Source organism: Hyperolius riggenbachi, chromosome 8 (genome assembly GCF_040937935.1).
Source record: "Hyperolius riggenbachi isolate aHypRig1 chromosome 8, aHypRig1.pri, whole genome shotgun sequence".
NCBI lineage: Eukaryota > Metazoa > Chordata > Amphibia > Anura > Hyperoliidae > Hyperolius > Hyperolius riggenbachi.
In genome coordinates this window covers 279,130,074-279,379,539 of record NC_090653.1, presented here as the reverse complement: position 1 = coordinate 279,379,539, position 249,466 = coordinate 279,130,074, and the positions used below count along the sequence as shown (strand labels likewise).

Below are 249,466 nucleotides of genomic sequence, written 5' to 3'. Positions count from 1 at the left end.
CGCTTTAAGTCTTAGAATACTCTGCTAACGCAAAATGTTCCTGGCAACGGGAGCATGATTGAGGAGGCACACGGCCAGGGCCACGCTTGCGGCCAGAGTTCTGGCTTGAAATCCTTCTAAGGAGACAGCGGCACCTTGGACAGAAAAGGAACTACAGTGAGGCCAGTTTCACACTGGTGTCTTACGTTACCCTTTTTTGCTGCAGGGTAATGCTATGCCAATGAAAGTCTATGGGGCATTTCATACCTGGCACGGCGCAATGCGTTCTGCTGGAATTCCCAATCGACTACAAAGGCAACATCGCATTGTCAGGCAACTTGAGTGGCAACATGCAGCTACTGGAAGCCATGTACAGTTGGATGAAAAAGTTTGGGCAACCTTGTTAATTGTCATGATTTTCCTGTATAAATCATTGATTGTCACTATAGAAAATGTCAGTCAAATATATCACATAGGAGACACACACACAGGAATATTTGAGAAGTGAAATTAAGTTTATTGGATTTACAGAAAGTGTGCAATAATTGTTTAACTAAAATTAGGCAGGTTTCATTTTATTGATTCCGAAATCTTTAGAACTAATTATTGGAACTCAAATTGGCTTGGTAAGCTCAGTGACCCCTGACCTACATACACAGGTGAATCTAGTTATGAGAAAGAGTATTTAAGGGGGTCAATTGTAAGTTTCCCTCCTCTTTAATTTTCTCTGAAGAGTAGCAACATGGGGGTCTCGAAACAACTCTAAAATGACCTGAAGACAAAGATTGTTCACCATCAGGGTTTAGGGGAAGGATACAGAAAGCTGCCTCAGAGATTTCAGCTATAAATTGAATAATTATTCAATTGAGCTAAACAACATTTTAATCACAACCAAGAAAAGGGGCCCAATCAAAAAAAAAAAAAAAAAAAAAGCCATAAATCATCATATAAAATGCTGGAAATCGTCTCAATGTATCAAATATAGTTTATTAAAAACTAAGTCAAACATCACAAAAATAATTAAAAACAAATAATTAAAACCCCTGTCTAAATCCGAAGATAATCGGAAATCCCAGTAGCAGCGACATGGAAAAAGTGCCTGGTGCTTATAATGATATAATCCGGACCTATGATGATACAATCAATAAGTAAAGTGCTGGGTTCTACAAATACAAAAATATATAAAAAATACCAAAAGATCCACTATGATTGAGTGGAAAACAGAAAACATGTACAAAATATAACATGAGTAAATAAATACAATGACATAAATATGTGCAATAGCGTGAAAAAAGAATAGCACAGAACCATTAATGCAGTGTGGGTCCTGATACATTAGTGCCCTGATAATGCCAAGTGCCTCCATAGAAGCAGACGCTCGCTGCGAACGCGCAAGGCGGAACCCCCCAGTCTCCCCGTATGCAGCCACTCTTCTGGTAAGCACTTTGCACTTGGCATTATCAGGCCATTTGGCGCACTTTACACAAGGAGATGCTGTATGCGAGAATGATGCAGAGGAAGCATTTTCTCCGCCCACAGCACAAATAGAACCGTTTGAGGTATGCTAAAGCACATTTGGACAAGCCAGCTTCATTTTGGAATAAGGTACTATGGACTGATAAAACTAAAATTGAGTTATTTGGGCATAACAAGTGGCATTATGCATGGAGGAAAAAGAACACAGCATTCCAAGAAATGCACCTGCTACCTACAGTAAAATGTGGTGGTGGATCCATCATGCTGTGGGGCTGTGTGGCCAGTGCAGGGACTGGGAATCTTGTCAAAGTTGATGGACGTATGGATTCCACTCAGTATCAGCAGATTCTGGAGACCAATGTCCAGGAATCAGTGACAACAAAGCTGAAGCTGCGCCGGGGCTGGATGTTTCAACAAGACAACGACCCTAAACACTGCTCAAAATGCACTAAGGGATTCATGCAGAGGAACAAGTACAACATTCTGGAAAGGCCATCTCAATCCCCAGACCTGAATATAATTGTAAATCTGTGGTATGAATTAAAGAGAGCTGTCCATGCTCAGAAGCCATCAAACTTGAATGAACTAGAGATGTTTTGTAAAGAGGAAATGGTCCAAAATACCTTCAACTATAATCCAGACTCTCATTGGAACCTACAGGAAGCATTTAGAGGCTGTAATTTCTGCAAAAGGAGGATCTACTAAATATTGATTTCATTTATTTTTTGTGGTGCCCAAATGTATGCACTTGCCTAGTTTTATTTAAACAATTATTGCGCACTTTCTGTAAATCCAATAAACTTAATTTCATTTCTCAAAGATCACTGTGTGTGTGTCTCCTATATGATATATTTAACTGACATTTTTTATTATAACAACCAACGATTTATACAGGAAAATCATCACGATTAACAAAGTTGCCCAAACCTTCGCATCCAACTGTAAGTCTATGGCGACACGAGTTTTTTTTTAATTCCGGCGGTCGCGTTGCGAGGCAAATGCGCAGAAGGGTATTTTTTCAATACATTTCTGTGCAATTCAGATTTCGGCCACAAGAAGTGAGCACTAGAGAGACTCACTTCCTGCTTGGCTTGCAGCCAGAAGGAGGATTATCGTGCATTGCCACGGGAATCCCCCAAAGCTTTTTTTACCATTGCGGTGCGATACGGTTATCGCACCACAACGCTTCCATAACAACGGCTTCCAGTGTGAAACCGGCGTCAGGGACCTGATATATACTGCAGGGGGCTGGAAGTAGCCCCGGGAATGTAAAACTGAACTTTTACCTTTCCGCCTAATTGCATCAAATGATATTTGTAATTAGAAATTAAATGGCAGTATTTTAGTATTTTTTAAAACATTTAAAAAATTTTAGTTTTTCTTTTGGGTGAGAGGTGAAGGCGGTGAGAGTGGTTTATTCTTCCTAGGGCACATAAATGGCCAGAAACAACCCTTAAAATGAAACATATACAAATAACCTGCAGTAAAACGAACATATTCATCATCAATAAGATAAGAACTGATTTATTATTATCACATCTAGGTTTTCTCATATTCGTATTCCACGTGTTACAGTTAGTTATTGTTACTAGTGTAGTTAGTGTTACTAGGAGGAAACCACAACCCAAATGCCCTCCTCACATATCGCAGTTACAAAATGCAGCACAAAGCATCACCCCACAGTGAGATTCTGCTACACAAACTCTTAAGCCCTATCTAGACGGAGCGATCCGGCGGCTCGATTAGCCGCCAGATCGACTCTTCCGCATCCCTGCCGTGTCCCCGCTCGTCCGCGAGTGCGTCGGATTCGATACCCGCCTGGCCCCGCCGGCGCCGCTTATCTTCCGCTCGATTCCCTGCCATTGTCCGCTTGTGGGGAACGAGCAGGGAATCGGTGGCGGCGAGATCGGACCTGTCAGATCTTATCAATCGAGCCGCATTAGCGGCTCAATTGATAAGGCACATCGAAGCGTGTAGACCTACCATTAGGAAAAGCCCAGCCACACCCTAATCTTGCCTATTGCACTGCATCAAATGTACATAATGAAGAAAAGTTTTTATTGGGGATGTGATGTAACAGGGAACTGAGACCCCGCCCTCAGAGGGAGGATATATATTAGCTGATAAACAGTGAGCGTAGTTCAGGTGACTACACATTTCAAATCAATATGCATATACTATTAATGCTGCTTGGATACCCCTTTTCAAAATCCGGATCTGATTCAGGTCCGGATACCCCAATATCCGATCCGGGTCGGATATCCGAGTTCTACATTTTCCAATCCGAATCCAAAGCGGAAATCCAACCTCCGTATCCGGCGGATTCGGATATCCGGATAGAAAACCGGAAGTGGCCTTTAAATTGCTTTAAAAATGTTTTTTTTAGGGTAAATGAGGCATGTAGCATCTTTATTTTGTAAAGGGGAACACTAATTGATGATGTGGGGACTCAAAATCCCCCCCCCCCAAAAAAAAAGTGGTTCTCAATTAACATTAGGCCTAGTTCCAGACAGCGGCCGTGCAGCCCACATTGGGCTTGATTCACAAAAGAGTGCTAGTTTTTGTTTGAATTTTCGCGTTTTTGCGCGATCGCGAATGTTTGTGCGCAAATGTAAATTTCCGTGCAAAATCGTTATAGTTTTCGCGCGCAAACGCGAAATTTTGCGTGGAAATGATAACGATTTTGCGCGAAAATTCGCGTTTGCACGCTAAAATGTTTGCACGCGAAAATTTGCGATCGCACACAAACGCGAAAATTCGCGCAAAAACGCCCTTGCTAACAGTTAGCACCCTTTTGTGAATCAAGCCCATTGTGCCCGAAGTCCAACCGCACAACTGGGACAAGACAGTTTTCAGTCAAGACACCTCCAAAAAATTACGCAGCAATTGTGTTTTGGGTTAAATGAAGGTGGTATCAGTGGCCTGCGGCACCCTGGCCTGGTAGTGGGAGCTGCACAGGCAGCAGGAGCAGGGCAATGCAGCAGCAGCAGGTGTAATGTGTGCCAGGAGCATGCCGGACGTGGCACGTGGCAATTGGCACTTAGCACGTGTCATGTGGCACTTCGTACGTGTCACGTGGCACTTGGCACCTGTCATGTCATGTGGCACTTGGCATGTGTCACGTGGCACTTGCCACGTGCCAAGTGCCGACTGCCGAGTGACAGTCAGACAACAGAGGAGAAGACACTAGTGCATACTAACTGTCACACTGCCACTGCTCACAGCACAGCAGTTCTGTAGAAAGCTAACACAGTAGTACTACTACTCTAACAACTACTAGCACTGACTGCAGTACTACAGCACTAACTACACAATAACACAGTAATCCTATCCCCTAATCCCTAACCTAAGTTATACCTAAGGCTAATAGCTGGCCAGCAGGCAGCAGCTGGCCTGGTATGTGCACAGCACACACACAGACACATAGCAGCTGCCTGCAGCACACACTCTGACTGTCACACAAATGACATCAAGCTAATTAATGATTTAACAATAGTGTAGTGATAGTGAAGGGGTTAATAACTGAACAGCTTTCAGTTTATCACTGCTAGGCCAGCAGCACTGGAGCACACACTCTGACTGTCACACTATGACATCAATCAAGCTAATTAACAATTTAACAATAGTGTAGTGGTAGTAGTGAAGGGGTTAATCACTGAACAGCTTTAGGTTTATAACTGTGTACAGCCCTTGCTAGACCACCAGCAGTGGAGCATGTCTCTCAGTGTGCATTCAGCAAGCTAAGACAATATGTCTCATCATGGCAGCCCTCCTTATTATACAGGGGGGCTGGCCAGTATTCTTTTCTGTGATTGGGTGCCAGGGTTTAGGCTGAGAGCCCTCTGATTGGCTCAATGAGGTCAGGTGGGGCTGGCCAGGGTTCCCCTCTGTGATTGGTTGCTATGGCTTCTGCTGGGAGCCCTCTGATTGGCTCCAGGACGTAATCTCCTTAGTTACAGTATTTCACAGATATCCACGTTATGCGCCCAAATATCCGCAGATAGCTAGCCGGAATTTTTTTAAAATTTTTTAAAAAACTTGTCACAAGTTAGCGGAAAATGACACTTTGTGAAAAAAACCAATAAAAATCAATTTCCGCCAACTTGTGACAAAAAATAAAATCTTCTATGAACTCACCATACTCCTAACGGAATACCTTGGGGTGTCTTCTTTCTAAAATGGGGTCATTTGTGGGGTTCCTATACTGTCCGGGCATTTTAGGGGCCCTAAACCGTGAGGAGTAGTCTTGAAACAAAATTTCTCAAAATGACCTGTGAAATCCTAAAGGTACTCATTGGACTTTGGGCCCCTTAGCGCAGTTAGGGTGCAAAAAAGTGCCACACATGTGGTATCGCCGCACTCGGGAGAAGTAGTTTAATGTGTTTCGGGGTGTATTTTTACACATACCCATGCTGGGTGGGAGAAATATCTCTGTAAATGACAATATTTTGATTTTTTTACACACAATTGTCCATTTACAGAGATATTTCTCCCACCCAGCATGGGTATGTGTAAAAATACACCCCAAAACACATTAAACTACTTCTCCTGAGTACGGCGATACCACATGTGTGGCACTTTTTTGCACCCTAACTGCGCTAAGGGGCCCAAAGTCCAATGAGTACCTTTAGGATTTCACAGGTTATTTTGAGAAATTTCGTTTCAAGACTACTCCTCACGGTTTAGGGCCCCTAAAATGCCAGGACAGTATAGGAACCCCACAAATGACCCCATTTTAGAAAGAAGACACCCCAAGGTATTCCGTTAGGAGTACGGTGAGTTCATAGAAGATTTTATTTTTTGTCACAAGTTAGCGGAAAATGACACTTTGTGAAAAAAACCAATAAAAATCAATTTCCGCCAACTTGTGACAAAAAATAAAATCTTCTATGAACTCACCGTACTCCTAACGGAATACCTTGGGGTGTCTTCTTTCTAAAATGGGGTCATTTGTGGGGTTCCTATACTGTCCGGGCATTTTAGGGGCCCTAAACCGTGAGGAGTAGTCTTGAAAACAAATGTCTCAAAATGACCCTTGAAATCCTAAAGGTATTCATTGGACTTTGGGCCCCTTAGCGCAGTTAGGGTGCAAAAAAGTGCCACACATGTGGTATCGCCGCACTCGGGAGAAGTAGTTTAATGTGTTTTGGGGTGTATTTTTACACATACCCATGCTGGGTGGGAGAAATATCTCTGTAAATGACAATCTTTTGATTTTTTTACACACAATTGTCCATTTACAGAGATATTTCTCCCACCCAGCATGGGCATGTGTAAAAATACACCCCAAAACACATTAAACTACTTCTCCTGAGTACGGCGATACCACATGTGTGGCACTTTTTTGCACCCTAACTGCGCTAAGGGGCCCAAAGTCCAATGAGTACCTTTAGGATTTCACAGGTCATTTTGAGAAATTTCGTTTCAAGACTACTCCTCACGGTTTAGGGCCCCTAAAATGCCAGGACAGTATAGGAACCCCACAAATGACCCCATTTTAGAAAGAAGACACCCCAAGGTATTCCGTTAGGAGTACGGTGAGTTCATAGAAGATTTTATTTTTGTCACAAGTTAGCGGAAAATGACACTTTGTGAAAAAAAACAATAAAAATCAATTTCCGCCAACTTGTGACAAAAAATAAAATCTTCTATGAACTCACCATGCTCCTAACGGAATACCTTGGGGTGTCTTCTTTCTAAAATGGGGTCATTTGTGGGGTTCCTATACTGTCCGGGCATTTTAGGGGCCCTAAACCATGAGGAGTAGTCTTGAAACCAAATGTCGCAAAATGACCTGTGAAATCCTAAAGGTACTCATTGGACTTTGGGCCCCTTAGCGCAGTTAGGGTGCAAAAAAGTGCCACACATGTGGCATCGCCGTACTCAGGAGAAGTAGTTTAATATGTTTTGGGGTGTATTTTTACACATACTCATGCTGGGTGGGAGAAATATCTCTGTAAATGGATAATTGTGTGTAAAAAAATCAAAAGATTGTCATTTACAGAGATATTTCTCCCACCCAGCATGGGTATGTGTAAAAATACACCCCAAAACACATTAAACTACTTCTCCCGAGTGCGGCAATACCACATGTGTGGCACTTTTTTGCACCCTAACTGCGCTAAGGGGCCCAAAGTCCAATGAGCACCTTCAGGCTTTACAGAGATACTTACAATTTAGCACCCCCCCCCCCCCACTTGCCAGAACAGTTAACAAACCCCACAAATGACCCAATTTTGGAAAGAATACACGCTAAGGTATTCCATGAGGGCCATGGTGAGTTCATAGAAAATTTTATTTTTTGTCACAAGTTAGCGGAAAATGACATTTTGTGAAAAAAAAAAAAAAAAAACACAATTTCTGCTAACTTGTGACAAAAAATAAAACATTCTATGAACTCACCATGCACCTCACGGAATACTTTGGGGTGTCCTCTTTCCAAAATGGCATCATTCGTGGGGTCTGTCCTGGCATTTTAGGGTCTCTGCAATCATTACATGTATGGCCGGTTTTAGGAGTTTCTGCTATACTCCTTATATTGGGCATAAGGGTAATGCACTCTGGGCTGAAAGGAAAAATGAACGTCAAACAATCAATCAATCAATGTGGATGAAAAAATATCTGCCAAAAAATTTAGAAAAAAATAAAGAGGGGATGGCGTCTGCCAGGACATAGGAGCTGCCGCCCCAAAAATCCAAACCCACCAGCTCGTATGCCCTGGCAAACCTGATTTATCCATTCACACCGATCGATGTGGATGAACAAATCATTGCCAGAGTTCTTTTTTGATACAAAGTGCTTGCCAAAGCATATGAATCCCCAACACCACTCCTCGGCCCATATGCCTCGGCAAACGTATCTTTTTCACTGCGGAGGAGAAATCTCGTCCTGCAGCGCTGCATGCACCGACTTGTGTGCAGTGGTGCTCAGCAGAGCTCGAATATTCGAGTAGCTCGAATATTCGAGCTCTTTTTCAGCTATTCGAGCTCGGTATTCGAGCTCCGAATAGCTGGAGCTATTCGAATGGGCTATCCGAGTACACTCGAATAGCCCATTCACTATTCGAGCTATTCGAGCAACCCGGCGCTATTCGAGCTCGGTACCGAGCTCGAATAGCGTCATAGCCCAGATTGATGTCCTTAGAGCCAATCAGAGGGCTCCCAGGCCCTCTGACGGCAGCCAATCACAGAGGGGGACCCTGGCCAGCCCCTACCCTATAAATAGCGGCCGCCATGTTCCGTTTCTCCATGCTTGCCTGAGACTTGTACAGAGAGAGAGTTGCTCCTTTGTGCTTTGGCTTAGCAAGTGCTCTATTGTGATCATTTACCTAGCGTTTTTGCTCACCTACACCTGCCATATACACCTATATTGTTGTTAGTTAGATAGACATTGTATTTTAGTTAGTAGCTTGTGTGTTACATTAGAGACAGGCAGCTGCTGCAAGCTTACAGGTTTAGGCCTCAGGGGGGCCTTGCCTCTGTGGGCAGCTGTCCTCTGTTTATTTCTCTCATCTATACCAGTATTTCTGCTGTCCTTTACTAATAGTATTGTAGTTATACTGTACTAGGAGTAGGACACTCACTGACTGTCACTGTTTATAGGCTACTAGCTAGCTCCTGCGTGTGTGCACTCACTCACTGTCTGTGTGTACACACACTCTATTTCCTTCTGATTACTGATAGATTATTGTTAGTTAGTTGTACTTACTTACTACTTACTCTTACTGTACCCGTAGGGACACTCACTGTCACTGTTCATATAGGCTACTAGCTCCTGCGTGTGCGCACTGCACTCACTGTCTGAGTGTACACACACAACACACACTCTATTTCCTTCTGATCGCTGATTGATTATCGTAATTAGTTAGTTCTACTTACTGTTACTACTTACTCTTACTGTACTAGGAGTCTAGGACACTCAGTCACTGTCCATAGGCTACTAGCTCCTGCGTGCGTGCACTCACTGTCTGAGTGTACACACACCCACACTCCATTTCCTTCTGATCGCTGATTGATTATCGTAATTAGTTAGTTGTACTTACTGTTACTACTTACTCTTACTGTACTAGGAGTCTAGGACACTCAGTCACTGTCCATAGGCTACTAGCTCCTGCGTGCGGTCACTCACTGTCTGAGTGTACACACACCACCCACACTCTATTTCCTTCTGATCGCTGATTGATTATTGTAATTAGTTAGTTCTACTTACTGTTACTACTTACTCTTACTGTACTAGGAGTCTAGGACACTCAGTCACTGTGTTCATAGGCTACTAGCTCCTGCGTGCGTGCACTCACTGTCTGAGTGTACACACACCCACACTCCATTTCCTTCTGATCGCTGATTGATTATTGTAATTAGTTAGTTCTACTTACTGTTACTACTTACTCTTACTGTACTAGGAGTCTAGGACACTCAGTCACTGTGTTCATAGGCTACTAGCTCCTGCGTGCGTGCACTCACTGTCTGAGTGTACACACACCCACACTCCATTTCCTTCTGATCGCTGATTGATTATTGTAATTAGTTAGTTCTACTTACTGTTACTACTTACTCTTACTGTACTAGGAGTCTAGGACACTCAGTCACTGTGTTCATAGGCTACTAGCTCCTGCGTGCGTTCACTCACTGTCTGAGTGTACACACACCCACACTCCATTTCCTTCTGATCGCTGATTGATTATTGTAATTAGTTAGTTCTACTTACTGTTACTACTTACTCTTACTGTACTAGGAGTCTAGGACACTCAGTCACTGTGTTCATAGGCTACTAGCTCCTGCGTGCGTGCACTCACTGTCTGAGTGTACACACACCCACACTCCATTTCCTTCTGATCGCTGATTGATTATTGTAATTAGTTAGTTCTACTTACTGTTACTACTTACTCTTACTGTACTAGGAGTCTAGGACACTCAGTCACTGTGTTCATAGGCTACTAGCTCCTGCGTGCGTGCACTCACTGTCTGAGTGTACACACACCCACACTCCATTTCCTTCTGATCGCTGATTGATTATTGTAATTAGTTAGTTCTACTTACTGTTACTACTTACTCTTACTGTACTAGGAGTCTAGGACACTCAGTCACTGTCCATAGGCTACTAGCTCCTGCGTGCGTGCACTCACTGTCTGAGTGTACACACACCCACACTCCATTTCCTTCTGATCGCTGATTGATTATCGTAATTAGTTAGTTGTACTTACTGTTACTACTTACTCTTACTGTACTAGGAGTCTAGGACACTCAGTCACTGTCCATAGGCTACTAGCTCCTGCGTGCAGTCACTCACTGTCTGAGTGTACACACACCACCCACACTCTATTTCCTTCTGATCGCTGATTGATTATTGTAATTAGTTAGTTCTACTTACTGTTACTACTTACTCTTACTGTACTAGGAGTCTAGGACACTCAGTCACTGTGTTCATAGGCTACTAGCTCCTGCGTGCGTGCACTCACTGTCTGAGTGTACACACACCCACACTCCATTTCCTTCTGATCGCTGATTGATTATTGTAATTAGTTAGTTCTACTTACTGTTACTACTTACTCTTACTGTACTAGGAGTCTAGGACACTCAGTCACTGTGTTCATAGGCTACTAGCTCCTGCGTGCGTGCACTCACTGTCTGAGTGTACACACACCCACACTCCATTTCCTTCTGATCGCTGATTGATTATTGTAATTAGTTAGTTCTACTTACTGTTACTACTTACTCTTACTGTACTAGGAGTCTAGGACACTCAGTCACTGTGTTCATAGGCTACTAGCTCCTGCGTGCGTGCACTCACTGTCTGAGTGTACACACACCCACACTCCATTTCCTTCTGATCGCTGATTGATTATTGTAATTAGTTAGTTCTACTTACTGTTACTACTTACTCTTACTGTACTAGGAGTCTAGGACACTCAGTCACTGTGTTCATAGGCTACTAGCTCCTGCGTGCGTGCACTCACTGTCTGAGTGTACACACACCCACACTCCATTTCCTTCTGATCGCTGATTGATTATTGTAATTAGTTAGTTCTACTTACTGTTACTACTTACTCTTACTGTACTAGGAGTCTAGGACACTCAGTCACTGTGTTCATAGGCTACTAGCTCCTGCGTGCGTGCACTCACTGTCTGAGTGTACACACACCCACACTCCATTTCCTTCTGATCGCTGATTGATTATTGTAATTAGTTAGTTCTACTTACTGTTACTACTTACTCTTACTGTACTAGGAGTCTAGGACACTCAGTCACTGTGTTCATAGGCTACTAGCTCCTGCGTGCGTGCACTCACTGTCTGAGTGTACACACACCCACACTCCATTTCCTTCTGATCGCTGATTGATTATTGTAATTAGTTAGTTCTACTTACTGTTACTACTTACTCTTACTGTACTAGGAGTCTAGGACACTCAGTCACTGTGTTTATAGGCTACTAGCTCCTGCGTGCGTGCACTCACTGTCTGAGTGTACACACACAACACACACTCTATTTCCTTCTGATCGCTGATTGATTATCGTAATTAGTTAGTTCTACTTACTGTTACTACTTACTCTTACTGTACTAGGAGTCTAGGACACTCAGTCACTGTCCATAGGCTACTAGCTCCTGCGTGCGTGCACTCACTGTCTGAGTGTACACACACTAAATTTACTTGTGATTACTACTGATTATTGTAACTGCTAGTTGTACTTCCTGACTGTTACTACTTACTTACTGTACTAGGGGACACTCACTCAGTCACCTCACCAACCAACCCACTCCATTAAAGTACCCCACTTTTCACCCGCCCTTTTACAAAACTTTTGTCTATACGCCCAAAACATTTAAGATGTCTGGAAGTGGCAGCCAGCGCGGTTTGGGCAAGGGGAAGGGCAGCAAGGGAATCAGGAGGAGAGGGAGCAGCATTGTGGCAAGCCGCGGCCGCGGGCGCGCCACCATGCACAGTTCCGCAGCAGCAGCAGCAGCGTCAGTGGCTAACATTCCTCCCATAGCCACTGGCCGTGGACGCCTTGGGCGCCGCCCAGCAGGAGCATCTGCAACTCACGCTGCAGAGACACAGCAGCAGCAGCGTGTAGCACCTGCTCCCATTTTCCTCCAGCCGGGTCGGAAACGTCCCATTGAGGAAAAGGATGCAGACACTGTGGTGCAACTCATGACGGAGGATGAGCAGCCCGCCATCAGCTCTGCATCCGAGGCCTCCACCCTCACCACCACCACCACCACCACCCCTGTTCGCAGCAGCCGCCCAGCAGGGCCTGGGGAGGAGGCCAGTTCACCGTCAGTTGGCGACCTGTCATTCAGCAGTCTTTTGACCCCAGGCATCATGAGTCAATTGTCTGCTGTTGTTGGCGATTTTGAGGAGGAGATGCTGATGGGCACTTTGGGGGATGAGGGATTGGACAGCAAGACTGTGGCGACAGTCAAGCAGCCCATCCATGCATCAGGAGAGGAGTTTGGGGGGTCCTCATCCCAGCAGGACATGTTTCAGGAGGGGGAGGATGATGATGACCCGGTGACAGACAGAGACTGGGTGCCACCACCTCCAGGGGATGTCGTCCTCAGCAGCTCTGAGGAGGAGGAGGAGGATGCTCTTGTGGGCCTTGCAAGGAGGCGCATCATTGCAAGCATTGGCAGCAGCAGTAGGCAGGTCCCACAGCCTGCTGGTGTCTCAGGCTCAGCAGCAGCAGCAGCAGCATCTGCCAGTACCACCACCAGCCGCACCTAAGCCCCCCAAGCCCCCCCCCCCCAACCACCACAGGGAGACAGGCAGCAGCGCTTCCATGCCGTAGGGGGATGTTTAAGTCACCAATCTGGCGATATTTCACCATGCCCACTGTGTACAGCAAGTACGCCACTTGCAACCACTGTCAGCGGAAGTTGAGCAGAGGTGCAGACCCCTTAAAGTTCTGCACCAGCTCGCTCATCAACCACCTTGCGGCTAAACATTTCCACCAGCATGAGGAGTTCCAGAGGCTGAAGGCATCTGGTGCTGGCAGTGGCACCACACCCATCACTGCACAGCCTTCAGCAGCAGCAGCAGCAACAGCAGCCACCCGCCCTCCTGCTCCTCCAGCAGCACCAGCAGGAGTGCGGAAACGCACTGCTCCTCCCCCCTCTGCAACTCCTGCCGCCGACACTGAGGCCTGTTCTGGCAGCCAGTCCTCAGTGGCCTCCTCTGCTGTGCCTGCTGATTCCCGTGTCAGCAAAAGGCCACGCCAGAGCCTTTTGAGCGAGTCCTTCCAGGGGGTGGTTAGGGCTCTGCCTCCCAGCAGCCGTCGCGTGCGGCAGCTGAACGGCTTGCTGGCACGGGCCATGTGCTCCCAACTCCTGCCGTACACGCTCGTGCAGGAGGGGAGCGACATTCGTGCGCTGCTTGCTTGCGCAGCCCCAGACTGGCAGCTCCCCAGCAGACACTTCTTTGCCCGCAAGGCCATTCCTGCACTGCACCGCTTTGTGATGGCCAATGTGGAGCGAGGGCTGGAGCACGCGGTTGGTGAAAGGGTCCACGTCACCATGGACTCCTGGAGCAGCCGCTTCGGGACAGGCCGCTACCTGTCCTTTACTGTCCACTGGGTCAGCTTGGTGGAAGGGGGTGTGGATAGGAGAGCAGCAGCGGGCACAGCAGCAGCAGCAACACAGTGGGTGGTGCCACCCCGCAGGGTCAGGGGAACTGCAGCAGGTTCCTCCGATCCTCTGCCATCCTCCGGCACACCTGGCCAAACCCCCCGCCTCAGCAGCAGCGTGAAGGCCCGCCACTGCCAAGCGCTGCTGCACTTGGTCAGCCTTGGGAAGACCAAGCTGACGGCAACCCATGTGTTGGCCAAACTCCAGGAGCAGGAGAGGATTTGGCTGACCCCCAGAGGCCTCAGAGTCGGAGAGGTGGTGGCCGACAATGGGGCCAATCTGGTTGCCGCAATAGACAGGGGAAACCTGACCCACATCCCCTGTCTTGCCCACGTGCTGAACCTGGTGGTGCAGAAGTTCCTGCGCACCTACCAGGGGAAGGGCGAACTGCTGGAAACGGCAAGGAATGTTGTGCGTCACTTCCGGCGCTCGGCTGCAGCCTGTGCGAGCCTGGAAGACGTGCAAAAGGAGCTGGATCTGCCACGCCATCGGCTGATCCTTGACGTTCCGACTCGCTGGAACTCCACCCTGGCGATGTTGGAGCGTCTGGTTGAACAGAGGCACGCTGTCAAACAGTACCTTGCCCTGGCCACTGTTTCCGCAGCTCAGAGAAGGGACAAGACCAGCAACATCCCGTCCATCGTCCCCGATGATGACTGGAGGCACATGCAGCAGGTGTGCTTTGTGCTGGCTCCCTTCCTGCAGGCCACAAACATGGTGAGCAGGGACCATGCTATGGTCTGCGAGTGGGTGCCCCTGGTTTCTCTGCTGAACAGGGCCCTCGATGCTTTACTGGAACAGGGAGCGGCAGCCTTGGACCAGCAGGAGCGGCAACCAGCTGCGCAGTCCACCTCTGAGGGGGAGGAGGAGGAGGACTTGGTGGAGGTCCCTGACCTGGCTGCTGATGAGGGGGATCAGCACAGCGCAGCTGAGTTGGTGCGGGGGTGGAGAGAGGATGAGGCGGCAGAGGAGGAGGATGAGGACAGCACTGACGTCGATGTGCCAGCAGACGTGGCCCGCCTCTTCCCAATGGCAGTGCACATGCTGACGTGCCTGCGCAGGGACCCCAGGGTGATCCAGATGAAGCAGAGGGAGGACATCTGGATCAGCATGATGTTGGACCCACGCCTCAAGGGGAAGTTGAGCCAGTTCCTGCCGCTTGCAGGAGGAGACCCAGCGCAACAAATAAGGAGCTTGCAGCAGGCCCTTGTTGAGCGCTTGGAGGAAGCCTTTCCCCAGCCTTCCACCCCCACTGTCCAGCAGCCAGCACAGAGGCAGCAGCAGGTGCCTGCATCCAGCAGCAGCAAGCGCCCCACAGACCTGCTGTCTCTCAGCCACGAGCTCTACAGGACTGTAGAGGCTCCGGCAGCAGTGACTAGAGAGGAGATGCATGCAGCAGCATCCTCCTCCGGTCACAGCCAGCGCCTGACCCGCATGGTGGCTGACTACATGGGGTCGTACAGCGGGCTTGACAGCGATGCCCCTGTTGATCCCATGGAGTATTGGGTCAAGCGCATGGAGATCTGGAGCGAGCTGGCGCAGTACGCCCTGGAAGTGCTGTCCTGCCCCCCTTCCAGCGTGCTGTCCGAGCGCTGCTTTAGTGCAGCTGGTGGCGTGGTCACCGAGAAACGCTCACATCTGTCTCACAAGTCTGTGGACAGACTGACGTTTCTCAAGATGAACCAGGCGTGGGTGGAAGGCGAGTTCCTGGCCCCTGTTGTCGGCGAGAGGGGGACATGAACTGGCTGCCGGAACCATCGTTAATGTGCCTTACCACCCTTTACCACCTCCTGGCTCCTGCTCACTAAGCCAGCCTGGTTCACTTTGACTATTACGTCGCCTGCAGCCACACATTTTACACCTACAGTGGGCTGCTGTGTACTGCCCTTCTGCTGTCTGTCTGTGTTTCCCACTGCCAGGGTACACAGAATTACCTTCTTCTGCTGCCACTCTGCCACCAGCTATTACGTCAAACAATAGCTATATTGGTTGCAAAACCAAAAACCAAAAAACCATGAAAAAAAAAAAAGGTTTAATTTTTCTGAGGTGCCCGGGTTGAAAACTGTGTTGTCCCAGTTGTGTATTGGACACAATGTGGGCTGCACGACCGCTGTCTGGGACCTCCTGTTGTGTTTATTTACAGCCCTGGTATCACCGCTAGGTACCAGGGCTATTATGTCACGCTGCCTACCTGCTGCCACACTCACACTACTCCTCCATACCTCCTCCTGCTGCTGCTGCTGCTGTCTGTCTGTGTTTCCCACTGCCAGGGTACACTACACAGATGATTTACCTTCTGCTGCCACTCTGCCACCAGCTATTACGTCAAACAATAGCTGCTCACATTACTCCTCCATTCCTCCTGCTGCTGTTGCTGTCTGTCTGTGTTTCCCACTGCCAGGGTACACAGAATTACCTTCTGCTGCCACTCTGCCACCAGCTATTACGTCAAACAATAGCTATATTGGTTGCAAAACCAAAACCAAACAAACCATTAAAAAAAAAAAAAGGTTTAATTTTTCTGAGGTGCCCGGGTTGAAAACTGTGTTGTCCCAGTTGTGTATTGGACACAATGTGGGCTGCACGGCCGCTGTCTGGGACCTCCTGTTGTGTTTATTTACAGCCCTGGTATCACCGCTAGGTACCAGGGCTATTATGTCACGCTGCCTACCTGCTGCCACACTCACACTACTCCTCCATACCTCCTCCTGCTGCTGCTGTCTGTCTGTGTTTCCCACTGCCAGGGTACACAGATGATTTACCTTCTGCTGCCACTCTGCCACCAGCTATTACGTCAAACAATAGCTGCTCACATTACTCCTCCATTCCTCCTGCTGCTGTTGCTGTCTGTCTGTGTTTCCCACTGCCAGGGTACACAGAATTACCTTCTGCTGCCACTCTGCCACCAGCTATTACGTCAAACAATAGCTATATTGGTTGCAAAACCAAAACTAAACAAACCATTAAAAAAAAAAAAAAGGTTTAATTTTTCTGAGGTGCCCGGGTTGAAAACTGTGTTGTCCCAGTTGTGTATTGGACACAATGTGGGCTGCACGACCGCTGTCTGGGACCTCCTGTTGTGTTTATTTACAGCCCTGGTATCACCGCTAGGTACCAGGGCTATTATGTCACGCTGCCTACCTGCTGCCACACTCACACTACTCCTCCATACCTCCTCCTGCTGCTGCTGCTGCTGTCTGTCTGTGTTTCCCACTGCCAGGGTACACAGATGTTTTACCTTCTGCTGCCACTCTGCCACCAGCTATTACGTCAAACAATAGCTGCTCACATTACTCCTCCATTCCTCCTGCTGCTGTTGCTGTCTGTCTGTGTTTCCCACTGCCAGGGTACACAGAATTACCTTCTGCTGCCACTCTGCCACCAGCTATTACGTCAAACAATAGCTATATTGGTTGCAAAACCAAAACCAAACAAACCATTAAAAAAAAAAAAAAGGTTTATTTTTCTGAGGTGCCCGGGTTGAAAACTGTGTTGTCCCAGTTGTGTATTGGACACAATGTGGGCTGCACGACCGCTGTCTGGGACCTCCTGTTGTGTTTATTTACAGCCCTGGTATCACCGCTAGGTACCAGGGCTATTATGTCACGCTGCCTACCTGCTGCCACACTCACACTACTCCTCCATACCTCCTCCTGCTGCTGCTGCTGCTGTCTGTCTGTGTTTCCCACTGCCAGGGTACACAGATGATTTACCTTCTGCTGCCACTCTGCCACCAGCTATTACGTCAAACAATAGCTGCTCGCCTACTCCTCCATTCCTCCTCCTGCTGCTGCTGTCTGTCTGTGTTTCCCACTGCCAGGGTACACAGAATTACCTTCTTCTGCTGCCACTCTGCCACCAGCTATTACGTCAAACAATAGCTATATTGGTTGCAAAACCAAAACCAAACAAACCATTAAAAAAAAAAAAAAGGTTTAATTTTTCTGAGGTGCCCGGGTTGAAAACTGTGTTGTCCCAGTTGTGTATTGGACACAATGTGGGCTGCACGACCGCTGTCTGGGACCTCCTGTTGTGTTTATTTACAGCCCTGGTATCACCGCTAGGTACCAGGGCTATTATGTCACGGCGAGCTGCCTGCCTCATTGACTGCCTGCTGCCACACACTCATCCTCCTCCTCCTGCTGCTGAATTTACCTCCTGCTGTCTTTGTGTTTCCACTGCCAGGGAGCACATACAATGGCGCTTCCAACATGCGTGCGCCCACCAGCTATTTGTTACGCTCAAAAATAGCTGCATTTCTTTAAAAAAAAAATTGAAAAGAGAAATACGTGAAGAAGAAGAAGACGATATTGAAAAAGAAGGAGAAGGAGAAGATGAAGATGAAGAAGAAGATGAAGAAGAAGATGAAGAAGATGATGAAGAAGAAGATGAAAAAGAAGAAGAAGATGAAGAAGATGAAGAAGATGAAGAAGAAGAAGATGAAGAAGAAGAAGAAGATGAAGAAGAAGAAGAAGAAGATGAAGAAGATGATGAAGAAGATGAAGAAGAAGAAGAAGAAGAAGAAGATGAAGAAGAAGAAGAAGAAGATGAAGAAGATGAAGAAGAAGAAGAAGATGAAGATGAAGAAGAAGAAGATGAAGAAGAAGAAGATGAAGAAGATGAAGATGAAGAAGAAGAAGAAGATGAAGATGAAGAAGAAGAAGAAGATGAAGAAGATGAAGAAGAAGAAGATGATGAAGAAGACAATATAGAAGAAGAAGAAGAAGAAGATATAGAAGAAGAAGATCTAGAAGAAGAAGAAGAAAGATAAAGAAGAAGAAGAACAAGTATATACAGTAACACTACTGAACAAAATTAAGGACACAACTTCTCTTTCCACATTTTTTTTTAAAGGAACATCCCCACATAATCACTTGCTGTTGTTACTTGGAAAAAAAGATGTTTCTTGCATCATTCACCCTCAAAACAAGTGTTGGAAGCTATTTAAGGCCAATTCGAATAGTCAGCTCGAATAGTGAGCTCGAATACCGACTCGAATAGTGAGCTCGAAGTCCGAGGTCGAATCGAATAGTAAAAATTATTCGACTCGAATATTCGACTGACCTCGAATAATTTACTATTCGAATTCGACCAAACTCGAATTTTAAAAAGGGGTATTTGAGCATCACTACTTGTGTGTAATCTGACAGACGCGCAATGTTCTGTCAGGATGCACCATCAGTGCTGCAGCTGGTTAGTCGTTCGCTCGGTCCACCTGGAAGGTTATTGGATGGAAAAAGAGAAAAAAAATACAAAAAAAAACCGAAAAACAAGCAAGCAGCAAAGCAATTGCTTCATTAACATTAATAAACTTTGAACTTTTTTAATAAAAACCTTAACATTGCAAACCAAACATTAACTACTTTGCTTACCTGTTTTTTGTTTTGTTTTGTTTTGTTTTTTTTTAACTTACCTCCCGAGGACAAACCTCTCCTCCCCCATGGAACCATGTGCGAAGTGCAAATCGCGCAGAGTTGTGGCGAAGTACATTACGCAATTTGTCCCAAGTGAAAGGAGAGGTTTCTGGCAGCCCTGTGTATTAGGGTCTCTGGAAACCCGATGTTTGGTTTCACACTGCATATTGACATATCCGGTGGGTCGAGCCCGCCGCACCGTATCGTCCAAAACAGACCTTCAGGCAATACCACAAGAGTAGCATTCGGCCTAGTAATGAACTGCGTCGCCATAGACTAACATGACTTCCGGGCCGATCGATATTGCCACAGAAGCCAGGCAGTAACGTAGGCATGCACTAGCATTGAGTCAAGCACTTCCGGCGTAGGGGGGGGACCGCAAAGTGTGACTTTTGCTAGGCATTTTGCCCTAACGCATAGCAGCAGTGTGAAATAGCACTGAGAGACCCTTGTGTGCCTACCGCTGTGTGTGGAGTTCCCTACACTCTAATAGTGTACCTGCTCGTGGTACCTCTCAAAACACTCCCCTAGGCATAGGCCAGGCTGGTCAGGACAGGTGGGACAATAAACAGTGGTGTCACGCCTTATTCCAGCCCTGCTGCAGACACGACAACATTTTCTTCGGATTCGGTGACCTGGGGTACTCGGAATTGGATAGGCGTAATGCCTTCCATGCAGCCGGCTGGTTGCATCTTGGGGTTGGGCCACGGCACCTCCTGGATACAGGAGTTCCATCACGATCTGTTTATGAAATTGAATAAACGATCCAGTTCTCCCAGCCTTACTGTAGAGAACAAAGCTGTTGTAAATTGCCAATTGAATGAGGTAAAAAGACACTTTTTTATACCAGCGTCTTGTTTTTCGGGCAACTAAATAGGGCGCTAACCTCTGGTCATTGAAGTCCACCCCTCCCATGTTAGTATTATACTCATGGACGACAAGGGGTTTTTCAATGACCTCAGTTCGCCGTTGAATTTCAACTGTCGTGTCTGCGTGAATGGTGGACAGGAAGTAAACCTCCCTCTTGTCCTTCCATTTCACCGCGAGCAGGTCATCAGCACACAAGGCGGCCCTCTGCCCCCGTTCAAGTCTGGTGGTAATGAGCCATTGAGGGAAGCCCCGGTGACTAGGCCGCACGGTGCCACAGCATCGGATTTTTTCTATTTTTAAGTGCTGAGAGAGGGCCACACTTGTGTAATAATTGTCCACAAAAAGATGGTACCCTTTCTGGAACAAGGATGACACCAAGTCCCACACAACCTTTCCACTGCTCCCCAGGTAGTCAGGGCATCCGACCGGCTCCAATATTGAGTCTTTTCCCTCATAGACCCTAAAATAAGATGTATAGCCTGTGGCCCTTTCACAGAGCTTATACAGTTTCACCCCATACCGGGCGCGCTTGCTTGGGATGTACTGTTTGATGCGAAGGCGCCCGGTAAAGCGTATGAGGGACTCGTCTACGCAGATGTCCTGGTCAGGGGTATAAGCATCTGCAAATCTGGATGACAGGTGGTCTATGAGGGGTCGAATTTTGTGGAGCCGGTCAAAAGCAGAGTGGTCACTTCGATGACAGGTTTCGTTGTTATTGAAGTGCAGGAAGCGCAGGATGTTCTCAAATCGTGTCCTGGACATGGCAGCAGAGTACAGGGGAACATGATATGCTGGGTCCGTAGACCAATAAGACCGCAACACATTCTGCTTTACTAGTCCCGTGTGAAGGAGAAGGCCCAAAAAAATGTTAATTTCGGAAACTTGGACTGGTTTCCACCGAAAAGGCTGGGCAAGGAACTTTTCCGGATTGGCGGTTATATATTGTGTGGCCTTACGGTTGGTCTCTGCCACAATTAAGTCTAAGAGATCCTGGGTGAAGAACAGATAGAAAAAGTCTAGGGCCGATCCTAGATTATCTGTCTCCACCTGGACTCCAGACTGGGCGGTGAAAGGGGGAAGTACGGGTGCGGCAGAATCAGGGGATTGCCAATTTGGGTTTGCCAGCACCTCTGGTAAACTAGGGGTAGTACGGGCCTGTCTTCTTGGTGGCTGCGACTGGGATCTTACTGCATGTGCCACCAAACCAGTTTCAACTTCCATGCTGGTGCTCGCCACTTCACCAGGGTCTACGGAAGTACTGGTGCTAGGTCCAGGAGATGTTGTGCTGCTGGTGCCTGCCCCACCATGAAATCTCAGACCAGCACGAACACCACTCTGCTGCCCTTGAGGCCGATCCTGCGCCACCTGCGCTCCAACATGGGGTGTGGTACGCCTGGCTTTAGCCGGGACCTCAACCTCGTCATCACTATCGGTCAGTGAGCCACTGCTCAATTCAGGTTCAAACTCTGACCCGGAAGATTCGTCAAATGAGGCGTCCCAATCGTCCTCATCCGACTGGGCCATGTACCTGAGAACCTCATCATCGGAATACCCCTTTCTTGCCATGGTGGGCTGCTAAATTTAGTGGGTATTCCTCTGAGACTTGTATAAGAGGAAACAGGATGGCGTGGCACTTCTCCAAAGCCGGTGCTGTGACGCCACGGTGGAGGCGGGTCTTCCCGCATGTAAGCAGTGGCGAGGCGGCGCCGGCTTGCAGTGGAACACGGCGTGACCAAGCGTCCAGGAGGACGCGAAACGGCCGTCGCTAGGCCCACATCAGTCCCTCACTCCCACCTCCTACACTGACAGGCCCACACAAGGAGCCGCAAGGTACTATATATGTGCAATATTATGCAGATCTTGTATGCAGTTATGAATACGCCATGCACAGAATACAATGTTGATGTATAACACTGGCAATAAATCTACATGCTTAAGACGGAAGATGCACGCTATCTGTTTCTATATGCATAAAATTCCTCTGAGACTACCTAGAAAAAAAGAGCACCTACCTAGCAAAAGGGAGTATTTGAGAGGTAGAAAGCTGTGGTCACTGAGTTTTGATAAAAAAATCAAAACTGATGTTTACAGTGCCACAGCTATTGTACAGTGTTTTTTGCAGTGATCAGAAAAAAAAATTCTGTCACTGCGGTGGGGCGGGCTGAACGCAAGTGCAGGCGAATGATCAGGCCTGATCGGGCAAACACTGCGTTTTTTTGTGGATCCTAGTGACCCTAATAGATCTGACTGCGATCAGTAATGATCACTTACAGATACTATATAGTACTAATGTTGATTAGCGACAGTGATGACGCTAATTAGTGACTGTGGTGCAGTGGGCTGAGCACTAACTGACACTTACAAAGGGGCCTAGCTAACTGGCCTAACTGCTAACACTAGTGATACTAAAAAAGTGACAGTTTTCACTGTTTTAAGATCACTTGGATAGTGACAGGGGGGTGGTGGCGAGTGGGGAATCGGAGGCAATCAGAAACAATCACAGGACAATCAAAGGCAATCACAGGGCAATCGCAGGCCAATCACAGGGCACTCAATTTCCGGGACAATCAAAGTCAATCACAGGGCAATCAAACCAATCACGACACAATCAAAGCCGATCACAGGCCAATCAAAGCAAATCACAGGGCAATCACAGGGCAATCACAGGGCAATCAAACCAATCACGACACAATCAAAGCCGATCACAGGCCAATCAAAGCAAATCACAGGCCAATCACAGGGCAATCACAGGGCAATCAAACCAATCACGGCACAATCAAAGCCGATCACGGGACAATCAAAGCCGATCACGGGACAATCAAAGCCGATCACGGGACAATCAAAGCCGATCACGGGACAATCAAAGCCGATCACAGGCCAATCAAAGGGCAATCACAGGGCAATCATGGGACAATCAAAGCCAATCAAGGGACAATCAAATTCAATTACAGCACAATAAAATTGAATGTCAGCACAATGAAATTGAATGTCAGCACAATCAAATACAATTGCAGCACAATCAAATACAATGCACTGGGAAGGTGATTGGGGGGGGGGGGGGGGCTGAGGGCGATCTAAGGGTGTGGGGGGTTGATTAGGTGCCCGCACGGGGCAGACTGGGTCCTGATCTGGTGGGTGGCAGACACAGGGGGTGATGATAGGAGATCAATGAGGGATTACAGGGGAGAATAGATGTAAACAATGCACTGGGGAGGTTATCAGGAGGGGGGGGGGTCTGAGGGCAATCTGAGGGTCTGGGTGGGTGATCAGGTGCCCCCAAGGGACAGTTTAGGGTCTGCGCTGATGGGTGGTGGTGACAAGGGGTGATAGACAGGTGATAGATGGGTGATAGACAGGTGATCAGTGGGTAAAGCAGCTATATAGCTGTATACAGCATACAGGGGGGTGGTCTGGGAGGGGGGTCTGAGGGGGATCTGAGGGTAGGGGGGGTGATCAGGGGACCCTAGGGGGCAGTTAGGGACCTAACCTAGGGGATAGCGTCCCTAGATAGTGACAGGGAGTGATTGATGGGTTTTTAGGTGGGTGGTGGTGTGCAGATGCTGGTGTGCTGGGGTGGTCAGGGGGGGGTTCTGAGGGCTGGGGTGAGCGATCGGGTGGTCTGTGTGGGGCAAAGAGTGTTTTGCTGCACTTATCTGAAGGCTGCCTGTCCTCTCTGATGGTCGCACGACGAGTGACCATCAGCGGAGGAGGCAGCCAGTATAATACACTTTGTTACAATAACAAAGTGTATTATACTCCTCTGATTGGCCGGATCGCCGCATTTGAAACCCGCCGGCGCTGCTAATTGGCCGGCGGGTTTCCGAGCAGGGTGGGCGGAGCCTATTGCCGGCGGCGATCGCGTCATTGATGACGCGATCGCCGCACAGTCACCGCTCATGCTGCCCCCTGCCGCCTCAAGTGGTTAACAGACCAATAGGAACTGGGAGGATTCCCATTGATCTGTTAATCAGTGCTGCTCAGGTACCCCTTTTTAAAATCCGGATTGGATCCGGATCCGGATACCCAGATATCCGATCCGGGTCAGATATCCGAGTTCAACATTTTCCAATCCGGATCCGAATCGGATATCCGGCCCTAGTATCCGGGGTATCCAGCCGGATTCGGATATCTGGATAGAAAAACCAGAAGTGCCCTTTAAATTGCTTTAAAAACGTTTTTTTTAGGGTAAATGAGGCATGTAGCATCATTATTTTGTAAAGGGAAACACTAATTGATGATGTGGGGACTTTAAATCCCCCCCCCCCCAAAAAAAAAAAAATTGCTGTCAATTAACATCAGGCCTAGGTTCCAGACAGCGGTCGTGCAGCCCCCATTGGGCTTGATTCACAAAGCGGTGCTAACTGTTTAGCACGGGTGTGCTAAACAGTTAGCACGTGAAGTGCCGATCGCGGACATTTGCGCGCTCAAAATGCCGCGATTCGCTCGATCACACCCGTGCTAAACAGTTAGCACCGCTTTGTGAATCAAGCCCCTTGGGTCTGATTAACAAAGCGGTGCTAACCTACTTAGCACGCCTAAAGTAGTTTAGGCGTGATAACTTTTGCACTAGTAGGTGCAAAAGTCCGGTGCATGCATAAAGTTGCATAGGGTTTAATGGGTGCATAAAACTTTACACGCGCAAAACTTTATGCGCACTAAACTTTACGGGAATTTCGCACGAGTTTGTTTTTATCACACCTAAACTGAGTTTAGGCGTGATAAAGGGCTTTTCACCAGCGTGCTAACAGTTTGCACTGCTTTGTGAATCAAGCCCCTTGTGTTCAAAGTCCAACCGCACAACTGGGACATGCAATTTTCAGCCCAGACACCTCCAAAAAATTATGCAGCAATTGTGTTTTGGGTTAAATATACAGTGGGTTGCAAAAGTATTCGGCCCCCTTGAAGTTTTCCACATTTTGTCACATTACTGCCACAAACATGCATCAATTTTATTGGAATTCCACATGAAAGACCAATACAAAGTGGTGTACATGTGAGAAGTGGATCGAAATTCATACATAATTCCAAACATTTTTTACAAATTAATAACTGCAAAGTGGGGTGTGCGTAATTATTCGGCCCCCTGAATCAATACTTTGTAGAACCACCTTTTGCTGCAATTACAGCTGCCAGTCTTTTAGGGTATGTCTCTACCAGCTTTGCACATCTAGAGACTGAAATCCTTGCCCATTCTTCTTTGCAAAACAGCTCCAGCTCTGTCAGATTAGATGGACAGCGTTTGTGAACAGCAGTTTTCAGATCTTGCCACAGATTCTCGATTGGATTTAGATCTGGACAATTTACGCCCTCGCCCTGGGTGCAATTTAGCCTAGAAACTGCTAGTATTTGGCTCCACGCACATCATGTTTTGGCCACGCCCACATGCCGTTTTCAGGAATCCCCCCTTGAAAATCCTGGATTTGCCCCGGAACCTATATATGAATTGGACAAGAGTATCAACTTTCTGGAGAAATGAATTATCTGAATCATCTGTGTGTCATCCTTTCTTTTGGCCACTAGATGGCATTGTTGTTATGTTTGTTTATAGGTACATATTTATATTTGCTGGATCAAAATAGTATACCACATTATATATTGATAAATGTTGTATTGCAAAATATTTTGTATTTTTTCACATGCATACGGGTATTTTAACATATTTAATATTATATATCCGGAGCTTCTTTTTTCTCATAGCGCAGGCGTAGATAGTTACAGTTCTAGGACCTGGCTGATCACTACCATGTGACCCAGGTCCTTGCTTGACACGGACGGCGTGCGCGATAGGCTCGCACGGCTTCCGGATGTCGCGTGTGACGGAGCTCCGTCCTTAGTGTTTAATTTAGCCAATCTGTCATCAGTAGCCTCCCTTGAAGCAGCAGATCGGCTGCGGCCACGTCAGGCGAGTTCCCCTCTCCCGGCTTCCAGTCCACTTAAGCTCCGGTAAGGCACCAACTAATATTCAGCGCACTTTATTGAAGCAGTTTACTTGCAGCACCTTATTGTTAATTGTATAGTGGTTTGTTTTGCACGGTCCCTGCGTGGGGGGTTCGTGTGTAAGTACATTCCCAGTGTTTTTTCCTGGGGTTGGATATGCACGCAGCTCCTGCACACAGTGTACTTTTACAGGCACATGTTTGAGTGTATTATTTATTAGTTATTGTAAATATGTTATACATGGATTCATAGGCACGAGTCACTTTATTAGCTGTGTGTACCTTGGATATTTATTGTGTTGTTTTTTTCATGTGCACAGGCTGTAATTGTATTTTAGGTGGTTAGCTGTTTATAATTGATCACTTTTCTATACATTTATTCATTTTTTGTCTGCACTAGGTCTCTTTTTTCACTGTATTTGGGCAGCCTACTGTGTATGCTTTCTTACATATGATTGCTTGTATTATATTAGGGTGACCATATTTTGATTTCTAAAAAAGAGGACGATCACAACAGCATGTGGGCGTGGTCATGGGTGGGGCCAAATATACAAGACCTTAGCAGTGTGCTGTCCAACTTCGTGGGCATGGAGGGCCGTTTTTTTTTCCCCAGACCACATGGTGGTGGAGGAGCCGACCACAAAATGCAATCAGATTCGCGGAAGATTTCCCCACAAAATGCAATAAAATCACACAGGCACGTGACAAATGACAATCATGGTCAGAACTCCAGAGAAGACTAAAAACCATGCTAGTTAAGCCCAATGATTTAGTATTCTAGCTGAACTGGATGGCTGTAAGTCTTCTGTTCAACCTAAAACTGTAACTGCTGAGAAAAGACAAGTTAAAGAGGAGCTGTTAGGTATAAGGTCTCAGAGAAAATAAACACATATATCAGTAGCTAAATATTAGCTGTACTTACATTACATATGCATTCCACTGTCCACGTTTGGATTTCACAGAATTTTTATATAGTATTTGCAGAGAATGATGCTCCTGACAGCTCATGGCAGGTTCCATGTTTGTCTGTCTCCTATGAAGCCAAATGTGTCGTCATGTCCTGCCTGCTTCCTGATGATTCCACTCACACAAAAGAATGGAAAACACTACTGTGCAGTGAATATTGATTAGCCATGTGGCTAATGCTGCTGCAGTGTACTCTGCCCGGAGATTTTTCAGTGCTGGCTGTTGTAACATGAGCCTGTACTTTCTCACTAGCAGCCGAGGGGAGGACCCAAGCAGCCCCAGAATGCTTTGCAGTATGGTATGCGGCCTGTCGTCCTTTTGAGAGCTTGGGTCTAACAGCCTTGCAGTTCAGCACACATCAAAAGTAAGAGGGATTTTTAACTTCAGTATTGCCTTTTTGGCTTCCTTCTAAACTGTTTAACACAGGAGAATAGAGGTTTAAATTAGCTTTTGCAGCCTGCCAGTTACTCTTTAAACATGCTGTACTGAACATTTTGCCATTCATTTGCCCATACCGAAAGCTGGATATCTCAGTGATTTAATTGAACACTTTGGGGTTAATTTAAGATAACAAAGGTGTTTGTGATGAAGTGCCCTGCCAGTCTCTCACACAAGTCAGAAAGCAGCCCTCCTGGAGTCTAGGGACTGTCAAAAACATTTCAACTTTTTAACGCCTTATCCACACATGCAGTCATTATAACAATGGGGAGAGACCAGACAGATATTTGCCCACGGACCCTGCAGACAAGCTCTGCATCATGCTGTGGATATTTACAAGCTTGCCTGCCCTCTATTTGCACTTTTATCAGCTAGCCTAGTGTTTCACATTACCTTACAACAAACCCTAATACACCAGACCTGCCCTAAATCACTGAATGAAAGGCTGCCCAGGGGAGATTGCCCCCCTTCCCCCCTGGCCAGTCTGCACCCGACTCACACACTGAACAAAGCGGCTCTTCTGCAGCTCGGCTGGCTCTGTGTTCAGCTCTCTTCACCCGGACATTTCAAAAACCCGGGAGGACGGCCCGGACAGGTCGTAAAAAGTGGACCTGTCCGGGCAAAAGAGGACGCCTGGTCAGCCTATATTATAATATATACGTTATATGAGCTGGAATACCAATAACCTTTGGCTTAAATCAGGAGATTTTAATTTGTTTTTATATATATTTTTATTGGATTGACAAATAAAGCTAAAAGAAAACTTGTTTACACCACATGTGTGTGGATCCGTATTTATTGGATATTAATCTGTGACCTAGATTGGCACTTTTCTTGGAGTTATTAGCTATCTGGATTTGGGCCCAATTATCTGGAATCCGAATCCGGTTCGATAGCTGAAAAAAGGTTGGATATCCGGGTTATTATCCGGATGAGCAGCCCTGCTGTTAATAGACCAATGCGGAGTCTTGGAGCCAAGATGCTTTGGCTCTAGCTATGCTTAGTATAGCTAGAGCTGTGGCTAGCGGCGTGTGTGGCGGCAGGTGCATGGAGATCTTCAATCAAGCTAACTGAGGAATGGCATGGAACATTTCCAAGATTATTGGTGTGTGAACTTTTTTAAAAGGTAAGTATTCATGGTTAATTGAGTTGAATAATTTTTTTTTTTTTTTTTATGTGGCTGTGTTTTTATTTAATTTAACCCTTTGTGTAAATGGGTAAGGGTTACTATGTACCCCTATACTAATTTCTCCTGGGGAGGGGGCTGGTATCTGGGGGACCCCTTCTTAAAGAGAACTCCCAGATGCCACCATTTACTCTACCAGTGCGTCATCACCCCACCTCCTCCTGGGGCACCGGAGGTGGGGAAGAGCCCCCTGTCCATGGATTGGAGAAGGGCTCCGAGGGGGAAAGGAAGGCTTGGCAGCCCCTCTCCTCCAGAGACCCTGTTACCATGGACCATGTGGGCTGGTATAGCTCAGAGTACAAAGCCCCACGCGGCCGGGACTTCGCATTCTGGCTATCCCAGCCTGCATGAGGGACAAGGGGTTAAAGAGGCTCAGGAGGGGGGACCCCACATCATTTTTTTAATTTCCCACACTCTGGACATACACAAAAAAATACATTTACAGTGGGTTGAAAAAGTATTCGCCCCCCTTGAATTTTTCCACATTTTGTCATATTACTGCCACAAACATGATTCAATTTTATTGGAATTCCACATGAAAGACCAACACAATGTGGTGTACACATGAGAAGTGGAATGAAAATCATTTTTTACAAATAAATAACTGCAAAGTGGGGTGTGCATAATTATTCGGCCCCCTTTGATCTGAGTGCAGTCAGTTGCCTATAGACATTGTCTGATGAGTGCTAATGACTAAATAGAGTGAACCTGTGTGTAATCTAATGTCAGTCCAAATACAGCTGCTCTGTGAGGGCCTCAGAGGTTGTCTAAGAGAATATTGGGAGCAACAACACCGTAAAGTCCAAAGAACACACAGGTCAGGGATCAAGTTATTGAGAAATTTAAAGCAGGCTTAGGCTACAAAAAGATTTCCAAAGCCTTGAACATCCCACGGAGCACTGTTCAAGCAATCATTCAGAAATGGAAGGAGTATGGCACAACTGTACACCTACCAAGACAAGGCCATCCACCTAAACTCACAGGTCGAAGAAGGAGAGCGCTGATCAGAAATGCAGTCAAGAGGCCCATGGTTACTCTGGACGAGCTGCAGGGATCTACAGCTCAGGTGGGAGACTCTGTCCATAGGACAACTATTAGTCATGCACTGTACAAAGTTGGCCTTTATGGAAGAGTGGCAAGAAGAAAGGCATTGTTAACAGAAAGCATAAGAAGTCCCGTTTGCAGTTTGCCACAAGCCATTTGGGGGACACAGCAACCATGTGGAAGAAGGTGCTCTGGTCAGATGAGACCAAAATCGAACTTTTTGGCCAAAATGCAAAACGCTATGTGTGGCAGAAAACTAACACTGCACATTACTCTGAACACACCATCCTAACTGTCAAACATGGTGGTGGCAGCATCATGCTCGGGGGGTGCATCTCTTCAGCAGGGACACGGAATCTGGTCAGAGTTGATGGGAAGATGGGTGGAGCCAAATACAGGGCAAACTTGGAAGAAAACCTCTTGGAGACTGCAAAAGACTTGAGACTGGGGCAGAGGTTCACCTTCCAGGAGGACAATGACCCTAAACATAAGCCAGGGAATCAATGGAATGGTTTAAAACAAAACATATCTATGTGTTAGAATGGCCCAGTCAAAGTCCAGATCTAAATCCAATCAAGAATCTGTGGCAAAATCTGAAAACTGCTGTTCACAAACGCTGTCCATCTAATCTGACTGAACTGGAGCTGTTTTGCACAGAAGAATGGGCAAGGATTTCAGTCTCTAGATGTGCAAAGCTGATAGAGACATACCCTAAAAGACTGGCAGCTGTAATTGCAGCAAAAGGTGGTTCTACAAAGCATTGACTCAGGGGGCCAAATAATTACGCACACTCCACTTTGCAGTTATTTATTTGTAAAAAATGTTTGGAATGATGTATGATTTTCGATCCACTTCTCACATGTACACCACTTTGTATTGGTCTCTTACGTGGACTTACAATAAAATTGATGCATGTTTGTGGCAGTAATGTGACAAAAGGTGGAAAACTTCAAGGGGGCCGAATACTTTTGCAACCCACTGTATATACATATTAATACATTATTCCTCTAACTTTAACATTGATTTTCTCAAAAAGTACAAGGTCTTTTTGAAAAAAAAAATGTTTCCTCTTGTTCCCACTCTTCTCCTTAACATACTGTGCAAGTTTGGTTTCTAGCACATATGGGAGCTTTGCTATTATTAACCTCTGCTATACCTGCTATTAAAGTCAGCAGGCATTACATTTTAAAAATAACCATTAAAAAAACGTTTGCACAAAATATGTATTTTTGCATATGTATTTTTGGTTACTATTGTGCAGTTGATTCTCCTCTGCTATGCCACTGTCCAGGTTTTGGTGCACTTTTTCACATTTTGTAAAGAAATTGTGGCTGCAGAGTGTAAATGTGCTGAAAGTTTCTCCTGTCCATTAAAATCTATAGAGCCCGCCGTGCACTGCCGGAAAAATTGATGTTTGCTCCATCACTACTATTTGGCTCCTCTGGTCTGCTGCTATAACTCCCGGTAATCCGGTCAGTCACGGCCAGTTGGCCCTGCATGCACCCCTTATCGTGCTCCCTCGGCCTGGAATGTTCTGCGTCTGTGCTGTAGTACTGCGCACACCGCTCCCGGGTATGGAGCGTGGCCGAGACGTGCATGTGCAGAAGCCCATGGCTGGCCACGACTGACCGGATGACCGAGAGTCATAGTGGCAGAATGTAGGGGTCAAACAGGACAGCGAGAGAGGCCACAGTCCTTATGGCCTCCAAGTACAAATATACTATATTTCACCATCTCAGGTAGCTGTCAGCTATACTATCTAAAAAAACAAACAAACAAACAAAAAAAACCCCACATATATAAATAGATAAATACTTGCTCTACATACATAACACATGTATTGCACTATTTTGATTTCAGTGAATTTTGTATAGTAAATAAAGAGAATTCTGTTTCAGGCATGTGCCATCTTAAAGAACAACTGTAGTGAGAAGAATATGGAGGCTGCCATATTTATTTCCTTTTAAGCAATACCAGTTGCCTGGCTGTCCTGCTGATCTCGTTGGCTGCAGTAGTGTTTGAATCACACCAGTAAAAAGCATTCAACTAATCTTGTCAGATCTGACAAAAATGTCAGAAACCCCTGATCTGCTGCATGCTTGTTCAGGGTCTATGGCTAAAAGTATTAGAGTCAGAGGATCTGCAGGACAGCCAGGTAAATGGTATTGCTTAAAATGAAATAAATTGGGAAGCCTCCTTATACCTCTTACTACAGTTGTCCTTTAATTCCTTCCGACTGAAGCCAATACTGATGTCATTTCCTCCCTTACTCTGGGAGGAGGGTAGCCAATGGAAACACAGACACACAGACAGTCTTCAGACACTCCCACCCAGCTCCACAATAGAAAGAGCATTGTCATTGTGTGACTCAGCAGCTTGAGAAGAATGAGAAATATTGGCCAATCAGAGAGGAACAGAGGTGTGGGAGGGGAAATCAGGCTGCATTAATTAAGGTTTTTTTGTTTTGTTATTAAGCATGCTTTATTAAACCAAAAAATTAAACACAGAACAGACAGTATAAAGAATATAAAGAACAGCAATCAAATAAACTTGACCCAAAACAATAGGCCTAAATAAAACATATATGAACGGTGGGAAGAGCATGAAAGGAGAATCGAAACAAGGGCATACAGAACAGATCAACCTGGAAAATGGGGGACTAAAACCAACCTACTGAGATTCCAGGGATCACTGTACACACAAGTCTATGCAAAGACCATACTGTATCTAATGGTGGCCACTAATGATCCAATCTTTTTCATCCAATCTTACCAAATCTATGTAGTATAAGGGTAAACTAAGTGAATATACTGAATGGATACCTCAGGCAGTTACCTTATATTACATATAAATGGTAAGATTGGATGAAAAAGATTGGATCATTAGTGGTCACCCTTAGACTCTTCCTTCCTGTGTAGAAAAAAAAAATGAGAAAAAGAACAGAACAATGTAATAAAAACCAAACAAAACAAAACAGTATAGTATATGGGTCCTGTAAGGCCTGAGCGACATTTATTGTCAGGGGCTGTTTGGGACTTTGTGGCCATACAAAATATAGGTATGTATCTGTGTTCATATATATATATATATATATATATATATATATATATATATATATATATATATATATACTCTGTCTTTCTGTGTGCCTGTGGTACTGCTTTTCCCTCCTCTCTTTCAGGGGCTGGCTCTGGTGTTGCTACTGAGTTTGACGTATCTGGGCAGAAGCATCGGTGATTCTGATCCTGCTTGGCAGCTGTCAGAAAGGGTGAGGTTATCAGCAGCCAATGAACGTTGATCTCCCCTCACTGCTCAGTTGGTGCAGTGATTTCTCTTCAGTTTCTGTCAGGACAAGCTGCGATCCCTGTCCCACCCACCCTTCTTTTGGTATCTTTGGACTATCGTAGGCTATTGCCTTTATTGGCGGTAAAAGTTGCCCACGGTGGTGGGCAGGCTAAGTATTTTCTGAAGTTGTTCGATTCTGATTGGATAATTGATCATTTTGGTTTGTTGATTATTTATATATTTACAATTTCCAATAAAGTTAATGTTGAAGTGTTAAAGAGAAACTCCAGTGAAAATAATGTAATAAAAAAGTGCTTCATTTTTACAACAATTATGTATAAATGATTTAGTCAGTGTTTGCTCATTGTAAAATCTTTCCTCTCCCCGATTTACATTCTGACATTTATTACATGGTGACATTTTTACTGTGGGCAGGTTATGTAGCTGCTGCTAGCTGTTTTGGCTGTTAGAGACAGCTGTAAATAGCTAATTCCTGTCTGTGAACCTTGTTACATTGTAACAAACTGCCAAAAGTACCGCGGTCCCAGAGCTTCTTGTGGGAGGGGTTTCAGCACAAAATCAGTCATACAGCGCCCCCTGATGGTCTGTTTGTGAAAAGCAATATATTTCTCATGTAAAAGGGGGTATCAGCTACTGATTGGGATAAAGTTCAATTCTTGGTTGGAGTTTCTCTTTAAAGTTAATATTGCAGTGATTCAATAAATAAATATCAAACAACTTTACTTAAAAAAACGCAATAAACAGCGCCTACGGCCAATTTTATCCCAATTCTTGTGTTTGGTGTTTTGTAATTAACATTGCATTTATTTTGTATGTGTGCCTCTTAAGTCCTATGATGTCCTAGACAAAAGAAAGCAGGGTTCAGGGAGTTTAAAATGCCCAGGAAAGGAGGATAACAGGCAATACACTCATAATCGTCTGTATGATTTCCAATTAACCCAAACAAGATCAAATTTAGTGAGGTTCTCAATGCTAAAATAATAAACTCGATCCATGAGCATAATCATATCTAAACGCTGAGTAAACAGAGAGATGTTGAGAGGGTGTTTTCCATTGGAAGGCTATGCACCATTGTGCAGCAAGAAGCATATACCTATACAAAGCACGAAAAATGCCAGGTACCTCACAGCTGGGAGTATATAAGAGAGCCTGAGAGGCCGTAAGAGTGATAGGGAAACCAAATACATCACAAGCCATGTTCTTCCATGTCTCCCAGAATCTAACAGCTTCGGGGCATTCCCAAAAAATATGCAGGAGAGAGCCCTCAGATCCACAACCATGACAACAATCAGAGGATACAGAGGGGTAAAATGTATGCAGTTTAATTGGAGTGTAATACCATCGGAAAAGAAGCTTAACCGCAGTATCCTTAACACTATTGGATTTAACCGCTTTAGAGATAGAGGCTCAAGATGAAGACCAGTGTGACTGTGAAAGCTGAACACCCAACTCCTGCTCCCTGGCTCTCATAGATAACATTGTATTGTCAGCGTTACATCTTAATAATAGGGCATAAAGTAATGAGATAAGACCCTTGCTTCTAGAGAACCCAAAATAAATAGACTTAAAAGTCCTGAGTTCCTTGTTAGGGGCAGAAGGGAATTGGGAGCGAAGGAAATGCCTAATGTGACAGTATCAAAATGCCTCTCCAAGAGGGACGTCACGACCAAATCTAAACATAGGAAAAGTGATAAATTTGTTGGCTAACCAAAATCTATTAGCAGAGGTTAAGCCTTGTTCCCTCCCCCAGGTGCATTAACTACGTTTGAGGGAATAGTAAAGAACTTGCAAAAAAAAAAAAAAAAAAAGACAACCCAGCATGCCCTGCAACTTCTTTTGTGTGGCAATGTACCAAATAAGAGCCAGGTAAACTGGAGTATGATCTTTTATCAACAACAAAAGTAAGTGATTTTTAACTTTTGGATTGCCTGGCTATCATCTCTATTACTTGTTTACCAGATAAAAATAAAGAATTGATATTATGCCTGACAGTTACGCTTTAAGCAGTAGTGCCTATAGTTTGATTCTGAAGTATTAATTTATTACATAGTACATTGTATGTCTTCCGAGTACTTGCAACACGTTATTTGAGCCTAATCTTCATCTCAGACTGTTTGAAGGAATAGTAGTTTTTCTTGACATGGTACCAACACATGCCTCTGGAATCAACTTTGCCTGGCACGTATAAGCCATTCAGGTTTACACCGTGGCACTCAGTGTACCACCAGCCTCCTTTATAAGTTGTGGCACAATTTGCAGAGTTATGCGCGTCATTGTCCTGGTCCAGAGTGGTGAACATATTCCCATTGTGGCCGGAGAAAGAATCCTCTGGAACAGAAGAACATGTTATAAATTCACACGGTCGGATCCCGATGAACCAGGACAGATGGACAGACACAAGAATCCAGACTAGGGTTGGTTGGAAATGCCTATTTTGGATTCCATGGAAATTCCATTTTTGTTTTTCTGATATCCAATTTTCTGTTTTTCCGATTTATAATTTTCCATTTTTTTTTTTTATTTCCAATTTTCAAGGCTTATTTTATTAGTTTTTTTTTTTTTTTTTTTTGCATCAGAGAATGCAAAAAATGCAAAAACAAAAAACAGAAATCGGAAAAATGGAAGATCAGTCTTGTGATTGATTTGAAATTAAAATTTTACATTATATTATCTGATTGGTCCAATGCTACCGAGTTCTGTGCACTAGGCTAAAATGACAGAGTTGCGGTAAATCGGATTTCTGTGGAATTCCGATTTCCATTTTCTGATTTTCATTTTCCGATTTCTGAATTCTGATCAGAAATGACGATTTCCTATCCGAAATGTGAAAATTTAAACTCTGCAATTACCTTCCCTATTCCAGACTCTCCCAAACCATAAATTAAAAATATATATATATATATACCGTATATACTCGCAAGCAAGCCGAATTTTTGACCCCCCAAAAGTGGGCCAAAAGTTGGGGGGTCGGCTTGCTTGCGAGTCATGGGTGGATAGGTGCTGTCCCTCCCCGCTCCCCCCGCGGCCGCCGCCGCTGCTATTACCTTAGGCGGCGCCGCTTCCTCTATCCCCGTCCTCCTCCGGTAAGTAACTCATTCACAGCAGCGCGCCCCCTGTGATGACGCAGGAAACCATAGAGAGCGGTTCCCATAGTAACGGCATCGCCGCTACAGGAAGCCGCTCTCTATGGTTTCCTCGTCATCACAGCTGTGAATGAGTTACCGGAGGAGGACGGGGATAGAGGAAGCGGCGCCGCCTAAGGTAATAGCAGCGGCAGCCGCGGGGGAGCGGGGAGGGACAGCACCTACCCACCCACCTACCCACCCATACTGGGGCACTATGCTAGCTATATGGGGCACTATGCTAGCTATATTGGGCACTATACAAGCTATACTGGGGCACTATACAAGCTATAATGGGGCACTATACAAGCTATAATGGGGCACTATACTAGCTATAATGGGGCACTATACTAGCTATAATGGGGCACTATACTAGCTATAATGGGGCACTATACTAGCTATAATGGGGCACTATACTAGCTATAATGGGGCACTATACTAGCTATACTGAGCACTATACTAGCTAAACTGGGGCACTTCACTAGCTATACTGAGCACTATACTAGCTATACTGAGCACTATACTGGCTATACTGAGCACTATACTGGCTATACTGAGCACTATACTAGCTATACTGAGCACTATACTAGCTATAATGAGCACTATACTAGCTATACTGAGCACTATACTAGCTATACTGGGCACTATACTAGCTATACTGGGGCATTTTACTAGCTATACTGAGCACTACCTACCTATACTGGGCACTATACTAGCTATACTGGGACATACTGGGGGGATCACGCGGCCAGCGTTTCCTACCCCCGGCTTACATGAGGGTCAATCATTTTTTCCTGTTTTTTGGGGTAAAAGTGGGGGGGTCGGCTTACATGCGGGTCGGCTTGCTTGCGAGTATATACGGTATATATATATTTACACTAACGATACAATCTTTTTCATCCAATTTTACCAAATCTATGTAGTATAAGGGTAAATTGAGTGACTATATTGAGTGGATAATTTAGGCAGTTACCTTATATTACATAGAAATGCAAGGGCGTCGCTAGCCCCAAAGATCAGTGGCACGTGCCCCGGATCTATTCTGGGGTGCCCCGGTTGTTCCCCAGGAAGAGTCAACTGTGGTACCTCAATAGTGGGCATGATGGGAGCTGTGGTGCATCAATCGGAGGTATGCTAGGCATTGTGATGCCTTTATGGGGACATACATGGAGCCTTGATTCTTCTATGGGGCATGCTGGGAGTTGTGGTGCCTCCATGGGAGGCCCGTGGGAGTATGGGAGGGGGTCCACTAGAAGGTCAGGGAATGCTATGGGGCGACTGCCAGATAACCTGGCGGCAGCAGTAAGCCAGACCAGCCAGCACAGAAGCCAGGTAACTCTGCCTAGTTACGTTTAAGTAACACTGCCTATTTATATGATATGCTGCATTTTTTAAACATTTTTTGCATTAATGGAGAGGGGGCCAAAATTTTTCTGGGCAGGCCTACTTAGGTCGCTGTTAAGTTCATGTCAGTTTGGCTCCACCCATGACCACACTCATATTTTGGTGCATGAACACACCCATTTTCCGTCTGGAGTGCCCAAAAGTGCCCTGGATCTCTTAGGATCCTAACAACGCCCCTGTAGAAATGGTAAGATTGGATGAAAAAGATTGTATCATTAGCATTCTTTAATATATGCAGTGGGGATGCAGAGGTTGCAATTACACTGGGGCCCAGGGCCAGTTTTACCATAAGGCACTGTAGGCACGTGCCTGCCAGCGCCTGCTGATGGAAAGGCGGCTCTCACTCCCCACTCTGAGTGCCCTCCTTAGTCCTGAGCTGAGTGTAATTGAAAGGTTACTCACCCAGCTCTCGCATTCCACTGATATAGTAAGGGTGCCTCTGGCTACTTAATGCTAAGGGTCACCTGTAGCTACCTATGACGGGCAAGGGAAGTAAGGGAGATGTAAACAGCTGGGACAGCCAACAGACTTGTGGTGCGGTTCAGTGGAGGTTTGTAGGTTTATGGAGGGCAAAGCCTAAGGTGCCGGAAATCTGTGCCTATAGGCTCCTGTGAGGTAAATCCGGGCCTGCTGGGGTCTCTGGACTAGAGGCGTCCACTAGGGGTCCTCATTCATGCATCTTATTAGCTTTTCACTGGTGCTATGCTGGTTATGAACACATCTATGTGTGCAATGTATAGTGGACTTTTCCTTACTCTAAATACACCTCTTTGACACTGCAGCTGTCCTTGGTTGTTTTTTGGGCATTATATGCATACAGGGATTGGGGCCCAGGCCTGGATTTACATCACAGGAGCTTATAGGCACAGATGTCCTGGCGCCTTAGACGCCACCCTTCATGAACCCACAAACCCCCCACCAAACAGAACTGCAAGTGTGCTGGCTGTCCCAGCTGTCATTTCTCCCTTACTTCCTTTGCCCGTCATAGGTAGCTACAGGTGTCCCTTATTAGGTAGCCAGAAGTACCCTGAAAAATTAAAGGGAAACTGTAGGGGGGTCGGGGGAAAATGAGCTGAACTTACCCGGGGCTTCTAATGGTCCCCCGCAGACATCCTGTGCCCGCGCAGCCGCTCACCGATGCTCCGGCCCCGCCTCCGGTTCACTTCTGGAATTTCTGACTTTAAAGTCAGAAATTCCAGAAGTGAACCGGAGGCGGGGCCGGAGCATTGGGGAGTGGCTGCGCCAACACAGGATGTCTGCGGGGGACCATTAGAAGCCCCAGGTAAGTTCAGCTCATTTTCCCCCGACCCCCCTACAGTTTCCCTTTAAGTAGCTAGAGGTGCCCCTAATTCTTAGGTAGCTAGGCGAAACTCAGTATTAGGTAGCTAGAGGTGCCCCCAACTGAAGGGAGTAACCTCTCATTTGGGGATCAGTGAATAATGGCGCACAGCGCCTATGCATAAGAATGGCGCCGCATTAAAAAGATACGCTTATCGCTATTTATCGTTAGTACTGCATAATAATGGCGCACAGGGAAAAAAGAAGAAAAACGGCACACACTAACGTTATTTATCAATAGTGGCACACACTAACGTTATTTATCAATAGTGGCACACACTAACGTTATTTATCAATAGTGCCCTACATAAGCCAAACTGCAGACATTATTTAACTGCAAAACGGGGAATGGATTTAATGTAACACTGTCAAGGTTAGGGTTAGGCACCACTGGGGGGTCTTAAGGTTAGGCACCACCAGGGGGGTCTTAGGGTTAGGCACCACTAGGGGGGTCTTAGGGTTAGGCACCACCAGAGGGGTCTTAGGGTTAGGCACCACCAGGGGGGTCTTAGGGTTAGGCACCACCAGGGGGGTCTTAGGGTTAGGCACCACCAGGGGGATCTTAGGGTTAGGCACCACCAGGGGGATCTTAGGGTTAGGCACCACCAGGGGGGTCTTAGGGTTAGGCACCACTGGGGGGGGGGGTCTTAGGGTTAGGCAACACCAGGGGGGTCTTAGGGTTAGGCACCACCAGGGGGTGGTTAGGGTTAGGCACCACCAGGGGGTGGTTAGGGTTAGGCACCACCAGGGGGGTTTAGGGGTTAGGGATAGGTACAGAGAGGGTTCTGTGTGTTAACGGTAAATAACAATAAGGCTTTAACGTTAAATAACAATAAGGCTTTAACGTTAAATAGAGATAAGCGGCAAACGGATTAGCGGCAACACCGTGCGCCATTATTCACAGGCGCCATTTTCAGATGGATGCCTCATTTGCACTCTCATCAGAACTCTGCATAGGGAAGAAGGGAGAGAGGCGCTATGGGAGGAGGATAAACCACCTTTCCATCATCCGGTGCCTATAGGCATGTACCTACAGTGCCTTATGGTAAATCTGGCCCTTTTAGGGCCCTATGTAAATCTCGCTCTGGGGTCACCTGCCAGGGGTGTAACAATCACCACCACAATGGATGCAGCTAGAGGGGGCCATTAGGGAATGATGGGGGAGGGACAGCTTGGGGCGCGTGACCAGGGCTGTTTTTAGTGCAGGAGGTGGAGCAGCAGGCACACACATCGGTGGAGAAAGGGTCCTGACTCCCCCAGGTCTCCCCCTCCCTTACCTCGGGCCCCTCCTCAGAGCTCCCCCCTCCAAAACTAACAGCAGCAGCCAGGCAGGTAATGCGGACTCACGTCTTCCATATTCCATGCGGCATAGCTCTGCTCTTCTCTGTTGCAGTGTCTCACTCTACTTCGCCCCACACAATACCCCCTGACGTGCTGGGCAGCCTGGCTGGTGGAGAGAGGACTAGTAGCAGCGAATAGGGATGGTCAGAAATGCCAATTTCTGCTTTTGCTGAAATTCTGCTTACCCCCAATGCTGATAACCGCTACCGATTTCCCCCTACTGCCTATTTCCACGTTTGCGTTCTGACGTGAAAATTTACGCATTCTCTGATTGGCTTATTCATTTCAAGTCTTCTGATTGGCTAAAAATTACCGAATATCAGTAATTGGCTGCATAGCGGTACACAGAATTTCCGAGTAAATTTCTGCGCTTCCCCGAAAATCCGTATTCCGTTTGCGACTTTCTGCGATCCGCATTGCGATGCGGAAATGTGATTTCTGATCAGAAATGCGGAAATTTCAATGCCGCAGAATCCAAATGAACATCCCTATCAGCCAGCCCAGTTATAGAGAGTCACTCACCTCTCCGGCACCTCTAGATGCCGAAGCTTCCTCTTCCCCTTCGTCATCAGCCGCCACTGTGTATCTGTCTCTGCAGCCAGCCTTTCCTATCATGTGATTCACCTGTAACGTGCCAGTAAGCCACATGATAGAAGACGACGGCTGCAGATACAGATAGCGGCAACTGATGATGGAGGGGAAGAGGAAGCTTTCCTGGAGGCGAGTGGAGAGGTGAGTGACTGCTGGTGCTGGTGGGGTAAGGGAGGGTAGCATCTGGCCACGTATTCTACAAGGGAGAAAGAGGAAGCATCTCTGGCCTCCTATACTTCAAGGGCAACACTTTACAGAGTACATAGTCATATAACAGCAGGCTAACTTCAGAGCTCAAAGTCTAATCTCTGCTATATGTATAGTAAGAAGGTCATTATTTTCTATCAGGAAAGGGGGGTTAACTCAAAGTTTTGCTGTCGATGGTCACTACCTGTGAATTACACCTGTCATTACCATGCCCACTCTCCAGCGCATGGACACACCCATTAGGTGAGCAGCTACCGCACCAGTGGATCCAGCACCTGCATAGCACCCTCAATAAAAAAATCCTGGAGCCGCCCTGGAGAAGCAAGTCTTTACAGTCTACCTACACCTTAAATTACATCTAAACAGGGCAGTTTCTAGGCTAAATTGCACCCAGGGCAAGGATGTAAAAATTGTGCCCCTGTCCCACCCAAGTCAGGTATACACCCAGTATAGGTAGCCAGCTATAGGTCCTTCCAGTATAGGCAGCCAGGCATAGGTGCCTCAAGTATAGGTAGCCAGTATAGTTGCCCCCGGTATAGGTTAGCCAGGTAAGTGCCTCCAGTATAGGTAGCCAGTATAGTTGCCCCCGGTATAGGTTAGCCAGGTAAGTGCCTCCAGTATACGTAGCCAGTATAGTTGCCCCCGGTATAGGTTAGCCAGGTAAGTGCCTCCAGTATAGGTAGCCAGTATAGTTGCCCCCGGTATAGGTTAGCCAGGTAAGTGCCTCCAGTATAGGTAGCCAGTATAGTTGCCCCCGGTATAGGTTAGCCAGGTAAGTGCCTCCAGTATAGGTAGCCAGTATAGTTGCCCCCGGTATAGGTTAGCCAGGTAAGTGCCTCCAGTATAGGTAGCCAGTATAGTTGCCCCCGGTATAGGTTAGCCAGGTAAGTGCCTCCAGTATAGGTAGCCAGTATAGTTGCCCCCGGTATAGGTTAGCCAGGTAAGTGCCTCCAGTATAGGTAGCCAGTATAGTTGCCCCCGGTATAGGTTAGCCAGGTAAGTGCCTCCAGTATAGGTAGCCAGTATAGTTGCCCCCGGTATAGGTTAGCCAGGTAAGTGCCTCCAGTATAGGTAGCCAGTATAGTTGCCCCCAGTATAGGTTAGCCAGGTAAGTGCCTCCAGTATAGGTAGCCAGTATAGTTGCCCCCGGTATAGGTTAGCCAGGTAAGTGCCTCCAGTATAGGTAGCAAGTATAGTTGCCCCCGGTATAGGTTAGCCAGGTAAGTGCCTCCAGTATAGGTAGCCAGTATAGTTGCCCCCAGTATGAGTTAGATAAGGGCTGCCCTCCGTGCTCCTCGATCCGCTGAAGAGTAAGCGCAGGGAAGTCTGGTATTGAGCAACTCACCTCCTTCCACTCCAATAGCCGATCACTTGCCGCTGGTCTCCTGTGCATAGCTGCTGATACTAACTCTACTTCCATATTAGCAGAAAATATAGCATGTATCAGTGGCTATGCAGAGGAGACAAGCAGCAAGTTATTGGTGGCCCCTGGGAGAGGAAGGGAGGGAGGATTCCATCACAGCCTTCCCCCTCCCTCACAGCGCTTAGGGCGGTCGCACGGCTGGCACGCCCCTAGAAATGGGGCTGGATCTAAACTTGGGTCCACTTTAAAGAGAATGGACAATATTTACACAACAGTGAGGAGTACATTAGATACAGTAGCAATGAGTAATACATATTGTATGGCATGTTTACCTGCATTGCCACCTACAAAGCTTCCCAGCAGCAACTTGTACTTCTCAGATTCTCCCAGAACTTTGAAGGAGTTGTATTTGGCAGAATATCGCACAAAGTCAGAGTCTTGGAGATCGACCCTCAACTCCCAGGTCCCTGAAATGACATCACATGATTTCATGATACCACCAGTAACACAACACATCAACAACAATAAAATGAACTAGCACTGCACTACCTCTCTGGATGGTTTATTCTCCATTCTGCAATAAAGATAGCCCGAGCAGTTCGCCGGCAGACAGTTCCCAGCGAACTTGGGCTGTTTGCAGCTCGCATTTAATGCAATTTTTTTTTTTTTTTTGTCAAAAATTTGCATTTGCATTTCACATTAACCACTTGCCGACCAGGGGATTTTTCACTGATCGTTGCTGGCGGGACTCTGCAGCCCGCAGCACCGATCAGGAGTGCAGCAGGGCGATCAGACTACCCCCCTTTTTTCCCCACTAGGGGGATGTCCTGCTGGGGGGGTCTGATCGCTGCCGGCCATCTGTGTTTTGCGGGGGGGGCTTCTCAAAGCCCCCCTCCGCAGCCATTTCCGCCCTCTGCCTCCTTACCTCCCTCCCTCCCTCTCTCCGTAATGCGCAGGACGGAGTTCCGTCCTGCGCATTGAAGGATAGGCTTCAGCCTATCATATGCCGGCGATCCCCGGCCAATCAGAGGCCGGGGATCGCCGATCTGCCTTACGGCGCTGCTGCGCAGCAGCGCCGTATGATGTAAACAGCGGGGATTTCTTCCCCGCCTGTTTACATTTTGCCGGAGAGCCGCGATCGGCGGCTCTCCGGCTGTTCACGGAGACACCCTCCGTGAACTGACATGGAAAGGCCGCTCGTTTGAGCGGCCGTTTCCATGGTAACCCGCAGACGACCAGTTTACGCCAATCGGCGTTAGCTGGTTGTCAAGAGGTTAAAGTTAATGGTCTCCGACTTTAGCGGGTAATAGGAAAGCCCACATACTTGACAGAAACACCAGATGTGCAGGGAATATTAAAGAGGACAGAGGGAAGAAGAGAAAAAAAAAACATTTTTTCAATAAGACCTTATAAAGTATATATTGAAATGTGATAAATGACAGATAATGTATCAACCTAACAGTAGTGTAAATTTGCACATAGCAAAAGAAAGAGCAGTGCATTTCATGACGGTGTTTCCAGGGGGTCCATAGGTAGTGCGGCAGCACTGGAAACCCCATGGAAGTGGCAACACTTTGGTCAGGGATCGCTATAAAGCCGCAATATGGCTGTATAAGGATGGCAACTTTACCTATCTTTTGGACCATTGTTTGTTGTTCAGAGTGTGGGAAATAAAAACAAAAATGACATGAGGTTCCCGACTCCCGAGCCTCTTTAACCCCTTGTCCTCATGCTGACAGGGATAGCCAGAATGCGGAGTCCCACCCGAATGGGGCTTTGAACTCCGAGCTATCCCAGCCCACATGGTCCATAGATCTTGGCATGGGAACGTTGCTCTAAAGGTAAGTATTCAATATATATATATATATAAAGGATAATAAAAGGACTTTTCTCATTGCTGCATTTTTTTTTCTTTTAACCCTCTCCTCCAGAGCCCCCTCCCCAGGTGAAAAGAGTATAGGGGTACATAGTACCCCTTATCCATTTCCGCAAAGGGTTGAAAAGAAATAAAAACACAACAATGAATAAAGGGCTTGATTCATTAAGCTGCACTGCTAAAGAAGCGCACCTTAACCCCCCCCCCCCCCCCCCGGTCACTAAGGGGGTGTTAAACCACCCTAGTGACCAGGCCATTTTTTACGAAATGGATCACTGCAGCTTTAAGGCCTGTCAGCAATCAAGTGATTCTCCCCCCCCCTCCTTTTCTCCCCAGCAACAGAGCTTTCTGTTGGTGGGGTCTGATCGCTCCACCAGTGTTTCTTTTTTTGTAAATATTTATATTTTTTTTTTTTTTTTTTTTTATAAATGTCATTTTTTTTTTAATATTTTTCCCTCTCTCCCTCCCCCAGTCAGCCTGCAAGCCCCGTAGGAAGCCACTCACGCCAATCGGTGTGGAGCGGGCATGGGGCTGCCGCTGCGTTCACGCCACTTGGCGTGGAGAGGTCGGCAAAAGGTTAATGTGAAGGAGCGGCAACTATGCATGCCTTACATAGCAGTGCTCACTGCTATGTAAGGGGCATGCCTTCCTTAGATAGTAGTGTGCCTCCCTTCCTATACATAGTAACTATAGTTAAAGGGAACCTGAATCTAGTAAAATTATTTAAAATAAACATAAAATTATTTAAAATGACATAGCTGCAAATGAATATTACATACTAACCTCACCATCAGTTCCTCTCAGAAGGTCTCCATTTTCTTCTTACAGTGATCCCTTCCGGTTCTGACAATATTTTGTCAGAACTGAAATATACCAGTAGCTGTCAGTTACATATCAGCAGCTGTCAGTTACAACTGAATGTGCAAGGTAATGTCCATGTTTCCCTATGGCTCAAGTGGGTGATATTACAGTTTAAAGTGGATCTGAGATAAACTTTTTCTCATTGCATAATTGTGTTCCTTTCATATAGTTTATAGGGCATTCCTCAAGCCAAATACTTTTTTTGTTTTGTTTTAATACTTTAATTCCCTATAAACTAAACAAGCCACGCCCACAGCTTCTCCAGAGTGCCTTGGCACTCTCAGCCTAAGTAGCAAGGGCTTATGGGAGCTCAGTCTGAACAGGAGGAAGAGGAGGCTACTAGCCAGAGATTTCAGAGGCAGAGGGGAAGAGGGAGGAGGAGAGGGGAGTGAATTTACACACAGGCAAGCTGATAGCATCTCCAGCCCTCAGCCTGTGACAATGTAACAAACAGAACATGGCTGCCCAGCTCCTGTGATGTAAATCCGAGACTGCTCTTAATGCATTTGAGCTGTATGGATAACACTACAGCAGAAAAGATCTTGCAGCTGCTTCTAGCCATGAATTTTTTTTATTTATTTTTTTTGCCTCGTGTTCTTCAGTATATTCTGGTCCATGCTGCTCCAGATTCTGCTCATAATGCCCCTCCCGCTATCAACACTACCACAATTACTTTTTTCTGCTCCCAGGTGTTGTAGAATCTTTGTAGACTTCTGTAAGATCAGAACCTAGACAGTAGTGTAAGCAGGGCCGGATTTCTGGCAAGGCCACATAGGCCATGGCCTAGGGCACCAGAAGTTTAGGGGCGGCTCAGTGAGGGACAGGAAAGCTGTTCTATGCAGTCATCCCTATCTACAAGAACAGATTTAACCTTTGAACTCTCTGTCCTGTACTTGTTCCGTCCCTGCAAGACCTGTAAGCTCTATCCTGCAGGTATACATCAGTCAAACTCTCATGGTGACGCAATGGGTCCATCATTAATGAGATGGCAAGCATAACATAAATTTTAAAAACATAACTTCTAATCTATACAGGTATTACTAAAATAGCTATTGTCTTTGACACCAATGATGGAAAGTAAGGCGAATTCTCATTGGGGCACACAGAGATAACAACCATACAGATGGTATAGTTGGCCTTGGGCGGTAAAAAGTACAAATCCGGCCCTGAGTGTAAGTGGTCATTACCTGAAGATGTTAGCTGATGAATATTGTCATTCCCCAACCAGAACTCTGTCAGACGACTACCAAATCCCGTCTTGTAAGCCTTCCAATCTCGATAGAAATCAACAGAACCATCCACACGTCTCTGAAAGACCTAGAGTGAATGCAACTGATTAAACTGTGCACAAAACATTGTGAAAACTCAAATTGTTTTGATGTTTTGATGTTATGATTCATTTTATGTTATGCTTTTCTGTTATGTTGACTCTAAAGCTGTAAACTCTTTTAAAACTGAATAAAAAATTTAATCACAAAAAAAAAAAACCGTAAAAAACTTAACAAATTAAACTTCTCTCTGACAGAGTCTATTGTTCCTCTAGGTGACCCTATTCATTTTGGACCAGTCAGGCAAGCTATCTTTCACTCTAGTTATCCCTCTGCCTAATATCCAATAGTGCTGATGAAAGACACAGTGGATAAATGCTATTCAAGATGATACCAGACTTACAGTGTGCAAACTTCTTATCACCTAACATCGCTCAAGATTTACCAGCAAATTCAGTTGCCGGCTTCACCTGGCAAATAATAATTATTCACCTGAGTGTTGCATGTAGATGCAAGGCGATGGGGAGTGAGGTTTAGTTCTGTGGAGCTGTCTTTCAGCACTATGGCACTGCTTCCTTGCTGTCCCGGGAGACACACTGCTCCTGTTGCTGTCATCTGCTGTCCACTGCTAAAGTCACAATGGTATCCAGCACTCACCCGATGTCCATCGCAACATACCAGGATCCCCTGACAACATCACTCCCTGGCACTCTGAGCTAACCTGCCAGGACTGCTCTTTCCTGCTTCTGAAGACTGGAACCCTGACAAAAGCATCATTAAAGCTCCTGCTGGGCAAAGCAGGTAATCTCAGCACCATGCGCCGACCCCGTAGCACCTGAGTTAGCAGCAATGCTATATTCTGTTGCCTGCCCACGGGTAATTCGGAGTTCTGACATTTGCCGGACCCGAAATTACCTCTTCCTCTGAGTTGCTATGACTTGGATGGGGAATAGTAGTTAACGACACTGGAAATTTCACCAGCAGCAGGGTGAGCTGTTCTCCGGCTCAAGCTGCACCCAACTCACGGGTGGCGTACCGGTATGTACACAACACCAGGGCTCCACAGAATGAAAGACTCAAAACTGGATATACACTTATTAACCCCCCCCCCCCAGGTTCTCTATCTTCTGCTACCACCAGGGCCGTGGATTTACCATAAGGCACTGTAGGCACATGCCTACAGGCGCCTGATGATGGAAAGGTGGCTCATTCCCCTCCCCTAGTGCCTTCATTCTTCCCTATGCAGAGTCCTAATGAGAGTGTAAATGAGTGGTTACTCACCCGGCTCTTGGCATTCCACTGACCAGATCTCCCTTCACAGCAGCAAAGACAGAATGTGACCTTCAGTCAGGGGTACCACAAGCAGTGATGCTCATCCATATTCCAGATACCCGAACTATCCAGATATCCAAACTTTTTTCTGGTATCCAAACCCGGATACAGATTCCAGATTCCTGGATAAATCCGGAATGCACTATCCAAGCGAACTCAGATACCTGTTAGGGATCTGGAAATCAGTCCAGATACCTAGTTCGGGTACCCGGATCTGGATAGCGTAACTACAAAGATGACGTCCATGACATCATTGAGCCAATCAGAGGGCTCCCAGCTGAAGTCCTGGCAACCAATCACAGAGGGGAACCCTGGCCAGCCCCTGGGCGCCATGATGAGAATCTCGTCCTTGCTTGTGACTGCTCACTGAGAGACATCTCCAGTGCTATTGGCTAAGCAAATGCTGTATTACTGAGTTAAACCTAGCGTTTTTGCTCCTAAAGTTAGTTAGTTAGCTTGTATTTTGATTTTAGTCAGTGTGACAGTCAGACTCAGTGCTGCAGCTGCTAGGCTAGGTTAGGGCCTGCTGTGTGCACAGGCTAGGCCTGCTGCCAGCCTTAGCTACATTATAGCTTGTAGGTTATTAGGGATTAGGTTACTGTACTACTGCTAGTCTATCTACTAGTACTAGTACTACTACAACTAGTCTACTACTACCAGTTATACATAGTTACAGTGGCTTGCAAAAGTATTCGGTCGGCCCTCTTGAAGGTTTCCACATTTTGTCATATTACTGCCACAAATATGAATCAATTTTATTGCAATGCCACATGAAAGACCAACACAAAGTGGTGTACACGTGAGAAGTGGAACGAAAATCATACATGATTCCAAACATTTTTTACAAATAAATAACTCCAAAGTGGGGTGTGCGTAATTATTCGGCCCCCTGAGTCAATACTTTGTAGAACCACCTTTTGCTGCAATTACAGCTGCCAGTCTTTTAGGGTATATCTCTACCAGCTTTGCACATCTAGAGACTGAAATCCTTGCCCATTCTTCTTTGCAAAACAGCTCCAGCTCAGTCGGATTAGATGGACAGCGTTTGTGAACAGCAGTTTTAAGATCTTGCCACAGATTCTCGATTGGATTTAGATCTGAACTTTGACTGGGCCCATCTAACACATGGATATGGTTTTTTTAAACCATTCCATTGTTGCCCTGGCTTTATGTTTAGGGTGGTTGTCCTGCTGGAAGGGGAACCTCCACCCCAGTCTCAAGTCTTTTGCAGACTCCAAAAGGTTTTCTTCCAAGTTTGCCCTGTATTTGGCTCCATCCATCTTCCCATCAACTCTGACCAGCTTCCCTGTCCCTGCTGAAGAGAAGCACCCCCAGAGCATGATGCTGCCACCACCATATTTGGCAGTGGGGATGATGTATTCAGAGTGATGTGCAGTGTGCATGTTTTCCACCACACATAGCGTTTTGCATTTTGGCCAAAAAGTTCCATTTTGTTCTAATCTGACCAGAGCACCTTCTTCCACATGTTTGCTGTGTCCCCCACATGGCTTGTGGCAAACTGCAAATGGGACTTCTTATGCTTTTCTGTTAACAATGGCTTTCTTCTTGCCACTCTTCCATAAAGTGCAACTTTGTGCAGTTCATGACTAATAGTTATCCTGTGGACAGAGTCTCCCACCTGAACTGTAGATCTCTGCAGCTCGTCCAGAGTCACCATGGGCCTCCTGACTGCATCTCTGATCAGCGCTCTCCTTGTTCGGCCTCTGAGTTTAGGTGGACAGCCTTGTCTTGGTAGGTTTACAGTTGTGCCATACGGCTTCCATTTCTTAATCATCGCTTGAACAGTGTTCCATGGGACGTTCAATGCTTTGGAAATCTTTTTGTAGCCTAAGCCTGCTTTAAATTTCTCAATAACTTTATCCCTGACCTGTCTTGGACCTGTCTTGTGTGTTCTGTGGACTTCATGGTGTTGTTGCTCCCAATATTCTCTTAGTCAACCTCTGAGGCCCTCACAGAGCAGCTGTATTTGTACTTACATTAGATTACACACAGGTGCACTCTATTTAGTCATTAGCACTCATCAGGCAATGTCTATGGGCAACTGACTGCACTCAGATCAAAGGGGGCCAAATAATTATGCACACACCACTTTGCAGTTATTTATTTGTAAAAAATGTTTGGAATGATGTATGATTTTCGTTCCACTTCTCACGTGTACACCACTTTGTATTGGTCTTTCACGTGGAATTCCAATAACATTGATTCATGTTTGTAGCAGTAATGTGACAAAATGTGGAAAACTTCAAGGGGGCCGAATACTTTTGCAAACCACTGTAATTTATATTGAGTTAGCTTACTTTAATTGCAGTGCTGTTACAGTGTGACAGATAGACAGACAGTGTGTCAGCGTGTGCTACTCTGCTGTCACTATCTTAGTTGAAGTTCTACTACTGCTACTATCTACTAGTACTACTGATTTGAATTTTGAATAAAGTACAAGTACCCCACTTCATTTGGACACATATAAAGTTGTACTATGTCTGCTGGCACTGGCAGCCAGGGGAGGGGCAGCATGAAAAGCAAGGGCAAGAGGAGAGGGAGCAGCATTGCCGCCACCATCGGCAGTTCTGCCGCGTCAGTGTCCATTCCGCCGCTAGCCACTGGCCGTGGACGCACTGGACGCCCAGCTGTTCGGGGGAGTCACATTGCACAGGTGCAACAGCGTGTAGCGGGCATTTTCCAGCAGGGTCGTCGGCGCACATTGGAGGAGAAAGACACCGAGCCTGTGATGGAGCTGATGGTGGATGAGCAGGCCACCACCAGCTCTACAACAGAGATCTCCATCCACCACACAGAACAAATCTTCTGCTGCCAGTCTGCCACTGTCACCAGCTACCACTGTCACCAGCCACTAAAAGAGCTGTATTTTGTTACGAAAAAACCTGTTTAATTTTTTTGAGATGTCTGTGTTGAAAACTGTTATGTCCCAGTTGTGTATTGGACACAATGGGCTTGATTCGCAAAGCGGTGCAAACTGTTTAGCACGGGTGTGCTAAACAGTTAGCACGTGAAGTGCCGTTCGCGGATTTTTGCGCGCAATTTGCCGCCAGTCGTGTAGCCCAATGTGGGCTACACGACTGCTGTCTGGAACCTCCTGATGTTCATTTACAGCCAATTCGGTTCGAATCTAGATATCTGGATTTATCCAGATTTTTTACTATCTGGATCCGGAACAACCCAGATATCAAAAAGAGGTATCCAGATATCTGGATTTATCCAGATTTTTTACTATTTGGATCTGGAACAACCCAGATATCAAAAAGAGGTATCCGAGCACCACAAGTTACTTAATACTGCGGGTACCTTGGCCAACTTAATGGTAAGGGACACCTGTAGCTTATGACTGGACAAGGGGAGTAAGGGAGAAGCAACAGCTGGGCCAGCCAACACACAAAATCCATGTGGAAGCCACCTTTTTATTTCACATTATTATTTGCAACGTCTTATGCTTACAGCCCCTTCTTCCATGTGCATCTGCCCCCTTTTGGGTAGTAGTAACTACTCTCCCCATCTCTCCATTTTTGACCTGGTCTTACTTTTGCACCTCCCCCCTTATATTTCCAACCCCCAATATGACATCAGCTTCCCTAGGCTGCAGCCAACTTAGCCTAGGCAGGAATATAGTCCTCAACAGCTTAATAGTGGGGTGAGTGTGGTTGTATTATGTATTCTGGAACTGAACTTGTAAATTATTGGAATGATGAGAGTACAGAGGTACGTACAATCCAGCCTCCTCCATCAGTGTCCATGTCACACAGGACCTCCAATGGTTGCTCTCCATCCGGGTATATGGTGTACCAGTCACTCATGGTGAAGCCTTTATCCAGCAACTCCTTACAGTTTCTCACAACTAAAGAATGTGAAAAGTAAATCACACTGGAATAAGTATAAAAAGGTATCACATGCACAGTTTAAAGATGTAGAGGAGATTCCAACAACACTCCATATGCAGATATAGAGGTATCAATAAATGTTCTGAAAAAAAACTGTAAAAAAAACTATTCATTTGGGTAATTTCATAGAAATTCATAGAATTCGCTCTGTGTGGAATCCAACAGCAGATTTCTTCAGTTCCTGATGTACTTATGGGAAGACATAATAACCAACCTGAGAGTGGTGGGTTAGTCAGGGCCGGACTGAGGCCTGCTGATTTACTTTTAAGTATCCGAGCAAGACAACCCAGATGTTGGGCCTGATTTACAAAGCGGTGCAAACTGTTTAGCACGGGTGTGCTAAACAGTTAGCACATGAAGTCCATTCGCGGACTTTTGCACGCACAATTTGCCGCGATTCGCGTGATCGTGGGCTTTTGTGCGCGCACGGCACTTCACGTGCTAACTGTGTAGCACACCCGTGCTAACCAGTTTGCACCGCTTTGTGAATCAGGCCCGTTGTGTTTCCTCCCGTACTTTTTAATGGTCTATCACAGCTAAGTGCTTTACCATCCACACCGTAGATGAAACCTGGCTGAAACAGCCATTAGGCTTCCCCTGCTGAGAATCTAGCATGTGTACAGTGGCCCTCGATGCTCCCCGATGCCTCAGCTATCGATCTGCACGGTGGATTGACATGGTAGGCAAGCACTGTTCATGAGCATTATCCTCCCCACTCACCCTGTCCATTGCATGACATCACTCATGTGCTGATCCATTGGCCCACCTCCTCAGTGTCTATGATAAGAACATGTTGCTACCCCTCAAGCTAGCAACGCATCTTTACAGCCTTGACCCTGCAATGTCTCCCGAGGGATTGAGTTCTGCTTCCTGCTGGGCCAACAGCTTTATTTGAGTGTACCAGACTTTGCTGTTTTAAGGGATACCAGAGCCCAAATGAAGATGAGAAATAGCAGACCGGAGGACTGGGCTGGAGGGCAATTACAGGTACCGGAGGGGGCAGAAAAGAGAATGGGGGGAGCGGTGAGCATCAGGACAGCTCACCATACATGCCTGCTCCCCCCGTTTCTCATCTTCATTTGGGCTCTGGTATCCTTTAAGGACGGTTTAGCCAGACTACCATCATCATACATTATAAGCCCCTTGGTGAGTATTCAGTAGTCTCTCAGACTGCTTGTACAAAATTAAGATACACGGTAAGAGAACGTGATTCTTGATTCCAGAGCCCCACTTCCCCACCTCCATATCTCACCTGTACGAGGTTACAAGATTAGCAGCATCTTACCTCCATATCGGTTAGCTGGGTCTCCTTTTTGTCCTTTCTCACCTGCAGAGTAATGGCCAACAGTTAGTTCAGTCATTTAAAACAAATAGAATCAGCCACCTATTACAAGAACTCAAGCTTGCCTAGAGGTGCCATGGCTAAAGTTATTCCCATTGTTACAGTATAATGTATTGCTACAATCTTGCATCTGGTCTTCACCATAGTGTCCTCATAGGATGATGGGCCCATTCCCTCTAGTGGGTGTTGGACTGTTTTGCTGTTTGATACCATAAAGTCAGAAACTCAAGGTTAAAGAATACCCGGGGGTGACATTTGACATGAGATAGACATGTGTATGTACAGTGCCTAGCAACAAATAACTATGCTGTGTTCCTTTTTTCTTTCTATGCAAGTGACAGTTTCTGTCCATGTCGGGACTGACTCGGACTATAGCGTAACCCTCAGTGATAAGGAATTGCAGCCATAAGACAATTGCCTGGCAGTAAAAGGTTTCTGAGAGCAGGAAAGATATAAAAAGGGTCACTAGTTCACAGATTTTAGCTCTGGTGTACTTCAATGAATATGTCATTGAAAAGAGGTCATGAAAAAGTAAAAACTTAAAAACTAGATGCTCAAAGTACTATAAATCTATGGACCTTTGTATCTATAAGTTATCTACTGTTGTAAGGCTGGAAAAGAAGACAAGTGTTGTATGCCACCCCCTTCCCCTCTTCTACAGGACCCCCATATAACAGCTTCTTATTCAGTAACAGAGATTTCCATCACCTCGTACTCCAGCGACTCCCGGCTCCCCCTTCATGCCAGAACTTCCTGTTTCCCCTGAAATTCTGAATAATTACTGGTTATCATGTATTACAACAAAATCTATATTATACTTGTGGGTGATTCCCGCTAATCGCCGAAGCGCTAGTGCTTTTTAACCACGTGAGGACCACAGTACTAAACCCCCCCAAAGACCAGGCCATTTTTTGTTAATTGGGCCACTGCAGCTTTAAGGCTAAGCTGCAGGGCCACACAACACAGCAAACAAGTGATTCCTTTCCTTTTCGCCCTCCAACAGAGCTCTCTGTTGGTGGGGTCTGATCGGCCCCCTAGTGTTTATTTTTTTTAAATAAATATTTATCTCTTTATTTTTGTAATTTGTTTTACTATTTATTTATTTTCCCAAACCCCTCCCCCCAGCCAGCCAATCATGGCGATCGGCTGTCATAGGCTTCTGTCTATGAGAGCCAATCGCTCTCTAGTGTGCTAGGGGGACAGGGCTGTCCCCAGTACAGCGCTGCTGCAGATTGCAGTGCTGTACAGCCCTATTAGATGGCGGTTTCGCCGTCTAACAGTCTTTCGAATGGCGATCGCCGCTCTGAGACTCTCAAGCAGGAGATGCGCGCGATCTCCTGCAGTAGCCGGCCCCAGGACTTGACGGCAATTGGTGTTGGGCGGTCCTATGGCTGCCGCCGTGGTCACACCCATTGGCGTGATGTGGTCGTTAGGTAGTTAAAGTGCTAACGCAATTGTAACCATATGGCAGTGATCTCACTGCCGGGATTGCCACCGATTGCGGGTGTTTCGCAATCAACAGCAATCGCAAAACATGTTGCCTTAAGCATTTTCTCTCGATTCTGGAGCGATCGCGATACAGTGCTTATAAAAGCGATGACCATTGGGAATCGTGAGATTGTACAGTGAATGTACCGTGCTAATAGCAGTAAAATCACCCACGCAAAATGGCAGCGCTAAGTGTTTTGCCACTTTCAAGTGTGAATGGGCCCTTTGACATAGTTCAACCTGATGTGGCAACATTTTCTATTGAGAAGTATTGTTAAAGGGAACCTAAACTGAGAAGGATATGGATCTTTCCTTTTGAAATAATACCAGTTGCCTGACTCTCCTGCTGATCATGTGCCTCTAATACTTTTTAGCCACAGCCCCTCAACAAGCATGCAGATCAGGTGTTCTGACTGAAGTTGGCCCGGATTAGCTGCATGCTTTTTTCAGGCGTGTGATTCAGCCACTACCGCAGCCAAAGAAGTCAGCAGGACTGCCAGGCAACTGGTATTGTTTAATAGGAAACAGCCATATCCCTCTCAGTTTAGGTTCCATTTAAAGAGAATCTGTACTCTAAAAATCTTACAATAAAAAGCATACCGTTCTATTCATTATGTTCTCCTGGGCCTCTCTGTGCTGTTTCTGCCTCTCCCTCCCTCTCTGAGCTTGTAATTGTTAGTTTTAGGCAGCGTTTACAAACAAAAGACATAGCAAGTGATAGGCTGACAGGAGCTTAGTCTGTTACTCATACGGAGCTTGCAGGAGGCCTGGAGAGGGTGTGTACAGGGGAGGACTGGGACCTTTTGGCCTGGGGGGAAAACACAAACTAGAGGCCCGTTTTCACGGCAGCCCAGCCTAAATGACATCACACACGTGCCCCACGTGCTATATACCGATAGTCACGTGGGAAATACAGCAAGGACACCCGAGGGACAGCGTGACAGGTAAAGTATAAATGCACTGGCAGCGGGGGGCACATAATACATTTTGAGTTACAACGGTTGGGGTTTCTATGTCTTACACAAGTCCTGCAAGCAGCCCTTCTGGAGTCTAGGGACTGTCGAAAACTTTTCAGCCTAGACAATATCTTATGTAGCTGTGCACATGCAGTTACCAATGGTGAGAGACCAGACAGATTTTTCCCCCACGGACCCTGCAGGCAAGCCTCTGCTCTGTATCATGCTGTGTATATTTACTAGCTTGCCCGCCCTGCAATTGCTCTGTAATTGGGCGTTTATTTCCCTCATTCAGCCTAGTGTTTCACATTGCCTTATAAAAAAAACCTGAATTCACCATTCACAGTGCCAGCCCTAAATCATTAAATGAGAGGCAGCCTGGGGGGAAATCTCCCCCCTTCCCCCCTGGCCAGTCCTCCCCTGGGTGTGTATAGCTTGTATCCAATCACAAGCAGCCCAGCACATTCCACACATTCCAGCCTGAGCCCGACAGAAGGAGGAAGATTAGATCATATAACAGAGATAATACAGCCACTGTGCAATTAGAAAAGGCTGCAGTATGCAGAGCACATTAGAACAGGTATAGGAACTTATAGGATAGAAGAAATAAGGCTCAAAATTTTGTTACAGAGTCTCTTTAAAGAAAAGGGCATAACTATATGGATGGAGCCTCTGCAACTACAGAAGGTCAAGAAATATGACTCCCCCTCTCTTCCTCCAATGCAGGGGTCCTGCCTCCATATAATGTGCTGTTGTGGCAACAGCTGTTATGAGTAGCACTAGTAAGACCATGATGACGTCAATTGTTTTTATTATTATTATTATTTATAAAGCCCAAACACCAACATGTTCTGTGGCACTGTACAAAGTAAGAAAAACAAACATGGGTTACATAATAATACAGGCAATGGTATTTATCAAACATGGGCACTGGTACAAAATACAAAATTGATAATAACATTGAAAAATGTAACATAATAAATAAAATGTAGAACAGAGTACAAGCTATGAAATGAATAACAAATTCTAAGACACAAAAGGGTGGGAGAGCCCTGCCCTTTTGAGCTTACAATCTAATGGAATGGGGGGGGGGGGTATCAATATTCAATCCCCCCCCCCCCCCCCCCCATTCCTTTACCTAACACCTCTGCCTAATGGACACACTTGCTGATGGTGTCACCAAGGGGTGAAAGAGGTTTGAAAAATTGTAAGGGCCCACATCAAAGATTTGCTTTGGAGTTAGTTTACACCATTGGTTAAAGGACAGAGTGATACCAAATCTTGGCTCTAGTGTAAATTAAATCAAACCTGAAATGAGAAATTCATAAATGGAATATTCAATGAAAAACTATTCAAAGCACTTCTAAGCTCCTTTACTTCTTAAAGCCAATAGGTACAGCTGTAAAAAAAAAAGTCAGATACTCACCTAAGGAGAGGCAAGGCTCGGTCCTAATGAGCCTTCCCTCTCCTCTCCCGGTGCCCTCGGTGCTGCGCTGGCTCCCCCGTTCACGTCCGCCGCCGCAGGGACTTCGGAGGTCTTCGGGAGCACTCGGGCTTCCGAAGACGGGCCGCTCCATACTACGCACGGGCGATTGCGTCATAGAGGACGCTCGCGCATGCGTAGTATGGAGAGGCCCGTCTTCGGGAGCCCAAGTGCTCCCAAAGGCTTTCGAAACATCCCTTCGGCAGCGGAAGTGGCAGTATTTGACCGAACTGGTCGAATACTGCTACGGGGGATCCTGCGCGGGACCAGGCACCGGGAGAGGAGAGGGAAGGCTCATTAGGACCGAGCCTTCCCTTTCCTTAGGTGAGTATCTGACTTTTTTATTTTTAAAAGCAGTACACATTCACTTTAAACACTCTCCACAGGGAGAATATTTCACTGTAACCGTGAAAGCCAAATGTTGCTCCTCCCATCCCTGCCTCTAAAGTTACTCAGCACTTGCACATCTGCTTAGAGAGAGAATTGGAAGACAGAATAGTGGAGCTATTTATACGTTCTCCAGGGCATATTTTATTTATGAATTGAATTTTCACTTACAGAGTTACAGATTTCCCAGCAAGCTCATGGTTAACCAGAACTCCGAGGAGTGTGTAAGGGGCTAAAAAGGACCATCAAGCCTTTTTACTAAATGTTATGCAAAACAGAAGTTTGCCTTCTTAAAACAGAAATTATTTGCGATTATTCAGGCTGGAGTGAGCTCTGAGGTGTCCCACAATGCATCACTGCTGAATATGCAAATCATCCATTTGTTGTCCCTGATAGCTAAACACACCTCCAGAGCCGCTGGAATGCAATGATGTGTCAGGTTTGTAATATTAAAGAGCCACATTAACAATTGCAAATACCTCCTTTTTTTAAGAAGACAAAATTCTGTTTTACATTTTCACTTCTGAATTTTTAAAGGCGTAAACGAGGTGAGTAAATATATCCTATAAGAAAAGGAGTAAAGTCTACAACACTCCTCGGAGGGGGGAGGATTATATTTAACATTTTGTGGGAAGTGGCTTACGATTTCCATCACGTTAGTTGGTTACGATTACCCCACACGGTTATCAACGCACACCTGATCAAGCACGTCTTCCCGCAGTTTTTCAGCATATCCGTTTGATACATGTGACCAGTTTTGCCCTGAAATTGGTTGAATCCTTGATTGGGCATGCTTTTGGTGGCTCCAATTTTCATTTGATTCGATAATAATTGAAAGGAGCAAAGTCCTTCCCCTATGACCTCCGCCTTTGACATTTACGTATGACTCAGGGTCAAGGTGTCTTCCTGATTCGTCCTCTGTTTAAATCGATATGATGTCTAATTCGGGGGGGGGGGGTTTGCTCCATTCTCTGCCATTAGTTGAACTACCCTCTTGGCATATGACGTTACGTTAGCTCTGATATAATTTGATTGGCTAATTTTCCACTGACTTTTTTGTCCTGGTGGCCCCAGCTTTCCATGTTCTCCAGAAGAACCCTTTTCTCCTATTAAAATGGTTAATGTAAATAATACAGTAATACATACATTTTTTTTTCTGGAAACATTGAAGAGGAGGAGAAGGAGGAGATAAACAACTAATTACAGGATGTGGTTGTAACCTCAAGACTATGAGTGTGGCTGGTGAAGCAGTAATTTAATTTGTATAAGGCCAGATAATGTGACCACTTAGACTTACCTTTCTCACCAGTAGCCCCAACATCTCCTTTCTGGCCAGGAGGACCATCACTGCCGGGACATCCTCTGAGGAAGGCGAGTTTGTCTGAATTTCCCACTTCAATGATCTTCACCTCTGTGTGTGCAAAATACATTGAGACGCCCTAAATTAAATGAGGTTTCAAGAAATTGCACAAATATGACTAAGGATCAGTTTACACTAGATCAGCTGCTGGACCTTTTCTGGGAACGGGTGGCAGTAGACCAATAGACATGCTGATAGTGCTCATGCTTGGGCCTGTGCATAGCCGTCCATTAGTACTGTTTTCATTTTTGAAAATTGCAATGTTACAATAGACAAACCCAACCAGCACTTTTTTTCACCAGTGGACTCATTGCCACTCATCTGATGGAATCCTGCACATCCATTCCAAACTGTAACAGACCAAATAGCAGTGCAGCATATCCATAATAAGCTCTGGCTCTGAGCCGGCCAGTGTGCACTGAGAATAACACTTGGGTATTTCAATGAGATTAAGTTCAAATTATTTGCTGTTTTACAGAATTTCTCTGCTACACTTTCCAGAAGAATTACTTTACTCCAGGGTTCTAATTGTTAGGAATAGTTATGAGCTTCTCCCTTTGCTGTATTATACAACATTCTGCCTCCGTCTCGTCTCATGGATTCCTCTCATTCTGCCGTCACAAGCAGTCAGAATTATTGTTTCACTTCATTCCTGAAATGCCAGATGGCAATTATGATGCGAAAGCAAATTGCAAAATTTGGAAAAATAAATTGTAATAATTTAGTTAGCAGCCATAATTAGGAACAATCATTTTGCAATTATGTGTAATTTAGCGTAATTTTGTGCTGGCTTCAGTGGTTATATAGTAATAAAGCCCCCGTACTTGCTATTGTCACCAAAATGTCTATGTATATTATGGGGAATAGTGGCAACAAGTAAAAAAAAGTTTCAAAAGACCTTATAGAAAAATGTTTTTTTTTTACTCTGTAAATGACATCTTGTTGATTAAAAAACATTTTTCCCTAGAATTTTGAAATTTGTGTAGCTGTCGGCATAAAATAAAAAATCAATTATTTATTCTTATCTGGTAAACAAGTAATAAGGATGCTAACCACCAGGCAATCCAAAAGTTACAATCACTATTACTTTTCTTGATGATAAATGATCATTCCCCAGTTTACCTGACTCGTACTTAGTACACACAAAATTTGGTACACAAAAAGGAACTTGCAGGGCATGCTGGGTTGTCCTTTTTTGCTTCTCTACTTCCCCTTGAAGCCTCTTTCCCTCCTGCTCCCCCCCCCCCCCCCCCCACACACACACACACACACACACTCATGCTGAGACAATGCACTTTCTATCGTGAAGGGCGGGCAATACATACGCAATCAGGCAGAGGACAGTAAGGGTCCATTCAGACTTGAGCAGGAAACGCGTGATTACCGCTCAAGGTAAACTGCTAGCAGTTTGCCAAAAACCACTAGCACATGTAACACTATGTCATTGTTCTCACTGCCGCGTTTGTGGTTAGCGTTAACCGCAAACGTGTTACATGCAGCGGTTAGTCGGCGATTCCGGAGCGATCGCGATTAGCATGTATAGAACCACTAATCGCAATCACTCACAAACCGCTACAGTGTCCAGTGATTTTTCTGCTTTAATCGTGGGAAAATCACTCCCGCAAAACGCTAGCAGTAATCGCCGGCGTTTTGCGTGTGAACGGAGCCTTAGGGACGAAATTACATCAGGATTGGCTTAAAAATAGCCACAGTTAAAATGTGAAATGCTAAGAAGGATTTTCTCTTTTTTTACTGCAGAAAAATCACTAAAATCAGAACGTGGACAGTGCAATACATCTGTTATGTAAGTAGAGCAAGTATTTATCTACTTATATATGTGTTTTCTTCTGAGATAGTATGGCTGATAGCTCCTCTTTAAACAATTTCTTAAAAACTACCAGGTCTTTTTTTTTTTTTTTCTTTTTTTTACTTGTTCTCACTATTCCCCTTAACATACGTTGCAATTTTAGTGATGAGAGCATGTATCGGGGCTTTGCTATTAACCCTTAAAGTTGATGTTAAAGTATATGTAATTACATGAAATTACAAATGGATTACATAAAATCCATTGAATTTCCAAATCATAATTATGTGAGGCTGCAATTGCAAAATGTTATGCGAAATTTTGAGTAATTGTAATTAGCAATTATGATTATCACAATTATTATTATTTTTTTTATAAATAGATAATAGGTAGGGATAAGTGAGCAAGATTTAAACGTTTGATCTTTTAATGAATTGTCTGATTTCGTTAACCAAATTTTTTTAGAAATCTGCTGGCTGATTTTGAACTAAATTTTGCATTTCACATAGAATACAATAGTGCCAATTTCTGTAGTTATATCAATGGATAGGGTACATTATCAGCCATCTATCTACATTTAAAAGCCGTTTTTTTCCTATAACCTTTATGTTGATTTCCTCAAAAACTACAAGAAGTTACAAATTTTTTTTTTTTTACTCGTTCCCACTTTTCAACCTAACATACATTACAAATTTGGTGATTATAGGATAGCACCTCTGGGGCCTTTGCCACTAACAACAGAATTTAGCATTACTGACTTCAATTTAGTTTCATGAAACTGGATCACTAACAGTTTGCAGAACCATCGGAAGTTTGAGGAAACTTTTGTAAACATGTCAGACACACCAAAGGCAATCTTGTTGGTAAAAACTGCAGTACACGCTATTTCTACTAAAATCACAACAAAAAAGATCTCAGATTTGTATTAAGGCTTTAACCACTTGAGGACCACAGTCTTTCTACCCCTTAAGGACCAGGCACTTTTTTTCCATTCAGACCACTGCAGCTTTCACGGTTTATTGCTCGCTCATACAACCTACCACCTAAATGAATTTTACGTCCTTTTCTTCTCACTAATAAAGCTTTCTTTTGATGCTATTTGATTGCTGCTGCGATTTTTACTTTTTATTATATTCATCAAAAAAGACATGAATTTTGGCAAAAAAAATTATTTTTTTTAACTTTCTGTGCTGACATTTTCAAATAAAGTAAAATTTCTGTATACATGCAGCGCGAAAAATGTGGACAAACATGTTTTTGATTTTAAAAAACCCATTCAGCCTATATTGATTGGTTTGGGTAAAAGTTATAGCGTTTACAAACTATGGTGCAAAAAGTGAATTTTCCCATTTTCAAGCATCTATGACTTTTCTGACCACCTGTCATGTTTCATGAGGGGCTAAAATTCCAGGATAGTATAAATACCCCCCAAATGACCCCATTTTGGAAAGAAGACATCCCAAAGTATTCACTGAGAGCCATAGTGAGTTCATAGAAGATATTATTTTTTGTCACAAGTAAGCGGTAAATGACACTTTGTGACAAAAAAAAAAAAAAAAAAAGTTTCCATTTCTTCTAACTTAAGACAAAAAAAAAGAAATCTGCCACAGACTCACCATGCCCCTCTCTGAATACCTTGAAGTGTCTACTTTCCAAAATGGGGTCATTTGTGGGGTGTATTTACTGTGCTGGCATTTTGGGGGGTGCTAAATTGTAAGCACCCCTGTAAAGCCTAAAGGAGCTCATTGGACGTTGGGCCCCTTAGCGCACCTAGGCGGCAAAAATGTGTCACAAATGTGGTATTGCCGTACTCAGGAGAAGTAGTATAATGTGTTTTGGGGTGTATTTTACACATACCCATGCTGGGTGGGAGAAATATCTCTGTAAATGACAATCTTTTGATTTTTTTTACACACAATTGTCCATTTACAGAGAGATGTCTCCCACCCAGCATAGGTATGTGTAAAAATACACCCCAAAACACATTATACTACTTCTCCCGAGTACGGCGATACCCCATGTGTGGCACTTTTTTGCACCCTAACTGCGCTAAGGGGCCCAAAGTCCAATGAGTACCTTTAGGATTTCACAGGTCATTTTGAGACATTTGTTTTCAAGACTACTCCTCACGGTTTAGGGCCTCTAAAATGCCAGGACAGTATAAGAACCCCACAAATGACCCCATTTTAGAAAGAAGACACCCCAAGGTATTCCGTTAGGAGTATGGTAAGTTCATAGAAGATTTTATTTTTTGTCACAAGTTAGCGGAAATTGATTTTTATTGGTCTTTTTCACAAAGTGTCATTTTCCGCTAACTTGTGACAAAAAATAAAATCTTCTATGAACTCACCGTACTCCTAACAGAATACCTTGGGGTGTCTTCTTTCTAAAATGGGGTCATTTGCGGGGTTCCTATACTGCCCTGGCATTTTAGGGGCCCTAAACCGTGAGGAGTAGTCTTGAAAACAAATGTCTCAAAATGACCCTTGAAATCCTAAAGGTACTCATTGGACTTTGGGCCCCTTAGCGCAGTTAGGGTGCAAAAAAGTGCCACACATGTGGTATTGCCGTACTCAGGAGAAGTATTATAATGTGTTTTGGGGTGTATTTTTACACATACCCATGCTGGGTGGGAGAAATATCTCTGTAAATGGACAATTGTGTGTAAAAAAAATTAAACAATTGTCATTTACAGTGAGATTTCTCCCACCCAGCATGGCTATGTGTAAAAATACCCCCCAAAACACATTATACTACTTCTCCTGAGGACGGCGATACCACATGTGTGGCACTTTTTTGCACCCTAACTGCGCTAAGGGGCCCAAAGTCCAATGAGTACCTTTAGGATTTCACAGGTCATTTTGAGACATTTCGTTTCATGACTACTCCTCACGGTTTAGGGCCCCTAAAATGCCAGGACAGTATAGGAACCTCACAAATGACCCCATTTTAGAAAGAAGACACCCCAAGATATTCCGTTAGTAGTATGGGGAGTTCATAGAAGATTTTATTTTTTGTCACAAGTTAGCGGAAAATGACACTTTGTGAAAAAAACCCAATAAAAATCAATTTCCGCTAACTTGTGACAAAAAATAAAATCTTCTATGAACTCACCATACTCCTAACGGAATACCTTGGGGTGTCTTCTTTCTAAAATGGGGTCAAAAACAAGCAAGCAGCAAAGCAATTACTTCATTAACATTAATAAACTTTGAACTTTTTTAATAAAAACCTTAACATTGCAAACTAAACATTAGCTTCTTTGCTTACCTGTTTTTTGTTTTTTTTTGTTTTTTTTTAACTTACCTCCCGAGGACAAACCTCTCCTCCCCCATGGGACAATGTGCGAAGTGCAAATCGCACAGAGTTGTGGCGAAGTGCATTACGCATTTTGTCCCAAGTGAAAGGAGAGGTTTCTGGCAGCCCTGTGTATTACGATCTCTCAAAACCAGATGTTTGGTTTCACACTGCATATTGACATATCCGGTGGGTCGAGCCCGCCGCACGGTATCGTCCAAAACAGACCTTCAGGGAATACCACAAGAGTAGCATTCGGCCTAGTAATGAACTGCGTCGCCATAGACTAACATGACTTCCGGGCCAATCGAAATTGCCACAGAAGCCACGCAGTAACGTAGGCATGCACTAGCGTTAAGTCAAGCACTTCCGGCGTAGGGGGGGGACCGCAAAGTGTGACTTTTGCTAGGCATTTTGCCCTAACGCATCGCAGCAGTGTGAAATAGCACTGAGAGACCCTTGTGTGCCTACCGCTGTGTCTGTAGTTCCCTACTCTCTAATAGTGTACCTGCTCATGGTACCTCTCAAAACACCCCCCTAGGCATAGTCCAGACTGGTCAGGGCAGCGGGGACAATAAACAGTGGTGTCACGCCTTGTTCCAGCCCTGCTGCAGACACGACAACGTTTTCTTCGGATTCGGTGACCTGGGGTACTCGGAATCGGATAGGCGTAATGCCTTCCATGCAGCCGGCTAGTTGCATCTTGGGGTTGGGCCCGGACACCTCCTGGATACAGGAGTTCCATAGTGATCTGTCTCTGAAATTGTAGAAACGATCCAGTTCTCCCAGCCTTACTGTAGAGAACAAAGCTGTTGTAAACTGCCAATTGAATTAAATAAAAGGACACTTTTTTATACCAGCGCCTTGTTTTGCGGGAAAGTAAATAGGGCGCTAACCTCTGGTCATTGAAGTCCACCCCTCCCATGTTGGTATTATACTCGTGGACGACAAGGGGTTTTTCAATTACCTCAGTTCGCCGTTGAATTTGGACTGTCGTGTCTGCGTGAATGGTGGACAGAAAGTAAACGTCCCTCTTGTCCTTCCATTTCACCGCGAGCAGGTCGTCAGCACTCAATGCGGCCCTCTGCCCCCGTTGAAGTTTGGTGGTAATGAGCCGTTGGGGGAAGCCCCGGCGACTAGGCCGCACGGTGCCACAGCATCGGATTCCTTCTAACTTTAAGTGCTGATAGAGGGCCACACTTGAGTAGTAATTGTCCACAGAAAGATGGTACCCCTTGTGGAACAAGGGTGACGCCAAGTCCCACACAACCTTTCCACTGCTCCCCAGGTAGTCAGGGCATCCGACCGGCTCCAATTTGGAGTCTTTTCCCTCATAGACTTTAACATAAGATGTATAGCCTGTGGCCCTTTCACAGAGCTTATACAGTTTTACCCCATACCGGGCGCGCTTGCTTGGGATGTACTGTTTGATGCCAAGGCGCCCGGTAATACGTATGAGGGACTCATCTACGCAGATTTGCTGTTCAGGGGTATAAGCATCTGCAAATTTTGATGACAGGTGGTCTATGAGGGGCCGAATTTTGTGGAGCCGGTCATAAGCAGGGTGATCACTTTCATGACAGGTTTCATCATCATTGAAGTGCAGGAAGCGCAGGATGTTCTCAAATCGTGTCCTGGACATGGCAGCAGAGTACAAGGTAGTGTTGTGCGAACAGTGTTCGCCACTGTTCGGGTTCTACAGAACATCACCCTGTTCGGGTGATGTTCGAGTTCGGCCGAACACCTGATGGTGTTCGGCCAAACCGTTCGGCCACATGGCCGAACTAAGAGCGCATGGCCGAACGTTCCCCGAACGTTCGGCTAGCGCTGTGATTGGCCGAACGGGTCACGTGGTTCGGACCCGAACGCGCTCTGATTGGCCGAACTGTCACGTGGTTCGGGTAAATAAATACCCGAACCACGTCATATCTCCGCCATTTGTCTGTGGGTTTAGCTTTGGGTAGGCAGGCAGGGTAGTTCGCGCTCCAGCCACGCTAGCCAGGGTCCCCCCAGTCATTGTGTCGCTGCTGGGAATAGTAGTACACCGCTCGCTCAGCCACACTATATAGCATTTTGTTTACTGCCACTCTGTGTACCTCGCTCAGCCACACTATATAGCATTCTGTTTACTGTTCTGTGTCTGCTGGGAATAGTAGTACACCGCTCGCTCAGCCACACTAAATAGCATTCTGTTTACTGCCACTCTGTGTACCTCGCTCAGCCACACTATATAGCATTCTGTTTACTGCCACTCTGTGTCTGCTGGGAATAGTAGTACACTGCTCGCTCAGCCACACTATATAGCATTCTGTTTACTGCCACTCTGTGCACCTCGCTCAGCCACACTATATAGCATTCTGTTTACTGCCACTCTGTGTCTGCTGGGAATAGTAGTACACCGCTCGCTCAGCCACACTATATAGCATTGTGTTTACTGCCACTCTGTGTCTGCTGGGAATAGTAGTACACCGCTCGCTCAGCCACACTATATAGCATTGTGTTTACTGCCACTCTGTGTACCTCGCTCAGCCACACTATATAGCATTGTGTTTACTGCCACTCTGTGTACCTCGCTCAGCCACACTATATAGCATTCTGTTTACTGCCACTCTGTGTACCTCGCTCAGCCACACTACATAGCATTCTGTTTACTGCCACTCTGTGTCTGCTGGGAATAGTAGTACATCGCTCGCTCAGCCACACTATATAGCATTCTGTTTACTGCCACTCTGTGTACCTCGCTCAGCCACAGTATATAGCATTGTGTTTACTGCCACTCTGTGTCTGCTGGGAATAGTAGTACACCGCTCGCTCAGCCACACTATATAGCATTGTGTTTACTGCCACTCTGTGTACCTCGCTCAGCCACACTATATAGCATTCTGTTTACTGCCACTCTGTGTCTGCTGGGAATAGTAGTACACCGCTCGCTCAGCCACACTATATAGCATTGTGTTTACTGCCACTCTGTGTACCTTGCACAGCCACACTATATAGCATAGTGTTTACTGCCACTCTGTGTCTGCTGGGAACAGTAGTACACCGCTCACCCGCCACTGTATAGCATTGTGCTCTGTGTCGCTGCTGGGAATAGTGGTACACCGCTCACCCGCCACTGTATAGCATTGTGCTCTGTGTCGCTGCTGGGAATAGTGGTACACCACTCACCCACCACTGTATAGCATTTCTGTACTGCCACTGTACTGCTGCCAGTCAGCGTGTACTTTAAGGATAAGTGAAATGAGGAAGAAATCCGGTGAAAGAGGGAGGGGCAAGGGAAGAGGTGTTTCCCCTGACGGTTCACGTACAGGCCACAGGGGAGCATCCAAGAAAACCCACTCAATACCGCCCATGCTGTCCAGGACAACAACCCTCACAAATCCAAAAGAACAGGACCAGATAATTACTTGGATGACCTCCTCAGCCACACTATATAGCATTCTGTTCACTGCCACTCTGTGTACCTCGCTCAGCCACACTATATAGCATTCTGTTTACTGCCACTCTGTGTCTGCTGGGAATAGTAGTACACTGCTCGCTCAGCCACACTACATAGCATTCTGTTTACTGCCACTTTGTGCACCTCGCTCAGGCACACTATATAGCATTCTGTTTACTGCCACTCTGTGTCTGCTGGGAATAGTAGTACACCGCTCGCTCAGCCACACTATATAGCATTGTGTTTACTGCCACTCTGTGTACCTCGCTCAGCCACACTATATAGCATTCTGTTTACTGCCACTCTGTGTCTGCTGGGAATAGTAGTACACCGCTCGCTCAACCACACTATATAGCATTGTGTTTACTGCCACTCTGTGTACCTCGCTCAGCCACACTATATAGCATTGTGTTTACTGCCACTCTGTGTACCTCGCTCAGCCACACTATATAGCATTCTGTTTACTGCCACTCTGTGTCTGCTGGGAATAGTAGTACACCGCTCGCTCAGCCACACTATATAGCATTGTGTTTACTGCCACTCTGTGTACCTCGCTCAGCCACACTATATAGCATTCTGTTTACTGCCACTCTGTGTACCTCGCTCAGCCACACTACATAGCATTCTGTTTACTGCCACTCTGTGTCTGCTGGGAATAGTAGTACACCGCTCGCTCAGCCACACTATATAGCATTCTGTTTACTGCCACTCTGTGTACCTCGCTCAGCCACAGTATATAGCATTGTGTTTACTGCCACTCTGTGTCTGCTGGGAATAGTAGTACACCGCTCGCTCAGCCACACTATATAGCATTGTGTTTACTGCCACTCTGTGTACCTCGCTCAGCCACACTATATAGCATTCTGTTTACTGCCACACTGTGTCTGCTGGGAATAGTAGTACACCGCTCGCTCAGCCACACTATATAGCATTGTGTTTACTGCCACTCTGTGTACCTTGCACAGCCACACTATATAGCATAGTGTTTACTGCCACTCTGTGTCTGCTGGGAACAGTAGTACACCGCTCACCCGCCACTGTATAGCATTGTGCTCTGTGTCGCTGCTGGGAATAGTGGTACACCGCTCACCCGCCACTGTATAGCATTGTGCTCTGTGTCGCTGCTGGGAATAGTGGTACACCACTCACCCACCACTGTATAGCATTTCTGTACTGCCACTGTACTGCTGCCAGTCAGCGTGTACTTTAAGGATAAGTGAAATGAGGAAGAAATCCGGTGAAAGAGGGAGGGGCAAGGGAAGAGGTGTTTCCCCTGACGGTTCACGTACAGGCCACAGGGGAGCATCCAAGAAAACCCACTCAATACCGCCCATGCTGTCCAGGACAACAACCCTCACAAATCCAAAAGAACAGGACCAGATAATTACTTGGATGACCTCCTCAGCCACACTATATAGCATTCTGTTCACTGCCACTCTGTGTACCTCGCTCAGCCACACTATATAGCATTCTGTTTACTGCCACTCTGTGTCTGCTGGGAATAGTAGTACACTGCTCGCTCAGCCACACTACATAGCATTCTGTTTACTGCCACTTTGTGCACCTCGCTCAGGCACACTATATAGCATTCTGTTTACTGCCACTCTGTGTCTGCTGGGAATAGTAGTACACCGCTCGCTCAGCCACACTATATAGCATTGTGTTTACTGCCACTCTGTGTACCTCGCTCAGCCACACTATATAGCATTCTGTTTACTGCCACTCTGTGTCTGCTGGGAATAGTAGTACACCGCTCGCTCAACCACACTATATAGCATTGTGTTTACTGCCACTCTGTGTACCTCGCTCAGCCACACTATATAGCATTGTGTTTACTGCCACTCTGTGTACCTCGCTCAGCCACACTATATAGCATTCTGTTTACTGCCACTCTGTGTCTGCTGGGAATAGTAGTACACCGCTCGCTCAGCCACACTATATAGCATTGTGTTTACTGCCACTCTGTGTACCTCGCTCAGCCACACTATATAGCATTCTGTTAACTGCCACTCTGTGTACCTCGCTCAGCCACACTACATAGCATTCTGTTTACTGCCACTCTGTGTCTGCTGGGAATAGTAGTACACCGCTCGCTCAGCCACACTATATAGCATTCTGTTTACTGCCACTCTGTGTACCTCGCTCAGCCACAGTATATAGCATTGTGTTTACTGCCACTCTGTGTCTGCTGGGAATAGTAGTACACCGCTCGCTCAGCCACACTATATAGCATTGTGTTTACTGCCACTCTGTGTACCTCGCTCAGCCACACTATATAGCATTCTGTTTACTGCCACACTGTGTCTGCTGGGAATAGTAGTACACCGCTCGCTCAGCCACACTATATAGCATTGTGTTTACTGCCACTCTGTGTACCTTGCACAGCCACACTATATAGCATAGTGTTTACTGCCACTCTGGGTCTGCTGGGAACAGTAGTACACCGCTCACCCGCCACTGTATAGCATTGTGCTCTGTGTCGCTGCTGGGAATAGTGGTACACCGCTCACCCGCCACTGTATAGCATTGTGCTCTGTGTCGCTGCTGGGAATAGTGGTACACCACTCACCCACCACTGTATAGCATTTCTGTACTGCCACTGTACTGCTGCCAGTCAGCGTGTACTTTAAGGATAAGTGAAATGAGGAAGAAATCCGGTGAAAGAGGGAGGGGCAAGGGAAGAGGTGTTTCCCCTGACGGTTCACGTACAGGCCACAGGGGAGCACCCAAGAAAACCCACTCAATACCGCCCATGTTGTCCAGGACAACAACCCTCACAAATCCAAAAGAACAGGACCAGATAATTACTTGGATGACCTCCTCAGCCACACTATATAGCATTCTGTTTACTGCCACTCTGTGTACCTCGCTCAGCCACACTATATAGCATTCTGTTTACTGCCACTCTGTGTCTGCTGGGAATAGTAGTACACTGCTCGCTCAGCCACACTATATAGCATTCTGTTTACTGCCACTCTGTGCACCTCGCTCAGCCACACTATATAGCATTCTGTTTACTGCCACTCTGTGTCTGCTGGGAATAGTAGTACACCGCTCGCTCAGCCACACTATATAGCATTGTGTTTACTGCCACTCTGTGTACCTCGCTCAGCCACACTATATAGCATTCTGTTTACTGCCACTCTGTGTCTGCTGGGAATAGTAGTACACCGCTCGCTCAGCCACACTATATAGCATTGTGTTTACTGCCACTCTGTGTACCTCGCTCAGCCACACTATATAGCATTCTGTTTACTGCCACTCTGTGTACCTCGCTCAGCCACACTACATAGCATTCTGTTTACTGCCACTCAGTGTCTGCTGGGAATAGTAGTACACCGCTCGCTCAGCCACACTATATAGCATTCTGTTTACTGCCACTCTGTGTACCTCGCTCAGCCACAGTATATAGCATTGTGTTTACTGCCACTCTGTGTCTGCTGGGAATAGTAGTACACCGCTCGCTCAGCCACACTATATAGCATTGTGTTTACTGCCACTCTGTGTACCTCGCTCAGCCACACTATATAGCATTCTGTTTACTGCCACTCTGTGTCTGCTGGGAATAGTAGTACACCGCTCGCTCAGCCACACTATATAGCATTGTGTTTACTGCCACTCTGTGTACCTTGCACAGCCACACTATATAGCATAGTGTTTACTGCCACTCTGTGTCTGCTGGGAACAGTAGTACACCGCTCACCCGCCACTGTATAGCATTGTGCTCTGTGTCGCTGCTGGGAATAGTGGTACACCGCTCACCCGCCACTGTATAGCATTGTGCTCTGTGTCGCTGCTGGGAATAGTGGTACACCACTCACCCACCACTGTATAGCATTTCTGTACTGCCACTGTACTGCTGCCAGTCAGCGTGTACTTTAAGGATAAGTGAAATGAGGAAGAAATCCGGTGAAAGAGGGAGGGGCAAGGGAAGAGGTGTTTCCCCTGACGGTTCACGTACAGGCCACAGGGGAGCATCCAAGAAAACCCACTCAATACCGCCCATGCTGTCCAGGACAACAACCCTCACAAATCCAAAAGAACAGGACCAGATAATTACTTGGATGACCTCCTCAGCCACACTATATAGCATTCTGTTTACTGCCACTCTGTGTACCTCGCTCAGCCACACTATATAGCATTCTGTTTACTGCCACTCTGTGTCTGCTGGGAATAGTAGTACACTGCTCGCTCAGCCACACTACATAGCATTCTGTTTACTGCCACTTTGTGCACCTCGCTCAGGCACACTATATAGCATTCTGTTTACTGCCACTCTGTGTCTGCTGGGAATAGTAGTACACCGCTCGCTCAGCCACACTATATAGCATTGTGTTTACTGCCACTCTGTGTACCTCGCTCAGCCACACTATATAGCATTCTGTTTACTGCCACTCTGTGTCTGCTGGGAATAGTAGTACACCGCTCGCTCAACCACACTATATAGCATTGTGTTTACTGCCACTCTGTGTACCTCGCTCAGCCACACTATATAGCATTGTGTTTACTGCCACTCTGTGTACCTCGCTCAGCCACACTATATAGCATTCTGTTTACTGCCACTCTGTGTCTGCTGGGAATAGTAGTACACCGCTCGCTCAGCCACACTATATAGCATTGTGTTTACTGCCACTCTGTGTACCTCGCTCAGCCACACTATATAGCATTCTGTTTACTGCCACTCTGTGTACCTCGCTCAGCCACACTACATAGCATTCTGTTTACTTCCACTCTGTGTCTGCTGGGAATAGTAGTACACCGCTCGCTCAGCCACACTATATAGCATTCTGTTTACTGCCACTCTGTGTACCTCGCTCAGCCACAGTATATAGCATTGTGTTTACTGCCACTCTGTGTCTGCTGGGAATAGTAGTACACCGCTCGCTCAGCCACACTATATAGCATTGTGTTTACTGCCACTCTGTGTACCTCGCTCAGCCACACTATATAGCATTCTGTTTACTGCCACACTGTGTCTGCTGGGAATAGTAGTACACCGCTCGCTCAGCCACACTATATAGCATTGTGTTTACTGCCACTCTGTGTACCTTGCACAGCCACACTATATAGCATAGTGTTTACTGCCACTCTGGGTCTGCTGGGAACAGTAGTACACCGCTCACCTGCCACTGTATAGCATTGTGCTCTGTGTCGCTGCTGGGAATAGTGGTACACCGCTCACCCGCCACTGTATAGCATTGTGCTCTGTGTCGCTGCTGGGAATAGTGGTACACCACTCACCCACCACTGTATAGCATTTCTGTACTGCCACTGTACTGCTGCCAGTCAGCGTGTACTTTAAGGATAAGTGAAATGAGGAAGAAATCCGGTGAAAGAGGGAGGGGCAAGGGAAGAGGTGTTTCCCCTGACGGTTCACGTACAGGCCACAGGGGAGCACCCAAGAAAACCCACTCAATACCGCCCATGTTGTCCAGGACAACAACCCTCACAAATCCAAAAGAACAGGACCAGATAATTACTTGGATGACCTCCTCAGCCACACTATATAGCATTCTGTTTACTGCCACTCTGTGTACCTCGCTCAGCCACACTATATAGCATTCTGTTTACTGCCACTCTGTGTCTGCTGGGAATAGTAGTACACTGCTCGCTCAGCCACACTATATAGCATTCTGTTTACTGCCACTCTGTGCACCTCGCTCAGCCACACTATATAGCATTCTGTTTACTGCCACTCTGTGTCTGCTGGGAATAGTAGTACACCGCTCGCTCAGCCACACTATATAGCATTGTGTTTACTGCCACTCTGTGTACCTCGCTCAGCCACACTATATAGCATTCTGTTTACTGCCACTCTGTGTCTGCTGGGAATAGTAGTACACCGCTCGCTCAGCCACACTATATAGCATTGTGTTTACTGCCACTCTGTGTACCTCGCTCAGCCACACTATATAGCATTCTGTTTACTGCCACTCTGTGTACCTCGCTCAGTCACACTACATAGCATTCTGTTTACTGCCACTCAGTGTCTGCTGGGAATAGTAGTACACCGCTCGCTCAGCCACACTATATAGCATTCTGTTTACTGCCACTCTGTGTACCTCGCTCAGCCACAGTATATAGCATTGTGTTTACTGCCACTCTGTGTCTGCTGGGAATAGTAGTACACCGCTCGCTCAGCCACACTATATAGCATTGTGTTTACTGCCACTCTGTGTACCTTGCACAGCCACACTATATAGCATAGTGTTTACTGCCACTCTGTGTCTGCTGGGAACAGTAGTACACCGCTCACCCGCCACTGTATAGCATTGTGCTCTGTGTCGCTGCTGGGAATAGTGGTACACCGCTCACCCGCCACTGTATAGCATTGTGCTCTGTGTCGCTGCTGGGAATAGTGGTACACCACTCACCCACCACTGTATAGCATTTCTGTACTGCCACTGTACTGCTGCCAGTCAGCGTGTACTTTAAGGATAAGTGAAATGAGGAAGAAATCCGGTGAAAGAGGGAGGGGCAAGGGAAGAGGTGTTTCCCCTGACGGTTAACGTACAGGCCACAGGGGAGCACCCAAGAAAACCCACTCAATACCGCCCATGTTGTCCAGGACAACAACCCTCACAAATCCAAAAGAACAGGACCAGATAATTACTTGGATGACCTCCTCAGCCACACTATATAGCATTCTGTTTACTGCCACTCTGTGTACCTCGCTCAGCCACACTATATAGCATTCTGTTTACTGCCACTCTGTGTCTGCTGGGAATAGTAGTACACTGCTCGCTCAGCCACACTATATAGCATTCTGTTTACTGCCACTCTGTGCACCTCGCTCAGCCACACTATATAGCATTCTGTTTACTGCCACTCTGTGTCTGCTGGGAATAGTAGTACACCGCTCGCTCAGCCACACTATATAGCATTGTGTTTACTGCCACTCTGTGTACCTCGCTCAGCCACACTATATAGCATTCTGTTTACTGCCACTCTGTGTCTGCTGGGAATAGTAGTACACCGCTCGCTCAGCCACACTATATAGCATTGTGTTTACTGCCACTCTGTGTACCTCGCTCAGCCACACTATATAGCATTGTGTTTACTGCCACTCTGTGTACCTCGCTCAGCCACACTATATAGCATTCTGTTTACTGCCACTCTGTGTCTGCTGGGAATAGTAGTACACTGCTCGCTCAGCCACACTATATAGCATTGTGTTTACTGCCACTCTGTGTACCTCGCTCAGCCACACTATATAGCATTCTGTTTACTGCCACTCTGTGTACCTCGCTCAGCCACACTATATAGCATTCTGTTTACTGCCACTCTGTGTCTGCTGGGAATAGTAGTACACCGCTCGCTCAGCCACACTATATAGCATTCTGTTTACTGCCACTCTGTGTACCTCGCTCAGCCACAGTATATAGCATTGTGTTTACTGCCACTCTGTGTCTGCTGGGAATAGTAGTACACCGCTCGCTCAGCCACACTATATAGCATTGTGTTTACTGCCACTCTGTGTACCTCGCTCAGCCACACTATATAGCATTCTGTTTACTGCCACTCTGTGTCTGCTGGGAATAGTAGTACACCGCTCGCTCAGCCACACTATATAGCATTGTGTTTACTGCCACTCTGTGTACCTTGCACAGCCACACTATATAGCATAGTGTTTACTGCCACTCTGGGTCTGCTGGGAACAGTAGTACACCGCTCACCCGCCACTGTATAGCATTGTGCTCTGTGTCGCTGCTGGGAATAGTGGTACACCGCTCACCCGCCACTGTATAGCATTGTGCTCTGTGTCGCTGCTGGGAATAGTGGTACACCACTCACCCACCACTGTAAAGCATTTCTGTACTGCCACTGTACTGCTGCCAGTCAGCGTGTACTTTAAGGATAAGTGAAATGAGGAAGAAATCCGGTGAAAGAGGGAGGGGCAATTGAAGAGGTGTTTCCCCTGACGGTTCACGTACAGGCCACAGGGGAGCACCCAAGAAAACCCACTCAATACCGCCCATGTTGTCCAGGACAACAACCCTCACAAATCCAAAAGAACAGGACCAGATAATTACTTGGATGACCTCTCAAGCGTCCAGCAGTGGGTTAAGCAGCACCAGCACATCACGCACGAGGTCCGAGTCCTCAGCCAGTTACAAGGAGCCAGTGGGCACAAAGCTGACACAACCGGCAGCGACACCACGCACACAACTGCCAGATAACCAGTCCGATGAATTACCTCAGGACACAATGGGGTATTCGCAGGAGCTATTCCCAGCCCAACAAACTTCCACCTTTCAAAGGTCAATGGAGGAACAGCCAGAAATGTTGTGCCCGGATTCACAACCATTAACTGTGGGAAATGCACCGCGCACTGAAATACAAGGCGAGTCCGAGGAGGACTCGGAAACCCAAATCCCAGAGCAAGTTGGGCAGGGGGGGTTTCAATTGCAGGAGGTCGGCCGACAAGATCTGGAAGACGACGTTGGAGTGAGCTGCGCAGAGGTTGTTCTGGCGAGCTCTACTCCACGGCGGCGGCCCCCCACAATGACATATGACAAGTTTCAGGAGATGGAAGAGGAGGGTATGGACAATGTGGACATAGACCCAGATTTTGTTTGTGAACGAGAACATCGCCGTCATAGCAGCAGCACAGATGAGTCTGTTGAAGAACCCACTGCTGCACGAGTTCGCCTTGTGCCACAAGGTAGGCGGCGCGCAATTTCAGGCACCACAAGCGTGGAAGTTCAAGTGAGAGGCAAAAGAGGCGCAAACAGAAATCGCCAGCAAGGCAGGTGCTCCAAAGTCTGGGCTTTCTTTGAAGACTGCACTGAGGATGGTACTATGGCGATTTGCAAGGTGTGCAAGACCCGCCTGAGCAGGGGGAAAAGTATTAACAACCTCTCCACCACCAGCATCAGCCGCCACATGCTATCCAAAAATCCCACTCTGTGGGCAAACGCGGCAGAACAGGGTACCAGCAACACTGCCTCCCTTGGGGTCACCAGACTCACCACCAGACCCGCCTCAGCAGCAGCAGTAGCCCAGCCATTGCGTGGTTCACAACATTCACAAACATCAGACGCTGACACTGTCACTTTCCGGAGAAGTGCTCTTGAGGTCTCCCAGTGTTCATCAAACACAACAAACAACAGCCCTTCAGTGTGCAGCCCTACAATTCAGTTGTCTGTCTCGGAGATGTTTGATCGCAAGAGGAAATTGCCAGCAAATGACCCCCGGGCCGTGGCAGTAACAGCCAGCATAGCCAAGCTTCTGGCCTGCGAAATGCTGCCATATCGAGTGGTGGAGACAAACAGCTTCAAGGGCATGATGTCAGTGGCCATCCCACGTTACGTGGTTCCCAGCCGCTACCACTTTGCGCGCTCTGCAGTGCCTGAGTTGCATGAGCACGTGGTCAGCAAAATAACCCGAAGCTTGAAGAATGCCGTTGCCTGCAAGGTTCACCTCACCACTGACACCTGGACGAGTGCGTTCGGCCAGGGTCGATACATCTCCCTTACCGCGCACTGGGTGAACCTTGTGGAGCCTGGCAGCGATTCCTCACCTGCTACGGCGCGGGTGTTGCCCACGCCGCAAACAGCTGCACCGCCGTCCCTCCCACTGGATAACAACAGCAGCACCTACCTCTCTGACTCCTTCTCCTCCAACGCATCTCAAAGCTGTACCTCATCCGGAAACGCTAACCCAGCAGCAGTAGGATCGTGGAAGCAGTGCAGCACAGCTGTTGGCATGCGTCAGCAAGCGTTGCTGAAGCTGATCTGCCTTGGGGATAAGCAGCACACAGGGGAGGAAATTTGGAGGGGAATAAAGGAACAGACGGATTTGTGGCTGGCACCGCTGGACCTGAAACCGGGCATGGTTGTGTGTGATAATGGGAGTAATCTCATTTGCGCTTTAAGGTTGGCTAAGCTGACACACATCCCTTGCCTGGCGCACGTGATGAACCTAGTAGTTCAGCGGTTCCTGAGGACATACCCAGGCGTGGCCGATCTTCTGTTGAAGGTGCGACGAGTGGCCAAATATTGCAGAAATTCCAGTACTGCTTCGGGGGCACTCGCCAAGATGCAGGAGCGCTTCAATCTCTCCCACCATCGCTTGCTGTGTGATGTCCCTACGCGCTGGAATTCTACGCTGCACATGCTAGCCCGCTTTTGCGAGCAGAAGAGTGCAGTGGTCCAGTACATGACGGCGCAGTACCGAGGCACATCCGGACAGCTGCCAAGCTTCTGTGGATCCGATTGGGCCAACATGTTGGACCTCTGCCAAGTCCTCCAAAATTTTGAGCAATCCACGTTGCTTGTGAGCAGTGACAACTCTTCAGTCAGCATTACCATACCACTGCTGTGTTTACTGAAGAGGTCAATGTTGAAAATCAAGGAAACAGCTGTCATGATGCAACTGGGGGAATCTGAAGGAGAAAACGATCAGAGTGATGGTACCAACATCAGGCCATCCGCATCAGGAAACGCTGGCCCCAGCAGCTATGACGAAGAAGAGGAGGAGGAACAGCTGGAGTTGGAGCAGGAATTTCCTGCCACCACTGACGAGGGCCAGAGCGGTGCACGTTGGACTTCCACAATTCAGCACGAATGGTCAGCAGAAGCAGACCAGGAAGAAGGTGACGACTATGATGCATCACAACAACTATCACAACGCTCACAAGAGGATGATGAGGATTCTAGCAGGACTCTGGCACACATGGCTCAATTCATGCTAGACTGCATTGAACGCAACCCACGCATTGTGCGCATTCTGGACAACACCAATTACTGGGTTTATACCCTTCTGGATCCACGGTACAAACACAATGTTCCAAAACTGCTTGAAGAAAGAGTCAGACAGGTCAAAATGGAAGAATACCAGCAGGCCCTTGTGGAGACTTTAGAGAGGAGATTGACATCCTCCCCCTCCTCTAGCCAGTTGTACGCCGACAGACTGACTTCCGCAAACCCAGGACGACCAGGAGGGCAGCAAACAACACAAGCCGCAGCTAGTGCCCAAAAGGGAATGGTATCGGCAGTGTCCTTGGAGTGGGAAAATTTTATGACACCCATGCAGCAGCAGCCCACAGAACAGCAAGCGTGCAGATCCACCTCCAACACCGATCGCCTGGAGAAGATGGTCAAGGACTACATGTCAGATGGCGTAGCTGTGTTGAACAATCCATCTGCACCCTTCAACTATTGGGTATCGAAGCTAGACACCAGGCACGAACTGGCAATGTATGCAATAGAGGTGCTGGCTTGCCCGGCAGCCAGCGTTATGTCGGAACGCTGTTTCAGTGCTGCCGGAGGCATCGTCACAGATCGGCGGATCCGCCTCTCCACAGAAAATGCAGACCGTCTGACTCAAATTAAAATGAATCAATCCTGGATTGGAAACGACTACGCAACACTCCTGGACCCCAACCAAGTAACATGAACAATGACCATCTGTGATAGGTTAGCGTTTCCGGTCCCTGTTTATTGAACCTCTTATCTGTATTACATTTATGACTGCATGGCGGCAAAAAGCATTGCTATATCCGCACGCTATTTGTCCTCATGCAAGGCCTTGGATGCTGTGTCTCAAAAAGCGTGGCCTTCTCCTCCTGCGCCACCCTCCTCCTGTTCCATCACGTGTGCTGCTGCTGCTGGGTTAGCGTTTCCGGTCCCTGTTTATTGAACCTCTCATCTTTATTACATTTATGACTGCATGGCGGCAAAAAGCATTGCTATATCCGCACGCTATTTGTCTTCATGCAAGGCCTGAGATGCTGTGTCTCAAAAAGCGTGGCCTTCTCCTCCTGCGCCTCCTCCTGTTCCATCACGTGTGCTGCTGTTGGGTTAGCGTTTCCGGTCCCTGTTTATTGAACCTCTCATCTTTATTACATTTATGACTGCATGGCGGCAAAAAGCATTGCTATATCCGCACGCTATTTGTCCTCATGCAAGGCCTGGGATGCTGTGTCTCAAAAAGCGTGGCCTTCTCCTGCGCCTCCTCCTGTTCCATCACGTGTGCTGCTGCTGCTGCTGCTGGGTTAGCGTTTCCGGTCCCTGTTTATTGAACCTCTCATCTTTATTACATTTATGACTGCATGGCGGCAAAAAGCATTGCTATATCCGCACGCTATTTGTCCTCATGCAAGGCCTGGGATGCTGTGTCTCAAAAAGCGTGGCCTTCTCCTCCTGCGCCTCCTCCAGTTCCATCACGTGTTCTGCTGTTTGTGCTGGGTTAGCGTTACCGTTCCCTTTTCCTGGAACCTCTTCTCTGTATTACATTTATGACTGCATGGCAACAAAAAGCATGTTACCTGTGCAAAGAAACATGACATTTTCCACATTTAAAAGACAGTTTTTCCTTTGAAACTTTACAATCAATTTTCTCAAAAACTATAACCTCTTTTTCAAATATTTTTTTCCTCTTGTACCCACTCCCAAGGTGCACATACCCTGCAAATTTGGGGTATGTAGCATGTAAGGAAGCTTTACAAAGCACGAAAGTTCGGGTCCCCATTGACTTCCATTATGTTCGGAGTTCGGCGCGAACACCCGAACATCGCGGCGATGTTCGGCGAAGGTTCGCGAACCCGAACATCTAGGTGTTCGCCCAACACTAGTACAAGGGAACATGTTGTGATGGGTCTGTAGACCAATAAGACCGCAACACATTTTGTTTGATTAGTCCCATGTGTAAGAGAAGGCCCAAAAAAATGTTAAGTTCGGAAACTTGGACTGGTTTCCACCGAAATGGCTGGGCAAGGAAGACATTCGGATTGGCGGTTAGAAATTGTGTGGCTTTACGGTTGGTCTCTGCCACGACTAGGTCTAAGAGATCCTGTGTGATGAACAGATAAAAAAAGTCTAGGGGCGATGCTAGATTATCTGTCATCACCTGGACTCCAGAGTGGGTGGTGAAAGGGGGCAGTACGGGTGGCTGTGACTGGGGTGTTACTGCACGTGCCACCGAACCAGTTTCAACTTCCATGCTGGTGCTCGCCACTTCACCAGGGTGTACGGAAGTACTGGTTCTAGGTCCAGGAGCCTGCCCCACCATGAAATCTCAGACCAGCACAAGCACCACTCTGCTGCCCTTGAGGCTGATCCTGCGCCACCTCCGGTCCAACGACATGGGATGTGGTACGCCTGGCTCTAGCCGGGACCTCAACCTCGTCATCGCTATCGGTCAGTGAGCCACTGCTCAATTCAGGTTCAAACTCTGACCCAGATGATTCGTCGAATAGTTCGTCCCAATCGTCCTCATCCGACTGGGCCATGTACCTGATAACCTCATCATCGGAATACCCCTTTCTTGCCATGGTGGACTGCTAAATTTAGGGGGTATTCCTCTGAGACTACCCAGAAAAAAGAGCACCTACTTAGCGAAAGGGAGTATTTGAGCGCTTAGAAAGTTGTGATCACTGAGTTTTGATTAAACAAAAATCAAAACTGATGTTTACAGTGCACAGCTAGTGTACAGTGGTTTTTGCAGTGATCAGAAAAAAAAAATTCTGTCACTGCGGTGGGGTGGGCTGAACGCAAGTGCAGGCGAACGATCAGACCTGATCGGGCAAACACTGCGTTTTTTAGTGGATCCTAGTGACCCTAATAGATCTGACTGCGATCAGTAATGATCACTTACAGATACTATATAGTAACAATGTTGATTAGCGACAGTGATGACGCTAATTAGTGACTGTGGTGCAGTGGGCTGAGCACTAACTGACACTAACAAAGGGGCCTAGCTAACTGGCCTAACTGCTAACACTAGTGATACTAAAAAAGTGACAGTTTCCACTGATCACTGTTTTTAGATCACTAGGATAGTGACAGGGGGGTGGTGGCGAGTGGGGAATCAGAAGCAATCAGAAACAATCACAGGGCAATCGCGGGACAATCAAAGCCAATCACGGGACAATCAAAGCCAATCACAGGCCAATCACGGGACAATCAAAGCCAATCACAGGCCAATCATGGGACAATCACAGGCCAATCACGGGACAATCACAGGCCAATCACAGGACAATCACAGGCCAATCACAGGACAATCAAAGCAAATCACAGGGCAATCGCGGGACAATCAAAGCCAATCACGGGACAATCAAAGCCAATCACAACCAATCACTGGACAATCAAAGCCAATCACAGGCCAATCACAGGGCAATCACAGCCAATCACAGGCCAATCACAAGGCAATCACAGGACAATCACAGGCCAATCACGGGAAAATCACAGGCCAATCACGGGCCAATCACAGGCCAATCACGGGACAATCACAGGCCAATCACGGGACAATCACAGGCCAATCACTGGACAATCACAGGCCAATCACGGGACAATCACAGGCCAATCACGGGACAATCACAGGCTAATCACGGGACAATCAAATACAATTACGGGACAATCAAATACAATGACAGCACAATTAAATACAATGCACTGGTAAGGGGATTGGGACAGACAAGTGACAGACAGGTGATAGACAGGTGGTCAGTGGGTGAGGCAGATGTATACAGTAGTATACAGTATACAGGGGTGGGGGTCTGGGGGGGTCTGGGGGTATCTGAGGGTAGGGGGGTGATCAAGGGACCCTAGGTGGCAGTTAGGGACCTAACCTACAGAATAGCATCGGCAGATAGTGGCAGGGGGTGATTGATGGGTTTATTGGGGGGCGCTTGGGTGTAAATAGGGGTGTGCTGGGGTGGTCAGGGGGGGGTTCTGAGGGCTGGGGTGGGCGATCGGGGGGTCTGTGGGTGAAAAGACACGTGTTGTGCAGCTTACTGACACGGCTGCCTCCTCCTCCGACGGTCGCTAGACGAAGAGTGCGGAGGAGGAGGAGGCAGCCTGTATAATACACTTTGTCACGTAAACAAAGTGTATTATACGTTTCCTATTGGCCAGATCGCCGATTCAAACCCCGCCGTCGCTACTAATTGGCCGGCGGGGTATCGGGCAAGGTGGGCGGGACCTTTCGCCGCGGGGAGCGCGCGTCATAGATGAAACGATCGCTCCCTGGACACGCCTTAAGGACCCGCCGCCGTCAGGCGTATTGCGGTCCTTAAGGCATCCACTTTGCCACCGCCCATGGGCTGTGGGCGGTCGGCAAGTGGTTAAAGAGATCCTGAGGTGGGCTACCTGATCCGTGAGGCTGAGTGGATTAGATAGCTGCAAAAACCACCACTCCACGCTGCTCCTGTGGGCTGCACTAGCCCACTTTCACTTTTGTGATCTATAGGTCACGACACTGGGATGAGAGATTAACCACTTGAGGACCACAGTCTTTTCGCCCTTTAAAGCGGAATATAACCCTGCATTTCAACTTTGCTCTAAAACATTATTTACAGCATATTATATGCAACCAGCATTTTTTTTTTACTAGACGAGCATTGGAAGGGTTACACACAGAGCTTTAAAGTTCCTTTGATAGAAATGCAGACGCATCCGAAGTTTATATGGATACATTTAAGTAAACAAAATGTAACAATTGTGGAATGTGACTCACTCTCTCTGACTGTGCAGGAGCTGGAGGACAGCCAAAGAGTGTGTAACATTCCTCACTTGTTTCATTCTGTTTAGTTAAATGTATCTATCTAAACTTCGGCTGCGGGGAGCAGTTCTCTCCAGGGAACTTTAAAGCTCTGTGTGTAACCCTTCCAATGCTGGTCTAGTAAAAAAAAAAATGCTGGTTGCATATAATATTCTGTAAATAATGTTTTAGAGCAAAGTTGAAATGTAGGGTTATATTCCGCTTTAAGGACCAGAGCCTTTTTTTCCATTCAGACCACTGCAGCTTTCACGGTTTATTGCTTGGTCATACAACCTACCACCTAAATGAATTTTACCTCCTTTTCTTGTCACTATTACAGCTTTCTTTTGGTGCTATTTGATTGCTGCTGCGAATTTTAGTTTTTATTATATTCATCAAAAAAGACATGAATTTTGTCAAAAAAAATGATTTTTTTTTACTTTCTGTGCTGACATTTTTCAAATAAAGTAAAATGTCTGTATACATTTTTGTCCAAATTTATTGTGCTACATGTCTTTGATAAAAAAAAAAAAAACATTCAGTGTATATTTATTGGTTTGGGTAAAAGTTATAGCGTTTACAAACTATGGTGCCAAAAGTGAATTTTCCCATTTTGAAGCATCTCTGACTTTTCTGACCACCTGTCATGTTTCATAAGGGGCTAGAATTCCAAGATAGTATGAATACCCCCCAAATGAACCCATTTTGGAAAGAAGACATCCCAAAGTATTCACGGAAAGGCATGGTAGAAGATTTTATTTTTTGTCACAAGTTAGCGGAAAATGACACTATGAAATGAAAATAAAACAAAAAAAAAGTTTTCATTTCTGCTAACTTGTGACAAAAAAAAGAAAAGAAATCTGCCACGGACTCACCATGCCCCTCTCTGAATACCTTGAAGTGTCTACTTTCCAAAATGGGGTCATTTGGGGGGGGGGGGGGGGGGTGTTTACTGTCCTGGCATTTTGGGAGGTGCCTAATTGTAAGCACCCCTGTAAAGCCTAAAGGTGCTCATTGGACTTTGGGCCCCTTAGCGCAGTTAGGCTGCAAAAAAATGCCACACATGTGGTATTGCCGTACTCAGGAGAAGTAGTATAATGTGTTTTGGGGTGTATTTTTACACATACCCATGCTGGGTGGGAGAAATATCTCTGTAAATGACAATTTTTTGATTTTTTTTACACACAATTGTCCATTTACAGTGATATTTCTCCCACTCAGCATGGGTATGTGTAAAAATACACCCCAAAACACTTTATACTACTTTTCCTGAGTACGGCGATACTACATGTGTGGCACTTTTTTGCACCCTAACTGCGCTAAGGGGCCCAAAGTCCAATGAGTACCTTTATGTTTCACAGGTCATTTTGCGACATTTGGTTTCAAGACTACTCCTCACAGTTTAGGGCCCCCAAAATGCCAGGGCAGTATAGGAACCCCACAAATGACCCCATTTTAGAAAGAAGACACCCCAGGATATTCCGTTAGGAGTATGGTGAGTTCATAGAAGATTTTATTTTTTGTCACAAATTAGCGGAAATTGATTTTTATTGTTTTTTTTTCACAAAGTGTCATTTTCCGCTAACTTGTGACAAAAAATAAAATTTTCTATAAACTCACCATACTCCTAACTCAATACCTTTGGGTGTCTTCTTTCTAAAATGGGGTCATTTGTGGGGTTCCTATACTGCCCTGGCATTTTAGGGGCCCTAAACCGTGAGGAGTAGTCTTGAAACCAAATGTCGCAAAATTACCTGTGAAATCCTAAAGGTACTCATTGGACTTTGGGCCCCTTAGCGCACTTAGGGTGCAAAAAAGTGCCACATGTGGTACCGCCATACTCAGGAGAAGTAGTATAATGTGTTTTGTGGTGTATTTTTACACATACCCATGCTGGGTGGGAGAAATATCTCTGTAAATGACACATTTTTGATTTCTCTGTCCATTTACAGAGAGATTTCTCCCACCCAGCATGGGTATGTGTAAAAATACACCCCAAAACACATTAACCTACTTCTGCTGAGTACGGAGATAACACATGTGTGGCACTTTTTTACACCCTAACTGCGCTAAGGGGCCCAAAGTCCAATGAGTACCTTTAGGATTTCACAGGTCATTTTGAGGCATTTGGATTCTAGACTACTCCTCACGGTTTAGGGCCCCTAAAATGCCAGGGCAGTATAGGAACCCCACAAGTGACCCCATTTTAGAAAGAATACACCCCAAGGTATTCTGTTAGGAGTATGGTGAGTTCATAGAAGATTTTTTTTTGTCACAAGTTAGCGGAAATTGACACTTTGTGAAAAAAAAACCCAATAAAATCATTTTCCGCTAACTTGTGACAAAAAATAAAATCTTCTATGAACTTGTCATACCACCTAACAGAATACCTTGGGGTGTCTTTTTTCTAAAATGGGGTCACTTGTGGGGTTCCTATACTGCCCTGGCATTTTACGGGCCCAAAACCGTGAGTAGTCTGGAAACCAAATGTCTCAAAATGACTGTTCAGGGGTATTAGCATCTGCAAATTTTTATGACAGGTGGTCTATGAGGGGGCGAATTTTGTGGAACCAGTCATAAGCAGGGTGACCTCTTAGATGACAGGTTGTATTGGGCCTGATCTGATGGACAGGAGTGCTAGGGGGGTGACAGGAGGTTATTGATGGGTGTCTCAGGGGGTGGTTAGAGGGGAAAATAGATGCAATCAATGCACTGGGGAGGTGATCGGAAGGGGGTCTGAGGGGGATCTGAGGGTTTGGCCGAGTGATCAGGAGCCCACACGGGGCAAATTAGGGCCTGATCTGATGGGTAGGTGTGCTAGGGGGTGACAGGTGGTGACAGGAGGTGATTGATGGGTGTTTCAAGGTGTGATTAGATGGGGGAATAGATGCAAGCAATGCACTGGCGAGGTGATCAGGGCTGGGGTCTGAGGGCATTCTGAGGGTGTGGGCGGGTGATTGGGTGCCCTAGGGGCAGATAAGGGTCTAATCTGATGGGTAGCAGTGACAGGTGGTGACAGGGGGTGATTGATGAGTGATTAATGGGTGATCAGTGGGTGATTAGATGGCAGAACAGATGTAAACAATGCACTTTGGAGGTGATCTGAGGGTAGGTCTGCGGGCAATCTGATGGTGTGGGAGGGTGATCAGATGCCCGTAAGAGGCAGGTTAGGGTCTGATCTGATAAGTGGCAGTGACAGGTGGTAATTGATGGGTGATTGATGGGTGATTGACGGGTGAATGACAGGTGATTACAGGGGAGAATAGATTTATACAGTACACAGGGTGGGTGCTCTGGGGGGGGTCTGAGGTCGTTCTGATGGTGTGGGCGGGTGATTGGGTGCCCTAGGGACAGATAGGGGTCTGTTCTGATTGGTAGTAGCGACTGGGGGCGACAGGGGGTGATTGATGGGTGATTGATGGGTGATCAGTGGGTGATTATATGGCAGAACAGACGTAAACAATGCACTTTGGAGGTGATCTGAGGGTAGGTCTGTGGCCAATTTGATGGTTTGGGAGGGTGATCAGATGCCCGTAAAAGGCAGGTTAGGGTCTGAGGGGTGGGCAGGGGGGGGTCTGAGGGGTGCTGTGGGCGATCAGAGGGAAGAGGGGCGGAGATCAGTGTGCTTGGGTGCTTACCTTCATGGCTGCAGCCTGCCCTGGTGGTCCCTCGATCACTGGGACCACCAGGGCAGGAGGCAGCCTGTATAATACGCTTTGTATACATTACAAAGCGTATTATACACTTTGTATGCGGCAATCTGGGAGCCAGTAACCCGGCGGCGCTTCCGAACGGCCGTCGGGTTACAGCGAGAGGGGGGCGGAGCCTGACGCCGGTGGCACAAATGACGTGATTGCCGCACAGCCACGCCTGCTGCCGCCGCCGCCGTTGGGCGTATTGCGGTCGTTTGGGCCAAGCCCTTGCCGCCGCCCATCGGCTCAAGGCGGTCGGCAAGTGGTTAATTCTGTCATCTGGCAAGCAGGGAGGTGGGGGAGTGGCAGGGGGCGTGGTCAGGGAGAGAGAGTTGCCCAATGGCAGCTCTGGAAACCCTGCAGGAAGCCGCTGGTGGGCTTTTCAAACAGGCAATCCCGCTCCCTGTGTTTACCTCCGAGATGGCGACAAATAATGTCACCAATCTCAGGGGGCTATAGCGCGGCGGTGGGGGGGGGGGGGGCAGAGAGTGGTGTTGGGGGGGGACACAGAGGCATGTCATGAGGCAGAGAACATGCCTCTGTGTCCTATCTGCCCCCATCTGCCCACCTCGGGTTCTCTTTAACCTCCTTAGCGGTAACCCCGTGCTGGACACGGGGTAAGCCGCCGGAGGGTGCCGCTCAGGCCCTGCTGGGACGATTTTCATAATTTTTTTTTGCTGGACGCAGCTAGCACTTTGCTAGCTGCGCCAGCACTCTGATCGCCGCCGGCCCACGCCCGATCGCCGCTATGTGTTGCGGCGCGCAGCCCCCCCCTAGACCCCGTGCGCTGCCTGGCCAATCAGTGCCAGGCAGCGCCGAGGGGTGGATCGGGACTCCCAATGACGTCCCGACGTCGGTGACGTCATCCCGCCCCGTCGCCATGCGCTGCCCCCTGGCGGAATTTTTCATACCACCAGGGGGGTTAAAGTGGACCCAAATTAAAAATACAAGATTTCAGAAATAAAATCTATTTTCTAAATTATAATAATAAATAGCAGCCTTTTTTCAGCTGCATGATGACAAATATAAAGTATTTTACATTTGTTGGAGGAACCACTCCCTTCCTTTCAAATTGCCGGGATATTTCCGGCAAACTGGTGGAGTAGATGGTGTCTGGCAATTGAGGAATTGCTAATGGCTGCCTCCAGTATAACCCTAGCTATGAAAAGAGAAGGGTGAAAAGCATGCACTGAAATGATCATAGGTTTGAAGGAGTGTTTATTTATCTTTGTATGTGTCAGAGTGGTGCAACTAAATATTTTTAATTAAAAAAATGTTTGGTTTGGGTCCACTTTAATTTACTCAGATAAAAGAGAAAAAGTCACACTAAATTTGTGTGTACTGACTTTTTTAATAATCAGAACATTCTCCTGGTCAGTGCTGCTCGGATACCCCTTTTCAAAATCCGAATTGAATTCGGATCCGGAATACCCAGATATCCGGATCCGAATCGGATATCCGAATCCGAACTTTTTGGTATCCGAGTAAACTCGGATATCCGAAACCCAATATCCTGGATATCCGGTCTGATTTGGACATCCGGATAGAAAACCGGAAGTGACCTGAAAATGGCTTAAAATACTTCCAAACGTCTCTTCAAAAGGCAAAAATCCCTTTCGGAGGTCTCTCTCTCTCTCTCTCTCTCTCTCTCTCTCTCTCTCTCTCTCTCTCTCTCTGCCTGAATGCCTCCGAAAGGTATTTTGCCATTGAAGGGGATTTTGGCTTCTGCTCGGATATCTGGACTAACTATCCGCCCGGATTTCGTATTTTAGATGAGAAATCCGAGTTTGCTCCGATAGTGCTATCCGGATTTCAAAAAATATCCAAATTCCTATTCAAAGTTCGGATAGTGGAAAAAGTTCGGGTTATCTGGGTAGTTTTGATACCCGAATATTGGATGAGCACCACTGCTCCTGGTGTCTCAATGTTTTTGTTTTTTGTTGTTTTTTTGCGATTTGTGTTTTTGCGAATTCATATTTGCCATACTTCTAATGCAAGTCAATGGCAACATATCTGACTTCTGTTGTGTGCAATTTTAAGGATGCACATTTTCTGCAGGAGAAATTTGGCCGGCATGCATGTTCTTTAGTAACGGACATACGATCTACATTTCAATGCAAGCCAATGGTAATTGCAAATGATATAATTAGAAAATAATGTTTATATTGCACTTTTCTCCTGATGGACTCAAAGTGCTTCAGCTGCAGCCACTAGGGTGCGCTCTATAGGCAGTAGCAGTGTTAGAGAGTCTAGTCCAAGAACTCCTCGCTGAAAAGGTGCTGGTTTGCAGGATACCGAGTTTCAAACCCAGTTCTCCTGTGTCAAATTACCCATATATACTCACATATAAGATGACCAGCGGATAAGCTGAGGCACACACTTTTTTCTCAGAAATCAGGAAAAAAGTGATTGACTTGTGTATAATCCCCCTCCCCAGTATAGCCCACTCCACAGTAGCCAGATGTGCCCCCAGTAGTCAGTTGTGCCCCCAGTAGTCAGTTGTGCCTCAAGGATGATAGTTGTGTCTCAAGACACCACTAGATGGCATTATAGATATGAGACAGTGATTGCCACACAGGAAGAATTCCTGATCATTGCACCACTGACATGTTGCTTGCATTCTCTGCTCCACAAGCCAGGGGACACAGGTAGTCTTGAGCAGCGCACTCTGCACACCATGTTTCAGGGGATGGGGGGACACAGACACAGCAAGGAGCCAGCAGGCAAGAGCAGGATTACTAGTGCACGATCCTTACACTCCTCTGCCAGTAACAAAACCTGCTCCACCATCCATTCTGCTCAACTGACTCGTATATAAGCCAAGGAGGTAACTTTTCAGCACATTTTTTGTGCTGAAAAAATAGGCTTATATGCGAGTATATACAGTAACTTCATTGATATGCATAAAAAATTCCAAATTCCGAAACTTTGCATAAAAAATATGCACACACAAAAAAAAAAGAAGAGTCAGAGGAAAAATCACAAAATACAGGGTTGCAATTGTGAAAAAAAAAAGAAAAAATGGGGAAAACAAATTCTGCAACTTTCTAAGGCACTCATATTGACCTGAGGAAGCGGGCAGAGACCCGTGAAATGCATAGTCTGTTTTAAACGTGCTTTTAAACTTAGCCCTCTGCATTTGGTTTGTGGACAGTCATGGCTAAGACAAAAGAGCTCAGTGAGGACTTGCGGCTGTGCATTATGGCTGTTCACAAGTCAGGAAGGGACTACAAGGCCATTTCTAAATGATTTCTAGTTCCAGTGGCTACAGTGCAAAGTATTATTAAAAAATACAAGATATTCCACACTGTGGAAAATCTCAGAGGACGTGGTCGGAAGCCAAAAGTGACACCTGTGCTGGCCAGGAGGATAGTGAGAAAGGTGAAAAAGAATACAAGGATCACCACTAGGGCTCATCGGAACAGCTGAATTCCGATTTCGTCAAAATTTCGTGTACCGCCTGCGAAAACCGAGTTTCGTGTTCCGAATTTGCGTGTTCCGAGTGCATTTCTATTGAATTAAATAGTGTTAACTTCTGCGGTTAATTGTAAAGCCCCCGTACATGCTATCATCACCAAATTTGGCATGTATGTTAAGCAGATGAGTAGGAACATGGTAAAAAAAAATTTGTGAAAAGAGCTTATAGTTTTTGAGCAAATCGATTTTAAAGTTTCATAAGAAAAATGTTTTTTAAACTGTGTAAAATGACACTGCTGCAGAACAGGTTACTGCATTCCGAGTTCTGTATACATATTGTATACATTTCATGAAAACAGACAGCGTGGGGTCCCCCCTCCCAAGCCTCCTTAACCCCTTGTCCCCCATGCAGGCTGGGATAGCCAGAATGCGGAGTCCCGGCTACGTGGGGCTTCGCACCCTGAGCTATACCATTCCGCATGGTCCATGGTATGGGGGGGGCTCTGGAGGAGAGGGGCGGCCAACCTCCCCCTCTCCCCCAGAGCCCTTGTCCAATCCATGGACAAGGGGCTCTTCCCCACCTCCGGTGCCCCAGGAGGAGGTGGGGGCCGCCGACGTCCTGGGGGGTTCATGGTGCCATCCGGGGTTCCCCTTTAACAAGCGGACCCTGGAAGCCGCCCCCTCCCCAGGAGAAATGAGTATAGGGGTACACGGTACCCCTTACCCATTTCAGCAGAGTTAAAAAAAGAAATAAAAACACGACAACGAAAAAAGTCCTTTATTGTTCTAAATTAACCAGGGATACTTACCTTGGTATAATCTCACGCCAGTAACCTCAGGAGTGGTCCCACGCCAGTATCCTCTTAGGACATCTCACCACCCTCCCACACTGACAAACTCCCACCACTGAATGGTCACAGTCAGCCTCTGCATCTGTATAGCAGAGGCTGAGAACACGAAAATTTTGCCTTTAAAACAAGAAATTTCGGCAAACAGTGATGCAATCAAAATGGCCACTGGGAAATCCCCGATCGCTGGAGGCCACACTAGAGTGGCGAAACCAGTGATTTTTCACATAGATGGTGGGTCCAGGTGACCAGAGCAGGAGGTGCCCTAATCCCCTGGACCCACCCATTCATGTGAAATAACGCGTATTCTGACACTCTGAGGTGGCCTCCGGGGAACGGGGATTCCCCAGCAGCCATTTTGTTTATGACACTGTTTGCCGAAAATTCTTGTTTTAGCAAACAATTTTCGTGTTTCTAGCTTATGCAATACAGATTGCAGAAGCTGTCTACAGCCATTCATCCCCAGGAGTTCTGCAGGATCGGCAGGTGCGTGGGACCTCCTAAGAGGATAGAGGGGGGCACAGCGCAGGAAGGTGGGAAAGTGGGCACAGAGCGGCGGGGAAAGGGGGAAGCCTCCCCTCCCTCACCTAGGGCCCCCCCTTGCGCACTCCCCCCCACCTCCAGAAATCCAGCCAGCCAGCGGAACAGCTTACCAAGAGCGATAGCTCTGTGTGCCGCTGGTCTGGTATTCTGCACTGACACTGTCCAATCACGCTCTCGCAGTACTTCCTGTGAGAGCGTAATTGGACAATGCAATGCAGGAGACCAGACCAGCAGTGGCACACAGAGCTCGTCTCTCGGTAAGTGATTCCCGCTCGCTGCCAAGTTTCCAAGTTTAGGTAGGCAGGTATATAGGTGTCCCTAGTATAGATATACCCAGGTCTATAGATGTCCCCAGTTTAGGTAGGCAGGTCACCAGTTAGTGGGGGCCCCCATGCTGGAAGGGGGGGGCAGTGGGCACAGAGTGTCGGGGAGGAGTGGAAGCCTTCCCCCCTCCCTCACCTAGGGTCCCCCTTCCGTGCTCCCCCTCCAAAATTGCAGCCAGCAGCGGCAGCGAGCGGGAATCACTTACCGAGAGAAGAGCTCTGTGTGCCGCTGCTGGTCTGGTCTCCTGCATTGCATTGTCCAATTACGCTCTCACAGGAAGTACTGCGAGAGCGTGATTGGACAGTGTCAGTGCAGAATACCAGACCAGCGGCACACAGAGCTATCGCTCTCGGTAAGCCGTTCTGCTGGCTGGCTGGAATTCTGGAGGTGGGGGGGAGTGCGCAAGGGGGGGCCCTAGGTGAGGGAGGGGAGGCCCCCCTTTCCCGCCGCTCTGTGCCCACTTTTCCACCTTCCTGCGCTGTGCCCCCTCTATCCTCTTAAGAGGTCCCGCGCACCTGCCGATCCTGCAGAACTCCTGGGGATGAATGGCTCTAGACAGCCTCTGCAATCTGTATTGCATAAGCTAGAAACACGAAAATTGTTTGCTAAAACAAGAATTTTCAGCAAACAGTGTCATAAACAAAATGGCTGCTGGGGAATCCCCGTTCCCCGGAGGCCACCTCAGAGTGTCAGAATACGCGTTATTTCACATGAATGGGTGGGTCCAGGGGATTAGGGCACCTCCTGCTCTGGTCACCTGGACCCACCATCTATGTGAAAAATCACTGGTTTCGCCACTCTAGTGTGGCCTCCAGCGATCGGGGATTTCCCAGTGGCCATTTTGATTGCATCACTGTTTGCCGAAATTTCTTGTTTTAAAGGCAAAATTTTCGTGTTCTCAGCCTCTGCTATACAGATGCAGAGGCTGACTGTGACCATTCAGTGGTGGGAGTTCGGCAGTGTGGGAGGGTGGTGAGATGTCCTAAGAGGATACTGGCGTGGGACCACTTCTGAGGTTACTGGCGTGAGATTATCCCAAGGTAAGTATCCCTGGTTAATTTAGAACAATAAAGGACTTTTTTCGTTGTCGTGTTTTTATTTCTTTTTTTTAACTCTGCTGAAATGGGTAAGGGGTACCATGTACCCCTATACTCATTTCTCCTGGGGAGGGGGTGGCTTCCGGGGTCCGCTTGTTAAAGGGGAACCCCGGATGGCACCATGAACCCCCCAGGACGTCGGCGGCCCCCACCTCCTCCTGGGGCACCGGAGGTGAGGAAGAGCACCTTGTCCATGGATTGCACAAGGGCTCTGGGGGAGAGGGGGAGGTTGGCCACCCCTCTCCTCCAGAGCCCCCCATACCATGGACCATGCGGGCTGGTATAGCTCAGGGTGCGAAGCCCCACGTGGCCGGGACTCCGCATTCTGGCTATCCCAGCCTGCATGGGGGACAAGGGGTTAAGGAGGCTTGGGAGGGGGGACCCCACGCTGTCTGTTTTCATGAAATGTATACAATATGTATACAGAACTCGGAATGCAGTAACCTGTTCTGCAGCAGTGTCATTTTCCACAGTTTAAAAAACATTTTTCCTATGAAACTTTGAAATCGATTTGCTCAAAAACTATAAGCTCTTTTCACAATTTTTTTTTTACCATGTTCCTACTCATCTGCTTAACATACATGCCAAATTTGGTGATGATAGCATGTAAGGGGGCTTTACAATTAACCATGGAATTTAGCGCTATTGACTTCAATGTAAACGAGAATTCGGTACTCGGAATTGCCGAATTTTCGGGTTTCGAGAGCTTACTCGGAACTGCCAAGTTCCGATGGCAAACTCGAAATTCGGAATCCGAGAGCTCAGCCCTAATCACCACCAAGGCCATCCTGGTGAATCTGGGCTCTGCTGGTGGCAATGTCTCAAGGCAGACAATCCAACAGACACTGCACACTGCTGGGTTCCACGGATGCAGACCAAGGAGGACTCCACTTTTCCAGATAAAGCACATAAAATCTCAGCTGGACAAAGAAGAAGACTTCTGGTCTTCTGTGTTATGGTCCGATGAAACAAAAATTTAATTGTTTGGTCACAATGACGTTTCTGTCATTTGACGTAAAAAAGGAGATGCCTTTAATCCAAAGAACACCATCCCCACTGTCAAACATGGTGGTGGGAGCCTAAAGCTTTGGGGGTGTTTTTCAGCCAATGGACCAGGGAACCTAATCACAGTAAATGGCACCATGAAATAAGAGCAATACATGAGGATTCAATCATTCAATAATGTCTCTTGTACATCGTCTTATTATCTTTTGGAAGACACCTATGTCATTTTCCATCAAAAAATTACTTGCTGGGTAACTTTAAGTCAAAATTTGCCAGGGGTATGAATAATATATGTATTTTGATATATGTAAATTTACACTACCGTTAGGTTTGCTACATTAACTGTCATTTACTGCATTTAAATGTACAGTATATGTTTTCCTTTGAAACTTTAAAATCAAATCGATTTTCTCAAAAACTATAAGGTCTTTTTGAAAAAAATAAAATCCCTTTGTTCCCATTGTTCTTCTTAACATAACCTGCAAATTTAGTTTGATCTAGCATGTAAGGGGGCTTTGCTATTAACCGTTAAAGTTGGCGGGTTTTTAATCGTGAATACCGAGTTGTGATCCCAAGTAACTCATGATCATGAGTTGGGTAACGAGTGCAATCACGAGTGCATTCGAGATCGACATTCGTGATTGAGAGCTGATCACTAGTACCGATCACGAACCTCGTGACATTTTAGCCCTTTTGTTTGTTTTTTTGTTTTTGCAAATCCAGGCCAGCTTTTTGGATCATTTATGTTCTCCAGTATAGATGGTCGGAGATGCCTTTTTCCGATTACATCGAAAATCCAATTTCCAAAAATGCCGATTACCGATAATGCGGCATACCAAAGGTAATCTGATTTCCGAATTCAAATTTCCGAATTCCGAGTCTTACTTAGGTAATTACACGACTCAGAATTTGGAAATACTCGGTAGTATGGTACCAATCAGAAAATGCAGTGATTTGCCAATAGAAAACGTAATAATTCAGAAATTTTAAGCCAATCACAAGACTCAAAAAAACTGTAGTATCCGAGTCTTGTGATTGGTCTAAAACTACCGTGGTAATTTGAGTAAAAAAATTTGCATTCTTTAATTGGTCCACTGCTTCCGAGTTCTGTGATTGGGCGAAAATTACCAAATTGCAGTAACTTGGTATTTCTGTAGAAATCCAATTTCTGATGCTGAATTCTGATTACCGGTGTGGAAATGTGACTTGTGATCAGAAATGCGGGAATTTCTATTTCACGGAATCTGAATGAGCGTCCCTATTCTCTACCATCCTTTAAATAATGCTAATAATAATAATAATAATAATAATAACAATAATTCCATTGTTAATAACCTCCATAATACGATAATTACTATAATACATATTCTAAAAAAATGCCCTGATGAACTAAGCTTTATTCATGAGCTTTCTCACCTCATCCATTATTCACCTTATTTATATCATTAATAACATCTCAGTACATACCAAGCAAATTTCACCAAAAATGAGTTGTTCCAGATTTACCAAAGATTGACATGACTTTGTTTATTCTATTGTAGTATGATTCTACTTGGTAGGTATTGAAAGAAGTTTTACTGGATAAGGAGAGAAAAAGTCTAAGCATCCTAAGCAAAAAGTAAAAGTTATAGCACATAATATACCCCTTAAAAAGTAGGAATCTGCACTGAGTGGAGTACTTCAGCCCCTTAGAGCAGCTGCATAGAGAAGACTAGAACAATATATGGTGAACCATCTCACCTCCTTGCAGGCTTCCTCTGGTTGTCCAGACTGGTGGTCAAAAATCTATTATGAACATTTCTCCTTCTACTAAACTTTATCATTGAAGAAAATGTGTAGGCAATAGGCATGAGGAAATTCACATATTTAAAGCGTGAACAAAAGTGTGAGAATCTTACCAGGACAAGTATCCTCAGCATCACTGACAGTGGCCATCAGGAGGAGCAATGGTATGGTCCACATCTTCATCACTGGTCACAGCTGTTCCCTCTACACTGTGCTGTCCAACAGATGTTATTATGCTGAGTGAGAGGGATATTTATAGCTCTGGTAGTCCAATACCATACATGGGATGGAAGTTTCTTCATCTCACTCTGCTTTTTCATAGGTGTGTGTGTGTGTGTGTGTGTGTGTGTGTGTGTGTGTGTGTGTGTGTGTGTGTGTGTGTGTGTGTGTGTGTGTGTGTGTGTGTGCTGAGTGAGAGGGATATTTATAGCTCTGGTAGTCCAATACCATACATGGGATGGAAGTATCTCACTCTGCTTTTTCATAGGTGTGTGTGTGTGTGTGTGGGGTGTGTGTGTGTGTGTGTGTGCGTGTGTGTGTGTGTGGTGTGTATGTGTGTGTGTGTGTGTGTGTGTGTGGTGTGTGTGGTGTGTGTGTGTGTGTGTGGTGTGTGTGTGTGTGTGTGTGTGGTGTGTGTGTGTGTGTGTGTGTGTGTGTGTGTGTGTGTGTGGTGTGTGTGGTGTGTGTGGTGTGTGTGGTGTGTGTGGTGTGTGTGTGTGTGTGTTGTGTGTTGTGTGTGTGTGTGTGGTGTGTGTGTGTGTGTGTGTGTGGTGTGTGTGGTGTGTGTTGTGTGTGTGTGTGTGTGTGTGTGTGTGTGTGTGTGTGTGTGTGTGTGTGTGGTGTGTGGTGTGTGTTGTGTGTTGTGGTGTGTGTGTGTGTGTGTGTGGTGTGTGTGTGTGTGTGTGTGTGTGTGTGGTGTGTGTGGTGTGTTGTGTGTTATTATTTCTTCATGAATTTCTTTCTGAATTATTTTTATTTATTATTTTTAATTTTAAATAAAATTTAACATTAGACACTTAATACATTTTCTACATTCTTACTATATCTAAGGAACAAGATCTACAGCACCCTTGTGAAAACCTTTCTCTATCTATAAGGATATGGGAGTTTTCCTAAAGTTTTCACTTCTGCCCCCACTCTTCCTACACAAGTTAAGTGGAGCATATTTGAGAAATGAAACCATATAAGCACTCTGTGACACCATCAGAACGTTTGATTGGGAGAATCCTTCGTTCTCTCTAATTTGACAGAAAATGTCACTTTTTTCTTGTTTATAATTTATACACTTTTTACCAGGTTCTATTCAAAAAGTCATTATGTAAACAAATTCAGAGGAGATATCCCATTCACAGAAGATAAGATAGCTTAGAGGTGAATCTAAAGTGAGCCATACATGGGTCAATAATGTCCTGATATGACTAGCTGACTGATAACCATCTGTGAAGAATCGCGGAATGGCCGCCGCGGACTCTGGCGGCGTGGCAGCCGTTTCCGCGTCCGCTCCGGCGGTTTACACGCGGCGACATGTGTCTGATGTTATGCAGCCCTCCTGTGCACATAGGCTGCGGAATACGCGCGCGCGCGTGGCAAGACAAGAGCTTTATGGGAAGCAGAGAGGGATCAGCTGACCACGCCGGTCAGCTGATCCAGGGCTGGATGCGGATTGGCTGAAGGGTACTGGGCGGCGCTAGCTGGCGCTGCACTATATAACCTCTTGTCCCTCAGTCTCACATTATCTGCCGTTGCAAATGCTTACGTGTTAGCACACAGACCTCAGTCAGATCCTACAGTGTGGTTGAACCAGGACGGACCTGGGAATCCACACTGAGCTAGATTACCTTCTCATGTTATGTTATGCTTTAGACCAGTTCCAGGGTGTTGTGACTACGGACCTCACACCCAAGACTAGGATACTGTGTCAGTTCTATGTTATGCTTTAGACCAGTTCCTGGGTGTTGTGACTTCGGACCTCACACCCAAGACTAGGATACTGTGTCAGCTCTATGTTATGCTTTAGACCAGTTCCAGGGTGTTGTGACTACGGCCCTCACACCCAAGACTAGGATACTGTGTCAGTTCTATGTTATGCTTTAGACCAGTTCCAGGGTGTTGTGACTACGGACCTCACACCCAAGACTAGGATACTGTGTCATTCCTATGTGATGTGTTAAACTAGTTCCGGGGTGTTGTACCTACGAACCACACACCCGAGACTAGCACTGTATACTTGTACCTCCTTGGTACGCCACTAGGCTGTGGTGAGATAGGTTCTCTTCTCACAAGTTGATAGGGCACATCTGTTCATAGTAGCAGCAGGGCTTCCTGCATCCAGGCCTAGGTCCCTCTCCTAGGGAGCCTTGGCCCAAAGGAATTCACCCACGGTTAGGGGTGGATGTCCTTCTCCTCACTGCCTCAGTCTTCCTGGCAGTTTCCTCACGAAGTATTACTGGTATCTTGTACACTCACGCTTGAGGTGTCCAGAGGTTAGACATACCTGGATTATTAGTGATTCTGCAGATCACTCATAATCCGGTGTATATCTGCATTATTGGTGAGTCTGCAGCCCACCAATAATCAGATTCTCTCTGCGTGTTGGCACTGATCGTTACACCATCCAAATGGGATTCAACAGTGATCAATTCTTACCATACATGGTCCAGGTTCATAAACTTAAAGGAGTTCTGTGGACGGTTTAAAAACCAAAAAGCTGACATTTATTGGCCCCCTGCAACTGTCATGCCCCACGCCGTCCTCCTACGATCCTCCGTTCCCTGCTGCCGGTTCTGGTCTAATTAATCCTCTAATACAACCATGGCTGCATGGCTCACATGTGCAGTAAGCTCCTAGAGACGCGAGTGGGAGGGTGCAGTATTCATCTAGTTAGATGAATAATTAGACCGGTGCAGACGGCGGGGAACGGAGACTTGTAGGAGGACGGCGCAGGACATGACAGCTGCAGGGGGTCGATAGAAGCCCTTGGTAAGTGTCAGTTTTTTGTTTTTTAAACCCTCCACAGAACCCCTTTAAGCAGCATTCAATAACTGCCATCAAATTATTTTTGTAAGACTAACTTAACTGGTAGTCTTTTTAATCATTTTAAATATTTTGTTTTTAAAAATTTAATTTAATAATTTTTCTCTTGGGTAGGTGAAGGAGGTGACAGTAGTTTATTCTTCCTAGGGCACATAAATGGCCAAAAACGACCCTTAAAAATGAAACAGATACAAACAGACTTCAGTAAAAACAAACGCATTCATCAGCAATAAGAACTGATTTATTATTTTTATAGGACGCACAGACAGAGGTCATTACAGATGATACAATACAGGTTTAGAGTGTTACTCTAGTTCAGGAGATTATTATTTATACAAATACAAAGTGTCATCACTTCCTGCTGCCTTGTTTTGGGCGGGGTTTCCCTGGTCTGAGAAACAGCTCTGATCACTAAAATGTATCAACATTACACATAGCCTAGATGCAAAGACAGATCTAGCAAGTAGCTGAAAGAGTAAAAAAAAAAAAAAAACGCTGAGATTTTTCATATACTTCTTCATCATATTACTCCTAGATATTGTTACTAGCAAGAGTGAGGAACCACCACCCATATGACCTCCTCACCCTGATTCTTGCAAAATGCAGCACAAAGTATCACCCCACAGTGAGATTCTGCAACATAAAGTATTAGGAAATGACCAGCTACGCTGAAATCTTGCCTATTGCACTCTATCAAATGTACTGTACATCATGAAGAAAAGTTTTAATAGGGCATGTGGTGTCACAGGGAACTGAGATCCCGCCCCCATAGGGAGAAATTTATTAGCTGATAAACAGGGAGTATAGATCATATGACCGTATGTTTCAACTAAACGTTCAGATAGTTGAAGATCCCCTTTCACATGTAGAAGAGGGTACAGCAAATCTGCAGTGGTGCCTATAGGTTTGATTCTGAAGTAATCATTTATTGCAAAGTGTAATGTCTTCTGAGTACTTGCTGCATGTTACATTGGCCTAATCTTCATCTCAGACTGTTTGTAGGCATAGTGGCTGTTCCTGGAATGGAACCAACTCATGCCTATGGGATCCACTTTTCCAGGCATGTATAAACCATTTAGATTTGTGCTGTGACAGTAATTGTACCACCAGCCTCCTTTATGATTTCTGGCACAATTTACGGAGTTGCCATGTATGTCATTGTCTTGGTCCAGAGTGGTGAACATCATCCCATTGTGGTGGGACAAAGAATCAGCTGGAACAGAAGAAAATATCATTAATTCACATGGTCTGATCCTGAGGACTCAGGATGGACACAAGAAACCAGACCCTCCCCCGCCGTGAAAAGAGAAGGTGTATTGTTCACTTATTATAGTCATCCTTGCTTTGACTGACTCTCTCGAGGCATGTGACACCCGATAATTGGTGTTTTGAAGCATTTCATGATATATGTAAGTCACCTTCAGTCATGACATGAAGAATGAACACATTCAGTATCAACTCTATCCGGACCATCAAGGTCTGGCCCCTTAACCCCTTGCCAACTGCTCCACACCGATTAGCATGAACATGGCGGCAGCCCCAGGACCACTCCTCGCCAATTGGCGTGAAGTCCTGGGGTGGGGTTTTTCAGGAGATCTCCGCTTGAATGACGGAGCTCCGCTCTGCCATCAGTCTTCCAGCGGCGAGGAGACTGGAGACTGTTAGGAGATATGAGATTGTTAGATGGCGAAACAGCCATGCTGTGAGCTGCAGGATGCTTGCAGATATTGTGGTATCTCAGCTTGTGCCTGTCCCCAGACACTACACCGGCCATGGTCTGAGGGGGGATTCTGGGCAGCTGTAACCCCCCCCCCCCCCCCCCCACACACACACACACCATTTGTCTATGTAAGGGGCTTCAATTGGGCACAGAGGTAGTTCAGGTCTCATCCCTGCCCTCAAAATGGAGTGTTTAGGAGGTATGAGTGCTGAGCTATCTGGCCATTAACCACTTAAGCCCTCAGTTGTTTTCACTTTATGCATCCGAGGAATGTTCACCTCCCATTCATTAGCCTATAACTTTATCACTACTTATCACAATGAACTGATCTATATCTTGTTTTTTCCGCTACCAATTAGGCTTTCTTTGAAGGGTACATTTTGCTAAGAGCTACCTTTCTGTAAATGCATTTTAACAGTATGAATAAGAAAAAAACTGAAAAAATTCATTATGTCTCAGTTTTCGGCCATTATAGTTTTAAAATAATACATGCCTCCATAATTAAAACCCACGTATTGTATTTGCCCATTTGTCCCGGTTATTTCACTGTTTAAATTTGGTCCCTATCACAATGTATGGCGACAATATTTGATTTGGAAATAAAAGAGCATTTTTTTCCATTTTGCATCCATTACTATTTACAAGCTTATATAAAAAAAGAAAATAGAAATATTTCATCTTTACATAGATATTTAAAAAGTTTAGACCCTTAGGTAAATATTTATGTGTTTTTTTTTATTTTTTATTGTAATGTTTTTGTTTTGTTTTTGTTTTTTTTGTTTTTTTTATTAAACATTTCATGTGGGTATTTTTGGGAGGGTGGGATGTAAATAGTATTTGATTTGGGGAAATATAGGTGTATTTTAATTTTTTTTTAACTTTTAGATGTAGTTTTACTTTTTGCCCACAAGATGGCAACCTTGAGTTTGTTTACATGATGTCACACTAAGCGTACAATGTACGCTTAGGGGGCCCATACACCTAGCGATTTTCCCGCCGATATACAGCCGTTTCGATCACAGTGATTGAAACGGCTGTGAAATCGACGCCCACACCGCTGACAGAACGATCGATTTCCGTCCGAAATCGATTGTTCCCGTCGATTCCCATCGACCCATCCGTGCTGAAGATTTTTCTCGGTCGCCGGCGGGTCGGAAGTGCGTCATTAGCAGCGTTCGAATGCCCGACGACCGACGCAATACAGCGGGTATACATTACCTGCTCCGGTCGGCGCGAATCCCCACTCACTGCTGTCTTCTCCGCTCTGGTCTGGTCTCCGGAATGCTTCACTTCTTCCTGCCCGGCAGGAAGTTTAAACAGTAGAGGGCACTCTACTGTTTAAACTTTCTGCCAGGCAGGAAGAAGCTAAGCATGCCGGAGACCAGACCAGACCAGAGAAGACAGCAGTGACAGCGGGGATTCGCGCCGGCGGAGCAGGTAATGTATGCGGGGGGGGGGGGGGGGGGGAGAGCGGCGGCAACACCACCACCACCATAGATTGTGAACGGTTTCAGGCTGAAATCGGTTCACAATCTGTTTTGCAGTCCCTCTCTGATCAGATTCGATCAGAGAGGGATCTATCTGTTGGTTGAATCTGATGGCAAATCGACCAGTGTATGGCCACCTTTAGAGGGACATAGGAGTCAGAAAAAGCGAAGCTTCCGAGAGAATCAGTGATCGGGAGCACACCTGCACACGCACGATCGGCCGCGGGAGCGCACATGTCCTCCTTGACGTATTTATACGTCAAGGAGGACTAAGTGGTTAATATCAGCACCATATTCAAATACTATAGGACAGTGTTCCCCAACTCTTCCCTCAAGGCCCACCAACAGTGCACGTTTTGTACACATCCACACAGGTAGTTAATCAGCTCTGCGGAGACACTAATGACCTCACCTGTGCACGTTTGTGGTTTCCTTCAAAACATGTACTGTTGGTGGGCCTTGAGGACAGGGTTGGGGAGCTCTGCTTATAAGCTCTGCTTATAGAACATGTGATCAGACACAGGATCAGACTCAGCTCTGGCATAACAACCTAGTGGAGAGCAGAGAAATAGCAGCAGCACAGGAATAGACACAGCTCCAGCATAGCAGCCTAGTGGAGAGCAGAGAAATAGCAGCAGCAGCACAGGATCAGACACAGCTCCAGCATAGCAGCCTAGAGGAGAGCAGAGAAATAGCAGCAGCAGCACAGGATCAGACACAGCTCCAGCATAGCAGCCTAGTGGAGAGCAGAGAAATAGCAGCAGCAGCAGCAGCACAGGATCAGACACAACTCCAGCATAGCAGCCTAGTGGAGAGCAGAGAAATAGCAGCAGCACAGGAATAGACACAGCTCCAGTATAGCAGCCTAGTGGAGAGCAGAGAAATAGCAGCAGCAGCAGCAGCAGCACATGATCAGACACGGTTTCGGCATAGCAGCCTAGTGGAGAGCAGATAAATAGCAGCAGCACAGGATCAGACAAAGCTCCAGCATAGAAGCCTAGGGGAGAGCAGAGAAACAGCAGCAGCACAGGATCAGATACAGCTCCGGCATAGCAGCCTAGTGGAGAGCAGAGAAATAGCAGCAGCACAGGATCAGATACAGCTCCGGCATAGCAGCCTAGTGGAGAGAAGAGAAATAGCAGCAGCACAGGATCAGACACAGCTCCAGAATAGCAGCCTAGTAAAGAGCAGTGAAATAGCAGCAGCACAGGAATAGACACAGCTCCGGCCTAGCAGCCTAGTGGAGAGCAGAGAAATAGCAGCAGCACAGGAATAGACACAGCTCCAGTATAGCAGCCTAGTGGAGAGCAGAGAAATAGCAGCAGCAGCACAGGATCAGGCACAGCTCCAGCATATCAGCCTTGGGGAGAGCAGGGAATAGCAAAATATAACACAGTGAAAAATAGTCTGTTTCATACTAAACAAGAATCTCTCCCTAAACAAGAGTTGCCAAAGGAATCATAGCAAAAATCTGGGATTTTGCAGTGATTATCAGTGTGAAGCAGGGCCCTAAGCAATCCGAATCAACTTGCAAATCTATATAAGAAAAAAAGGGTGTGTCTTCACCTAATGGGTAAAAACCCATCTAACTCTGCATGCCTGTAGTAAACATGATTCCTCCCATGCTGCATGAGGCACTTTTTCTTCATCACACTAACAGAGTAAGAGGAATCTTCAAATATACAAACTGCGCCTAGACCGTATTATGCACCAATATCAATGAAAGTCAGAGTATTCGCTATCAATTTATCCAAAGTTCCATATACCGTATTTTTCACCGTATAAGATGCACTTTTTCTTCCCCAAAATGTTGGGTGAAAAGTGGGTGCGTCTTATGCGGCGAAGGTACGGATTTTGGGGTGCAGAGGTGCACAGGGTAGCAGTATATACATCACCTGCTCCTGCCGCCGCGCTCCTGGCTCCAATCCTGCCCGATCCTCTTCTTCCATCTACCGCTGCCCACTGCTGCCCCCGCCAAACATCGCTGGCCGGTCCTAATCAGCCGCAGGGATACGCTATCATCACACGCATGCCGCCGAACAACGCTGGCCGGTCCTAATTAGCCGCGCAGGGATACGAGATCAGCGTGCCCCGGGTCACGCATGCGTATGCGTGACCCCAGCGCACGTGGTGTGCTGATCGCGTATCCCTGCGCGGCTAATTAGATCCGGCCAGCGTTGTTCGGCGGCATGCGTGTGATGATAGCGTATCCCTGCGGCTAATTAGGACCGGCAAGCGTTGTTTGGCGGGGGCGGCAGCGGTAGATGGAAGAAGAGGATCGGGCAGGATTGAAGCCAGGAGCGCGGCGACAGGAGCAGGTAATGTATTAAGTGTACTCATGCTGCCGGCACAGGGGGGACACCGGCACTGGAGGACACTTACAGAGGGGGACACTGGCATAACAGGGGGGCACAGGCACAACAGGGGGACATGGCAGGCACAGGGGGAACTGGCACAACAGGGGGCCACAGGCACAAGGGACACTGGCACAACAGGGGGCACAGGCACAACAGGGGGACATGGCAGGCACAGGGGACACTGGCACAACAGGGGGACACTGCCACAGGGGACACTGGCACAACAGGGGGACACTGGCACAATAGGGGGACACTGACACGGGGCCACAGGCACAACAGGGGGACATGGCAGGCAGAACAGGGGGACACAGCAGGCACAGGGAGACACAGCACAGGACCAGCACAGGGGGACACAGGAACAGCCAATCACTACACTGACCACATAGAGGAACATAGGCAGGCAACATGGGAACAACCAATCATAACACTGTCCCCTTATGTGGTATAATAGTATGTAATGTAACTGGAAAGGGGGGGGGGGGGGGTAAAAAGTCCTTAAGACACCCCTGCATCATAGACACACTTAGGTTTAGTTTTTTCTTTTTTTCCTGATTTTTGCCCTCTAAATCTGGGTGCGTCTTATATGCCGGAGCGTCTTATATGGCAATAAATACGGGTACATAAAATTCTAAAAGACAGCGCTCCTCTTCAGATGGTAATCAGGGTTGCTCAGCAGGACCCCGAATGCGAAGTTTACCCGAAAATTTGGGTGATTTTTCAGGTTTGCGAATGCGAACCCTAATAGTTCAAATCATGCCGAACGCAAATGTGAAGTTTCCCGAATGTGCGCACTCGAATTCGGCCAGATGGCGCAGTGGGTTCGGGTTCGGCTTCGGATTCGGGGATGACGTCATTGGGCCAATCAGAAGTCCTCTAGCTGAGGACCTGGCAACCCTAGCAACCAATCAGAGGAGGGGGTGCCTGGCCCTCCCCTCCTTTATATAAGGCGGCGGCCAACTTGCGTCGTCCACTCAATACATTGCCTGCTGCCAGTGCCACACGTCACTCATCCTACTGCTGCTGTATTTATCCTCCTGCTGTCAGTGGTCCCACGCCAGGGTCCACACAATACATTGCCTGCTGCCAGTGCCACACGTCACTCCTCCTCCTACTGCTGCTGTATTTATCCTCCTGCTGTCAGTGGTCCCACCACCAGGGTCCACACAATACATTGCCTGCTGCCAGTGCCACACGTCACTCCTTCTCCTACTGCTGCTGTATTTATTCTCCTGCTGTCAGTGGTCCCACCGCCAGGGTCCACACAATACATTGCCTGCTGTCAATGCCATACGTCACTTTGTTGTTTTGTTTTTTTTAATTACACCTATTTCAATGTGATTTCCCTTTAAAAAAAAAAAAAACGCATACGAATTCCCGAACACAAATTTTTACCTAAGTTTGTTACCGACACCCGAACCGAATCCAAATCCGAACCGAATTTTGTAGTCGAAGGCGAATTCGAATCTGAATGTCATGCGGACCCAAATTCGAATGTACCCGAATCAAATTTTGGTACATCTGAGCATGCCTGATGGTAATAAATTCTTTTGCCTGTAAAAATCAAATAAGCTCAACATAGTGCATTACTGTTGCGATAGAAAATTGCCATACATACACCCAAAGTGGCGAGTGATAAATTGTGCTCGACACATAGTGTATATCCACACTCTCCCCTGTACAATAGCAGCTCACCAGAGAATGACCACCTCACATCCAGGTGGATCTAACGCTCAGTCCCACCAAAAATTACGGAGTTGACACAGAATCTGGTTTTAGTCCTTAAAGGGCAGAAATCATAGTACATTCCTACATTTGAGGAATAAAGGGCTGCTTTTAAATGTGGCACAAAATTATATCACTAAAAATGGGCACAGGTGTGACTCAGTGCCAGTGGGGTCTTTCTGCTGACTATCAGACACACACTGAGAATATAAAGGGACAAAAGAGCGCTCCGATGGTGCGTTAACACTTTAATAAAATCACACGCAAAAAATCACAAATCCACAGAGATCTGTGGAACAAAAAGAGGTCAACAAAACAACATGGATCCCATTTTCATTACTAAATACACTGAAGGGTCAAGGAAGATAGAGGGCATTATTCTTAAGAATTGGCCTATTATATTACAGGACTCCCACCTGAAAAACATCCTACCTACAAGACCAAAAATATTTTTCAAACGGGCAAAATCTTTGAAAAATGAAATTGCCCCTCGCAATATAAGCATTGATAAGCCAAGAACTTGGAGTCCTGTAGTACTAGTAGGAAACTACGGATGTGGTTCAAGTAGGTGTGGGTGTTGTTCCTACATGAAGCATGGCCTCAAACAGATAGACCTCCCAGACAGCCATGGTATTCCAATAAAAAACTTTGTAAACTGTGCCACCCAATTTGGGGTCTACATGTTAGAATGCAGTTGCAAGTTAAAGTATGTAGGGAGAACTACTCGAGAGTTGAGAAGGCATCTCAGGGAGCACAAATGTAACATCTTAGCAAAGTCCGTGAAGCATAGCATTCCAAGACACTTTAATAAATACCATCAGTCGGACCCTGGAAGTTTGAAAATCACGGGTATAGAAAGTATACCAGCAGAAGTGCCACCGGGACAGAGATACAAGAGACTCTGTGAAAGAGAGATGTATTGGATTTTTACACCCTAGCACCATTTGGAATTAACGAGGAACTAGAAGTCCAGAGTTTCCAGAATTAAGAACCAAAAATCATATAGCCAGATGGCCTCCTAATACATAATCTTCTGATCCACCTGTACATTCTTCCCAACACCCCCTCCCTTCCAGTTTCCCCTCCCTTCCCCCCCCCTTCTTTCCACCCCTCCTATCCCTTTTCCCCCTCCCCACCCCCAGTTCCCAACACCCCCCCCCCCCCTCTCCCTCCCCTTCTTTCTTCCTCACCCCCTCCTCCGACCTCTTTTCACTTTGCGGACACACTTATCCCCCCCACCTCTCCTTTCCCCCTTCCCTAACTTCCGTCAAGGTCCTAGACCAACCCCCCCCCCTCCCCCCCTTTCCCTTCCTTCCTTCCCCCCTTCTTTTCTTCTCTTACACCCCACCCCCCCACCCCTGGTCTTTTCCCCTCTTAGACCAATCTCCAGTTTCTTCAATATATATCCCTTACAGGAGCTTAAGTAATGTTTTAGCAATCTTTTAATCATGCATCATACAAGACGTTTTCAGCTGTTCACCACACATGTATTTCACAATCATTTTTAGGGGCCTCCAGATTGCTTACTTTAGTTTATGAATGTATACAAATATATATGTGTAATAATTCCACAAATTTACGCATTTACGCATTGCATTAGCATACTGCTATGCTTAGTCTATACACTTCGATATTTTTCTTCCTACTTGTCACTTTGTATAAGACAATTTTAACATAAATCCAAATATTTATTGAAGTGCTTCCTCTTCACAAACAAATGTAATGTTATTGTTATTATAATTTGAGCCAGGCATCTAAAACTATTAAGTTTACCAAGCGCATGCTGTAAATACATGTGGTTTTAATGTGTTGGCTGAGGCCGCCTAGCGAGTCCCGCGCAGCCCCAGCAACACAGTACATTGTATCTGTTCTGTGACACTAACAAGATGTGAATGCTACACATCCGGAATAAGGCTATTTTAACCCTCCCCTGTTTTTATATAATGTTATTCAGCTCAGTGAAAGATTTTTTGTAATTTACACATTTTTTATTAATTCATTTACATACTTTTTAATGTTTTTCAATCAAACTTTATTGAATTTAGGATCAGGAACAAACCCCTGGTCTTTGATTCGCCCTAATGGGCGGGTTAAAAAACGGCAGCCGTCCAGCCGTCGCGCAACCCGAAGAAGGCGTGGCTAAGCGACGAAACGCGTTGTGACGTCAGACGGCTTGCCGAGAGGATTGTGAGCTGGCGGTTGTCCCTCTCTCCACCTGCCTCACCATTCGCATGGACCCTATCAGCCCTGGCCAAGCGCAGGACGTTGAGGGGACTCGCTGGTGGCCTCCCAAATGTGCAATACTTGCATATATACTGTGCATTGATTTTATGCGAGTGATTTTATTAAAGTGTCAACACACCATCGGAGTGCTGTTTTGTCCCTTTGTATTTCCCATATCAGTACTCTGGCACCACCCAGTTGAAGGAGCAGCACCGTGGGCAAATTCACTTAAAGGGCCATACCTAACTCTAGCTAGTGCCGGTACTATTACTTTTTTGCCAATTTCTGTTCAGAACGAAACGGCTGCAGGAGCAAAGACAGGTATGGCTGAAGCTCTAGAGGTTTTGGAGCAAGCCCTGGAGGAATTAGAAGCAGAAGATACGCGAATGGAGACATCCAAATGGATAGGATTGAAAATAAGCATCAAATCTCAGCTGTGAACATTGAAAATAATAATAGTAAAAAAGAGCATTTATCAACATCTGCATATACCCATTCCAAGGAACAGATCCATGAGATGATTAATCTCTTTAGGGAACTAGAAGACACACAAACCTTTGAATGTGCACAGTGGCTCGACTCCTCATTCCTGTCAGAATATCTCGAACACAAAATTGCGCCACGTGGATTGCGCAATAGGAAGGAATGTGATTTTCTAGAAAACGATCTACTTGACCTGTGGAAAATAGTGGCAGAACTGTGTACCTCTCAATGGAAGAAAATAGTGATCATGCAGAGGGAACGGAACCTCAGAAAAGTGAGAGAGGTAATACCACAGGTATACAAAGAGTTGGAGCCACACAAGAAGTGTCAGGAATACTCCTATTAAGAGAACAAAATTGGAAACACAGTAAAGAATTTTGAGAAAGATCAACTTGATAAGAAGTTGAGAAAATTTGAGCGTGATAAAGGACTACTTGCAAGGAACTGTGTACAACTGGCCGCAAGAAACATATACTACCACTCTACAGAAAGTCCCTATAGATAATTTGAGGCCACATAGGGAGCCAATCAATGGTCTGAATAAAGTCAATATAGAAAAGAATAGTTGGAAACAGAGTAGAAGAAGAAACCGGAAAAGGGAATACAAGTTCAATGGAAACACACCCCATAGAACCACACAAAACAAGAAGCAGCAGTACAGATCACACCCAAAGCCTGAACAGACAACAACTCAGAAGGGAGAAGTAAAAGAAGATTCAAACAGACTTGGAGCGAGACCAAAGATTTATAAGGATATATACAATCCTAAACAACAGAGGTACCAGCATCCCCCCTATGGATCGAGACCGACCTATAGAAGTCGAGTTATACAAAGAACTGATGCTATAAGTCACTGTAAGTCCATCACATCATATATTGAAAAAGCTTGGGAGAGAGCAATAATAGAAAAAGAGACAACACAGGCGGTGGACACAGAAATTGCGAAAGCAGTTACAAATAGAGAACAATCTGATAATGTGGTGTCTCATGTGGTGACACAGGTGGAAGAAGCCCACAGAGATCCAGGAAAAGATCGCCCCACACCGGCTCATTTTTTAGGACTTCTCAACACCCTGGTGGCTTTAAAAAGACATCGCAAATTAGAAGAAGACGAGGCACCAGGGGAAGGAAGAGGGTCCAACTACAAAAAAGGAAGGAAGCAGAACAGTGTGGAAGTTACAAGCCCGCCACAACAATAAAAATGTTTAATTTGTCACAGTACCAGCTTACTGACGGTGACTGTACACTTTTATGAAAAGGTTTAAATTTTGCACCCATGGCACAACCCAACTCGTTCCAGTTATTTAAGGACCTTCATCGTTTTATAAGGAGCCTCACATTAAAGAGATTCTTCTGTATACAGGAGAAAAAGAATCCATCAAGAGGAAACAATGATACTGATAAAGATAATGATCAAACAAATTTTGAGGAGACATTGGGCCTCACCACTGCAGAGGAACAGGAGGCTTTAGAATGCCTCTTTGAACTAGTAGGAGATGACCCAGATCTGGGTATGGATTATGCATTATACAATACAATACAATAATACAATAACATTTCTAAAGCGCTTTTCTCCCATAGGACTCAAAGCGCATCATTCATGAATGAGACCATAAAACATACACATTTCAAACCCAAGTCCATCTTCTACCCCATGCAGGCAAAGGGACCATAGACAAACACATTTTCGTTGTGCAAATGCAACGATTGGTGTCAGCACACAGAGTGAATCTGATTATTGATGATCTGCAGTATTACCAATAATACAGATGTTATACCTGATTATATGGTGATCTGCAGAATCACCAATAATTCAAGTATAGCTAGACACAGGACACCTAATGTAGTGTGAGTGTTTGGTGCAACAGTAAGAAAGGCTATCTCCCGAGGAGCGGGAAATACAGACACTACTGCAGCCAAGGCTTCCCTGAAGAGCAGGGAATTGGGCTGCGCTGCAGCCAGTGGACACCTAAGGTGCAGGTGGCCTCTGACTGTATAAACACTAACCTCCTTAATAGGAGAAGATGGAGATTGTACTGCAGCCAGGGATTCCCTGATGGATCGGGAATCAGACTGTACTGCAGCCAAGGATTCCCTGATGGGCTGGGAATCAAACTGTACTGCAGCCAGTGGACTCTTATAGGTAAATTCCCCTGACTGTACTGTACGAAGGACTTCCTGAGGAGCAGGCAGCCTTTACAGCTAATGGACACCTATAGAGTTGGTGTCACGAGGAGTACAGTGAGACTGCTCACCCAAGAGATGAGTGACAGCCAGAAGGGTCATACAGGCCAGGTCGACAACACACGAGCAGATCAGGTACAGAAACAGAAGACTGATACGGTATCCGGGTACAGGCAAGGTTGGCAACGGAAAGACAGATAGGCAAGGTACCGAATCAGTAAGCAGGAGAGTGGTTAGCAAAGCCAGGGATCATAACAGATATCAATATAGCACAACTCTAGTCTGAGGTGTGAGGTCCTTGGTCTCAACACCTGGAACTAGTCTGAAGTATAACAGTAATAACACAGTAATCTCCTAGACTTGGGTGTGAGGTCCTTGGTCTCAACACCTGGGAACTAGTCTGAAGTATAACAGTAGTAACACAGTAATCTCCTAGACTTGGGTGTGAGGTCCTTGGTCTCAACACCCGGGAACTAGTCTAAAGTATAACAGTAATAACACAGTAATCTCCTAAAGCGGAATCTGGCAAAGTGTGAATTCCCAGCTCCTACTGGCTCCAACACACTGTAAGATCCGACAGAGGTCTGAGTGCCCACATGTGAGCATCCGCAACGGCAGACAACCTGCAACTGACAAGCAAGCCCTACACATACCTACAGCGCTCCACAGCGCCGCCCCAGACACCCAGCCAATCCAGAGTCCAGCTGGGATCAGCTGATCGGCCTGATCAGCTGACTCCCCTTCCGCTGGCACAAAGGTCTTGTCGCCTGGCGCGCGCGCGTAGCTCTCCATCTGTGTGCACCAGAAGGACCAGGCGAACCAGAGACACGCCGCCGGCTTAAGCGCGGAGACAGCCGCCCTGCCGCCTGCCTGCGCGGCGGCAGCTCCGCTATTCATTACAATACCCCCACCCGGCTTCCCATGGTGTAAGTCATGAAACTCTTTCTTTAATTCTTCCGCATGCATGCGACAATCCGGTACCCAAGTTCTCTCTTCCAGACCATACCCTTTCCAGTGGACCAGATACTGCACAGAGTTTTTCACTAAGCGAGAGTCTAGAATCTTCTCTATCTCATACTCAGGTTGGTCATCGACCATCACGGGGGGGGGGGGGGGGAAGAGGAATCCACGTGCACTGCCGGCTTCAACAGAGACACATGGAATGATCTCACACCTCTCATGCTGGCTGGGAGATCAATCGCATAAGTGACATTATTAATCTTTCTGGTCACTGGATATGGTCCTATAAATCTAGGTCCCAGTTTGGGTGATGGTTGTTTTAAGGCCAAATGCCGAGTGGATACCTACACCATGTCCCCTGGAGAAAACTTCCACTCTACAGACCGCCTTTTATCTGCCTGTTTCTTCTGAGTCTGGAAAGCTTTCCCCAAGTTCCTCTTAACCATTTCCCAAATTTCCCTCAATGCTCTCTGCCAATCCTCCAAAGCCGGAAATGGGGTAGATGCCACAGGTAACGGGGCAAACTTGGGTGATCTTCCCAAAACCACCTGAAATGGGGAAAATCCGGAAGAGGAACTCTTCACATTGTTATGTGCAAATTCCGCAAATGGCAAAAATTTTACCCACTCGGACTGTGCATCTGCCACATAACATCTGAGAAATTGCTCAAGGGACTGGTTAACTCTCTCGGTCTGGCCATTGGTCTGTGGATGGTAGCCTGATGAAAATGCAAGATCCATACCCAGCTGATGGCAGAAAGCTTTCCAAAATTTTGACACAAACTGGACTCCCTGATCTGACACCACATTCTCCGGAATGCCATGCAGCCGGAAAACGTGCTGGATGAAGAGATTAGCCAACTCCTGGGCCGAGGGGAGTCCTTTCAATGGAACAAAATGAGCCATCTTACTGAATCTATCTACTACCACCCAAATGACCGTCTTGCCCTCAGACCTGGGGAGTTCACCTACAAAATCCATGGACAAATGAGTCCATGGTTCACTTGGCACTGGTAAGGGTTGTAAAGTACCCACAGGTGCCTGGTGAGAGGGCTTGCTTCTAGCACAAACTGCACATTCTCTCACAAACTCCTTACAATCTGTTGCTAATGTAGGCCACCAAGCACATCTGGCCAACAAATCCTGAGTTCTGGTGGCCCCTGGATGACCTGTATTCTTATGGGAATGGAATAGGTGTAAGAGTTGCAGGCGAAAGGGTAGTGGTACAAACATAACTCCCTCAGGCTTTCCCTCTGGAACATCCTGTTGGTAAGGACTCAGAGTGGCGTCCAATCTTTCCAGGTCTCAGTAGCTGCCAGGACTACCTTCTGAGGTAGAATGGTTTCAGGGGTTGAGGGCTGCACTGTCTCGGGCTCGAAACACCTAGACAAGGCGTCGGCCTTGATGTTTTTACTACCTGGAGTATACGTTATAACAAATCTGAATCTTGAAAAGAACAAAGACCACCGGGCCTGGCGAGGACTAAGTCTTTTGGCTCCCTCTATGTACTCCAAGTTCTTATGATCCGTATAAAATGTGATAGTATGCTCTGCCCCTTCCAGCCAATGTCGCCACTCTTCAAAAGCTAGTTTAATGGCTAAAAGCTCTCCATTGCCAATATCGTAATTTTTCTCTGCAGGTGAGAACCTGCGGGAAAGTAAGCGCACGGGTGAAGTTTGTCCTGCAAACCAGAGCGTTGAGACAATACAGCCCCCACCCCAACCTCCGTGGCATCGACCTCCACTATAAAGGGGAAGGTGACATCCACATGTCTCAAAATGGGTGCAGAACAAAACAGTTTTTTCAGAGTAGAGAAAGCAGAATGCGCCTCTGCTGACCAATGGTAAGTATCAGCCCCCTTCTTGGTGAGACTGGTGAGGGGTGAAACTACTGAGGAGTACCCCTTGATAAATCTCCTGTAGTAATTGGCAAAGCCCAGGAATCTTTGTAGTGCCTTCAAACCTACAGGCTGAGGCCACTCCAGAACAGCAGAGACCTTTTCTGGATCCATGGAGAGACCAGTCGTAGAGATAATATACCCCAAGAAGGAAACGGATGTAACCTCAAAGAGGCATTTTTCCAACTTAGCATAAAGTGAATTCAGTCGTAATTTCTTTAACACGAATTTGACATGCTTACGGTGTTCCAACAGATTGGGAGAAAAGATCAGTATGTCGTCTAGATACACTAAGACGAATTTCTCCAGTACCTCCCTAAAAACCTCATTTATCAACTCCTGGAAGACGGCAGGAGCGTTACACAACCCGAAGGGCATAACCAGATACTCGTAGTGCCCGTCGGGTGTGTTGAAGGCCGTCTTCCATTCGTCACCATCTCTAATTCGTACCAGGTTGTATGCGCCTCTTAAATCCAGTTTAGAGAAGATATTGGCATTGGTCACCTGAGCGAACATATCGTCAATCAAAGGCAATGGATAACGATTTTTTACTGTAATCTTATTTAAACCTCGGTAGTCAATGCAGGGGCGGAGGCCTCCATCATTTTTCTGTACGAAAAATAATCCTGCCCCAGCTGGTGAGCGAGAAGGGCGAATAAAACCCTTAGCCAAATTCTCTTTGATGTACTCCTGCATTGCCACTTTTTCAGGTCCTGATAGATTATAGAGGTGACCCCTTGGAGGCATACAACCAGATACTAAATCAATGGGACAATCGAAAGTACGGTGAGGAGGGAGTTTATCTGCAGATTTAGGACAGAACACATCAGCAAATTCTGCGTACTGTACTGGCACACCTTTAACCTGAATCTTGGTGGCACCCACGATTACCTTCTCCAAACAGTGATGATGACAATGGGCCGACCAGCTCTTTAGCTGACCTGAAGCCCAGTAGAGTTGGGCCGATTCTCCGATTTTAGGTTCGCGAACCGGGTTCGCGAACTTTCGCGTAACGTTCGGTTCGCGTTAAAGTTCGCGAACCGCAATAGACTTCAATGGGGATGCGAACTTTGAAAAAAAAAAATTATGCTGGCCACAAAAGTGATGGAAAAGATGTTTCAAGGGGTCTAACACCTGGAGGGGGGCATGGCGGAGTGGGATACACGCCAAAAGTCCCCGGGAAAAATCTGGATTTGACGCAAAGCAGCGTTTTAAGGGCAGAAATCACATTGAATGCTAAATGACAGGCCTAAAGTGCTTTAAAACATCTTGCATGTGTATACATCAATCAGGTAGTGTAATTAAGGTACTGCTTCACACTGACACACCAAACTCACCGTGTAACGCACCGCAAACAGCTGTTTGTGTAGTGACAGCCGTGCTGGACTGGTGCGCACCATGGCGAGAGTGCAGGTTTTGGTGGCTTTACAGCCCATATGGTCGCCTGGCTGATGTAGCTGAATGACAGAACAGTGACTGTCCAGCTGATCAAATTTGGTCTGACCACAATGAAGCAACAACCTTATTATCTTTTGTGTGCCCCCCGAGACACTCATCTAGGCGCCGGTCATTGCTTCATTGTGATACGCAAGCCCCTTCACCACGGCAAGGTAATGATCACGAAGGGGAATGGGCGCATGTACATGCCTTTTCTTTTGTTGTTGCAGCTGCCCGCAGTGCAGCCAGAAAAATTAGGCAGTCATGTACACGCACCAGAAAAATTATTACAGCGGCAGCGGCCTAAAAAATTCAGCAATCCGCCTGGAGTCCCGGACCCTGTTGGTGGTGGCGGAGAAGGTAGTCAAGCGGCCTGCAGGCAGACATGCTGTGTGGAGGGACTGGGAGCGACTTAGTCTTCTTGGGGCAGGTCAGGCAGCCAGTCACACGGCGTGCAGGCAGAGATGCTGTGTGTGCGGGGACTGACTTAGTCTTGGGGCGAGCAGCAGCCCTCCGGGATCCATGCCTCATTCATTTTGATAAAGGTGAGGTACTTAACACTTTTGTGACTTAGGCGACTTCTCTTCTCAGTGACAATGCCTCCAGCTGCGCTGAAGGTCCTTTCTGACAGGACACTTGCGGCAGGGCAGGAGAGAAGTTGGATGGCAAATTGGGACAGCTCTGGCCACAGGTCAAGCCTGCGCACCCAGTAGTTCAAGGGTTCCTTATCGCTGTTCACAGCAGTGTCTACATCCACACTTAAGGCCAGGTAGTCGGCTACCTGCCGTTCCAGGCAATGGTGGAGGGTGGATCCGGAAGGGCTACGGCGAGGCGTTGGACTAAAGAACGTCCGCATGTCCAACATCACCATGAGATCGCTGGAGCGTCCTGTCTTTGACTGCGTGGACACGGGAGGAGGATTAGTGGCAGTGGTACCTTGCTGGCGTTGTGCTGTCACATCACCCTTAAAGGCATTGTAAAGCATAGTTGACAGCTGGTTCTGCATGTGCTGCATCCTTTCCACCTTCAGGTGAGTTGGTAACAGGTCCGCCACTTTGTGCCTGTACCGAGGGTCTAGTAGTGTGGCCACCCAGTACAGCTCATTCCCCTTAAGGTTTTTTTATACGGGGGTCCCTCAACAGGCAGGACAGCATAAAAGACGACATCTGCACAAAGTCGGATCCAGTACCCTCCATCTCCTCTTGCTCTTCCTCAGTGACGTCACGTAAGTCAACCTCCTCCCCCCAGCCGCGAACAATACCACGGGAAGGTTGAGCAGCACAAGCCCCCTGCGACGCCTGCTGCGGGTGTTCTCCTGCCGCCGTCCCCTCCTCCTCCTCCTCCCCCAAAGAAACACCTTGCTCATCATCCTCTGAGTCTGACTCATCTTCTGCACACGACTTCTCTTCTTCCTCCTCCTCCCCCCTCTGTGCTGCCGCAGGTGTTGAGGAAACAGCTGGGTCTGCTGAAAATTGGTCCCATGCCTGTTCCTGCCGTAACGGTTCCTGGTCACGCTCATTCGCAGCTTCATCCGCCACTCTAAGCACAGCACGCTCCAAGAAATAAGCGTAGGGAATTAAGTCGCTGATGGTGCTCTCACTGCGGCTCACCAGGTTGGTCACCTCCTCAAACGGCCGCATGAGCCTGCATGCATTTTTCATCAGTGTCCAGTTGTCGGGCCAGAACATCCCCATCTTCCCAGACTGTTTCATTCTACTGTAGTTGTAGAGGTACTGGGTGACGGCTTTCTTCTGTTCTAGCAGGTGGGAGAACATGAGCAGGGTCGAATACCAGCGAGTCGGGCTATCGCAAATGAGGCGTCTCACCGGCATGTTGTTTTTCCGCTGAATTTCCGCAAAGCGTGCCATGGCTGTGTAAGACCGCCTCAAATGCCCACAGAACTTCCTGGCCTGCTTCAGGACATCCGCTAAGCCAGGGTACTTTGCCACAAATCTTTGAACAACTAGATTCATGACATGTGCCATGCAGGGTATGTGTGTCAGCTTCCCCATATGCAAAGCGGCAAGCAGATTGCTGCCGTTGTTGCACACCACGTTGCCTATCTCCAGGTGGTGCGGGGTCAGCCACTCATCCACCTGTTTCTTAAGAGCAGCCAGGAGAGCTGCTCCAGTGTGACTCTCCGCTTTGAGACAAGACATGTCTAAGATGGCGTGACACCGTCGTACCTGGCATGCAGCATAGGCCCTGCGGAGCTGGGGCTGTGTAGCTGGAGAGGAGAACTGCCACTCAGCCAAGGAGGAGGAGGACAGCGAAGAGCATGTAGCAGGAGGAGAGGAGGTGGCAGGAGGCCTGCCTGCAAGCCGTGGAGGTGTCACAATTTAGTACGCTGCGCCCTGCTTGCCATCGTTCACCACCAGGTTGACCCAATGGGCTGTGTACGTAATGTAGCGGCCCTGCCCGTGCTTGGCAGACCAGGCATCCGTGGTCAGGTGTACCCTTGACCCAACGCTCTTCGCAAGAGATGACACCACTTGCCTCTCAACTTCACGGTGCAGTTGGGGTATGGCCTTTCTCGAAAAATAAGTGCGGCCTGGCATCTTCCACTGCAGTGTTCCGATGGCCACAAATTTACGGAAGGCCTCAGAGTCCACCAGCCGGTATGGTAACAGCTGGCGAGCTAACAGTTCCGCCACGCCAGCTGTCAGACGCCGGGCAAGGGGGTGACTGGCCGAAATTGGCTTCTTCCGCTCAAACATTTCCTTCACGGACACCTGACTGCTACTGTAGGCAGAGGAGCAGGAAGCGCTCAAGGGCAGAGGCGGAGTGGAGGAGGGTGCCAGTGAAGGTGGAAGGGAGAAAGCGGCAGAAGCAGATAATGCACCTGAAGGAGGAAGAGGAGAAGGAGGGTGACTTTTCTTTTGTGTGCTGCTGCTGCTTTTGCTCAGGTGGCCATCCCATTGCTGTTTGTGCCTTTTCTCCAGGTGCCTTCGTAAGGCACTTGTCCCTACGTGAGTGTTGGCCTTTCCACGGCTCAATTTTTGTTGGCAGAGCGAACAGATGGCTTTGGTCCGATCTGAGGCACACACATTAAAAAATTTCCACACCGCTGAACCACCCTGGGATGTGGGCACTATGGGGACCTCAGCAGCTGATGCTGAAGGGCAAGTTGGCTGGCTGTACATAGGTGGCGAATGCGATACATGGTGCCGGACACTGCCACTAGCTGTTTCTGACGAAGAGCTGCCCCAGCTTCTTTCAGCAACTTCTCTCCTCCTACTACTCTCTGACTCCCCCTCTGAACTGTCCCCCTCTTCATCTCCTCTATTGGGAACATACAGAGGATCCCTATCATCGTCATCATCATAATCATCCTGCCCAGCTTCGCTTGCCTCAGACAAATCCAAACATGCACCATCAGTAGGTCCTTCATCCTCCTTACACGTTACATCCATAGTGTTGCCGCGTAACTCAGACATATGAGCTGGTGAAAATTCATCTGGCTGTAACAACAATGGCTGTGCATCAGTGATTTCAACACTAAATAATTCTTGCGAAGTGTCAAATGCAGCGGAAGTGGTGCTAGTAGTAGCGCTGGTGGCTGAGCAAGATGAGGTGTTCTGTGTCGCTAAATACTCAACCACGTCCTGACAATCTTGGGAGGTGATGGGACGTGCCTTCTTCCGAGCACTGTACTGTGGGCCAGGTCCACACGAAATTACATTTACACGACCTCGCGCAGACCTGCCAGGTGGCCTTCCTCTGGCTCTGGCACTACCTCTTCCTCTACCTGTTTTGTCCATATCGGGTATGCACGGAGTGGTATCTCACACTGCGTGCATTCACGTAGGTAGGTGGGTTCACTTAACTGCACAGGTATGCGCACTGATGCGGTGGGTTCACTGAACAGAACAGGTATACAGTGGCGGGTTCACAGAACAGGTATGCAGTGGCAGGTTCACTGAACAGAACAGGTATGCAGTGGCAGGTTCACTGAACAGTACAGGTATACAGTGGCGGGTTCACTGAACACAACAGGTATGCAGTGGCGGGTTAACTGAACAGAACAGGTATACAGTAGCGGGTCCACTGAACAGAACAGGTATGCAGTGGCGGGTTCACTGAACAGTACAGGTATACAGTGGCGGGTTCACTGAACAGAACAGGTATACAGTAGCGGGTCCACTGAACAGAACAGGCATGCAATGGCGGGTTCACTGAACAGTACAGGTATACAGTGGCGGGTTCACAGAACAGGTATGCAGTGGCAGGTTCACTGAACAGAACAGGTATGCAGTGGCGGGTTCACTGAACAGGTATACAGTGGCGGGTTCACTGAACAGAACAGGTATACAGTGGCGGGTCCACTGAACAGAACAGGTATGCAGTGGCGGGTTCACAGAACAGTACAGGTATACAGTGGTGGGTTCACTGAACACAACAGGTATGCAGTGGCGGGTTCACTGAACAGAACAGGTATACAGTGGCGGGTTCACTGAACACAACAGGTATGCAGTGGCGGGTTCACTGAACAGAACAGGTATACAGTAGCGGGTCCACTGAACAGAACAGGTATGCAGTGGCGGGTTCACTGAACAGTACAGGTATACAGTGGCGGGTTCACTGAACAGAACAGGTATACAGTAGCGGGTCCACTGAACAGAACAGGCATGCAATGGCGGGTTCACTGAACAGTACAGGTATACAGTGGCGGGTTCACAGAACAGGTATGCAGTGGCAGGTTCACTGAACAGAACAGGTATGCAGTGGCGGGTTCACTGAACAGGTATACAGTGGCGGGTTCACTGAACAGAACAGGTATACAGTGGCGGGTCCACTGAACAGAACAGGTATGCAGTGGCGGGTTCACAGAACAGTACAGGTATACAGTGGTGGGTTCACTGAACACAACAGGTATGCAGTGGCGGGTTCACTGAACAGAACAGGTATACAGTGGCGGGTTCACTGAACACAACAGGTATGCAGTGGCGGGTTCACTGAACAGGTATACAGTGGTGCGTTCACTGAACAGAACAGGTATACAGTGGCAGGTTCACTGAACAGAACAGGTATGCAGTGGCGGGTTCACTGAACAGTACAGGTATACAGTGGCGGGTTCACAGAACAGGTATGCAGTGGCAGGTTCACTGAACAGAACAGGTATGCAGTGGTGGGTTCACTGAACAGGTATACAGTGGCGGGTTCACTGAACAGAACAGGTATACAGTGGCGGGTCCACTGAACAGAACAGGTATGCAGTGGCAGGTTCACAGAACAGCACAGGTATACAGTGGCGGGTTCACTGAACACAACAGGTATGCAGTGGCGGGTTCACTGAACAGAACAGGTATACAGTGGCGGGTTCACTGAACACAACAGGTATGCAGTGGCGGGTTCACTGAACAGGTATACAGTGGCGGATTCACTGAACAGAACAGGTATACAGTGGCAGGTTCACTGAACAGAACAGGTATGCAGTGGCGGGTTCACTGAACAGAACAGGTATACAGTAGCGGGTCCACTGAACAGAACAGGTATGCAGTGGCGGGTTCACTGAATAGTACAGGTATACAGTGGCGGGTTCACTGAACAGAACAGGTATACAGTAGCGGGTCCACTGAACAGAACAGGCATGCAGTGGCGGGTTCACTGAACAGTACAGGTATACAGTGGCGGGTTCACAGAACAGGTATGCAGTGGCAGGTTCACTGAACAGAACAGGTATGCAGTGGCGGGTTCACTGAACAGGTATACAGTGGCGGGTTCACTGAACAGAACAGGTATACAGTGGCGGGTCCACTGAACAGAACAGGTATGCAGTGGCGGGTTCACAGAACAGGTATGCAGTGGCAGGTTCACTGAACACAACAGGTATGCAGTGGCGGGTTCACTGAACAGGTATACAGTGGCGGGTCCACTGAACAGAACAGGTATGCAGTGGCAGGTTCACTGAACACAACAGGTATGAAGTGGTGGGTTCACTGAACAGGTATGCAGTGGTGGGTTCACAGAACAGGTATGCAGTGGTGGGTTCACAGAACAGGTATGCAGTGGTGGGTTCACTGAACAGGTATGCAGTGGTGGGTTCACTGAACAGGTATGCAGTGGTGGGTTCACTGAACAGGTATGCAGTGGTGGGTTCAAAGTACAGGTATGCAGTGGTGGGTTCACAGAACAGGTATGCAGTGGTGGGTTCACTGAACAGGTATGCAGTGGTGGGTTCACAGTACAGGTATGCAGTGGTGGGTTCACAGAACAGGTATGCAGCCAGGAACAAGCTTAGCCTAACTAATCTTTCCCTATGAGAGACAGTCTGCAGCAGCTCGCCCTACTCTCACTAATGCAGGCACACGAGTGACCGTAATGGCCGCCGCTGCCTGCCTTATATAAGGGGGGTGGGGCTCCAGGGACTAGTGTAGCCTAATTGGCTACACTGGGCCTGCTGACTGTGATGTAGAGGGTAAAAGTTGACCCTCCATGTGCATTATGGGGTGAACCGAACTTCCGCAAAGGTTCGCCTGAAGTTTGCATGGAACCGTAGGGCGAGCTGCTGCAGACTGTCTCTCATAGGGAAAGATTAGTTAGGCTTAGCTTGTTCCTGGCTGCATACCTGTTCTGTGAACCCACCACTGCATACCTGTACTGTGAACCCACCACTGCATACCTGTTCAGTGAACCCACCACTGCATACCTGTTCTGTGAACCCACCACTGCATACCTGTTCTGTGAACCCACCACTGCATACCTGTTCTGTGAACCCACCACTGCATACCTGTTCTGTGAACCCACCACTGCATACCTGTTCAGTGAACCCGCCACTGCATACCTGTTGTGTTCAGTGAACCCGCCACTGCATACCTGTTCTGTTCAGTGGACCTGCCACTGTATACCTGTTCAGTGAACCCGCCACTGCATACCTGTTGTGTTCAGTGAACCTGCCACTGCATACCTGTTCTGTGAACCCGCCACTGCATACCTGTTCTGTTCAGTGGACCCGCCACTGTATACCTGTTCTGTTCAGTGAACCCGCCACTGTATACCTGTTCAGTGAACCCGCCACTGCATACCTGTTCTGTGAACCCGCCACTGTATACCTGTACTGTTCAGTGAACCCGCCACTGCATACCTGTTCTGTTCAGTGGACCCGCTACTGTATACCTGTTCTGTTCAGTGAACCCGCCACTGTATACCTGTACTGTTCAGTGAACCCGCCACTGCATACCTGTTGTGTTCAGTGAACCTGCCACTGCATACCTGTTCTGTGAACCCGCCACTGCATACCTGTTCTGTTCTGTGGACCCGCCACTGTATACCTGTTCTGTTTTAAAGCACTTTAGACCTGTCATTTAGCATTCAATGTGATTTCTGCCCTTAAAACGCTGCTTTGCGTCAAATCCAGATTTTTCCCGGGGACTTTTGGCGTGTATCCCACTCCGCCATGCCCCCCTCCAGGTGTTAGACCCCTTGAAACATCTTTTCCATCACTTTTGTGGCCAGCATAATTTTTTTTTTTCTTCGAAGTTCGCATCCCCATTGAAGTCTATTGCGGTTCGCGAACTTTAACGCGAACAGAACGTTCCGCGAAAGTTCGCGAACCTAAAATCGGAGGTTCGGCCCAACTCTACTTTTCAACTTGTTTAAGACCTTATCTGCACTTGCAGTCATTATAACAATGGGGAGAGACCAGACAGATTTTTTCCCACTGACCCTCCAGACGAGTTCTACATCATGCTGTGTATATTTACCAGCTTGCCTGCCCTCTAATTGCACTTTTATCAGCTAGCCTAGTGTTTTACATTGCCTTACATCAACAAACCTGAATATAGCAGACACAGGACCAACCCTAAATCATTGAATGAAGGGCGGCCTGGGGGGAAGTCAATGCCTGGCTGCTACACAGTCTCTACATCCACACAGTTACCAGTAGCAGAGAGAGAGGGACTGAATTCTCAGGAGTCGGACTCAGGAGCTGATGATGCTGTACTCCTCGGATCCCTGACTAGGATGAGTGCCTTCTCTCTCTGACTCATTCATTACTGTGGTTCCTTAAATCATTGAGCTGAAGTCCAGTCAGCCCCGCTGCTGCTGCTGCTGTGTAAACTGACACCTGAGTCAGCTGAGAGGCATTTCTTCTCTCACTACTCAGTGCAGAAGCGCCCTTGCCTCTTCCTGTCGCCTTAGGCGAAAATTTATAGCTGCCTAATGGCTCAGACGCCTCTGGTAGTAACACAGTAATCTCCTAGACTTGGGTGTGAGGTTCTTGGTCTCAACACCCGGGAACTAGTAATAACACAGTAATCTCCTAAAGCGGAATCTGGCTAAGTGTGAATTCCCAGCTCCTACTTGCTCCAACACACTGTAAGATCCGACCGAGGTCTGAGTGCCTACACGTGAGCATCCACAACAGCAGACAACCTGCAACTGACAAGCAAGCCCTACACATACCTACAGCGCTCCACAGCGCCGCCCCAGACACCCAGCCAATTCAGAGTCCAGCTGGGATCAGTTGATCGGCCTGATCAGCTGACTCCCGTTCCGCTGGCACAAAGGTCCTGTCGCCTGGCTCTCCATCTGTGTGCACCAGAAGGACCAGGCGAACCAGAGACATGTTGCTGCATGGAAAACGCCGCCGGCTTGAACGCGGAGACAGCCGCCCTGCCGTCTGCCCGCGCGGCGGCAGCTCCGCTATTCATTTCAGCAAAAAACAACAATCTAAAGGAGGCATAAAAAATCTTAATAAGAAGGAACAAGAGTCACTGGAATCTCTGAAAAAGAATAAGGAGATAGTGATCCGCCAGGCGGATAAAGGTGGAGGGATAGTCATTCAAGACTATGTTGTGTATAAAAATGAAGGGGAGTAACTATTGAGTGACACCAATACCTACAGAAAACTGAAAAAAGACCCCACCAAAGATCATATTAAGGAACTGGTAACCATGCTGAATCGGGGGGTAGAGAAGGAAGTAATAAATAAAGATGAGTATAAATTTATGATACAAAAAAACCCTGTTACCTTATTTTTATCACATTCCCAAAATACACAAATCGGAAACTAATCCTTCAGGTCACCCCATAGTTGCGGGCATGGAGGGGTTGTTGGCACCTTTGTCTGATTATGTAGATCATTTACTACAGCCAATTGTAAAAGGTACAGAAGCATACACAAGAGACTCCTTACATATTTTGGAAAATTACACATGGAAGAAAGAATATTTGTGGGCGTCATTAGATGTATGCTCCTTATATACCTGCATTCCACATGAAAAAGGAATGGAGGCAGTTAATTATTTTCTTATGAAAGAGGGAAAATTTAATCCAAACCAGGCACAATTAATTCTGGACCTCCTAGGCTTTGCTTTGCAGCATAACTACTTCAAGTTTATGGACAATCTATATCTCCAAATCTGCGGAACATCTATGGGGGCGGGGTTCGCTCCAAGTTTCGCCAACTTGTATATGGCTTACTGGGAAGAACAACATATTTGGTCGAGCCATCAGTTTGGAGCGAACCTCACCCTTTACACTCGTTATATCGACAATGTGTTAATCATCTGGGAGGGGACAAAGGAAACGTTTTTAAGAATTTGTAGCCTACTGTAATGATAACACTTTTGGGCTCATGTTCACTCACGTAGTCGATGAGAAAGAGCTGGTCTTCCTTGACCTAGAACTATTTATAGGAGGAAACCACAAAGTTGGCACTAGAACACACTTTAAACCGACTTCTGGCAACTCGTTCCTTCATGCAAAGAGTTGCCACTATCCAAAGTGGATAAATAACATACCAAAATGACAGTTATGCAGGTTGTGAAGAAACTGTCCAAATGACAGCGTTTATCTCAATCAAGCAGATCCGCTAAAGAAAAAGTTTGAGGAAAAAGGGTATAAAACGGAAAAAAATAATAGAGCGATCAAAGAAAATAACAAATCCACAGAGATCTGTGGAACAAAAAGAGGTCAACAAAACAACATGGATCCCATTTTCATTACTAAATACACTGAGGGTTCAAGGAAGATAGAGGGCATTATTCGGAAGAATTGGCCTATTATATTACAGGACTCCCACCTGAAAAACATCCTACCTACAAGACCAAAAATATTTTTCAAACGTGCAAAATCTTTGAAAAATGAAATTGCCCCAACAATATAAGCATTGATTAGCCAAGAACATGGCTAAGAAGTCCTGTAGTAGGAAACTACAGATGTGGTTCAAGTAGGTGTGGGTTAGTGTTGGGCGAACAGTGTTCGCCACTGTTCGAGTTCTGCAGAACATCACCCTGTTCGGGTGATGTTCGAGTTAGGCCGAACACCTGATGGTGTTCGGCCAAACTGTTCGGCCATACGGCCGAACTAAGAGCGCATGGCCGAACATTCCCCGAATGTTCGGCTAGCGCTGTGATTGGCCGAATGTGTCACGTGGTTCGGACCCGAATGCGCTCTGATTGGCCGAACGGGTCACGTGGTTCGGGTAAATAAATACCCGATCCACGTCATTTCTCCGCCATTTGTCTGTGGGTTTAGCTTTGGGTAGGCAGGCAGGGTAGTTCTCTCTCCAGCCAGGCTAGCCAGGGTCCCCCGGTCATTGTGTCGCTGCTGGGAATAGTAGTACACCGCTCACCCACACTATATAGCATTGTGTTTACTGCCACTCTGTGTCTCTCTGCTGGGAACAGTAGTACACCGCTCACCCTGTATAGCATTGTGCTCTGTGTCGCTGCTGGGAATAGTAGTACACCTCTCACCCACACTATATAGCATTGTGTTTACTGCCACTCTGTGTGTCTGCTGGGAATAGTAGTACACCGCTCTATATAGCATTGTGTTTACTGCCACTCTGTGTGTCTGCTGGGAACAGTAGTACACCGCTCACCCTGTATAGCATTGTGCTCTGTGTCGCTGCTGGGAATAGTAGTACACCGCTCACCCACACTATATAGCATTGTGTTTACTGCCACTCTGTGTGTCTGCTGGGAACAGTAGTACACCGCTCACCCTATATAGCATTGTGCTCTGTGTCGCTGCTGGGAATAGTAGTACACCGCTCACCCACACTATATAGCATTGAGTTTACTGCCACTCTGTGTGTCTGCTGGGAACAGTAGTACACCGCTCACCCACCACTGTATAGCATTGTGCTCTGTGTCGCTGCTGGGAATAGTAGTACACCGCTCACTCGCCACTGTATAGCATTTCTGTACTGCCACTGTACTGCTGCCAGTCAGCGTGTACTTTTACGGATAAGTGAAATGAAGAAGAAATCCTGTGAAAGAGGGAGGGGCAAGGGAAGAGGTGTTCTCCCTGACGGTTCACGTACAGGCCACAGTGGAGCACCGAAGAAAACCCACTCAATACCGCCCATGTTGTCCAGGAAATCAACCCTCACAAATCCAAAAGAACAGGACCAGATAATTAATTGGATGACCTCTCAAGCGTCCAGCAGTGGGTTAAGCAGCACCAGCACATCACGCACGAGGTCCGAGTCCTCAGCCAGTTACAAGGAGCCAGTGGGCACAACGCAGACACAACCGGCAGCGACACCACGCACACAACTGCCAAATAACCAGTCCGAAGAATTTCCTCAGGACACAATGGGGTATTCGCAGGAGGAGCTATTCCCAGCCCAACAAACTTCCACCTTTCAAAGGTCAATGGAACTGCCAGAAATTTTGTGCCCGGATTCACAACCATTGACTGTGGGAAATGCACCGCGCACTGAAATGCAAGGCGAGTCCAAGGAGGACTCGGAAACCCAAATCCCAGAGCAAGTTGGGCAGGAGGGGTTTCAATTGCAGGAGGTCGGCCGAGAAGGTCTTGAAGACGACGTTGGAGTGTGCTGCGCAGAGGTTGTTGTGGGGAGCTCTACTCCACGGCGGCGGCCCACAATCACATATGACGAGTTTGAGGAGATGGAAGAGGAGGAGGAGGGTATGGACAATGTTGACAGAGACCCAGATTTTGTATGTGAAGGAGAACATCGCCGTCGTAGCAGCAGCACAGATGAGTCTGTTGAAGAACCCACTGCTGCACGAGTTCGACTTGTGCCACAAGGTAGGCGGCGTGAAATTTCAGGCACCACAAGCGTGGAAGTTCAAGTGAGACAAAAAAGAGGCGCAAACAGAAATTGCCAGCAACTTAAGGCAGGTGCTCCAAAGTCTGGCCTTTCTTTGAAGACTGCAGTGAGGATGGTACCATGGTGATTTGCAAGGTGTGCAAGACCCGCCTGAGCAGGGGGAAACATATTAACAACCTCTCCACCACCAGCATGACCCGCCACATGGTATCCAAACATCCCACTCTGTGGCCGCCAGGACAGGGTACCAGCAGCAACACTGCCTCCCTTGGGGTCACCAGACTCACTACCAGACCCTCCTCAGCAGCAGCAGTAGCCCAGCCATTGCATGGTTCACAACAACATTCACAAACATCAGACGACGCTGACACTGTCACTTTCCGGAATAGTGCTCTTGAGGTCTCCCAGTCATCAAACACAACAACCAACAGCCGTTCAGTGTGCAGCCCTACGGTTCAGTTGTCTGTCTCGGAGATGCTTGAGCGCAAGAGGAAATTGCCAGCAAATGACCCCCGGGCCGTGGCACTAACAGCCAGCATAGCCAAGCTTCTGGCCTGCGAAATGCTGCCATATCGAGTGGTGGAGACAAACAGCTTCAAGGGCATGATGTCAGTGGCCATCCCACGTTACGTGGTTCCCAGCCGCTACCACTTTGTGCGCTCTGCAGTGCCAGAGTTGCATGAGCACGTGGTCAGCAAAATAACCCGAAGCTTGAAGAATGCCGTTGCCTGCAAGGTTCACCTCACCACTGACACCTGGACGAGTGCGTTCGGCCAGGGTCGATACATCTCCCTTACCGCGCACTGGGTGAACCTTGTGGAGCCTGGCAGTGATTCCTCACCTGCTACGGCGCGGGTGTTGCCCACGCCGCAAACAGCTGCACCGCCGTCCCTCCCACTGGATAACAACAGCAGCACCTACCTCTCTGACTCCTTCTCCTCCAATGCATCTCAAAGCTGTACCTCACCCGGAAACGCTAACCCAGCAGCAGTAGGATCGTGGAAGCAGTGCAGCACAGCTGTTGGCATGCGTCAGCAAGCGTTGCTGAAGCTGATCTGCCTTGGGGATAAGCAGCACACAGGGGAGTAAATTTGGAGGGGAATAAAGGAACAGACGGATTTGTGGCTGGCACCGCTGGACCTGAAACCGGGCATGGTTGTGTGTGATAATGGGAGTAATCTCATTCGCGCTTTAAGGTTGGCTAAGCTGACACACATCCCTTGCCTGGCGCACGTGATGAACCTAGTAGTTCAGCGGTTCCTGAGGACATACCCAGGCGTGGCCGATCTTCTGTTGAAGGTGCGACGAGTGGCCAAACATTGTAGAAATTCCAGTACTGCTTCGGGGGCACTCGCCAAGATGCAGGAGCGCTTCAATCTCCCCCACCATCGCTTGCTGTGTGATGTCCCTACACGCTGGAATTCTACGCTGCACATGCTAGCCCGCTTTTGCGAGCAGAAGAGTGCAGTGGTCCAGTACATGACGGCGCAGTACCGAGGCGCATCCGGACAGCTGCCAAGCTTCTTTGGATCCGATTGGGCCAACATGTTGGACCTCTGCCAAGTCCTCCAAAATTTTGAGCAATCCACGTTGCTTGTGAGCAGTGACAACTCTTCAGTCAGCATTACCATACCACTGCTGTGTTTACTGAAGAAGTCAATGTTGAAAATCAAGGAAACAGCTGTCATGATGCAACTGGGGGAATCTGAAGGAGAAAACGATCAGCGTGATGGTACCAACATCAGGCCATCCGCCTCAGGAAACGCTGGCCCCAGCAGCTATGACGAAGAAGAGGAGGAGGAACAGCTGGAGTTGGAGCAGGAATTTCATGCCACCACTGACGAGGGCCAGAGCGGTGCACGTTGGACTTCCACAATTCAGCGCGAATGGTCAGCAGAAGCAGACCAGGAAAAAGGTGACGACTATGATGCATCACAACAACTATCACAATGCTCACAAGAGGATGATGAGAATTCTGGCAGGACTCTGGCACACATGGCTCAATTCATGCTAGACTGCATTGAACGCGACCCACGCATTGTGCGCATTCTGGACAACACCAATTACTGGGTTTATACCCTTCTGGATCCACGGTACAAACACAATGTTCCAAAACCGCTTGAAGAAAGAGTCAGACAGGTCAAAATGGAAGAATACCAGCAGGCCCTTGTGGAGACTTTAGAGAGGAGATTGACATCCTCCCCCTCCTCTAGCCAGTTGTACGCTGACAGACTGACTTCCGCAAACACAGGACGACCAGGAGGGCAGCAAACAACACAAGCCGCAGCTAGTGCCCAAAAGGGAATGGTATCGGCAGTGTGCTTGGAGTGGGAAAATTTTCTGACACCCATGCAGCAACCCACAGAACAGCAAGCGTGCAGATCCACCTCCAACACCGATCGCCTGGAGAAGATGGTCAAGGACTACATGTCAGATAGCGTAGCTGTGTTGAACAATCCATCTGCACCCTTCAACTATTAACATGAACAATGACCATCTGTGATGGGTTAGCGTTTCCGGTCCCTGTTTATTGAACCTCTTATCTTTATTACATTTATGACTGCATGGCGGCAAAAAGCATGCTATCCGCACGCTTCTTGTCCTCATGCAAGGCCTGGGTTGTTGTGTCTGAAAGCGTGGCCTTCTCCTCCTGCGCCTCCTCCTGTTCCATCACGTGTGCTGCTGCTGGGTTAGCGTTGCCGGTCCCTGTTTATGGAACCTCTTATCTTTATTACATTTATGACTGCATGGCGACAAAAAGCATGCTATCCGCACGCTTCTTGTCCTCATGCAAGGCCTGGTTTGTTGTGTCTGAAAGCGTGGCCTTCTCCTCCTGCGCCTCCTCCTGTTCCATCACGTGTGCTGCTGCTGGGTTAGCGTTGCCGCCGGTCCCTGTTTATGGAACCTCTTATCTTTATTACATTTATGACTGCATGGCGGCAAAATGCATGCTATCCGCACGCTTCTTGTCCTCATGCAAGGCCTGGGTTGTTGTGTCTCAAAGCGTGGCCTTCTCCTCCTGCGCCTCCTCCTGTTCCATCACGTGTGCTGCTGCTAGGTTAGCGTTGCCGGTCCCTGTTTATGGAACCTCTTATCTTTATTACATTTATGACTGCATGGCAGCAAAAAACATGCTTTCCGCACCCTTCTTCTTGTCCTCATGCAAGGCCTGGGTTGTTGTGTCTCAAAGCGTGGCCTTCTCCTCCTGCGCCTCCTCCTGTTCCATCACGTGTGCTGCTGCTGGTGTAGCGTTGCCGGTCCCTGTTTATGGAACCTCTTATCTTTATTACATTTATGACTGCATGGCGGCAAAATGCATGCTACCTGTGCAAAGAAAACAGACATTTCCCGCATTTAAAAGACAGTTTTCCCTTTGAAACTTTAAAATCGATTTTCTCAAAAACTATAAGCTCTTTTTGCTAAATTTTTTCCCTCTTGTACCCACTCCCAAGGTGCACATACCCTGTAAATTTGGGGTATGTAGCATGTAAGGAGGCTTTACAAAGCACAAAAGTTTGGGTCCCCATTGACTTCCATTATGCTCGGAGTTCGGCGCGAACACCCGAACATCGCGGCCATGTTCGGCGAACGTTCGCGAACCTGAACATCCAGGTGTTCGCCCAACACTAGTGTGGGTGTTTGTCCTACATGAAGCATGACCTCAAACAGATAGATCTCCCAGACAGCCATGGTATTCCAATAAAAAACTTTGTAAACTGTGCCACCCAATTTGTGGTCTACATGTTAGAATGCAGTTGCAAGTTAAAGTATGTAGGATAACCACTCGAGAGTTGAGAAGCCGTCTCGGGGAGCACAAGTGTAACATCTTAGCAAAGTCCGAGAAGCATAGCATTCCAAGACACTTTAATAAATGCCATCAGTCGGACCCTGGAAGTTTGAAAATCACGGGCATAAAAAGTTTACCAGCAGAAGTGCCACCGGGACAGAGATACAAGAGACTCTGTGAAAGAGAGATGTATTGGATTTTTAGGCTGAGCACCCTAGCACCATTTGGACTCAGCGAGGAACTAGAAGTCCAGAGTTTCCAGAATTAAGAACCAAAAATAATCCAGCCAGATGGCCTCCTAATACATAATCTTCTGATCCACCTGTACATTCTTCCCAACATCCCCTCCCTTCCAGTTTCCCCCTCCCTTTCCCTCCCCTTCTTTCCACCCCCCTATCCCTTTTCCCCCTCCCCCCCAGTTCCCACCCCCCCTCTCCCTTCCTCCCCCCCCCTCTGTCCTCTTTTCACTTTGCGGACACACTTATCCCCCCTACCTCTCCTTTTCCCCTTCACTTCCGCCAAGATTCTAAACCAAACCCTCCCCCCTTCCCCCCCTTTCCCTTCCTTCCCCCCCTTCTTTTCATCTCTTCCTCCCGGTTTCTCTCCCCCCCCCCCCCCCCCCCGTTTGGTCTTTTCCCCTCTTAGACCAATCTCCAATTTCTTCAATATATAACCCTTACAGGAGCTTAAGTAATGTTTTAGCAATCTTTTAAACATGCATCATACAAGACGTTTTCAGCTGTTCACCACACATGTATTTCACAATCATTTTTAGGGGCCTCCAGATTGCTTACTTTAGTTTATAAATGTATACAAATATATATATGTAATAATTCCACAAATTTACGCATTTACGCATTGCATTAGCATACTGCTATGCTTAGTCTATACACTTCGATATTTTTCTTCCTACTTGTCACTTTGTATAAGACAATTTTAACATAAATCCAAATATTTATTGAAGTGCTTCCTCTTCACAAACAAATGTAATGTTATTGTTATTATAATTTGAGCCAGGCATCTAAAACTATTAAGTTTACCAAGCGCATGCTGTAAATACATGTGGTTTTAATGTGTTGGCTGAGGCCGCCTAGCGAGTCCCGCGCAGCCCCAGCAACACAGTACATTGTATCTGTTCTGTGACACTAACAAGATGTGAATGCTACACATCCGGAATAAGGCTATTTTAACCCTCCCCTGTTTTTATATAATGTTATTCAGCTCAATGAAAGATTTTTTGTAATTTACACATTTTTTATTAACTCATTTACATACTTTTTAATGTTTTTCAATTAAACTTTATTGAATTTAGGATCAGGAACAAACCCCTGGTCTTTGATTCACCCTAATGGGCGGGTTAAAAAACGGCAGCCGTCCAGCCGTCGCGCAACCCGAAGAAGGCGTGGCTAAGCGACGAAACGCGTTGTGACGTCAGACGGCTTGCCGAGAGGATTGTGAGCTGGCGGTTGTCCCTCTCTCCACCTGCCTCACCATTCGCATGGACCCTATCAGCCCTGGCCAGGCGCAGGACGTTGAGGGGACTCGCTGGTGGCCTCCCAAATGTGCAATACTTGCATATATACTGTAAGTGCATTGATTTTATGCGTGTGATTTTATTAAAGTGTCAACGCACCATCGGAGTGCTGTTTTTTCTCCCTTTGTATTTCCCATATCAGTACTCTGGCACCACCCAGTTGAAGGAGCAGCACCGTGGGCAAATTCACTTAAAGGGTCAAACCTAACTCTAGCTAGTACCATTACTTTTTTGCCAGACACTGAGAATATGCAACAGTTCAAACACAATTTATTGATAATAACAGAGGTCCTGGAGCACTATTGTGCTTGTGTCTATTGTGAATCACAATTATAGTGGGCACTGAGCAGAATGGTGGGTACCTGTGGGCTGTGGAGTGTCGCACACACACAAAAAGAAAAAATTTGAAAGCTGATTTGAAAGCTCTTCTGTACAGGAATTAATACTTTAGGACTTTATAATTGAGAGTATTTTTACATTTAACTCCTTAACATCAGGGCCACGTTTCCCCTTCTGGCCCAAACACTTGTGCGAGCATGGTTGCACCTGCACAGTGGTATGGAGCCGCTTGTGCACAATTGGCTTTAGCTCACTGCTCAGGCGTAGGAATGGCTGAAGAGGAGCATGCCCTCGATGTTCCTATGAACAAGCCCCTGTCAGTAATTTCTAGAAAGTCCGAGCTCAGCAATGGTGGACCGGAGGACGGTGTAGGAAGCCTCTATAGCATCCAGTGGCTTCCCTTTCTTAAAGAGCACCTCCAGGTAAAAAAAGGTCTGAATAGCCATACATACAGTATATGCAGTCTATGCACTGTGTAGAGTTAGATGAACATAAAGGGCTCAAACCAGGGGCCCCCCTGCAGAAATTCTGAGCGGGCCCCCCCCGGGCCCGCTCGGGGATGTTTTAGTGGGCTGGAGGGGTCGCTGCATGAGGGGAAAGCCATTCCAACAGTCGGCGGGGAGGGGGGAAGGTCCCCCTCTCCCTCACCTCGGGGCTCTCCCCTTTGCGCTCCCCTCCAGCTTTTTTTTTTTTTTTCTTTTTTTTTTTTTTTTAGTAAAACAATTTTTATTTTGAATTTTTCAAGACAGTACAGATACTAACAAGTACAACAACAATATCCCATCCCGGCCCTCCCCCCTTGTTGGTTCCAGTTGAGATAAGTGCAATGTCCACAATACATAGACCTGAGTGCAGAAGAATAGTTGACACCAAAGCAAAAAAAAAAAAGAGGAAAAAATATGCACTTTGGGCCATATGGAATTCACTTTTTCACCTAAGTTTTCTCCTAGGAGATAATTTTTCAACTTCTTTTTAAAATAACTTTTCAGCATTTTACAAATGAAAAAGTACTAAAAAGTAGATGAAAAGGTACTTGCAAAATTATTTTGAGTATTTTCTTGCTTGCTGGTGGTTTAAAACGGATTTTATTGACAAGTTTTAAAATATCACCTAGGAGAAAACTAATTTTTTTTCCGAGAGAGTTTTAATGTCAAAAATACTGAGCAGCATACTTTTAGATGTAAAAGGGATAGATGGACTCACTATTTCAAAGAGTAAGGCATGGACATTTTCCCAGTAGTGTGAGATCTTGGGGCATGACCAGAATATGTGTATTAAGTGAGCGTTGGAGGTCTTGCATCTCCAGCAACTGTCTTGATAATCAGAGCTAATTTTAGAGAGCTTGTATGGAGTGAGATATACTTGGTATAAGTGCCGACAGTTTATGTCGGGCAGCTATTGGAGTGGAGATGAACGTAAACACCGAGTCATTCCATTCACTATCAGTAAGATCAGGTAGCTCTTTCTTCCACACCAGGAAGGGTTTGGTTTTACAAGGGTTATTGGTGTTGATGAGAGTGTTATAAATAATAGAAACGAGACCTGTCTGGTTGGTATGAGATAAAATATCTTCGATAGGGTGAGATTGCATAGTCAATTTTGGTGAGGTGAATTGAGAGTGGAATGCATGCCGGATTTGGAGGTAACGGAAATACATTGAGTTGGGAAGGGAAAATTGTTGTTTAAGAGTGTTGAATTGTTTGATCTCATTACCTTCCAATAAGTCCCTTAGTTTCGTTATACCCTTGTTAGCCCAAATCGATGGGTTGGGGATAGTAAGGAATTCAGTTAGTTTGGCATTATTCCATAGCGGGGTAACTGGTGACCATTGACCTTTGGTGGAGGTGAATTGTCCAGCCTCTTCCCATATTTGGACTGTAGTGATCATGGGCAGAGAGGTTCGGGCTGGCTTTGGGTCCCCTAAAGGGTAAACTAGCTAAGGCTAATGATGAGCCTACGATTGTTGCCTCCAATGCTGAGGCCGGGTTGTAGGAGGACTGCTCAAACCACCAATAAATGGTAGGAAGTACAGCAGCCCAATAGTAGAATTTCATTTTGGGCAAAGCAAGCCCTCCCTGGTCAACTGGGAGCTGTAGGCTGGACAAGGCAATGCGGGGAGAGGAGGTATTCCATACAAATGAGGAGAACATAGAGTCGAGTGTCGTGAACAGCTTAGCTGGTAATTTGGTGGGAGTATGTCTAAAGACATATGTAAATTTTGGAAGAATGCACATTTTGATTAAGTTAACACGGCCAATAAGTGATAGCGGTAGAGTGGCCCATGCTCTTAGTTTGTCCCTAACCTGTGTAAGTAGAGGTTCGATATTAAGGGTGTAGAAATCTCTTATATTGGTTGTAAGTTTAATTCCGAGGTGTGATGAAACGCGGAAAAGCCGCTGTCTCTCAAAGTGAGGCGGCTGTTTCTGCGTCCAGCAGGGCATCACAACGCGGAAAAACCGCCGCATGCCGCTTAGGCAGAGCGGCGGAATCCGCATTGGGAACAGCGGAATCCGCATTGAAAACGGCGGAATCCGCATTGGAAGCGGCCCCCACACGCGGTGCTCAAGATACATTGCAAGACAGTTCTGGTGTGGCTGGGACTGATAGTCCACCAGGATTCAGAGTGACACGCGCGCGCGCGCACAGAGACAGAGCTTATATAACAGCCAGAAGTAGTCAGCTGACCAGGCTGGTCAGCTGACATTGTCCACAACTTTCATTGGTCCAGCAATTAGGGAGGTCCTGGAAAGGTCCTTGAGTATATATACTGCTGGCTGTTCACTTGTTCCTTGTCTGGCGTGCGATCACACTTGTGGGAGCACCCAGATCCGTAGTCAGATCCGTAAGTGTGCCGGGACCAGCTGGAGCTGTAATCCTACACTTAGCTAGATTCTGTTGATAGCTAAAGTACTAGTTTGATTGTGATTATCTGTTATGACTTCCTGCTTGCCTGACTATCCTCCTGAACTCTGATCTTGTACCTCGATATTTCTGATACTCTGTTGCCGAACCCCGGCTCGTCCTTAGACTCTGCTTCTGCCTCCTGATCTTGTACCTCGATATTTCTGATACCCTGTTGCCGAACCCCGGCTCGTCCTTAGACTCCGCCTCTGCCTTATGATCTTGTACTTTGTCTGTCCGTGTGTGTACGACCTGGCTTGTCCGACCTCGAGAACCGACCTTACGCTTGGAGGCGGTTCCTCGTCCTGTCAGTGACATCTCCTCCTGATTGTCACTCTCAGACTATCCTTCCTACTGTCAGTATGACTCCTCCCGTCTTGGAGAGCTCAGGTCTGCGGAAGGAATCTGTGCAGTACTCCTTGCTGCACTGAGGCCTAGTCCTCTAAGTGTTACTGTTACACCAAACACCACACTCTACTCAGGTGAACAGAGGTTAGCTAGTATATTGGATTATCGGTGAGACTGCAGATCACTTATAATCTGGTATACGTCTGTATTCCCCGTGATACTGCAGATCACCGGTAATCAGACCTCTCTGTGCTTCACCGATCGTTACAGAACGCCAGACCAATAAACTGATGGACGCACGCGCTGACCCTCTGACCGTGCTTGCCACTACGGTGGATACTATCCATCAAGCACTGGGCCAGCACAAAGCTTTGATTGATGCCCTAACAGGCTCTGTGCAAACCCTTCAGACGTCAGTTGATTCGGTGCGATCCCCTCCTAGTGATGACATACGTATGCCCGTACCTGATAAGTTTTCCGGCCACAAGTCTGACTTCCGGAATTTTAGGAGTAGAGTGTTGTCGTACTTCGAATTGAGACCCCGATCCTCGGGGACTGAGACCCAACGGGTCATTTTTATTAAAACATTGTTAACCGGTGACTCCCAGACCTGGGCATACAATCTGCCTCCCACCGATACTGCTCTGACCTCGGTAGAGGAATTTTTTAAGACTATGGCCGTGATATACGACGACCCTGACCTTGCGGCAACCTCTGAGCGGAAGCTCAAACTTTTGCGGCAAGGCAGAGGGTCGGTCGAGGATTACGCGGCAGAGTTTCGTAGGTGGTCTATTACCGCCAGATTTGACAACTTTGCTCTGATGGATTATTTCTTGTCTGGGTTGTCGGAGGAGGTCTCCGATTTGATGTTAACCTTACCCGAGCCCAAGACAGTCGATGAGGCCATATCATCGGCCATCCGAGTCGATCGTCGACTTCGCCATCAGAGGCAGGCTAGGGGCAGTCACCGTGTCAGGGTGACTTTGTATGCGGTACCTTCTGCTACATCCTCAGTTACGGCATCCCCGCCTGTTTCACCCTCTCCGGCCTTACCTCCACCCGAGCCAATGCAAATTGGTCGATCAAAACTGACCCAGGTGGAGCGAAGGCGGAGAATGACAGAACGTCTGTGCCTGTACTGTGCAGAGGCAGGACATAGGGTGCGAAATTGCCCTAACAAGTCGGGAAACGAGTTTGCCTAGGAGTAGTGGGGGGTGACACCCTAGGCACACAATTTTCACCCCTTAAAGAGAAAAAATTGCTTCTCCCCTGTACGATTACATGGGAGAATAAGTCAGTAGCCACTGAAGCATTTGTCGATTCAGGCTCAGCGGCTAATTTTATGAACCTTGAATTTGCTCAGGAGTTGGGTATTCCCCTCATTCCAGTGAGTCCCCCCATTCAGGTCACGGCAGTGGACGATTCCCCTCTGCAACGGGAGCGCCCACTGTCACAGACCCCGGAGGTAAAAGTCGCCATAGGGGTACTGCATGGGGAACAGTTACGGTTTTATGTGTTACATATGTCCACCTCCACTATTATCCTAGGCATGCCGTGGTTGCAAACTCATTCACCTCAAATAGACTGGGCCACGGGTCAGTTAACTACCTGGTCACCTCATTGTTTCCGACGGTGCTTGGGAAAGTTGACATTGGGGCAAACCAGTGTTCAGGTGGGAGGTGTGCCAGATCAGTACTCCGAATTTTCTGATGTATTCTGTCCCAAGGCAGCTGACAAACTACCCCCACATCACCCTTTCGACTGTCCCATCGATCTCCGTTCAGGTTGTGTACTTCCCCGGGGACATTTGTACAATTTGTCGGGGCCCGAGAAATTGGCCATGCAGGATTATATCCGTGAGAATTTGGCCAAGGGCTTCATTCGGCCGTCCCGGTCACCCACTGGGGCAGGTTTCTTTTTTGTTAAGAAAAAAGATGGGGGCTTACGGCCATGTATCGATTATCGGGGGCTTAATAAAATCACTGTGAAGAATCGCTACCCGCTGCCATTAATAGATGACCTATTCACACAGGCCACGGAGGCTAGGATATTCTCGAAACTAGATTTACGAGGGGCATACAACCTGGTGCGCATCAGAGAAGGCGACGAATGGAAAACGGCCTTCAATACTCCGGACGGGCATTACGAGTACCTGGTAATGCCCTTTGGGTTATGTAATGCCCCGGCCGTTTTCCAGAAACTCATTAATGAGGTCTTTAGGGAGGTGTTGGGGAAGTTCATTTTAGTTTACCTTGACGACATCCTTATCTTTTCTAACAACCTCTCTGATCACAGAACTCATGTCAGATAGGTTTTGAACAAACTGAGGCAGAATTTGTTATATGCTAAACTGGAAAAGTGCATTTTTGAGGTCACGTCAGTGGCTTTTCTGGGATATATAATCTCCACCCCGGGCCTATCTATGGACCCTGCCAAGGTCTCTGCGGTCTTGGAGTGGCCGCAGCCGGTGGGGTTAAAGTCCTTACAACGCTTCTTGGGTTTTGCAAACTACTATAGAAGGTTTATTAAGGGATACTCCACAGTAATTGCACCCCTTACTAGTCTTACAAAAAAAGGGGCAGACACCACTCATTGGCCTCCCGAGGCCTTACAGGCATTCGCTACTTTAAAGGGGTTGTTCTGCTCAGCGCCCATATTAAGGCACGTGGACACTTCTCTCCCGTTCATAGTTGAGGTAGACGCCTCAGAGATTGGAGTGGGGGCTGTGCTGTCTCAACGTTCAGGTCTTCAGGGGAGATTACACCCGTGTGCCTATTTTTCACGAAGGTTCTCTCCGGCAGAGAGAAACTACGATATAGGCAACAGGGAGCTCCTAGCCATCAAACTAGCCTTCGAAGAGTGGCGTCATTGGCTGGAAGGAGTGGAGCACACGATCACGGTTTATACCGACCACAAGAATCTCGAGTACATCGAGGGGGCTAAAAGGTTAAGCCCTCGGCAGGCTCGATGGTCGTTATTTTTTTCGAGGTTCACATTCTTAATTACGTACACTCCAGGTAGTAAGAATACCAAGGCGGATGCACTCTCTAGGTGTTTCGAGCCAGAGACAGCACAGCCCTCTGTTCCTGAGACCATTGTTCCACGAAAGTTGGTGTTAGCCGCTACCGAGACTTGGAAGGACTGGAGGGAAACTTTGGGTCCTTTCCAGCAGGATGTCCCGGAAGGGAAACCTGAGGGGGTTTTGTTTATCCCGTTGCCCTTCCGTCTCCAGATCTTGGAGATGGTCCACTCACACAAGAATGCGGGACATCCTGGGGCGTCTAGAACGCAGGATTTAGTGGCCAGGTGTGCGTGGTGGCCTTCCCTAGCAGCTGACTGCAAAGAGTTTGTCAGGGAATGTGCTGTGTGCAAAAAGCAAGCCCTCCCGGCTGGCATCTGTAGGTACTCTGCAGCCTTTGCCCACCCCGAGCGAACCATGGACCCACTTGTCCATGGATTTTGTGGGGGAGCTTCCTAGGTCAGAGGGCATGTCGGTCATCTGGGTGGTAGTCGACTGCTTTAGTAAAATGGCCCATTTCGTGCCCTTGAAAGGACTCCCCTCGGCCCAGGAATTGGCCGACCTATTCATCACCCATATCTTCCGGCTGCATGGCATTCCGGAAGACATAGTATCCGATCGGGGAGTCCAGTTTGTCTCAAAATTTTGGAGGGCATTCTGTCACCAAATGGGCATGGGACTGTCATTTTCTTCGGGCTACCACCCACAGACAAATGGCCAAACGGAGAGGGTCAACCAATCATTAGAGCAATTTTTAAGATGATACGTTGCTGAAGCGCAGAGTGATTGGGTAAATTTTTTACCGTACGCAGAATTTGTGCACAATAACTTAAAGAGTTCTTCCTCGGGTTTCTGTCCATTTCAGATAGTGACCGGGAGATTACCTAAATTCTCTCCGTTACCGATTGCGTCCAACCCATTCCCAGCCTTGGAGGCCTGGCAGAGGTCATTTAGGGACATGTGGTGGACCATAAAAGATAATCTAGTGAAAGCATTTCAGAGTCAGAAAGGTCAAGCGGACAAGAGACGCTCTTTAGAGTGGAGGTTTCAACCAGGAGACTTGGTCTGGGTGTCCACCCGCCACTTGACCTTGAGACAGCCCTCAGCCAAGTTGGGGCCCAGATTCGTGGGCCCATTCCGGTTAGCAAAGAAAATCAACAATGTCACATATGCCATTGATCTCCCTACGAGCATGCGTGGCGTTAGGTCCTTCCATGTATCCCTACTGAAACCTGCAGTTCATGTGGGTCTCAATCCTCCTCCTCCGGTAATAATTGATGATCGACCGGAATATGAAGTCGAGAAGATTTTAGATTCTTGGGTAGTACAAAATACTACACAGTATCTGGTACATTGGAAAGGGTATGGCATTGAAGAGAGGCAATGGGTACCTGGGAACCGCATGCATGCGGATGAGTTAGTGAGGGAATTTCATGTCTTACACCCCGAGAAACGTGGTAGGAGTTGTCCGGAGTCCACTCCTCGGGGGGGGGGGGGGGGGGGAGGGTACTGTGATGAAACGCGGAAAAGCCGCTGTCTCTCAAAGTGAGGCGGCTGTTTTCCGCGTCCAGCAGGGCATCACAACGCGGAAAAACCGCCGCATGCCGCTTAGGCAGAGCGGCGGAATCCGCATTGGGAACGGCGGAATCCGCATTGAAAATGGCGGAATCCGCATTGGAAGCGGCCCCCACACGCGGTGCTCAAGATACATTGCAAGACAGTTCTGGTGTGGCTGGGACTGATAGTCCACAAGGATTCAGAGTGACACGCGCGCGCGCACAGAGACAGAGCTTATATAACAGCCAGAAGTAGTCAGCTGACCAGGCTGGTCAGCTGACATTTTCCACAACTTTCATTGGTCCAGCAATTAGGGAGGTCCTGGAAAGGTCCTTGAGTATATATACTGCTGGCTGTTCACTTGTTCCTTGTCTGGCGTGCGATCACACATGTGGGAGCACCCAGATCCGTAGTCAGATCCGTAAGTGTGCCGGGACCAGCTGGAGCTGTAATCCTACACTTAGCTAGATTCTGTTGATAGCTAAAGTACTAGTTTGATTGTGATTATCTGTTATGACTTCCTGCTTGCCTGACTATCCTCCTGAACTCTGATCTTGTACCTCGATATTTCTGATACTCTGTTGCCGAACCCCGGCTCGTCCTTAGACTCTGCTTCTGCCTCCTGATCTTGTACCTCGATATTTCTGATACCCTGTTGCCGAACCCCGGCTCGTCCTTAGACTCCGCCTCTGCCTTATGATCTTGTACTTTGCCTGTCCGTGTGTGTACGACCTGGCTTGTCCGACCTCGAGAACCGACCTTACGCTTGGAGGCGGTTCCTCGTCCTGTCAGTGACATCTCCTCCTGAGTGTCACTCTCAGACTATCCTTCCTACTGTCAGTCTGACTCCTCCCGTCTTGGAGAGCTCAGGTCTGCGGAAGGAATCTGTGCAGTACTCCTTGCTGCACTGAGGCCTAGTCCTCTAAGTGTTACTGTTACACCAAACACCACACTCTACTCAGGTGAACAGAGGTTAGCTAGTATATTGGATTATCGGTGATACTGCAGATCACTTATAATCTGGTATACGTCTGTATTCCCCGTGATACTGCAGATCACCGGTAATCAGACCTCTCTGTGCTTCACCGATCGTTACACGAGGTATTTTATTTTGGATACTACTTGTAGTAACATATTGTGAGTGGAATTCGTAGGGAAGGAATCTAACGGTAAAAGAAGAGATTTGTGCCAGTTGATGACTAAGCCAGAGTACGAGCCAAAAGATTCTATGGCTCCGCATAAAGCATCCGCATAAAGCGAAACTTTTTCTTCAAGGGGGCCTACACATAAGCCCACAATGTCAGTTTGTAGGCGGAGCATTGCTGCCAGCGGCTCCATGGCTAGGGCAAATAAGGCCGGGGATAAGGGGCACCCCTGTCGAGTGCCACGTTCCACGGGGAAAAAAGAGGAAACTTGGTTTCCAGTATGGACCCTAGCTCTGGGGGAGTGATACAAAGCCTTGATATACATGATAAATTTAGGGCCTATGTTGAATTTCTTGAGGACTGCCCACAGATAGGGCCACTCAACCGTGTCGAAGGCCTTCTCAGCATCGAGAGAGGCAATTACTCTAGTACCAGGGTTGGTGTGTTGTACAGATAAATGAGTAAACAGTCTACGGAGATTTATATCGCATCCTTTCCCTGGGATAAAGCCGGACTGATCCTTATGCACGATAGAGGTGATAACTCTATTAAGTCGGAGGGCGAGTGTCTTTGCTAAGAATTTACTGTCAACGTTTAACAGCGAGATGGGACGATAGGACGAGCATAGGGTAGGGTCACGTCCCGGCTTATGTATTACTGTAATTAAAGCTTCCGACATAGAGGAGGATACAGCACCTGTATTTAAGATTTCTTTATAAACAGTTAGTAATTGAGCAGCAAATTGTCCTTTATATGTGGAGTACAATTCTGATGGTAACCCGTCCAATCCGGGGGCCTTCCCCTTTTTAAGGGAGAGTATAACCTGGGTCACTTCAATAAGTGATATGCCTCTAATGAATTAACCTCGTCCACATCAAGAGAGGGAAGAGGAATAGGTTGTAGATAAGCATCAATTTCGGCCGAGGCCTTCGACACGGTTGAGGTATATAACGTCTGATAGTAGGAGCAAAAAGTGTTATTAATGTCTCCTGGATGTGTAAGTATTGTTCCATCATCCGTTTTTAGTGTTGCAATTTGTGTACTAGCGTAATCTTGTTTGGTTAAGCGGGCCAGTAGCTTCCCTGTACGATCTCCATGCTCAAAAAGCCTCACTTTAGTTTAGTTCTTGTTTCGTATTGTCAATCTGTTTACTAGACAGGGATAAGAGTTGCGATTGCCATACTTGGTATGTCTGAGGGTTTGCATTCGTTATATATTCTTGTTCAGCTTGTGCAGTTTTTCCCTCTATGTTGGTAAGTATGATATTAGATTGCCGCTTCTCTTCCGCTATACTAGAAATGTATGCTCCTCGTATGACTGCCTTATATGCATCCCAGGTGACCAGAGGAGGGACCGGATCATGGTCCAAGGAGTGGTATTCTTTCATCCTATCTTGGACTAAATATTTCACCCTAGGTTTTAGCAACCAATGAGGAGAAAGTCTCCAAATTATGGTGGATATGGAATTGCCAAGGTCTAGGGTGAGCAAGAGTGGGGTATGATCTGAGATACCTCTGGGCAGTAGAGTGAGGTCATGTACTAGTTGTTGTGCATAGGCCGAGGCGAAAGCTAGGTCTATTCTAGATAGCATGTGATATGAGGCAGAATGACATGTGTAACCAGGATTATCTGCATATTTCCATCTCCATATGTCAGTTAGTGAGTATGCTTGTGCCCAGTCCATAAGGGCTGAGGAGTTGGGTGTTTTAGAGTGCAGACGATCCGCTAGAGTAGAGGGGCCATATTGTAGTCCCCCAGAAAGAAGCAGCGAGGGGTAGAATAGCCGAGGGAGAGCTGTGCCAGATCATTAAGTAAATGTACTGTGCCCGGGGGAGGATTATAGAACCCGCAATTACAATTTTAGTTTCGTGAAATTTCCCATGTATTAAGATGTATCTGCCCAGATCGTCAATTTTAAGGTCTAATAATTGAAAAGGAAAATTTTTCCTAACTAAGATGGTTACACCTCTAGAGTAGGATGAGTGTGTAGAATTATAGTAGTGTCCTACCCAAGGCTTTTTAAGTGTGAGAGTTTTGCTGCCATAAAGATGAGTTTCTAGAAGAATGACCAAATGTGGTGAGTATTTTTTAATATAATTAAATACCAGTGACCTCTTGAAGGAAGTATTTAGACCTCTAACATTCCAGATTATACAAGTGATCTGTTCACGTTTAGGTGCGATTTATTGAAGTAATAATGATCAGAGTATAGTGTCTTAATAGTATTATGTCTATGTAAGTGGTATGTAAAGTCTGAGAGACAGAAGTTATTGCAATATCATTGGAACCAAGAAACCCCACACCCTGCATCTTCACCCAACTTGAATCTGCTTTAATCCCTTAACCCCTAACAAGAGTTCACTTCCCCTTCCTTATCTAAATAAAGTGCTAGCATTACAGTTAAAAAACTTTTAAACTATGTGTGGTCTGCAGAGAAGTTCAACCGGGGGCTATCAACTGCTGTCCTCTGTGTGAGCTCCGCTATCCAAAGTCTCCCAATATAAATTGGGGGAAACATTCCTAAACGTTGCTGGTATAGTGGAGCACAGAGATCTGAACACACTATTGCACTGGTATTGTAAATCTACAAAAACATGAGACCCGATCCCTAAATTCAGCCATCATCCCCCGAGAAGCAGCCAAGAAGATACAGAAAAATAAAATTCAATAGTAACCACCATTTCATGAATAAATGCTGTCCCAATCTATAATTTGGTCATCATAAGGTGTTCTTTCCGCGTAGATGCGGAGAAAGTAAGTGGATAGATTTGGCAAGGAGCAGGGGGTTAGTGTGAAGAAAGATAAACCTTGATATGCTGCCGCCATCTACTGGGCATGAAAGAGAAGAACACCTTTACAGTGATGTTGTACAATGGTCGCTGTTATTGATGTATAATTTCAGGACACAGCATAAGGCGGCAAGGAGATATATTCACAGCTGGTAGTAGGGTGTCACTATTAGAAGTTTAATAGATGGCGATGTTGCGTAAAAGGACTGCCTCTCGAGAGCGATGGCCTTAACAGGAATAAACAGAGTACAATCATTCAGCGACCCATCCCAACGTTCCCACACCACAATAGCATATTAGATAATTACACAGCTTGGTGCGCTATGCACTTAGGATGACCGCTGCATCGCTTCAACAGTATGGGCATAATCTTTATAGCCGAAGTATAAGCGGGCTAATAGAGGGGAGCCGGACCGGGGGAGCCGACCCAGTGACGCGGACCGGGGTATGAGCTGGGGTAGGATGACTCCAGCACAGTGACGGAGAACCACATGCAGACCGGGGTGTTAGTCGGAGTCCCCAGGTCCCGCCTCCCCCCCCCCCCCCCGCACATATGCATCGCCCCAGTTTTCTTTCTTTGGCAGCCAGCAACCGTTAACCCAGCAGTAGAGACAATTATGAGAGGATGTAATACTAAGCTTAAGCGCTATTAAGTTCAGCAATCTGATGCAGATTATAGTAAGCGCGCGCTTAAACTTATGAGCACTCTAGATCACAGCCCGCCATAGGGGAGAGACACGCCCCCCCAACCCATGCTACAAAAGATGCAGAGCACAAGTGTACATTATACATTATGACAGGCATTATATATACTAGGGATAACTTAAAACCCCCCAAAACTTTTTAGAACTGTGTATGATATTCATCTGACATAGAAAATAGGGTGATAAACGTGATAACATAATACATAGGCATGTAATGCAGCTCTGTGTTTGGACAGGCGAATCTCCTCGTGGTCACCACACACCAGGATGCGAAGAGTCTCAGTCCGTTAGTAGAAAAAGGGCGTGGTATGTCTCCTCGTGCAGGCTGAGTATAGCGGTCGGCACCATTTTATATATATGGATAGCAGCCATCGCTTCCAATGCAAAAATTCAAAGTTATGCAGAAATAAGGGGGACAAGTAGGTTGGGCCGCCCGGCATAGCCTTCAGATGTAAATAAAGATTTTGAGGGACAGGTACTCATTAAGCGCGTCCAAGTATCTCTGTGTGTGCATTAGAGATGTCGCAAACTGTTCCAGGCGAACTTCGGGGGTTCGCGTTCGCCTACCAAACGCGAACTTTCCCGGAAGTTCGATTCGCCCCATAAAGCTCTATTGAGCAAAACTTTGACTCTTTATATTACAGCCAGCAGACACATTATTGCCATACACACTGCTCTCAATGCTGGAGGCCCTCCCTCCTCCTCCAAGTAAGGTCCTTATACTGCCTACACTAATTAGTTAAGGGACAGCTGCTACACACCCTGCTGGGGAGATTTTAATTAGCCTGTTTGTGGGTACCTCCCTCCTACCTATTCCCTGCTCCCAGAGGGAGGAGGGTCTCATCTGCCAGGGAATTTCAGTATTTCAAAAACCAGCTTATATACCATGATAGGGATTTGAACCCAGGCCTCAGTGTATGGTAGGCAACTAACATATCCATTGTACCACCAACACTAGTAGCTGAAAGTAGCTGAAAGTAGCTGAAAGTAGCTGAAAGTAGCTGAAAGTAGCCTAGCATGTACCATTTATGCTTAATGCAAGAGAAAAATTAGACAAGACAAATAACATTTATATCACACTTTTCTCCTGGCAGACTCAAAGCACCAGAGCTGCAGCCACTAGGGCACACGCAGTAGCACAGATATGTAGCCAGACATGGCCTTGTATTTTGTGTTCAACAGTTATCAAGAGAAAAATTAGACAAGATAGCAGTGTTAGGAAGACTTGCCTAAGGTCTCCTACTGAATTGGTGCTGGCTTACTGAACAGACAGAGATGAGATTTGAACTCTGGTCTCCTGTGTCAGAGGCAGAGCCATTCACCATTACACCATGCAGCCACTGCTTACAAACATGTAGCCAGACATGGCCTTGTATTTTGTGTTCAACAGTTGTCAAGAGAAAAATTAGACAAGATAGCAGTGTTAGGAAGACTTGCCTAAGGACTCCTACTGAATAGGTACTGGCTTACTGCACAGACAGAGACGAGATTCGAACTCTGGTCTCCTGTGTCAGAGGTAGAGCCATTCACCATTACACCATGCAGCCACTGCCATGCAGAAAACTTTCTAGCATTGTAGGAACTGTTAGGGGGATCATAACTGGTGAGTTTCGAGCCCCTAGGCCGAAGAGGTCATAGCCTAGGGTCACAAAAACCTGTTTATTTGGGCAATTTCAATGGTAGTGATGCTGGCGTACATAAATCGCAGCCATGGCCGTTAACAACGTCTGAATTTCACGAAATGTCTCATGCAGGTAGAAGACATATTGTTAGACTTGGATTCCAAAGATGGGGTCCCTACATCTCTGCAAACCAGAGTTACAGGGGTCCAAAATTGGTAAAATCCCCCATAGGCTTTCATTGCCTCCCTATTTCACTTTCCAAAATCTCACACCTTTTTTAAAGGGCAATTGCTCACAAGTGGCAAATTTTCTAGCATTGTAGGAACTGTTAGGGGGATCATAACTGGTGAGTTTCGGGCCCCTAGGCCGAAGAGGTCATAGCCTAGGGTCACAAAAACCTGTTTATTTGGGCTATTTCAATGGTAGTGATGCTGACGTACATAAATCGCAGCCATGGCCGTTAGCAACGTCTGAATTTCACGAAATGTCTCATGCAGGTAGAAGACATATTGTTAGACTTGGATTCCAAAGATGGGGTCCCTACATCTCTGCAAACCAGAATTGGTTGAAAGAGGCGCCCTGGTGTTTTATAAAAGCACTTAAAATCAGTATAAAATCGACAAAATATTTTGAGGTGGCTTACCTCAAAGAACCAAAAATCCTTGATGAAAACAAGAGATTTTATTAGTAGCACAGGCAACGCGTTTCACGGGTCTGAGCCCGCTTCCTCAGGCCAAATAACAGTGCCTACATAGTAGAGAGAGACTCCTTAATATACTGACATCTTAATGTATTATACATAAAGAATTCTTAGAAAAGAGACATTGGTTTTCTTCACCTTAATAAACTTATTTGTAGACTGCAGGTTCTACTGGTTGTATGGAATGTGCAGTGTAATATATATATATATATATACAGATGCATATACACCCACGTACATATCCATACACATGTGTACATATGGTAGTCTCAGACTAAATATAAATATATATGTATCAAATATTACAATTATTGATAATTATTTTAGAAATACATTTGATTAGGCTACTATTACTTTTTCTCGCATACTGCCGTAAAATAAAATTCATTACATAAAAAGTCAATAAGAAGGGTAACATAAATTATTATTTCATAGATATAATAATTCGCTAAAGTTTAATTCATACTGGCTGCATAAATAAATAAATAAATAAATAAGTAAGATCTCATTTTTATAATATATGAATTAAATATAAAAGGTAGACATGTAAATTCATAAATCTTCTCGTAAGACTTGGCCAGCTAATTGTTGGTGGGACATTTAATAGGCAGCGTTAAGCTGATAGAGCTGCGCTAGACTATTAGCTTAAAAGTTAGCTGGTCACTAATAGTTAAAATCAATGTAGTGCATAGTATTAACTTTGAGCAGTAGGGGGAGAGGTGAGCGGCGTTATGCCATAGAAAGCATAAGAACGAAGTTGTTCACTTACCAAACTACAAAGATATGGTCAGCATAGGGAGCCTCTAGTGGGGGGAGCGTCTGTGTTGCGCTATATAGATTTCAGATTAATGAGCGAGCAGCCGCAGATTTGCGCGCTCGCCGTGTATAGGGGGCGTGGCGGATGTAGGATGACATCATCGCGTGTGACGCCCTTGGAAGGAAGTATAGAAGACGCCATATTTGTTAGGGGCGTCTTGTATGTAGGTGCTGTTAGTTGCCAGCACTCTTTTGTTTTAACATGAATGAGTATGTAAGAAGTTCTTTAAAGAGAAACTCCAACCAAGAATTGAACTTTATCCCAATCAGTAGCTGATACCCCCTTTTACATGATAAATAGAATGATTTTCACAAACAGACCATCAGGGGGCGCTGTGTGACTGATTTTGTGCTGAAACCCCTCCCACAAGAGGCTCTGGTACCGCGGTACTCTGGGCAAACTGCCACAATGTAACAATGTTCACAGACAGGAAATGGCTGTTTATAGCTGTCTGTTAAAGCCAGAACAGCTAGAAACAGCTACATAACATGCCCACAGTAAAAATGTCACCATGTAATAAATGTCAGAATGTGAATCTGGGAGAGGAAAGATTTTACAATGAGCAAACACTGACTAAATCATTTATACATAATTATTGTAAAAATGAAGCACTTTTTTTTATTAAATTATTTTCACTGGAGTTCCTCTTTAATGACCTGTTCTGCCCACTAGAACAGGTCATTAAAGAACTTCTAACATACTCATTCATGCTCAAAGTTAATACTATGCACTACATTGATTTTAACTATTAGTGACCAGCTAACTTTTAAGCTAATAGTCTAGCGCAGCTCTATCAGCTTAACGCTGCCTATTAAATGTCCCACCAACAATTAGCTGGCCAAGTCTTACGAGAAGATTTATGAATTTACATGTCTACCTTTTATATTTAATTCATATATTATAAAAATGAGATCTTACTTATTTATTTATTTATTTATGCAGCCAGTATGAATTAATCTTTAGCGAATTATTATATCTATGAAATAATAATTTATGTTACCCTTCTTATTGACTTTTTATGTAATGAATTTTATTTTACGGCAGTATGCGAGAAAAAGTAATAGTAGCCTAATCAAATGTATTTCTAAAATAATTATCAATAATTGTAATATTTGATACATATATATTTATATTTAGTCTGAGACTACCATATGTACACATGTGTATGGATATGTACGTGGGTGTATATGCATCTGTATATATATATATATTACACTGCACATTCCATACAACCAGTAGAACCTGCAGTCTACAAATAAGTTTATTAAGGTGAAGAAAACCAATGTCTCTTTTCTAAGAATTCTTTATGTATAATACATTAAGATGTCAGTATATTAAGGAGTCTCTCTCTACTATGTAGGCACTGTTATTTGGCCTGAGGAAGCGGGCTCAGACCCGTGAAACGCGTTGCCTGTGCTACTAATAAAATCTCTTGTTTTCATCAAGGATTTTTGCTTCTTTGAGGTAAGCCACCTCAAAATATTTTGTCGATTTTATACTGATTTTAAGTGCTTTTATAAACCACCAGGGCGCCTCTTTCAACCAATTGTGCATTCCATACCCCCATACCTTATGGTCTGAGGGGTTGAGACAGAATACACGTGGGTAACTATGGTAGAAATCTGTCTCCCTTCTTTTTCCAAGGAGATCGACCGCATCCAGATCCCTAGGGGTCACCCCGAGTGGAGTAGGGTTCATTGTCTCCACCTGCTTCCTGTGGTCGGTTGCCCCACTGCAACCCACCTTTGTGAGTAGTCTTGTTTCCATTCTCTATATCCAATTCTTCCTTTGACATATTACACTATTGGGCTCCCGTCCTTGTCTCCTGTGTTTTTTTCCCTAGAGGGTGCACAGACACCCAAACCCAACCCTGAAAACCAGAGTTACAGGGGTGCAAAATTAGTAAAATCCCCCATAGGCTTTCATTGGCTCCCTATTTCACTTTCCAAAATCTCACATCTTTTCAAAGGGCAATGGCTCAGCAGTACCAAATTTTCTGGCATTGTAGGGACTCTTAGGGGGATCATGACTGGTGAGTTTTGCCACTGCTGAGCCATTGCCCTTTGAAATGGTGTGAGATTTTGGAACGGTAAATAGTAGGCCAAATGAAAGCCTATGGGGGATTTTACCAATTTTGGAGCCCTGTAACTCTGGTTTGCAGAGCTGTAGAGACCCCATCTTTGGAATCCAAGTCTAACAATATGTCTTCTACCTGCATGAGACATTTCGTGAAATTCAGACGTTGCTAACGGCCATGGCTGCGATTTTTGTACGTCAGCATCACTACCATTGAAATAGCCCAAATAAACAGGTTTTTGTGACCCTAGGCTATGACCTCTTTGGCCTAAGGGCCCGAAACTCACCAGTCATGTTCCCCCTAAGGGTCCCTACAATGCTAGAAAATTTGCCACTGCTGAGCAATTGCCCTTTGAAAAGATGTGAGAAATTGGAAAGTGAAATAGGGAGGCAATGAAAGCCTATGGGGGATTTTACCAATTTTGGACCCCTGTAACTCTGGTTTGCAGAGATGTAGGGACCCCATCTTTGGATTCCAAGTCTAACAATATGTCTTCTACCTGCATGAGACATTTCATGAAATTCAGACGTTGCTAACGGCCATGGCTGCGATTTATGTACGTCAGCATCACTACCATTGAAATAGCCCAAATAAACAGGTTTTTGTGACCCTAGGCTATGACCTCTTTGGCCTAGGGGCCCGAAACTCACCAGTCATCTTCCCCCTAAGGGTCCCTACAATGCTAGAAAATTTGCCACTGCTGAGCAATTGCCCTTTGAAAATATGTGAGATTTTGGAAAGTGAAATAGGGAGGCAATGAAAGCCTATGGGTGATTTTACCAATTTTGGACCCCTGTAACTCTGGTTTGCAGAGATGTAGGGACCCCATCTTTGGAATCCAAGTCTAACAATATGTCTTCTACCTGCATGAGACATTTCGTGAAATTCAGACGTTGCTAACGGCCATGGCTGCGATTTATGTACGTCAGCATCACTACCATTGAAATTGCCCAAATAAACAGGTTTTTGTGACCCTAGGCTATGACCTCTTCGGCCTAGGGGCCTGAAACTCACCAGTTATGATCCCCCTAACAGTTCCTACAATGATAGAAAATTTGCCACTGCTGAGCAATTGCCCTTTGAAAAGATGTGAGATTTTGGAACTGTAAATAGGAGGCCCAATGAAAGCCTAAGGGGGATTTTACCAATTTTAGACCCCTGTAACTCTGGTTTGCAGAGATGTATGGAACCCATCTTTGGAGCCCAAGTCTAACAATATGTCTTCTACCTGCATGAGACATTTCGTGAGATTCAGACGTTGCTAACGGCCATGGCTGTGATTTATGTACCTCAGAATTGCCATGTAAGGCTTGGTGGTGTATTCTCCACAGTCAGCATGCAAAGCATGAGCTGACGTGGAGGAGGTACACACACTAGCACAAGGAAACAGGCTATCCCTAGTATAGTGGAGGGGAGGACTGACTCCAAAGGGAGATTGTGGCGCACAGAGCCGGTGCAGATCCGACAGCCACAAACAATACTTTCGCTATAACGTCTCAGCGCAAAGTAGCGCTAAGCGCATAAACCAGAACTGAGGAGATCAGAACAGGTAGACAGAATGAACGCTTGCTAGCTAGCCGCTACTTAGTGACAGCAAGCGTCCACAACAAGACAGACTGGAATGAGGCAGCCAAAGCGTAGCGGCGATGGCGTGCCTCACAAAGACAGGACAGGATAGTCAGGAATTAGCAGGATCAAGATAGATGAACGTAACACAGACAAAAATACAGTAAGTATGTTTTCCTAGCGTATTACAATTACAGCTATCAATGAAACTATTTGTAACGTCTGACTAACATATGTATATATCGGCAATGAACCGATATATGACATAAGCAGGAACACTGACTTAGACTGGAGCAATACAGGGAACAGGACTCAGAAGGATTCGTTATCTCTTCGCAGAGATGAACGCAATCCACAAACGGTAACAGAACAGGATTCAGAAGGATTCGTTATCTCTTCGCAGAGATGAACGCAATCCACAAACAGAACCAGGAGCAGGGTAACTACCTCAGCACGGGTGGTCACGGTACGCGCAACCTACCAAAACGTGCTGGAAAGCTGACTAACTGCACACAGGATATAAACAGTTCGTGTACGTATACATCAGCGACACTGATGTATCAACGTAACACGAATACAAGGAAAATAATAAACGTGCTGGTATGCATATATATTGGCAATGAACCAATATATGATGCAAAGACCAGCAAAGTATCTTTAGAACAAGAAACACGAACGGGGGCTGAAGCGACAGCAAGACAGGCTTAAACTGAAGCTATGAAAACCAGAGGAGTCCTGCAGGAAGCAGATCTTTATACTGAGGTCATCCAATGGGAGCAGACATGCAGATTCCCACACAGGTGAATGATAATCAGTCACAAGCTGACAGCAGGGAAAGGCAGACAAAGCTATGCAACTTGCATGGAAAGAGATCAGAACTGCCTGAGCTGCAGCACTACTACTTCCAGCAATACCGGCTGCAGCAGCGATCATGACAGTACCCCTGCCCTTAAAAGCGGATTCCAGACGCTTTTCAAAACTGAAATTCCCAACAAAACAGTCTGACTGATAATTCATGATGACCGGGACAGCCCAGCAAGACCAAATTCCAGAATCAGTCCCCACAAGACTGGACCCATCAGAACCAGAACCTACAGAACCATGCCCCTCAGTACTACAAGCCCCAGTGTGACACCCATCAGAACCATGATTTCCAGAAGAAAGCCCTCCAAAACTCCCTGAGCGATACCCACCGCCTTCCAGGAACCGTTCAAAAACGCCAAAGCCTTTGCAATGCCCACCGGGACTGTCTTTACCAACACAAAACCCACTGTTGAACCAGTCCAAGGCACCAGGACAAGTTTTCTCAGAGACCTCCCAGAACACCTTGAAGCTCCAAAGAGATCCCCATAGGTCAGAACGCCCCTTAGGCTCACATGGAGAACCATCAAGAACCCCTATGGAACCTAGGGCAATTCTCGAGTCAGGGCCACAAGGACAAACATCAAGATCAGGGCTTTCAGGGACCAGAACCATCTCTGGGCATGCAGGCAGACGGGCAACATCAGAACATGTTCCCACTAAGGAAGCATCAGAGCACGCTAACACCTTAGACACACTTGGGCATTCTGGCACACAAAGAACATCTGGGCACACTGGCACAAGAGAAACCTCTGGGCATGTCAAGGAACTGTGAGCCTCAGGGTCAGCCAAGACAGGACCAAAACCAGGACTGGCCAAAAAAAATTCATCATGACTAGACTTCGCAACTACTGGACTTTTACACGAGAATGCAGGATCAGACTTAGATGTCGCTGATTCCAGCAAAGTCAGTAACAAATCAGATTCAGGGGCACTAACAAGACAGGACAAATCTTCTGATGTATGCACTGAACCAGATAGGGACTCCACAACTACCTCTGGACTGGACAGAGACTCATCTAATACACTGGATTGGAGCTCATGAGGCGCTGCAGAACAAGTCAGTATTGCAGCAGCCCCCACTGGACTAGGCAAAACTGAGGAATTCCCTGGACAGGAAGGGGACTCTGGAACCTCTGCCACAGCGGCCAGAGAACCAGAATCTTTCAGGATACAGGGCTGGGTTTCAGGAACACTCATCAGACCGGACTGAAATTCTGAGATTTCTATTATTTTGACCAGAGAATAAGAATTATCCATGTTACAGGGCAAGACTTCTGAAACATTCAGAGGACAGGGCTGGAGTTCCTCGGCTGTTACAACACTGGAGAGGGACTCAACAACATTGGTTAAATCAGACTGTGTACAGGGCAAGGTATCTAACACACTTGCTGACGAGGACAATATTTCAATGGCTTCTGCTTTGCTGGGCAGAAATTCATCAAGTTTTATTAGAGCAGACTGTAATTCCAAAACAGCTGCTAGACAAGTGAATATCACTGCAACACCAACTGAGGTAAGCAGTGCCTCAGACTCCTTTGCTAGAGGGTTTGAAGTATCCAAAGTACTGGGTGAAGCATAAGACTCTGCGACCACAGCTTCACTGGACAGGATCACTGAACAGTCCATATTGCAGGGCAAAACCATGGAAGCACCTGCTGGACAGCATAATGATTCTGTGACCTGAGTTTCATTGGAGAGATCTACTGCACAATTCATGGTACAGGGCAAATTTACTGGAACATTTTCTGAACAAGGTAATAATTCTGCGATTTCAGGTTCACATAGCAGATGCTCTGAGCTATTCACGATACAGGGCAAATTTACTGGAACATTTTCTGAACAAGGTAATAATTCTGCGATTTCAGGTTCACATAGCAGATGCTCTGAGCTATTCACGAAACTAGAGCGAGGTGTAGAAACAGGAAGATCAAGACACAATGTTTGCGCATCTGAATCACCATTCATTTGTAAAATTGGAAAATTCAGATGCTGGGGTTCTGAGGTTTCTAGACAGGATTGCTGGGACTCGGAAACTGATGTAGTGCATCTATTGGCATCTGCTGGATCAGACAGGAGTTGAACTTTATTAACACAGGTAATTTCTGCAGAAGTGTTTGCAGAGGCAGGCAAGATTTTTCTGGTGTCTGTTTCACTGAACAAAGACTCATGAGTACTGGCTAGACTGGACTCGGAAGTCAGCAGGACCTCTGGATTCTCTGCTGAGAAATTTGCGCAGGGCAAGGTTAAGAATGTATCAGTGGCTTCTGTTTTACTGGGAAGTAACACTGAGTTATCCATGGTACAGGGTGGAATTTCAGGAACTTCAATTTCACACAAAAAGAGCTCCGAATCACCTGCTGAATCAGCGAAAGGTGCTGAAGCAGGCGGGTCAGAACGCCATATTTGCGAATTCGGAGTCACATAAAAATCATCCAAAATCAGTTCCCACACATCAATCAAAGGAGCCACACAGTCATACCCACACACACCAGTCTCTATTAGGTTATAGGCTGACTTAATGCATGCATTCAATACCATTTCACTTTTTGCACTGTAAAATTGACAAAATGAACTTGAATCATTCTTCCATTCACAGACCAGGGCTTCCATCTCTCCCTTCTCAAATGGAGGATTCCAAGCATACTTAACAGGCAGATCATGGTTTGCAGATATGATTGTAGCAGGGACATATATTGGGTTAATTAGCAGGTGATTGGCAGATTCCTTATTCCTAAGAATCTCCAATACCTGTAGCAAGTGCTGAACTGTAGTGTATGCAAACTTTCCTTGCTTCACAAATAAGTTGATTTGTTCAATACTCTGTAATATCTCCTCATAATCATACTCAGATAATTCTTTTAAACAAAAATCTTTATTTTCCCTAGCCAGGGAGGAAAGTTCATTAGTAGTTTCATAAGTCCATTTAACTCCCCTGAAAGACAATTGCATGTCATTATCTGTTAATGGCAGAATCTCATTATAGGTCTCAGTCGCTAAGGATAACGACTCTGCAGATCGGACACGTTTCTTAGAACGTTTGCGTTTTGCCTTAGACCCTGCTGTTTTTGGTGATTTATTCAAGGCTGCAGGAAAATTATCAGTAACACTTTCTGCTTGCTGAACATTTTTGCAAGCAATTGAAGGAGAAGCTGATTGGCCTGCTGCCAGGAGTTCATTAAGAGGAAAAGGCAATGGATCTATGCGCAACCAGTTATGGATCACAAACGCTAGAAATTCCAGCGGTCTCTCTTTCAAATCGGAATGATTGAGAACATCAAATGCCCACTGGAATAATTCCCCTTTAAACAAAATATAACTTAGTTGGAGTGCCCAGGTTGAAACAGGAGTCGCTTGGAGATCGGGATTGGCCAGGAACCTGGCACATTCAGAGAAAAACTCATTTTCTGTTTCAGAGTTAAGTTCTTCAAATTTCTTAAAGGAACAGGAACCATAATTCACAGTGTCATACTTTCTGGGAATCCCCCCCACAATGGGGATTGGTAATGGGGTTTTCATAATGTAAGGCTTGGTGGTGTATTCTCCACAGTCAGCATGCAACGCATGAGCTGACGTGGAGGAGGTACACACACTAGCACAAGGAAACAGGCTATCCCTAGTATAGTGGAGGGGAGGACTGACTCCAAAGGGAGATTGTGGCGCACAGAGCCGGTGCAGATCCGACAGCCACAAACAATACTTTCGCTATAACGTCTCAGCGCAAAGTAGCGCTAAGCGCATAAACCAGAACTGAGGAGATCAGAACAGGTAGACAGAATGAACGCTTGCTAGCTAGCCGCTACTTAGTGACAGCAAGCGTCCACAACAAGACAGACTGGAATGAGGCAGCCAAAGCGTAGCGGCGATGGCGTGCCTCACAAAGACAGGACAGGATAGTCAGGAATTAGCAGGATCAAGATAGATGAACGTAACACAGACAAAAATACAGTAAGTATGTTTTCCTAGCGTATTACAATTACAGCTATCAATGAAACTATTTGTAACGTCTGACTAACATATGTATATATCGGCAATGAACCGATATATGACATAAGCAGGAACACTGACTTAGACTGGAGCAATACAGGGAACAGGACTCAAAAGGATTCGTTATCTCTTCGCAGAGATGAACGCAATCCACAAACGGTAACAGAACAGGATTCAGAAGGATTCGTTATCTCTTCGCAGAGATGAACGCAATCCACAAACAGAACCAGGAGCAGGGTAACTACCTCAGCACGGGTGGTCACGGTACGCGCAACCTACCAAAACGTGCTGGAAAGCTGACTAACTGCACACAGGATATAAACAGTTCGTGTACGTATACATCAGCGACACTGATGTATCAACGTAACACGAATACAAGGAAAATAATAAACGTGCTGGTATGCATATATATTGGCAATGAACCAATATATGATGCAAAGACCAGCAAAGTATCTTTAGAACAAGAAACACGAACGGGGGCTGAAGCGACAGCAAGACAGGCTTAAACTGAAGCTATGAAAACCAGAGGAGTCCTGCAGGAAGCAGATCTTTATACTGAGGTCATCCAATGGGAGCAGACATGCAGATTCCCACACAGGTGAATGATAATCAGTCACAAGCTGACAGCAGGGAAAGGCAGACAAAGCTATGCAACTTGCATGGAAAGAGATCAGAACTGCCTGAGCTGCAGCACTACTACTTCCAGCAATACCGGCTGCAGCAGCGATCATGACAGTACCCCTGCCCTTAAAAGCGGATTCCAGACGCTTTTCAAAACTGAAATTCCCAACAAAACAGTCTGACTGATAATTCATGATGACCGGGACAGCCCAGCAAGACCAAATTCCAGAATCAGTCCCCACAAGACTGGACCCATCAGAACCAGAACCTACAGAACCATGCCCCTCAGTACTACAAGCCCCAGTGTGACACCCATCAGAACCATGATTTCCAGAAGAAAGCCCTCCAAAACTCCCTGAGCGATACCCACCGCCTTCCAGGAACCGTTCAAAAACGCCAAAGCCTTTGCAATGCCCACCGGGACTGTCTTTACCAACACAAAACCCACTGTTGAACCAGTCCAAGGCACCAGGACAAGTTTTCTCAGAGACCTCCCAGAACACCTTGAAGCTCCAAAGAGATCCCCATAGGTCAGAACGCCCCTTAGGCTCACATGGAGAACCATCAAGAACCCCTATGGAACCTAGGGCAATTCTCGAGTCAGGGCCACAAGGACAAACATCAAGATCAGGGCTTTCAGGGACCAGAACCATCTCTGGGCATGCAGGCAGACGGGCAACATCAGAACATGTTCCCACTAAGGAAGCATCAGAGCACGCTAACACCTTAGACACACTTGGGCATTCTGGCACACAAAGAACATCTGGGCACACTGGCACAAGAGAAACCTCTGGGCATGTCAAGGAACTGTGAGCCTCAGGGTCAGCCAAGACAGGACCAAAACCAGGACTGGCCAAAAAAAATTCATCATGACTAGACTTCGCAACTACTGGACTTTTACACGAGAATGCAGGATCAGACTTAGATGTCGCTGATTCCAGCAAAGTCAGTAACAAATCAGATTCAGGGGCACTAACAAGACAGGACAAATCTTCTGATGTATGCACTGAACCAGATAGGGACTCCACAACTACCTCTGGACTGGACAGAGACTCATCTAATACACTGGATTGGAGCTCATGAGGCGCTGCAGAACAAGTCAGTATTGCAGCAGCCCCCACTGGACTAGGCAAAACTGAGGAATTCCCTGGACAGGAAGGGGACTCTGGAACCTCTGCCACAGCGGCCAGAGAACCAGAATCTTTCAGGATACAGGGCTGGGTTTCAGGAACACTCATCAGACCGGACTGAAATTCTGAGATTTCTATTATTTTGACCAGAGAATAAGAATTATCCATGTTACAGGGCAAGACTTCTGAAACATTCAGAGGACAGGGCTGGAGTTCCTCGGCTGTTACAACACTGGAGAGGGACTCAACAACATTGGTTAAATCAGACTGTGTACAGGGCAAGGTATCTAACACACTTGCTGACGAGGACAATATTTCAATGGCTTCTGCTTTGCTGGGCAGAAATTCATCAAGTTTTATTAGAGCAGACTGTAATTCCAAAACAGCTGCTAGACAAGTGAATATCACTGCAACACCAACTGAGGTAAGCAGTGCCTCAGACTCCTTTGCTAGAGGGTTTGAAGTATCCAAAGTACTGGGTGAAGCATAAGACTCTGCGACCACAGCTTCACTGGACAGGATCACTGAACAGTCCATATTGCAGGGCAAAACCATGGAAGCACCTGCTGGACAGCATAATGATTCTGTGACCTGAGTTTCATTGGAGAGATCTACTGCACAATTCATGGTACAGGGCAAATTTACTGGAACATTTTCTGAACAAGGTAATAATTCTGCGATTTCAGGTTCACATAGCAGATGCTCTGAGCTATTCACGATACAGGGCAAATTTACTGGAACATTTTCTGAACAAGGTAATAATTCTGCGATTTCAGGTTCACATAGCAGATGCTCTGAGCTATTCACGAAACTAGAGCGAGGTGTAGAAACAGGAAGATCAAGACACAATGTTTGCGCATCTGAATCACCATTCATTTGTAAAATTGGAAAATTCAGATGCTGGGGTTCTGAGGTTTCTAGACAGGATTGCTGGGACTCGGAAACTGATGTAGTGCATCTATTGGCATCTGCTGGATCAGACAGGAGTTGAACTTTATTAACACAGGTAATTTCTGCAGAAGTGTTTGCAGAGGCAGGCAAGATTTTTCTGGTGTCTGTTTCACTGAACAAAGACTCATGAGTACTGGCTAGACTGGACTCGGAAGTCAGCAGGACCTCTGGATTCTCTGCTGAGAAATTTGCGCAGGGCAAGGTTAAGAATGTATCAGTGGCTTCTGTTTTACTGGGAAGTAACACTGAGTTATCCATGGTACAGGGTGGAATTTCAGGAACTTCAATTTCACACAAAAAGAGCTCCGAATCACCTGCTGAATCAGCGAAAGGTGCTGAAGCAGGCGGGTCAGAACGCCATATTTGCGAATTCGGAGTCACATAAAAATCATCCAAAATCAGTTCCCACACATCAATCAAAGGAGCCACACAGTCATACCCACACACACCAGTCTCTATTAGGTTATAGGCTGACTTAATGCATGCATTCAATACCATTTCACTTTTTGCACTGTAAAATTGACAAAATGAACTTGAATCATTCTTCCATTCACAGACCAGGGCTTCCATCTCTCCCTTCTCAAATGGAGGATTCCAAGCATACTTAACAGGCAGATCATGGTTTGCAGATATGATTGTAGCAGGGACATATATTGGGTTAATTAGCAGGTGATTGGCAGATTCCTTATTCCTAAGAATCTCCAATACCTGTAGCAAGTGCTGAACTGTAGTGTATGCAAACTTTCCTTGCTTCACAAATAAGTTGATTTGTTCAATACTCTGTAATATCTCCTCATAATCATACTCAGATAATTCTTTTAAACAAAAATCTTTATTTTCCCTAGCCAGGGAGGAAAGTTCATTAGTAGTTTCATAAGTCCATTTAACTCCCCTGAAAGACAATTGCATTTCATTATCTGTTAATGGCAGAATCTCATTATAGGTCTCAGTCGCTAAGGATAACGACTCTGCAGATCGGACACGTTTCTTAGAACGTTTGCGTTTTGCCTTAGACCCTGCTGTTTTTGGTGATTTATTCAAGGCTGCAGGAAAATTATCAGTAACACTTTCTGCTTGCTGAACATTTTTGCAAGCAATTGAAGGAGAAGCTGATTGGCCTGCTGCCAGGAGTTCATTAAGAGGAAAAGGCAATGGATCTATGCGCAACCAGTTATGGATCACAAACGCTAGAAATTCCAGCGGTCTCTCTTTCAAATCGGAATGATTGAGAACATCAAATGCCCACTGGAATAATTCCCCTTTAAACAAAATATAACTTAGTTGGAGTGCCCAGGTTGAAACAGGAGTCGCTTGGAGATCGGGATTGGCCAGGAACCTGGCACATTCAGAGAAAAACTCATTTTCTGTTTCAGAGTTAAGTTCTTCAAATTTCTTAAAGGAACAGGAACCATAATTCACAGTGTCATACTTTCTGGGAATCCCCCCCACAATGGGGATTGGTAATGGGGTTTTCATAATGTAAGGCTTGGTGGTGTATTCTCCACAGTCAGCATGCAACGCATGAGCTGACGTGGAGGAGGTACACACACTAGCACAAGGAAACAGGCTATCCCTAGTATAGTGGAGGGGAGGACTGACTCAAAAGGGAGATTGTGGCGCACAGAGCCGGTGCAGATCCGACAGCCACAAACAATACTTTCGCTATAACGTCTCAGCGCAAAGTAGCGCTGAGCGCATAAACCAGAACTGAGGAGATCAGAACAGGTAGACAGAATGAACGCTTGCTAGCTAGCCGCTACTTAGTGACAGCAAGCGTCCACAACAAGACAGACTGGAATGAGGCAGCCAAAGCGTAGCGGCGATGGCGTGCCTCACAAAGACAGGACAGGATAGTCAGGAATTAGCAGGATCAAGATAGATGAACGTAACACAGACAAAAATACAGTAAGTATGTTTTCCTAGCGTATTACAATTACAGCTATCAATGAAACTATTTGTAACGTCTGACTAACATATGTATATATCGGCAATGAACCGATATATGACATAAGCAGGAACACTGACTTAGACTGGAGCAATACAGGGAACAGGACTCAGAAGGATTCGTTATCTCTTCGCAGAGATGAACGCAATCCACAAACGGTAACAGAACAGGATTCAGAAGGATTCGTTATCTCTTCGCAGAGATGAACGCAATCCACAAACAGAACCAGGAGCAGGGTAACTACCTCAGCACGGGTGGTCACGGTACGCGCAACCTACCAAAACGTGCTGGAAAGCTGACTAACTGCACACAGGATATAAACAGTTCGTGTACGTATACATCAGCGACACTGATGTATCAACGTAACACGAATACAAGGAAAATAATAAACGTGCTGGTATGCATATATATTGGCAATGAACCAATATATGATGCAAAGACCAGCAAAGTATCTTTAGAACAAGAAACACGAACGGGGGCTGAAGCGACAGCAAGACAGGCTTAAACTGAAGCTATGAAAACCAGAGGAGTCCTGCAGGAAGCAGATCTTTATACTGAGGTCATCCAATGGGAGCAGACATGCAGATTCCCACACAGGTGAATGATAATCAGTCACAAGCTGACAGCAGGGAAAGGCAGACAAAGCTATGCAACTTGCATGGAAAGAGATCAGAACTGCCTGAGCTGCAGCACTACTACTTCCAGCAATACCGGCTGCAGCAGCGATCATGACATGCCACCATTAAAATTGCCCAAATAAACAGGTTTTTGTGACCCTAGGCTATGACCTCTTTGGCTTAGGGGCCCGAAACTCACCTGTCATGTTCCCCCTAAGGGTCCCTACAATGCTAGAAAATTTGCCACTGCTGAGCAATTGCCCTTTGAAAAGATGTGAGAATTTGGAAAGTGAAATAGGGAGGCAATGAAAGCCTATGGGGGATTTTACCAATTTTGGACCCCTGTAACTCTGGTTTGCAGAGATGTAGGGACCCCATCTTTGGAATCCAAGTCTAACAATATGTCTTCGACCTGCATGAGACATTTCGTGAAATTCAGACGTTGCTAACGGCCATGGCTGCGATTTATGTACGTCAGCATCACTACCATTGAAATTGCCCAAATAAACAGGTTTTTGTGACCCTAGGCTATGACCTTTTCGGCCTAGGGGCCCGAAACTCACCAGTTATGATCCCCCTAACAGTTCCTACAATGCTAGAAAATTTGCCACTGTTGAGCAATTGCCCTTTGAAAAGATGTGAGATTTTGGAACTGTAAATAGGAGGCCCAATGAAAGCCTAAGGGGGATTTTACCAATTTTAGACCCCTGTAACTCTGGTTTGAAGAGATGTATGGAACCCATCTTTGGAGCCCAAGTCTAACAATATGTCTTCTACCTGCATGAGACATTTCGTGATATTCAGACGTTGCTAACAACCATGGTTGCGATTTATATACCTCAGAATTGCCACCATTGAAATTGCCCAAATAAACAGGTTTTTGTGACCCTAGGCTATGACCTCTTTGGCCTAGGGGCCCGAAACTCACCAGTCATGTTCCCCATAAGGGTCCCTACAATGCTAGAAAATTTGCCACTGCTGAGCAATTGCCCTTTGAAAAGATGTGAGATTTTGGAAAGTGAAATAGGGAGCCAATGAAAGCCTATGGGGGATTTCACCAATTTTGGACCCCTGTAACTCTGGTTTGCAGAGATGTAGGGACCCCATCTTTGGAATCCAAGTCTAACAATATGTCTTCTACCTGCATGAGACATTTCGTGAAATTCAGACGTTGCTAACGGCCATGGCTGCGATTTATGTACGTCAGCATCACTACCATTGAAATTGCCCAAATAAACAGGTTTTTGTGACCCTAGGCTATGACCTCTTTGGCCTAGGGGCCCGAAACTAACCAGTTATGATCCCCCTAACAGTTCCTACAATGCTAGAAAATTTGCTGCCTGGCAGTGGCTGCATGGTGTAATGGTGAATGGCTCTGCCTCTGACACAGGAGACCAGAGTTCGAATCTCGTCTCTGTCTGTTCAGTAGGAGACCTTAGGCAAGTCTTCCTAACACTGCTATCTTGTCTAATTTTTCTCTTGACAACTGTTGAACACAAAATACAAGGCCATGTCTGGCTACATGTCTGGCTACATGTCTGGCTACATGTCTGTAAGCAGTGGCTGCATGGTGTAATGGTGAATGGCTCTGCCTCTGACACAGGAGACCAGGAGACCAGAGTTTGAATCTTGTCTCTGTCTGTTCAGTAAGCCAGCACCCAGTGGCGTAGCTACAAACCTCTGGGCCCCGATGCGGAATCTGGATGTGGGCCCCCCCCCCTCGGCAACAACAGCCCCCCCTCCCCCGGCAACACCCGACGGATGCACACACATATCAAAATCCCTATAGCCAGCTATAGGTACCCCCAGTATAGGTAGTCGGGCATAGGTAAGCCAGTATAGTTGCCCCCGGTATAGGTGAGATAGGCAGGCGCCGCCGGTATAAGTTAGATAGGTAGGTGCCCCCAGTATAGGTTAGTTAGGTAGGTGCCTCCAATATAGGTAGCCAGTTTAGTTGCCACCTGTATAGGCTAGCTAGGTGCCCCCAATACAGGTTAGATAAGTCAGTGCCCCCAGTATAGGTTAGATAGGTAGGTGCCCCCAGTATAAATTAGATTAGGTAGGTGCCCCCCAGGATAGATTAGGTAGCTTCCCCCCAGGATAGATTAGGTAGCTGCCCCCCAGGATAGATTAGGTAGCTGCCCCCCAGGATAGATTAGGTAGCTGCCCCCCAGGATAGATTAGGTAGCTGCCCCCCAGGATAGGTTAGATTAGGTAGCTGCCCCCCAGGATTAGGTTAGATTAGGAAGGTGCCCCCCAGGATAGATTAGGTAGCTGCCCCCAGGATAGATTAGGTAGGTGCCCCCCAGTATAGGTTAGATTAGGTAGGTGCCCCCCAGGATAGATTAGGTAGCTGCCCCCCAGGATTAGGTTAGATTAGGTAGCTGCCCCCCAGGATAGATTAGGTAGCTGCCCCTCAGGATAGATTAGGTAGGTGCCCCCCAGTATAGGTTAGATTAGGTAGGTGCCCCCCAGGATAGATTAGGTAGCTGCCCCCCAGGATAGATTAGGTAGCTGCCCCGTCCCCATAATGGAGGGGGGGGCCCAGCCGCGGGGAGGGCAGCCCGACCTCTCCCTCCCTTCCTCTCCCCGGGGCCCCCCCCTCAGATGCAGAGTGAGCGGCTCACGGAAGCGCTGTAGGCAGAACTCACCTCCGTCCCTAGTTCCAATTGCCGCTGATCTCCTCTCTGGCTGGCTCTGCATAGAGGCTTACACACGCAGCTTCCTGTTTAGCCGGAAGCTGCGTGTGTAACAACATCTATGCAGAGCCAGCCAGAGAAGAGATCAGCGGCGAGTGGAACGCAGGGAGGTGAGTTCTGCCTATAGCGCTTCCGTGAGCCGCTCACTCTGCATCTGAGGGGGGGTCCGGGGAGAGGAAGGGAGGGAGAGGTCGGGCTGCCCTCCCCGCGGCTGCGGCTCCCTCCTACCAGCGCGCACGGGCGCATGGCCCTCCAAACGAAGATGGGCCCCCCGGGCCCCTCCCCTGCCTCCTCAGGAGCCGGGCCCGGTCGCCAAGGCGACCGCTGCGACCACGGGCCCTACGCCCTTGCCAGCACCTATTCAGTCGGAGACCTTAGGCAAGTCTTTCTAACACTGCTATCTTGTCTAATTTTTCTCTTGACAACTGTTGAACACAAAATACAAGGCCATGTCTGGCTACATGTCTGTAAGCAGTGGCTGCATGGTGTAATGGTGAATGGCTCTGCCTCTGACACAGGAGACCAGAGTTCGAATCTTGTCTCTGTCTGTTCAGTAAGCCAGCACCTATTCAGTCAGAGACCTTAGGCAAGTCTTCCTAACACTGCTATCTTGTCTAATTTTTCTCTTGACAACTGTTGAACACAAAATACAAGGCCATGTCTGGCTACATGTCTGTAAGCAGTGGCTGCATGGTGTAATGGTGAATGGCTCTGCCTCTGACACAGGAGACCAGAGTTAAAATCTTGTCTCTGTCTATTCAGTAAGCCAGCACCTATTCAGTCGGAGACCTTAGGCAAGTCTTCCTAACACTGCTATCTTGTCTAATTTTTCTCTTGACAACTGTTGAACACAAAATACAAGGCCATGTCTGGCTACATGTCTGTGCTACTGCCTATATAGAGTGTGCCCTAGTGGCTGCAGCTCTGGTGCTTTGAGTCTGCCAGGAGAAAAGTGTGATATAAATGTTATTTGTCTTGTCTAATTTTTCTCTTGCATTAAGCATAAATGGTACATGCTAGGCTACTTTCAGCTACTTTCAGCTACTTTCAGCTAGTAGTGTTGGTGGAACAATGGATATGTTAGTTGCCTACCATACACTGAGGCCTGGGTTCAAATCCCCATCATGGTATATAAGCTGGTTTTTGAAATACTGGAATTCCCTGGCAGATGAGAGGAGGGAGGAGCGCATGGGTTGAAGTGTGGAGGGTGGTCTAAAAATAGGGGTCTGGGTGAAACCTAGATGTTAGTCTGGGACATTTGATGTGTATTTCAATCAATCATGTCTGCCTCCAGGTATTAGAGCCTTTGAAACATGTTTTCTATCATTTTTCTAGGTGTCAGAATTTTTTCTTTTTTTCAAAGTTCGCCTCCCCATTGAAGTGTATTGCGGTTCGCGAACTTTTTCGCGAACCGAACCTTTCGCGGAGGTTCGCGAACAGGGTTCGCGAACCGAAAATCGGAGGTTCGCGACATCTCTAGTGTGCATAATAGATCCACCACGGTGGATTGGGGTAGTGAAGAAAGGAGTGATGAGCGCAGTACTTACAGTTTCTGCTGTATAACTGAAGAAGTCGATTATTAGATGTTATTGTGGTGCTGGAAGGGAATCCAGCCAGGTAAAGACGTCCTCCGCAGCTTCAAAAAATGAGTGTCTTCGTCATGCTGAATCCGGAGTCTAGCTGGAAACAACATGGCATACTGGATGCCACATTCTCTGAGCTTTTCTTTTGATTTAACAAAGGATTTCCTCATCTTCTGAGTAGCGGCGGTAAAATCCGGGAAGAGCATGATACGGGTACGGGTGTTTTCCAGCTTTAGTTCTCCCACTTGTCTGGCCGCAGATAGAATCGCATCTCTGTCCCTGTAGTGCAGGACTTTGAAAATAAGAGGACGCGGTGGCTTACCAGGGGGACCCATTTTGCTAGGGATCAGATGTGCTCTTTCTATTGTGAAGAAAGAGGAAAAGGTGTCGGCAGGGAGCAGTTGTTTTAAAAGGTTTTCCACATAGGTAGGTACGTCTTTGCCCTCAGCCCCCTCTGGCAGCCCCAGGATTCTGATATTATTCCTGCGGTTTCTATTCTCCGCGTCCTCAGATCTGTCTTCCAGTGTTTTAATCCAGGTTTGCATATTAGGAATAGCAACATCATGATCCCTCACCCGGTCCTCGACATCAGAGGTGCGCCGTTCTATTGCCGTGATACTGTCTCTGACTTTGGACATGTCCTGTCTCAATAGCCCCAATCCCGCCTCCACATGATCCAGCTTCGTGGTTAGTGTAGTTTGACAGTTTTTGATGGCTTCCAACAGTGCCTCCACATAGGGCGAAGGAGTTTTCAGTTCTTCCATATCATCAGGAGGTAATATTGCTTGGTCCTGTTTATGCTTGCCTTTAGAGGTATTAGGAGTCTCCGAAGGACCGTCTGGTCCACGATTTTTCTTCCCTTTATCTTTGTCTTTATTGCTTTTGGAGCGCTGAGACATTGGTGCACTGTATGGGTGGAAGCGCGGGGAAGAGGAAAGACTCCTGGATGGTCCTAGGCCCTGGTCCCAGTCAGAGTCGCTGGGGTCTAGTATTTCGCAGCTGCCACTCGGGGGGACAGTCCAGTCAGCCAGTGCTGCTCTAGAGTGCTTGTAGATAGATACAGCAGGGTAAAGATGTGGATCTGGGGATTATATCCAGCAAATTTATAATAATAAAGTACTGGGGCAGCGGAGCTCTCACACCACGTGTCCTCTCAGCTCTACATCCAGGCCACGCCCCCCGCTCTCTCCTCCAGCTTAATAAGTGTCCGGGCGGCGGAGGGCAGCGGCTGATACATACCTACCTTCCCTCTTCCGTGCGGTCCAGCGTGCGTTCCTCACTCTAGTCTCTGACGCGACTTCCTGTATAACAGGAAGTCGCGTCAGAGACTAGAGTGTATAACAGGAAGTCGCGTCAGAGACTAGATTGAGGAACGCACGCTGGACCGCACGGAAGAGGGAAGCAAGGTATGTATTAGCTGCTGCCCGCCGCTGCCCAGACACTTATTAAGCTGGAGGGGAGCGCAGAGGGGAGAGCCGGGAGCCCCGAGGTGAGGGACTCCTACTGTGGGCATAGCTTTCCCCTCATGCTGCGACCCCTCCTGCCCCCCAAAACGGTGCCGAGTGGGCCCCCCTGCGGGGGCAGGGGTCGCATCCCCTATTGTTACGCCAGTGGCTCAAACATACTATAAGTGCTTTCCTGAGCGCTTGCGATTGATCGCCGCAATTGCATACATTTTTATGCAATTTTTAGCTGATTTTTACCCAGATTTTAATGAAAGTGAATGGGAACATTTTTTAAAAAGCGCTCAGAAAAGCATTTATAGTGTGTCTGAGCCCTTAATCTGGTACATCATAGTGGATGGAACAGACTCACATTTAGATCTGTTGCAGCACTTACTTATTTATCCTAATGCTGAAGCTTTGCTTTGCGTCCTCCCCTCCAAACTGGTTAACTCTCCTGCCCCTCCCTCCCCTGCCCTCTGCCTGCCTGGATCAAATTACTTATCTTTTCACAGTGTGTAACAGAGAGGAGATACAGGAAAACTGCTGTAGTCTGTCTTAGCATGTCTGTTGGCTATAATTCTTATTTCTGATGTATGGAAATGGATCTGAATCAATCCCCTAGCATCCTTTGCACCCATGGTTTGGAAAGACAAAAAATGCTAGTGCCCAATTTTACACTGGGGTGGGGATTTCAAGACCTTGGGCTTGATTAACTAAACCGCGTTTTCGCGTTTTGCGTTCCTTTTCACGTGCAATTTCACGAAAACGCACACAAAAACGCTAGCGCGTTCGTGATATGAGTTATCACGGTTTAGTGAATCAAGCTCCATTTGTGGAATACGGGCCCTGGGGGTGAGAAAAATCACACGTTATCATGTATGATTTTATATATCTTGGCAACTTATTAAGTTTAAAGCAAACTGTAATTTATAATTTAGGTACACGTATTAAATTTTGTTACTTTTTGAGGCCTTGGGTACACTTTAAGAAGAATGGACAATGCTTTCTCAATGGTGAAGAGAACATAAGATATAGTAGCAAAAAGTAATATGTATTTTTTGGCCTTGTTTACCTGCATTGCCACCTGCAAAGCTTCCCAGCTCCAACTTGTACTTCTCAGATTCTCCCAGAACTTTGAAGGAATTGTATTTAGCAGAATATCGCACAAAGTCTGAGTCTTGGAGATCCACCCTCAGCTCCCAAGTCCCTGAAATGACATCACATGGTTTCATAACACCACTTGTAACAATAAAATGCAGCTCTAACAACCAGCACTGCCTAGATAAAGCGCATGAGACAGATTGCCATAATCTGTAGTGTATTCATAATTGTATTGCTAACACAACAGATAATTTACAATACCATCCAACACAATTGCACTAACCCCTATACCCACCCACCATACTGCCTGCAGGCTGCCATAGAAAAAAATGTCCTTAACCAGCGCTGGTTGATAATGTATTGCACCTCAAAAAAAAAAAACTGTCCGACAAAAACACTCTTCAAGGTGCTATCACTTGCGCTTTTATATCACTAAGTCTGCTGTCCAGTTGTGGCATGGAATAAAATAGTGATTAAAATTAGTCCATAAAAATCACATATGGCACACCGTGAAACTGTGTGAATAAAGCGCTGAACCAGGGTCATGTTGCACTATGGCTGTTATACTTCGCAAAGTCTTAAAGACCTCAGTAGTGGCCTGGAGCGATGTTTGAGCTAGTGGGCGTCCCCACTTACTCACTGCATTCCTCCAGTTCTCCCATTTGTGTTTTATCTTCTCATCTTCTCCGGTCAGGTATATGACGTATTGTGATGATCCGCTCAGCTGGCTGCACAGGCAGACAGCTGTTTGGCCATTCCTCTAGTCTGTGGGCTGCAGGTCTCTGGAACAGAGACCTGTTTTTCCATTGCAAGTTTCTGTTCTGTTCTCTTGCTGGGGAATTTGCATACATTCGTTATGCAAATCCCCTACCTGCCTTCTTTGATGACTGGCACTATAAGAGCTTTATGTTTCCCAGAATGCTTGGCTGGTCATTTCCCTTCCATGCTCAGTTCCTGATGGACACTGCTGGAGTGTCAGCCATTGCTATCTAGTATAGTTAATTCCTGGGGGTTGCTTTAGGCTCCTCTTCTAGCCCAGTCAGGTTGTATTATCTGTATTGCCTGTTCTGTCTTGCCTGTTTACCATTGTCCTGTCCCTATGGTGGTTGACAGGAAATGGTTCTGATCTATGTTCTTGGAGTATAGCTGGTGCAGCGGTTGCTACCAGCTATCTCTTCTGTTCTGTCTTCTGGGATCGCGCTAGATACTTTGTGCTAGCGCTGGGGATCCTTCTGTTCTGTCTCCTGGGATCGCGCTAGCTACTTTGTGCGAGCGCTGGGGATCCTTCTGTTCTGTCTTGTCGGTCGCGATTGCGCTGTCACCAGCGGCGGTTGATAGCGAATCGTTCTGTCTTGCTGAGATCGCACTAGCCGCTAGCGTTAGCGGCTGTGGATCTTTCTGATCTGTGTTCCTGCTTGGATCACACTTGCTCTGGCGGAAGAGCGGTGGATCCTTCCTGCCTAGTTCTTGTTTTTCGTGTGTCTGTCTTGTCCGCTGCGCTTGCTACAGACTCGGTGAGGTAACCGTTAAGCAAGCGCTCGCGTCCCCTGTTTCATGTTTGTCTGTTTATGGTTAGTTAGGCGTGCTTGTCTCTATTGTGCTTATCACGTGGAGATCGCGCATAACCGCGTGCACTGTTGCGAATGAGTGCGGTGTTCGCGGTTAGCTAGCGTTGTTATTTTCCATATCTCCTTATTGTATTTGCTGTGCCTTTGCTACCCTCGTATTCTATTCTGTTCTGCCTTGTGTCACGTCTCGCGATCGCACCTCTCGCGATCGCGTTCCTATTTCGTATCTGCTGTTGTGTGTGCGCGGTCGCGGAGTGGCGACTGGATTGGCGCACACACATACAACCTATCCCTTTTGCTCAATCTCATTCGCAATCGCCTCTCTTGCGATTGCGTTCTGCGCTTCGTACAATTCCTGTCTGGCACTTGTGGAGGTACAGAGGATTGGTTCCTCTGCACTCCCCAGCGCCATCTGCCGACAGGAATTTCCCTCTACAGGTGCGTAGCACCTTTTGCTGGGTTCCTGCAAATTATACGCTTGTGGAGGATCTCCGCCGTGTCAGCGCACGCGTTGTGCGCTGATCACGGGGAAAGTTCCACAATCGTGACAGAATGACCAGCCAAACCCAAAACCCCAGTGTAGACGGAATTTCCGATTTGTACGATTTTGTCGAATATGGCTCTTGTACCTTTAAGAGATTTAAAAAACTTGAACCTGAATCAGCAGACGAATTTTTGTCTGAGTGTACGAAACTGTTAGCGAACCCTGAATTCCAATGCACCCCAGTGTCTACCTGGGCCCCCCAAATGGTCTACATTCTGTTGGGGGGCGAAATGTCAATGTGGGGTTATGATGTGTTAAATCATACCACCCTGAGTCAAAGACCCCTGGAATTCTTGGCCTTTTTAATTCACAATTGGCTGAGATTACCTCATTTACCATACCCCCTTAATGAGTTGTTGTCAGCAGCTCAATCAGCCGTTCCATCTACTCTTTCATCCACAAAGCAGCCATCCAAAGCCTCTAAGTCTAAACGTAAAAGATCTAGGAAGGCTTCCCAGCGGAAAGATCCGTTGCCCCTAGCAACCACAAATAAAGAGGTTATTTCTGTCAAGTCTGAAATGGGCAAAACCATGCAGTATGATAATGATGTTTATAATGCATCTGCTGATCAGTTTTCAGGTTTTTTGCCCCAATCCAAAGCTTATGTGGATCCTGCTATAGGTAGGATCGCACACTACATTAAAGCAGTTAAAAAATCTGTTCTTGTTCCTGAACTCCACCCCTATGGAGATTATTTGGATACTGGCCTGTTTGAACCCCCATTTGCTTCCTGGGATATTGGGGCCTTGCTGGAAGAATTCGATTTTGATTGGAAAGCCTTTTGCGATTTTTACATCGCAAAAAGCGAAGATGTCTTGAATGCTTGTCTCGATTCTATGTACCTTCTGATTGATTCCGATGAATGTGACAAGGATGATGTGGATCCGGTGATCTATGTATGGCAAACGATTTTGGATGAGTTGCACACACACCAACCAATTGATTCCAATAAAGAGACATCGTTGTCGGATGATTGTTCCTGCCTTTCTGGGGTAAAGCATGAGAGTCTTGACTTTGTGCAATCTGAAATGAATGACAGTGTGCAGTTTGAATCTGTGCGATCTGATGCCTGTTTCTCGGATGTTCCTGCAGATTGTGATCGGCATGAGTCTGCCGGTTTCCTCAAGGATGTGTGGGATCCTTTGTCATTTAGAAACAGATCTTTGAGATCTTCCGTCTGTGACCCTGCTATGGGGAAAATTTCTCGACTATGCAGCGTCAAAAGTAAAATTATTATGCCTAATAAAGTTTATCCTGTTGATGTCGCCATTTCTTCTGCAAATGAGTTTCTGTCTCACCCTGTTCACACCTGTGCAGGCCTGTTGCCTGATGACAGTTGCTCCAGTGTTTCTGTCCTAGATGCCTTGCAGTCTGCTCCGCAGATCGCGGAAGTTTGCGATATGGAAGCGTCAGTTTCGCAACCTAAAGCGATCTTGGATCCGCAAATTTTGCGTTCTGACTCCTCGGATTCGACATTGTTAGCCGAATCTAAGAATGAGACAGCGCTTCGGTTTTGCGAATCTGATGCTGAAGCTTCTTTGCCTTGTCCAGAGAAGCTTTCTCTGAACCTGCCCTGTACCATGAATGAAGGCATGATGTCCACTTGCATTGACATTTGCGAGTCTGATTCTGAAGAAAGTATTGACTCTCCACCCAGTACTCTGGATGAGTCAATATTGCCTTGTACAATATCTCCTGCCCTGCCCCTAGAGGCTCGTCTAGGTATTGCTGCTATTTTTACCTGTCTTTCTGCAGTTTTGGAATTGCAAGCTAGTTTGACTACTACGCAGAGTTCTGGGTGCAGTGAGATTAAAGTTAGGGAGTCAGTGTGTGGTCCAGTGAATATTCCTGTACGTTTCACTCATGATGATGAAATTCAGTCTCAGTTTATGGTGGAACCTTCCCTGGGACATCTGCCCTGTTCTCAAAATAAAGTTCCAGTTTTGCCCTGTAACATGGATAGTACAGAATCCTTCTTAGACAACTTGAAAAATGATGTTCCTGAGGTCTTGTTCAATGATCTAAAGGTCTCCGAGTTCCTCCCAAAGGGTGCAGAACTTGTAGGAGATGTCTCCTGCCCCCCAGGTCCTTCTGAGGTGTTGCCCACTTCAATAGGCATTGCTGCCTTGCTGACTACTTTTGCAGCTCTTGTGGAGCTTCATTCATGTGTAGTCAATGATGATATTACAGTTACAGAAAATTCTGAATTTGAATCCGAGTCTTCTTTTGAAAGACCAGTACCTGTGATCTTTACTCGTGATGATTTTCTGCCCAGTACTGGTTTTGGTCTTGTCGTGTCGGACTCTGAGGTTGGCAGTTCCCCGACATGTCCTGAGGTTTCTCCTGTACTAGTGTACCCCGATGTGCTCTGTGACCCAGAAAGCCCAAGTGTGCCTCGGTTACCAGCGTACTCAGATGCTTCCTCTGTGGAGACATGTTCTGATATAGCCTGCCTGCTTGCATGCCCAGAAGTGGTCCCTGAAAGTCCTGATCTTGATGGGTGTCCTGCTAATTTTGAGTCTGGAATGATCATAGGTTCCATAGGGGTTCTTGGTGGTTCTCCATGTGAGCCTGGTGAGCGTTCTGGCTTCTTGGGATCTCTGCGGAGCTTCAAGGCGTTCTGGGAGATTCCGGGAAAAGTTTTGCTTGGTGCCCTGAATGCGATCAGCAATGGCTTTGGTGTTGTAAGGGACACTTCGAACAGGTATTGCGGCAGGTTTGGTATTCTTGGACGCTCCTTGGAAGGTGGTGGGTATTGTCTGGAGGGTGTCGATGGCTTCTTCTCTGGTGTCCACAGTCCTGATGGGTGTTGCGCTGAGACTTGCAGTGCTGATGGGCATGTTTCGGTGGCTTCTGCTTCTGATGAGGTCGGTTTCGGATGGACTGACTCTGGAATTGGGCCTTGTCGGGCTGTCCTGACCTTCATGAGTCTTCAGTTAGAGTTTTGTGATGTTACCAGTCTTGAGGGATGTCTGGAATCCATCCCTAGAAGGGGGGGTACTGTGATGATCCGCTCAGCTGGCTGCACAGGCAGACAGCTGTTTGGCCATTCCTCTAGTCTGTGGGCTGCAGGTCTCTGGAACAGAGACCTGTTTTTCCATTGCAAGTTTCTGTTCTGTTCTCTTGCTGGGGAATTTGCATACATTCGTTATGCAAATCCCCTACCTGCCTTCTTTGATGACTGGCACTATAAGAGCTTTATGTTTCCCAGAATGCTTGGCTGGTCATTTCCCTTCCATGCTCAGTTCCTGATGGACACTGCTGGAGTGTCAGCCATTGCTATCTAGTATAGTTAATTCCTGGGGGTTGCTTTAGGCTCCTCTTCTAGCCCAGTCAGGTTGTATTATCTGTATTGCCTGTTCTGTCTTGCCTGTTTACCATTGTCCTGTCCCTATGGTGGTTGACAGGAAATGGTTCTGATCTATGTTCTTGGAGTATAGCTGGTGCAGCGGTTGCTACCAGCTATCTCTTCTGTTCTGTCTTCTGGGATCGCGCTAGATACTTTGTGCTAGCGCTGGGGATCCTTCTGTTCTGTCTCCTGGGATCGCGCTAGCTACTTTGTGCGAGCGCTGGGGATCCTTCTGTTCTGTCTTGTCGGTCGCGATTGCGCTGTCACCAGCGGCGGTTGATAGCGAATCGTTCTGTCTTGCTGAGATCGCACTAGCCGCTAGCGTTAGCGGCTGTGGATCTTTCTGATCTGTGTTCCTGCTTGGATCACACTTGCTCTGGCGGAAGAGCGGTGGATCCTTCCTGCCTAGTTCTTGTTTTTCGTGTGTCTGTCTTGTCCGCTGCGCTTGCTACAGACTCGGTGAGGTAACCGTTAAGCAAGCGCTCGCGTCCCCTGTTTCATGTTTGTCTGTTTATGGTTAGTTAGGCGTGCTTGTCTCTATTGTGCTTATCACGTGGAGATCGCGCATAACCGCGTGCACTGTTGCGAATGAGTGCGGTGTTCGCGGTTAGCTAGCGTTGTTATTTTCCATATCTCCTTATTGTATTTGCTGTGCCTTTGCTACCCTCGTATTCTATTCTGTTCTGCCTTGTGTCACGTCTCGCGATCGCACCTCTCGCGATCGCGTTCCTATTTCGTATCTGCTGTTGTGTGTGCGCGGTCGCGGAGTGGCGACTGGATTGGCGCACACACATACAACCTATCCCTTTTGCTCAATCTCATTCGCAATCGCCTCTCTTGTGATTGCGTTCTGCGCTTCGTACAATTCCTGTCTGGCACTTGTGGAGGTACAGAGGATTGGTTCCTCTGCACTCCCCAGCGCCATCTGCCGACAGGAATTTCCCTCTACAGGTGCGTAGCACCTTTTGCTGGGTTCCTGCAAATTATACGCTTGTGGAGGATCTCCGCCGTGTCAGCGCACGCGTTGTGCGCTGATCACGGGGAAAGTTCCACAATCGTGACACGTATCTTCTATTGCACAGTTTTAATTCCCTGTGCGGTTTCGTTAAAGCGTCTCTTATTAGCTTCCTATGGTGGCCTGTTGTGCACAAAATACTATCGACACATTTAATTTGCTGAACATGAGTTTTTTCAAGACAAAAAAGGGTTTAAATAGTTAATTCTCATGCATATTCAATTTTTAGCTCTGCTTCTGTGCTCCTCAGCACCTTCTAGTGGGAAAACTTGAGAATTAATCTCTTCTTTTTAATTTCTAATTATATAATAGGCTCTTTACTGCCATCTACCCCCATTCTTTAAGAATAACATTTCCATCTTCTTCCTATGCTTTCTAATGATTGAATATCCCTTTCTGAACTGCTCACATATTATTGTTACCTATTTGATTCTCATGGAACAAAACATTTTCATATATGCTGATCGAGAGGGGACCCAGGACACACAACGATACACCCCCATTTCTATACAAATTACTACCTTAAAGGGGCACTATGGCGAAAAATTGTCAAATTTAAAATATGTGCGAACATAAACAAATAAGAAGTACGTTTTTTTTCCAAAGTAAAATGAGCCATAAATTACTTTTTTCCTATGTTGCTGTCACTTACAGTAAGTAGTAAAAAACTGACATTACTGACAGGTTTTGGGCTAGTCCATCTCTTCATAGGGGATTCTCAGCAAGATTTTTATTCTTTATAAAGATATTCCCTAAAAATGATTTAAACAATGATGCTGGCCAGCTTCCCTGCTCGCTACACAGTTTTTTGACAGTTGAACAGAGCAACTGCCATTCCCTAAGTGCTTTTGAAAATAAATAAATCCCTGAGAATCCTCCATGAAGAGATGAACGAGTCCAAAACCTGTCACTTCTGTCAGATTTCTACTACCTACTGTAAGTGACAGCAACATAGGAGAAAAGTAATTTATGGCTCATTTTACTCTGGAAAGAATGTACTTCTTATTTGTATATGTTTGCACATTTTTAAAATTTTACAATTTTTCGCCATAGTGCCCCTTTAACATTACGGGAAGAGACTTGGGCCTCCGTCAAAACTTATAATAATACTCCTAAATTGAAATCACCGTTAATACTACAAGGGGCTATTGTGTTACATTGAAAAATCCACGTACACTTCTTTTGGAGTGATATTCTATCGAAATCCCCTCTTTGCTGATTTTTAAATGATAAATCCCCCTAAATTTGAATCATTTGACACTACCCCCCGACATTCATTGAAGTGTACTGCCAAGGCACTTTCCACTTTTTTATGCTTGATATTATACAAATGTTCCCCTATGCGGTCGCCCAAGACTCTTCCTGTCTTCCCAATGTAAATCTTGCCACAAGGACATATTATCTGATAGACTACCTTTGTAGTTGTGCATGTTATATAGTCCTTAATCTTGTATTCCTGTCTAACTATCAAAAAACGTGTCTCCTTCCATAACATATCTGCAATGAGCGCAGTTTAAAGGGATACTGTAGGGGTCGGGGGAAAATGAGTTGAACTTACCCGGGGCTTCTAATGGTCCCCCGCAGACATCCTGTGCCCACGCAGCCACTCACCGATGCTCCGGCCCCGCATCGTGTTCACTTCTAGAATTTCAAACTTTAAAGTCTGAAAACAACTGCGCTTGCGTTGCCATGTCCTCGCTCCCGCTGACATCACCAAGAGTGTATAGCACAAGCCCAGTATGAACTGTGCCTGTGCCGTGCGCTCCTGGTGACATCAGGGGAAGCGAGGACACGGCAACGACGGCGCAGTGGTTTTCAGACTTTAAAGTCTGAAATTCTAGAAGTGAACCGGAGGTGGGGCCGGAGCATTGGTGAGTGGAGGCACGGGCGCAGGATGCCTGCGGGGGACCATTAGAAGCCCCTGGTAAGTTCAACTCCTTTTCCCCTGATCCCCCTACAGTATCCCTTTAAGCATTTATACATTCCCTTTGTTCTCACTTTTGTCACATTGGGCTTGATTAACAAAGCTGTGATTACTGTTATCGTGGCTGGGAAATAGTGTTTTGCACACGTTTTAGCGCATTTTCGCATTAAAAACGGTCATTGCGCAAAAAATTAGAATTAACACTAATTTTAGCGCGTTAGCTTTCACGTTTGTGCGATAGCTTTTTGTAAAGAGGTACAGAGGCGCCACAAGGATAAAATATGCTAAAATCGTTTAAAACGTTCAGGAGGCGGTGGGGGACCGGCCACTCCAAAACAGACACGACACTGTCGATTGAGGTAGTCACAATTTATTCACATACTCCTAGAAACAACTGGCAACGCATTTCACAGGCATATTCCCGCTTTCTCAGGCAATAACAAATAGGAGTACACACAGTACAGTCTCAAGGTCACGATAAGCACCTCTTATCGTGACCCCGGTTTGTGAGTATAATACTAACTTTTCATTATTCCCTTCCTGTTCCAATACTTACTACACTATATTGGGCTCTCGGTTTTTTCTTTATATGAAAATTTGCGTTATCGCACAAACGTGAATTTTTGCACGCGATAACCGTTTTCAGGCGAAATTTCGCACAAAGCACTTTTCACGGCGTGATTACAGTTATCACTGCCTTGTGAATCAAGTCCCTAATGTTCTCTAAATTCACTAGATCTCAATACATCTTTCAGATTGCTGCTTCTGTCTGTCACCTGTCCTGGCAAGCACAATCCTCTGACAGTCTATAGGTGGCCACACACGATACAATAAAATAATCCGATTTTACTGCAATTCGATAAAAATGATCAGATCTCCCGAAAAAATTGAAAGCTTTTTTTTCATTCGACTGAAAAATCCGATCGCATTTCCCATTTTCTTTGATTTTTATTGATCCGGAAAGCCAGATATTTTTCTTCAATCTTTCTAAAGATTGTATGGTGTGTGTTAGATTGACAATTTATTAACCAGTTCCTGTCCCAGCTACAGTATAATCACGTCATTGCAAGTGGCTTGTGAAAGCCACATGACATGATTATACGTTGCCCCCTTTAAATGAGCACAGCGTGCGTGCTAGCACGCACCTGGGCTCATCAACCCCCCTCCCTCTAACTACACTAATAAAGGATCCCCTCCCAGGTGTCCGATCCCCCCCCCCACCCGAGCCCGATCCCCTGTAATTACAACCCCCCCACCCCCCCTCCCTTGCAGAGATCAGCGGCGCAGGGAAGCTATGAAAAGTCTCACCTAATCTTGTTCCTGCGGCGGCGATCGGCTCCCCTCCATTCAGTACCGCTGACAGCTTCTATGTGCAGAATGGATCGGGTCCCGGCTTAATGACGTCATCAAGCCGGGACCCGATCCATTCTGCACATAGAGGCTGTCAGCGGTACTGAATGGAGGGGAGCCGATCGCCGCCGCAGGAACAAGATTAGGTGAGACTTTTCATAGCTTCCCTGCGCCGCCGATCTCTGCAAGGGGGGGATGGATGAAGAGCATTACAGAAACCCCTCTGCTCTGAGGGGGGGGGGGAAAGCAACACAGGATCAACAGGGGGGGAGTTGAAGGGGCGCACACACACCTGGCTATGGAGGGGGGGGGGCGGTGAATAGCCACTACTAGACAGCTTGGGGGGGGGGGGGGAAATAGATAAATATTCAAATCTTGCTAGCTGGGGGGGAGGGGTACTAAGGCCTGCCTGGGGGGAGGGGGGGGGGTATCCAGAGGCACATCTGACCAACTATGGGGGAGGGAGGAATATGTGGGTGCACATCTGGCTAACTGGGGGGAGAATCGAATTATAAACGAGGAAAAAAACAACAATAAAAATCGGACACAAACTGAAAAAAATGCATTTTATTTCCAAATAATTTATTGTAATCATGCATTGTACTAGGATTGAATTTTAAATGGTGAAAAAAACCAGATCGAATGGAAAAATAAAATGTGTGGGTTTAACTTACAGCAGCAACTTTTATTTTCAAACTATAATGGCTGAAAACTGGGAAATAATGACTTTTTTTCATTTTTTACCCCTTGTTCCCTTTAAAATGCATAGAAAAGAATATAATTCTTAGCAAAAAGTACCACCCAAAGAAAGCCTGATGGGTGGCGGAAAAAACAAGGTATAGATCATTTATGTATGATAAGTAGTGATTAAGTTATTGGCAAATGAATGGGAGGAGTGTGAAATGTAGAAAATTGTTCTGGTTTTTTAGGGGGAAAACCCCAGGGACGCGAAGTGGTTAATATACACACCCAGCCATTTTGTCAGAGTTTCCAATCATTTTTATCATAACTGGGGAAAAATTGAACATACGTGTGTGGTACATTGGTCATATTTTTGAAATGTTACAATCAGTCAGAAAAACTGATTGCAATTCTTAAATTAAACAGATATTCAAAAAATTGTATGGTGTGTGGCCACCTTGTGTCCTCCATACACTCCCATCTTCATCCACCGCTGTGACACATGGCATGATTTTATGTAATAACATGTCATGGAGGAGAGGAGTACCTGCGAGGATTATGTCTGGGAGTGCATAGAACCATGGACTGACACAAAAGTGTGCCTGCCAGTGCCAGGTGAGGTGACACCCTACTCTGCCAAAGACTCTGCAGGGGTTCCAGGAAAAATCAGTTAAGTTGGATGGTGCTTGGGGGGGGAGGGAGCAGCCGGTTTAGGGGCCCAGGGGGGATTTGACTGCAAAAAAAGGGCACCGAATGCTACTTTTTGGTTGGGGGTGTCTGTTGGGGAAGGAGGGAGGGGGGGGGGGGGGCAGGTTAATTTTGCCCAGGGGCCCCATTGTTTCTAGAACAAGGGGTTCGATTTACAAAACGGTGCTAACTTTAGCACTGGCCCTTAGCACGTCTAAACTCACTCCAAATCTGGTGAAAAATGAAATCGCGCGCAAAGTGTAGCGCGCAAAGTTTTGCGTGCGCTAAAACAAGAGTACGTGTGCTAATGCAGTACTTCGCGTGAAGACGTGATGACGCCTCAGATCGCGCGTAGTGAAAACAATTGCACGCGATGTGAACTTAGGAAATAAGACGATACTGGCGCTCAGCGTCAATTTAGCGCGCGCAAACTATTATGGGCTAATTTAAGTCTGCTGAGTACATTACCACAATTGATCTATCTAGTGCGCGAAGTACCATATTTAGCGCACAAATCACGCATCGGGCACAGCTAATCTCTGTGCGCGCTACTATAACACATCCTGCGCGCGTTATACTTTGCGCAGGCTGCATTGGTCAAAACTAGTTAGCGCTTTACTTTGCGCGCGCAAATGTCTAGCGCGTGATGGCTGAGTTAGCACCTTTTCGGAAATCGAGCCCAAGGCCTGCTATACGGCGGCATAGTGGTTAGCACCCTTGCCTTGCAGCGCTGGGTCCCCGGTTCCAATCTCAGCCAAGTCAACATCTGCAAGGAGTTTGTATGTTCTCCCTGTGTCTGTGTGGGTTTCCTCCCACATCCCAAAAACATACATATAAGTTAATTGGCTTCCCTCTAAAAATTGGCCCTAGACTATGATATAGACACTACATGATACATACATAGACATAAGACTATGGATTAGATTGTGAGCTCCTCTGAGGGACAGTTTAGTGACAAGACAATATACTCTGTACAGCGCTGTGGAAGATGTCAGCGCTATATAAATACTAAATGATAATAAAAAAAATAATGCCACAGAGTATTTCTGAGTCTTGTGATTGATCAAAAATTTCCGTCATATTCACATGATTGTGGTAAAATTCATCATTTTCTGATTGGTCCAATATTCAAAAGTATTTTACTTAACTACCCTTATTAACAAAGACAACAAAAAACAAAACAGAACCTAGACTGTAGTGTAAGTGGCCATTACCTGAATATGTTAGCTGATGAATATTATCATTCCCCAACCAGAACTCTGTCAGATGACTGCCAAACCCCGTCTTGTAAGCCTTCCAATCTCGATAGAAATCAACAGAACCATCCACACGTCTCTGGAAAACCTAGAATCAGTGTAATTGATTCAAATGTGCATAAAACTAAACAAGGTAATCAACTTCTCCTATATAGAGTCTTTTGTCCCTATAGGTGACACTATTAATTTTGGACAGGTCAGTTAACCTTTTTTTCACTATTTTTATCTCTCTGAATAATATCCAATATTGAACAGAGAAGAATTGGAGAATATTGTAGAGTGCTGTAACTTTTCCCTGCTGTCTCAATAATATAATAATAATAGTACTGATAAAAGGCAAAGGGCCATATGCAACTCAAGGAGATATGAGGCTTACAGAATGCAAGCTTTTTATCACCTGACACTCAGGATTTACCAGGGAATGTGTGAGTGATGTCCAAGTGAGAAGACCCTCTCTCAGGCAAACAATAACTATTTACCTGGTGTAACGATTGCGGAATCGTCTCCGTGGTCAGCGCACCAGACGTGCGCTGACGCGGCAGATTTCCTCCACAAGCGTATAATTGAGGACACCCAGGCTAGGTGCTATGCACCTGCAGAGGGAAATTCCTGTCGGCAGGTGGAGCTGTGGAGTGCAGAGGAACAGCTCCTCTGCCCTACCACACACGCCAGACAGGAATTGTACGAAGGGAAGAAACGCAATCGCAAGAGAAGCGATTGAGAGTGAGCACAGAGACAGATTGTGTGTGTGTGCATAAAATTAGTTGCCAACCCCCGACTGTGCACACACCACAGCAGATAAGAAGCAGGAACGCGATCGCGAGAGGTGCGATCGCCAGACGTGACACAAGGTACAGCAAGGCGGAGCACGAGAGTAGCAAAGGCACAGCAAATAATACAATAAGGAAATACGGAAAATAACAAAAGCTAGCTAACCGCGAACACCGCACTCATTCGCAACAGTGCACGCGGTTATGCGCGGTCTCCACGTGATAAGCACAATAGAGACAAGCACGCCTAACTAACCATTAACAGACAAACATGAAACAGAGGACGCGAGCGCTTGCTTAACGGTTACCTCACCGAGCCTCCAGCAAGCGCAGCAGACAAGACAGACACACGAAAACAGGGACAAGCGACAGGAGGATCCCCAGCGCTAGCGAATAGTAGCTAGCGCGATCCCAGGAGACAGAGTAGCAGAACAGAAGGATCCCCAGCGCTAGCGAAAAGTGGCTAGCGCGATCCCAGAAGACAGAACAGAAGGATCCCCAGCGCTAGCGAAAAGTAGCTAGCGCGATCCCAGGAGACAGAGTAGCAGAACAGAAGGATCCCCAGCACTAGTGCTAGGGCAAGTGCGATCCAAACACACGGCAGACAGAACAGATGAGGTAGGCAGAAACAACCGCTGTTCCAACCTACACTCCAGACTCAATCAGAAGGATCCACAGCCGCTAACGCTAGGGCTTGTACGATCCAAATACAAGACAGACGGAACAGGCAAAACAGATAATACAACCTGACTGGACTAGAAGGGGAGCCTAACGCACCCCCCAGGAATTAACTATACTAGATAGCAATGGCTGACACTCCAGCAGTGTCCATCAGGAACAGACCATGGAAGGGAAATGTCCAGCAAAGCATTCTGGGAGCAGAATGCTTTTATAGTGCCAGTCATCAAAAGAAGGCAGGTAACGGATTTGCATGACTAATGTATGCAAATCCCTCAGCAACACAAGCTGCACAACTGACAGAAGGTCTCCTTTCCAGAGTCCTGCAGCAAGCAAACCTAAACAATGGTCAAAAGGCTGCCTGTCTGCGCAGGCAGCTGAGCGGATTCTCACAGTACCCCCCCTCCTAGGGTCGAATTCCAGACGACCCTCAAAACTGATATCTCCAAACCACTCTAACAGAAGACTCATGAAGGTCGGGGCAGCCCGGCAAGGTCCAATTCCAGAGTCAGTCCACCCGAAACCGACCTCATCGGAAACAGAAGCCACCGAAACATGCCCATCAGTACTACCAGTCTCAGTATAACACCCATCAGGACTGTGAACGCCAGAGAAGAAGCCATCAACACCCTCCAGACAATACCCACCACCTTCCAAGGAGCGTCCGAAAATACCAAACCTGCCACAATACCTGTTCGAAGTGTCCCTTACAACACAAAAGCCACCGTTGATCTTATCCAGGGTACCAAGCAAAATCTCTCCCGGAATCTCCCAGAACCTTTTGAAGCTCCACAGAGATCCCAAGAGGGTAGAACAATCACCAGGCTCACATGGAGAATTACCAAGAACCCCCATGGAACCAATGACCATTCCGGATTCAAAATTACGAGGACACCCATCAAGATCAAGACTTTCAGGGACCACTTCTGGGCATGCAAGCAGGCAGGCCATATCAGAGCATGTCTCCACCGAGGAAGCATCTGAGTACGCTGGTAACCGAGGCACACTTGGGCTTTCTGGGTCACAGAGCACACTGGGGTACACCAGCACAGGAGAAACCTCAGGACATGTCGGGGAACTGCCAACCTCAGAGTCCGGCACGTCAAGACCAAAACCAGTACCGGGAAGAGAAACATCATGAGTGGAGGTCACAGGCACTGGACTTTCAAAAGAAGACTCGGATACAAATTCAGAAATTTCTGTGACAATAATATCATCATTGACTACACAGGCGTGAAGCTCCATCAGAGCTGAAAAGATAGCCAGCAAGGCAGCAATGCCTACTGAAGTGGGCAACACCTCAGAAGGACTTGGGGGGCAGGAGACGTCTCCTACAAGTTCTGCACCCTTTGGGAGGAACTCGGAGATCTCCAGGAGGTCAGACAGGACCTCAGGAACATCCTTTTTCAAGTTTCCTAAGAAGGATTCTAAACTATCCATGTTACAGGGCAAGGCTTGATCTTTATTTTGTGAACCGGGCAGATGTCCCAGGGAAGGTTCCACCATAAACTGAGACTGAATTTCATCATCAGGACAGGGATACACAGAAATATCTAGTGAAACTAACTCTGGCTTTCTGAGTTTCGTTTCACTGCAGGGAAATTCCTCCATAGCAGTCAAACCAGACTGCAATTCCAAAATAGCAGAGAAACCGGTAACAATGGTTGCAATACCTAGACGAGCCTCTAGGGACACTGCAGGAGATTTTAAACAAGGTAATATTGGCTCATCCAGATTACTGGGTGGAGAGTCAGTACTTACTTCAGAATCAGACTCGCAAATGTCAATGCGAGTGGACATAATGTCTTTATTCATGATACAGGGCAGGCTCAGAGACATCTTCTCTGGACAGAGCAAAGGTGCTTCAGTATCAGGTTCACAAAACCAAAGTGCTGTCTCATTCTTAGACTCGGCTAACGATGTCGAATCCGAGGAGACAGAACGCAAAATTTGCGAATCCACAATCGCTTTAGGTTGCGAAACCGAACACTCCAAAGACAGGGATTCTGAGGTCTCCAGGCTGGATTGCTGGATCTCAGAAACGCCAGCTGACAATGTACCTTTACAAACGTCACCTGAATGACGTACACGTAATTCATTCAGAATCATTTTCCACATACAAATCAGCGGACTCACAAAGTCAAATTCACACCCCTTTTTTTCTCTTAAGGCGGAAGCATAACTTATACATGCTCTCAAGACAGATTCACTTCTGGCAATGTAGTACTCACAAAACGACTCTGAATCGTTCTCCAATTCATACGCCAACGCTTCGAGCTGTTTTTTCTGGAACGGGGGCTCCCATTCACACCTGACTAGGTCTGAGCATTCATACTGAACCATGTCAGGGGAAGTTGTGACAACAACATGAGGAATCATATTAATTTTACTCTTGAAACTGCATAGTTTGGGAATTTTCCCCATAGCAAGATCATAGATGGAGGATATTAAAGTAGTACTGAGAGAAGAAGATCTGTTTTTACATGACAAGGGATCACACAAATCATTGACAAACCTGACACACTCACGCCGATCACAATCGACAGGAACATCTGAGAAACCGGCATCAGATCGCACAGATTTAACCTCTAAACAGACGGGAGAAACTCCATCAGAATTCACGCAGGTGTCCACAGTCGAGGCACACCCATTCATTTCAGGTCGCACAGTGTCCAAACTCACTTGCTTTGCCCCAGAAAGACAGGAATAATCATGTGACAATGGTGTCTCTTTATTGGAAATAATTGGTTGGTGTGTGTGCGCAATTCGTCCAAAATAGTCTGCCACACATAAATCACCAGATCCACATCACACTCATCACATTCATCAGAATCGATCAAAAGGTACATAGAGTCGAGACAATCATTCAGGTCATCCGCGCTCTTTGCGATATAAAAATCGCAAAAGGCTTTCCAATCGAAATCAAACTCTTCCAACAAGGCCCCAATCTTCCATGAGGCAAATGGCGGTTCAAACAACCCAGTATCTAGGTAATCTCCATATGGGTTGGGGTCAGGAACGAGGACAGACTTTTTAACTGCTTTAATGTAGTGTGCGATCCTACCTATAATAGGATCCACATATGCCTTTGCCTCAGGCAATGACATCTGAACAAAATCGAAGGTTCCCTCTGCCCTGGGAATTTTGGTTTGGCTGGACATTCTGTAATGATTGCGGAATCGTCTCCGTGGTCAGCGCACCAGACGTGCGCTGACGCGGCGGATTTCCTCCACAAGCGTATAATTGAGGACACCCAGGCTAGGTGCTATGCACCTGCAGAGGGAAATTCCTGTCGGCAGGTGGAGCTGTGGAGTGCAGAGGAACAGCTCCTCTGCCCTACCACACACACCAGACAGGAATTGTACGAAGGGAAGAAACGCAATCGCAAGAGAAGCGATTGAGAGTGAGCACAGAGACAGATTGTGTGTGTGTGCATAAAATTAGTTGCCAACCCCCGACTGTGCACACACCACAGCAGATAAGAAGCAGGAACGCGATCGCGAGAGGTGCGATCGCCAGACGTGACACAAGGTACAGCAAGGCGGAGCACGAGAGTAGCAAAGGCACAGCAAATACTACAATAAGGAAAATAACAAAAGCTAGCTAACCGCAAACACCGCACTCATTCGCAACAGTGCACGCGGTTATGCGTGGTCTCCACGTGATAAGCACAATAGAGACAAGCACGCCTAACTAACCATTAACAGACAAACATGAAACAGAGGACGCGAGCGCTTGCTTAACGGTTACCTCACCGAGCCTCCAGCAAGCGCAGCAGACAAGACAGACACACGAAAACAGGGACAAGCGACAGGAGGATCCCCAGCGCTAGCGAATAGTGGCTAGCGCGATCCCAGAAGACAGAACAGAAGGATCCCCAGCGCTAGCGAAAAGTAGGTAGCGCGATCCCAGGAGACAGAGTAGCAGAACAGAAGGATCCCCAGCACTAGTGCTAGGGCAAGTGCGATCCAAACACACGGCAGACAGAACAGATGAGGTAGGCAGAAACAACCGCTGTTCCAACCTACACTCCAGACTCAATCAGAAGGATCCACAGCCGCTAACGCTAGGGCTTGTACGATCCAAATACAAGACAGACGGAACAGGCAAAACAGATAATACAACCTGACTGGACTAGAAGGGGAGCCTAACGCACCCCCCAGGAATTAACTATACTAGATAGCAATGGCTGACACTCCAGCAGTGTCCATCAGGAACAGACCATGGAAGGGAAATGTCCAGCAAAGCATTCTGGGAGCAGAATGCTTTTATAGTGCCAGTCATCAAAAGAAGGCAGGTAACGGATTTGCATGACTAATGTATGCAAATCCCTCAGCAACACAAGCTGCACAACTGACAGAAGGTCTCCTTTCCAGAGTCCTGCAGCAAGCAAACCTAAACAATGGTCAAAAGGCTGCCTGTCTGCGCAGGCAGCTGAGCGGATTCTCACACCTGGGTGTTGCTCATAGCTGCTGGGAAATAGGGATTGAGGGTTTTTTTGCATCGTTGGTGTCTTTTAGCCCCACAATACTGCTACATTGCTCCCAGGGAGAACCACTGCCTCTGTTGCCACCATCCGATCAGGGTTGCTCATCACGACCTCGTGATCGTGGTCCAAATCCGGGTCGTGATCACGGATTTAGCCGTTATTAAACCGCCAAAACCCACCTACTTTAACGGTTAATAGCAAAGCTCCCTTAAATGCCAGAATCACCAAATTTGCAGGTTATGGTAAGAAGAAAAGTGGAAGCAAAGGGAATTTTTTTTTTTCAAAAAAGACCTTATACTTTTTGAGAAAATCAATTTTAAAATTTCAAAGGAAAAAAGTATAAATTTAAATGTGGTACATGACTCTTAGTTTTTAGTGAAACAATTCCCGCCAACTAGCAGTTAGTAGCAAAGGCCCCTTATATCCTAGCAACACCAAATTTGCAGGATATGTTAAAAAGATAGTGGGAAACAATATATTTTTAAAAATTTAAAAAAATGTAATTTTTTTTCAGAGTGTGGGAAATTAAAAAAATAAATAAAAATAACGTGGGGTCCCCCTACCCAGCATATTTAACCCCTTGTCCCCCATGCAGCCTGGGATAACCAGAATGCAGAGCCCCGGCCAACTGGGGCTTCGCACTCTGATCTATACCAGCCCGCATGGTCCATGGTATGGGGGGCTCTGGTGGATAGGATGTAAAGGCGACGAGAAAAACACAAACAAGTCCGGGAGCCCACTAAGTCTGGGTTGCGTTATAGGCAACCACTTGTGTTAGCATGTGGAGAAGTACCGTCTCCACTCGGCCTTGTGCTTCCTGGCTGGTCGCTGCTCCTGGTAAAAATTGATTTTAGGTCGAAGGGCTCGACTCAAATCACCCTCAATATATAGTATATATGAGGAAATACGATTACTTAAGGGTTGGGTAGGAGGCGCCCGGTTCAGGGAATGTCACAATATAGGATGCTTGTAACACTGTAATGGTTGGTTAGTCCATTCACTACCACATATGAAATTACAAATATGGAATAATAAAATTGTCCTACCTCACAGGTGTTTGGCAGGACATAAAGGCTCATAGGAGTCACGATCAAATATTCGAAATTTTTTTATTTTTACAAATGGTGCACTTCGACAACGCGTTTCTCGGCCTAAAGCCGCTTCTTCAGGTCAATAAAAAGTGCCTTTAAAAACAAATGGCGATTCTCAGATGACATTAACACAGCATGTATATATATAAAAAAAAAAAAAAAAAAAAAAAAAAAACACTCTGCAACCAGAAGGCCTCAACATTTGCCTGGAGCACAACCTGTGATAAAAGACTATAAGATTGACTACTCATAGCATAGACCCCCAATTTACTACCCAGTTATTAGATATAGACCCCGAATCAACAACGAAGTCACCACAATCATATAGGGACCATGTCTATGATCACTCACAGACACCATATACCTTATACACCCGCATCCCCGCGCCACCGTAGACCCCTACCGTCCTTTCCACCCCCCCCCCCCTCGAATATTTGATCGTGACTCCTATGAGCCTTTATGTCCTGCCAAACACCTGTGAGGTAGGACAATTTTATTATTCCATATTTGTAATTTCATATGTGGTAGTGAATGGACTAACCAACCATTACAGTGTTACAAGCATCCTATATTGTGACATTCCCTGAACCGGGCGCCTCCTACCCAACCCTCTGGTGGATAGGGGCAGCCAAGCCTTCCCCTCCCCCCCCCCCCCGGAGCCCTTGTTCAATGAATGGACAACAGGCTCTACCCCACCTTCAGTGCCCCAGGAGGAGGTGGGGCAACGACTCCCTGGGGGGTCATGGTGGCATCTGGGAGTCCCCTTTAAGAAGGGGACCCCAGATGCCCACTCCCCTCCCAGGAGAAATGAATATAGGGGTACCCCTTACCCATTTCCATAAAGGGTTAAATTAAATAAAAATGCAACAACTAATAAAGTACTTTAATATTCTAAATTAACCATAAATACTTACCTATACCGTTAAAAAAGTTCCCACGCCAATATCCTCGGAAATGATCCCACACCAATATCCTCTAATCTTGCAATCTTCTGACTGTAACAACTTGATTGAAGATCACCGCCGGCCGCCACCACACATGTCGCACCCCGCTGCAGCTCTCAGCTATACTAAGTATAGCTGAGAGTGCATCCACCTATGCGGACGCATTGCCGCCGGCTCTCGTTGTCCTCCCCACCTGTCACCCTCACTCATGTAGGCACCCAGTACACCCATGGGTGCACTGGGTGCCAGCATGGGTGAGAGTAATAGGCGTGGGCAGGTGGGGAGGTCAGCGGGAGCCGGCGGCAATGTGTCTGCAGAGGACGCTCTCTCAGCTTTACTAAGTATAGCTGAGAGAAAAGAATCTTTTTATTTCCCTCCAAGGCTCCGCATTGGTTCCTTATCGACCAATGGGGATCCTCCTGAACTTTTTTTAAAGGTACAGGTAAGTATTTATGGTTAATTTAGAATATTAAAGTACTTTATTCGTTGTTGTTGTGTTTTCATTTAATTTGACCCTTTATGGAAATGGGTAAGATTTCTCCTGGGAGGGGGGTGGGCATCTTAAAATATGCTGGGTAGGGGGGACTCCACATCATTTTTTTTTTTTTTAATTTCCCACATTCTGAACAAAATAAATAAATAAAATGTTTGAATTTAAAAAAAAATATATGTTGTTTCCCACTATCTTTTTAATATATCCTGCAAATTTAGTGTTGCTAGGATGTGAGGGGCCTTTGCTATTAACTGCTAATTAAACTGTCATTTACCGCATTTAAAGATAAACTCCAACCAAGAATTGAACTTTATCCCAATCAGTAGCTGATACCCCCTTTTACATGAGAAATCTATTCCTTTTCACAAACAGACCATCAGGGGGCGCTGTATGACTGATATTGTGGTGAAACCCCTCCCACAAGAAGCTCTGAGTACCGCAGTACTCTGGGCAAACTGCCACAATGTAACAATGTTCACAGACAGGAAATGGCTGTTTACAGCTGTCTGTAACAGCCAGAACAGCTAGCAGCAGCTACATAACCTGCCCACAGTAACAATGTCACCATGTAATACATGTCAGAATGTGAATCTGGGAGAGGAAAGATTTTACAATGGGCAAACACTGACTAAATCATTTATACATAATTATTGTAAAAATGAAGCACTTTTTTTTATTACATTATTTTCACTGGAGTTCCTGTTTAAATGTATACTTTTTTTCTTTGAAATTTTTAAATTAATTTTCTCAAAAAGTATAAGGTCTTTTTGAAAAAAAAAAATGTTCCCTTGCTCCCACTTTTCTTCTTAACATAACCTGGAAATTTGGTGATTCTGGCATTTAAGGGGACTTTGCTATTAACCGTTGAAGTCAGCGGGTTTTTAATCACGAATCACGACTCGAGTCGAATATCTGTTTCGATTTGTGATCGGATCACGAGTCAATTTGAAAGTGAGTCAAATTTGTGATCACTCGAATCGTGATTGGGGGTATCCGAGCAACCCTGAATCCGATGTCCCTGGCCAAAGTCACAATGTTGTCCAGCACCCACCATATTCGCTACATGCCAGGCTCCCCTGGCATCATCACTCCCCGGAGCTCTGAGCCAACCTGCCGGGACTATTGCTGCTGCTTCCTTCTGTTTCTTGAAGTATTTAAAGAAAATCTGTAGTGAAAAAAAAACAAAACAGGTTCTCTGCAGTGGTGCTCAGCAGAGCTCGAATATTCGAGTAGTTCGAATATTCGAGCTCTTTTTCAGCTATTCGAGCTCGGTATTCGAGCTCCGAATAGCTGGAGCTATTCGAATGGGCTATCCGAGTACACTCGAATAGCCCATTCACTATTCGAGCTATTCGAGCCACCCGGCGCTATTCGAGCTCGGTACCGAGCTCGAATAGCGTCATAGCCCAGATTGATGTCCTTAGAGCCAATCAGAGGGCTCCCAGGCCCTCTGATGGCAGCCAATCACAGAGGGGGACCCTGGCCAGCCCCTACCCTATAAATAGCGGCCGCCATGTTAGGTTTTTCCATGCTTGCCTGAGACTTGTACAGAGAGAGAGTTGCTCCTTTGTGCTTTGGCTTAGCAAGTGCTCTATTGTGGTCATTTACCTAGCGTTTTTGCTCACCTACACCTGCCATATACACCTATATTGTTGTTAGTTAGATAGACATTGTATTTTAGTTAGTAGCTTGTGTGTTACATTAGAGAACTGCAGGCAGCTGCTGCAAGCTTACAGGTTTAGGCCTCAGGGGGGCCTTGCCTCTGTGGGCAGCTGTCCTCTGTTTATTTCTCTCATATTCTATACCAGTATTTCTGCTGTCCTTTACTAATAGTATTGTAGTTATACTGTACTAGGAGTAGGACACTCACTGACTGTCACTGTTTATAGGCTACTAGCTAGCTCCTGCGTGTGTGCACTCACTCACTGTCTGTGTGTACACACACTCTATTTCCTTCTCATTACTGTTTGATTATTGTTAGTTGTACTTACTTACTACTTACTCTTACTGTACCCGTAGGGACACTCACTGTCACTGTTCATATAGGCTACTACTACCTCCTGCGTGTGCGCACTCACTGTCTGAGTGTACACACACAACACACACTCTATTTCCTTCTGATCGCTGATTGATTATTGTAATTAGTTAGTTCTACTTACTGTTACTACTTGTACTTACTCACTCTTACTGTACTAGGAGTCTAGGACACTGAGTCACTGTGTTCATAGGCTACTAGCTCCTGCCTGCGTGCACTCACTGTCTGAGTGTACACACACCCACACTCCATTTCCTTCTGATCGCTAATTGATTATTGTAATTAGTTAGTTCTACTTACTGGTGTTACTACTTACTCTTACTGTACTAGGAGTCTAGGACACTCAGTCACTGTGTTCATAGGCTACTAGCTCCTGCCTGCGTGCACTCACTGTCTGAGTGTTCACACACCCACACTCCATTTCCTTCTGATCGCTGATTGATTATTGTAATTAGTTAGTTCTTCTTACTGTTACTACTTACTCTTACTGTACTAGGAGTCTAGGACACTCAGTCACTGTGTTCATAGGCTACTAGCTCCTGCGTGCGTGCACTCACTGTCTGAGTGTACACACACCCACACTCCATTTCCTTCTGATCGCTGATTGATTATTGTAATTAGTTAGTTCTACTTACTGTTATTACTTACTCTTACTGTACTAGGAGTCTAGGACACTCAGTCACTGTGTTCATAGGCTACTAGCTGCTGCGTGCGTGCACTCACTGTCTGAGTGTACACACACCCACACTCCATTTCCTTCTGATCGCTAATTGATTATTGTAATTAGTTAGTTCTTCTTACTGTTACTACTTACTCTTACTGTACTAGGAGTCTAGGACACTCAGTCACTGTGTTCATAGGCTACTAGCTCCTGCGTGCGTGCACTCACTGTCTGAGTGTACACACACCCACACTCCATTTCCTTCTGATCGCTGATTGATTATTGTAATTATTTAGTTCTACTTACTGTTATTACTTACTCTTACTGTACTAGGAGTCTAGGACACTCAGTCACTGTGTTCATAGGCTACTAGCTCCTGCGTGCGTGCACTCACTGTCTGAGTGTACACACACCCACACTCCATTTCCTTCTGATCGCTGATTGATTATTGTAATTAGTTAGTTCTACTTACTGTTATTACTTACTCTTACTGTACTAGGAGTCTAGGACACTCAGTCACTGTGTTCATAGGCTACTAGCTCCTGCGTGCGTGCACTCAGTGTCTGAGTGTACACACACCCACACTCCATTTCCTTCTGATCGCTGATTGATTATTGTAATTAGTTAGTTCTTCTTACTGTTACTACTTACTCTTACTGTACTAGGAGTCTAGGACACTCAGTCACTGTGTTCATAGGCTACTAGCTCCTGCCTGCGTGCACTCACTGTCTGAGTGTACACACACTAAATTTACTTGTGATTACTACTGATTATTGTAACTGCTAGTTGTACTTCCTGACTGTTACTACTTACTTACTGTACTAGGGGACACTCACTCAGTCACCTCACCAACCAACCCACTCCATTAAAGTACCCCACTTTTCACCCGCCCTTTTAAAAAACTTTTGTCTATATGCCCAAAACATTGAAGATGTCTGGAAGTGGCAGCCAGCGCGGTTTGGGCAAGGGGAAGGGCAGCAAGGGAATCAGGAGGAGAGGGAGCAGCATTGTGGCAAGCCGCGGCCGCGGGCGCGCCACCATGCACAGTTCCGCAGCAGCAGCAGCAGCGTCAGTGGCTAACATTCCTCCCATAGCCACTGGCCGTGGACGCCTTGGGCGCCGCCCAGCAGGAGCATCTGCAACTCACGCTGCAGAGACACAGCAGCAGCAGCGTGTAGCACCTGCTCCGATTTTCCTCCAGCCGGGTCGGAAACGTCCCATTGAGGAAAAGGATGCAGACACTGTGGTGCAACTCATGACGGAGGATGAGCAGCCCGCCATCAGCTCTGCATCCGAGGCCTCCACCCTCACCACCACCACCACCACCACCCCTGTTCGCAGCAGCCGCCCAGCAGGGTCTGGGGAGGAGGCCAGTTCACCGTCAGTCGCCGACCTCTCATTCAGCACTCTTTTGACCCCAGGCATGATGAGTCAATTGTCTGCTGTTGTTGGCGATTTTGAGGAGGAGATGCTGATGGGCACTTTGGGGGATGAGGGATTGGACAGCAAGACTGTGGCGACAGTCAAGCAGCCCATCCATGCATCAGGAGAGGAGTTTGGGGGGTCATCATCCCAGCAGGACATGTTTGAGGAGGGGGAGGATGATGTTGATGACCCGGTGACAGACAGAGACTGGGTGCCACCACCTCCAGGGGATGTCGTCCTCAGCAGCTCGGAGGAGGAGGAGGATGCGCTTGTGGGCCTTGCAAGGAGGCGCATCATTGCAAGCATTGGCAGCGACCCACAGCCTGCTGGTGTCTCAGGCTCAGCAGCAGCAGCAGCAGCATCAGCCAGTACCACCACCAGCCGCACCCAAGCCCCCCCCCCAACCACCACAGGGAGACAGGCAGCAGCGCTTCCATGCCGTAGGGGGATGTTTCTGTCACCAATCTGGCGCTTTTTCACCATGCCCACTGTGTACAGCAAGTACGCCACTTGCAACCACTGTCAGCGGAAGTTGAGCAGAGGTGCAGACCCCTTAAAGTTCAGCACCAGCTCGCTGATCAACCACCTTGCGGCTAAACATTTCCACCAGCATGAGGAGTTCCAGAGGCTGAAGGCATCTGGTGCTGGCAGTGGCACCACACCCATCACTGCACAGCCTTCAGCAGCAGCAACAGCAGCCACCCGCCCTCCTGCTCCTCCAGCAGCACCAGCAGGAGTGCGGAAACGCACTGCTCCTCCCCCCTCTGCAACTCCTGCCGCCGACACTGAGGCCTGTTCTGGCAGCCAGTCCTCAGTGGCCTCCTCCGCTGTGTCTGGTGATTCCCGTGTCAGCAAAAGGCCACGCCAGAGCCTTTTGAGCGAGTCCTTCCAGGGGGTGGTTAGGGCTCTGCCTCCCAGCAGCCGTCGCGTGCGGCAGCTGAACGGCTTGCTGGCACGGGCCATGTGCTCCCAACTCCTGCCGTACACGCTCGTGCAGGAGGGGAGCGACATGCGGGCGCTGCTTGCTTGTGCAGCCCCAGACTGGCAGCTCCCCAGCAGACACTTTTTCTCCCGCAAGGCCATTCCAGCACTGCACCGCTTTGTGATGGCCAATGTGGAGCGAGGGCTGGAGCACGCGGTTGGTGAAAGGGTCCACGTCACCATGGACTCCTGGAGCAGCCGCTTCGGGACAGGCCGCTACCTGTCCTTCACTGTCCACTGGGTCAGCTTGGTGGAAGGGGGTGAGGATGGGAGAGCAGCAGCGGGCACAGCAGCAGCAGCAGCAGCAACACAGTGGGTGGTGCCACCCCGCAGGGTCAGGGGAACTGCAGCGGGTTCCTCCGATCCTCTGCCATCCTCCGCCACACCTGGCCAAATCCCCCGCCTCAGCAGCAGCGTGAAGGCCCGCCACTGCCAAGCGCTGCTGCACTTGGTCAGCCTTGGCAAGACCAAGCTGACGGCAGCCCATGTGTTGGCCAAACTCCAGGAGCAGGAGAGGATTTGGCTGACCCCCAGAGGCCTCAGAGTCGGAGAGGTGGTGTCCGACAATGGGGCCAATCTGGTTGCTGCCATAGACAGGGGAAACCTGACCCACATCCCCTGTCTTGCCCACGTGCTGAACCTGGTGGTGCAGAAGTTCCTGCGCACCTACCAGGGGATGGGCGAACTGCTGGAAACGGCAAGGAATGTTGTGTGTCACTTCCGGCGCTCGGCTGCAGCCTGTGCGAGCCTGGAAGACGTGCAAAAGGAGCTGGATCTGCCACGCCATCGGCTGATCATTGACGTTCCGACTCGCTGGAACTCCACCCTGGCGATGTTGGAGCGTCTGGTTGAACAGAGGCACGCTGTCAACCAGTACCTTGCCCTGGCCACTGTTTCCGCAGCTCGGAGAAGGGACAAGACCAGCAACATCCCGTCCATCGTCCCCGATGATGACTGGAGGCACATGCAGCAGGTGTGCTTTGTGCTGGCTCCCTTCCTGCAGGCCACAAACATGGTGAGCAGGGACCATGCTATGGTCTGCGAGTGGGTGCCCCTGGTTTCTCTGCTGAACAGGGCCCTCGATGGTTTGCTGGAACAGGGAGCGGCAGCCTTGGACCAGCAGGAGCGGCAACCAGCTGCGCAGTCCACCTCTGAGGGGGAGGAGGAGGAGGACTTGGTGGAGGTCCCTGACCTGGCTGCTGATGAGGGGGATCAGCACAGCGCAGCTGAGTTGGTGCGGGGGTGGAGAGAGGATGAGGCGGCAGAGGAGGAGGATGAGGACAGCACTGACGTCGATGTGCCAGCAGACGTGGCCCGCCTCTTCCCAATGGCAGCGCACATGCTGGCGTGCCTGCGCAGGGACCCCAGGGTGATCCAGATGAAGCAGAGGGAGGACATCTGGATCAGCATGATGTTGGACCCACGCCTCAAGGGGAAGTTGAGCCAGTTCCTGCCGCCTGCAGGAGGAGACCCAGCGCAACAAATAAGGAGCTTGCAGCAGGCCCTTGTTGAGCGCTTGGAGGAAGCCTTCCCCCAGCCTTCCACCCCCACTGTCCAGCAGCCAGCACAGAGGCAGCAGCAGGTGCCTGCATCCAGCAGCAGCAAGCGCCCCACAGACCTGCTGTCTCTCAGCCACGAGCTCTACAGGACTGTAGAGGCTCCGGCAGCAGTGACTAGAGAGGAGATGCATGCAGCAGCATCCTCCTCCGGTCACAGCCAGCGCCTGACCCGCATGGTGGCTGACTACATGGGGTCGTACAGCGGGCTTGACAGCGATGCCCCTGTTGATCCCATGGAGTATTGGGTCAAGCGCATGGAGATCTGGAGCGAGCTAGCGCAGTACGCCCTGGAAGTGCTGTCCTGCCCCCCTTCCAGCGTGCTGTCCGAGCGCTGCTTCAGTGCAGCTGGTGGCGTGGTCACCGAGAAACGCTCACGTCTGTCTCACAAGTCTGTGGACAGACTGACGTTTCTCAAGATGAACCAGGCGTGGGTGGAAGGCGAGTTCCTGGCCCCTGTTGTCGGCGAGAGGGGGACATGAACTGGCTGCCGGAACCATCGTTAATGTGCCTTACCACCCTTTACCACCTCCTGGCTCCTGCTCACTAAGCCAGCCTGGTTCACTTTGACTATTACGTCGCCTGCAGCCACACATTTTACACCTACAGTGGGCTGCTGTGTACTGCCCTTCTGCTGTCTGTCTGTGTTTCCCACTGCCAGGGTACACAGAATGACCTTCTTCTGCTGCCACTCTGCCACCAGCTATTACGTCAAACAATAGCTATATTGGTTGCAAAACCGAAACCAAACAAACCATTAAAAAAAAAAAAGTTTAATTTTTCTGAGGTGCCCGGGTTGAAAACTGTGTTGTTCCAGTTGTGTATTGGACACAATGTGGGCTGCACGACCGCTGTCTGGGACCTCCTGTTGTGTTTATTTACGGCCCTGGTATCACCGCTAGGTACCAGGGCTATTATGTCACGCTGCCTACCTGCTGCCACACTCACACTGCTCCTCCATACCTCCTCCTGCTGCTGCTGCTGCTGTCTGTCTGTGTTTCCCACTGCCAGGGTACACAGATGATTTACCTTCTGCTGCCACTCTGCCACCAGCTATTACGTCAAACAATAGCTGCTCGCCTACTCCTCCATTCCTCCTCCTGCTGCTGCTGTCTGTCTGTGTTTCCCACTGCCAGGGTACACAGAATTACCTTCTTCTGCTGCCACTCTGCCACCAGCTATTACGTCCAAAAATAGCTAAATTGGTTGTAAAACCAAAAACCAAAAAACCATTAAAAAAAAAAAAAGGTTTAATTTTTCTGAGGTGCCCGGGTTGAAAACTGTGTTGTCCCAGTTGTGTATTGGACACAATGTGGGCTGCACGACCGCTGTCTGGGACCTCCTGTTGTGTTTATTTACGGCCCTGGTATCACCGCTAGGTACCAGGGCTATTATGTCACGCTGCCTACCTGCTGCCACACTCACACTACTCCTCCATTCCTCCTGCTGCTGCTGTCTGTCTGTGTTTCCCACTGCCAGGGTACACAGAATTACCTTCTGCTGCCACACTGCCACCAGCTATTACGTCAAACAATAGCTGCTCACATAATTACTCTCCTCCATTCCTCCTCCTGCTGCTGCTGCTGTCTGTCTGTGTTTCCCACCGCCAGGGTACACAGATTTACCTTCTGCTGCCACTCTGCCACCAGCTATTACGTCAAAAAATAGCTATATATCTGTGTAATTGGTTGTAAAACCAAAACTACAAAACCATTACAAAAAAAGGTTTAATTTTTCTGAGGTGCCCGGGTTGAAAACTGTGTTGTCCCAGTTGTGTATTGGACACAATGTGGGCTGCACGACCGCTGTCTGGGACCTCCTGTTGTGTTTATTTACAGCCATGGTATCACCGCTAGGTACCAGGGCTATTATGTCACGCTGCCTGCCTCATTGACTGCATGCTGCCACACACTCATCCTCCTCCTCCTGCTGCTAAATTTACCTCCTGCTGTCTGTGTGTTTCCACTGCCAGGGAGCACATACAATGGCGCTTCCAACATGCGTGCGCCACCAGCTATTTGTTGTTACGCTCAAAAATAGCTGCATTTCTTTAAAAAAAAAAAAATGAAAAGAGAAATAAGTGACGAAGAAGACGATATAGAAGAAGATGAAGATGAAGAAGATGAAGAAGAAGAAGAAGAAGATGAAGAAGATGAATAAGAAGAAGAAGAAGAAGATGAAGAAGATGAAGAAGATGAAGAAGAAGATGAAGAAGATGAAGATGAAGAAGATGAAGAAGAAGATGAAGAAGATGAAGAAGAAGATGAAGAAGAAGAAGAAGAAGAAGAAGAAGAAGAAGATGAAGAAGATGAAGATGAAGAAGATGAAGAAGATGAAGAAGAAGATGAAGAAGATGAAGATGAAGAAGATGAAGAAGATGAAGATGAAGAAGATGAAGATGAAGAAGATGAAGAAGAAGAAGAAGAAGATGAAGAAGAAGAAGAAGATATAGAAGAAGAAGAAGAAGATATAGAAGATAAAGAAGAAGAAGAAGAAGAAGAATATACAGTACTGAACAAAATTCTGGACACAACTTCTCTTTTCACCTTTTTTTTTTTTTAAAGGAACATCCCCACATAATCACTTGCTGTTGTCACTGTTGGGAAGCTATTTAAGGCCAATTCGAATAGTCAGCTCGAATAATGAGCTCGAATACCGACTCGAATAGTGAGCTCGAAGTCCGAGGTCGAATCGAATAGTAAAATTTATTCGACTCGAATATTCGACTGACCTCGAATAATTTACTATTCGAATTCGACCAAACTCGAATTTTAAAAAGGGGTATTTGAGCACCACTAGTTCTCTGTTTGGGTTAAGGTGGAAATAGCCGAACCCGATTGGATCCGCTCTACTGTGCAGGCTCAAGTTCTTTGTGTCTGTGCAGTAGAGTGGATACGATCGGGTTTTGCTATTTCACCTTACCCAACTGAAGAGCTGCTAGTGCGCCTGCGCAAGATCGCAGAGAGGTAAATATAGCCCTCGCCTACGCACCCTTGTCAAGCTTGTTGGGGAGGTTTTGGGGGAGCCATCGCTGGATTCCCTGAAGCTACAGAGGACGGGGTCCTTGTTTTACATTATTCTCTGCATCCTCTTATGTTGTAACCCCTTCTTCCATGGTCCCCTCTTGGGTAGTAGTTCCTCTCCCTGTTTGCTACATCCTTTATCCTTTTTTGACCTAGTCTTACTTTTGTGGGTCTCCCATTTTTCCACTTCTAACCTCCCTACTAGGACAGCACTTCCTCTAGGCTGCAACCAACCTAGCCTAGGCAGGCACATGGGGTGAGTGTGGTTATATTATGTGTTATGGAACTAAACATGGTACGTACAATCCAGCCTCCTCCATCAGTGTCCATGTCACATAGGACCTCCAGTGGTTGCTCTCCATCCGGGTATATGGTGTACCAGTCACTCATGGTGAAGCCTTTATCCATCAACTCCTTACAGTTTCTCACAACTAAGGAACATCAACAGTAATTCACAATGGAATGAGTAGTCTGTAAATGTATCACGTGTACAGTTTAAAGATGAAGAGAAGATTCCAAATACTACGTATGTGAAAATAGTGGTGTGTCAATACAAAATCGGCAAAAAACTCTAGTATGTGTACAGTAGCCCTTGATGCTCCCTAATGCCTCAGCCAGCGATCAGCTTGGCAGATCGACTTTGGGAAGCACTGTTTGAGAGCATTGTCCTCCCCACCCACCCAACCAAATGCATGACATCACTTGTGCACTGACCTATCTGTCCTCCTCCACATTGCATAGCAAAAAAAACCATGTTGCTAGCCCGCAGGCTAGTGATTTATCTGTACAGCCTCAGCCTTGCAATGTCTCTTGAGGGATTGAGTGCCTCTTCCTGTAGGCTGACATGCCTCACAAAACTTTACTGTTGTAAGGATGGTTTAACCAGCCTACCATCATCATCTATTCCTCCGTACTAACGCTGCTCCCCTCTGCCAGTTAAAGCCTCTTGGTCAGACTGCTTGTTCCAAATTAAGTAATACAGTGAAAGTGTTCATTGTTTTCAGTGTTCCCCCTTCCCCATCTACATACCTCACATTTACCATGTTAAAGGATTAACAGCATCTTACCTCCATATTGGTCAGCTAAGTCTCCTTTTTGTCCTTTCTCACCTGCAGAGTAATAGCCAATAGTCAATACAGTCAACCAAAGTGTAGCAAGTACAAGCAAACACTTCACAAAAGAAAACAAAAATACCTAGAGATGCCATGGCTGAAGTTATTCCCATTGTTGCAGTTTAGTGTATTGCTACAATCTTGCATCTGGTCTTCACCGGAGTGTCCTCATAGGGTAATGGACCCTCTGGTGGATGTTGGACTTTTTTGCTGTTTTATACCACAAAGTCATAAACTCAAGGTTAACCTGCTTGACAACCAATTGGAGATCCAGAAGATGACCCAGCACCTTCAGGAGTAATGTATTAAGCTCTTTTATTCAAAGCAGGGGCATTCCTGCCATTGGGCCCAGGGGGCGTGGCGCACCGAGTGACAGACAGGAGAGGACAGGCCGGCCCGCTCATGAGGCGGGGTGAAACATTTGCCTCAGGCGGCAAACTTCTAGGGGCGGCACCCGCCCATCCGTGGGTGCGGGGGGGGGGGCGGCCGCCGAGCCGGAGGGGTAGCGGGCAGGTCGGGGGTATTGGGCCTAGCGGTGGGGAGGGGAGTCGGACCCCCCCTCCCTCGCCTGGGTCCCCCGATCTGCGCTCCCCTCCAGCTGTAATTAGGAAGCAGCCTCTGCCCGATCGTAAGAGGCACGGGCGGGGAGCACTCACCTTTTCCGCGCTCCAGCGTGCGCTCTACTGACGTCACTTCCTGCATCGCCGCCCACTGTATTGTAATTTTCTCCTAAATTTGCCTCAGGCGGCAAAAAGTCTAGGGCCGGCCCTGGGAGAGGTGTGTCAAGAAGGCCTCCCACAGAGGCCATGAGCAGGAGGGGAAGCAGCGCAAGAAGGAGGGGCAGTGGGGACAGAGGTGGGGAGGGGGCCAGACCCCCACCTCCCTTACCTCCCTCGCTAATCAGGAAGCACAGTGAGCGGTGGAGAAGGTGGAGACCAGTGGCATGTGACAATGATGATGCCTGGAACACAGGAAGCAGGTGAGTAATTCATTGCCTGCTGCTCCTGTCTGCCACCACATATCTGGAGGGGAAGCACCCGAAGGTGAGGGAGGTGGTCTGGCCCCCTCCCTGCCGCTGTCCCCACTGCCCCTCCTTTCAAGCTTCCCCAATATTGAGGCCAACTATGCTACCTATACTGGGGCAACTGTATTACCTATACTGAGGGCACCTATACCTGGAATTACCTGCCGTGGAATGCTTAGCATGCTACACTCGCTTCTTTCCTTTTTTGGGGGGGGGGAAGGGCTGTGTCTTATAATACCCAGCACCGGGTGTCAAATGCCCTAGGTAATCCACTGATCCAAAGCATCAAAGATAAAGGCAAGATACAACATTATGAAAAGAGACTAAAGCCTCAAAGTAGCATTAGCCTCTTTCATAATGCTGTACCCTGCCTTTATCATTGATGCTTTGAATAAAAGACATTATGCCTGATGGTGCTGGGTTTTCCAGTTTCCTGCAATCCTCGAAAGGGGATTTGGACCTCCAAGCACGTCAACTTCTTTGGTGGGTGCAACCTGCATCTTGGCTGTTCTCTTCTTGACAACCAATGGTAGGGGGGGAGGGGTTAAACTTACCCAGCAGCCTTCTTCTTTAACCCATCCCACGGTGCGTCCCACGGTGCGTTCCAAGCCGCGTCACATGACTACTACGCTTTCCCCTTCAACCCGGAAGGAGGAAGTGTTTATAGTTACGTGACAGTGACTTGGAACGCAGCGTGGGACGTGCTGTGGGAAGGGTTAAAGAAGAAGGCTGCTGGGTAAGTTTAAACCCCCCCCCCCCCCCCACACACACACACACACCCACTCAGATGCACAAGTAGGAGGATGAAATTCGAATGAAACTCATTCGGATTTCATCCGGAGCTCATCCCTATTCCCTACTAGCTATGGTCATTAATAGATAACTGGCAAATCACATTTAGCCCCTCTGAGATCAGTAACAAATAGCAGCCAGTTTAACCTCTTGACGACCACAGGCTTACACCGCCCTAGTGGCCAGGCGATTTTTTACAATACAGCACTGAACAGATTTAAGGCGATATTGTCACCATAAAAATCACATTTCAACAGCAACTGGTCTGAGTGTATGAAGTGATAAAGATGCTAATCCTGCATTGAAAACTTGCAAAAAATGTTCTGCTGTTATGGTTTGGAGATATCACATACTTTCGGAGCACTGGCCCTAGTGCCAAACAGTGCCAAAGAGTTGAATGCTGGGACTTCTTTTTATCTATAATATATTCCTCCTGTTCCATTTATTTCCCTGTCGAGCTGCTTATCAGAAACACCCTCTGATCACTTGTGTTTACAAGCAAGGCTGAGGTGACTCAGTGATTGGATGTGTAAATAAGAAAAAAGACAGTGCAGTTGTTAGTATACACCTCAGTGGGAGTGTCTGAAGACTCTGGGAGGAGGGCAGCTAATGAATACACAATGAGCAAGAGAAGGGAGGGGGGAAAACAAAAGTCGGGGAGGATATGATGTCAGCATTAGCTTGGCAAGATAGCCACTGCCTAGAATAGGATTTTCTGCTTTTCCTTTATAAAATTCACAGGAATCATTACGTGGATAGCACAATACATCTGTTATGTAAGTAGAAGTAGTATTTATCTACTTATATATGTGTTTTTTATTTCTAGGTTAACATGGGTTTCACTTGTTCTTTAAGAAATTATTGCTCAGCCATACAACTTAGCACACAAATTAATTTTAGACCCTGTTCTTGTCACTAAAGGAGAATTTTTTTTGGTCGTATCTGATTGCTGCTGCAATTTTTTTTTTATTATTAATTTAAAACGTTTTTTTTAAATAAATAATCTTTTTTTATTTTGGTTCCCTCCCTTCCTACGAGACCCTTTACACTACATTCACCTCTCATAGGCATCAGTCTATGAAAGGAATTAGCTTGTGAGCCACACCAGGGGACAGCTAAGTGCCAGAGCTGTCCCCTGTACAACGCTGCACTAGATCGCAGCGCTGTACAACTGTAAATTGACAGATTTTTTTTCTAACAGCCTGCCAACTGCGATCGTGGCTGGCAGGCTGATCACGTAGCCCCTCTCTGTTTGTATACGGAAGCTGGCACTCGAGTGAGCGCGAGCTCCCTACTAATCTTGTGCTTCGTGAGATTGTGTGCCGGTGCGTGCTGGATGAACAAGGGAACCACTCTGCGCCCACCATCCTACATTAGGCGGTCACAGAGTGGTTAAAGCTAGCCATAAATCATTAGATTACGGCCTAAGGGTGAAACTCAAAAAATTAGAATACCATGCAAAAGTCTATTTATTTCAGTCATTCAACTGAAAAGGTGAAACTAATATATGAAATAGAGCAAAGCGAGATATTTCAAGCCTTTATTTGTTATAATTTTGATGATTATGGCTTACAGCTTGTGAGAACCCCAAAATCAAAATCTCAGGGCATTATGTTCAATATTGTAGGCTCATAGTGTCAGACCCCAATCAGCTAATTCATCCAAAACACCTGCAAAGGGTTTACCTTTTAAGATACATTACTGAAATAAAAGGACTTTGGCACAATATTCTAATTGATTGACTTTCACCTGTATGACAAGCTGATTGGTCAGTATTCAGATGGAATTTAATTATACATTCCTACAACACACAGTAAACTCAATTTTGAGAGATTTCTGCAGGAATTTGTTAAGCCTTTAAATCACAGGCATTGTACTAAGCACCAGCGGAACTACCAGTACTGCAACACCTGCGGCCCGGAGGCTCTCAGGGGCCCCATGATGCACAGCATCGGCCACTTACGAGAGCTCCGGGAAAGCCCTTGCTTGTTAAAGCTTAGCTGGCTGGGCACGCACGCACAGGCAAAGGAGCCTGTGCTCAGCTACTTCAGCCGCCAGCCAATAGGACCTTGGCAGGCTGGAAATGTGACAGAGGATTGGATGCAGGGAAGTAGGCGGGGCTGTGAGAGATGGAGATGCTCCAGGAAGGAGAGAGACTCGCAGTGTGATCTCTCATGCCCTTTTCCTCTCCCCGCGGCAGATTTGAACTTGCTGGCTGGCCAGGGCTCCCTCACTCCCCTCCTCACACAGCTGGATGGACGCTTCACTGAGCCTGGTCTCTCTGCTCACACACTTGTGAGCTTATCTCAGGCATTACCACCTCTTGCTGCTATCCTGGTAAAGGGGGGAGGGGGTACTTAACCCTTTCAGCAACACAGCTGCCTGTGTTGCTTCCAAATGCATTGGCACTGGGCTGGCTCTTGCTTTTCCTCAAAGTGTATGATGCATGTAAAACAGTCAGTTTCTGCACTATTCTTGTAACAGCGACCAGCTATACATTTTCTCCTGTTCTGATACACACACACTTTCCACAAGTGCATAATACACTTGTGGAAAAGTAATGCCAAAACCTTGCCAAAAGCAGCACAGCTGAGTTGCTGAAAGAGCTAAATACCCCCCCCCCCCCCCCGTTGCCCATATATCAGATGTATTTTATTTATTTAGGTATTTTAGTATTTATATTGCACTGACATTACGCAGCGCTGTACAGATTATATTGTCTTGTAATTAACTGTGCCTCAGAGGGGCTCACAATCTAGTCCCTACCATAGTCATATGTCTATGTATGTATCGTGTAATGTATGTATTGTAGTTTAGGGGAAAGCCAATAAACTTCTCTGTATGTTTTTGGGATGTGGGAGGAAAATTTAGTGCATGGAGGAAACCCAAGCAGACACGGGGAGAACATACAAACTCCGTGCACGGTGCAGATGTTGACCTGGCTGGGATTTGAACCAGGGACCCAGCGCTGCAAGGCGAGAGTGCTAACCACCACGACACCATACTGTATGGGCAAATTGACCTAGAGACAGATCTCTCTCTGATCAGAGAGAGATCTGTCAGCTGCTCATACACCACAGGTCGATTCCTGATCCATTTCAGCATGAAATCTCTTGGGGATCAGCCTTGTAACACCACATCTGCCGCCTCGCCGCAACACGCACTGTGACATCACACACACACGCCAACGTTTTGCTGGCAACCATGCGGGGTGTGTATGAGGACGGAGACCGGGTTGACGGAGAAGGGGGGGGCCCATTGAAAGTTTTGCAGGGGGGCCCAGTGATTTCTAGTTACGCCCCTGGTACTAAGTACACAAGGTACTACAACGCTATGGATGTTTTTATACATAAAGTATCTACTGTAGCATGGCTGGCACAGAAGACAAGAGCTGCATGCCATCCTCCCCACCACAAGCCCACCATGTAACATCTTTATATTCAGTAACAGATATTTACATCACCTCGTACTCCAGGAACTCCTGACTCCCCGTTCATGCCAGGACTTCCTGTTTCACCTGAAAGTTAGAGTAGTTATAATGAATTACATGAAGCTCAACATCCTGCAGTAGCCTCTTTTAGCATGTTTAGCATAGTGATGGTAGGAAGTTGTAGTAGAACGTGATAAACCATGGTAGGTCTTATTTAGCTAATTCCAAACAAATTAACAGAAGAGCAAATTCTGGTCTTAGGGAGAATTCTCTGAACATTGTTTTTAAAAGATTTTAATTGGATACCCGTTATACCGACATTCCACACGAGGACGGTATTGCAGCTTGCCAACATTTCCTTCAGCTTAATGATCTACCAACAGAGCCCACACTACAACTTATCAGGTATATACTAACTCACAACTATTTTTCATTTGGGAATGATATATATCTACAGACAATGGGCAGTGCTATGGGAAGTAGGATGTCACCCCAGTATGCAAATTTATTTATGGCCAGGTTGGAGGAAAAGGTCCTTTCAACTTGTGAAATTAAACCATGGGCTTACTTCAGATTTATAGACAATATCCTAGTAATCTGGACAGCATTACAGGAAGAATTAATCAAACTCCACAAAAACTTCTCAGAGTACCACAAGAACATCAAGTTAACACTCAACTTTTCAACCTCACATGTCAGTTTCCTGGATACCACAATTTATATACAAGATAGAATTTTACAAACATCCATATACCGTAAACCAACTGACCGGCATATTTATCTAAAATAGAAGAGTTTCCACCCGGAACACACCAAAAAATCTATTGTTTACAGCCAGGCTCTGTGGTATAACCGAACATGTTCTAATTCAGAGGACAGAGACAGACAACTTATGTCGCTACGTAATATATTCATAGATCAGGGATATCATCCAGAAATCGTTGATGATCAAATACACAGAGCAACTTTAAAATCAAGAGTTGAACTGTTGAAGTACACTCCAAAGACTGAAAACAACAGAATCCCAATTGTGGTAACCTACAACCCAAAATTAAAGACACTGAGGAAGATATCGAAAGCCCTACAACTGATACTCTATAAAGACAAACGCCTGAAGGATGTTTTTCCTGATTTACCACTGCTTGCTTTCAGACAACCTCCCAATTTGAGACAAATGATTATCAGAAGTGCTTTATCTACACCAGAAACTCCAGGCACATTACCCTGCAATAACAGAAGGTGTGAGACCTGCCCTTATATCTTGAGCACAAGCCAAATACAAATACCAAACTCACAGAAATATCATCAAATACAAGACCAATTTTCCTGCGAGTCATCCAATGTTGTATACATGATACGCTGCATGAAATGCCCCTCAAGAGGAATCTATATAGGAGAAACAGAACAAAAACTGCGCACAAGAATGAACCATCACCGCTTTAAAATCAATGAAGGTAAAATGGACACACAGCATGCAAGATCTAAAAGTACTTGTTCTTAAGGGTAACTTCAAAAATGATCAATCAAGAAAAATTTCTGAGTAAAAATGTATGAAAATGTTCAAGACTTTAACAGAAGGTTTAAATTGTGGAACAGGATTCATGACACCTTATGTAACATGATTGATTTGGCTTCATGATCTTTAGAAACCTGCTGGATTTCATGTATGGTTGCACTAACTCACTGGCTCCAGCCTGCTGATCACCTGACATCTAACTGCTAAACAGCAACCAGCACAACCGTCATCTTTGTGTTTACCATTTACCTGCATCAGTGTTTTACTTCAGCTTACATCTGGAAATATGTCTGAAGAAGGGGACTAGATCCCAGAAAACTTGCATCATAATTCCATTAGTTAGCCATTAAAAGGTATTATTTTTTACAAAACATTGTTTTTTTCTACCTATATCATTGGATACCCAGAATGGTTTGATTAGTTGGCAGCCCCACATCATGGGGCGTAAAGTGCCCGTGCTTTTTATTACATTTCCAGCAGGTGGGAGTCGGAGAACTGTTAGGGGAGAAAGAAGTAAAAGAGAGCTCCTAGGAGTTAGGTACCTTCTGGTTGCCATTTCCTGAAATTGTTCCCAATCAGATCTGCACATTGGGATCATTCATCTCTGTCTCTAAATCATAGGACCAAATTTAAGTACATTTGACAGTGCTGCTCGGATACCACTGACATGTGCCAAGTTGCCACGTGACACTTGGCAAGTGCCACGTGACACTTGGCAAGTGCCACGTGACACGTGCCAAGTGCCACGTGATACGTGGCAAGTGCCAAGTGACAGTCAGACAGCAAAGAAGAAGACACTAGTATACACTAACCGGCACACTGGCACTGCTCACAGCACAACAGTTCTGTAGAAAGCTAACACAGTGGTAGTGGACGGTACTACTACTCTAACAACTACTAGCACTGACTGCTGTACTACAGTACTAACTAGACAATAACACAGTAATCCTATGCCCTAATCCCTAAACTAACCTATACCTAAGGCTAATAGCTGACCAGCAGGCAGCAGCTGGCTTGGTCTGTGCACAGCACACACACAGACACATAGCAGCTGCATGCAGCACACACTGACTGTCACACAAATGACATCAAGCTAATTAATGATTTAACAATAGTTTAGTGATAGTGAAGGGGTTAATCACTGAACAGCTTTCGGTTTATCACTGTGTACAGCCCTCCCAAGGCTAGCAGCAATGGAGCACACACTCTAACTATCACACTATGACATCAATCAAGCTAATTAACGATTTAACAATAGTGTAGTGATAGTGAAGGGGTTAATCACTGAACATCTAATCACTGTGTACAGCCCTAGGCCAGCAGCACTGGAGCACACACTCTAACTGTCACACTAGTCTATGACATCAATCAAGCTAATTAACGATTTAACAGTAGTGTAGTGATAGTAGTGAAGGGGTTAATCACTAAACAGCTTTAGGTTTATAACTGTGTACAGGCAGCCAGGCCAGCAGCACTGGAGCATGTCTCTCAGTGAGCATTCACAAAGCAAGGATGATATGTCTCATCATGGCAGCCCTCCTTATTATACAGGGGGGCTGGCCAGTGTTCCTTTCTGTGATTGGTGCCAGGGCTTAGGCTGGGAGCCCTCTAATTGGCTCAATGAGGTCAGGTGGGGCTGGCCAAGGTTCCCCTCTGTGATTGGGTGCTAGGGCTTCTGCTGGGAGCCATCTGATTGGCTCCAGGACATCCTCTCCTTAGTTACAATATTTCGGATCTGGATACCCGCAATATCCCCGGATATCCGCGGTGTGCATCCAAATATCCGCAGATAGCTATCTGGATTTTGGCCCAGGTATCCGGAACCCAAATCCAGTCGGATAGCTGAAAAAAGTTTGGATATCCGGGTTACCAGGATATCCAAAATCCTGATGAGCAGCATTGATATTTGAGTAGTATTTGTGCATAGTGCATACAAAATTCTCAGTACATGAGGAAACAATATCTTTATATGGGAGTTTACAACTCTAATTCTCATTGAGCCCTCTAATTGGCTCAATGAGGTCAGGTGGGGCTGGCCAAGGTTCCCCTCTGTGATTGGTTGCTAGGGATTCTGCTGGGAGCCCTCTGATTGGCTCCAGGATGTCATCTCTTTAGTTACAGTATTTCGGATCTGGATACCCGCAATATCCGTGGATATCCGCGGTATGCGTCCAAATATCCGCAGATAGCTATCTGGATATTGGCCCAGGTATCCGGAATCCGAATCCAGTCGGATAGCTGAAAAAAGTTTGGATATCTGGGTTACCCGGATATCCAGAATCCTGATGAGCAGCATTGATGTTTGAGTAGTATTTGTGCATAGTGCATACAACATTCTCAGTACCATGTGGAAACAATATCTTTATATGGGTGTTTACAACTAAGCATAGTTTTGAACTTATGATTAAGCCCTGAATATATAGTATATCATCATCATCATCATCATCATGTCTATTTTAGGGGAAATATGCTCCATTCCCTGCTGATATTGGAATATGATGCTTACTTAATGGTATATTACTTCTGATTGAATTTTATTGGGTATTTTGCCACTGACCTTTTTGTCCCGGTGGCCCCAGCTTTCCATGTTCTCCAGAAGAACCCCTTTCTCCTATTACAAGAGTTAATGTAAACAATAAAGTAATACATACAATTTCCTGGAAAAAAATTATACAGCGGGAAAAGCAGATAAAGGTGAGGGAACGTTGCAGAAAGGTAAACAACTAAATAGAGAAGCAGTAACAGGGAGACTATGAGTGTGGCTGGCGGGGCAGTAATTTCACTAAGACTAGATGCGTGCATGAAGAAAGGGCACAGTGAAAAAAGGGCTTGGCTGGATAACAAATTCTCATAACGATAAACATTGTTGTCAAACTTGGTTAATGATAAATATCATGGTAATAACAGACAGGAAATAATAACGAAAAGATATTAACATTACAATATCATTACGTAGTTCAACAATACAGCTTAACCCAAACCTAACCTACTCTCACAAAGAACCCTCCCCTGGTGGCGCCTTAAACTAACCACTCCCCTTAACCCTAATTACCTCCCTGGTGGTGCCTAACCCTAATTACCACCCTGGTGGTGCCTAACCCTAACCACCTCCCTAGTGGTGCCTACCCTAACCACCCCCCCTGGTGTTGCCTAAAACTAATCGCCGCCCGGCTGGTGCCTAACCCTAACCACTCCCCTTGGTGTTGCCTAACCCTAACCACTCCCTCTGCAGAAACACCCTTTTACACATAGAAATGATAATATCTTTGATAACGTAAAATCTGTACATATAAACAAAATAATATAACAAAAACTCTAATGTTGCAAGCTTTTAAAACAATAACTACTTCAAAAACTATAATGTTCTAATGTTGTTAACAATATTTTTTGCGGCACCCTTTTTTCTGCTTTTTTTGCCGTATTGACGATAATTGCATTAAAGTCTATGGCGGCCCCCTATTTTCCTGCTGCCGACCAGATCATGGGATCACTTAGACTTACCTTTCTCACCATGAGCCCCAACATCTCCTTTCTGGCCAGGAGGTCCATCACTGCCGGGACATCCTCTGAGGATGGTGAGTTTGTCTGAACCTCCCACTCCAATGATCTTCACCTCTGAGAAAAGAGGAATATTGTGTGCGCAAAATATATCAAGACATCTGAAAATAAATGAGGATTTGAGAAATAGCAAAAATACGACTAAGAATCAGTTCACACTGGATCAGCTGCTTGACCTGTTCTGGGAGTGGAGGGCAGAAGAGCAATAGACATGCTGATGTGGCTTATGGTTGCGTCTGTGCATAGCCGTCCATTAGTATTGTTTCCATTTTTGTACATTGCATTGTTACAATAGAAAAAACCCAACCAGTACTATATTTCGGGTAGAGATGAATTCGAACAGCTCACCACCAATAGCTAAGGGCAGCTATGTCCCTCAGTAGTACAGATGTCCTGGCCCAGACACATTCATTAGTATGCATGCCCTGGCCCGGTGGTGCATGTCCTTGATTGCTCGCCAGAAGCCGGTGCATGTGCGCGAGGTCATGAAGCATGCCCGGTAACAAGCGCGCAATCAAGGACGTGCATCACCGAGCCAGAGCATGCGCACTAATGAACGCGTCCGGGCCAGGACATGTGTACTACTGAGGGACATAGCAACCCGGAAGTAGTACAGGGCCATGATGCCCATAGCTGTTCGCAGGCGAGCTGTTCACCGAAATCACTAATTTCAGATAGTGGATTAATTGCCATTCATCTGATGGAATTGTGCACATCCATTCCAAACTATCACAGACCCCGGAGCAGTGCAGCATATCCATACTAGAGTTGGGCCGAACGGTTCGCCTGCGAACGGTTCCATGCGAACTTCCGTGGTTCGCGTTCGCGTCCCGCAGGCGAACTTTTGCGGAAGTTCGGTTCGCCCCATAAATCACCATGAGGGTCAACTTTGACCCTCTACATCACAGTCAGCAGGCCCAGTGTAGCCAATTAGGCTACACTAGCCCCTGGAGCCCCACCCCCTTTATATAAGGCAGGCAGCGGCGGCCATTACGGTCACTTGTGTGCCACTGCCTGCCTGCATTAGTGAGAGTAGGGCGAGCTGCTGCACTGTCTCTCATAGGGAAAGATTAGTTAGGCTTAGCTTGTCCCTGGCTGCATACCTGTTCTGTGAACCCACCACTGCATACCTGTACTGTGAACCCACCACTGCATACCTGTTCTGTGAACCCACCACTGCATACCTGTTCTGTGAACCCACCACTGCATACCTGTTCTGTGAACCCACCACTGCATACCTGTTCTGTGAACCCACCACTGCATACCTGTTCTGTGAACCCACCACTGCATACCTGTTCTGTGAACCCACCACTGCATACCTGTTCTGTGAACCCACCACTGCATACCTGTTCTGTGAACCCACCACTGCATACCTGTTCTGTGAACCCACCACTGCATACCTGTTCTGTGAACCAACCACTGCATACCTGTTCTGTGAACCCACCACTGTATACCTGTTCTGTAAACCCACCACTGCATACCTGTTCTGTGAACCCACCACTGCATACCTGTTCAGTGAACCTGCCACTGCATACCTGTACTGTTCAGTGAACCCGCCACTGTATACCTGTTCTGTTCAGTGAACCCGCCACTGCATACCTGTACTGTTCAGTGAACCCGCCACTGCATACCTGTTCTGTTCAGTGAACCCGCCACTGCATAACTGTTCTGTTCAGTGAACCCGCCACTGTATACCTGTTCTGTTCAGTGAACCCGCCACTGTATACCTGTTCTGTTCAGTGAACCCGCCACTGCATACCTGTTCTGTTCAGTGAACCCGCCACTGCATACCTGTTCTGTTCAGTGAACAGTTTGGTGTGTCAGTGTGAAGCAGTACCTTAATTACACTACCTGATTGATGTATACACATGCAAGATGTTTTAAAGAACTTTAGGCCTGTCATTTAGCATTCAATATGATTTCTGCCCTTAAAACGCTGCTTTGCGTCAAATCCAGATTTTTCCCGGGGACTTTTGGCGTGTATCCCACTCCGCCATGCCCCCCTCCAGGTGTTAGACCCCTTGAAACATCTTTTCCATCACTTTTGTGGCCAGCATAATTTTTTTTTTCAAAGTTCGCATCCCCATTGAAGTCTATTGCGGTTCGCGAACTTTAACGCGAACCGAACCTTCTGTGGAAGTTCGCGAACCCGGTTCGCGAACCTAAAATCGGAGGTTCGGCCCAACTCTAATCCATACTATAGGCTCTGGCACTGAGCCGGCTAGTGTGACCTGAGAATAACAGTGCACTTGAATATGGCAGTAAAATTATGCTCTTTTTATTTGACAGCAGCACGCTCCCATGCCCCTGTCTGTTAGCCCGGAGATCAATGAATGGGAACACAGTTCTTATTCATTGATCTAAGTTCCCATTAGAAAGACCGACGGCTTCTATGAGAAGCTGCAATCTTTCTGAACACAACAAAAAAAATTCACGTCCTCCCTTCACCTGTAAGCATGATCACACACTTACAGAATGGGGAAAAAATGACTGAGATAAATAGTTAAACTACATTTACATACATTTTTTCCCCTAATAAACACAATCACATTTAAAATGAACTGTTTACCTCCCACACTCTAAAAAATAAAAATACAATTAACCATGTGTGCTGCTGCAGACGTGAGCCTCACATCTGCAGCGGCAGCTGCTACAGCTGCAGGGATGCACTAGTCACGTCCCCGCAGGTTGGGGGGGTTTGCACACGATTGTGTGGGCAGATGCCCTTGATCGCGATGTTGCTGGTAGCAGGAGGGATTGGCTGCAGGGGGCAAAGATCCCCTGTGCCAATCCGTACATGTCCGCCAAGAATAAACACTGTTTTTGTTTTAAAACAGTGTTTATTCTTAAATAGAGCAGCCGCTCTTCCTTCCGCCGATCAATAAATTTATGAATGGGAACAAAGTTCCCATTCATTAATCTCCCCGCAGGCCACTCGTACTTGTACTCTACATAGGATTTGCTCAGCAGCGACATCTTGTGGCCAAATAGTAAAATTACACCTACTGACTTTAGAGATTAAAAAAAATGAATATGTATGCCAAGAGAGCATATTATTACACATTTATGGCCTAAAAATTAGCAATGGATGTAAAACTGAAAAAAAATTGCCTTTATTTCCAAATAAAATATTCACCATACATTATACTAGGGATATAATTTAAATGTTGCAATAACCGGGACAAATGGGCAAATACAATGTGTGGATTTTAATTACATTACGGTAGCATGTGGTATTTTAAAACTATAATGACCGAAAACTGCAAAAGAATGATTTTTTTCCATTTTTTTCTTAATTATTCCTGTTAAAATGCATTTAGAATAAAATAATTCTTAACATAATGTACCACCAAAAGAAAGCCTAATTAGTGGCAGAAAAAAACAAGGTATAGATCATTTCTTTGTGATAAGTATTGATAAAATTATTGGTGAATGAAAGGGAGGAGCGCTGAAACGGGAAAATTCCTCTCGTCCATAAGGTGAAAAATACCCGCGGGCTGAAATGGTTAAAAAAAAACATAAATAGGTACCTTATGGTCTAAACTTTTTAATAATTTAAATGGTGTAATAACCGGGACAAATGGGCAAATAAAATACATGGGTTTTAATTATGGTAGCATGTATTATTTTAAAGCTATATTGGCCGAAAACAGAGAAATAATGATTTGTCTTTTCTTTTTTTTTCTTCTTAATATTCCTGTTAAAATGCCTTTCGAAAAAAATCATTCTTAGCATAATGTGCCACCCAAAGAAAGCCTAATTGGTGGTGGAAAAAACAAGATATATATCATTTCACTGTGATAAGCAGTGAAAAAGTTATTGACAAATGAATGGTAGGTGAAAATTGCTCGGATGCATAAGGTGAAAAACGACTGAAGGCTGAAGTGGTGAAGTGGTGGTTAAATAACATTCTGTCTCTGCCTGATTAATGGATTCCTCTCTTTGTGTTAACCCTCCTGGCGGTATAAAAAAATACGCCAGGAGGCAGCGCGGCAGTTTTTTTTTTTAATTTATTTTTTTCTATATCATGTAGCGAGCTCAGGGCTCGCTACATGATAGCCGCTGCTCAGCGGCATCCCCCCGCCCTCTTCGATCGCCTTCGGCGATCTCCGATCAGGAAATCCCGTTCAAAGAACGGGATTTCCTGGAGGGCTTCCCCCGTCATTGGGAGTCCCGGGCCACCCCTCGGCGCTGCCTGGCACTGATTGGCCAGGCAGCGCACGGGGTCTGGGGGGGGGGGGGCGCGCGCCGCACAGGATAGCGGCGATCGGGCGCGCGGCGGCGGCGATCGGGGTGCTGGCGCAGCTAGCAAAGTGCTAGCTGCGTCCAGCAAAAAAAAAATTAAACAAATCGGCCCAGCAGGGCCTGAGCGGCACCCTCCGGCGGCTTACCCCGAACTACGTTCGGGGTTACCGCCAAGAAGGTTAAAGTGTGTTCATTTGAATAGTGTAAGACAATGCAAACTAATACTGAGAAGGTGCCATCACACAAGCAGTTAGAATTATTGTTCCACTACATTTCTGCAATGCCGGGTGATGGCCAACTGACCACAGATTGATTCGCTTCTCAAATATTTAGAGCAATATCTCATCTTCTCCTTTAATTTTGCAAAGCAGGTCCAGCTATAAAGAAGAAAAAAAGGCTTTTTCAGGTATCCCCCCCCCCCCCCCCCAAAAAGAATATTTAGCATTTAAAGTTGAACAATATTGTTTGCTATACAGGAGAAAAGCGCTATACAAATGCTCGGGATATTATACATAAATAGATAGGGAGGAGTGATTAAGTGAACAAGAATTGAAAGTTTGATCCGGTGATAATTTGACCAATTTTGTTTACCAAAATCTTTCAGAAATTTGTTGGCTGGCTGATTTCAGACTAAATTTTCCATTTCACATGTAAATCAATGGTGCCAGTTTCTGGAGTTAATAGACATGTCCCCCTGAAATTTATGATAGTAAGCAGTATAAAAAAATGGAATTGGACTGAGTGTAAAGAGCTTGCTGGGGGATAATATCACACAAGAAAGTTCTGTTCTAACCGGGTGGGGGGGGGGGGTGGAGGGGTTGATGCCAGCAATAGGATTAGGCGATGCTCCCATCGCCTAATTTAAAAACTCACCAGCGCTTAGGGCCCTATGGGCTTGATTCACTATGCGGTGCTAACCTACTTAGCACGTCTAAAGTCTTTAGGCGCGCTAACCAGGGTGCTAAGTAGGTTAGCACCGGTTTTCTCAATCAGATAGCGCGCTAAGTACCGCGTGCAAAGTTTTGCATGCGCAAAGTCCTATGCGCGCGCTAAGTCCCATAGGCTTTAATGGGCACTTCGCGCGGAACGCCTTGCGCTCTGTGCAGTGCGCGCGTAAAGTTTTACCCGCATAAAATTTTGCGTGCGTAAAGTTTTACGCGCGAAAAGCTCATTTAGACGTGCTAAGGGGGTTTTCACAGGTGTGCCAACAGTTAGCACCGCTTTGTGAAACAAGCCCTATGTATCTTAGACAAAGAGTCATTACTTTTCGCCGAAGATCCAAAGGAGAGCATCCAATCTATCCCTCAGAAACGTAGGAATCTGTACTTAGAAGAGTATGCCAGCTTTTACAGCAGCTGCATGGAAAAGGCTAGGACTACGCATGGTGAACCATCTCACCTCCTTGATCGTCTGGAACAGAAACACCAAAATAGAGTAAAATACACTAAAAACAGTTTAAAAAGGGAGGTATTGGTGGACTTACCTTCTCAATAAGAACTCAGAAATCAGAAAGCCAAGAAACAGCACAAATAAAACTTTAATCGTACACTCCAAACATGCAGCCCCATTTGCAGGTATTCACCAGCTTTTTCAGGCAATAAAAAAGGAACAGTTTTTACAAGCTCGCCTCTAAGCCAAAAATAGCACCTCTGGAGGAAAGTCCACCAATGCCTCCCCTTTAAACAATTTTTAGTGTATTTTACTCTACTTTAGTGCCTCTGTCCCAGCCGATCAATTACCATTAGTTCATCCTTGGAGAAGGGTTGTTGCCCCTTTTTATTGTTTTTCAACATCTACAGAGAGCAACATCTTAACTCATGTTAGGTTGGGTTTAATTTACCGACCTGCCTATACAGTAGTTACCTTGATGGTATCAATATTCTAAACTATCAGGAGAATCTCTCAATTGTCTTATTTTGTCTTATAAACATCTCACCTCCTTGTAGCCTTCCCCTGGTTGTTCAGGCTGGTGGTCAAAATCCATTATGGACTTTTCAGCTTGCAACCAATTTTTCTACACTGATGAAAATATGTGGTCATGAGGAAACTGATATTTTTAAAGCTTGAACAAAAGTAAAGACACTTACCAGGACACGAGTCCTCAGCATCACTGACAGTGGCCATCAGGAGGAGCAATGGTATGGTCCACATCTTCATCACAAGTCACAGCTGTTCCCTCACACTGTGCCGTCCAACAGTCCTTATTGTGCTGAGTGAGAAGGATATATTTATAGTTCTGGTAGCCCAACACCGGAAATAGGATGGAAGTTTCTTCAGTTCACTCTGCTTGTTTCTTTTTTCAGCATTGTTCAGTGTTCATTAATTATGTGTGTGTTATAGTTGATTCATTCTGATATTGCTGCACATAGCACTCTGTGATATCGTCAAATCTTCTGCTTGGGAGAGCCTTTAGTTATCTCCACTGGGACAGAAAACATATTTACTTCCCCATTTATAACGTATAAACTTTTTACCCAGCTCAAAAAGTCATTATGAAAGACAAAAGAAGCACAGAGTGCCCCTTGGTGTATCGCCCTTCTGTTCATTTTGTCTTTCAGCATTTACACAACCTATCCTTTGTTTGAAGAGTGTGTCAATAGTGAAATCCTGAGTCTTTTGAGATCCACCAAATTAACCCTCCTGGCGGTTTGCAAAAAAATCGCCAGGGGGCAGCAAATCTTTTTTTTTAAATTTTTTTTTTTTTTTTCATGTAGCGAGACAAAGTCTCGCTACATGATATCCCCCCAGCCCCTCCGATCGCCGCCGGCGATCGGAGATCCGGAGATCCCGTTCAAAGAACGGGATCTCCTGGAGGGCTTCCCCCGTCGCCATGGCGACGGGCGGGATGACGTCACCGACGTCATCGACGTCGTGACGTCAGAGGGGACTCCGATCTGCCCCATAGCGCTGCCTGGCACTGATTGGCCAGGCAGCGCACGGGGTCTGGGGGGGGGGGCGGCCGCGGCGAGAGGAATTGCGGCGGATCGGCGGGTAGCGGCGGCGATCGGGCACTGCACGCAGCTAGCAAAGTGCTAGCTGCGTGCAGCAAAAAAAAAATTATGCAAATCGGCCCAGCGGGGCCTGAGCGGTGCCTTCCGGCGGCATAGCCCGAACTCAGTTCGGGCTTACCGCCAGGAAGGTTAAAGCAACCCAAGCAGCTTTTTAATTTTTTTCTGCAGCCTGTCCTGGTTTCTAATAGCTGTAGGAACTGCCATTTCTCCCCCTCCTCTTCCCTCTGTCTGTATTTATCCAGGGAAAGGTGTGAAGGTAATCAAGTGTGACTCTATAAACTGGTTGAAGCGCAGTGTACTATCTCCCAACCCCCTCTGCTGATGAAAGCTTTTGTTTGCTCATTGCTACTGCTAATTACAGCAGTCCTGATCTGCCTGCTTTTTCAGTGGATGACAGGCCACGGAAGTAGGGCAATACAAGCCTATAACAAAAATTTAAATGTAAAAAGAAGAGATTTTTTTTTTTAGTTATGAGCCACAGTTAAGGGTAGGGTTATGTCCCTAGGGGGCAGTTACGAGTGGTGTTAACAGAGGTGCCTACACTCTACTCCTTATGCTGCTAAAGCTTGTATTTAATTGACCTGAGGAAGAGGGCCATGACCCGCAAAATGTGTTGTCAGTTTTTTGAATAAATATTTTTCTAGTTGAACTGGAGTTTGTATCTTCTGGAGAGGTAAGCAATTACCTCTCGTTTACACATTATGTTTTAAAGTTTTAACACCCATATATTTTGGGTTCCTCCATCCTATCCTTCTATCAATCAGATCTACTTTGGAGGCAATAGCTTTACAGTCTTCTGGAAAATGTATTGAACTACAGGAAAGCGACCCTTCAGTATCTGACAGGATCTGTAACACCGAGCAGGTGCGGTGAATTCCCTGCAGGCTTATATGGTGGTTGTAGCAACTGCAACCCACATTTGTGAGTATATAATCATATATACTTTCGGCCCCCTATACCTAACGATATACTGCACCATTGGGCTCCTGGTCTTTCTCCACTTCTTGTTTAGGTGCTCTTGATTCCTACAATAAATATCGAACCCCTTCTACTATAACGTATACATTTTACAGAGCCACATCAACCACACATGCTTACTCACTTAAAGAGTAACTGTTAGCCCAAAAAAATCAAATTTAAATCTGTATTGCAATGTGTTAAATAGTTTGCAAGGGAGCCAAAAAGGCAATGCTGAAGTTAAAAAGCAATCTAATTTTTTTGTTGTGTGACTATCATTCAGCCTTTTCCCCAAGCTCCTAAGGAGGACGCAAGGCCGCATAACAGATACTGCAGAGCATGCAGAGCATGCCCATGTCTGCCCGACCCCCCTCTCCCCCCCGGGACCAGGTGCCGATGTCTGCCCGACCCCCTCTCCCCCCCAGGACCAGGTGCCGATGTCTGTCCGCGCCCCCCCCAAGAGCCGATGTCTGTCCGACCCCCCAGGACCAGGTGCCGATATCTTCTCACCCCAAAAAGCTGACACGGAGAGAGAGCGGGAGCGGGGTACATCTACACACTTCCAGCGCCGCTACCGCAAGTTTGCCCTGTCGCCGTGCATCTCTCTCTCTCCTGCTCGTGATTCTCTCACATGTGACTCGGCAGCTGAGCTGCAGTGGCGGCGCTGGAGGTGTGTAGATGTACTCCACTCCCGCTCTCTCTCGGTGTCAGCTTTTTGGGGTGAGAAGATATCGGCACCTGGTCCTGGGGGGTCGGACAGACATCGGCTCTTGGGGGGGGAGGGGGCGGGTTGGGGGGGAGCGGACAGACATCGGGACCTGGTCCCGGGGGGGGGGAGAGGGAGTCGGGCAGACATGGGCATGCTCTGCATGCTCTGCAGTATATGTTATGCGGCCTTGCGTCCTCCTTAGGAGCTTGGGGAAAAGGCTGAATGATAGTCACACAACAAAAAAAATTAGATTGCTTTTTAACTTCAGCATTGCCTTTTTTGCTCCCTTGCAAACTATTTAACACATTGCAATAGAGATTTAAATTTGATTTTTTGGGCTAACAGTTACTCTTTAAAGGTGAGTTCTCAAAAATACATTCCGTTTGAAGAAGGGAAATTACACTAAGTGTTTATTTTTAGTAGGAGGGCTTTTTGGTCTCTTTTAGTCCCTTATAATTTCCTAGTGGTCCTGGGTCACCCAGAGCTGCTTGGGTATTCTGTTGTAAAGCACAGTGATTCCCAAACATGATCATAAATCAGAGAGTTCACACATCCCCTGTTCTATTGCTTTGTTCAAAAAGTCATTATGTAAACAAATTCCGAGGAGATATCACATTCCCAGAAGATAAGATTGCTTAGAGCTGAATCTAACATGGGTCAATTATTTTCTGATATCCATATAACTTCAGCGCCGTGTGGTACTTCAAAAGCTAATTTCCATCACCAACCACCCTTCAAAGTGCAGGCTTACCAGTTTCCAATCAGACCCAGATTATAAGGTCTATGCGTTTGACTGGTCACAGTAACGATCAATTACCCTTCCTGTTACTCCCCAGATCTCCATAAGTCAGCTTTTTCTCATCCATGCAGCACAATTATTTCCAGCATGAAACAACAATAATCAAAGCAGATCTAAGTGTTCTCCATTTAAAATAATCACATTTACTGTGCATAAGAACAAATCCAATACTCACATAAGGGCCCTTATGACAGGGACCCTCAAGAAACAATCGGGTGTAATAAGTCAATGGAGTGCCGTATTAAAAATGGTTTTAAAGAACATTCTGTATCAGTATAAAGAGAACCGAGAGCCCAGTATAGTGTAGTAAGTATTGACAATTGGATAAATGAAACGAGTATAATATATTGTCAGGCATGGACTCACCACTCCGGCGGCTGGCAGCGTGGACGCCGCTCTCGGCTCTGACGTCACCGGATCTCCGAACTTCCGGGCTGCGTCAGCTGGCAGTGCCGGCGGCCGTTCTAGCCACAGGTCCTCATCTCAGGGCAGGGCAACACGCGCACGCACGGAGCGTCAGGCCCTTTATGCCCTGAGAAGGAGGCTGCCTTGATCCGCCCTGCTGAGGCACTCTCCGCCCCTTGCTGACCTCATCCGGGGGGTTGGAGTTCCTGAACTGACAGTCTGCATTTAAGCAGCAGACTGCCAGTCCTCTTTGTCCGCTGTAGCGATCACACTCTGTGCTAGCTCTCGGATCCACAGTATACTTATATATTGGTTACGCCAATATATAAGTACTGGAAGAAACATACCATTGTAATTTACCTGTGCCTTTGATCTTTTGCCTGTCCTTGACTCTGAGTTTGCCTAATCCTTCTGTACTGCTGCCTATCTGATTACCCGTTGCCTACCTAGCTGTGCCCTCGTTTACTCTTTTGCCTACCGTCTCTGTACCTCGTATCTCTGATCTCTGTTGCCGAACCCCGGCTAGCCCTCTAGACTCCGCCTCTGCCTCCTGATTCTGTACCTCGTATTTCTGTTTACCTGTTGCCGATCCTTGCTTGTCGACCAACCCCGCCAGCAGGCCCTTGCCGCTGGACGATAGTCTACGCTCTGTGGGCCCTCGCCACAGAGCAATACGCTATTATTGTTTGCACCAATCATTACACCCCATTTTGTGTGGACAGAGGTTAGCATATATATCGGATTATCGGTGAGACTGCAGATCACTTATAATCAGGTATATCTGTATTTCTGGCGATACTGCAGATCCCCAGAGATCAGTCACTCTCTGTTCTCTCTAGTGTTACGGAACGTGACAGTACAGCGGACCAATTAACATGGAAGCCCTGGTCCAGCAGGTTAATACTCTGTTGACAATTGTTGCTCAGTTGGACCAGACCATTAAAGACCAGCAGGTCCAGATCAATCGTCTAACAGAGATTGTGCAAAACTTGCAGGCGCCAGGTGTTCCCGCTCCTATAGCACCTGTCGAACCTAAGATACCGTTGCCCATACCGTTTTCAGGGGAACGTGCTGATTTCCGAAATTTTCGAGATCGCTGTCAGTCATATTTTTTGATGCGTCCCATTTCATCTGGTACTGAACTACAAAAAGTCACGCTTATAAAAACCCTCTTACAGGGCAACTCACAGACCTGGGCCTATAGCTTACCCTTAGGTCATGAGGCCCTTACCTCTGTTGAGAAGTTTTTCGAAGCCATGGCGGTGGTATATGACGATCCAGATATTGCTGCCACGGCTGAAATGAAATTGAAAAGACTCAGACAGGGTCAGAACTCTGTTGAGACCTATGCTGCGGAATTCCGCAAGTGGTCGTTCTCCACCAGGTGGGAGGCACAGTCTCTTCTAGATAGGTTTTTGACTGGGTTGGCTGACTCCGTATCTGAGTTGATGTTAAGTCATCCCGAACCCAGAACCCTGGATGAGGCCATAAGCCTTGCTATTAAGATTGATCGCAGGGTACGTTTTCATAAGTCATCTAGACAGCGACCCATTATGCGACCTCAGCCTCCCATGAGTCTTCCCAGTACTCCTCCTTCTGACGAGCCCATGCAACTGGGTCACTCCAAACTATCAGAGACAGAAAAGTTAAGAAGGAGAAAGGAGGGTCTATGTCTTTATTGTGGGGAGAAAGGTCATATCGCGTCTGTTTGTTCCAGGAAGGCGGAAAACTTCTCCGCCTAGGGTTAGTCGGAGGTACTACCCTGGGCGAGAATTCTGTACCTCCCAGAGATAAGGTCTTATTACCCATTTCCATCTCCTGGAATAAACAAGACAATTTACTGCAGGCCTTTATTGATACAGGCGCTGCAGTCAATTTTATGGATTCTAATCTGGCATTAAAGATAGGCATACCAGTCATTCCTTTAGAGAAGCATATCATAGTCACGGCTATTGACGATTCACCATTGCAGGATAGTTTGCCTGTCTCTGTCACACCTGAATTAACCTGTAATGTGGGGGTTCTGCACTGTGAGAGGTTACGATTTTATCTCATTAGAATGCCATCCTGTCCTATTATTTTGGGCTTGCCATGGCTACGTCTGCATTCCCCACAGATTGATTGGGCCTCTGGGCAACTACTATCCTGGTCACCCTACTGTCAGGAGCATTGTATTTCACAAATCCCGCTTCGTTCTACTCACCTAGTTCTTCAGGGCCTCCCGCAGCCTTATGTATCTTATGCCGATGTGTTTTGTCCACGGTCTGCTGACTCACTGCCACCTCACAGACCGTATGACTGCCCGATTGAACTCAGACCTGGAACCATGCCTCCCAGGGGTCACCTTTATAATCTCACTGGTCCCGAGAAAGTGGCCATGAGAGAATACATCCGGGAAAACTTGGAGAAGGGGTTCATTCGACCCTCTAGGTCACCTGCTGGGGCAGGGTTTTTTTTTGTAAAAAAGAAAGATGGTGGGCTACGTCCTTGTATTGACTACAGAGCTCTCAACGCAATCACAATTAAAAATCGTTACCCGCTCCCCCTGATCGACGATCTTTTTAATCAGGTCACAGGTGCTCAGATATTTACTAAGTTGGATCTTAGGGGAGCCTACAATTTGGTCAGAATTAGACAGGGGGACGAATGGAAGACGGCGTTCAACACTCAGGACGGGCATTACGAATATACGGTCATGCCGTTTGGCCTGTGTAATGCCCCCGCTGTCTTCCAGGAGCTGGTTAATGACATTTTCAGGGACGTTGTAGGGAGGTTTGTGGTCGTTTATTTAGATGACATTCTGATTTTTTCTCATGATATCAAGGAACATCGGTCACAGGTTCAGTACGTCTTGCTCAAATTACGTGAGAATTCATTATATGCCAAATTGGAAAAATGTTTATTTGAGGTCACTGAGGTACCATTCTTAGGTTATATAATTTCTAGTTCCGGGTTATCAATGGATAACAGCAAAGTCACGGCTGTATTGGACTGGCCTCAACCGGTTGGGCTGAAGGCCTTACAACGGTTTTTAGGCTTTTCTAATTATTACAGAAAATTCATAAGAGGATATGCCGCTTTGGTAGCCCCTCTTACTGACATGACAAAAAAAGGGGCTAACACCGTCAATTGGTCTTCCGAGGCCATCTCCGCCTTTCAAAGCCTTAAGACAGCCTTCTGTTCCGCCCCCATTCTACATCACGTCGATTCTTCCAGGCCGTTTATCGTGGAAGTAGACGCATCTGAGATTGGGGTTGGGGCAGTCCTATCACAATACACCGGGTCACAGGGAAGACTCCATCCCTGCGCTTTTTTTTCAAAAAAAATTTCTGAGGCAGAGAGAAATTATGATATCGGGAATAGGGAATTGCTTGCTGTGAAATTGGCTTTTGAAGAGTGGCGACACTGGCTTGAGGGGGCGGAACATGTGATCACAGTATATACGGATCATAAGAATTTGGAGTATCTGAAGGGGGCTAAGAGGTTAAATCCTAGACAGGCACGGTGGTCTTTATTTTTTTCCAGGTTTGATTTCATTATCACGTTTAAACCGGGAAGTAAAAATGTCAAAGCAGATGCTCTTTCCCGATGCTTTGACATAGAATCGGTATTGCCCTCTGAACCAGATCCAATTTTATCGGAGAAAGTGGTGTTGGCTTGTATAGGCTCCAGGGAGGATCTTGCCTCTGTTCTCCTTCCTCATCAACCAGACAGTCCGGCAGGAAAACCTCCTGATCTGATGTTTGTTCCTTTACAGTTTAGGTTACAAGTGTTACAGCTGTTTCACTCATCCAAACTGGCAGGTCATCCTGGAGTAGCCAGAACCAGAGAATTGTTATCTAGAAGTGTCTGGTGGCCCAATTGGAGGAGGGATGTCGAAGAATTTGTGGTCTCTTGTACTGTATGCTCACGGAGCAAATCCTCACATATATCCCCAGTAGGTACCCTCCAACCCCTACCCATACCCTCCGAACCCTGGACTCACATATCCATGGATTTCGTGGGGGAATTACCTTCTTCAGATGGGAACACGGTGATTTGGGTTATTGTCGATCGATTTTCCAAAATGGCTCATTTCGTGCCTTTGAAAAAATTCCCTTCCGCCAGGGAACTGGCAGATCTCTTTGTGATCCACATCCTGCGCCTTCATGGGGTCCCGGAGAATATAGTATCTGACAGAGGGGTGCAGTTTGTCTCGGAATTCTGGAAGGAATTTTGCAGAATACTAGGGATCACGCTCTCATTTTCGTCTGGTTATCACCCTCAGACCAATGGTCAGACGGAGAGGGTGAACCAGTCATTGGAACAGTATCTCCGGTGTTATGTGGCAGATAATCAAACGGAATGGGTTCAATACTTACCATACTCCGAATTTGCCCACAACAATCTCCGGAGCTCTTCCTCAGGGTTTTCACCCTTTCAGATTGTGAATGGGAGATCTCCTAGGTTTTCCCCTCTTCCTGTCAGTTCCTCTCCTTTCCCTGCCCTAGAGACATGGCAGGAGACACTAAGATCTCGCTGGAAGGAAGTAAATGCCAATTTAAAGAGAACAGTTGCCCTCCAGAAACAACAGGCTGACCGAAAGCGTTCACCCAAGTGGGAGTTCTCTCCCGGGGATCTTGTTTGGATCTCCACTCGACATATCGCTTTGCGGCAGCCATCAGCTAAACTGGGGCCTAAATTTGTAGGTCCATATCCAGTAGCAAAAAGGGTCAATAAAGTATCTTATCAGATAACGTTACCCCAATCTATGCGTGGGGTAAGAACATTTCATGTGTCTTTATTGAAACCCGCGGTGCATGTGGACTCTGGTCCTCCCCCTGTTATTGTAGAAGGTGAGCCTGAGTATGAGGTCGAGAGAATACTAGACTCTCGATTCGTTAGGAATTCTCTCCAGTATCTGGTTCATTGGAGAGGATACGGTCCTGAGGAGAGATCTTGGGTACCAGCACGTCATTTCCATGCACAGGAACTCATACAGGAATTTCACGATTCCCATCCTGATAAACCTTCATTGGCGTGTTCGGAGACCACGCCTCAGGGGAGGGGTAATGTCAGGCATGGACTCACCACTCCGGCGGCTGGCAGCGTGGACGCCGCTCTCGGCTCTGACGTCACCGGATCTCCGAACTTCCGGGCTGCGTCAGCTGGCAGTGCCGGCGGCCGTTCTAGCCACAGGTCCTCATCTCAGGGCAGGGCAACACGCGCACGCACGGAGCGTCAGGCCCTTTATGCCCTGAGAAGGAGGCTGCCTTGATCCGCCCTGCTGAGGCACTCTCCGCCCCTTGCTGACCTCATCCGGGGGGTTGGAGTTCCTGAACTGACAGTCTGCATTTAAGCAGCAGACTGCCAGTCCTCTTTGTCCGCTGTAGCGATCACACTCTGTGCTAGCTCTCGGATCCACAGTATACTTATATATTGGTTACGCCAATATATAAGTACTGGAAGAAACATACCATTGTAATTTACCTGTGCCTTTGATCTTTTGCCTGTCCTTGACTCTGAGTTTGCCTAATCCTTCTGTACTGCTGCCTATCTGATTACCCGTTGCCTACCTAGCTGTGCCCTCGTTTACTCTTTTGCCTACCGTCTCTGTACCTCGTATCTCTGATCTCTGTTGCCGAACCCCGGCTAGCCCTCTAGACTCCGCCTCTGCCTCCTGATTCTGTACCTCGTATTTCTGTTTACCTGTTGCCGATCCTTGCTTGTCGACCAACCCCGCCAGCAGGCCCTTGCCGCTGGACGATAGTCTACGCTCTGTGGGCCCTCGCCACAGAGCAATACGCTATTATTGTTTGCACCAATCATTACACCCCATTTTGGGTGGACAGAGGTTAGCATATATATCGGATTATCGGTGAGACTGCAGATCACTTATAATCAGGTATATCTGTATTTCTGGCGATACTGCAGATCCCCAGAGATCAGTCACTCTCTGTTCTCTCTAGTGTTACGGAACGTGACATATATACTCACAAACCAGGGTTACCTCCAAGTAAGCACTGTACAGGCAGGTGAGGAGATTAGCCTGTCCTCACTCAGGATTAAGAAGTCGCTCTCTGTAGACAGGAGAAAGAAAGGGGTATCCCCCTCCACCAGAGGTGGATATCAATTATAACGTAATGAAGAACAGAGGCACCAACAGGATAAAATCAATTCTTAAAACTTTTAAAATTGCTTAGGAGGCAGTGATGGACTTACCGCTAGGGATGCTCATTCGGATTCCACGGAAATGCAATTTCCGAAATTCTGATCAGAAATTGCATTTCCGCATCGGAATGCGGAAATCGGTAATACAAGTGCCATAGGCGGATTTCCGCTGGAAATCGCGGAAATTTCCGCCGGAAATCGTGGAAATTCCACCCGACTTTAACATCGATTTTCTCAAAAACTATAAGGTCTTTTTTTTGCATCTTGTTCACAAGATTCGGTTTAATAAACCCCGGAAATTTGGTGTTTCTAGGACTTACGGGGGATTTGCTATTAACCGCTAAAGTTGGCAGATTTTTACTGTAATGTAAAATGCAGAAAATCTGCATCTGCCTATTTTCTGCATTTTACATTACAGTAAAAATCCGCCGACTTTAGCGGTTAATAGCAAAGCCCCCGTAAGTCCTAGTAACACCAAATCTTGTGAACAAGATGCAAAAAAAAGTTTTCAAAAAGACCTTATAGTTTTTGAGAAAATCGATGCTAAAGGCGGGCGGAAGTTCCGCGATTTCCGGCGGAAATTCCGCATTGGAATGCGGAAATTGGTAGCGGAAAGCGAAATCGGTAATCGGTACATGACAGAATGCGGATTTACCACGGAATCGGAAATTGGCATTCCGACCATCCCTACTTACCGCCCGCAAGCAGACACAAAAACTGTGTATTCTAAACAATCAAATTTATTAGTACACTCCAGGGGTTTTTGCAACGCATTTCGCAGGTATATTCCCGCAATAAAAAATAGGAGTACACACAGTACAGTCTCGTAACCTTGAGACTGTACTGTGTGTACTTCTATATGTTATTGCCTGAGGAAGCGGGAATATACCTGCAAAAACGCTTTGCGAAAACCCCTGGAGTGTACCAATAAATTTGATTGTTTTGAATACACAGTTTTTGAGTCTGCTTGTGGGGGGTAAGTCCACCACTGCCTCTAAGCAATTTTAAAAGTTTTAAGAATTGGTTTTATCCTGTTGGCGCCTCTGTTCTTCATTACGTTATATTCTGTATCAGTGCACATCATCAGCAAGATCCTGCGGGACTAACATTATGTGGGATTAAAAGGAATTTGGATAACTGGAGGGGATCACATAGGATAAGGGAGATTTCCAAAGCTGAGACTAAATGGATATTTAGTGTAGTGTTGGGCGAACAGTGTTCGCCACTGTTCGGGTTCTGCAGAACATCACCCTGTTCGGGTGATGTTCGAGTTCGGCCGAACACCATCAGGTGTTCGGCCAAACCGTTCGGCCACATGGCCGAACTAAGAGCGCATGGCCGAACGTTCCCCGAACGTTCGGCTAGCGCTGTGATTGGCCGAACGGGTCACGTGGTTCGAACACGCTCTGATTGGCCGAACGGTCACGTGGTTCGGGTAAATAAATACCCGAACCACGTCATATCTCCGCCATTTGTCTGTGGGTTTAGCTTTGGGTAGGCAGGCAGGGTAGTTCGCTCTCCAGCCACGCTAGCCAGGGTCCCCCCCAGTCATTGTGTGTCGCTGCTGGGAACAGTAGTACACCACTCGCTCAGCCACACTATATATAGCATTGTTTACTGCCACTGTGTACCTCGCTCAGCCACACTATATATAGCATTGTGTTTACTGCCACTCTGTGTACACGGCTCAGCCAGACTATATAGCATTGTGTGTACTGCCACTGTGTACCTCGCTCAGCCACGCTATATATAGCATTGTGTTTACTGCCACTCTGTGTACACGGCTCAGCCAGACTATATAGCAATGTGTGTACTGCCACTGTGTACCTCGCTCAGCCACGCTCTATATAGCATTGTGTTTACTGCCACTCTGTGTACACCGCTCAGCCAGACTATATAGCATTGTGTGTACTGCCACTCTGTGTACACGGCTCAGCCAGACTACATAGCATTGTGTGTACTGCCACTCTGTGTACACGGCTCAGCCAGACTATATAGCATTGTGTGTACTGCCACTCTGTGTACACCGCTCAGCCAGACTATATAGCATTGTTTACTGCCACTCTGTGTACACGGCTCAGCCAGACTATATAGCATTGTTTACTGCCACTCTGTGTACACCGCTCAGCCAGACTATATAGCATTGTGTGTACTGCCACTCTGTGTACACCGCTCAGCCAGACTATATAGCATTGCGTACTCTGCCAGTCAGTGTGTATATTGCTGGGATCAGTAATACTCCACTCACCGCCAACCACTATATGAGCTCACCATGAGTTCCTCAGAGACCTCCGCTGTGAGCAGCACTCCCAACAACAGCAACAGCCAACGCCCCACGCAAGCTATAACATCCACCCCAGCAGCCAGTGGTCAGCAGCAGCCCTCCCCGGAGGAGAACGTTGTGTCCATCGGTCCGTCGCCAGAGCGATTAATGAGGGCTGCCATTGAGGAGATGATGGGGCCTGATGTGGAGGAGGAGGTCTGGCTCAGGCCAGCATCCCAAGTTAATGTTGAGGACGATGAGGGGTCTGTGTCTGGGGATGTTGGGGTGGCAGAGGTGGTGGGTGGGTCAGACTCAGGAGAAGAGTTGTATGATGAGGATGATGATCGGGACCATCTGTATGTGCCTCAGAGTCCGACCCCGGAAAACATGTTGTATCGTGTGTTTAGGTACTAAAATCTGCGTTCCCACTTCCCAGTACTGCCCGCAGTGCCCGGGTCCACGGATCCATATAATTTTTTGGGCAGCACTATCAAACTGTGGTACTATGAGTGAGTTGCCATGGTCCTTCTGTGCTGCCTGTCACACTCACCGTCTGTCTGCAGACGGATTGTTCAACACAGCTACGCCATCTGACATGTAGTCCTGGACCTTGACCATCTTCTCCAGGCGATTGGTGTTGGAGGACGTGGAACTGCCCGATTGCTGTTCTGTGGGCTGCTGCATGGGTGTCAGAAAATGTTCCCACTCCAAGGACACTGCCAATACCATTCCCTTTTCATTATGTGGGATTAAAAGGAATTTGGATAACTGGAGGGGATCACATAGGATAAGGGAGATTTCCAAAGCTGAGACTAAATGGATATTTAGTGTAGTGTTGGGCGAACAGTGTTCGCCACTGTTCGGGTTCTGCAGAACATCACCCTGTTCGGGTGATGTTCGAGTTCGGCCGAACACCATCAGGTGTTCGGCCAAACCGTTCGGCCACATGGCCGAACTAAGAGCGCATGGCCGAACGTTCCCCGAACGTTCGGCTAGCGCTGTGATTGGCCGAACGGGTCACGTGGTTCGAACACGCTCTGATTGGCCGAACGGTCACGTGGTTCGGGTAAATAAATACCCGAACCACGTCATATCTCCGCCATTTGTCTGTGGGTTTAGCTTTGGGTAGGCAGGCAGGGTAGTTCGCTCTCCAGCCACGCTAGCCAGGGTCCCCCCCAGTCATTGTGTGTCGCTGCTGGGAACAGTAGTACACCACTCGCTCAGCCACACTATATATAGCATTGTTTACTGCCACTGTGTACCTCGCTCAGCCACACTATATATAGCATTGTGTTTACTGCCACTCTGTGTACACGGCTCAGCCAGACTATATAGCATTGTGTGTACTGCCACTGTGTACCTCGCTCAGCCACGCTATATATAGCATTGTGTTTACTGCCACTCTGTGTACACGGCTCAGCCAGACTATATAGCAATGTGTGTACTGCCACTGTGTACCTCGCTCAGCCACGCTCTATATAGCATTGTGTTTACTGCCACTCTGTGTACACCGCTCAGCCAGACTATATAGCATTGTGTGTACTGCCACTCTGTGTACACGGCTCAGCCAGACTACATAGCATTGTGTGTACTGCCACTCTGTGTACACGGCTCAGCCAGACTATATAGCATTGTGTGTACTGCCACTCTGTGTACACCGCTCAGCCAGACTATATAGCATTGTTTACTGCCACTCTGTGTACACGGCTCAGCCAGACTATATAGCATTGTTTACTGCCACTCTGTGTACACCGCTCAGCCAGACTATATAGCATTGTGTGTACTGCCACTCTGTGTACACCGCTCAGCCAGACTATATAGCATTGCGTACTCTGCCAGTCAGTGTGTATATTGCTGGGATCAGTAATACTCCACTCACCGCCAACCACTATATGAGCTCACCATGAGTTCCTCAGAGACCTCCGCTGTGAGCAGCACTCCCAACAACAGCAACAGCCAACGCCCCACGCAAGCTATAACATCCACCCCAGCAGCCAGTGGTCAGCAGCAGCCCTCCCCGGAGGAGAACGTTGTGTCCATCGGTCCGTCGCCAGAGCGATTAATGAGGGCTGCCATTGAGGAGATGATGGGGCCTGATGTGGAGGAGGAGGTCTGGCTCAGGCCAGCATCCCAAGTTAATGTTGAGGACGATGAGGGGTCTGTGTCTGGGGATGTTGGGGTGGCAGAGGTGGTGGGTGGGTCAGACTCAGGAGAAGAGTTGTATGATGAGGATGATGATCGGGACCATCTGTATGTGCCTCAGAGTCCGACCCCGGAAAACATGTTGTATCGTGTGTTTAGGTACTAAAATCTGCGTTCCCACTTCCCAGTACTGCCCGCAGTGCCCGGGTCCACGGATCCATATAATTTTTTGGGCAGCACTATCAAACTGTGGTACTATGAGTGAGTTGCCATGGTCCTTCTGTGCTGCCTGTCACACTCACCGTCTGTCTGCAGACGGATTGTTCAACACAGCTACGCCATCTGACATGTAGTCCTGGACCTTGACCATCTTCTCCAGGCGATTGGTGTTGGAGGACGTGGAACTGCCCGATTGCTGTTCTGTGGGCTGCTGCATGGGTGTCAGAAAATGTTCCCACTCCAAGGACACTGCCAATACCATTCCCTTTTCGGCACTAGCAGCAGCTTGTGTTCTTTGCTGCCCTCCTGGTCCTCCTGGGTTTGCTGAAGTCAGTCTGTCGGCGTACAACTGGCTAGAGAAGGAGGAGGATGTCAATCTCCTCTCTAAAGTCTCCATCTTCAAGGGCCTGCTGGAATTGTTCCATTTTTGACCTGTCTGACACTTTCTTCAATCAGTTTTTTAACATTGTGTTTGTATAAACTGGGTATAAACCCAGTAATTGGTGTTGTCCAGATTCCAGAATAATGAATAATAATGAATAGTGAATAATGCGCGGGCCGCGTTCAATGCAGTCTAGCATGAATTGAGCCATGTGTGCCAGAGAGTCCTGCCAGACTCCTCTGTCTTCATGTTCTTGTGAGCGTTGTGATTGTTGTGATGCACCATATTCGTCACCAGCATCACTTTCTTCCTCTTCTGCTGTCCATTCCCGCTAAATTGTGGAAGTCCAACGTGCACCGCTCTGTCCCTCGGCAGTGGGGGCATCCAATTCCTGCTCCAACTCCAGCTGTTCCTCGTCCTGTTCTTTGTCATAGCTGGGACCAGCGTTTCCTGAGGCAGGTTGCCTGATGTTGGTATCATCACGCTGATCGTTTTCATCTTCAGAATCCCCCACTTGCATCATGCCAGAGGTTTCCATCTTCAACATTGATTTCTTCAGTAAACACAGCAGTGGTATTGTAATGCTGACTGTAGAGTTGTCACTGCTCAGTCACGCAACGTGGATTGCTCAAAATTTTGGAGGACTTGGCAGAGATCCAACATGGTGGCCCAATCAGATCCACAGAAGCTTGGTAGCAAGCTGCTGGAATGCGCCTCGGCACTGCGCAAAAGCGTGCTAGCATGTGCAGCGTAGAATTCCAGCGCGTAGGGAGGGACATCACCCAGCGAGCGATGGTGCGCTAGATTAAAGCGCTCCTGCATCTCTTGGTGAGTCCTTCAGAAGCGGTACTGGACTTTTAACAATGTTTTTTTTTTTATCCTTCAACAGAAGATCTGCCACGTTGGAGTGAGGAGGACGCCGCCGACCCCGACACCAAGCTGAACCCCGGCGAACTCCAAGCAGAGGATCTTCAGGAACCCTCAAGGCTTTGAGCAAGCTGAGGAGGATCAGCAGTCCCGACGAGACCTCTCCTCATATGCGACTGAGTGCGGTGGAGCTCCCCAGAACAACCTCTCAGTTGTCACTTTGTCACTGGTCACTTTGTCATTTTGTCACTTGTCACTTTGTCACTTGTCACTTGTCACTTTGTCATTTTGTCACTTTGTCACTTGTCACTTTGTCACTTGTCACTTTGTCATTTTGTCACTTTGTCATTTTGTCACTTTGTCACTTTGTCACTGCTCACTTTGTCACTTTTCACTTGGTCACTTGTCACTTGGTCACTTGTCCAGATGATCTCGGTACACCTCCTGCGATTCAAATTCCTGCACACATTGCTCTGGGATTTGGGTGTGATGAATGATGCATCTAACTGGCCACCGGAGGCAATTAAGGCCTTCAAAACATTGAAAGCAGCTTTCTGTTCCGCCCCCATTTTGCGTCATGTTGAGTTGTTGACGTCATGTTCATCCTCGGCCTCGCCTTGCATTTCAGTGCGAGGTGCATTTTCCACAGAAAAAGGTTGTGAATCCGGGCACAACATTTGTGGCTGTTCCATTGACCTTTCACAGGTAGAAGATTGTGGGGGTGGGAATAGCTCCTCCGAATAGCCCATTGTGTCCTGAAAACTACTCATTGCATTGCTTTGCGCACACATTTTTTTGTCTTCATGCAAGGCCTGAGTTGCACCTGAAAGCGTGGCCTTCTCCTCCTGCGCCTCCTCCTGTTCCATCACGTCTGCTGCTGCTGGGTTAGCGTTGACGCCCGGTCCCTGTTTATTGAACCTCTTACCTTTATTACATTTATGACTGCATGGCGTTAAAAAGCATGCTATCCGCACGCTTCTTGTCCTCATGCAAGGCCTGGGTTGTTGTGTCTCAAAAAGCATGGCCTTCTCCTCCTGCGCCTGCTCCTGTTCCATCACGTGTGCTGCTGCTGCTGGGTTAGCGTTACCGGTACCTTTTCCTGGAACCTCTTCTCTGTATTACATTTTTGACTGCATGGCGACAAAAAGCATGTTACCTGTGCAAAGAAACATGACATTTTCCACATTTAAAAGACAGTTTTTTCTTTGAAACTTTACAATCAATTTTCTCAAAAACTATAAGCTCTTTTTCAAATATTTTTTTCCCTCTTGTACCCACTCCCCAGGTGCACATACCCTGCTAATTTGGGGTATGTAGCATGTAAGGAAGCTTTACAAAGCACGAAAGTTCGGGTCCCCATTGACTTCCATTATGTTAGGAGTTCGGCGCGAACACCCGAACATCGCGGCGATGTTCGGCGAACGTTCGCGAACCCGAACATCTAGGTGTTCGCCCAACACTAATTTAGTGCATACAAATGGAATGCATTTATTGGCGCCAGTTTGGATGCAGAAATTTGCATCCAGCAGTGGAAGCAGGCCCCAAAGGTTGTGCCTCTGACTTGCTCTATTTAGAGAGGATTCGCAGAGGAATCAGGTTCAGGCAGAGGAGGGCAGGATAGTGTCTGGATATGGGGATTTCTGAAATGACAGTCCAGTTTCACGATGTGCCGAGGGGGAAAGGAAATGTTTAGATCTACTTACCTGGGGCTTCTTTCATCCCATTGCAGTGTTAGGTCCCTCGCTGTAGTTCTCCAGGGTGTCCGCTCCCTGGCTGTGCACCTCCTTGATTGTGCTTCCAAGCATTCTAGTACGTGCACAAATTAAAGAGAAGCTGTAACCAAGAATTGAACTTCATCCCAATCAGTAGCTGAATCCCCCTTTCCCATAAGAAATCTATTCCTTTTCTCAAACAGACCATCCCCCTGATGATGCATGGCTGATATCTGTGATGGGACCCCTCACACAGTGTGATGCCAGCGCCTCACAGCTCTGAGGTACTGACATCACACTGTGAGAGCCTTGTTGCATTGTGGGAAATAACAGCTGTTTCCAATTGCTAAAAAAACGCAAGCAGCATCTCCTTCCACTGACATCACCTGCCAGCAGTAAAGATGTCACCATGTGATAAATGTCAGAAAGTAAATAAGGGAGAGGAAAGAAAGATTTTACAATGGGCAAACACTGACTAAACCATTTATATATAATTGTAAAAATTAAGCACTTTTTTTTATTATGTTATTTTGCAAGCGCCAAATGCACCAGACTATGGGTATGGATCAAGGAGGCGCACTGCTAAGGCCATGCTTGTGCAGCAGTCTGCAACCAGAGTTCTGGTCAGGGACCTTTCAGAGTGGACAGCGGCACCCTCGTCAGGATCAGAACTGCAGGGAGGGACCTGATATACTGAAGGGGGCTGTAAGAAGACACAGGTATGTAAATCTGAACCTCCCCCAAGTATTCCTTTAAAGAGACACTGAAGCGAAAAAAATATATATGATATAATGAATTGGTTGTGTACTATGAATAATTACTAGAAGTTTAGCAGCAAAGAAAATATTCTCATATTTTTATTTTCAGGTATATAGTGTGTTTTCTAACATTGCATCATTCTATAATATGTGCAGATTACATAACACTCTGCATTCAAAATGAGTCTTTCAGAGCAGTCTGTGAAGTAATGAACTCTCCTCTGGCAGAGGAAAAGTAAATAGTTGAATAACAGTTGAGATAATAAAAGTCAGATAACAGCCCTCTCCACGACTTTGAAAGTCGCAGAGCTTAATTGCTTTCTTGCATAGAGATAACAACTGGACTTTCTTAACTCTTCCTGTACTGGAAACAATTAGATTGATGTATCTGATCTTAATGTTTTATTTCTTAGCTGTACTACACATACAAATCATAATATCATCATTTTTTTCGCTTCAGTGTCTCTTTAAAGAGGAACTGTCGCAAAAATCTTAAAATTTAAAACACATACAAATAAGAAGTACATTTCTCCCAGAGTAAAATTAGCCATAAATTACTTCTCTCCTATGCTGCTGTCACTTACCGTAGGCAGTAGAAATCTGATATTACCGACAGGTTTTTGACTAGTCTATCTCTCCATAGGGGATTCTCAGCATGGCCTTTATTCTTTATAAAGACATTCCCTGAAAAAAGATTTATACAAAGATGCTGGCCAGCTTCCCTGCTCACTGCACACTTTTTTTGGCAGTTGGACAGAGCAACTGCCATTCACTAATGACCCCCTTCTCAAACCCCCTTATGAGAAGATGGGCTAGTCTAAAATCTGTCTGTACTGTCAGATTTCCACTAATTACTGTAAGTGACAGCAACATAAGAGAAAAGTAATTTATGGCTCATTTTACTCTGGGAGAAATGTACTTCTTATTTGTATGTGTTTTCAATTTTAAGATTTTCACGACAGTTCCTCTTTAAGCAGCAAAAAATTGACATCTATTTATTTTTCATTTATAACTAAATGGCAATATTTATTTAGAAGTGTTTTGAATATATTTTTTTTTTCTTCGGAAGGAGGTGAATGAGGTGACAGTGGTTTATTCTGCCTAGGGCACATTAATGGCCAGCCACCAATAGCAGCCATGAATAGAAGCCATGAAGCATCTGGCAGGGAACACACTTGACTGTTTTCGTACGCGTTTTCTGCACAGAAAAACTGAGAACTCATGTTACACACATAATATTTTGTTCACGCACAGAAAAAAAACTGACATTCTGCATCATGACTCTGCACATTTTGTCAGTTTTTTGTATCAATTACATCAGCTGCTATGAAAAAAACGCGCATGTTTTCCTGCATAGAGACACACTTGGTGTGCAGAAAAAGTATGCAGAAAAACGCGTGCAGAAAACTGAAAGACAAGTGTGTTCCCTGCCTCAAAAAGACAAGCTGTTTGCAATTTTCTTTTTCACAGTTTCAATAGTGGCTGTGGGGTGGATGGAACACAATTCCACTTCATTTTGTTGTTGTAATCTGCCCCCTTAGTCTTCCACAGGCAGGGTAAAGTTTGATACAATTCTATGATTTCACCGAGCTGTAGTTGATTTAAGGGACTCCGAGCTCTGGCATGCGCCGTGCTGTCACGCCGGCCGACGTGATGACGCGAGGCGGCCGGCGTGCGACGTCATTGATGAGGTTTGCGGAAGAAGGAGCCCCGACACTCGGCCAGTGTCGCCCGGGGAGCCGCCGGACAGCCCTATATGGACAGCCGTGGGGAGCCAGGAGGCCGGCGTGGGACGTGCCGACCAGCACTGGGCTGCAGAAAGCCGCTGGTAAGTGAACATTTTTATTTTAGCCAGAGCTCGGAGTCCCTTTAAGGGAGTATTCGTGAGACACCTTTGGCGACATCCTGTCCACACTGTCAACATAAAAACACAAAATCAGGTCTAATACATATATAGTGATGAAAAAAATCACATAAAACAGCAAGTGAGCTTTGCATCCATAAAAATAAAGAAATACAAATTACATTTTCCCTTTGTAAACAAATACTTGACAGATAAGTGAACACACAGTTCATACACACTTACCTTAAAGGGAACCTAAACTGAGAGGGATATGGATTTTTCCTTTTAACCAATACCAGTTGCTTGTAAGTCCTGCTGATCTCTTTGCCTAGTAGTAGTGTCTGATAGGGAAGCTCATTCGGATCCCGCGGAAATGCAATTTCCGAAATTCCGATCGGAAATTGCATTTCCGCATCGGAATGCGGAAATCGGTAAAACAAGTGCGGTAGGCGGATTTCCGCCGGAAATCTTGGAAATTTCCGCCGACTTTAACATCAATTTTCTCAAAAACTATAAGGTCTTTTTGAAAACTTTTTTTTTTTTGCATTTTGTTCACAAGATTCAGAAAATCTGCATCTGCCTATTTTCTGCATTTTACATTACAGTAAATCCCTAGTGTCTGAATCACACACCTGAAACAAGCATGCAGCTAATCCAGTTTGTTGAGGGTCTGTGGCTGAAAGTATTAGAGACACAGGAACAGCAGGAGAGTCAGGCAACTGGTATTATTTTAAAAGGGAAAATCCATATCCTTCTCAGTTTAGGTTCCCTTTAAGTGAAGCTGTTCTGGAGTGGATAAATCCTTGAAACCTCTCTGCTGCTATACCTTCATTGAAAAAATTTGTGAACAATCAGTGCTCTGAAAGGTGTCTAAAGGGAACAGCGCTATTTATAGCCCAGTGACACATCACTTCCAGGTCACATTTACACACAATAACTAAACTTTTCTCAAACCATGGTTTTCTTGGGAAAGTGCTACACTACAGTAACCGGTAACCAATTAAAATAAAATGCTTATAACCGTTCATAAATCCCATCGCAACATTGCTATGTAGACCTACAGTCTTGTATTGTGACCTCACTTCCGTTTCCGGGTTACTGCACCCTTGTGGAGACAGCAGCATGGCCGCAGCCGAACAGACACGGCAGCCTGATCCAATGCCATCTGCAGAGACAGGCTCTCCAACAGCGCCCCCTGGCCACAAATAATGAACCTACAGGTTGCCCATCCCCAACATCAGCATGCATTTGTGGGGCTTCCAGACAACCAGCTGAAAGAAGCCATGGCAAAAAAGACTCTTCTAAGAAGAAAAAAAGACACGCATCTGTGCAGGCCCAGTCTGGCAATGTGTCCTTTGGAGACTACGAACACCATAAAGAATGTTGCAGTCGCTCCAAAGCACACCAAGCTGCTCTGGGCAGTGGCACCCCATCTGAGGAATCCAATCCTGGTGCGGCGCAATGCGTTCTGCTGGAAGTTCCCAATCGACTACAAAGGCAACATCGCATTGACAGGTGTCGGGCGTTTTGTCAATGTTTGTATAAATCGTTAAAAATAAATATAAAATCAAAATGTAATGCTACTGGAAAAAATGGGAGGAGCTAAAAATACAAACATACGCCTAACTATATGAGTTCATTTTTCGAGGTTTTTCTCACAGTACTGGTTTAAACATGCAAATGTAGACCAATTTGTAAAAATACCAATTTAATATCAAATAAATATTACAATATCAAAACAATATAAAATTGCACTTTTGATTTAAAACAAAACTCGTAAGGTTATTCTTATAATGAGCAATGAGCTGGATAACACAGTTTCAGTGATACAATCAAAAGGTTATTACATGCATTTACCAGAAGTAAAAGGCTTAAACCATTAGCAGTTAATTCAAATATAATGTAGAGTAGTGTTGGGCGAACAGTGTTCGCCACTGTTCGGGTTCTGCAGAACATCACCCTGTTCGGGTGATGTTCGAGTTCGGCCGAACACCTGACGGTGCTCGGCCAAACCGTTCGGCCGCATGGCCGAACTAAGAGCGCATGGCCGAACGTTCCCCGAACGTTCGGCTAGCGCTGTGATTGGCCGAACGGGTCACGTGGTTCGGACCCGAACGCGCTCTGATTGGCCGAACGGTCACGTGGTTCGGGTAAATAAATACCCGAACCACGTCATATCTCCGCCATTTGTCTGTGGGTTTAGCTTTGGGTAGGCAGGCAGGGTAGTTCGCGCTCCAGCCACGCTAGCCAGGGTCCCCCCCAGTCATTGTGTGTCGCTGCTGGGAACAGTAGTACACCGCTCGCTCAGCCAGACTATATATAGCATTGTTTACTGCCACTGTGTACCTCGCTCAGCCACGCTATATATAGCATTGTGTTTTCTGACACTCTGTGTACACGGCTCAGCCTGACTATATAGCATTGTGTGTACTGCCACTGTGCACCTCGCTCAGCCACGCTATATATAGCATTGTGTTTACTGACACTCTGTGTACACCGCTCAGCCAGACTATATACCATTGTTTACTGACACTCTGTGTACACGGCTCAGCCAGACTATATAGCATTGTTTACTGACACTCTGTGTACACCGCTCAGCCAGACTATATATCATTGTTTACTGACACTCTGTGTACACGGCTCAGCCAGACTATATAGCATTGTTTACTGACACTCTGTGTACACGGCTCAGCCAGACTATATACCATTGTTTACTGACACTCTGTGTACACGGCTCAGCCAGACTATATAGCATTGTTTACTGACACTCTGTGTACATGGCTCAGCCAGACTATGTACCATTGTTTACTGACACTCTGTGTACACGGCACAGCCAGACTATATAGCATTGTTTACTGACACTCTGTGTACACGGCTCAGCCAGACTATATACCATTGTTTACTGACACTCTGTGTACACGGCTCAGCCAGACTATATAGCATTGTTTACTGACACTCTGTGTACACGGCTCAGCCAGACTATATAGCATTGTTTACTGACACTCTGTGTACACGGCTCAGCCAGACTATATAGCATTGTTTACTGACACTCTGTGTACACGGCTCAGCCAGACTATATACCATTGTTTACTGACACTCTGTGTACACGGCTCAGCCAGACTATATAGCATTGTTTACTGACACTCTGTGTACACGGCTCAGCCAGACTATATACCATTGTTTACTGACACTCTGTGTACACGGCACAGCCAGACTATATAGCATTGTTTACTGACACTCTGTGTACACGGCTCAGCCAGACTATATACCATTGTTTACTGACACTCTGTGTACACGGCTCAGCCAGACTATATAGCATTGTTTACTGACACTCTGTGTACACGGCTCAGCCAGACTATATACCATTGTTTACTGACACTCTGTGTACACGGCTCAGCCAGACTATATAGCATTGTTTACTGACACTCTGTGTACACGGCTCAGCCAGACTATATACCATTGTTTAATGACACTCTGTGTACACGGCTCAGCCAGACTATATAGCATTGTTTACTGACACTCTGTGTACACGGCTCAGCCAGACTATATACCATTGTTTACTGACACTCTGTGTACACGGCTCAGCCAGACTATATACCATTGTTTACTGACACTCTGTGTACACGGCTCAGCCAGACTATATAGCATTGTTTACTGACACTCTGTGTACACGGCTCAGCCAGACTATATAGCATTGTTTACTGACACTCTGTGTACACGGCTCAGCCAGACTATATACCATTGTTTACTGACACTCTGTGTACACGGCTCAGCCAGACTATATAGCATTGTTTACTGACACTCTGTGTACACGGCTCAGCCAGACTATATACCATTGTTTACTGACACTCTGTGTACACGGCTCAGCCAGACTATATACCATTGTTTACTGACACTCTGTGTACACGGCTCAGCCAGACTATATACCATTGTTTACTGACACTCTGTGTACACGGCTCAGCCAGACTATATACCATTGTTTACTGACACTCTGTGTACACGGCTCAGCCAGACTATATAGCATTGTTTACTGACACTCTGTGTACACGGCTCAGCCAGACTATATACCATTGTTTACTGACACTCTGTGTACACGGCTCAGCCAGACTATATAGCATTGTTTACTGACACTCTGTGTACACGGCTCAGCCAGACTATATACCATTGTTTACTGACACTCTGTGTACACGGCTCAGCCAGACTATATAGCATTGTTTACTGACACTCTGTGTACACGGCTCAGCCAGACTATATACCATTGTTTACTGACACTCTGTGTACACGGCTCAGCCAGACTATATAGCATTGTTTACTGACACTCTGTGTACACGGCTCAGCCAGACTATATAGCATTGTTTACTGACACTCTGTGTACACGGCTCAGCCAGACTATATAGCATTGTTTACTGACACTCTGTGTACACGGCTCAGCCAGACTATATACCATTGTTTACTGACACTCTGTGTACACGGCTCAGCCAGACTATATAACATTGTGTGTACTTCCACTCTGTGTACACCGCTCAGCCACACTATATAGCATTGCGTACTCTGCCAGTCAGTGTGTATATTGCTGGGATCAGTAATACTCCACTCACCGTCAACCACTATATGAGCTCACCATGAGTTCCCCAGAGACCTCCGCTGTGAGCAGCACTCCCAACAACAGCAACAGCCAACGCCCCACGCAAGCTATAACATCCACCCCAGCAGCCAGTGGTAAGCAGCAGCCCTCCCCGGAGGAGAACGTTGTGTCCATCGGTCCGTCGCCAGAGCGATTAATGAGGGCTGCCATTGAGGAGATGATGGGGCCTGATGTGGAGGAGGAGGTCTGGCTCAGGCCAGCATCCCAAGTTAATGTTGAGGACGATGAGGGGTCTGTGTCTGGGGATGTTGGGGTGGCAGAGGTGGTGGGTGGGTCAGACTCAGGAGAAAAGTTGTATGATGAGGATGATGATCGGGACCATCTGTATGTGCCTCAGAGTCCGACCCCGGAAAACATGTTGTATCGTGTGTTTAGGTACTAAAATCTGCGTTCCCAGTAGTGTTGGGCGAACAGTGTTTGCCACTGTTCTGGTTCTGCAGAACATCACCCCGTTCGGGGTGACTATATAGCAGACTATATAGCATTGTGTTTAATGCCACTCTGTGTACACGGCTCAGCCACACTATATAGCATTGTGTTTACTGCCACTCTGTGTCTGCTGGGAACAGTAGTACACCGCTCACCCGCCACTGTATAGCATTGTGCTCTGTGTCGCTGCTGGCAATAGTGGTACACCGCTCACCCACCACTGTATAGCATTTCTGTACTGCCACTGTACTGCTGCCAGTCAGCGTGTACTTTAAGGATAAGTGAAATGAGGGAGAAATCCGGTGAAAGAGGGAGGGGCAAGGAAAGAGGTGTTTCCCCTGACGGTTCACGTACAGGCCACAGGGGAGCACCCAAGAAAACCCACTCAATACCGCCTATGTTGTCCAGGACAACCACCCTCACAGATCCAAAAGAACAGGACCAGATAATTACTTGGATGACCTCTCAAGCGTCCAGCAGTGGGTTAAGCAGCACCAGCACATCACGCACGAGGTCCGAGTCCTCAGCCAGTTACAAGGAGCCAGTGGGCACAAAGCTGACACAACCGGCAGCGACACCACGCACACAACTGCCAGATAACCAGACGACGTTGGAGTGAGCTGCGCAGAGGTTGTTCTGGGGAGCTCTACTCCACGGCGGCGGCCCCCCACAATGACATATGACGAGTTTGAGGAGATGGAAGAGGAGGGTATGGACAATGTGGACATAGACCCAGATTTTGTTTGTGAACGAGAACATCGCCGTCGTAGCAGCAGCACAGATGAGTCTGTTGAGGAACCCACTGCTGCACGAGTTCGCCTTGTGCCACAAGGTAGGCGGCGCGCAATTTCAGGCACCGCAAGCGTGGAAGTTCAAGTGAGAGGCAAAAGAGGCGCAAACAGAAATCGCCAGCAAGGCAGGTGCTCCAAAGTCTGGGCTTTCTTTGAAGACTGCACTGAGGATGTTACCATGGCGATTTGCAAGGTGTGCAAGACCCGCCTGAGCAGGGGGAAAAGTATTAACAATCTTTCCACCACCAGCATGAGCCGCCACATTCTATCCAAACATCCCACTCTGTGGGCAAACGCGGCAGGACAGGATACCACCAGCAACACTGCCTCCCTTGGGTTCACCAGACTCACCACCAGACCCGCCTCAGCAGCAGCAGTAGCCCAGCCATTGCGTGGTTCACAACATTCACAAACATCAGACGACGCTGACACTGTCACTTTCCGGACTAGTGCTCTTGACCTTGAGGTCTCCCAGTGTTCATCAAACACAACAACCAACAGCCCTTCGGTGTGCAGCCCTACGGTTGAGTTGTCTGTCTCGGAGATGTTTGAGCGCAAGAGGAAATTGCCAGCAAATGACCCCTGGGCCGTGGCAGTAACAGGCAGCCAGCATAGCCAAGCTTCTGGCCTGCGAAATGCTGCCATATCGAGTGGTGGAGACAAACAGCTTCAAGGGCATGATGTCAGTGGCCATCCCACGTTACGTGGTTCCCAGCCGCTACCACTTTGCGCGCTCTGCAGTGCCTGAGTTGCATGAGCACGTGGTCAGCTAAATAACCCGAAGCTTGAAGAATGCCGTTGCCTGCAAGGTTCACCTCACCACTGAAACCTGGACGAGTGCGTTCGGCCAGGGTCGATACATCTCCCTTACCGCGCACTGGGTGAACCTTGTGGAGCCTGGCAGCGATTCCTCACCTGCTACGGCGCGGGTGTTGCCCACGCCGCAAACAGCTGCACCGCCGTCCCTCCCACTGGATAACAACAGCAGCACCTACCTCTCTGACTCCTTCTCCTCCAACGCATCTCAAAGCTGTACCTCATCCGGAAACGCTAACCCAGCACCAGCAGCAGTAGGATCGTGGAAGCAGTGCAGCACAGCTGTTGGCATGCGTCAGCAAGCGTTGCTGAAGCTGATCTGCCTTGGGGATAAGCAGCACACAGGGGAGGAAATTTGGAGGGGAATAAAGGAACAGACGGATTTGTGGCTGGCAGGCACCGCTGGACCTGAAACCGGGCATGAAGCTAGACACCTGGCACGAACTGGCAATGTACGCAATAGAGGTGCTGGCTTGCCCGGCAGCCAGCGTTGTCGGAACGCTGTTTCAGTGCTGCCGGAGGCATCATCACAGATCGGCGTATCCGCCTCTCCACAGAAAATGCAGACCATCTGACTCAAACTAAAATGAATCAATCCTGGATTGGAAACGACTACGCAACACTCCAGGACCCCAACCAAGTAACATGACCAATGAACATCTGGGATGATTTAGCGTTTCCGGTCCCTGTTTATTGAACCTCTCATCTGTATTACATTTATGACTGCATGGCGGCAAAAAGCATTGCTGCTATAGCCGCACGCTTTTTGTCCTCATGCAAGGCCTGGGTTGTTGTGTCTCAAAAAGCGTGGCCTTCTTCTCCTCCTGCGCCTGCTCCTGTTCCTTCACGTGTGCTGCTGCTGCTGGGTTAGCGTTGCCGCCCGGTCCCTGTTTATTGAACCTCTTATCTTTATTACATTTATGACTGCATGCATGGCGGTACAAAGCATGCTATCCACACGCTTCTTGTCCTCATGCAAGGCCTGGGTTGTTGTGTCTCACAAAGCGTGGCCTTCTCCTCCTGCGCCTCCTCCTGTTCCATCACGTCTGCTGCTGCTGCTGCTGCTGGGTTAGTGTTGCCGCCCGGTCCCTGTTTATTGAACCTCTTATCTTTATTACATTTATGACTGCATGCATGGCGGTACAAAGCATGCTATCCGCACGCTTCTTGTCCTCATGCAAGGCCTGGGTTGTTGTGTCTCACAAAGCGTGGCCTTCTCCTCCTGCGCCTCCTCCTGTTCCATCACGTCTGCTGCTGCTGCTGCTGGGTTAGCGTTGCCGCCCGGTCCCTGTTTATTGAACCTCTTATCTTTATTACATTTATGACTGCATGCATGGCGGTACAAAGCATGCTATCCGCACGCTTCTTGTCCTCATGCAAGGCCTGGGTTGTTGTGTCTCACAAAGCGTGGCCTTCTCCTCCTGCGCCTCCTCCTGTTCCATCACGTCTGCTGCTGCTGGGTTAGCGTTGCCGCCCAGTCCCTGTTTATTGAACCTCTTATCTTTATTACATTTATGACTGCATGCATGGCGGTACAAAGCATGCTATCCGCACGCTTCTTGTCCTCATGCAAGGCCTGGGTTGTTGTGTCTCACAAAGCGTGGCCTTCTCCTCCTGCGCTTCCTCCTGTTCCATCACGTCTGCTGCTGCTGCTGCAGCTGGGTTAGTGTTGCCGCCCGGTCCCTGTTTATTGAACCTCTTATCTTTATTATATTTATGACTGCATGCATGGCGGTACAAAGCATGCTATCCGCACGCTTCTTGTCCTCATGCAAGGCCTGGGTTGTTGTGTCTCACAAAGCGTGGCCTTCTCCTCCTGCGCCTCCTCCTGTTCCATCACGTCTGCTGCTGCTGCTGCTGCTGGGTTAGCGTTGCCGCCCGGTCCCTGTTTATTGAACCTCTTATCTTTATTACATTTATGACTGCATGCATGGCGGTACAAAGCATGCTATCCGCACGCTTCTTGTCCTCATGCAAGGCCTGGGTTGTTGTGTCTCACAAAGAGTGGCCTTCTCCTCCTGCGCCTCCTCCTGTTCCATCACGTCTGCTGCTGCTGGGTTAGCGTTGCCGCCCGGTCCCTGTTTATTGAACCTCTTATCTTTATTACATTTATGACTGCATGCATGGCGGTACAAAACATGCTATCCGCACGCTTCTTGTCCTCATGCAAGGCCTGGGTTGTTGTGTCTCACAAAGCGTGGCCTTCTCCTCCTGCGCCTCCTCCTGTTCCATCACGTCTGCTGCTGCTGCTGCTGCTGGGTTAGCGTTGCCGCCCGGTCCCTGTTTATTGAACCTCTTATCTTTATTACATTTATGACTGCATGCATGGCGGTACAAAGCATGCTATCCGCACGCTTCTTGTCCTCATGCAAGGCCTGGGTTGTTGTGTCTCACAAAGCGTGGCCTTCTCCTCCTGCGCCTCCTCCTGTTCCATCACGTCTGCTGCTGCTGCTGCTGCTGGGTTAGCGTTGCCGCCCGGTCCCTGTTTATTGAACCTCTTATCTTTATTACATTTATGACTGCATGCATGGCGGTACAAAGCATGCTATCCGCACGCTTCTTGTCCTCATGCAAGGCCTGGGTTGTTGTGTCTCACAAAGCGTGGCCTTCTCCTCCTGCGCCTCCTCCTGTTCCATCACGTGTGCTGCTGCTGGTGCTGGGTTAGCGTTACCGGTCCCTTTTCCTGGAACCTCTTCTCTGTATTACACTTATGACTGCATGGCGACAAAAAGCATGTTACCTGTGCAAAGAAACATGACATTCTCCACATTTAAAAGACAGTTTTTCCTTTGAAACTTTACAATCAATTTTCTCAAAAACTATAAGCTCTTTTTCAAATATTTTTTTCCCCTTGTACCCATTTCCAAGGTGCACATACCCTGCTAATTTGGGGTATGTAGCATGTAAGGAAGCTTTACAAAGCACGAAAGTTCGGGTCCCCATTGACTTCCATTATGTTCGGGGTTCGGCGCGAACACCCGAACATCGCGGCGATGTTCGGCGAACGTTCGCGAACCCGAACATCTAGGTGTTCGCCCAACACTAATGTAGAGCTATGACTCATCAAATATGGCCACCGGCCATGTCAATCAATTTACCACAGGATTCCTGGAGACAAAATGGCTGAATCAAAATCAAAATGGCTGCTATTAAAATCAAAATGGCTGCTATTAAAATCAAAATGGCTGCTATAAAAATTAAAATTGTGCAGTCAAAATCAAAAAGTGCGCTATCCAAAATAAAATGGCTGATGTCAGCTATACCATTCACTATGACAAATTTAGGATGACTCAGTGGATATAACGACTGGGCGTTGTCTCATAATTGATATGCAATCAACTATAAATGACAGGAATTTTACTTCTGTCTATACTTTAACCTCCGCTGGCCTGTGTTACTACACAGATCAAGCGGGTAACATATATATATAAATTTGAAAGGAAATATCTTATTGAGTCATCCTAAACTTTGCTAAGTGTGGCCTGCCCTGCACATACTGCGGCAAAATACCAAAATATCAATGCTTAGAGGAGGAAGCTTGAAGTCTAGCTTTTATCCAAAAACAAGTTATGGAATTCACAGCCAGCGATCCTATAGAACAATTGATTGTGTTTATCTAAAGATAAAAAATTCCCACTGAATGGGTTTTATCAAATATACGGAATGAGCAATTCCTGTGCACTGGAAGAGCCCACTCCCTTCGGCTATAAATGACTATAAAATAAGAAAAATAATTGTCAATAAATCAACCGTTCAGATATCTGTGCTGTGATAAACCATATAGCTAAAAAAAATCAGAACTGGATTCAAGTATAGTCACCAAGATTGCCTCTGGGGCGTGTTCCTTTAGGCGTGGCTGCTTGCGATCATTCAGAACGCATGGATTCCCTTGTGAGCCCTCTTCTGCTGGTGAGCTGATGATGATGCTCCCTTGACTGACTCATCTCTCTCTCCTTAAACTCCTCACTACCTATGGTCCTGCCCAGGAGATCAAATCTCCCAGCCTATCACAAGGCAGTGGGAGTGATCAGTGGGAGTTTTCTAGAACTAATTTTTAACCCAAGTGCAATACTGGATTTCACCCTCTAGAGGTGCTGTTGGCTAACTAATCACATTCTTAATGGGATATTTGGAAAAACTAAATACATTTTGATCGTGTTCTATTAATTATAACTCACAGTGAATACACCAATGATATAACTCCTCTATGGATAGCTGATCTTGATTTAATCACTGGTTATGCTTTATTATACAGTGACTGTTTCTACCATATTCAAGATAGATTGGATTTTATCCAAAATCATAGTGGCATGCTTAAAATCACCATGGATCTCTCATTATAACTCATTGTGCATGTTAGCAAAGTTTTATATCTCTATCCATTAGTATAATTGTCTAAAATGCAACAAGGATAAATATACAGTATTTTCATACCATTTTGGATATAGTAATTCAAAGAATGTTGATATTAATACATATACATTTTCATATTATTACTGGTTTGTCCAGCTATAAGAAAAATAAAGGTAACAGTCTCAATTGATATGTCATAATTATATAGGTGCTGTCTGCATTCTAAACCTAGATGGGGAATTGTAATATAACCTTATGTTTCTTTAATATGAAAATTGCTGATATCAATACAGAATATTTCCTAAAGTCTTGTTTTTGTGTTAAGATTTCAGTAACCTTTGGAAGCACAAACATTGTGAAAAACACCCCATTCAAGGCTTCTTATGCATTCAATACAGCCAGGTTTGAGCAATTGTACACAAATGCTAGTCTATTCTCACACAAAAGCTAGTTAAGACTTGTCTCTTTCTCATTATTCTCAGACTCCTCTTGTTTGGCAATTGTTTGTCCTTAAAACAAGGAATAGCCTGATATCATTGTTCACGCATGGTGAATAGGATTATCCATTGCAAACATCACATCAGCTGACTGCCTGTTATTCACAGCTACCTCTCCTAAGGGATAGAGATTATTCAGCATTACTTGGTAATATTATATCGCCATATTAAAATACGCTCTTCATTTCTCAATGATCAATGTGCCTATATAACTAGAATCACCACACATTAAAAAGTCTTTGTCTTTTATACCTTAAGGGAAGGAAAATATTAGGTTTATTTTTATTTGATCATATATAGATCAATTTATGGGAAAAACGATATTCCGCCATATGGAAATCTCGACACAGGCAACTTGAGTGGCAACATGCAGCTACTGGAAGTCATGTACAGTTGGATGAGAAAGTTTGGGCAACTGTAAGAGATTGCAGAAAAGCCGCCGTGCGGACTGGCGGTGAGGCGACTGGTTCCGCATCTGGCTCGGCGGTTTGCACGCGGCAGCCTGTTAGTGCACACAGATTGAGGAATACGCATACGTGCGCT

General features: G+C 46.6%; 2 protein-coding genes across 2 annotated transcripts; both read right to left on the bottom strand.

Moving 5' to 3' along the window:
• Positions 1-32,378: 32,378 nt before the first annotated feature.
• Positions 32,379-95,910, bottom strand: LOC137527921 (ficolin-1-like). The gene is made up of 7 exons (XM_068248988.1): positions 95,717-95,910; positions 58,807-58,920; positions 53,139-53,180; positions 51,683-51,810; positions 46,527-46,656; positions 42,935-43,069; positions 32,379-35,564 (listed from the first exon to the last, which is right to left on the bottom strand). The coding sequence occupies exons 1-7, from the start codon at positions 95,784-95,786 to the stop codon at positions 35,320-35,322; spliced, it is 864 nt and encodes a 287-aa protein (XP_068105089.1). The 5' UTR covers positions 95,787-95,910; the 3' UTR covers positions 32,379-35,319.
• A 2,945-nt stretch (positions 95,911-98,855) lies between these two features.
• Positions 98,856-217,366, bottom strand: LOC137527922 (ficolin-1-like). Its single transcript, XM_068248989.1, has 8 exons — positions 217,263-217,366; positions 210,874-210,987; positions 209,930-209,983; positions 200,566-200,607; positions 199,802-199,929; positions 181,311-181,440; positions 168,950-169,084; positions 98,856-99,849 (listed from the first exon to the last, which is right to left on the bottom strand). Exons 1-8 carry the CDS (start codon positions 217,330-217,332, stop codon positions 99,602-99,604), a joined length of 921 nt encoding a protein of 306 aa, XP_068105090.1. The 5' UTR covers positions 217,333-217,366; the 3' UTR covers positions 98,856-99,601.
• Positions 217,367-249,466: the final 32,100 nt, after the last annotated feature.

Excerpts from the sequence above, each read along its gene's own strand:
- LOC137527922 (XM_068248989.1), bottom strand. The coding sequence starts at position 217,332 with ATGAAGATGTGGACCATACCATTGCTCCTCCTGATGGCCACTGTCAGT. Across the intron at positions 209,984-210,873 it reads TGGGGCTCATGGTGAGAAAG|GAGAAAGGGGTTCTTCTGGA; the intron begins GTAAGTCTAAGT and ends CTCTTGTAATAG. Across the intron at positions 99,850-168,949 it reads CTTTGCAGGTGGCAATGCAG|CTGATTCTTTGTCCCACCAC; the intron begins GTAAACAAGGCC and ends CTTCTGTTCCAG.
- LOC137527921 (XM_068248988.1), bottom strand. The coding sequence starts at position 95,786 with ATGAAGATGTGGACCATACCATTGCTCCTCCTGATGGCCACTGTCAGT. Across the intron at positions 58,921-95,716 it reads TGCTGAGGATACTTGTCCTG|AGGTGAAGATCATTGAAGTG; the intron begins GTAAGATTCTCA and ends TTGCACACACAG. Across the intron at positions 51,811-53,138 it reads CCCAGCTAACCGATATGGAG|TTGTGAGAAACTGTAAGGAG; the intron begins GTAAGATGCTGC and ends CACATTCTTTAG.